Here is a 288,358-nt window from a genome sequence, read left to right as displayed (position 1 = left end):
CTCTCCACCCACCTGAAGTGGGCTAGCCACACTTTTTAAGAGAAAATTGTTTTCATAAAAATTGGTTTTCTAATCAAATACATTAATGTGCTGGCACAATTCTTTATTTTTTCTACAAATTTGATTTTAAACATTGAAACACACCTTCAGATTAATAGATTTTTTAAATCATGCGAAACATTCTTTTCAAGTGATCCTAAACTTTTGGGTGTATATGGCTTAATTGTTTCCTCATTTTTGTAAGTGGCTTTGGATAAAACCGTCTGCTAAATGTAAATGCCTAAATGTAGATTTTTAAACATTTTATGGTTCCATCATTGTAAAAAGGTTAGCGGTAAAGCATACCAAATTTTACAGAGACACTCTCCTCTGAATACCAGCCGTAAAATTGGATTTCAGTTAGTAATCTTAATCTTAGGAACAGGCTTATCTACATAGAGTTGTTTATCGGCCTGTGAGACTATCATAGTAATGATTTCATCAGTTATGTCAATGGTGACCTGCGCTGACCCTGTCAATTATCTCACCTTTGGTTTCATTAGCGGCTTTATTGATTGACTTATCTTTGACCTCATCTGTTTACCTCATTGTTGACAAGTAAGTCTGCACACAACCATCCACGTATATTCATCTGATAGATCTTTATTAAAAATTGACAAAATGTTGTTTACATTTATTCCATTTTATAGACATTTTAAAGCAACAATTCAATATGTTTATTAAATATATGCTTTTTATGAACCGTGACCTTGGTGGTGCTGTATGTTCTACCACTTAAGCTGCAGGGATACGGTATACCCATCGAACCCAGGACCTAAATTCAACTCGAATCAAACTTAACCAGTCAAAAGTTTGTGATAGAAGTAGAAGAACTGGTGACTGGGTTTGACTGGAACAAACAGGTGCATTATATAACAAATGCCGTTTACACAAATGCCTTTACTAAGGGATCAGCAAGGTTGAAGCCCATTACCGTTAGCTAATGCAGACAGAAAGCAGCGGTTCATGGCCACATATGAAATAATGATGACCAAGTTTGCATTATCCATGTATAGTGAGCTTCATAATAATCTTGGAATAACTTTAACCACCAGTTTGTTATACCAAAGTGATGTGTGAAGCTATGTTGATGATCCTTTACCCAACCCTCAGACATTAACGGGATAGTTCACCAAAAAAGGAACATTCTTTTATCATTTACTTACCCTTAAGTTGTTTCAAACCTGTGTTAACTTTTGCTAAACACAAAGGAAAATATTTGGAATAATGTCAGTACGCAAACAGATCTCATCCACCATTTACAGCCATAGTAGGGAAAATAATTATCTATCAACAGGGGATAAGATTTGAAAGGTTACAAACATTCTTACAAATATCTTCCATTGTTTTTAGTATAACAAGAAATGTATACGGGTTGAAACAATCTGATGGTGAGTAAATGAAGACAGAGTTTTCCTTTTTGGGTGATTATCCCTTTAAAATCTACACCATTTAACTACCTGCAGCTTTTATATCCATCACCAGAAGTTCTTGTTTCCCTTACAAGGTTGTTTAATTAAACTCAATTGAATTACTGTCCTTATTTTTCACAGCTTTGCCTATTTAATTACTTGGAGTGTGTAAATATAATCCTATACCTCCTGTTTTAACAGTCCTTAAATCTTAGAACAACTTTTTACTAGCATTTTTTTGATTAAACCAATGAAATAGCTCTTAAAATATAAGTGTGGCTAATCCCTTATTTAAATTAAACATAGTTTAACTATAATCATGACCATAGTTTTAAATTTGATTTGTAATCAAACCATAGTAGCCACAAATTGACTGTGCTCTCACAACAATAATCATATAGTTTAACTATGTTAGTAAACTGTGGTTTCTGGTAGATTCATCACCATTTGTATAACCAGTTACTGGTTTCTTCAGGGTAAAGAAAGCTATCTGCATCCTGTATGATGCTTGGCGACATTAATTCTACTGTTAGGTGTAATCAAAATTCTGACAAATTTCTTCTAGACAGGTGTTTATAATAAAAAAACATTCTTAATTTATTATTGACAATAATATTCCATTCCATTCCATTTTCTACCGCTTATCCGAACTACCTCGGGTCACGGGGAGCCTGCGCCTATCTCAGGAGTCATCGGGCATCAAGGCAGGATACACCCTGGATGGAGTGCCAACCCATCGCAGGGCACACACACTCACTCATTCACTCACACACTCACACCCTACGGACAATTTTTTCCAGAGATGCCAATCAACCTACCATGCATGTCTTTGGACCAGGGGAGGAAACCGGAGTACCCGGAGGAAACCCCCGAGGCACGGGGAGAACATGCAAACTCCACACACACAAGTCGGAAGCGGGAATCGAACCTCCAACCGTGGAGGTGTGAGGCGAACGTGCTAACCACTAAGCCACCGTGCCCCCTGACAATAATATATTGTTTTTAAAATAATGTTTTTTTCGCCTTGCCGTGCCTTTTTTGGGAGAATTGCCCGATAAAAGAAATATTGAAATATTACCTTCACTTTAATATAAAGGGATGTAATTGCTTCTTTGCTTTTAATTCATCCTGTATTTTATAGTATTCTTTTCAGTGGAATTTATGCTTTATGAGCCACTATCAGCGTTTTTTATATTAAAGTCACTGAGACATATAGAATATAAAAGCAGTCTAGCAAAATTGGATGAGAATTAAGGTGGCATATGTAAAAAACAACTAGTAGGATTTACTTTTTATTTACTTTTTATTTAATTTAACTTTATCTTTTTTTCGCAAGTTATGCATACATTTTTTAAAAAGTTTTACTTTAAAAATATGTAACATTTTAGCAATTTCTGGGGGGTAAAATTTACACAAATAAAAATAAAACCTGCAGAAATAACACCAAAAAATAAAGTAAGTTGTACTTGTTGTTTTAAAAGCGCAGTTACTATTTTGTGCTATAAATATAAATATAAATATTATTTTTTATTTTTTTATTTCCTAACTACAAGAAACACCACTAACTGTTGTAGCCCACTAGCTCATTTGAATGTGTGTCTTTTCACGGTGTCTTAGAATCTGATGAAAGGACATAGGATTGGTTGTCAGATTTGGATAAACAGGGAGTAAAATATCACGTAGAATGTTTCACAAACAAGCCGACAACATAGTGTACAGGGGATGACTTCAGCTGGAAATTTAATGGTGGTAAACTTCTCAAAAGTCAATTACCTCATTCATGTGACATTATAGATTGCTGCTAACCGAGGCTTTGAACTCGCTGGTGTGATGTTTGGTTTGTTGTCTTAAAGAAGGATTTAAATGAATAAAATCACTTGAGTTGAGTTTAAATTAAGCCACTATAATTTAGACAGAAAATTACAGTATGACATTATTTGTTCATGTTGCTCTGAATCAGCGATGCCCAATTCTGTTCCTGAAAGCATCCCAACACTGTACGTATTGTGTTCTTCTTCAGACTTATTAGACCTGTGCTGATGAATTAAATTGGGTGTTAGACTGGTAAGACCTCTAAAATGTAGTGTTGGGGTGTTTCCAAGATTGGGAAACACTGATTTGTGTTTGCCCTGCGATGGGTTGGCACTCCATCCAGGGTGTATCCTGCCTTGATGCCCGATGACTCCTGAGATAGGCACAGGCTCCCCGTGACCCGAGGTAGTTCGGATAAGTGGTAGAAAATGGAATGGAATTTTTTTTTTTTTAATGATTAAAATTAACTATGATTAAAATAAAATGATTAAAATTAAAATGATTAAAATTAATGACTAAAGGATAATAATTAACAATAGTTACGATTTTGAAATGTTGGATTATAAATGTTCCAACAATAGTCATGGTTTGATGTTTTCTTTTCAAGGTGAGAAGTAAAGAAGGACGGTTTCCCTTTAAGGAACCCATTACCCGTTTGTCCGCTGTGGCAAGGTAATGGAGTGAGTGCATTATAGCAATTGCTCACATACCCAAGCACCAGATGTCAGGAAACCCCTCAAGCACAGCCTATCATCCCCCCCAGACAAAGTACCTTAAAAACTTTCTCCGACAGGCCAGACCCAACTGGATATATTTATATGTTTTATTAATAAGTATAGATGTGAGTGTTATGAGAGTTTATATTGAATTCCAAATGTGCCATTTCCCAGCGAGGTAGACGGGTGGTATATGTTTCAGCCTTTTCCCACCCATCGAGCTAGAAACTTCTCTGCGTTCTGGGGTTTTGCTTTGGTGCATGTGGGACGCCAGGACTATGCATATAGTCACAATTCCCATTCTGTCCCGTGTTTCTCTCCATTCTCATCAGGGAGGTTGGAATGGCATGGAGAGGTAATAGGGTGTAAAGAGGGGGGGAAATGCACCTCATCTCACATGCTCTCTGAAGGGAAGACAGGGTTTATCCATCTGTCTCCAGACGGCTGTCACATTAGGGTCTGTTTTCCTTGTCTTCGGCTAAATAGTGCAGGATTGAGGCAAGGCATCTAATGATGTGGGTTTGTCACATCGTGTTAGAGGGAATGTTATTTCATCATTTACTCATCTTTGTTTCAACGAATGCACATTTATGCTTTTGGCAAGTGCATTTAAGGGTCTTGAACCCATGACCTTTGTGCCTCTAACAAAATGCTCTTCGAGTTAAGCTACAGCAAAATTGCACGACTTCAATGCTCACAGGTAAAAGTGCAAAATCATCAAAGATTATTTAAAACTCTTTATATTCCAGATGAGTATCACAAAAAATGTATGTGTAAAAAAGTCATAAATACAATATAATTTTTTTTACAGAATTTTATAGATTTTTATTTCATTTAAAAAAGAGTCAATTTAGGGAATTTTACTATTTTTACAGATTTTTATGTATTTTAAAATATGGTCAAATACCGTCAAATTAAAGAAAAAAAATAAAATCATTTTATGGGGAAAACCGATATCTTTACGGTATATTTCTGGCGCCCCAGCTTCCGTAAAATGTAAGTTTTTTACAGAATTTTTTCTACAATGCGGGAGTAAATCATGACAGAATTTTAAATTTAACTATAATAATTATGACACAGTCATATTGAACTAATCGTTTCAGTGAATAATAACATTGTCAAGCAAAACATCTGTTTGATTTTATGGTTGAATAAGTGTTAGACCACGTTTAGACCAACGTTTTGGTTTGATATAAGGTGGTCCGAGCTCCTGACAGCTTTGTTTCCTGCAAAGTTTGCAGAGATAAACATGACAAATGCAAAAGAAAGGGGGAAAAGTGCATTTTTGCAGCATCTCCGCTTCATCTGCCAGTGAATGATAAATGTTATATCTAGAGGCTACGCTGGGCCAACGCCTTTTGTACCTATACAAGATTAATCATTTTGGAATCAAAAGGGAGCAGTACTGATACCATATCATGTTGACAAGATCACTGCTGAGATTGTTTTCATCCCTACTGAAAAATATGTATGCAACTGAAGCCCTTTTTGTTAGTCACATGTTAAACAGACGCTAAATACCTCAAATGAAAATGTCTGTATATTTACACTTCTTAGCCTTGCTCCGTATTTAGGGAACGCAATGCAATGATTATCATTCATATGGCTGCTTTTACTGTAATCTACCTGTTACACTCACACACAAACCTGGGTGCAAAGATCAAAAAGCCTCTAAAGGCAAGAGGAACAGATAACATGACAAATGTGTGTTGGGATGGAATGAATAATAAACAGACAGAGATAGCAAAACCCTTCCCCCAGGCTTTCCATGTCCTGCAGTTGTTTTCTGCCTGTCTCTGGAACATGATGCAGTATTTGGAGAATATGAGAATCATGGGAATTTCTTGACAGAGATATGCTCTGCAGGGAATGCTGTATTTGTCGTGCGGTTATTGCTGCAGGTGTCTAATACATTTGAGTGATGGACATCTTCCATTTGGGGAACAATACGATGTTAATACTTAAATTTAGCTATATTTGTTTGTCACTGTGCATGTTTGGTCCACATTTCCTGCCTTAAACTTTACTGTCAAAATTGTTTTAACTGAAATAGATATCACCCAAAAACATAATAGTGGACGGGACAATGAAGTGACAGGTGCCGCAAAAACGTGGGTTATTTTTTGGATGATTGATATATTATGACTAAATCACGCATCAGCTCATCTCCCCCTCACAGCACAGATTAAATCCTTGAAAAAAAAGAGTAAGAGAGTGAGGTGTGTATGAAAAGAGGTCGGATATGATGAGAGCTAGTACCGAGTAATGGAGATGTATTATTTTGGGTGATATGAAGAATTGCTTTTTATCCCCGTTGATTGAATTCTAGGGAGGGAGATATTGATCAAATGAGCCATCTTGTTCTTTTCCTCTCGTATTACACTTTCGCTTTATTTTCTTTGTTTTTCTGAAAAGAGACACTACAGATTTTTTGATTCATGTAATTAAAACAACGCTGACCTACAGCGGCGTCTTGGAGAAAAATTGCTTTGTTCCAGTTTCATTGCATTACAGTAACTCAAGTTTGACGTTTCCACTGAGATGAAAGTCAATAAAACTTTTTGCTTTTTATGAAAGAAAGAAAGCGTCTAGTTATTTACAGATTTTCCCCCTCAGGCTCCTTTAAGATGGGCATTCTGAAGAATTAACCTATGAATCCTACACTGCAATGGATTGATAAAGTATGATCACACACATTGTAAAATGTGTTTATTAAATATTGATTAAATGAAACACAGCAACAGGGAGTGCCAGAGCTCAAACTTAAAGTAGATTTAGAGTTAAGAGTTTAAATAGAGCTTGCTGAAAAGCTAATTTTGTAATAACAAAATAGCAAGCGTAGCGTTAATTCTGGCAGGTCAAGTGAGTCTAGCTTGCATCAGCCGATAACATCAGGTGCAGCTTATCAACGTTAACCAATAGTCATAAAACACACACACTGCGTCCTATTTCACTTGCATTTCTTTACTCCTTTTTAGCTGATTAATCGTGCTGCACTCAAAACCCACCTCCATCCCCATTTCCTCCATTTCTGCCTGCATCTGTCGGATCATTTAAATTATTCTGTTATGCATCATGAACTGTTCTGGTTCCCCAGGTGGGGACAAGTGTCGCTACACTCCTGTTTTGCCACGGACAGATTGATGCCCAGAATAGTTTCATTAGAATAGTTTCTTAAATATATGCTATTGTTAAATATTTGACCACATTGGTCCTGAAAGGAATAACAAATATGCCATTTCCACCTCCTTGGATTAATTTTACTGAGCCTGCTGCAGTGCATTCTGGGATCGCCGTCTCTGCTAAGGGTCAAATTTGGTTGCTACCATAAAACAGGGTTAAATAAGGTAACTTGGAAGCAAAATCAAGATAATATTAAATTACCGCCTCTGTAGGAGGTGGACCAGACCAAAACAAGCAATGTTTGCTTCAAGCTTATAATTGCTTATAATGTTCTATTTTTAAACAAAAACACATTCATCAGAGGTCTCTTAGTAATCTATGTCTCACCTTGCTTTCTGCTGTATATAGAATCTGTGTATGGATCCTAGTGCAGTGAAGAATCAAAGTGCTTACAATGAGATTTATCATTTAGGACATGAAATAGAGAATAATGGATAGTAAACTATGCTATTCATCTCTTTCAGTCTTGGCATCCCTTCAGTCATCTTTCTTCCATTACACCCTAATTAAAACAAAAGAAAGGTCTCAGGCCAGTGAGACACATTACACTGCTCACTGACTAACCTATCAGTGCATAACAATGAACTGACCTGGGATTACAGCTTTCCGAATGTGATGAGTAAGTGCAGCTCTCCGCTGATACGCAACAATCACCACAGCACACTCGCAGGAGTTACGTAAGACCGTTCATTGGAAATGTAGTACAACTTTATAATTAAGCAACGTCAATGTAACGTTTTAATAATGGGGAGCATGTAAACGCAGTAAACTAAGTCAAGCGAAGGCTTAAGGGCTCGGCATAGTCTGGGCGAATTGCGATTTCCGTCTGCGTTTTGGGGGGTAAAACGAAGCTCGAAAACGTTGTGTTGAACGTTGTGTGAAAAGTGTTTTCGAACAATCCAACACCCCTTTGTCTTTTCATGAGGAGGGGTTTACATGACGTATGCAAAAGCATCTGCGCACGAGGCCAGAGTAATTGCAGAGGTATGGGTACATCTGTACCATCTGTGCAACGCGACATTCAAAAGCATTCATGCTGCTCAAATGTTATTGTTTTTTTTTAGACCTTATCTGACATCACTTCAGCTAAATAAAATGGCACGTTATTTCCCACAGACTGGAGGGCACTACATAACACACCCACCTATTACGTGATGGCCATGGACCAATGGTGGCTCGAGGGTGGTTACCGGCCAACACAAACTTTCCTGGAGAGTTCTGTTTAGTTTGCTGCGGCGAACTAGTGAAACGAATTGTCATTTTTAGATTTTTTTACGATTAGCTACTAGAAAAAAGCCCCACCCCTAAATCTAACGTCACTGGCGCAAAAGCAAGTCGTACTAACATCTAAGAGGTAGTTTAATGTATTGGTTCATCTCTTCAAGTCTTCACCTTGTCCATTTTATGGTCATTTCTGGGTTTGATCTGTACCACATAGTTTTAAAAAACACAAGCGTATTCTTTTTATGTCTAAACCTATGGACACAATTACCCAGGAGATCTCTGTGTCTTTTTTCCTGCCTCTAACAAGTTTGTTTTTGCCATATTTCTAAGATATTACTTAATTTTTTTCTCTCTTGCTCGTGTTCTGTTGAGTGATGCATCCTGTCTGTTTCATGCGTGCCTCCTCTAGGGTGAATCTCTGGAGAAAGAGTGTGGAGTCTCTGAGTGGCAGAGATAAGCCAGCATCAATGCTACAGGTTTAACCACAGCCAGACGCGAACAAGAGGGACACAACCGCGGGGCAAACAAATGATTCGGCCCGACATGTTTGACAACGAGACGCCCGCTCTGGTTTCATTCCTCTTACTTTGAAGTGCAAATGACATTGACAGATGAACAGACGTGTTCTGGGTTTACTATGTTTGTGTATTTGGACTTGGGCTGAGGAATGGGGCCTGATGTTCGTGGGTGATAAGGTGGTTGAAGGGCGAGTTGTAGATTTGGCTTTCTGTGGCTACTAGCGCTGTTAGATAAGGCAATTTGCATGGCAGTGAAGGAATATGAAAAGCACTTTGAAAGGTGTCTGGAAGGTTGTTCCCCCTGACAGATTGAGTCCTTTTATCCCGTTGAACACGGGTCGCTCATCCAGTAGGAAATGCTTAGCATATGCGATAAAGGTAAAGCATGTAATTTCTGTCACCTCTGCTGTCAAGTTTTTTTTTGCAATTTTATTGGCAGATTTCTTGTAACCTTGTGTTTTCTATTCATTTGTCAAATAAAATTGTCCGAACTCGCATGATTGGTTGAGCTAGTGTTGCTGAGTTGGGCTATTCCAGTCCAGTGTCGGTTGAATTAAACAAAATCAAACCTCAGAAGTGACAAAGTCATCGAACAGCAATGTGAAAGATTGACAGCATGACAAGACACATGAAAACTGTAAGGTTATCCCATAAAAAATATTATACTATTATAAGTACATTTGAAAAAATATTAGTGTTGTGTTGCTCAAAAGTCAACATGAGCTTCTTTTCTTTGCAGTATTTGAGGTCTGAAAAATACAGAGCATGTTTTTTGTTATTTTTACCTGTTCCTGTGTTCAAAAAGAAATATATATATAAACGTAAACCTTTTCAGTAAGCAGGAGAAATTACCATACAGGTTGATATCTAAATGTTTAACTTCATTGCTTTAGAATCGAAACTGGGAAATGATAAGAATCAGAATCGATAAACAAAATCGGAATTGGAACTGATCAAACGATACCCAATCCTACCTATGAATGGCTTTCCAACAGTTGGTTTACTTTTAGAAAAATTACACACATCAGCTTTAAGGTTCTTTAAAGCTACACGTGTGATTGTGTTTATGCGTGTAAAATAACACATAAGGTTTCAAAGGTTATATTAGTTTTGGAGTTTGCTCATCAAAGTGGGGTTTTCCTCTCGCTAATGAAATAATGAAGCCCTGGCTTCTGTGGTGAGAGATAAGTGCTAGAGGGAAAGTTTTAGCATATTAATTAGCAGTGATTTAGTATCCGCTCGAGCTCCAATAAAGACCTGGAATCAATTGCCCCTCACAGAGGACATACTCCCCTCTCCTTGGACCATCGCTTGGTTGCAAATGTACTTTGGCCCAACCTGTTATTGTTGTTCTCCACCATACATCTCAATTAATGCTCCTGAGTTTATAACTGAGAAAAAAAACAGTCAGCCCCAGTTTTACAGACAAGGCTAAAGGCTGGTCCCAGACTAAAGGGAATTTTGAGCTGTCTTAACTGAAAATAACTTGCCCTGACATATCTTAAAATATGTCAGTGCCATTGTTTTGTCTCAAGATGCACATCGGTTATGTTTTTTCTATGGCATTTAACTAAAAGCGACTTAAATAGCCTAAATTAACTAATTGTGACCCTGGATCACAAAACCAGTCTTAAGTAGCACGGGAACATTTTTAGTAAAAGACAAAAATACATTGTATGGGTCAAAATAATCACTGTTTCCTTTATGCCCAAAATCATAAGGATATTAAGTAAAGATCATGTTCCATGAAGATATTTTGTAAATTTCCTACCTTAAATATATAAAAATATATATTTTTGGGAGTGGTCAGAGTTTTAACAGGTTGTATCTCAGCCAGATATTGTCGTTGTCCTATTTCAACAACTCATGCATCAATATAAAGCTTATTTATTCAGCTTTTATATTATGTAAAAATCTCAATTTCGAAAAATTGACCCATAAGACTGGTTTTGTTGTCCAGGGTCACAATTAGTCCTGACTTAGGCTAAACCTTGTCTATAAAACCGGGCCTCAGAGTATCTCTAAAAATACAGAAATTGCAATTATTTTGATAAATGGTTGAAGTGGAAAGCCCATTTCGAATTTGGCTTCTCCCCAAAGAGAACAGCTTCGTAAAACACAACGTTTTAGATTTGCATGTTTTGAATGGCGCGTACATTTCTGATTCAGTTCTGATTGCCTGAGAGCACTTAGGTTGAAGTACAATGGCCCCCACTGTTCCTGCTTTTCACTGAGACTTATTTGGCCCTTTAAGCACTCATGGCTCATGAAACTTCATGAGTCTGATTAACTCGGCGCACACTGTGCAACCTCTGCGCAAGTGTCTGCTTTCCAGGCAAAATGGTCCAGGGGGACACACCAAGGAGTTGAGCACAATATAGGGCTAGTTTTTGTGTTAACCCCGAATTCTCTCCAATTATCCCTAATCAGCCTTTTTCATGGAGTCAGCCCTGCGTTTCTCATGGTAATGAATCTAAAAAAAACATCCCGCTGACATGCTGCTTGAGTCATGCACTTTCTGCTCTTACCTCGATTTCTCTATTTCAAAATCATATTGATTATTTTCAATATTATTCATTCTCACCACTTTTAAACTTTATGGCATTCTGCTACAGCCGCAGGGGAAATATTTTATTGCTCAAAGGTGGCGCTTTCGTAATCCTGGGAGACTTAATGGGCATCTTGTTTGTATATCTTTTTGAATAAGTTTTATTTCTCCTATTCTTCTTTTTAAGTGAAATAAAATACTGCTGTGTACTATTTGTAATGTACAGCTATTTGGTTTTGAAAAATTCTGATGAAAATGATTTTCCTTTTGAATTTCACAGGAGAAGGTCAATTACAGGGCGAGTAAATGATGACAGACATTTTATTTTGAATGAACCACCCCTCTTAGCTTTTAAGGTCTCAATTTACTCTCATTTAAACGTCCAGCGTATTTATTTAGTTATTATCTAGTTATCATCTTTTTGCATTCTTTGCCAAAGCAGATAACGTATCTAGGAAACGTGCTCTGTACAGCAGTTTGTTTGTTTAGGGCTATTGTAGAAACAACATGATGAATTCCATATAAGGGGACCCAAGGTCAGTGTATGTAGATAGAATTAGCTCATTCTAAGGTTATAAAAGCATAACGCTTCATTATGTGAGGTCTTTACATCATCTCTGAAGACAGTTATGTATATTTTATTGGATTTCTGTCAATAGATCCTCCAAACAATTACACATTGGACCTTTAATCTCAAGTCTAGGAGGAACACTTGAGATTTCGTGTCTGTGATTTGTCTTTCCTGTGGGCCCTCTCTTAATTTGAAATTTCCATGCTGTTTTTCTGGATCCCACATTTCTCATCAGTCTTTCTCGCTTGCCTGCTCTCTCACTTCACACAACCATCTCTCTGTCTCTCTCTCTGTCTCTCTCTCTCTCTCTGAACTGTCATCTCTCTCTGTTTCCAAACACCCTGATACTGTTCCCAGTTTGTTTCCTCAAGCCCATTACACAAACAGCGCATGCTTATGTGTGTGTGTGCAAATGATTTCATGGCGCGCTGGAAAGATTTGATATGAGAATGCCGTTGCTCTATTTTGAAGGTCTAACAGCTGAAACGACCATTTAGGAAGGGTGATGAGAGCTAACTGGTGTTCATAAGATGCGGCTGTCAGGCGAGATGTTGACGAATGAGCAGGATGAGCTTCAGGCATTTGAAAAGCGAATGTTGGATAGTTGCGGCGATAAACCTTTTTTTTTTTCTTGGTGGGCTGATATGACTCACGGAGAAAGAGTTTGAGGAGAGAAGGGCCTGGCAAAGTTATTTGTAGTATAGGGCTAGTAAGCATTTGGTGGGTGCAAAAGGCAATATCTGTGAAACTGGCAGAAATATTGTGATATTTTTAGTTTCTGTCTGGGATTATATTGCTACTGTAATGATGATACAATAGGATTGGAAAAAAGGTGCTATACACGATGCCATAGATGAACCATTGGAGTGGTTTCATAAAGAACCTTTAAAGGGATAGCTCACCTGAAAATACTCTCGAAAAAATACTGTCATTAACTCACCCTCTTGTCTCATGTGATGTGTGGGACAAGGGCTGAAAATGCTGTGCTGTACAATCAAAGCGGGACTGCTGGTCATCCTACTAGTAGTGTAGATTGGTTTAAATTTAGACCAAATTATGTAAGAGATTTATATTAACCATAAGAAATCTGTGATGGATTTATATACTAAACACAGAGAACATGTAGAAAACTTTAAAAGTAATTATTGCAAGGCTGCAATTCCAGGCAAAAGAAACGAAACCACTCTAACTAGCTGGTTGCAAATGCTGTTGTCTTTCACATTTGTAAAATCGAGAGTAACTGAAAGAAATAAGAACTACTTATAGCTGATTATGGGGCAGTTTCCTGGACAGGGTTTAAACCTAGTCCCAGACTAACTTAAATGTTAGAGGTGCATTTATCAACAACAATTTACACTGATATATAAAATATATCAGTGCGATTGTTTTGTCTTAAGATGCACACCAGTGAGGTTTTTTCGTAAAGTATGTTTTTAAAAACGACTTGAATATCCTAATTTAACTAAAGCCTAGTTCTGGCTTAAACTAATTCCTGTCCGGGAAACCCTTAATCTTTAGGGTTAGACTTAGTGAGTGCACAAACTAGACAGCACATTAGTAGCCGCTGTATGCCAGCCTAGCACATTTTTCACAGCTGGCGTATCAAGGGCCTTTTAAGCTGTCAAGGCACTTTTTGTTGCCAGTAGCACAAATCTGCAGAAAGGCTGAATTCTAACCTCGGTTTGACACTGTCCAGTGTGCTAAAAGAGATTTAAAACTGTCCCATTGGCCCTATGGCCTCTCTCAAACATACAATGAAACACCCGAATATGCCAGCGATTGCTTCCTCTCATCAAATGCTTATTTGGTAACAAGGAATTACTTAAAGCCTCACAGTGGTGTGGGCACACACTCATACGCGACCGGGTCCACCCGTGTACATTTGAAGTATCGTGTCTTTTATATTTATAAAAGATGTGTGAGAGGGCGGTGAAGATTTTTAACAGGGCCATGTGTAAAGAGGAACGGTGCTCCAGAGAGACACTTGGCAGGCAATCAGGAGTCACTGGTGTGAGCGAGACGCCACAATGATTTGGCCACAAATGAATGCGCACGCGTACACACATACAAAACCTCATCTCAATATCTGAAAAACGTCACTGTGATATACCACACTTGAATTCCCATCTCAGTCCATGGTTCTTGACTCAGGAGACTGCTTATCTTTGGGTACAAACATAAATTTTAACCATGAATGTGTCAAGGTGCGGTATTTTAATCTTAAAGCAGGCATATATTTCAACCTTTTTCATACCTTTTTCAAAAGTAACATCTTATTACCATTGTTACCGCCAGTGTTGGGTAAGTTACTCTGTAAAAGTAATTAATTACTAGTTACTCAGTACATATTCAATAGTGTAATTAGATTACTGTCCAAATTACTCTGTCCAAAAAGGATTTAGTTACTCATTACTAATTACTTTCTATATCCTACATCATCCTTGATTAGTGAAGTGATTCAAGAATATACATGAAACGGCTTATTGAATTCATTCAAATAATATTATTAACTGACCGAAGTATTACAAATGTGAGAATTATACATTAAAGCACAGATTTTAAGTAAGACTTTGAATTTTGAAGTAAATTACGCTATTGCACACGCATATATTTAACAAAGTATTTAGTTTAATTACATCAAAAGTAACTTTATTTAAATTACAGAAAACATATGAGTAATCCCTTACTTTACTTTTTCAAGGGAAAAGTAATTAAATTACAGTAACTAATTACTTAGTAACTAGTTACACCCAACACTGGTTACCGCCATGTCATCATCACATTGTCTAAAGTCGCCAATTGCTCGTACCGTTTATAGTAACCACAGGATCTTGCTCCTGTCATATTCTTAGTATTAATTGATATAATTCAAAGTTACTCCGTAGATATTATATATAGAGTTGGACAACACAGTATCTTTTTAAGTTTACCCAGCAGAATGCCAACAGACATCCAGGGCTCTATCTTACACCCGGCACAATGCGGCACCAGGTGCGATGCAACAGTTTTTTGCAAGTTTCAGCCAGACGCAATTTTGATTTTCACATACTGCGGCACGTTGTTTAAATATTTGTACGTCCATGGGCGTGCTGGTCTGAAAATGAGGTGTATTCAGGCGCATTGTTGGCGCGTCACTATTTTGAGGCAACTGAAATAGACTGCACCACTGACTGATTGAGACATGGTCTAAAGTCAATGGCGCAATATGTTTTTGGTTATTTAAAGAGCGTATTATATGTATATTATATTTGCGCCTAATAGCCAGGTGCACAGCGCGTGTACATTCTGCTTATAACACACAAAGGAAGCGCAGTAGTACACAAACATGCCTAGTATTATAAGTAAATGGATTACAATGTAAATGATTATTATTGTTTATATAAAGATAAAATATTGGTCTTGTTCTGTAGATGGTATGCTTTAACCTTGCGCACGAGAAAACGCGTTTCCTCTCTGGAGAAGCGTCCAGTCTTTGCTCTTTCAAATTCCCCGTGTAAATAGCGAATCTGCCATGGCGCAAACGCAACTTGCTCTTAAAGGAATTGGGAGACTCTGATTGGTTTACTGCACGTTTCCCAAAACACACCCATGACTCATAAAGAGAATAGGGACAACCCTTTGATTTTTCCCGTCCTTAAAGTAGCAACCGTAACTAAGTGCACTTGCACCCTTGCGCTTTAGACCATGCGCTTTGATCGTTAAAATAGAGTCCCCGGTCTAGAAGAATATAAAATGGCAGACTTTTTTAATCTCCAGCTCATTGAAAACAGTTATTAAAATGGCAAAACTCTAGTTGTGATCTTTTTAAATGAAGTCATACAAAATATAACTAATCTTTTAAGTCAGTTTAATACACTTTAAATTCAGAAGTTTTTTAGCTAACACTATCCGTGAAGAACATATCTATAATGCATTATAAAAGTAGTTTTAAAGCATTGTAATGCACCTTTTAATGCATTGTAATGTCTTATAAACAATTCTTATTACAGTTAATACATTATAACACTTAACAATTCATTGTTACACTACACATTTTAAATTGGTTATGCTTCTCTACAACTACATATAATGCATTAAAACACACATTATGAAGAATTATGATGCATTTTACCCTTTAATAACTCTTTATAATGCATTATACATACATGCTTCAAGGAAGTGTTACCGGTTTGTTTTTCAAATAAATAAATAAAATTATACAAACTTGTTTTTGTTTTTTTATGCTACAGCATAAATGTACAGCTGTCAGCTACATGCTGAACCTTTAGATGCAAATTTTCATCAAACCTCTTTTTACAACAAATTTAAGCAGCACTCTTAAACAGCACTCTTCTGAAAGATACAATCCTTGACATCACAGAATGTTGCACTTCAACAGAAGAACAGTTTGTTGTGGGTGCTGAGCAGTGAAATTGGTAAACGTGTCTCAGTTTTACAGTTTCAGTGGTGGATTCTGGCATAGGTAATGTAAGAAATTTTCCTGGGGCGACTTGACAGGATGCTGCTTCACCTCCACACAACTCTTAGATGCGCATTTAACTATTGCCAAGGGCACCAAGTAAGCCAAAACCACCACTGGGTGTATTTGAAATATATCCGCACACATGCAAAACTGTAAAGAATCCGTCATGCAGTGATGACAAAACAAAACAAAAATGTCATGGGCTCAACCTTTACTTGGGTCACAACCACCCATCCCTAAAACAATTTCCAAGCAGTACACGTTAATCATGTGTCAATTTAAAGCTGAAAGTTATGAATTTGAAGGCTAAGACACTTTTAGGCCTAAATGTAAAGTTCCTTTAAGTTGCTCACAGCCTCTTGGAACAAGAATCCTAATTCTCCAGCTCGGAATTCAAGGGGTTATTTCGTCCACGGATCCCAAACTCCCAGCTTAGGGACCGGCTGTTGGGAATTAAGTGAGGCCTATCTCAGCCACCTACACTGAGCAGCACTCCCCCAGGCACAGGAGCAAAATTGGGGGCTAAGAAATTGTACCTGTCATTCTCCCACATGTAGAACACTTCTTTTTTGGCATTTCAATTAAGCTGGAGATGAGGAATCTCACCTAAGCTGTCGGTATGATCGTTGCTTGGCAGCATCGCTGTTGTAGGACATTTCTCAGCAGACTTCATTATTGAACTGGTGCTCTGTGGCTTACAGTCAGATCATATACATAATGACAACCCATAGCTGAATCTTTACCCTCTGTTGAGTTGGTATTAAAATGTCGTATCTGTTTGATGAAATTATGTCAGCATCATATTTTAAAACCTGTTGCACTGATAGACTTGGCTTGGTTCCCTGTGTAGCTGGTGAGATTGATGTGGAAAACTGTTAAAATAGCAGCAGATGGTCTGCTATTCTTATTGTTGCTGGATATAAACAGTTTTGTAGTTTGTTTATCATTTATGCACAGTTTGGCCCAAAAGAGACCACTAGTTACAATGCTTACATGATTTTTTTATATTATAACTAGCTGAATTGAACATTGAAGGGTTTGTTCACCCAAAAATGAAACTTCAGTTATTTATTCACCCTCATATAGGTCAATGGGGTGTAGTGTTGTTCGGTTACCAACATTCTTCAGAAATACCTTTTTTTGTATTCTGGAGAAGTAAGTCATACACTCATTAAAAAGGTGCCTCAAATGGTTTTGATTGTTCTTGGTTCTAATAAAGCACTTTTACATTTGAAGAACTCTATTTCTCTTTCACAAAAGTTTTTTTGTGGTAAAAAAAGGTTATTCTGGTTATAAAAAGTAAGAAAGAGATGGTAAAAGAATTTTTGACCAAGGATGGTTCTACAATGGCATCGCTGTGAAGAACTTTTTATTTTTAAGGGAGGTTTAAAATGACATGACAGTGACAGCTTTTATCCGTTGAACACGTGCTTTTTTAGGGTATGTCTTAACCTGTTTTGCTATGATTTGCCTATGTTCCGATTTGCCTATACTTTCTGCCGACAAATTTTTAAATATTACCTTAAATTTATCAAATGTATTTGGTTTAATTGGGTTCTTCTCATTTGGTCCAAATTTGCAAGGATAATGTTTTTTGGGTGTTTAAGAGTGTGTGTGTGTGAAGATGTCTCACCCATACCATATCAGTGAGCTTACACTTCTCAAACTGTTGTGATTGGTCCGTCCCATCTCAGTGCACTTGTATTCATAAGCTTTGGCGTCTAGCAATAAGCAATAACAATGGCGTCAACTTCACTTCAGTAATACATGCGGATCGATCACGGTGTAACAGAGGTCTGCTAGTGCATGTGCAAACGACAATCTATGTTAGAGATCACAATTTTTTTCCTACTATGGCGAGGGAAAAGACACCGGACTGAAAGGTGCCAGATCAATTATATTAATTAACACTTATAACGGAAGCTTTAGTTTTGCCTTTTTTTATTGGACCTAAGTTGGATAATAAAACAAGCAGACCAGGAGACATTTACAAGCAGGACTTCAAAGGACGTTTCATAGAAGTGTTTTAGAGGTATGTGCAAGCACACACACTATATCAGTGTGTTACAAAAAACAGCTTTGACAGCCAATGTTAAAGTCATGGAAGCTGCTATTTGACTGTTGGTTATCTTAGAATGTGTATAGCCAACTGTACCAGCTGTAGGACTGTGATGAAAGTGAAAGATATTAATTGCGCAGCTCAGTCAAATGTTCACAATCTCTGATAACCAAACACTAGCGGCTCTTCCTCTTTTCAAAGGAAGGCTTTGCCCCTTTTTTGGCGTATTCCTTTGGTCGGAGGTTTTTCAAAAACTCAGAATAGTGACATCATTTACGCGGGAAGAAAGGGGCTGTAGTCTGATTTCAGTAATTCTCTATATTTTTGGAAAAGTCAAATTCTGTTAAAGACAATATCTCGCTTGGCATTGAACTTTGAGCTTCATCATTTTGCAGACAATGTTTATGCTCTAACAGCAACATTATACACTAACTAAAGTTTGAAAATTGGCATCGCGGGGAATGGTCACTTTAGAATACCACAATTGTGATGTTATCACAGTTTCTCTGTCCTTTACTAAGTAAATTATTAAAATATGATGTAATTTCAACTAGCTATTTATTATTTGGCTAGTTATAAGTTGCTGTGATATATAAAAACAAGTTGAAATGTATTATCCTATACAGTTCATGTTGCCATGACTTATGGTTACATTTTTTACAATGCATTAATACAAACATGTATATAGTTTTACATTGATGTGGAGGGACAAAGCAGTCATAAATCCATAGCCTTATGATAAACATGCATAACATTTACATCATGGTTAAAAATCTAAATGTCAATTGTATTGCTAAAGGGCACTATAAATTACGACAACAATAGACCATCAATGCTTTAATATATGTCTGATTTACACCATGTAATAGTTAAAGACGATTGATCTACATTTCATTGTACTTTATCAAGGTACCGTGAGTAAAATGTAGCAGTTTTTTGTTTGAAGAGTCTTCTTACCCAAACATGAAATTCTTACTGCAGAACCAAGCTTTTGATTTCTCACCGTCTGTACCATTGGTGAGAAGATTTGCTGTTTTCCTCAAATAGATGAGACATAAGCGTGTGGTAGCAGCTGTAATGTAATGTTAATGTTCGAGATGCAAACTGTTTGACTGACAGTCTGCCAGTCAAACCCTGAAAGCATCATCATTTCGCCACTGCACTGCTCGACAGACATCGCAGCTTCATGCCAAATCTGAAGGAACACGCTCACACAAGTTCCTTTCCTCCAATCGGCCTCTTTACGCTCTGCATCGCCTGTCTGCTTTTTTGTAATCATGTCTCATTTTAGTTATGTTTCTGTCTTTTGGTCTTTGGTGCATGTAATGAAGAAAACAAATACAAGGCTTTTTAGAAAAAAAATATGCATGCGTACCTGGGAGAGATATATCATAATGGACCATTTTAAAAGACAAGTGAAAGTGAATTAATGGAGCAGCACTTTTTTTACAGACAAATGTGCAGAAGGCACAAGATGTTAGTATGTAGTAAGAACATAATACAAATCTATGTAACTGAACTTATTACCATTAACATGTTCACTATAATAGCTTATTTTGATGTATTTATGATTTAGTTTATTTGTGACTTCACTAAGTTGACAGAACAAGTTCGTGATCGCATAATTTGTTGCTCATCTGAATTTTATTTTTCATTTAATTTATTTTTATATAAATACATTTCATAATTTTTATTATTATTATATATTTAATTAAATTGTATTTTATTTTATACTTCTGCAGAACAGTCTTTTTTGAAGAACGTTGGTTACCAAACAACACTGGCCATTAACTTCCATTGTATCAACAGAAAACCATTGAGACTTTTCATAAAATATCTTCTTTAGTGTTCCACAGAAGATAACGGTTGTCTTCTACTTTTAAAGAAATGTAAAACAAACACAGTAAAGATAATGAAAAACCCAATATAAATAATATATTCCTTTTCATTCCATAATGCAAACAGGGAATTCTTTCAAACTATTTCAGAATAAAAAGATTACTCAGACAAGCTGGATCTAGAGGAAACCCAGGCCTTGACACATTTGACTCTCCGTCTGTCGAGTCTAATAAGCTACTTCCTCCTTTCTGATACGTAAATGTTCCCACATTGAAAACATCTCCAGAAGCATTCTACTTGAACTCCAATCTAATGGTGTAGAAGGATATTGAACCATAGCACTGAGGCAGATGAGAGCTCATTATGGTAGTTACGCAGAGACAAAACAGATGTGTTGAAGGAATAGCTCCCCCCCAAAAAAACATGAAAATTCTGTCTTTATTTACCCACTTTTATTTCATTCTTAACTCCCATGCTGTTTTTTGTGGAACAATAAAGGAGCATTCAATAGATTTTCTTCCTATAAATGTCAAGCATTTTTTTTATCTGGAATAGTCTTTTGTGCAATTTGTGCAGTGTATGAAGAATAAAACGCAATTAAAGATGTTTTTCACCCACAATCTTCACCTTCGGTTGCAGCTATCAAAAACGGCACATATTTTTGACACTTATGTTATGTTAGGTTATGACGTTTGACATTGCCGAAATCCAGCATGTACCACAGGCGCCATATTTGATGTGAGAGCTGCAGAGTGGAAGTGAGATATGACAGAAAAATTACTAACAAAACATCTGGCTGTTTGGAGCATCACACATATGGGCAAATTGTATGTTGCTTTTAGAATGCCTTTTGTCCTTTTAGGACTCATGTAATGACACAGAAATTTCCACTTTTGCTTTAGATTTTTGATATTTAGGCTACTTGGAACCCATGAGCTTGGCGTTGCTAATACTATGCTCTAACATCCAAGCTTCAGTAAAGCACTGTTTATGGGTGAGCTATTCCTTTGATGTCTTTAAATGATCTATTTGTGCCGAAGTAAGATTTCTGAAAGTCTTTTAGTCCCACAGAGATAAGCTAAGGATGTGAGGCATGTTTTCACTCATTCTCTTGACATTCTGCCATCCCTGAGATGAACTCATCAGAGCGGACAGATAAGCCATTACGGCACTTTACCTCTTCTTAAGAAACCACGGCTGTAGACATATTTTCATCATCTCCTGATCAGTCTTAGCTTTACAGAGCTGTGACTGATCACATGACCTGATGGCTACACCTGACCTTCCTCAATTTAAACTTTCTTTTTCAACAACACATTTAAATTAAAAAGTCTATTTTATTATATTGTTTTGATTGTTAACTATTTCCTACTCTAATTCAATTGAAGTTTACTTTTGTAGTCCATTGCACATGCGGTGTGTATTGTAGCAATGCACCTTCACAGAAATATACAAAATGAGTCCCAGGAAGATCATATTTGTAAGATGCCTTATATTTACAAAAACATGCCACACTCGGACAAAAAGTAAAAGTCTGTTTGTCTGCTCAAACCCTTACATGGCTATGTTTATCACGTTTTTATAAATGTGAGCGTCTTCGTGAATTTTTGCGTATGTACACTAAGATCAGATCTGTGCTACACACTTTTGTAAATGAGGCTCTTTACTTGTTTTCGATTCAGAAACACGTGGTTGGAGGCACATGTACTTTATATGGCAATGCCCTTTCATTGTGATGTTTTACTGATGCATTTTTTCTTCAAGGAGCTCCTTGAGCCTTGAGAAGCTTTTGTGTGCCATCCTTCTGTACAATACTAAAAGTTAGTGCTTATATTTTCTAAGGACACTTCATTTCAAAAAGAGTTAAGTGAAAGAACTGTCTGGTTTTCTAAATGTTTTTTGGAATCTTTGTCTGCGGGCTCTTTGTTTCTTTATTTTATTTAGCCTAAAAATAAAATGATAAAACATTATTACAAGTATGCCTAATGTAATTCAATAAAATTAAAATAGTTGTATGGTACAATAAATGGTCATTTATTTGTGAAGTCATAACACAAAATGTGATTTCTTAGATTGCTGATATTTAGTATACTGCAGCAGTCAATATTGTGGTTTATCAGAGATATAAGGGTTGTTTTTTGGAAGCAGTTTAAACATTTAAGCTAAGAGTGAAATTGGAGACTTTAGCATATGGCACATTTACAATACAACAGTGCCACCTAGACGCAGATAACAGCCAATGCATCAACACATGTTCTTAAAGCAAAACTACAATATGAGAGAAAAATAAAATTGGGTAGAAAAATACAATTGGGTAGGATTCAGATTTTTAAGAACCTGAAGTACCTTTTTCAGTTCATTTTTATCACAAATATTTTTCGTTTACCCACTGACCTAGCAGATTGCGTTATGATCATGTTGACAATAAATAGAAACAAAAAAGTAGCAGAAAAGGTGACAATAATATTGAAATATGTGACCATGCCATAAAATTAATTTGAATTATGGGGAAATAACCCCATAATGTAAATGCTTAATTAAGTAATGACAGTTAAAAGGCGTCTGAATATTCTGTATATTCTATAAGCAATGAATGTGTGAATATTATACAGTACATCCTGCAACATTTGAATGTGGATTTTGGCTATCACCGGTTTAAAGTGCTTTATCATGGAGTAATACAACATGCAAAAAAGTATTTAAATAAGGAAAAAGCAGGGACTATCCAAAAACAAATGATTGTCTGTAGAGCTTTCTTATGCCACAGTTTCAGGATGATCTCAAATATGGTTCAAACCTTCATTAAGAATTGTAAAAATTCAAGTTAAAACTAACAACGAATGATAGCTCGGAAAATTTCTGAGAATGTACTGGAGGAGCAGGATAGCAGATAAAATCATTTAACTTAAAATGAAAGGCATTACAACAGTATTGTGTGGTGGAGCGATACAAAACAGTGAAACATCCCAGGGTTGCGCTGGTTGTATATCGGCACTCTTACAAAACCTCTCATTAAATCAGATTCAAGGACAAAACTAACTTATATATACAGTAAAGCCATTTACAAAACTACAAATACAGTATAGTGTCCATTATGCTTTATTCTGACTCTTTCATAATGCTCTATTTTACCTCACAGACAGACATGCAATGCAGAGTCTGTCTTCAGTCACAAGGGTTCACATCACTGAAGCCAAACCGAAGAAAGCAAACTGTATGCATAAAATCATTATTTTTTAAATATACAGTCATATTATAGCACCAACATGAATGGTCCGTGTTGTAGTCCCTCTATACACAGGTTCATTAAAAACTTGAGTTTACAAATGTCTCTTTAAACAACCGCACATGGGACATCATCAAGAGCAGCATTCATAAATGTACACTTACAATTTCCATTATATCAAAAATGACACAGAAGGACATGGCGTGGAGGCAAATACACAAACCTGACAAGAAAAACATCTGAACAAAAGAGTATATTAAAAACCTCTCTTGTAGCCAGGAACATCCGAGTCAGGCAATGTCAGCAGAATATCTGCATGAGGTCATAAACTACAAACTGTCCAGAAATGTATTAAAGAGTATTATGAAAGTGTCAAGGTTTCCTACTTGAAGCAGGATTTAATAAAGTGAAGACATAGAATGAGTGCTCGCAAACAACTTTAAAAGGTTTAAGGGCTTTTAAAATGAAGAATATATATGCACCGTGCAAGTACAGTACTGTACTGTAGAAGTAAATATCGGTCTGCTTTTAAAGCTAATACATGAGTTTTATGGTTAGACTTGGATATTCATCACTATTCATCTCTCCACAATAAAATGTCTAAAGACAAATTTACTTAATGACTGAAGCTCTAAAACCTCTTTATTACAATTCTTGAACTTACACCTCTGTCAGGGCCAGTTAAACACTATTATTCCGATACAAATGAAACAAGGAAAAAATTAATACTTTATTTAAAATTCCAGGGAACCCCGACTTCTTAAAGTGCCACTGGATTTAAGAGCTCACAATTGAATTCCTTTTATTACGCTCTGCCCTAAATTTCGCTGATTCTTCACGTACACATTTTTAATTTCAAAGATCTATTACAGAGGGAACTTTCCGATGAAAGCTACATAAAAAAACGATTAAAAGAACAGGAACAGGAACAGACCATTCAGACAGCCTCCCCGTGCAGAATTATAGACAATGATTTTCTACAGATGCACAAATTAGCATTACCGTTGCTTTAAAGGTAAAATGTACAACAATGAAGTCAAGCACAGCAAAGCCTGCTGGGAGCGGATTACACAATGTTAAATGGACCTATACTGTTTTGCTTTGCTCTTTAACATATGAAATTGCATCTGTGACTACGACATAAATTATAATATTTACATGTGATTTCGGATACAGAAAATTGTACACTTGGGTGTAATCCACTTTGGGAGATGTATGACATCATCAGATCAGACTTAATATGTTTATCTGTCTGGAAAACAGTAATTCTGAATTCTGTTTGTAAAAAAGTATGAACAGAATAACTTATGAAATGCCTCAGAAAAATGATTCTTTCGCACATTTGTGGCAAGTTGTAGTGATTTTTTGAAACATTGAAATACAGCTGTTAAAATAACAACATCGGAGGAAAACCTCCAAAGTACCTCTGTGTGTTCAAATAAACATTGTAAGTTTATGAAAGGCAGTCGGTTCAAACCACATATAATAAGCACAGTGAAAAATGTTTATCTAAAAATGTACACAAAAAACCTGCCGACGGATTTTGTAAGCAAGCCACAAGCTGACATTGTGTGTGGTATAAGAGCAGCTCTTTAAAATGAAGCCTCTAAGAGATGGACATATGCAAAAGTTCTCTGTGATGTTCTTCTTGTGTTTGGTCCACTTTACAAAACAAACCATTGCTTCAGTACTGCGGTTTATAGTTGTTTCACCTGCTGGTTGGGAAACAGCACCTGTTGTGTATTACTGTGAGAAGTAACTGCCTTGTAGTGTATCCGGTTAGTTCAGACTTTGGTAGCCAGAAAGGCATTCCAAGGCTTTGATGTAGTCTGGTCCATTTTACTTGTGCCTGTGATTTGCTGGTTGCAAAGTTCATGAGGTACCCTGACAAGACGGTGTGCGTATCTGTTCAGTCAAAAGAAATAACTGTACAATGTTTATAACTGATCTTTCAAGTCTTCCACCTTTGAAGAAGATCTGTCTCTGAGATCAATCTCTGAAGGATTCCTGGTTGTTTTATGGAGTTGCGATGCCTCATATTCACCAGCAGGTGTCCGAATTTCACAAGGTTTAGACAGAGTCAATTTCTCTATGCACAGTCTGAGTCTGTCTGTTATCCATTTTAATAATGATTTGTGAGCATTATCACTTTAGTTTCATCTGGTCTCTTGCTTGTGGAGAAATCCCTTGAATCCCAGAATGCAGCTGAGAGGACTTGTGTTAAGAGCAATGTCAAGTGCAAATGAAATGCTTGTATGCATGATATAAGCACAAGGAAACGCTCTGGTCATCCTAAAATAATAAACAACATAAGTGACATTTAATGAGGTTTTAGCTAGATTGACCAGAGAACGGGGACTGGGCTGGAGGTGTGTCATAAGAATAAATACTGTGGGTGCATCTGTTTGTGTGTGTGTAGAGTAAATGGTGTTGCAGAAGCAGATCAGAACTTGTTCTGTTTTAGCTTGTCGATGTGGTAGCAGAGCTTGAGAGCAGGGCCCAGTTTAAGTCCAAGGTACTTCATGATCATATCGCTCTTTAGGAGAAGAAGAGCATCTCCATCGATCTCCTGGAGAAATAATCACACAATGCCCGCATCAGAATGCTTACTAAACACTCGAGATAACGTTTTACTGTCAACATATTTAAGATATAAAGCAACTGTACATGTACGCTAAAGCCGCATCATGATGATTTGGCAAACATTGTAACTGCTTTGAAATGTAATATAATAAACAGGGAGCATTTCACCTAAGCAGGGTTTTATGATGTGATAGCGTGTTCGACACATGGTACTTGTTTGAATTTGTTAATGAATGTGGCAATAAAACTCACATGTTTTCTGAAGAGGTCCACGTGTGGGCCCAGAGCTTGGGGGTCTGCGTCTTTAATAAACCACACCACCTCATCCACGCTCCATCTGGAGGGATCCTTACTGGGTGGGGGCTTTGCTTCCCCTCCCTCTGAAGATGGACTGTAGGCTGGGTAGAGAGATATCGAGTTGAGAGGTTGGATATAGTTTTGGTTAATTCTGGGAATGCCTTTTTATTTGTATAGGGAATAAAACAGAAATGAACGTGGAAGAAAAATACAAAAAGGTTAGTCATCTGATAGAACATCTGAATTTAGAATGCATTGTTGTGCATCTCTCTTTTAAAATTCTGAGAAACAATGTACAATTTGAATAATACAGTTTTAAGGAAAATTAGGAAAAATAATAAGAAAAAATGGTTCCTAAGGGGATAATTCTGTCATGATTTTCTGATAGAAAATTCTGTCATCATTTACTCACAAGAAAGAAATGATTGAAATGATAAAAGGGTAAAACAATTATCAGAGGAATTTCATTTTGGGTAGACTATACCATTAATTTACTTAATGGACTTATTTACATTTTTTTTTACCATTTACCTAAATGTACTTACAGTGATAGTTTACACAAAAAAGAAAATTCTGTCATCATTTACTCACCCTAGAACTTTCTTCTAAAGACAACAAAAATAGATATTTTGAAGAAAGTTGGTAACTGAACAGCACTTGCCCCCATTGACTTCTATTGTATGGACACAAAACCAATGCAAGTGAATGGGAGCCAGAGCTGTTCGGTCACCAATTTTCTTATAGTAAATAAGTAAATTAAAGGAATGGTTTACCCAAAATGAAATTTCTATAATGATTTACTTTCCCCATAATTGTTTCAAACATTTCTTTCTTGTGCAGAACACAAAAGCAATTGTGAAGAATGTTGGTAACCGAGCAATGGTTGCATTGAATGGGTACCGCCATTGTTTGGTTACCAACATTTTCGAAATAGGTTTGAAATAAGTAAATTCCTTGGGGAACCAAAAATGTCTCTTCAATGGCATAGCTGTTTTTAAGCACATTTTTAAAGAGTGTATTGCTGTATCTTTTAAAGTGGAAGTTTCCTTTCTTACCACTTCTGTTTCCTTCCTGGAATGTGCTGGGACTGGCCGCCTGTCTGCACACGCCTCCGGAGTAGGTGGGGCCGGAACGGAAACCGTATGCAGATTTGGTGGCCGTGTACGGCGAGGACATCGCACCAAAGGCAGAGTCACTGGGGTCAACAGAATAGCGCTTGGGGTCCATTGAATCGCCATGGTAATCATCCATCATCAAGTCTGTTGCACAAAAAGAACAGCAATTTAGGGAAAATAATGCATTTAAGGGCCTAATTTGGCTCAGGTTACTCATTGGTTTCTTGAGTGCTGATTGGCCTGCACGGTCTAAACCAATTTACATGCATATATAAACACAGTGTCCATGAGAAATGAAGGCACCCTCTGAAGTGGGTTGTCCTCCTATAACCACGTTAACCATTGACATGGGATTAAATCACGGCAGAAGCTTTGACTGTGTAGCCGAGCAGCACAATATTGTGTCATACTGATGTTAATGCTCTAATCTCTAGAGCAGCCAAACCACATTCAGGGGGGGAGAGAGAGAGAGAGAGAGAGAGAGAGAGAGGGGGGGAACACTCAAACCACTCACAAAAGCACTCAACCCTTCACTGGCACTTAAACAGCTCAACTAGCACTAAAGGCCTCCTCTGCATTTTCCGAAGGGCAAATTGGACAGCAGCAGGGACCCAATAATCCAGGAACCAAATCAAAAAATCAAAAACTCTACGGTGACCATTGCAGGTCAGAGTAGAGTAGTAGACTACAGTTTAAATTGAAGGAGTACGCACTTGACTTGGGCTGTCCGTCTGAGTGTTTCTCAGTGTGGAAGGAGGAGGACGAGGAAGGAGATGATGAAGGGGCGATGGGCTGGTCACTGAAAAGGTTCTCACACAGCAGGCTTCGACACAGCTTCTTGAGGAAGCGCAGAACGTAGCCGACACTGTTGACCACTGGCAAGCTCAACAGATGCTGCTTACCATCAAATGTGGCTGATGAGAAAAGAAATAATGTTTGAGGTTAAGACGAAATATACACCGTTTCAGCGGCTACAACATAAATGTTATGTAGCACAAACCTAACTTCCGGTAGACCGCCACAAAGAATCAATAAGTGTTGAATAGGTTTAATTTAATACAATTAATATACGATAAAATATTAATATAAAATATATAAATATGCTTAATAAAAAACAATATATATATATTTTAAATATGTTAAAATTAAATATAATAAACAAACAAACACAGATGAAACTATCAATACAATAAACTTTATTTTAACAGTGACTGTGTTTTTGTTTGTCTATATATTGATGGTTTTATTGTTTTTATTGTTGCTATAGTGTTATATATTTTATGTACACGTTGGACTCAGCTCAAATATGAGATGAGATGTTTATTCTAATAAATGTAAATGCATTACTGTTATTGGTGCAAATGACATGGGTATTTTAAAGGAACAGTTCACCCAAAAATGTCAATTCTGTCATCGTTTACTCACCTCGAGTTGTTCCAAATCTGTATAAATTTCTTTGTTCTGATGAACAGAGAGAAAGATATTTGGAAGAATGCTTGTAACCAAACAGTTCTTGGACCCCACGGACTACCATAGTAGGAAAAATAACTTTTTTTTGTTCTGTTGAAGACAAAAGAAGATATTTTGAAGAATGAAGGACAGCAAACAGTTCTGGGGCACTTTTGACTACCACTGTAATTTAAATAGTCAATGGGGTTTAAGAACTGTTTGGTTACAAGCATTCTTCCAAATATCGTTCTCTGTGCTTAACCAAACATAGATATTTATACAGATTTGGAACAACTTGAGTGAATAATTCATGACAGAATTTACATTTTTGGGTGAACTATCCCTTTAATGGATGGCGATAATGATACCTAAAAATACTGATGTAAAACATTGTTAAAAATTATTAATACCAAATAAGATTGTGCCAATTATTGTTTTGTGTATCAAAGATAATTTCTCAATATACTCATAAATAATGAAAACACATATTCAATTGACAAAGTTGTTTGTAAAGTGTTGCTGTCATGAATTACTATTACAGTAAAAATGCATTATTAAAAGCAGCTTCATAATTCATTTACACAAGTAATTATTGCCAAACCGCATACACCTTATAAGTAATATTACAAAGTACAATGTAAATACAGTAATACAAACACTGTAATAAAAAGAGCATATCGTTGCTGTCCTTCTGAAACCTTGTATCTCCATATTTCGTGATTTTAATTTTTCGCCATAAAGCACCCTTTATATTTGATAGGTTTTGCATATACCTTACCGATAAAAATAATAAAAAGTGCTAGTCAACTTTGACAACACATTATGCAATCATTGAAAAAGTTGCGTGTTTGTCCCATTCCCTGAAAGACAGCAAATTTTAACATACAAGGTTCCAAAATGACAGCATTTTTTTTTTTTTTGAAAATGTAGTGGTCCCCACGAGGGTCAAAAAAAAAAATCAAACTAAATAATGTTGATTTGACACTGTAAAAATGCAGAAAGGTTGGTTTGGTTTGCGGTAGGTTTAGGTGATAGCATCTATTGTATGTACAGTATCATTAGGTCTATGGAAAAGTCCCTATAAAACACATAAACCCAAATGTGTATGTGGACATTGCGTTTGTGTGTGAAAATACCTGAGATCTTCTCTCCCCCGTAGCCCTCGGTGAGCAAGGTGAAGACAGCTTTCTGCTGGAACGCACTGTCAATGCATCCCTGCACAGCCTGCTGGAGCACCACAGACGGCCTGTCTGGACCCAGGTGATCCGGAAGCTGCATAACCTTCTGCCGGTCAAGGTTAGGGCCTGTGTTGACCTGCTTATTCACATAGATACAGACTGGGGAAATGGGGAAAGAGAGAAAAAGTGTTTTAGATTTTTGGAACAGATAAGAACAATATGAAAGTTTTCTTTTTTGTTTAGTTTTTTTTTGTATCTTTAGTCCCAGATATGCTAAATGAGTCTATAAATTTAATAGTGTAATATAATATTACAACATGAATTATACACGATTAAATAAAAAAAAAAAAATGCAAGACAAAGAAAACTAATGACATGAAAATAACAAATATTTAAGATTGTGCTAAGTGAATAATCAAATGTAAGCCAACCATGCAAACTGGCATAAAAATACTCATTAATTCATTTTATTTCTATCATTTCTTTGCTTGCATTAAAGCACACTAGATGCTTTCTGGAACACTGTCAAATCATGCTGGGATAACATGGATAATCACTTGTGCACTTGTCCATGACAGCTCAAGCGCATGCTGTCATTAAAGCAAACGCGAAAATTTAAATTTTAATCAAAATATGCTAAAAAGAAGCATTTTCAGCAGTTCATACAAAGCCTACAATATGTCTTTTATGACATGCAGTGATGTACATCAACATGAATCTCTGATATATAAAAACTATCCACATGTCTGCATTGAAATGTACACACACACGGTACATTGAGACGCAATGCACAGCTTCCATATTGACACTCGAAATGTCTTGTGGTTTCACATTTAAATCCGTCAATTAAATATTTGTAAAGGAACCTTCAAATATTTGATGCCACATTTATAGATCGTTTCTGGAGGTTGTGAAGGGGGAATTGCATTTCATTTCTAAGAAATACTCCAACAGATCCACATCCATTTCACGGGACTCAAGAGACGAGCAATGAAAGACTCGCATGAAAAATAAAGAGTGCAAGAAAAGAAAAAGCCCTATTGGCAGATTCAGATTTCTGAGGCATCCATAATGCCGTGTGCTGTGCATTTAAAACGCTTGCGCCTTCGATAAAATCAACACAATCTTGCTGGAAATCGGCAACAGCAGGTCACATTTTAACTCTCAGGAAATTGGTCTCTGCTCCAAATTTGTGAACTGCACTCCTGCTGTTGCCAATCCCCATGAGATCAGTCTGAATGAAATAATCCAGTGATAAACCTTCTAATCAATTTATATATTTCAATTTCTAATAATTGCAAAACTCATTTTATAAGCACCGTTTAGGTTTCCCATGCATTGCCACAGGAATATAAGAAGAAAGAGCCAGACAGAAGAGTGTGCGTAAGAATCCACCAATCGCACACACCCCCGCTCCTCCCACACAATCTGTCCCCACTGACTTGACTCGCTCGTCTGCGGCATGCGGATGCTTTAATCTGACAGATCGCCATGCTGGGGGATTTCCTTCGTCGTCTGTCACACAGAAGCGCTATGACCGGGAGTCACACACACTCACCATGCCGCCCATGGGCAAAACAATAGACGGCAGCAGCGTGTGCATGCTGTGTGTGTCTGTGTGAGAGTGTGTAACTAGATCGAGTCTACAATGAACGGGGGGCGGGGAGGACTGCTTCCACAAATAGGTGATAAGACACAGCGAGCTTAAAAATAGATCATTCATACCAAGATGCCAGACATGTAGGTTTGCAGACGGCGAAAATTCAACACACTCAAGAGAGGCAATATAAGATATATGTGCACTCACACATACACATCATTCGGAACACAGCAGAGGAGCTAATAATGACCCCGGGTCACCAAGGTCATGACCCCCACCAGCAGAAGAAACAACTCCCTTTGCGACCCCCACAACACATATCCCCTACAAATTATACACGCTTTGTAACACAAGGGTGTGTGTGTCACTGCCTGAGGGGTTGAGAAGCGTGAAGTACTTTTATTAAATTTGTATTTGGAAACTATCCAGTTAAAGGGATAGTTCACCCAAAGTCATTACTCACTTTCTAGTTGTACCAAACCTGCATACATTTCTTTGGTTGGTTGAACAAAGAGAAAAATATGTGGACAAATGCTTGTAAACAAACAGTTCTTGGACCCCATTGACTACCATAGTAGGGAAAATGACAATGGTTTATATTCTTCAAAATATCTTGTTCAACAGAACAAAAACATATAAAGTGATTTGGGTATGGTAGCCTAGTCATTGGGGTCCAAGAAATGTTTGGTTACGGACATTCTCCCAAATATCTTCTATACATTTATACACATTTGGAACAGCCTGAAGGTGAGGCAATTATGACAGAATTTGTATTTTGGGTGAACCATGCCTTTAATCTACAGTGAAAGTTCTGCATTGGCATATCTTTTTGTCTTTTTGAAGAAATAAATGCTGCTTTTATACATTATGAAGCATTAGGGTGAACCGGTGAAGCTCGATAAAATGAACATGGTCTTAAAATAAAGGTGGAATACCCCTGTAATACCTTCTAATAAAATACAGAAGTGTGAGCGTGACTTTCCACTACACAAGATATAAAAGTTCAGAAACTTGGTCGGCAGACAAAAGGCTCTTGTTCAGTAACTGCTCCCTACAGAAAAGGTATTAAGCTTTCAGAACTAAAGGCGACCTCGGCCATACCATCACAGCTTCTCATGTTTAATTTGGAACAGCACAGAGAACCAGACAGGTGCCTTAAGAGGAATGGAAATACATTTAGTCTCCGCTAAATTTGCAAAGCAGAACATAAACTATTGATTAGATCAAGCTGTAAATGCATTCAGTTAAAAGGATGTGACTTCAATCTGAAATTCATATTTTGTTTAAATAAGATTTTGCCACCGAAGAGCTAAGAGGTGGACAGATATGATATCTCCAGTAGTACGGAGACAAATTAGAAGATAATGTCTCCACGGCTAGATAAGTCAGGTCTTCAAATAATGTCCCTCGAGACTTATACACCTATTAACCTTTAAAATAAGAGATGTAACTACTCTTCTCTCTCCTTCTGGTGATGGATGTAATTGCCAGTTGGGAGATAGCTCACACAGACGACAGGGTCCTGACCTCAAAGATGATGATTTTGCGTGTAGGCTGTGTAAAATAAAATCTTCACTATGCATCGTAACTTGTAATTCTTAACGTTTGTGAACAATTGTGTTTTTCTTCTGTTTTTAATTTCTCCTTAAAATTTGAAAAATAAAAACACTTCTGATTTAAATGAAACATACAGTACATGTAACTGGTAGCCCTTTGAAGTCTCCTGAGTTATGAACGAGCATCCCTTGGGGTACGGGTATTGTTGTTTTCAATTACTGATATCTAGTCTGGTTGTTATAAAAATAGAGACAGTGGTCCTCTCTCACCCCCTGTGAAACACATTCCATCTTATCATCTTATAATAACAGTTACCATAATTCAGATATATGGGTAGAAATACAGTCAATACTGGGCAATAAAAAAGAGGATGGGATGCCATTGAGCCATGATGCAATTCCTTAGAGGATAGTTATTCCTCCATCTCCCACATTTTATTGTCCTCGATATAGTTTCTGGGTTCCGCATGCTAATGTTTCAGAATGCACTGAGTGAAAGAGGACATATTCAGGTGTTTGCGTGTGTGTTACCTGTGAGGACCTGTGAGGTGGCTGAATGGGGGACTGTGGCAGCATCCTGTGGGATTGAGCTCATGTCTGGCTCAGGTGTGCTGCTGGGAGGTGAGATGGCCAGAGGTGTCATCAGGCGTGACTTTAGCTGTAATTTAAATATATATTGTAAAGATTTTTGTAAATATGTAATAAAATGTTTAAAGGAACAGTTCACCCAAAATGAAATTCTGTCATCATTTACTCCTCAAGCTGTTCCAAATCTGTAAACATTTCTTTGTTCTGATTAACACAGAGAAAGATATTTGGAAAAATGCTTATAACCAAACAGTTCTTGGCCACCTTTAATTAGAATAGTAGGACAATTGCTTTATAAATGTATTTGTTCTGTTTAAAACAAAAGAAGATATTTTGAAAAAGTAGGAAAGCAAACAGTTCTGGGGCACTTTTGGCCACCATTGTAAATATTTCTACTATGGAGGTCAATGAACTCTTTGGTTACAAGCACACAATTAAGAAAACATAATTGTTCATGTATTATGTCCATAAAAATGTAATTTTATGAAATTTAACTTTTTTGTTGACGGTCAAAAATCATATGTAATTTTATGGGGAAACTACATATATATATATATATATTTTTTTAGTAAATGCAGAGTAAATGATGACAGAAATTGTTTTTGGGATGAACTCTCCCTTTAATATGTTTTGATAATTACCCTAAAAAAATTTAGTAAATTTAATCTAGCAAATGTAATTTCAAATATAATAACAAAATTTATTATCATAAGAAGATAAAACATTGACAATTTTGTACCAATACATTAACATGGTCCACGTCACAATGTTAGATTTTTTCCTCTATTCCCAAAACGAGACTTTGTAACTTTTGGACCCCACAGTATTATACAATACTATTAGAAAAGCTCTAACTATAAGATTCATTGATGTAAGGATGTATTTTTGGTCAGTCTCTTGCTAATCCACTAACATACTCATAAAGAGCATGTTACTCTTTAAATCAGCATGAGCAACATTATGAGGCTGTGCTCAGGCACACATGCTAAAAATAACTGAAAAGCAGCAGACTGCAGAAACATCCGTCAAAGTGCAACACACTCGTTCTCTGCATAGTCAACATAAGACCTGTGCATGGACCTGCCCATATACAGCTACACAGTGTTATACGTCCACAGTCTAGATTGTATGCACCGCTTAATGACATTTCGAGTTGTGCATTTGGCACACACTTTTATCCAACTTAACACACATGGCATGAACAGTGGGGAGGCCTTTGTGCTGATGACTGGTGACCTACAAATACACGCTCATTGCTGAAATATAAATGGACATGCAAACACGATCATATTTGCTGACCTTAAAACCAGGTTTCCTCCCTCTCTTCTTAGGCACTTTAATGGGTGGGAGGGATTCTGGGTAGTGACTCTGATATTCCGGGTGCCTTTTCAGGGGTGGACGACCCCTTTTGCGGCCTGGAACTTTTCCACTTGGAGGCGGGAGGAAGGAGGGGCTAATGGCCCCAGGTGATTGCATCTCTCCGCCCCCTGACTGAACCGATGCAGCTGGAAGAATACTCATCAAACCTACAACACAAGAATAACAAAAGAAATGCTCAACAGTGTATTTACGGGAATATTTCATCATTCTTGGTGTCTTTGGCAACGTTAGGGGTAAATTGTTGAATCTTTACACTTGTATTAGATTTGTTTTATGTCATGGAGACTATGCTTGATATTTGGTCTTGTGTTTAAACACTTTGTACTGCAAATAAAGTCGAAATTTAAGTGGAAAATGGCTTCATTTGACTGATGTGTAGGTTGCGTAACACAACACAAGACACAAACCTCATCTTCAAACACTTTGACACCCACTAACCAAAACATACAAACAAAAAAAATTGTGGAGACTGTATGACAATTTTTTGACCTAATCTACAGACAAATTTATCTGAAACTAAAATGTGGAGAAAAGGCCACAACGCCCCAAGGTGTTAAAAAAAACCCTCAACTGAACACAGCAAGCTGTCGTGCTATGGTAACAGTGACCCAGACAAGACCTGTAGTAAACCATCTAGATAAAATAAAATATATAAAAAAATGCATAAAACATAGGCACATTAACCATCATTAATTTTTAAGAAAGCCCTGGAGAAACATACTTGTGAATCCGGAACTGGTCCGGTACGAATGATCAGAAGAACAAAAGCTTAATAGTGAAGCTGTAAGGTGGCCTGCACTGTGCAGAGGAAACAGACACTGAGCCACATAAAAGCATCTTCTCTATCCTCCGCTCTACAACTCTCTCTCTCTCTCTCTCTCTCTCTCTCTCTCTCACTCATCCAGTCCCCCTCCCCCAACCCTCATTCACTCTCTCCCCTCCCCCTCCAGCGGTGGCGCCGGCCTCAAGATCAGCCCCTGACAGACAGTCTCCTGACTTATTCCTCTTTTCTAAAGTATTCCCTCCAACTCCATCATCTCTCAGCCTTTAAGCATCAATGAAATCATTAAGATTCAATCATTTTGAACAAAAATAGATGTAAGAACCTTATATAAATATGTTAACAAATATGATTTACTTTTACTTGTTTAATTCTGTTTATTTAATATAAGTAATGTGAAAAACAAATGAACAACAGATTAAACATAAAATAATTGTTGTTTATTTTGTATTATCATGGATATAATCATAGATGTTTTTCTTTAAAAAAAAATAGTATGATGCATTACAATATTGAAGGGCTATATATATTTCATATTATTTTCCAGTGAAAGATCCATAATAAACCTCATGCCATGTGCAGTGTATTCTGCAGAAATTATTAGTGTGCAGACAATGGACAGAAGCTCTGCTATACATAAAGAGATAATAAAGATACAAGCACACATTCTGTAGCCTACAGGTATTTACAAATAAACATTGAGAAGTAGTAGAGACACAAAGGGTTATCTGGACGAAAGACAATCAAGCAACATGCCAGGTAATATATTACGCAAAAACATTAGGAAACAGTTTATTTCTTTAATTATGCTTTATTTACAGACCTTGTAGAAGACCCAACTTTCATTCTATTCATGTGCACTTTTCTAAACATCAAATCATTGCCACTCACCTGCGCGCGCTCACTCAGTCTCATGCAACAGCCAGGCCAGGCGTAATAACGTTCATCTATTTCTCACGCATCGTGATGCGTTTTCTACAGCTACATAAGTCATGCATCATACTAATTCTGATGACACAAAACAGAGTTACCCTACAAAACGTGGAGAAATAGCCTGACAGCAACATTGCAAATAGAGGTTCAAAAATAGAGCACCGCTCCTCATGCGTGTTCTCATGTTTACGAGCAGTCAGTGTTGCATTGCGCGGCGTCTTTTTATCTCTCGCAATCTTTCAGCAAAATCAGAGGCAAACGATACAAATGTTCAGAGCCTGAACACTCACCGACCAATCGGCGCTGGAGGGGATTCGTTGTCTGCAATGTCAAGAATAGCGTAAACTCGTCCGCGCTCGCCCGCTTCCGTGCCTCTGTCGGTTTACAGACCGGCCTCAATAATTCTGCGCTTCTGAAAGCGCCGCCAGCCCTGAGCTTCCACCGCGCGCTCCCGACACCAGCGCGCGCTCCGCAGTCGCTACATCGTCCTCTTTCTGTCGTCATGGCAACTGGGCTCCTAACATCCTCCCTTTGCCAAATAGTCATGCTGATGCGGAGCCTGCGGAATAATTTACACTACCAGCGTTTAGTGAAGATTCCCAAAACGCTGCCAAAAGCAAATGAGTGAAATTTGGGTAATATAGCCTATTTAATGGTGGAAACAGCTGTCTTAAACGACCTTTTTCGATTTATTTTTTTTGTTTGAAAATATAATTTAGAACAAATGTATAATCAGACGAATTAACATAATAATAACTTGAAGAAATAAATAACAGCTTTCATTTTCAATAGCTGCTGTCTTGAAATAAAAATAGCTGTGTTTTTGCAAAATATTTTCATCCGTGGGATGCGTAAAACTCAATTTGACGATTTTCGGTGAGGGGTTTGATACAACTGTCAGCCTTTGTTATTGTAGCACCGAGACCTTATCACAATAATTTTACATCTATAGACAATAAATGTCAATAAACACATCAAAAAACCTTGCGTTTCATCACATAATGTCGGCTTGATTTCGTTTTTTAAACACAGAGCCAGTACGTTCAATTGGTTAACAATTTTAAAGACACTAATAAGAAGTAAAGCATATCATCAGCGTTGGAGCAAATCGAGACTTAAATGCCTAAATGTAGTCTGAATATCTGAGATGCTTTCGTGGCTCATGGGGCAAGCTTAACTCATTATAAAATAATACTCATAAAAAATCCATTTGTTTGATCACAGATCTAAAACCTGAAGCACGTGCATATTAACTCGCTTATTTTAAAAGAACATTTATAAATTACAGTTATTTTCCATGGAGGTAAAATAATTTCCACGTTTATTTATTAAATAATCTAAACACACACACAGATCAAAATCTACATTTATAAATACTAAGAGCAACCTATATTTTCTCAACTTCCATTAAACCCTCATTCAGCCCAGTTAATAACCGTGTAACATAAATAATATTTTCCAAAAGAACATCCACAGCTTTAAACACCAGAACGTATGTAAAAACATAAATGTTTATTTATGAAAGCTTAGAGAACTGTGTGTGTACACTTAAAAGGATCTATCTGAATACGTCAATGGGTTAATAAATTAAAATGCATTATTGCAAATCACATGAGGCCTTCTACCAATTTTATAAACTAAGATAATTCCAAGTGTTCGATGCCGTCAGTACTCTTTTAAATATGCTACACAGACAGCACCACTATCATCAAGTAAATTTCACAATTACGGTTTATCACACACACAAAAATAATATTCGCCCGAAAACCAATAGGCAATACTGTAAATACACAATATGGAAAAAAGAGATTTTTTTTGCAAAAACATTAACCTCCCCTATTAACACACCAACACAACAGTCTTTTGGCAGATTTTTAACATGTTAATGTTTTACGTGTCAATGTAAAACCTTGAAGCACATGCACACATTTGACCATTGATTTGAAGCACAGTTGGGTGCAGGCCCCTGCCAACACCCACCCACCTGCCAACCCACCCTTGCCCTGATTATGGCTTTAACTACATACGCTACGGTTGGATCAGAGGATAATCCCAATCCTCTACTCTCTGTCTGCTGACGTGGATCCTACCACCGAATGAATGAAGATCCGTCCTTCCCCAAATCCGCCCCCCACTCACCCACCCCAAAGGAACGCTGGGAATGCACAGCACTCCCTGAGTGTGCGAGGGAATGATGGGGGGGGGGTGTACCACACACGCTCATAATGCTGCATGCTGGCGAGTGTACAGACAGCACAGTCATGCATCTTCTTGCTTGCTCTAAGCAGCGTATAACACTGATACAAAGGACAAAGGATTAACCTCAAGACCATTTAGGCATTCAAGACTTCAAGAAGCAAGATGTATACATTTTAGCAGCATAAAAGGTTATTTACAATTAATAGGTTACACACATTACGAAAAATACACATTCACACACACACAACTGGAACTCCCCACACACTGTCTGTCAAACAGAGCTATCTCTGACCTCCCACATGGATACTTACATGTGATAAACTGCTTCCAGGTCAAGTGGAGGTCAAGCCAATTGTCTCTCAAGTGTCAATCCCTCCCAAATGCATGTCATCACATGTACACCAACAAACAGAGCTGGAGCCTGAACTCAAATTCAAGTTCAACATCATTACGCTTTTATTTGCAGGGCAATGAAAATTAAGATGGTAACATCCTTTATCACAATGACAAACAATTTTGCTGTGCGTTTTAAGATATAGCTAGTATGTGTAAAAATATAATGTGATAAAAAGTATTTTACAGAAAATAGAAAACAAAAACAATATCCGCCATTTACACAAAGAACCACATGCCTTTATTGCAGCAAAAAAGAATGAACACAGAAATGCAAGCGCTGGCAAACTATTACAGACATACTAAAAATCAAATGGGTCATCAGCCAGATCAATAATCTACTGTGAGTTACTATGACAACGCTGCTTGCCAAAGCTTAATACCAGGGAAGAGAAAGAAAGATTAAGAACTTGCAATTCACTAGAAGTATTATGCTGGCACAGCGTTAGATGCTATAACAAAAGTAACATCCTGAGACATGCCTGAGACATAGTGGTTTATGGGGAGCCATTTGACTGACCACTAAGAGGATGCAAACCACAAATAGGGCAATGAGCAAACTCATGGAAACTGTGCTAGAAACCTAGCTAGCCTGACACATACAGAATTGGAAAACCAAATCCTTCAAGGAAAAATATAAAACTCCTAAAAACGACAAGAATCCCAACTGTCCATTGGAACGAAAAAAAAAAAAAATGAGATCCTTTGAACGTTTTGTCAAGTTTCACTTTGGGTATATCTCAACAATGCATTAAATTGTGCTCAGATTGGCAAATACCAAAGTATGCAATCAAACTCCATACAAATTTGATCACATTCTTTCAAGAAAAAAATTATAAAATGTGCCAAATTAGTAAATGTAAATATAAACCATGGGCTATGCCATCCACATTCATTTAATCTAATTTCTGTCCATTAGGAGATTTTGTACAAAACTGATACCTAAATAGTTGATACTTACGGTAAATGAAACATATATCGACAGTGTCTCATGTGCTATCAAAGAGTAACCTCTGAGAAACAAGATTTTTTCCGGGTGTCCTCACATAGTGACAGTGGACACTGAACTCTATGAAATGCATTTCGACTGTCCATTCAGCCTGTCGCAGAGCTGGCCGCCATTCACCCATCCAGCTGATTGCTATATTTAATTTCTAATTATGGCTGTATGCAGAAGCCAATAAATCAAAAGTTAATTAAAGTCATGGATTCATCTTTAGTGGCAACTCAATCATCTCAAACCCATTAACACTGCAGATGAATGACAACTTCACACGTGTGTGCGTCTGTTCGTGCATGTGTGTGTGTCTATCTACTGTATGTAAATGACAAAGTAGGACAAAACGAATGGCATGTAACATATACTTTTATGTAAAATGATTACAAATTCACCAAAAATTTTTCTTAAATTTACAGGCAAAAAATAATAATTTCTAGGCCTCGTGAGACTAGACCATCATTTGAAGTTAACTTCACAATTTCTACTTACATTAACTGCATGAACAGTCAAATACACAAGGGCTGAATAACAATACATTCCAGTTTGACGCATGACAGAGACTGACAGTAAACTGCTAAATTTTTCACACATCTGATCACACAAAAATTCACATTGTGGTAAAGGACTAATTTGATATGTCAAGGGAATGTTGCTTTGACTTGGACAAATGGTGTACAGCCTCTGGAAGCTTTTGCTGAACCAAAAGATCATTAATCTTTGACTCTGGTTTCAGAGTCACATACCCGGAACACCCTTTAGCTATCGGCTGCAAATTATTCCTAAAACATTCTCACTGATTGCACACATGCTCACACACAGACATCCACCAGCAAACACCAAAATAACAAAGAAGAAAGAAAGATGTCTTTTTTAAAGCGAAAAGTCCTCCAGCCAACACCTAGCATACATTGATGTGATACCCCTCGCAAACAACAGCTAGAAGTTATTTACTTCATACATGGCAAGTTGCCATAGCAACAGAAGGGAAACCTGAAACTGCAATGTGATAGAGCGAGGTGAAAATGAGCACAAAGATTTATGTTTATGTGTAATACGCGTAACATGTTACACTTTTATTATCATTCCTCAATCACTATATACTAAAAAAGCAAGAATTTTAATAAAAAAGCACGATTTTCTCTTCCTCTCACACCGCGAGGTTAGGGACTGCAATAATTAAAAATGACACACATTATCTCCATTAATCTTGTTGGAGCTAATCCAAACGCCCAGGGTCCTGTACAATGAACTGAGGATCTCATCTTCATTCTGTCCATTTCTTATACTTTATTTTTCTCTCCTGTGGGCAATTATCCTTCCCTCATATTACTGATGTTCATTTTAATATGATTAAAACTCTGTCAAACTGTACAAATGCCTCATATTATTGATAGTTACATCCTGAATATTATAAATACAGTTTTCCCTAAAAGATGCTTTCGCTAAGTCCCAAAGACATAGGACTATTTAGTAAAATGTCAAATTATTGACCTTTATATAGAATTACGAACAGAGGTCATACACAAGAATTATGAAGAGGGAAGTCGACAAGCCACCTACAAAGTAATAAAAATTACTCAAAACAACACCTTGTCAATTCAGCTGTTCTATAGATGCGAATTAAAGATCTTACTTTGTGAACAAGTAGGAGGTGTCTTATCTCTCAAGCTCCGCCCACTTCGCGCCTCGTCTCTCTCCAGGTCAACCAGTTGCCAAAGGCCCCTCCCCCTGTCGTCACTGCGATCGAGGCGAAGGCGGAGCCTAACACTCTGCACACCCAGGACGGTCGGTATCCAGGAGACAGTGGAATCCTCCAAATCCCTGCCACGCAGTCTCATTCCCACAGCAACTCACACCTCGACCAAAACATCACACTTGGAGACACAAACACAGATATTGAAAGAATTTTGAACCAGAGTGCATGAAACATGAATGACATTGACTAATAATTTGAGGAATTTGAAGGTCAAAATGTCGAAAGATTGGAAAGAAACTGTTGTCACAGAGGATGCTAAGTATCCAAAATGGACAATTCGCACAGCTTAATCTTCTAAATCCAAATCTCAAATGGAATTATTGTTTTGTTTAGGGTAACAATAGCCTATTCTCATGTTGAGTAAATATTCAATAGCTTCCAAAGCTATTTAAGATTTGCGGGTTAAGATATGAGTTTTAAGGTCATGTGTCTGGAACAGAGCGGACACTCTTTTCTTCAAATACAAAGCATGTAAAAGCATAAAACTGCCTACATTTGACATTATATTCTATGTTTATCACCTTTTTACACATTTGTTTATGATAACAGCTGAACGCCATTCTCCTATTAGAAATACACATAAAACCACATGACTTTAGGACCAAGAATTATCAAACCGGTTGCTTCAACACTGGACAGCCTGCCTTTCGCAAATCGGAATTACTTGGCAAACATTATATTACCTCATTAATATTCATGAGCCAAGCTGATAATGTCTGTAATGTGATAATAACTAAACTATTAGGCTACCTGACACGCACAATTGCAGGCAACTGTGGATTTCAACCCTGCATCGAATCACACACTTAAGTTTAAGATAAATGACTTGCACTCAGTGTGCGAATTTCCATGTGCCTGTCACATCTTTCCCATTATATTTTTATGTTCGGTGCTTTCTCTTTCAGAAAAACTGACAAATGCAACAGAGGCCAGTTAACAGAAATATAATACAAAGGACATTCGAACCATGCAATCATCTGAAGAGGAGAGTCTCACTGCCAAGTACCCATGACTTTTAATGGCAAAGATCCAAATGTACACAGAAAAAAAACCAAAGCTGACTCAAGCACAACATCACCGGCACACAAATACTTCTATGTACGGTAACTCTATAAACAGAATGGTGGCCATGAGAATCTGGGCAGAGTTCCACATTGTCCATTCTCTGGCACTTTCTGCATCCATGCCTTCAACTCTTGCCAAGAATGTATTTAGCAAAGGTTGTCCGTTACTTACATCATCATTCCTGAATGGTAGGAAATGTGTTGAGCAATCAGATTGTCCTTAAGTGCAATTGTAAACAGCTTTTTGATACAACTGGTTGCATTGTCTAAGCCAAACACTGGCAAACTATTGTACAGTTGCACAGGGTTTAATAACTTGTTATGCGTTTATGTACATACATGAGGTTTTTGCACAAGCTTGGGTGATCTGATATATATAATACACATATATTACACTGGTTTTCCATACATTTCACCATTGCCTACACAATATACCTTTTTTAAAACAACATCACAACGTGTTTAAATTGACTATTAAAAATATTTGCATATAAAACAACTTATATTAAAAGAATTGTGTATCATTTTAGATAATTACTTGGTATACTTCTTGTCTTGTCTTATTGCACCTCAATGTTGTCTCAACTAAAGCAGTCATTGTGTTTTAGTCTAAATAAATAAAATATTCGATCCTAAATGCTGTTTTGTAAATATCTGTGATTTATTCACAATAAAGCGGTGACCATCTTCTCACCAAAGTGCTATCTGCATCAATTACTTTTATTTGTCTCGCATGGCAACATTCTGTTTGTGTTTATATGTTAGGTGCTATCGTCTTGGAACAATGTCATTGAATGATTACACTTACAAAATAATATTTTAATATCATTTATATTCATTTCACGTCTATGATGTGCTTACCATTGTAAATAAAGGTACTCTAGGCCATATTGAGAATATAGTCAAAACTGAAAGGTCTAAAAATGCAAAACAACACCTACTGCTGTAACTTTATAAAGACTATAATAAAGCAAAGCCTCAGGTATCTACTTCTAATCTTTTAAACCCAATAACAGACTCTAGCAGAATGTTGCACTCATGTTCTTTCTTGGAAGGGAAAAATACCCCTCTGACCAGCTCTACAATGCGTATAATTTACCATTCACTTTTTATAACAATAAATAAGCACTTCTACCATGCTCAGAATAACAACAATGAAAGGGGTATATTCTGAGTGAGTGGATATGAAAATGCAGTGATTCCTCAAAAAATGCAAATTAGATGACTATGCCACGCAGTACAGTTGTTGTGAGGAGAAAATGCACTGGAGAAAGGCCTTTTTTACCAAGAAAATGTCAACTGGACAAAGCCCCTTCCTCTACTTCTTCCTGTCTTTTAACATAAAACCTAACTCAAGTATTCTCTTTGAGACAAACTTTATGGGGAATTTTAAGTCTTGGCACATTACTCCACAACTGATTCTGCAAACAGTCCAGCATTTCTTTTAACTGAAGCAAGCATTATTGTAGTAATAAGCAAGGGGAACTGAAATGTGCACAGTTTTCACTAAGACACATTTTGTCCTTATTGGCATCCATGTTTCTATACAAGCATTCATTTCATGAAAACTATCCTCAATGAGAATGAACATTTGTGATTTTAACTTAATGAATCTTTTCCAAAGTTGACTCATAAGGTTTTGATTATGTTTTCATGTATGCACATTTCCTACAGGGAGAAACACAGGAAAGTTTCTTGGGTGGGAATTATGATAAAGTATTGCACTGAATTGCAGATCTAAAGAAGTTGGATGTTTTATTCATTAATTTGAGTACAACTTTGAGGTTCCTTTTTTCTTTTTCAGCCCCTCTATTAGTCAATTTAATTTAACAACAGAATCGATGTGGTTGTTCATCTTTGTTTCTCTGGGGCTAAATTACTTACAGAATGTTCAAAGTAACAGTCGAAGAAAATGTATAAAACAGTGACAGGTGAAATCCACAAGGTCATTTCTATAAGGGGTGGGAGTACTCACAAATATACTGACTCATTCCTGTGCTGTTTAATGGGAGTAATGGGACCCAGTGATGATCAATCATATCACACCCTGTCAGCCAGATTACATCTGATACTTCCTAAACCAGGCTTCAGTGGAGGGGTTCCAACAATGAATCACTCCAAAAGAAAGCTGTGTGTTCACTATTGCCACAATCGGAGCCTCCACCCCCTCTCTCTCTCTTTAGTTACAGTATAATAAATTAAATGTATATAGGCATTATGGGTGTTTTCATGCTTTGCTCTCACGGCAGACCTGTAATAATGTCTTGCCCTTCCACATAATCCTTTTAGTGAGGGCCACACTTGGACGGTGCTTTATTAGCATTCATCCATATTTTATCATATTTATTCATATTTGCCTTTGCGCTCTGTAGGCTGAGAGAGGCTTTGGCCCCCTTGAGAAATTACTTGAGCTGCAAAAGACAGAATCGGAGACACAGACACATTTAGAATTTCAACATTAAAATTCACTTCTGATTCACACTTAGACACACACACTTGCATGCACCAAGAAACATATACACAAAATGATCAAACTGAAATATTAAAATGCTTTCAAATGCAAAGTAATCTGAGGCATTTGAAATGCAAAAATATCTAAATGGAGGCCAAAATTAAGAAAGGGCTTATGAGGAATCTAAAATGGGCCATAAAGTTGAATAATGGAGAGAGTAAAACCTGCTTAACCAGTTGCTTTAACAAAAAACCCAAATAAAATTTATTTTGACTTCATCTGTGATAAAAACACACTCTTGATGATTGGTGATTTTCAAACTCCAATTGTTGAGTTAAATCACACCAAACAAATGTTTCTATCCCACCCAACCATGGGTTGAAGCTAACCCAGCAAATTTTGGAGTGAATTACTGTCAGTGTCACCGCTTGCTGTGTCAGAAAATCCACAAGATTGAATTTCCTTGCAGATGTCATTCAGTTTACATACACTTAAAGTAGGCTTTACAGATTGTGCATCCACAATAGGAGACATATTTAAGCAACTTCAGTTGAAAAATGGAGGCCAAGCCATGGGGCAAATAGCAAGTGAAGATGCAATTTAATGTCCCGAATAGACAGGTGTGGTGGTAAACTCTTGTAAACAGACATTTAAATAAAAGGATTCTTGGCGAAGACCATCTAAATGACCTTGGGGTGCATCTGAAATTTCACCCAGCTAAATCACAATCGTAATCACGCCCTCAAGAATCACTTCAGAAAATTGCCAAGCTCACATCGGGCTTTGGAAAAGCACTCAGCCTTCCAAAAAAAGATTAGCCACTTCTGGGTCCATTATTCCACAATCATGTCTTATTTCAGGTCCATTTTCAAAACAGGGAGGAGTGTGAATTTCGAAGGACTGTGCTTTCCACAATATCCTGCTGATATCTCTGATACACAAGGTCAACAGACAATTATTTATTTATCTATCTGTGAGGTATTTCCTCACATGGACCATACAATAAACTGTGTAAGGGCAGGGCTGCTTTTGCATGACCCCAAAGTGCTCCGTGTTTTTCTAACCACACACACACACACATATCACCTCCAGTGGCTTATTTTGTTTTAATAATAAAGACTGTGTGTATCCACTTATTCACCCTGACACAGTGCCTCAGGGTTTGGTCACACACACACCACTGCACGTGTGCGTGCGTGCGTGCGTGCGTGTGTGAGAGAGACAGAGAGACAGAGAGAGAGAGAGAGAGAGAGAGAGAGAGAGAGAGAGAGAGAGAGAGAGAGAGAGAGAGAGAGAAGGGGGGACACCTCACATGAGGCACATAAGTGTGCTTAACCTCTGAAGTTGCTCTTTCTAAAACATTACTTGTTTTGGATTAATTATTAGCCCACATTGCTTACTATCAGGTATGATTTTAAAGTTTCAGACAATCGCGAATAATAGTAATGTTATGTCCGTCAAACACACAAATAAATTGCTTTATATTACGTAAACCCATTGTGTGTGTGTGTGTGTGTGTCCAAAGAGTGGCATACTCCTCTAAAATAAATGATATATATCACAACAATTAAAATCCCTTTATCACATTTGTAACTATCATAATGACTGAAATGCAGGCCCATAGGACTTCAGGGAAATCGCCGACAAAACAAGCGCTCGACTAAGGTGGGGCAGGTAACGTCCCACTGGAGCATAACATCACATAGGTAACAGGTAAACAACCCTATTAATACAACTTATCACTTTACGATGTTTCTTAAATAAATCAGTGTTTTAGCAAAGTGACTTCACAAAAACACTCATGTGTGCTTTAGACTGGGAAATGATTCCCTTAAAAATATTTAATTGTTAGTAATTACTCGGTGTTATAAACGCCGTCTCAGTTTTACATTAAGGAACCAAACATGTAAATGACATGCGTGCGATTCTCGTGAAGAAAAGTAGGCACGACCGATATTGCTTAACATACTGTCCATTTGATCGCATGTTAAACGGAACGACCGGTACCGAACAGTAAGTTATAACAGTTATAATAGCCTATAATCTCGGTAAAACCCCATCCAAACAACACTGTTGTGGCCAATTCATTTTTGCCTAAAGAACCACGCGTTTTCAAAAAAGATTAGCAAAGATCCCTCGGGAAAAAGGGTTATCGCCGATTTACCTTTGCGATGGTCTGTTAGATGTATCACAGTCCTGCAGAACAATTTGCCCAAAAAGTAGCAGCTGGACTGCGGACTCGATTTTCTTCCCCCGCCGCCGGTGCAGAAGTGAAGTCGCGCGAGCACCGAGGCTCGTGTTCCCGGAGCAAATACACAGCCGGTTTCACTCGCACTTAGACACGGTGCCAAACTGATCCGCACCCCGGGGATCTAATTAAATGACAAGACACGGGGGCGTCTGGCGAAACGTGTATTAATGCCTAGGTATGCAAAACGATGTAGACTAAAACACCCACACAGGATATCCGACTGTATCCTCCCAAAAAATCTATTGCAGAAATACTGTCTGCATTAACCCTGTGTATATTTGCGTATGCGGAGTTCTCTCCGGGGTTTGGGAACAAGACCACCTTTAATAACCATAATTAACCTGGTTTGTGAATTGCGTGCGATTTGACGCTATTTTAAATACATTCTTTTATAAAATTTTCAATAGTTATGCGATTTTATAATAATCGATTATTAAAATGGTGTTTCGATTGTCCTTTGACTCATATGTAAGAAAATGCAGAGAACCCGTCGTTATTGTTGCGTCAACAGCTGTCATTTTATTCTGTAAAAACATCATCGACTCTACAAGCCCATACAAAACGAGGTCAACAAAACATATATATTTGTTTCACTTTTAAACACCTAACAAAGTTGCTATTCCGTTAAATATGAACATAAATTACAATTCAATTACATAAATTACTATTGGCCGAATAAACCTCTTCTGCCTCGTCCAACTGCAAAAGTGAACACTCCAGAAATACAAATAGGCTGAATTAAGCGAATTCCTTTAAAGAAAATACGGGTCAGTCCGTGTTTTAAAGCCCATTTGCTGGTGTTGTTGTTGCTGGTGTTGGTCATCCTCTGATTTTAGCTGAAATGTTTTTCCAACTTGCAGAAACTCACAACAGATGATTCCGGGTCTGATATCTGTTTAGTTTTTTTTCACAAGTTGTTCCTAAATAACGTATTTTGTACCAAATAAAAATGTATTCCCTATAAACTGTTATTTTAATTCTGCACGTTCGTTGTGCTTTGATGTGATCCTGTTGTTGACAAAGATATTTAAAATCAGACGGGAAATAAATGAGAAATGTGCGAACATGTTCGATTTAAATCCTGGACCTGTTCCGCTTTTAGCATTGAAATCTATGAATTTCGAGTGCTTGTGGTCAACATAACTCCTTTAAAAAAAGGGTACATAACCATTCATATACCGTTAAGTTTGATGTTGGGTAAGCTCAAGTTGATTCGATACATTAATTTACATACTCGGCCACAATTATTAAACAGTGACGAAAGTTGTCGATAACTATTAACTTTACAATGTGTTAACACTCAGAAATATCAAGTATTAGGGCTCAGATAATTCTCAACGTAATGTAGATTTATACCATTTAGAAAACAACTGGCTGTCATTTAATTCAATCTACAAGATATTGCAATTTCAGTTTGAATATGTCATTAAAAAAAGTCTGTTATCTTGAGCCTCAGTTAAAGCTGCAGAAATTTGCAGCTTGCAAATTGACAGACTAAAAATGAAATCACATTTAAATTGCATCAGGGTATGTTAATGTAACAAAAAAAACATTTTAAAAGTTATTTTATTTGAAATTATTTAAATACAAATAATATATATTTCCATTTACAATGACAGTTTTCTTGTAAACAAAAATGGCAGATACTGTTTACTAGGCAATTCACCCTTTTCTGGCCGGTGAGTTTCTCTGTATGCGAAGACTTGATTTTTCTTTTATCTATGTTCTGTAGTCACAGCTTTCAGTACCAACCATGAGGCTACATTCTTTTTTGGAGCTATAATAACAAAATGTCTATTCATCTGTAAAACCTTTATCATTTAAAAAAAACTGCTTGTGAGTGAGTGTGTTTACATGCAGCCAGAATATGACACTTCTCCCCTATCATCATGAATTGAATTACATTTATAATAGTAAAACAGAGGGGGAAAGTAAAGATTTCTACTTGAAGTATGCTGTTTTCCAAACAGAACTAAAATACATAGATTACCTTAGAAATAAACAAGTAGATTTCATTTCCTGTAATATAAAAATCAACAATGTATGAATACACATGTTATCCCCTCTACAAACATGTTCAAAGTGATTGGCTTAAAGGGATAGTTCACCCGAAAATGAAAATTCTGTCATGAATTGCTCATTCTAGTTGTTCTAAACCTGTATACACTTATATAATAGAAAAAAAATCTTAATGTTTTTGTTTTGTTGAACACAAAAGAAGATATTTTGAAGAATGTAATGAAGGACAGCAGTTCTGGGGCATTCTTGACTACCATTGTAATTTTCCTACTATGGTAGTCAATGGGGTCTAAGAAAGGTTTGGTTACAAGCTCCAAATATTTTTCTGTGGTCAACCTCTCATATCTGCAAAAAGAGACATTACAATGGGACGAAAATAATCATATCCACCAAAAAAATGCAAAATTCTACCCCACAAAAAAAGAAGTGAAGTAAAACTTGAAAAGATACTCAATTTTTCCGTCACCTGCATTGGTAATTTTCTTTTACAAACCTAATGCAAATGATGATTGAACCTTGTTATGGCCACTAAAAATTGTACAGTGAATAAGCAGATAATTTTATCTATAATTAGGGCGTGGAATGTAAGACTATATATATATATATATTTAAAAAATATATATTAAAGCATTTGTCCCATAGCGATATGATTTTTGTAAAATTCAATTGTCTATGGCCAACAAAACATATTAGTCTAATTGATAAGAAAAGGCCTGTATGTCTGTACATTCATGCTGCAGACAATGTGTCTTTGTAAAGGTTGCAGTGGGGATTTCCAGTTGAAAAATATTTGTTGTATAAATAAATGGGGGGTGCTTGACTGAACTCAGGCCACATGATTATATTATGCCGAGAAAGCAGTGCGATATCTGCCTGCTTATGCACGAAACAGTGGGAGAGCACTTCAAGCTTAAGCAATATTGAGTTAAATCAGGACTAAACCGCAGATCTGGATGTGGAATGTGTGCAGTCATTATTTGTGAAACTGGAAGAAGTTAATAAAGGTGAGATTTATGTGTAGCACTTTAATAGAGTTCCTGCAGCTCAGCTGGTAGAGCACTGCATTGGCAACGCAAAAGTTGTGGGTTTGAGTCCCAAAGACGCATGCTTAGTTTGAATGAAAAGAGTCTGCCAAATGCACAACTGTAAATAATTCCATAAACTCAGAGACAAACTGAAATGCAAGTCACAATGGCCCCCCGACCCACGACTATGTGGTTCAGTCCAGAATACACTTCACACAGCCTCATAAAAAGCGGGAACACCTGGTATAACTGAACTCTAATAAATTACAAAATGATAAGGTAGAAAATACCCTTGAAGTATTTTCTGCGACACTGAAAAATGACAGTCATGATGTGTGATTTTTCAGCTGTAGCCCGTTTTTATTATTATATCTTTTTTTTTTGACGTGTTAGTTGGTCAGACACTTTTCGTGAACTCTGAAACACAGCTGGACCCCACGAACAACCATTCTGACAGGCCATCAATACCAACCTGATGAATGCAAAGAGAATTTAGAAATAGTTCCTCAGATCGTATGATGCAGAGAAAAGGTTCAGACAGATTTGTGATTCATGTATTTTAAACAGGAACATGGGGCGTCAACATCCTCCCGTGTGTGGCGGCCCATAAAACGTCAAAGGTCTGGGGCTGTGTGTGTGAATAAGTGGGCACATGGGTGTGTGAGCTGTGCTCAAGTTTATATAATCGACTGGTTTAGTCGTTGTCTTCGTCATCTTCCTCAGACTCCTCAATACCATCACTGTCCTCCTGGTCATCTTCCTCTTCCTCGGTTTCTGGGATGTCCCACTGTGGGTGGTTATCCAACATGGCCTTCGCCTCATGAACCTCCAGCTAAAACAAAGCAAAATTAAGTTGACAGAAATCTAGTAAACAAAAGGAAAAATGCTGCCTTGATCGGGGCAAAAAATGAATAGGCTTGTAACAAAACCTTTAAAATGTAACTCACCTTAAGCGGCTTGATCTGATCTAACCCCATGTATGAATCTGATCTGAGAATCACAGAATATTGATAGTTTCCAGTTTTGGATGGAGCGGGGAATTTCAGCTCAACCTAAGACAAACAGGAAGTATACAAAATCATTGGTTTCTCCAGTGCACACTCAGCAAATGCGGAGGAGTTAATACAGAGATACGGGCGAGATTTACGATCCTTTTGTTTACATCCTTACATTCTCATGCTTCTCACAGAGAGGAAGCACCCGCTATGTCAGACAGAATTATGACAGGCGTCTGGCTGCCTGGTAGCCAGACAGAGACTGCAGTATGGGGGTTGCCTGGCAACAGGCAATGGGGAAAACTGCAGCGCAGAAATCTATGCGGCTTGCACCACTCAGCAAGCCACACAAAAACGTCCTTCTCTCTCAGAGAGCGCACACACAACAATAAAACATTCACTCATTCTATTAATATCTGTCCCTTTTAATGCATTAAAGTGACAGCATACTTTGCTAATTAATTCTGATTTTCTTTTCCGATAGTTTTGAATGCATTACTTTTCCTTCTTAATAAAATAGCAACTAATAAAAATCATGAATATCTTGCAGAGAGCGAGTGGGTGGTCATCTCTCACCTCTTCTGTGTCTTTGAGCGTGCAAACGTGATTGGGCATGGACACTAGCGTCTGCTCTTTCCTATCAGCGATATAAAGCCACCACCACTCTTGCTTCTCCTCAGGGAAGTACAGGCCGTAGATGGGGTGTGTGACTTTTGACTTGGTCTCCAACAGCGCCCTCTCGCGCCTCTGAATGCTCTGCTGTAGGGCCTCCCATTCCTGCAGAAATGATGTGAAGGTTTTAACCCATCCAATAGCACGAAGTTCTATTGTAGATCACAAATCAAACACACACCTCCTCGTCGTCTCCAGCGATCTCGTCCACCTCGGTGTCGCTCTGCTTGTCACTCTCCTCGTCCCTTTCACTGGGCGAGTCCTTGTTTCCCTCCGCCTCATCTGATTCGCTGCCTTTCTCAGAGAGTTCCTCCTCTTCCTCTTTTGAAGCAGCAGCAGATTCCCTAGCAGATTCCTGTGGAGAAAACATGTAGAAACTTTAAATTAATACAATGGACAACCAGTGAGATATGTCATAGAGTTCTGATTGGCTCCTTACATTTCCTGCCACGTTGCCATTGGCCTGTTTGACTTTGTCTCCCTTTACTTGCTGTTGGGAGACTGGTTTCTTCTTAGTCAGTTTCTTTTTTTTGGATTTGGTGGCTTTTTTAGCTCCTTTATTCTTGTTTTGCCAAACTTTTAATTTGTTTTTGGCATCACCTTGCTGAAAATATAAAAATAATATTTAATAAACCAGTGTTTTGACATGATTAAATAGAAAGATCGACTGATGTGTTTTAAAATGATATCTGATCACCTCCTCTGAATTAGCTTCTTCTGTAGGCAGCTGTGGGCTCTCGTCTTTCTCAAACATATCCTAAACACAAATAAAAATGAGTATACCTTTGCTTTGTGCAAAGACTTCAAATACAGACTATTCCAAAACTGCTAAACAGGTATAGCATGGACCTCTTGTGGTTGCGTGCTATTACTGCACCATCACTATAATCACTTTAATTCCCCCTACACAGAAAAAAAATCACCTCCTACATTTTTTTATTTTATACCCTGTACTTTACATTAGATTAGATAATGATGGACAGTGAGATTCTTGTAGATGTGCTACTCACAGACGTTCTCTTCCTTGTCAAGGTGACCGTCACTGTAACAATGGAACCTGCTGTGATGTTATTGCTGTCTTCATCATCCAGCACTGTGGAGTTATGATACACACACACAGCTCAAGATTATAAATCACCAACCATTATAATAATTATTTACGTTCAAGCACCCTTGAGCAAACTAACCTTGAAGTTTGGTTACCATGTGGATGTAGGGGAAGCTGCCAAGGACTGCCATGACCTCATCGTACTTCTCCTCGTCGAGGAATCTCAACATGCTTCTCCTGTCAGCATCCTTCAGACTAACCAGATCCTGCAGTGTCCGCACCTTATACTGAAAAGTGAGGTGAACAGTCAGACAACAAATTTAACAGGCTGTAAACCATAAGTCTTGATGGCTCCTTGTTGTGACTATAGTTAAAAACATGGGAAAACCTACTAAACAACTGTGATATTTTTTATTAAATACAGTAGCTTGCAAACTTTGTATATCAAATTAAATTATTCTGTAAATATAATTTTGTTAAAATAGTATTATCTTGTTCTCCGTTAAAATACAGCCATTACTGTTGTTACTGAAACTATAGTAAAAGCACAGTAAATAGTCCTTATAGGTAAGATTGCAGTGAAAGATGCATCAGTACCTTTTTAGAGATGCAGTATCGGAGGTGTTCCTCTTCAAAATGGGGCAGCTGTAACAGAGGAGACTTAGCCTCCTGTAAACCCTGCACCACCATTTGAGAGAGCTTCATGCAGTTTTCTATGGATGTCAGTCTTGGAGCCCGAAGGCCTGTGCAGTCACACACCAACAAATATGTTTAATCGCATCATATATTTTTGATCAAAAACGTGGTTTATTGGTGTATCTTCAAATCACCTCCTCTACTGGTTGCCATCATGGTTAGTTGACAGCCAACATTGATCATTTCCTGTAGTAAGGCGGGACACTTCTTCACCACAAACCTTTGATCTTTAAGAAATTAAAAACTTCACTTTAAAACCCTAAATGAACCAAAACACAGTAAGTCGATATAAATTCTAAATTCGGCTTCATTACGGTCATGCACTGGATTCGACTCATTGTATAGCATAAATGCTTTGGATAAGTCTATGTCAATGTGTCATCTAAACAAAGATAAAAAATGTAATATGCGTGTCTGTGTGTGTGAATTCATACCCTCCTCTATATCCTCAGAAACATCCATCCTGGAAAGGTGTGTAAGTAATAAGACTCGTGCCTTCAGGCTGTAGGGGTAGCAGAAGGGAGGTTCCTTCTTCTTAACATTAATGTTTCCCAGTTCTCGAATCAACTGTAAAGAGATATGAATTACACCCAGGATTTGAAATACAATAATTATACATTGGCTCATTTTTCATTTTTATTTATTATGCAGTTTGTACCTGAGGAACTTCTATGTTGTCTGTTGGTCTTATAATGGCTTCTTTGTTGCTACGAGGATCAAACTCGAATGCAGCTGTCAACACCATCCCCAATCCTGTCAAACAAACAGGAAATTGACTAAACATCTATAGGTCACTATCCATATAAATCCTGCTAATGTAAATATGTATGTAAATAAGCATACGCGCCAGAGGTGGTTTACTTACGTTTCATGTTCATTGTAGGTGTTTTGTACATAAAGTGCATGAAAAGCTGTGTCGTGTTAATCAGGATCTGATCGCCACTGTAGCGGATGGAACGGTACCACCACGTACCCTAAACACACATGCGCGCACACATTATTGTCGCAAGTATTGTTATATTAATCACTGGAAATGAATACACAGTAGGTCCAAGTAATTAATAAAAAAAAAAGGTTTAAGTCATTAATTGGCATTAAAAAAACTCACCACAACCACAGGAAGTATGACCATAAAAGCTAATCCATATACCAGGAGCACCTGAGAAAGACACAGACAAACTGTTTTTTGCATATTCAATATCTTATTTGTAGTTCAAACTTTAAATATAGAAACGCTGCAAGCTGGAAAAATAATTTACCAGCATTGAATTCTTCTGGTCGACAATCCATGCAGGAAGAGCGATTCCAAAACTTGTCACTAACAAGGAGTAGAGAGAAAAATAGTAATGATGATAATAATGAATAATAACAACGTTATGAAGAAATAAAGGCTAAGTTATGATCCTCACCTCTAGGGCCGTCAGGATTGCCATATGTCTCCCAATTCTTCCGTGATTCCTCATTAGTCAAACTATGAAAATGTGGGTGTGGACATGAATACAAATATTGCAAAAACCTTGATAAATATTTGCTATGTCTCATTGACAATAACTGTGAAGTTTTAGCATATGAATTGAATGTTAATTTCTGGCTCAATGGATGACATTTTATAGCTTTAATAAGTCACATTGTCCTGAACAATTATTTTACACAGTGGATAACCAACAAAGGCTCAGGCAGAAAAACTACCCGGGACAGCTATAAATAACACAGCACTGAATCTAAAGGGCAACAATGACTAAAATGGGTGGTAATAGCATTCTTACGCAGAGTAAGCTTTAGCGAGCTTCATGAACGTGGCTTCATCACCTCCTTTATCAGGATGGTGTTTTAGAGACAGCACCCTGTACTGCTTCTTAATCTCTGCTACAGATGCCCCCTATAAGACAAACAAACACAACAGATCAATGACTTCAACAACAAACACTAAAAAGAAAAATGAGATCATTAAGAGGGGAGGAGATATGGTTCTTACTGCGTCCAGGCTGAGGACCTCATAGGGGTTATACTCCTGGTACTCTCGATCTAATTTAGACACCTTATAGGCCAGGAAAAGAAATATTGCCCACCCAAACAACAGGGCTGCTTTTCTACGATGACACAAAAGAAAAAAAGAAAAATGTTATATATCATATATAGTGACCCTCCATTAGCTAAAAAGCAGATTACAGCCAAGATGTTTTTTGTTTGCGACTTAAAACCATGACAACTTTCATACCTTTGTCATAGTGTTAATCAAGACAAATCTGATAAAAAGCATAATGATTAAAATGTGTATATGATAAAAGATTTAAAACTTAATGCAATGAAGGCAATAAGCATTCCATCAAGAATTTCAGATGTAGTGACAATTGTGGTAGGGACCACAGCAAGACCCGGTTTTCCACCTGTTTGCCTTAAGAACCATAATGGTTATTCTATTTAACTCGTATTTAATTTAAATAATATTGTGTAATATTATATAATACTGTAATATTTAACTTGCCAAAAGAAGAGAAAACACAAAATAAACTAAATTAAAAGGACTTTGACTGATTGCATTATTTGTTATTTATTGTGACAGCCCTAAATATTTGTGAGCAATAAATGAAATATATATAATTTTGTTATTAAATAGTCTTTACATACATCCTACATATTACAGAATATAGACGGATTCAAAGCGACAACATAAAAAAACATTACTGCACATGGGCGCGTTTGTAGACTGCACTTAACTTCTGTTTCACATTTGCAAATAACAAGAGTGGCTGTAAATTATTTCTGATAAAAAGTAAAAGAAACCCAACAGTTACTTGGCTAAACTTGTCTCTTCAATATTTTAAATTTAGACTATGAAACCAAACTCTACAGCTAGATGTCAATATCCCATATGGTTTCTTTAAATGCAACAACCTACGGCACCCATTCATCAAATTTTTATAAAAAGATTTACATTCAACAAATTGTTTATTTAATACAATTATTGTAAAACAAATTAATATCAATTAATATCAACTTAAATAAAATAAAAAAGACCGGAAGTTAAATTACTTTTCATAACTTATTTAGTGCAAGAATTTATTTAAACCAATGTGCAGAAACGTTTTCTTTCACAACTTTCTGACACCATACGTGATGAATGCATCATGACTATGACTGCTGATTCTACAGAAACACATCCACACTTCTCTTATCTCATCGCCTTTTTTCCCTGCCCACTGCCTCTCAGTATGTGTAATATTAATGAAATATTAAAAAGCAAACATAAAAAACAATGATATGCAAACACAATCACTTACTTAAGTGTTGGAACAATGCTCTGCTGTGATTTCTTAAGCCGAAGGCGATACCACAGACATCTTCCATGAACTCTTCGTAAAGTCTTCAAACGTAATTGCTCTGTTAATTTATATAAAAGACAACAGTTACGTAACGTAGACCATTTCCATGTACCACACAAACACAAAGCCCCTACCAAAAAGTACTGAGGTTATCCCATTGATGGTCGAAATGGTAATAACTTACTATGGTACTAAATAATTACTATATTTGTTAGAGATGCACCGATCGGGCCGATACCAAGCTCATGTACTCGTACTCATATAGATACACCGATGTCAAAGATGGATACATCACGTGACATACCTGACAGAACTAACTGAAATGTGTACTTTGAAAGTTTGTGAAAAGCTTATAAAAATGTCTTTTTTCATAATGTTTTGAGGCAGGGTGATTAGTTTCAGTGTGTATTGCTTGGAAAATTGCCACCTCACAAAAAAATACAGGTACAGGCCTCTGTATTGGCATCGGCGAGTATCAGTACTTTTTTTATCGGAGCATCACTAATATTCGTACATTTGATGATATTTACGTGCAAAAATCATTTTACTGCTATATTATCTAAATGTGTTCCAGTTTGCAAACTTACATTTAGAGCCAGATTACGCAACCTGTCTGAAAAAGCTATATACTAGGGATGCACCGATATGTACATTTTGGCCAATAACGATAACCGATAATTATTTAACATTGGAAGCCGATAGAATGGCTGATATACAGTACCTAAATAGTATTATAAAAATCCTTAAGACTGAAACAAAAGACAAAAAGTGGACAACAGCTTTTATTGCGAAACATGTCCTGAGGAAAACAAGGTAATCGTTAATTCTCTTTTTCCCCTGAAAATCATGTACCAAGCCTACTTTACACTAGTAAACGATTCTTTAACCTTCAAACTTTCATGGTTTATTAAATAAACAAATTATAGATGTTCTTCCAGAAAAAAAATCAATTCAATAGCCACATGTCCAACAGGATTGGAGACAGAAAGCATTCAGACAGAAGTCTGATTCAAACAATATGTTTTTGTTCCTATAATTTACACAGTGAAATGATAAATATACACATCATAAATACTGTATGTTCTTTCATCAGCAAAGTTTTGATAAAAGCAGTAAGTGAATGATCATGACAGAAAGACAATTATGTACTGTATTTTAACTGCGAGCAGGCTGCAGATGAAGTAGTTTAACCGGAGCAAATTATTTCAGATTTATCTGCTTTAATACATCAGCATAAATCTGATTATCGGCAGATACTGACAACATTTAAAATGACAATTTATCGGCCGATACGGTCAATAATTTATCGTGCATCCCTACAATATACCAATGATCCCATTCGTAAGACAATATTATCAGAGAAAGATATGTATTGGCTGCTTTTTGACCAGTTTAAAACCAGCTGTATTACGAAATAGGCCGATTCAACAAACGGATTTATTAACTAAAACTAGGTGAATGAAGCCTGTAGCTACGATAGCAACCATCATGACCAACCAAAATCAACAGACGCTCTTACATTCTTGATAATATGATTCGAGTGACTCACAATGAATCTCATGCGTCATAAAGAGCACTGATAACATACATTATCCGCTAAAGTGAATATATAAACAAACGAGGATATCATCACAATATTTAACATTTTTTACATCTTCAGGAAGCTGATTGAGACGTTCAACATTCACAGTTGGATTTTAAAAGCTACTGTAAAATCACACAAGCTAGAACAACTTACTTTCCCGATGATTACTAAAGCAACGCGTATGGTTGTAAATAAAAGAGACGACAAAGTTTCGGAAAATCATTTAATAGATTGACACCCCATAAACATTAGTAACTCATGAGAGGGAGTAAACGCGATGTTTCGCACACATATGACATTGTTTGCATTGAGCAACATCCATGACAGACTAGAGTTTATCTCGTCAGTTAGCATTAGTGAGTTACTACGAAATTACCGGGATTTACATAAAACAACCAATTTAAAACACTACACTGACATCAGCATAACGATAGCTGAACCACTTACGTTATAAAGATTTGATCTGGTATAGTTTAACTGAGCTGCTAATGCTGCATAAACAATCTGACGAGTCCCTCGGTGTCAATCATCCTTGCATACACCCCCAGGTCTTATTTTAGTACACGAATAACGTTATATGTGAATAATTATTAAATAGTCATGACAGACGTGAAAATCTGGTCATCTGGACTGATCAATGAGCTGCTAGTAAGAGGTTAGCTGGTCGAGTGTTAGCATATGGGGCCTTACCCGCATTCTGATCCCGTGGCCAGAGGTAATAGGTGGCTGGGATGACTATAAGTCCCACAAAGGACGTGAGGAAATAAAAAAATGTGTTGCCACTATCGTCGTACTGAAACTGCTGCCCGGCCATTTTGCAGCGGCACTAAACCCCGATTTTTTCGCCGCCTTACCGCCCTATCAGTTTCTCCACTGTAGGACTTATCACATATGCAGGAAAATGAAGCCAGCGTCCACGCACTTTCTGCCACGGCTCGGGATGGCTTTCAAAATAAAGGTTTGCTGGGTTGTCGTATTTTGCTCAGATCCGATTATCACAGCTGCCTGACGAGGATGCGACGTAAATCCAACCTGTATTTTAATTAAATCTAATTAAAACACGCATACTATTTGTTAAGCTGTCCTCATTAACCTGTCAACAGATGTGGAGAGATAGTTGAAATACCTTTCTACAACATGCTGGCTTTTATTTTGACGTGTATGTATTACAATGAAATACGCAAAAATTGTGCGCCGTTGCTGGGTAGCGGTGTACGTGTTCTAAGCACGCGAATTACAGAAGTAGAGCTATTCGATTTTTAATTGCCATATCTTGTAACGTCAACATAAAATAATAAAAATAATTATAAAATAATTATAACAGTTGCTGAATATTACTACTATTATTTAGTACAAAGAGAAACGAATACAATTAAAATAGTAAAATCTATTATCGATTAACTTACAATTGATACATTATAAATCATTAGTTTGTTTATTCAATGACCTTTTAGATTTGTGCGTAAATATATTTTCCGTTTACAGCAGACTACTTCGCAAAATGTCAACACTGGTCCAGGAGCTATTACAGTGTATTTTTTTTTACATTATACATATAAAGATATTCGTTCAACATATATCCTCTTCAAACGTTGGTGCGGAGAGAAAACGGAAACAGTAAGTTCTTCTGGACCAACGTTTTCAAAGTTTTTTCTAAAGTGGTCTATATAACATATTTTAAAGATGAAATTTTCCATATAAAGGGAATTGCATTTTAATGTTTGTATTTACAATTTATGTAAATACATAATCATAAAAAATCATAATCATAATTCTCTCATTTATAAGCACAGTAATACTTTAAAAGACCCACAAATAAAAAAACAAAATATTTACAGAGGAAATGCTTTTATTAGGGAGTGATTCTTGATTTAGGAATTAGAAACAGTCCCATTATATCTCAAAATTTTAATTGTTGTAGCAAAATTCTTTGCGTGTGGTCAAAGCACAGATCAAAAACATATCCACTAGTACGTGGATTTCCTTTTTTTATTGATACGTTTGAGTGATGCTGCAATGTCCTGTCTCTTAGATATTCCACCTAGACTTCCAGAGTGCCCATAGGTTAGTTCATGGAAAGGTTTTGACGAAACAGCCTCCTCCCTGTAGTTTGCTGGCATGCTACATGTTTCTAGAAACATGTTATACAGAATACAGCAAGCCTCCACAGCTATGTTGGTTTGGTAATAGGAATGTTTCTGCAGACATCTAAGCCTCTGAAAGCTGGACTTCAGAGTATAGATCGAGTCCTGTACCACTTTAATTGCCGATTGCACTCGTCGATTATAACATTCCCTTTTCTGTCCAAGTGTCGAATAATCGGGAAATGGGGTAAGAAGGTGCTCTGAAAGCGGGTAAGTGCAATCCCCTATGATGTGTTTACCTTCCAAAAGAGCCACTGGGTCTTCCTGCATTAACTTGCCAACCTCAGTTGCTGACAGAACCCTTGAGTTATGCCAGCTTCCAGGGTGTTCTGCAGTCGCATAGGTAAAACGACCCCTGTGGTTGCAAAAAGCCATCAATTTTAAAGAGAAGGACTGCCCCGATTTATATATCTCTGCGTCTGGAACATCGGTTGGTCTGTCAATAGGAATATTGCTGGTTCCTACTACACAGAGAGTGCCCAATATGCCCACATTAGAATAGAAACCCTTCATGGACACTTCTGCTTCTTTCCCCTGAGGCCAGTGGATTTTGTTCTCCAAGTTGCTGGCAATAAGATAGCAAAATTCATACAGCTGGTTACAAATAACTGACTCGGTGACATGGAAGCGACTTGCTACACCACTGTAAGACTCCTGGGTAGACAAAGTCCACAGACTAGAAAGAACTGCGTGGCACACTGTCCATCCCTCCTGTTTGATGGCAGTCCATTTATATGATTTCATCATTCGTACCAACTCCTACAAATGTTACACACAAGGGGATGAAAGAGCAATAAGTTTATCTCATTATTGATAGTAATATCTATGGAAACTAACAGAACTTAGGAACCTTCTAATGGATTTAATGGTTATAATGGGAATCAGGCTAAATTATAGCAAGGGAGAGAATGAACAACAATAACAAAAAATATTAGACACCAGACATAGACAGTTATTGGTTAGTCAAATAAATGTTTTACAGAACTACAGCATCCTTCACAACTTTCAAAAAACCACTCAAAACATACCTGTTCCGCATGTATTTGACTAACCAATAACTGTCTGTCTTGTGTCTAATAAAAATGGTTGCTGTTCATTCTCTACCTTGCTTACTCCAGCTTTAATTCTCCTAGTAGCATGCCCTTGTAAACAAACAGTACTGTTAAGAGTGTTGACAAAACGTTATATGCACTCCTACTTTGAAATCACAATGGATAATAGCGTCTGCCAAATGAATAAATGTAAATGTAATAGGGTGGGATGTTGTCTGGCGGACAAATAGTGGTATAATGGTAAAACAGCATACAGCATAGAAATGTGTCATAAACACAATTACACATTTGTATAGTTTTTACCATAACAAATTTGTATAGTTTTTGTCATGGAGATAAACATTACGTAAGTACCTCTGTTTGAGTTGGTGTCAACCGAAAATAACTCTTAAAGTCGCCGATGGTCAGGATTTCTAAAACAGTATTGAAACTCCCTCTTTCCCCTCCAGCTCTGTAAACAGGACATTTATTAAAACTGCGTGTCATTGTAAACAAACTTTACACCATTCACGCCATGTGAATCACCTCACCTTTTCAGATGTTGAGTTTGTTTTATTTCCTCCTTTTTTCTGTATTGGAATACAAATTGATATCAAATGAATAAGACACACAACGCAGTTGAATGGATGTGTAAACAAGACGCGATGTGCACTCGTAACACAATGCTGTTTGTTGACTAAATAAATAAAAGCATTTACTAATCTTTCTTTACCTGGCTTCCTGGCGTTTGATAGCCGTATTTGTCTCAGCAATTAAATCTTCATCGTCGTAACAATCAGCTAATAAAAAGGCAACACAGGTTTTCGACGCCATGCTTTCTGTTGTTCCCGCCGCCATTTTCTTTTCAAATAGCGCCCTCGAGTGGTGGTCAGTTGAAGCAAAGAGTACCAAGAGGCGAAACTCAATCGAACGCTCTATTGCAACACCAGCGCTGCGATTACTGCCATTTTGGGGTGAAAATGACTCGACTTTTTGATGTTGTGATGGCAATATCAGCTGCTCTGTTTAAGAAAATAAAGAAAATCTGAAAATCAACCTGAATGATGATAATACACGATGACAAAAGCCTTGGCTCGCTAGAAACCATGTTAGCTATAAAGCATTTTCACCCCAAAATGGCGGCCGCACTGTTTCTAAAACATTCACCAGAGTTTCGCTTCTTGGTTTCTATACTCTTTGGTTGAAGTATAAACTTTTTTTACAGTAGGTCATGGGCAGTGTTGGGTAAATTACTCTGAAAAAGTAATTAATTACTAGTTACTCATTACATATTCAATAGTGTAATTAGATTACTGTCCAAATTACTCTGTCCAAAAAGTATTTAGTTACTCATTACTAATTACTTTCTATATCCTACATCAACCTTGATTAGTTAAGTGATTCAAGAATATACATGAAACGGCTTATTTAATTCATTAAAATAAATAATATTATTAACTGACCAAAGTAGGAAGGTTAGAATTATACATTAAATCACAGATTTTAAAGTAAGACTCTGAATTTTGATGTCAATTACACTATTGCACACGCATATATTTCACAAAGTATTTAGTTTAATTACATCAAAAGTAACTGTAATTAAATTACAGAAAACATATGAGTAATCCCTTACTTTACTTTTTCAAGGGAAAAGTAATTAAATTACATTACATTAATTACTAAGTAACTAGTTACACCCAACACTGGTCATGGGTGGCGTAGACCATTTGATCTATGACATCATAATAGTTTTTATAACAACATAGCTGTTTTATATTCGCATTTCACATTTTTTATACGAGTGTTTATAATATTGTAATGACTAATTGTAAAAAACAAACAATTAAGGACGTTTTTTTATTTCAGAGAAAGCTACTTATTTGATTTTGCTCTATGAAAATACATCTTTGTCTCAGTCTATTTAGAAGCGATGAAGCAAATAACAAATTATCGTTTAATTTCTAATCCCATCAATAGATGGCACCAGAGTAATATTATTTATGGGTTCGACTAAACCCCGTTGACGTTTCAAATATTTTGTTGCCATCACAACAGCCCAATTCAAAATAATTGTTAATCAATTCCACATAAAAAAATAAGTCTTTATGAGAAGAGTAAAAAAACGGATAACTCTTGAGTCTTGAAAAACCCTCCTTAATAACCTTTGCCATTTGCTCTTCAGTCCCATTGACCTGAATGATGATGGCAGTGCGAAATAACAAATGAGAGCTATGGTGATGAGGCTGCTTACTTTAAACTGGAGAGATGCTCTTACCAAAGTGCAATCAGACAGAGTTAAATATGCAGGAAGTAATTGTATAGGTCACAACCCCTCTTCTTAATTTACACATTATTGCATGATTTAAATGAGATTTTGCTTTATGAGGGCATAAATCTGTTTAAAAATCAACTACAACACGTTTCCTGTAAATTAACAAAGTGACATTAGTTTTGCTTCATGCCCAGATATTTAATTGTAACACTCTGTTTTACAGTAAGGGTTATGAAGATTCATATTTAACTTATCAAAAGATATTTAACAATTATTTTATTTTCAAAGAACTCATGTGCATTCATTTATGTCTATAGTTTCATTGTACATTGCATTTGTAATTTATTTGCTGTGCAGTCCTACTTGTTTTGATTAACATATTTCAATGACGCAAAGAATTTTTGTTCCTTGCGTGCTGATATTGTTTTACCGACCTATTCAGATGTCCAAGAATTTTTAAAAACCACAGTGGCCACCCATTGCCTCCCCAAAACCTTGCCCTTTATTTTCCTCAAGAGGCTTTAAATCCGTCTTTTGCAGCTGATGGGCAATGCATAGACCTATAGAGATAAGTGGGCAGGGATGCCCATCAGGGTCAGATGTTTCTGCCCTTATGCCATAGTCCCTTTGTTAAATGCTCTCATTCTGCCAGACCTCCTGGGTCTGTTTGAGGTTTATAGACTGTGATCTTGTTCTCTTATTAAAAGAAGCTACAGGGAACAGAAGTCATCCACCTTAGGTTTCTGACACCCAAATCAGCATCTGCGATGTCTCCTCCAGCTGACCTCTCATACGACCTTTGGAAGAAGGGGGGGCATTTAAGAGCTCTGCACTGCTAAATGGCCACTGTGATGAAGTGATTCTATAATCATAAAACCATAATCCCATGATCTTCAGACTTCGCTCCTTATGAGGTCATAATGCCCCTCTTTCATTTGGCAACACACGTTAGCTCTTTACTGAGAGTTCTCTATTTCAAGTTCTTTGTTATATTTCCTTAAAAAGAAAAACACGAAAGCTGGGTTTGCTTTAACAAGTTAACAAACTGACAGTTTTGAAAGGTTTGCATAACCTAACCTGTACAGAATAAGAATAGTAAACGTAATATAAAGTTCAGTTATAAAAGGAAATAAAAGAAGGGCAGAAGGAAGAATGAATTACAATTAATAAATGCTTTATGTTTCTCTGCTAACTTGAGTATGTAATTTTTTTAAATACCGCATAATAATGTTTAATTTTACACCTGTTCTCAATATAAGGACTTAAACGCGCTAAAATCATAAAAATATAACTCATTTGCATTAACTGTAACATTTAAACCTATTTAATGTAAAAGTGGATTTCGAATGGCAGGTCAAAGTGAAGGACAGAAGTTATAACAAAAAAAGACTTATGCTTAGAGTCAATTTCTTTTAAAGCTTAGTTTAGTTGTAATAAAATCACATCCTTTCGAAAGGCTTAAAAAAACAATCAGCGATTTGGTTAGTACAGGCTACAATTTTTTTTTTTAAGCAAAAAAGCAACCACAAACACAATTCTAATTTCATGAATGGCACTTCATCCAAAATCCCAATGGCAACAAAATGTACTCTTTTAAACACATTGGTTTGGTGGAATTCTAAGTCCCCGCTGAGTATCAGGATCAGGGATATTTCATAACATGTTCATTGCTCAAGGTCCAAAGTCACTGCACTGATTCTTGCCGGGGCAAAACGTGATGAGGGATAATCTCATATTCCCCACCAGCTTTTCCTTCATCCTCTCTAGGGTTCTTGTCAGGGAAAGCAACCCTCGGGTCATATGCCTTTTTTCAGCCTTTACGTCAGTTCTACTAACATGTGGCCAAAAAAAAATATGCCACTAGATTTGCCAGTGGATGACTTTCACCAAGGTTTAAAAGATCTGTATTTGCATGCATGGTTGAAAGCTGTCATTCTTGTTAAGACATTGCAGTCCTGAGCAGCCTCTGAAAAGCCTATTTTTCCCCAAATCTTCCTGTACAATCATATGATTGAACAAATCAAGCAAAATGCGCTTAACGCACAATGTGATGCCAATGGATCAGCGTCCTAAAACTAAAAAGCCAACGCAGCTTAAACAAATGTGTTCTTGCGATTATTCAGCCAAGTAACTTTATCCTACATTTAGATAAGCTGCTAATGACGGGGAAAGCAGGTGCTTTGCAATCCAAGGAAAGTCCACGTAAACAACGAATCTCTCAATTGTACCATGGAAAGGCTTAAGGAGTTAAGCACAATTAACATTTTAATAGCGGGTATGCGGAAGCTATTGAATGGATTTTCGCAATTACAGTTGGCAAAAAGGTGTTGTTACTAAACAGATCATATAAATAAATGGGTAACACTTTACAATTAGGTTTTATTTGTTAACATTAGTAAATGAATTAACAAACATGAACTAACAATGAGCAACAGAGTTTTCAGCATGTATTAATCCTTGTATTAACTTCAATGTTCGTTCATGTGCATAAACTAATTTTAACAAGTACAGCCTTTTTTTTTGAAAATGTCTTAGTAAACGTTGAAATTAACATGAAGCCAGATTAATTAATGCTATAGAAGTATTGCTAATTGTTAGTTCATGTTAGTTTATGCATTTACTCTTAACAAATACAACCTAATGGTTGAAACAACACTTTATATAATACTCTCAGGAAAAGGCAACATGTGTAACAAGCAAATAAAAGATTCATTCATGCCCTTTCGTATTCTCTGTTTTACTTGCTCAGAATAATTGGTCTCCTGTGATATTTAAACAGTAACTGAATGACAATGTCTAAGCACATGATGAGTCAAGAGGTAGAGGGAAGACTACATTTCGTCCTTATTTCTTCACTTATAGCATACATTTTTGACCTTAACTATTAAATGTTTGTTAAATGATCTTTCTCTAATGCATATGGAGTGCTTCCATGCATGTGCAAAACCAGTATTACCTAGCAAAATAAAGCATACAAAATGTAACACTCTCTCTTTGTGAAAAAAGGCAGTTTTGCGGGCTCTTGTTCTTTCAAACTGTACATACAATAATAATATCATCCAACATCCTTCATAGTATTGAAATTACTTCCGATCATCAATGACAGTAGAATGACCTCTTTTATAACAGGTCAAGGACAATAAACCTGTTACAGGTGTCTTCAAATTCATAGTGCAATCCTGCTTAAATTATATAATTGAACATTATGACAGCATCTGGACACCGCCATCAAATCTTTAATCCAGGATGTGCTCGGAGTGAACCCCACCCACCTATACTTTTAGTTCAGTGAAAGAGTTGATTAGAGAGGTGAGTGATTCAGTGCCTATTCACCCCAGCCGCCTCTTCTCTACTCAGCTGAATTTGTCCTGGATATTCATTAGGCTGCTGCTGGACTTGGCTCTGTTAGCTGTGAATCGAGAGAATGGAACAGATTAAATCACACTGGCAGGAGATGTAACAGAATCTTCAATGCGTGGCTTAACCTGGAAGTCAGAAACTTTGTACATGAACAAGGGTTCCCAAAGTGGGGGTCGCAAGGCCGCGAGGGCGGGGTCACAGGATAATTTCCAGAAATCCTTTTATTATTAGAAAAAGCGCATGCTATCAATAAGTGGAACAAAATATAAAAATATTAGTTAGGTCAAAAATAAAAGCTGGCAAATAAAAAGCCATCAGCCTTTGGAATTTCCTCCCTCTCGATCATGACCCCTGAGGTGATCAGTCACATTAACGACATCAGCAACCGCATTAGATTAGGTGGTTAGATTAGATGGCTTTAAATTTGGGATATTCTTATTTGTCGAAATGAAACGTTGATTAATATCGACCAATGACAACGCAGGGAGGCCAGCGGAGGAGGCTGGAGAAGCCAGTCAGATGAGCCATCGTCCTCAGGTACAAAAAGAGGCTCATCCATCAGCACACGAATCAGTTTGATGAAATCCGACAATCTGTAGTAATAGTTCCTAGTTTATGTATAACAACAGGTAGAGTAATGAGTAAATAACTATAAAATAATATTATGTTAGACTGTGCTCTTTGTGTTGTCGTTATGAGCGTAGAATAGGTGCATTTGCGCGCAACATTTGTATACTTTAACCACCTCCAAGGATTGTGGAGATCTTGAGTCACTCGCACTGTTAGTTTGGGGGTCGAGAGCTGAAAAGTTTGGGAACCCCTGTCCTAGAACACAGAGACTGTATTACTTCAGTCTTTAAAGATGCAAAAAGAAACAATGGACCGAACATTAAAAAGTTTCTTTTTACATTGTTGCCAATTAACAACGTATGTCATCTCTGCCCTTATCCTTAAACCATCTATCGAGACATGCATGTGCACTGCGAGTTACTCACGGTGTATAAGCTTGCGTTTCTTCTGTTCTGAATGCAGGAAACTGCTTAGGTAGAAGATGATTGGAAGGAAGAGCATGAAGCAGGACACCGCGATGACAGGAACAATCTCTTCTCGAGGTAACGAGCAACCGAAGGTTTTACTCCACAACCGTCTTGTCATGTTCATCTGAAAATTTGGTATTGAGTCGAACAATTCTGACAATTCTAATCTCATTTTGTAACTCTTCCTCTCACATTTTACTGTTTAAAGTCTTGTACTTTCAGTTATTTTTCATGCTGTTTGGCAGTAATCCTAAACCTCCAAATATTTTAACAAAGAAGCAAAAGACTCCTCAAAGTACAGACAGGATTCAATATGTAAGCATTTCGGTTGATGAATAATCCGACAGGTATTATAAACCATTTTGCCAGATGTAAACAACACTGGTCCTGAAGCACTTTCTGATTCAGATTTTAACACTACGCAATTGTTAAAAACAAAATACAACCAAGAGAACATTTAGAACCAAATCAAAATGTTAAACAAATATTTCCCAAAAATTAAAATTCAGTCCTCAATCCTCACCCTCTTGTCATTTCAATGGTTTATGAATTTCTTTCTGCCGCGAACATAAAAGAAGATATTTTGAAGAAAGTTGGCACTGGCCCCCATTAATTTCTTTTTTATGGCAAATAACCAATGAAAGTGAATGGGGGCCATGTCTACATTCTTCAAAATATTTTTTTTTGTGTACTGGATGAAGATGCAGGTTTGATATGACAAGTTAAGTAAATGATTACAGATATTTTTGGGGGGGGGGTGAACTATCATTTTACAGTAATTATATATGTTAAAAAAACGGAAACAGGAAGAGCTCATGGATCCATGTTGTTCACATCTTACAAAATGGTCTATACCAAACATAGTAAAATAGAACATGTTTGGTGCCTGTGTAAAATACCAAAACATTATACCTAAAGAAAACCTGTTTATGTCTGATATATTAGTGTAATAAAAAAGAACAGACTCACTGAATCTTCTATATCGATGCAGAGTGTTTGGTTTTCCTCCATTTTGCCATAGAGCTCATTCAAGCTTTTGTATGACACTTTGCAGTCTTTACACAGTCCAGAGTGATTCCCCTGTTTAAAAACACTGTATGTAAATAAAAAACTATCACACTTAACTATCTCAGTTTCAGTCGATTAGAGCTTACCTGAAATTTCTCAAAGCATGTAAGTGACAAATTAAGAGAGGCCATAAAGTAAAGAGTGTCGTTGGACAAAGTGTCTTGATTTTCACTTAGACATTCTATAAGAAAAAGAAAAACCCCAAGCACTGTTAAAGAATGAAATTAAATGCTTGTGAACAGCTGAAAATGAACGGAAACACATTTAGGAAGTACCATTGCCGGGTAATGCCATTTTTAGTTTAACCTGTTATGTTAGAGTCTGTGTGCTGTCACTATACTTACGCTTACATCCCGCTATTGTCCAGATCTCATCTAATTTGCTGAAGAGAGTATAGAGCAGCATCAGTCTATCAGAACGCATCAGGCTGTCATGGCAACTGACATTTCCAGGGCCCAGCTGTTAATAAAGAGGCATATTTTGTTGCAGCATAAAAAACACATCTTTAAAAGAAGTCACATTTTAAAAAGTGCAATGAATTGAAAATAATAGTGTTTTCTATTCAACTTAATATTGTTTCTTTTGATATAAGTTAAGTCTCGTGGGCCAGACATGTTGAAATAGACTGATAACACAACATCACGAGACACTGACGCATGTGACCAGCCGGGTGGAAATTCTGTCAAACAACCTTTAAACGACACAAGAACATTTAGAGGCCTGAACTATCACGTCTGGTGTTACAATCGCATTAAACCCTTACCTGATCAGATGATATATTTGTATACATTTCCACCAGACTGTTGAAACTAGTGTGACAGTTCTGACAGATTTTGACAGGTCGCGCATACGACACTAAACAGTTCGCGTACGCCACGTAGCGTTGACCAAAAATGTGAAGCATTTCAATGCAATGCTCCTTAACCTCCAAGTCATCTGGAAAGGTAGATGAGAGACTGAGAGAGTAGAAAGCAGGTGACTCAGAGTCGAGCGGCGGAGAATGAGCATTTAGTGCGCCATTGCCACGCACCTCCGGCGGGTAAACGGAGCACTTTACTAGTGTAAGTGACCATCCAAATAGGCATGATGTTAGAAATGTACATTTTATCAATAAACCCATGTCGCTTTGTTCTTAATACAACAAGCCGCTGCGTTTCAAGGTTCTGTTCAGTTTCCTGTTTTCTTTTCTTTCACGCCTAGGTCACATGACTACAGTAATCTCGCGATGGACGGGATTTGAGAAGCACCTGGAATGTCTTGAGAGGAGTTCAAATGTAACCTGATTTTACGTGTTTAAGAATGCTCCTTTGCAGTATTTTACTAAACTTTCTAAAAATAAGAAATAATATGTTTAGTATGTTTAGTATGCATAGTTTATTGTTTGTATATGGAAACGATTGTTTTCTTAATAAATTATTTAATTATTTATTTATTAGATATTAATCATTAGAATGATCTTGCTTGCTCTATAAACACCATGCACTGGACTGTGTTTTACCTTTCTGTGATTTTCTTATTTGCTTCTGTTAAGCTGCTTTGCAACAACGCACATTTTAAAAAGCGCATTATAAATAAACTTGAATCGAATTAAAGTGAATTTGTAATATTGCAACGATTTCTCAATAAAACAATATTTTGAAAATACGTCATACGTCTTTGTAAAACCATTAAATGTTAGCATTGGTTAAGCAAAAAATTGCTTTTATATTACTTTAGATTATTATTGCTTTTCACATTTTTACTGAATTATTTCGCCTGCTTCAAACATCAACACGGACTATTATTTACTTCCATGAAGACTGGGAATTAACAGTTTAATACTGTCGCATAATACTTAATACCTTTTATGCATTTAATTCTTTACGTTTTAAGAAAAACTTGCTTGAAAAGAAACATTGCGCGGCACCTCCTCCTCCTCTCCTTGGTTTTTGACACCACTTGCAATTTTCAGACGTGTTAACGCGCGGCCAAAAAAATAATTACGGAGTCAAGGTAAACGATTTGGGCTCCGATTCTGATTGTGTTAATTGTCGCAAACCCTCGAATCAAGCCACTGCAGTCAATGGTCTTTAATGTGAAATTAGTGCCTCTTGATAACTCGCAGTCCGTGGCAATTCTGCAGGCATGAGAGCCTGATGGAAATGGGAGACTCCGAATGCCTCACATTAAGGGCTATTCTACTGCGTGAGTTGATGTCTGATGGTAAATTCGCTGGTTTTATGTCGTGGATTGTGGCATTAGCTCTCCATCACTAATGGCTCTGTTATTGTGGTAGCTTTAAATTGGATGATCTTATATGAAGTCATCTAGGCCTACCTCTTTTCCAAGCGCAGCTGATTTTCAGCGCAGATTGCAAGCTTATGGAGTAGGACAACAAAATGTTTTACAAATCCCTTATTAAAAAGACTACTATCAGGCAGAGATGAATAAGCATGGAGAAAAAAAAGTCAAACTATTGATAGCCTAAGTATGAAACTAATAAAGTTTATAAAACAGGTAGGCATACAATTACCAAATGCATGAAGTACTTCATTTGAATGCACATCGGCGACAAGCAATTGAACGAGGACAAAAATCACTAATTAGGCTGCGTGAAGTATCTTCATCGACTGGAGAGCTCTTAAGCAGTGCGAGTCTGGCGTAACTTTGTGCTTAAATTATTAAAAAGTGTCACTCAATGTCCTCATTTAATTTTAAAATAAAAAGCAGGGCTTTACGGAAATTAAAATAGATTTTATGGGTCAGCTATTCCTTACAATCATTATAGGCTATGGGACATTATGTTATGTCCTTATACCTCTATTTTGTTCAAAATAAAGTATAGCCTATCCCAGAACAAATTGATGCTTTCTATTTTTTAAATATCGAAAACAAACAAATCACTAAGGAAAATGAACAATATAATCACAAAATAATTAATTCAACAGACAAAGCTGGATTTTGGCGTTCCCTTTGTGGCGTACGTTTGCTAACGCTTTTTAATTCTTGAATCCAACTAAGTGAACAGTTAAGGGTTAATAAAAGACCCTGTACTTTTTATATAGACTAAACCTGGCTCCCGAAACAGGCATGAGAGGAGCTGCAAAGTTATGCAGAAGTTATTCTCCATCCTTTCGGCCGTCCCTAATCCCCCAAAACCGTATTCTTTTATGCGAGAACTGTGCCTCTTTTCTTGTTTTGCGCTGCCTATACAACATAAAGTCAGACTGCATTAAATGCTTATGGCGGGATGTGAGGGGGATCTTGCAAATGCGAGGCCCCCTTTCGCCGAAATATTGCTCTAAACGTCGTGTGAGTCTACCAACCCAAAGCGACCCCATATTCTCCCCCCGGTGTCTGACTCGAATGACAAACCAGCCCGATTTCACTGCATCGCTGGGAAATGTTGGGACTGATAATAGAGATTTCGCTTTCATTTTTTACGGTTGACTTGGTTATTGTTGCTTTTCTTTTGCCCTGATTCCTTCCAGGGATTAGGCCTGACTTCCCCACTAGCAGCGGCCAAAGTGGCCCGAAATGGGGATGACAATTGATGAGGATCAAGGCTTGGGCTATTCTGCCCTCTGAGAGGCGATGTGAACCGAGAAGAGCTGGACAGGAGAAAAGCTCTTGGACAGGAGAAACGCGCTCTAAATGCTCAATGAAGGGATGCCCCTAAATGGCTTAGAGAGCCCTGCAGCCTAATTAATTACTCCTAACTTTCTCGTTAACATTTACGTCAGGACCTCGCCGATTTGCTCGCAATAAATAGTTTACTCCCCCAAAAAAGAGTAAACCCCCAACCCCCCCCAAAAAAATATGAAATTATTTTTCCTACTATGGTAGTCAATGGGATTCAAGAACTGCTTGGTTATAAGCATTGTTCAAAATATCTTTATCTAAATTCACCAGATTAAATACATTAATGCAGATTTGGAACAACTCGAAGGTAGTGATATTTTTGGGTGATATCCCTTCAACCATAGAATAGAAAAAAATGAGGCTATTATAAACTTAATAGGCCTATAAAACTTATAAATAATATATTTAACCGAATTGAATATGTAATTTTACCAAGGGATAGGTTTTATATATATCAAATACATTTATTTTTCTCCACATATTATTTATATGAAGCGTTTCATATTGATTTACTACTAATAGCACAGTTAAACAATTCTTAAATTGTTGTGATAGTAAATAAGATAAACTGGTAAGTAATTTTTAAGGTTTATCTTATTTGTGTGTATGTGCGTGTTTGTTCAACTTATGTTGTTTTTCTAGTTTATCATGCTTTGATGCAAAGCAAATTGGCATATGAGACCAAAACCTACACAATTCCCAACCAATACAATACAATCACGCAACCATTAAATACACTTTAATTTCTGTCATTGTTTCAGACGCTGCATTGACGCTTTGAGTTCCCCGTAGACAATGATTCGTAAAGAAGTTAATCTTTGTTGACGGTGTTGTGCTCCACTGTCAGCCGGGTTGGCTCACAGATCCAAGCCTCCAACAAACAGACGGGATAATTACCAAACATGTAGCCGGCGAGCTCGACACACAATGCGGCATTGACTTCCTCACTGTTTTTGGTCGCCTCTGTGGAACGCCGCGACGAGGCCGTCACTCCGCGCGAGTCACCCTGGACATCGTTCACCCGGAACGGGAGGCAAGGACGTCTTGTTTCATAACAAGACACGATGCTGACTTCTTTCAGCTCCAGCGAACTGGACATAAAACAGGACTGACAACCTCCAACACAAGCCGGACAGAGAGGGAGAAGGGGGCGGACAGTGTGAGCTTTCCCTGGGAAATAGAGTTGTTGGGTCATGAGTCCAAAGTAGCCTACATATTTTACATTAATTTAATTACGATGGACAGTATATCCAATAGTTCAAGCAGTGATCAAGTAAACCTCTAAAATCGCTCAAACAAAATTTTAGCAACCTTTATCCTCATACCCAAATACGATTTGGACTTGGCATCTGACAGTTACTCCCGTGATATCACTGAATGAAAACCCCCCCTACAGTCCCTTGTTAGTTGCCAACTATGAACTTTTTTTGCCCTGGCGAGCAGTTTAGTGCGAGTCGGCTCTCATTCACTGGTGGGCTTTTGTGGGCCGCCCTCGCTTTCATTCCTCCGTGCGTTACACCAATTAAAGGAGGACGTGCAGCAACTGTAATGGCCCGAAGAGTGATTGTTTTTGACAAGCAACAAAACACATAGATCCACCCCTCCGATTAGGACGACCAAGGGAGGGTGTTTTTAGGGAGGTAGTGCTCAGCCCAGTGCCCTTTAAGCTGCATGAGACGAGGGGTCTGGCCTTGAAGGGAAGGGGTTTCAGACCACAATGACTGGTTATGTCAAAAAGGATAGAGAAATGCAGAGCTTCTCTCTGCAGTTATCTGACTATAGCCCAAAGTTTTATAGGTCAAAAAACCACCTGTTTCTGTACAAGAGTCAGCATATAAGATTTTGCATTCCAGAGCTCTGTGTTAAAAGCCTGACATTCCAATTCAATTTCAAAAGAGTTGGATCTCAACATAACTCTAAATCCTAAAACGGCAGGATAAATCCAAACTTGGTTTAGACATTGTTGAACAGCATTCCTGTGATTTGCATGCAACATTTTCAATAAACGATGCATGCACTTTCAACCATCAATTGCATGGCATTTAATTTTGCTACAACTTACATTTTTGCATCTGAAAGTTCAAGACTATCGTGCAATACACTGTGAAAATAATGCTGCCTTAAAGTACTTCAAGTACATTAAAAAAGTAAATTTGACCATTTAAAAAAATATATATAAGATATCAGATTTAAAATGTTTATAATAAATCAAATTAGGTTTATGAGTAAATTAACCTTATTTTAAAACTCGATTTTTAAGTCAGATCAATTAAATTAAGTTCAATTGACTCATAAAGCTAATTTCATTGAACTTAAACAATTTGAAAATATTTGCAAAAAATACATTTCAGTGAATAAATATAAATTCTCTCATCTCTAATAGAAAGAAAATGTCACGTCATTATGTCCTTATGAACGTATCTTCATTATGTATAATCATTGTGTGAATAGATAAAATAAAAATAAGATACACACAGTGAGATCTGCTTATTGCTTACACACACCTTTATCAACAAGCTATAAATACAATGTAAAAAAATCCACCAATTTCAACTGCCTTAAATAAGCTAAATACAATTACGAGTCAATTGAACTTAATTTAATTGATCTGACTTAAAAATCGAGTCGTAAATCAGGTTTATTGACTCATTAAGCAAATTTGATTTAATGTAAACATTTAATGAAAAAAAATGTTTTAATTAATTTTAATCTTTGATATCTTTAAGTTTTTAATTAGTTTCTTTACAGTTTAATACATATTGCATAACGTATACATATGTCATATACAACTTATCCAATAGTTCTGTGAGATAAGAACTATCAGTAGATATCATGTTTATAACAGCTTATTGTCAAACATGTTTGTCAACTGATGGAATTTTTGGCCAAATGAGATTTGACGTGATAAATTAGGAAAACCCTCTGACAATTAGAGAATGCAATAATAATACCCATGGTGGAACACAGATGCTAAGTGAAAGAAGGCACTGATCAGCAGGGGTGTGTGCATTTTGGTCTTTAGAGACTTTGGCTCAGATGCAGCCATGTTAACTTTGAGTGGCCCCGTAGCTGAAGACCCCCCTCCTTTCCACTCTTCACAAGCCCCCAGGTTGCCTTTGCATGACATCATCGTTGAAGCATGCCCCCCAAGCCCCTGTGAATCTCCCCATCTTTATTCCCATTGAGCCTCCGCAACCCATACGTTTCTTTCTCTTCCTCTCCTCTTTTCCCCTCCTTCTCTTTCTCTTCCTCCTCTCCTTCCACCAATCCCCTCCCTTTTTCCTTAACCAGGAGAAGGCATTGTTTAGGGCGAGGGCCTGATCAAAAAACGCGGCCCGCCCAATCTGCGGCCTTTCTGTAAATTCAATAAGCCCACCTTAAAGATTTGCCTAATTAATGGATGACATCTTTGGCTAGAGGAGAGGCGAGGTATTTTGCTCGGGCTCGCTCATTGTTGGCCTCCTAATTAACTTTCCCAGGTCAGCCTGGGTCTCAGCAACCTGGGAGTGAAGAGCTTCATTGTAAGAAGAGTTGTAAACTTACTTTTTTTGCCTCGGCACTTAAAAGGGAAAGCAACTATAGGGAACAGAAAATATCCTATTTAAGGCCTTTGTGAGTGAACTGCCTGCACATGGTCCAATAAAGGAAGTCTTTTTAAATAAGCGTCCATGGTCCTCCCCACAGTCCTCCTCTCCCCTCCTTCTCTACTCTCCTCACTTCTCTTTTCCTTTTCGGAGCAAAGCAGAAAGGTTATGAATGATAGTTTGGGGTCTCAGGAGTGAGGGCCAAGGGCCAGTCTTCTGTGTACCATTTGTGTTTGAACTTTTAGAAAAAGCCTGATTTCGGGGGGAATCCTTTCCAGTCTGTATGGCAACTGTATGTCGTATCTTGCTAAGAAGACTATAAATTCAAAGTTTAAAATGTGAAGGTATTTACACTTATTGGCCTATAGCCTTATTATATATCTCATAAGGCCACCTAGCAGTCTTGCCCATGGCACAGGAAATAGAGATGTGGGCCGCAATAAATATAAGCAAGCGCCGTAATTTGCATGTACAGTTTGTAACGCAAGAATCACCATTCGCTTCCAAAGAGCTTAATAAAGACAAAATTTGGCAGAAAGTTTTAAACAAATCATTCTTTTGGAAAACAATGATTTCTTAAGCTACAAATATGACCCCCAAAGCCACCCTCATATCACCTCCCCTAACCACCCCTCCTTCTGTCTGATCCCATCTCCTCATGTGAGTCTGGTGTGATATTCCCACAGTCAGTGAGTCCAGTTTCAGCATCATTCATGTCCGGTCAGCGATTTCTTTATGCATGTTAACAGAATCTCCAAACTTCAGAAAGGATGCTTAACATAATACATGATAAAAAGTTGAAATATATAATAAGATAAGCATCACATTTCATAATTAGTTTACATTAACTAAATAAATCAGGATAAACAATATTACAGTGTGGTGTGATAAACGTTTATGAAGTACATTATGGAAAAGTTGTTCCAGAACCAAAAAATATTAAAATAACCACAACTCTTGGTTTTACTTTTTGCCATTTTAGGCGGACATTAAGTTTTAATTGAACAGTTTTTTCTTTTATGGGAATATAACTAGTACACTGCCGGGGAAAAGTTTTTGGACAAACGACTGAAATGTTTCTCATTATCTTAAAAACTTTTGATCTGAAGGTATGCTAAAATGTCTGAAATAAGATTAGTAGATAAATATATAATTTTGCAAACATACATTTTTTTTTTGTTATATAAATGGATGGCTTTGAATGAAGAAGACAGAACAGCCAATATAATGAAAGAATATGGGAACTCCTATAATTTTGTAAAAAATCTCAGGGTGAGATGTCTAGAAGTTACTTTATAAAATGATAAAGAAACATTTCTGCAAATTCGAGTCAAAAGGTGACTTCACTGAAGATGTAAATTATAACTTGATTTTATTTGTAACAAAATAATTCCAGATTCCCTTTATTTTGATGAATTTATAAAGATTATAAAATGTGGGAAAATACAAACACACAAGTGAATAAATGTCCCAAAACTTTTGACTTGTAGTGTACATGAGTTGTGCAAGGTTTGGTACAAAATCTAAAAGTAAATACAAAGCTTGATTTATCCCGGATTAAAAATGTCACCGTCCTCCTTTTTTACATATTTAATTTTGTTCTTTATTTCCAGCATTTGCCGTTCTATATTCTTAAGGGATAATTCACCCCATACTGAAAATTCTGTCATGACTTTTTTAGTATAGTTTATTAATTTATTTATTTTGGTTCTGTTGAACACAAAAGAAGATATTTTGAAGAATTATTGAAGCAAACTGGGGCACCTTTGATAGCCATTTAAATGTTTTATACTATGTGTACATGTATACATGTTTGGAACAACATGACTATGAGTAAATCATTTTTGAGTGAAATGGCAAAATAAGTATTTAAAAATTAAAAGAATCAGTATGCAGAATTGTATTACAAGCAGTCATAAAATGATCCTGATGGGTTTAGGCAGGCAAATTATTTCTGTTTGATTTTCCATTGATGAGCCTTCACCTGAGCAGACAATCTCGGAGGGTGCAAACAAAAAGAAGAAAGTTAATGTCACAGTAAAATAAAGTTTGTCATTTTGAGCGCTTTAACTGTTTGCCAAAACGACCTGAATGCCTAAAGCTTCTCCAGGCAGCTGTCATAATTTGTTAACGAGCCTTTTCAAAAAAAAAGAGAATGATAATGAGAGGACAGAAAAAAAGAGACAGCCAGTGATAGAGGGCGGCAGGGGGGTCCTTCATGAGTGACCGTGGAAGCGGAGAGTCGGCCCCCAGGGAGTCGGGTCGGGGGGACCAACATCAGACCGATTTCAGCGCAGCAACATGATGGCATCTCTGTTTTTTAATATTAATGAGCGTGAGCTCCTCAGCTCTGCCTGCCAGCACTCTCAACAGGTGCCCTTCTCTCTCCTGTTCTTCTGGATGAGCCTCGCACATGCTCGCACGATAACACCTCTAAGTCCTGAGAGGCGCACGGTGCCTTAAAGAACGGGGCGGCAGGGAGAAAGGGAAACCGAATAAGTTAAGTCATCCATTTAAAAACTTAGACGATGAGGGGAGAAAGGAGCTCCCTTTTAAAGTCACCTCTTGCGAAGCCGAACCACGAGATCTCGATATTTCTCCTCTTCTTCCAAACCCCCTTGAGAAAGAAATTGACTTTTGTTTGGAGTTTGTGAAAAGTGGGAATCAGAAGAAGGACAATGGGGCTCCCCATGGAGAGGACCCGAGTGAAGCCATCTCAAATCAGTCAGCCAAGGGACCAATTAATCCAGCCATTGTCAGGCCCAAGCCACTGCCAGCACATCAACACATTCAGAGCCCATTGTCCCGACCCTCCTGCAGTAGGATTTAGTCCGTCCAACAGCCAGTTTTGTCCGGGCCAGCTCAGGCGGAAGTTTCTCACTGACAATTTGCCCCAAATAGATTTGTCAGAAAGCGTCCATCGACCTGCCAGTTAGACAGGGTGAGGTTGAGTTGTGTTGAGTACTAGTACTTTTAGTAATAGTAGAATTATTAGTGATCATTTTTATAGAAGTGTAAGTTTGCAAGAATATACTGGCGTGCCGAGCTGTTCAGGTAACCTCACTAACCAGGAAGAATATTACCCTGGCTTGCATGGACTGGACAGTGAGAACAAATTCTATACGATTAAATTACTTTGGTAATAGATTTAAGGAGTTTTTTTAAATGTTAAAACATCTGTAAATATGTAATGTGTATCAAAATAAGAAACCATAAGAGTAATAAGAGTATAAGAGAGCAACACGTGTGATTACTAATCACAAGTTACAATAGAAAATGTAGCCTGTATATTTATATATACCCTTTTAAAAAATTCAGGTATCCAGGTCAGTTTCTTCTCATTTTTTATTATATTATTGTACATTTAAGTTTAATTGTAGTTTCAAAATATTTTAAGAAACATCAAGTTCTGTTGACAGTTATCACATCAGGAACTAGAATCGCACACGGATGTGAACAGTTATGATTTACAAAAAAAAGACATTCAAATACATTATAAACAATTTATGTACGCAAAAAAATAATATACACGTGTGATTTAGCAGTGATTTGTCATCTTCATGATCTCTGTTGTATTTTCCAAGGCTAAAACTGCTCTGAAGGCGTAGTTTTTGAAGATACAAATGAATGGCCCTGAAAATATTTTAGTGGCCAAATAATAACAGTTCGGTTTTTATAATTAAGTAAATGGCCTAAACTTTGTGGTTGGAGAAATAAATCCGTGATTGTAAACCTTAATTATTTTCATTGTTTTTCATAAATACAATCAATGAGCTCCTGATGTGTTTTGGCGCTTAATGGCCCTTTTGAAATAAAATGTATTTGGCCATTTCATTGCAAACGTATTAAATAGTATCTGAAAAATATTCAATACTAGTTGCATTGGCATCTTCATTTCATTAAGTAGTTCATTTCTTTACATGGTAATAACACTGGAGCATTCAAGTCTTGAATAGATGTAAAATAATGTATTGTGTTCTTTTTAGCATCAACATTGTCCTTGCATCTTTAGCCTTGTCTAATGCAGCCTCATTGAGATATGCGATATACCCACAGCAAACTAAGTCACATCACAGAAAAGTCTTTCCCAACATCTCCAACACGCTGTTACAGGAGTGGTTGCGGATAAGAGATGTGTTGCTGTCGCTCTCCACTTTAAGGGCTAAGTAAGCAGTTGCATACTGATTCTGTCAAGCCAACAACTAGATACACAATCAGATGGTTCTTTGTCAAAGATTTTCATTGACTGTTATTGAGAGGAGAGTCACAGGCACAAAAAGTGAAAGCAAGCAGCCAGGGCAACCATGATGTTGGTTATGTTTGTGTAAAGACTATCTATGAATGACAGGATTAGGGCAAGTTAAGAAGATTACTACGAGCAGACCACCCCACCCCTAACACACACACACATTACACACACACACTCAGATACAAACACAGAAAAAGTAAGAGATAAAAATGAGATGAGCCAGACATATTTGTTAACAATAAAATACATAATTTTTTAGTTAATATGATGGTTCCCAAAGATTGTACTCAATGGGTCATTTAAAAATTTAGCCTACTTTTTAATTCGGTTACTACCTGGCCTTGAGTTTGTTTTTGGTGCCCAGTGAAGCTCTAGAGGAATACCATAGTGTGGGTGTACTGTGTGACACTGCTAAACTCAGTCTGGCATACAACGTCTTGAAAAACTTAGATTTGAATGTGCGGTCATTCACCTGTCAAAAATCCTAATTTCTTTTCATTGCGCAGAGAACACTATTTAAAGGAGGACATGACAATCACTAATTGCGATTAGATACGCCCCCGTTCGCCACGTTTAGACCGAGATTTTGGGCTCCCATATGGCCCCGAGCGAGCGTGGGAATGTTCATAATTAAATCTAAAATATGGGTGTCTCCTGGCGGCGGCCACAACACGGCACGCTGTTAAGGTCAATATGTCATTGCGCACGTTCTCGGAGGGGTACAGTTGTGCTTCTCCGGGTCGAGGGGACGGTCGTGCGCATGTGTCCCCTCCAAATCTTTCTTTTACCCCTATACTAACTACGGCAAAAAATACCGGAGAGGCCAATATCGAGTCTTCAAGGTGAAAAATTCAAAGCGCGGCATGTTCACGTTTTAATAATGCGCGTTAGTTTAAGTCTACAAATACATATACATGAATAAATACATAAATGTAAAATAAGACATCAATGTCTCTTTAATGTTTAAACCGCATTGGATAAATAAGACCACATTGCGTTAAAAAACGTAATTGAAGAGTTAACATCAAAATAAAATAGATGTTTCGAAAAAATATAATGACTTTAAATCGTAAGTAAAACGTGCAAATTACAACACAGCAAAAGCACTAAAGAAAATCCTGAATTTTCCATTCGTCAAAACCTGAGTGCTCACACGAGAAAGAGACGTCAGTGTGAGCTCGGGCATGCGGGCAGGACAGATCTCGCGCTTGCAGTCAGATCTGGAGACGCAACAGGTGCACGCGCGCGATCCAAGCATAACAGACGGCGGTCAATGAAAAAGGTAGGAAAAAGTTATTACGTTCATATGAGTAATTATGATACAGTACTTTAAAATACTAACTATAGTCCGTGAGCAGCAGGTCACTGATCTCTACGGGAATGGTAATTTCCCCCAATCAGTGAGAAGAAAGTGTAAGCCATACGCAAACGTTTGACTCGATGGTTTAAACAGCCTGCCTGATCCTAATCAATTCCTATACAGCTTACCATTAGCCTCTGACAATGTCTCACTGACTCACTGTGTGTGCAGTATCACTTCATCGTCCGTGTGACGTCATGCGCGAGCAGGAGTTGAAGCAGAAGGCAGGGAAAAGCTAAGTGGTCAAAGGAAGTTGGGCTCTCCTCCCACCCTCCCTCTCTCCCGCCCTCTTACTCTAATACATCTCATACATATTACCAAACCTTTAATCTGACGGTACACATCACAAAGTCAGTCACCAAGGCTCCGGGCTGATATTTTGCATCTCAACTTACACTTTTTAAGCTAAAAGCAGTAGAGTACGGGCGTAGAGGAGCTTGCCGTACGCACAGGGTTTCACCATTAGTTGCCACCAACTTTCCGTGGCGCCGAGAGATCAGGAACCGGCTTGAGTATCTTCTCTGGCTGCATCCATCTCGTCAATCAACAGTAAAATTAAATCTGGATTCTATTTACTGGAACACAAGAGAAGCGACTTGGACATAACCGCAGAAGCAGATAAAGAAACAACAGCAGAAGTTGACCACCGTGAATCGGATGTTAAATTGATGCTTTAATTTGATAAAAGTTAAAAGGGTTAGACGCCCCTGGGCCTGAAAAGTTTCACTTTTTGACGCAGTTTTCTTGGAGTAAAAGTCTTCTTCAATATGAGCAAGCCTGCTGGTTCAACAAGTGGTTGTTTGGATATTTTAAATGTCAAATCCAGTAAGTAGATTTTTTCTTAATCATAAAGACATTCTTGTTTTGCTATACAAATAAGCAAACTGTACGTAAAATTAGTGCGAGAAATATTTTTTCAAGTACAGAGTTGTCAAACGCGTGTCAAAATGTTTGCAAATGTTGTACCTCCATGACGCACACAAAAAAAGATTTTCTCGAAACAAGCTATTATTAATTATAATTTAAAAGATTACCTTTTTCTCCAGTTAAACTGCTGAGAACCTATTGACACAATTATTTTAAAATCCTGCATATTCTGTAGAAATTCTGTAGAATATTCTACAGCCTGTTAACTAATAAAATGTCGTAATTTGCACAGGAATGCCTAAATTGTGCATAGTGTTCAATCACAGCTGATCTGCTATGTTTTCCTTACCAGAATGTGCATCACTTTCGGTTATAATATTACGCAGCCTAAATTAATTTCAAAGCAACGAGAATGCAAGTGGTCTAATATTTACATGAAAGCTTTCTTGGTATTTAATCTTAAAAAATGACGAAAAGATTCTACAAAATTGGATGAACGGATGTCTTGATATTTTTTTTCAATTGAATTTGATTAGAGGCAAGTCTGTGCTGATAAAATTAGTGTTTCTTTTTTAGACTTATCAAATAGAATACTTTATTTTTTAAGTTATTATGTGAGTGATTTGCAATATAAATAATAAGAAATCCATTCAAATGCCAATCACAGTTTCTTTCTAACGCATACAATTACTAATCATTTTCAATTAACAGATTGTAAAATATTTTGGACTAAACATATTAATGTATCAGTTTAAATTATCAATTCTCTTCAGTGAAAGCATTACATGATGATGGGGCCTAAACTTTTCGTTCATTACTTTGACGCATTACATGCATTTTATTATTTTTGTGTTATCTCATTCAATGTTCACAAATAAGTACAAAATAATAGAAATACATTATTTTACAGAGGTAAAACAGAGGAGAATTGCGCTGTTTGGGTGGTCGAAGGCCCATTAAATTCAGAGTTTCTACACAGCTACACGCAACCCAATGCAGCAGGTTCCAAGACTAATGCTGATTGCAGTAATGAAATATGCCATATGTCTTTAAACAATTACTGTGCACAATGACATAAACTTGGACCCACACAAAGGAAGTTAAATACGTGGTCCTTCGATAAAACAAATCTGCTTTTAATTCACCCATGCTTTTTTACTGTCAAAATTAAGACATTTAATGTCACACCTTTATCCCAACGTTGTCCCCAATTATGCGATAATTGCATCTGATGAGGATGGAGGTGGGGCAGTAGGCCACAGTGATTTTATTTAAACAGGAGCTGTCTGGTTTTATTACCATCCCAATTGAGGAGGTTTAAAATCTCAAATTGAGACTGTAAGTGTGGAAATAAAAAGGGTCGCAAATACATTTCACAATAGAAAGCGCTCATACATTGTCTTTGCAGAGCAGTATGTTTAAACGACCCAGTGACAAAGTGCAACAAGTTGTCCCAATGACATGTGCACGTGAAGTCTTTCCCCCCAATGCAGAACCAATTAAACAAGGCTTAATGAATCTACTTGTATTTATAAGCACAAGTGATCCCAAAAGATTAGCCTACTACATAACATTTAAAAAAATGACATGTCTACGATTACAACACCTGGCATTCACTAATGTAAGCTTTCTCTTTTGCTCTTTGTTTTTAAAAGTCCGAGGGCACGAAGTCGTTTTCCTGCTCTTTGGTTACCGGTCTATATCCGAATTCCCATGCTACCCTTTTTGACGGGTCACTGGAAAATCAATGAGCAGGTGGACATATGTCAGTGTAATTACATAGCCGTTTCTCTAAACGACTCCCCTATATACATGCAAATATACTTCTATTGACAGACTTAAATACAGAAAAAAAGTGTTCTGCACACACAGGGAAAAATCACAATTTTCATTTACTTCGAGATCATTTGCATACACTTCATTTGAGCCGCTGAAACGCGCTGGTGCGCATTATTCTCTCCCGTGTCACTCCCTAATCCGCGAGCCTATAGACGGCGCGAAGAAAGCAGTTGTCGAGCTTCATTATGAAGCGGGGTTGGCAGGTTGTCGAGACCAGGCCAGTCAGACGGGACTCAATGGGGAAATCATTAAGTTAACACTCTCCCTAATGTCGCCATTGTGCGCGTCTACAGAACATTGTTTTATGAGACTTGCAATATGACGCTTCCCACCAATGCGCCGTCTATGCAGGCCTATATGGTTTACAAATTCCTATGCACTGAATCATTAAAATGTGGCCTTTTAACACAATATTTAGCACAATTGTTTGTTTAGTTATTCAACTATTGACCGTGGACGATGACTGCGCTTTCTTAAACTGCACACATTGCTATTACTAGTGATTATAGTGTATATATAATCCACACTTTGATTGTTATATAGCCTACACTGCGAGTGTAAATTTGACATTTTTTTTCAATAGCGGTTTTACTGTGTGTGACACCAAAAATCTAAAAAAAATGATCTCGGTTTATGAATAATAGGGATATATTTAAAACTCAGCAATTGTGCTGCCGCTGTTTTGTGCCATATGCTTCAGTTGTCATCGAAACGATGATATATTTGCCTAAGTTTAAATACATGACCTAATTGTTTTTTTCCTGTTGTTCCAGGTCGGATTTTGGACATTCCGTGTAAAGTGTGTGGAGACCGGAGCTCTGGAAAGCACTACGGCGTTTACGCGTGCGATGGCTGCTCGGGATTTTTCAAGAGGAGCATAAGAAGAAACAGAACGTATGTCTGCAAATCTGGCACACAGGTGAGTTACAGTAATCAATTACAGCGCCGTGTTTGAGCCCTAACAGCATCAGCCTAATTTGATCTAAGCAAGCGCGTCTAAGGACTAGATTACACCGCCAGTGATTTTCATAATTGAAAGATTATCCCAGAAGTGAGCCCCCTCCCGCGCCTTTGAGGGCCCTTTGCCCCGTCTAGTGTAACAGGTGTAATCCAATCTAACGCACCGGCAGGACTGGGTGGATTTGGAGAGCGGTAGGCGGGAATGAGACTATTGGCCGTGCGGCGGGGGAGCGAGTCAATAGCCGTCATTACTCTGCCATTCCCACATACCTGTGGAGTGGAGACTTGGAGAATATAGCAGATGTACAAATATGCTGTAGGCCTATTTATGTCATTATTGCAAATCGATTTTTTCTTCTATTTCAATTCTCTCAGGGCGGCTGTCCAGTAGACAAAACACACAGAAATCAGTGTCGCGCCTGTCGCTTAAAAAAGTGTTTAGACGTGAATATGAATAAAGATGGTAAGTTATTTTTTATTGACAAGATGCATAAATAATAACAAAAAAGCAATTTTCTGCTAGACCTAACCTATAATAGATGAATATAACCACCACACTTTTTTGCTTGTGATAAAAGATTTGTCTGCTTACACTTGTAAAATTTTATACATAAACGTAGCCGTGCAACACGAGAGAGGACCGAGGACGTCCACCATTAGAAAGCAGGTGGCGCTGTATTTCCGAGGGCATAAGGAGATGAACGGTTCGTCACCCCATTTTCCATCTACGTCTATCCCGGGGCCGCCTTTTTTCACTACAGTTACCCAACTGGAGCCCCACAATATGGAGTTAAACACGGTCGCAAGTACACCGGAGCGGCAGACCATTGTGGGACTCGCCCAGCCCACACCAAAGGTAACCATATTCACAAAGTACCATTGATGAAAGTAATAGTAAGGATTAATTAAATGATAATATTGGTAAATAGCTTATCATTGAATGAATTGTTTACTTGCATAAATGTAATTAATCTTGTTTATCTAAATTCATCTAATTGAATTTCAGTATCCCCATGAAGTTAGTGGCACTCCTATGTACCTGTATGAAGTGGCGACTGAGTCTGTGTGCGAGTCAGCTGCGCGTCTACTTTTCATGAGCATTAAATGGGCCAAAAGTGTTCCGGCTTTCTCCACTCTCCCTTTACCTGACCAGGTAAACAAAAAATCATCCGTGTATGAAAGTAGACGAATATATGTGCCAACAATAAAACAATAGTGCATCATCATATATATTTTTTGCAGTTGATCCTTTTAGAAGACGCCTGGAGGGAACTATTCGTGTTGGGCATTGCACAGTGGGCCATTCCGGTGGACTCCAGCACTCTTCTAGCGGTTTCAGGTACAGTATACAACACATAACGGTTGCCATGTCACCCTAAATGATGTAACATGCATATTTGGCAAAAATTCATTAATACTTTGATTTATCTAAATTTGTGTTTTTAGGAATGAACACAGACAACACAGATTCGCAGAGGCTAAACAAGATCATCTCAGAGATCCAGGCCTTGCAGGAGGTAGTGACCCGTTTCAGACAGCTCAGACTAGACGCGACGGAGTTTGCGTGTCTTAAGTGCATCGTCACCTTCAAAGCAGGTAAACTTTATCATAATATTTGAACAAATAAAAAATTAAAATAAAACAGAGTTATACAACTAAAAACAATAAAACACATCAGCAGTAATTTGATGTGATAAAACAGACGGTGCACATGAACAAAAAAATCAAAGTTTGTGATAATGATTAATAAAAAAGACTTTATGGCTCATTATCAAACTGTTTTTTGTACTTTTACTTGCAGTACCAACACACAGTGGATCGGAAATAAGAAGCTTTCGCAACGTCAGTGCCATTGCAGCACTTCAGGACGAGGCCCAGCTCACTCTGAACAGCTACATCCACACCAGGTAGCCTATGTGTATATCTCCTTATGACGCAATAGTCCTTTTCAACTATTTCAAATGTTACTAAAGTTTGAAATAAATGATGTCGTTTCAGGTACCCGACCCAGCCGTGTCGATTTGGGAAATTGCTGTTGCTATTGCCCGCTCTCCGTTCAGTCAGTCCGTCCACCATCGAGGAAGTGTTCTTCAAAAAAACGATCGGAAACGTGCCCATCACACGACTACTCTCCGACATGTACAAATCAAGTGATATATGAGCTATCGACCACAAAAGACTGAAATACAAAAATACAACGTTTGTATGTTTGACCTCGACATTCGCACGGACGCTGGGACGCTGTGGATGGTCGCTGACGTCATAATGTGATACTTCACGCACTTGTTTGGAGAACAAAGCTCTACCAATGTCAAGATGTTATTACGCAGGGAAAATAAAAAGACTGAATTGAATTCACTGCTTAGAAAACAGGAACGTTTAACAGAATTCTAAACAGTAATTTTTCTAATTGACTGACTTTTAATCTATTTAAGCTCGTTTACGGAAGTAATTTAACAAACGTAATCTGTTTTTGTCCTATGAAGATTAAATACAAAGGTTTAGTTTTTGTAGTCACATATTTTGAATGGAGTGTCTGTGAGGTTATGTACAATCAGTCGTTACGATGGAACGTTTCATTGTTCAACGCTTCATAATGTTTTGTTCATACAAAAACTTTAAAGGAAACCAAAAAGAAACCAGTTTGCGTTGCAGAGAAGTCGCTGTCCCTTTGAATAGTGCTGAAAACCAAAAGCCTACAAAGTCAAAACTGTTATAAGAACATTTTAAGCTTATGCTTAAGATTCACTTTCGAGAAGAAGGTATAACTCTGATATAAAAATAAAACACATACGAACCCATTAAATCGAAATCTTTGGGTTTACCTGAAATGTAGACATATAGGTGTGTTAAAGTGGAAGGCTGGAACTGGCATGTAATTGCCTATAGCCTACAGGTGACTGAGAGGTCACAGTCAGGTCACAGACAGGTCACAGACAGGGCAATAAAAAACTGGAATACTTCGTTTGTTTGGCATTGTGATTTTTCTGTGCCCACTCTGCAAATGTAATTTGATCGATGTTTAAATGTATCAGAGGCAAACATTATAAACTTTTTTTAGTAGTTAATAACCTTGGAAGAGACCCAATCAGCACTTGTTGTTTTCCTTTTTTGTAGTTTGTAAATAGCCTACATTTCTCGTTGTACAGTGATGATTTTTGTGAATGTTGTTGTAAAATATTAGAATAAATATTAAATATCGATCACTTCGTCAAAGACTGCAAATGTCTCCTTCGGCGCAGGGTTTTGGGGTTACAAGGCTTTCTTCCACCACAGAAAGGGTCCATTTCACCCGAAACGGGGTTCTAAATGGGGACAGAAAGAGGTTTATGTCTGCACGTTAAGTGCATATTGAACCATTGCCGATACAATACACTGAACCTTGAGTGAAGCTGCTGTGCCTCACGCGGCTCGGGGTTTCAAGCACTCTTTCATAAATCAAGGGCTTTGCCCAAATTGCATTTTTTTTATCTACATTTTTCATAAAGAGGATACAATAGAAAAAGAAACATGATTGCGATGACAACTTTCAATCCAATTTAGCCCCGTTCCTTTTTAATGGGCTGCACTGACATGCAGCGAACTCCAAGGTTAAAAGAGCCAAGCGGCTTGCCCTTTTCTTTACCTTTTCCGGTATTGTTGCGCATGTTGACTCCCCACAGCATTTGCATCAAATCAAATATAATTTCAACACAAAAGATTAAATATCATTCAATCCAGCCAAACAGCATGAGACAATGTTACATTTTGAGAGAATACAGGTCTGTAATTGCAGCGCCTTTAACAGAAACAATACAAACACACCTGTTTTCAATGTCGCTCTTATGATCATTGTGCCTTTTTAACAATCACTTTTGTCTGTTCACTAAACTAGAATGCAGACACTTTAACTTATCAGTTACATATACAGTAAAAAACAAATACGAAACTACCCTAAAGCAAAATGTGTCTTTTAACGGATGGTAAACTTCGGAGGACATGTTTTTTTGACAATGACATGTCGGACTAGCACCCATTATGGAAATTGTTAACACGAAACTTGGCAATTTTTTTTTTTAGAAAGTGTCACATTATTTATTGGGCTGTGTTGCCCTCTTATAAGATTCCTAGAAGGTATAGATCATTTTGCAAGATGTTTACATCTTGCAAAACGGTCTACATAGGCCTGTATTTTCGAAGTCAAGTCAAAGTCTGCTTTATTGTAAATTCTGCCACATGTACATTGAGGTAGTGCAAAGAGCTTATTAGTCTGTTTTAAAAGACAAAGAGAGCAGGGTTTGTTTAACCTGTCAGAAGAGGTAGTTGAAGAGGGGAAGACTGATGCTGAATGAGGTAGTGAGCAGTCAAATGCTGCGTAAAATGACTAGTGTAGGTCAGTGTATGTTGTAGCGGGGGGGGGGGGGGGGGGGTTGTAGTGGAAGGACCTGCGGATGAGGTCAGAGTTCAGTGGTGCATGGGGCAAGAGAGGGGAAGGGGGGCAGGGTGTGGAGGAAGTTTAGCTTCCTGACTGCCTGGTGGATGTAGCTCTATTTTAGTCTGCCGGTCCTGGCCTGGAGACTCTGCAGTCTCTTCCCTGATGGCATAAAAAATGTGTTCTCCTCAATAGGAATACAACCGGAATCTCGCCTCCAAAGATGTGCGGAGATTGTTTTAAATAAAATATCATACATACAGTAAATACATGTGTGTTTGATCTGTTTTATTGGAAAATTCTCATAAACAAAACAAATGGCACACCAGTATACAAATCTGAAAACATGCATTGAAGACAGCACTCCCTATGTAAAGACAAGCTTAGCTGCAGCTAACTGGGATACATAGCACACAATTAACCACCAAATATCAGGTTCCCGATGAAGTGCTTGAGCTGCTGCATGTGTTTTTAAAAGCGACACAAGTGGGTACTAGCAATAACACAGGAAAGTCAGTGATAAAGTTCTTGCATAACTGTCATTATTTGTGTTATCTGGTGTGTCCGTATATCCTGTGCTGCAAATATCAAAGTTAGTGGTGGTCTTAGACCGAGCTATCATAAATAATTGATTACACAATAAGAACACATTTGATCAGACCAATAGTGGTAATTAGTAATTCAATATTGGATTTAAAAAAGACTATCAATCCATTTATGAGGGAGGACAGATCAAAAACAAGCGCTCTAGAGAGAAGCGAGGGACACGATGACTAGAGTCAAGAGTAATTTGATGTCACATTTGTCTTCTTGTTGTCACTATCTGTTTGCATGAGGTAAGTGTTTTTGGATGCCCTACAGTTTATGCTAAGATTCTGTTTGAGTTTTGAATGAATCAAACCTGTCTTATTGCTTGTGGGCCTTTTTTTAAAAACGTGTGGAGTCCAGACTCGTTCAGGCTTGTCTAATTTTGGAAGGGGTGTAGCTTTTATCCACAATTTCATCCTGCAGGAACATGTGCAGACAGCGCTCATTTTGGGCCAGTGGATGACCAGCCACTCTGAGGAAAAATACAAAATATCACATAAGCGGATGGTCAAAGATATTACGCAAGTACACACAATGTACATGTGGAGAGGAGCTGGCGTCTCTTGAACCCAATCAAAATGCAACCCCATAATATTCAGGAAATCATTCTTTGTCGGATCATAAAAGGGATAAAAATATATAGATTTGCTTATGGGTATTTAAAAGAACAGCAAAATGACCTTTCAAAGATATTTAAATTCATTCTTTTATCATTCAGTCCAACTTATTGGTGTAGAGAAAAGATTAAGAACCCTCCCACCTCTAAAATTACACAGAACACGTTGTTGCAAGTCAAGATGACATCGATCAATTTTACTTACAGGACGGGCAACATAGACACATGATGTACAGATCAGCTCAAACGCAGTCTGGAAATATGAAGGAGCGAGGGTACGCGCCCCCCTTCAGGTGCTATTAGAACTGAACAATGACATTTAATTCAGGAATTTTTGGTGAAAGAAAAAAATCCCATCTTAATTACCTCCATATCCTTTCTTTCTTCAAACCTAATTTACAGCTGTTCGTCTCGTATTAAAATTCAAACAGGTAGAGCCGGCACATTTGCACATGAAACAAAGATAATGGCAAAGTCTGCAATCAAAGCAAATAATTACAATCGAACTGTAACTTTTATTGTCTCAGCCGGCGGGGGAACGGCACCTCGGATCAAAAATAAGCAGGAGTGCACACAACATCTTGTAGGGAAAAGGTATGCACGCCTGTAATTTCGCTCGCAATTATCATAAATTACACATCAAAAATAAAACAAATGTAAAAAGTAAAGCTGGTGCACTTGCGGCCTCTCATCAGTTTCGATCATTCTGTAGGTAATTATGAGAGAAGGGAAAAAGTGTGGGGAAAGATATCAGATGACACAAAGGCTGACAAAGTGTCTGTTTTTCTCTTTCGCTGAAGTACCTTAACCTAAAACTCCAAATGAACAGACAGAAAAACTATTGTACTTCGTACTGTGAAAACAGATTCACTTTATAAAAACAGTTCAGGGGTGCTAAAAGGGGTAGAGATACCGCTACATGTAAGAGTATATTTAAATATCCGGACATCTTGGTTGGTTGTTTATTTATTATTTACATTATCATTGATACATTTGTTTTGGGTTTGAATTGAAAATTGTCCCATTTTCATTACAGAAGCAAACCTGATGAAGACATTTTTCGTCTTATTTTTAGTGAATACTATGATGTTAACCTCACGTATTCTTCGTAATCAGACTAGCTGGTGAAGATAAATGTCTAAGGCAAGGTGATATGCAAGTTGTTTAGAAGGTCTTACTTGTTGAGGAACTGTTCTAGGCCTGATCGCCGTTCCTCGATGAACGAGTCATCAAATATACCATCGTCGCCACGAAACGGGAGCTGCCTGAACAGAGCCTTTCCAGGAAGTGGAGGAACTACAACCTGTTTGAAACACAATCAAAACGCAATCCATCTCTTCCAATCACTTCAAACGCATTACCTGATCTGCAGAATTAGATGAAATAGACCCTTACAGCTTCTTGAACTATGTCCTGCAATTTACTTTAAAATACTATAGCTGCAACTGTGTCCCTGTGCAATCGCTAAAACCCACACTGTGATTTGTACAACTGTAATTCTCTGCTCCTTTACCTTGCTCTCCCTCTCCAGCTCGCCTCTCAGCCACTCAAAGTCACTGTATCTCCTCCGCACGCGTGACTCCTTCAGCTTGAAGATGGGGAGGTTGGTCTGAGGAGAAAGAGAAAAGAGAGGTGAACAGGTCAAAAGGAAGTTGCTTACTGAACTTACTGCTTATGCAAACTCACCATGCAAACTAAAATTTTGTATTAAAAGAATTATGTAATTAATAAAAAAGTGATCCATGGTTCATTTAACAACAGAGACAGTAAAAGATGGTCACTGGTAAAGAAGATGTTCATTGAAAAAGGAACAGCCTGATGACATCATTGGAAGAGACGCTGAAGAGGCAAAAGGCAGAAAAAGTAACAAACCCACAGAAAAGCATAAAAGTCCAGATCGATGCACCTACAAAAGCGTAGCTGCTCAACGCAGACTCATAAAAGAGACGACTGCATGCAAAGATGGATGAGACAGTAAGTTAAACGAATAAATGAACATGCACTTTGGGGGAAAAGTCTAATGTGGCCCTAATTGGAGAGGAGTTGAAATGTTCATCGATCTCCAGTTAGCCCCAGCCACTTCTTTTTCTTTCCCGATCGCTCAGTCTCGAACCCCCTCAGCTGCTTTGAGTAAGGCTTTAGCCTTGAGAGCCCCCATTCAAGACCCATAGATCTGTCCTCATAATGAGGAACATAGATGAAATCAAATTGATAATCCAGCTTTGGCATTTTGTCTATTTATCTTATCTACCTTTTCTTCCATTCTCATTCAAGGAATGATTCACACAAAAATGAACATTTTCATTATTAACTCGCAGCCATGTCCTTTCATGACTTCGGAACACAAAACTAAATTAAAAGATACCCGGTTGGGTGGAACAAAAATATCAAATTAAACTGATATAATATTTGTTTGTTTTTCAATCAAAAAGTGAGGCATAATGTACTGCCTTTGCACTGAATCCACCCAATAATAGTTCATTAAAAGATCTCTTACTTATGAAGTACAAAGAAAGTCAAACCAATCTGTCACAACATATGTAAAATCTCTACGAAATCTAAACATCAACAATTTGAAAAGGCAAATTTGTCTAATTTTGAATTTCTCCAAATTCCATGACCTCTAATTTTTAACCCCGATCCAGACCCTCCCCCAAACCATGCAGTCATTTGAGATGGGGATTAACACAACCGCTATGAGTGCAGGGTAACTGCATTGCTGTGGAAGCATTTAGCATCAACCGCGCCAAGGTGCCTGCTAATACTGTGTGAATGGCTGAACCACTGGGTTTGGGTTCCACTAAGTAAGGAGGTCTAAAGAAGTTAATCCCCATGTCAAATGATCCAAGCTACAGGTAATTTAATACACACACTCCTGACAATAATGTCATGGTTTCGGGACTATTATGCGGTGTGCAGTCACACCGAAGGAAGAGTTAGTTAGTTATCGAACAGGATTAGTTCTTGGGCCAAAGGTGAAAAGGGCCCATTAATCTTAAAAACTGCTTAACATACACACACACACACACACAGACAAAAAGAAATAATGAAGAACTTTACTTCAGGGCTTCAGTCTTAACAAGGGGGTGGAGTGAAAAACTTTTTTTTTAATCAAATAGGTTAGTTATATCCCCATTTTCTTCAAGTCAACAAATTCATCATCCTTAAAATAGGTAGTCCAACAACACATCGGTTGAGTTTAGTGAGTGTTGCATTGTCTTGCAATACAAAAATAAAAGAGCATAGCTATATAAGCCAATGTTAAAATTGTACATTAAGACAGTATAGGAAAATGTACAGTATATATACACAGTGACACAGTCACTTATGTGCCATTCTTAGGAATCAAACAATATAACATATTTTCTTTCGGAACAAGACACTTTTCTAAAAAAAAGTGGTGTGTATTAAGTTACCACTACCAAGTTAGGATCTTATGGTTGGTTTCTAGGGTTGTCGATGCTAGGGGGACTGCTATGTGGTTGCTGGAGTGAAAAGTAAAAAAATGTAAATGTGCATTAAAATGTGGCCACTAAGCCGTTTATATCCTTTATCTTACCTTAATCCTACGAAGGATGCTTGCAAGCACTAACAAAATGGTGCAAAAGAGATGTTTGTGTGTTCGTGCAATGAAGGCGGAGGGGTACGTCATTCGGTATAAAGCTGAAGATGTGAACTCAGGAGTTTGACTGTCCTCCCGCACTACTAATGATCTCAATCAAACCTGAGACAAGCAAACAAAACAGCCCAACAAAAGCCTTGATTACCGTGGCAACCAAAGTTAACCACACAGACGGAAGCCCTTGCACATCAAACACTCAATGAGGAGATGAAAACAGCCCAATTCATTAAGACGGCAGACTCGTGTTGAGGCTAAGACGGAGCTTTTCAAGAGGTCCATCAATACCTGTGTGCCTGTATACCTGATATGAGAGGAGAATGGTATGACATGATTAAACCAGCGAGTAATGAGACTCAATGTTAGACAAGACGATCAAATGCTTAGAGACTCTGTGATGGTCGCCTATGCTCTATTGAAGGTATATATGATAAAGGTCCAATATGAAATTTTTTGGAGGATCTATTATATTTGGAGGATCTATTATAATGTACGTAAATATATCTTCAGTTGAGTATAAAGACCTGACATAATGAAGCGTTATGTTTTTATTACCTTAGAATGAGTTGTTTCTTTCTACATACAACGCGGGTCCCCATACATGGAATCCACAATGTTATTACCATAGTAGTCCTAAACGGACTAACTGCTATACGGAGCGCATTTTTGAGCGGTTGATTGCAATTCGCAACTTCACCACTAGATTGCGCTACATGTCATACACTGGACCTTTAATAAAATAAGCTGTGTCAGATGATTTGATGATGCATATTCTTTTATTATTTACAGTTAGCTATAAAGAGGACCTGCTCATGGCTCATTTGTAATTAATATTAAGCATAATGCCACTATAAATTAACAAACAATAAAAGTAATTTCAAGATATTCTTCAAGTTCTGTTCAGCTCCTTTTCCAACATTTCTCATTTTGAGAATGTATATATTGTATTTCTCATATAATGAGAGTAAGCCCACACTGACTTTGAGCCCTACAAAATATTTCATTTCAATATTTTCAATTTTTTCATTTTTTATAATAAACAAAAATGTTCAAGGCATGTTTTTGAACAATTCACTTGATCAGGTGAGGACAAAAGTTTTACGTCATCGATGCATTAACAAGTTTTCCTGTTCAATTTGGAAGATATGTCTAAAGTAAAATATAGGCCTTGAAGTCTCTTGAAGTCTAAGAGAAACGTCAATAATAATAAAAAATGTTAAAATCAAAGCAAAAACACCTAGACAGAACGGGACGGGATGAGTGAGAGGGATAGAGAGACAGAGAGAGAGACCAGGTCCATTTTATGTACATCACCCAAAAATAGCCAATTGTGTGAAAGGTGCACTAAAAGCACTTTTTCTTTCAGTCACTCCTCCTCGCTGTTAAAAGCTTCCACATGGCTTATGCCGATACGAGGAGATGGCAGAAACCTGGTCTCTCTTCTCTTTTTCAGCTACACGTGTGTGCTGGGGACAATGGTGCATCCTCATTAGGAAGAGAAAGAGGGCAGACCAAAAACAGCCGAGAGAGGTCACCTCACCCAGCGTAAGGGCCCTGCATCGCCTATGCATTAGCTTTTAGCGAGTCGGATCAAGTCAAGTTTAAGAGCGAGCATTTCATCTCTCCGCTCTGCTCTCTCTTTTTCAAAATAAAAGTAGCAGAAATGGAAGCACAATGCCATCTCATCGCATCATAGCTCCAAAGAGAAGGGGACTGTAGGACAATGAGAGCGCTCGCCCCCACCGCAACCATCACCCCCCCACATACATTCTACTCACAAGTCTCTCACACACATACACAAGCACAAACATACCCACCCGACACCCCCCGCTCTGGCAAAAAGCTGCCCCTGTCTTTGTTCCCACAGCATCAACTCCCACTTTTGATACTGTCATCTCAAGTAGGATATGGTAGCCTTGATACAATATGCTGCCCATTACCATTAAAATAGTTGTCGAAGAGGATGCTGTAGACTTTGGATTACACTTGACTGGGACTGACAACCAGGCAGCCGAGCCATTTTTATTAATGGCAAGAAGAGAGAGGGGTTTTGGAAATGGAAAAGAGAATGAAGGCAGGATGAAGAGGAGGAGGTGAAGAGTGGAGAAAGGGAGTGAGAGATGGGTATGGAATGAAAGGGGGACCGACGACCTGTAAACAACGCTGAATCCCAAAGTCTTTTTATTAGAGTCAACAGACCAATGTCACTCGGCTTGGAAACATACGTTACACTATAAACATGTCAGCCACAAAAAAATACATGATGATGTGCAGAGAACATCACAAAGCAGATGTTATATTAAACTAATGTGACTTAAGTCACTAAAAAAGAAAACCGTTCACATGAGCCACCCGCATCATTACATTATTTAATTACCAAATATAAACAAATGTGTAAATATCCATCACTGCAAATATTCATTATTTACATGCGATTAAAGTTTAATATTCTTAATTTACACAGACCAGAAAACTCAATGCGTCACACACCCAATAAAATTGTCAGGGAAAAATGTGTCACAGTATAAAGTTAATAATTCACAAAGAAGGAGATCAAAAGTTAAAAGCAGCTTTCTTCAAATAATGCAATGTTTCTGTTATCACTAGAGCACCAAAATCTGATGATCTCACAAGAAAACAAAGACACCTGAAAAACATTTTAAAGTGCCGTAAGAATCAACCTTTGTTGTAAATGAGAGAATAACAAACTACAATCCAGCTGTAAACTTCACTAGCCATATCTGAGGATCAAATGTGCCCATCCTGAGATGAGACCAGAAGAGCAAATGATGGGGGATGGGCACTTTATGTGCCATCCAGTAAGGGGGTGGGTTTGGCAGGGGGTTAAAAATGAGGTTTGCACCCCCTAGTCATTCACATGTTCCCCTCTCAATGAAGGGATTAGGAGCTTTTCGCTTCTTCTCCAAGACGCACATAAATCCACACAAATATGGCTTGGCTTCTTTCTCTCACACACTGTGCCAGGATCATCTATGGGATGCGGGATATGACGATGGAAGGGATAATAGACGGTTGGTCACAGAGCGAAGGAGAGAAAGTGTGTGCGGATGCAAAAGTGTAAAGAAAGACGGTGCCCTTGGCAAACAAAACCATGTAATCAACATCGGCACTGTTACTATGACAAATACAAACAGAATCTCTTTATCTCTGTGTATTGTTGAAATTGGGCTACTTCAAAAGCAAATCAAAAGTTGACAGCTTCTGTTTTTCTCTCCGTCTTGAAGGCTGGAGCGAGAGAGTGATAGCGTGAGAGGGATGTGTGGGGTGTTCCCCTTATGCAAAGCAGGGTCACCGCCGACTCGGAGACACACAATAATACTGATTACACGCATATGCTAATTATTATACGCTAATCAAGTACAGTAGCTTTAGATTTGGGCTAATGGCAGGCGGTGGTTGGCTGTGTAGGTAGGGGAAAGCTAAAAATACTATAGGAAAGCTGGGAAGACAGTGGCCTATTAGCAGACACAACGGCACCTGTCAAAACTCATCAGTTGTGGAAAATGACTGCTTAGGGATGCGGCGTTGTCTTATCTTCGCATCCGCCTCCTTTATACGAATACTTGGCATTTAAAAGTATAGCATGTCACGGGAGAATCTGGGAAAAAGTAATTGAGATGGGAAAAGTTCTGTTAACAATACCCAACAAAATTGGAAGTATTTTAGCTTGAATATGTGGACTTCGGAAGATAAGAGGACTTCAAAATGTTATAAATGTGGCCATAAAATGGAATGACTCCGAAAAATGTAAATGTATTTCTTGCAATGTTGAGCAACATGTAGTTATGCACCTTGTTTGAGGGGATAGCTCACCCAAAATGAGAATTCTGTCATCATTTACTCAAACCTGTGTGACTTTCTTCTGCAGAACACAAAATAAGAAATTTTGAAGAATGTTGGTAACTGAATAACAGTGGTACCCATGACTTGCATTGGTTTTGTGGCTACCATACAAGAACTTTAATCGCCAAGACCACCACTTGAGAAGCAACCCTTATTAAATACCACCCATAACACACAAGATCAATTGCATTTTTGTTGGTTAAGCACTCAGGACAATTAATATGGAAGTATATTAATGCCATTAGTCTTTGATGAAAAAAAGCATGTTGTACCACTACTTAAAAAAAATCAGCAGTACCAGTGCTTGCATTTTTAGATTCTGCACAATTTTTCAAATTGAAACATTTCACACACAATTTCACCTTTGTAAGAATACAATACGCAAAATTCACCTTAAAATTTAATTTCAAATTTTCAACTTGTTTTTAAACAATTTTATAATCGACAGACAATTTTCAGTCCATGTTATTTCGGTATAAAATTTTGCTTCGACAAATTCAGATGTTCAAATTCGGCTTCAAATTCCGGCAATCCCAGGAGAAAAAATAGAGCGTCAAATGCATGATCTCTTCCTGCCGCCTGACCGCTTCACCAGCAGGTGGTGCAAGTCGATTCTGACCAACACCAAAGAAGAATGGCCAATACTTTTTATAAGCTGGGCACACAGTCCACTCATCTGCTCAATTAAGTGAATTTATTTGTTTTCATTGATATCTTCTTATGAATCGTTAACATTTTCGAGACTTACATTTTTACTGACGCTTGCATTGCAGTCCGCACAGAAAGACAATAGGCCTATTATGCTCAGACTTTGACTGCCCTCCTGTTCTGGCTTGTAGGAATTTAGTTATTTTTCCATTCAGCACATAACGGTCACATAAATCATATGCATAATCTGTATTTACAGGACATTTATGTGGTACAATAACTGTGATCTCCACAAGCAGGTCATTGACAGCTGCTCTGATTTTAACACGTAGTACTCTCCCCCTATGTGCATCTGTTTATATGACTGTAGCAGCAATATCTATAAACTTTTTTTTATTTTCCTCACATGCTCTTGGATGATGGAAGTGAATTAGAAGCGTTCATCGTTTTTTATTTTGTTGATACAAGACTCTTTTAGCCACGCACATTCCTTGTGCTCTAGTAGGTCAGATAAAATAGACCAGATACAAATAGACAGCGCTTTCTTTAGAACCCGACTAGAACCGAAACGTAGTGTACCATACAGCCTACAGCCAAGTAAGATACCTCACGGTGTTATTGATCTAACAGATGGTTTTCGAAGCGTCAGAGTTTTAGACCCGAGGCCGCTGGGACCCATAAGGACCTCTAACATACACCTCAACGCAAGTTAGTTTGCATTGCCGAGCAGTGGAAAAAATATATTGAATTATTGGTCAGAAAATAACACAAGTTCTAACTGGCAAGATATTTTTGCTGTTTTGTGCATTGTATTTTGTTAAATAGGCTACTTTAATATTAGGCTATTTTACTTTTAGTGTCCCCGATACTAATATAAATAAAAATCGATTTAGTATAATAATTTATAATCTAATGCTCATATCATCAGTCAACGTAGTGTTACATTTTTTTATTTTAAATGACAAAAGTCTAGATACGCTGAAACCAAGCTCATTCAAGGATTTGCTGTGACGGAGAGAGAACGTTATGTAAGCGTCTAAAATGTGTGTGTAGCTCAGTTAAATGATGAAGTTTACCCTCTTTAAACTTATGCTGAATGAATGAGACATGAATATTTTGCTGAATATCCGCAACATTATCATGGTGGCATGGTGGAATGAAAACGCTACAAGCTTGTAAGATCTGCTTATTGCTCTATCTACTCTATCCCTTTCATGTCCACGGACCACGCCACGCCATTTGCGTGTATCGTCTCATAGGCCGGTGTACAGCGCTTAAATGCTTAATGTTACTTAATCTAGTCAGACCAAATGACTAAAGTTAGTATAGCTTACACATTTTTAATAAAGTCTAGGCCATACAGAAATGCGGAAGAGCCCTGAATATTGATGCAAAAACAATAAATGGCACAATAACAATTTTAGGATGTCCCACCGTATTTCCCACATAATAACAGAACTAACATCGAAGGAAAAACAATGACAGGAGTTAGGTGGGTGCCTAACTGTCTGTATTGTTGTAGTATTTAAGTTAGTTTTTTATTTATTCAATCATATAAAAGGCTATATTGGCTATATTTTGTTTGCGGTCTGACCTCAGAGATTTCAGATTAAAAGCAGTAGGCCTAATTATAATTATTTCCATTGATATTTCCATTTTAAGAGGCGTAGTTATTTGTTCGTTTAAGTTACATTTATATCCTACATTTACAAAATATTTTACAATTAGGTTTTTAAGAAAATAATCTTGTTGTTTTCTGACACATTTATAATCATATACCATTGCCTGCATCATTCAAATAGCTTCAAATACTTCAAATTCAAATTTTAAACAGAATTTTATTTAAAAAACTGTTCGTGTTAAATTCACTGTTTCATGGTCATTTTTCTCATCCCCGAAACGCAAACCTTTATTTGATGAGTTTAGACAGTGTTTATCAATAGCATGGTTTATGTTTGCATTTGGCAGCTATTTATACACAGATGACCTTTTGCGTGCATTTGAAATGCATGTGTTTTGCGTTTACTTTTCGTGAACATATGTAGCCTATATAAACCCACAACAACTTAACCAAGGGGTTAGTGCATATTATAGTGCATATTCTTTGCACATAAAAAGTAGACTACTGAATGCGTATAAATAGCATATCAAATACAAACATAAACTCGTACTATAGATAGACAGTACTAGGAGACCTAGCAGATGAGCACTGTGTGACCAGCATATAAAAAGTAGCTGCATTTCTAGGTTTGGTCTTCGTTATAAACTGCAGATTCTGCGCTCTGTTGCTTCTCCTGGGATTCCTAGATGTGAAACTTTGAATTTCAAGAGGACATATTTATGAATGCAAAACTCAGAAGCAAGTTAGCATTTCAAGACTTCTGGTTCCTTCGCCCAAAAGTCTATGGGTATTTTTATTGGTTTTTTGGTAAATCGCCCAAAATTTGGTATGTGGTAAACAAAACCTTGAAATATTTTCACGTTTTATTCTATGAGATAGAACACAACAATTATATACCACTTGTGATTTTTAAAAGCCTTATTGTGTCTTAACAAAGACGGTTGCTAACAAGTTGCTAAAAGTGACTTCTTACATTTACATTTACATTTAGTCATTTGGCAGACGCTTTTATCCAAAGCGACTTACAGTGCACTTATTACAGGGACAATCCCCCTGGAGCAACATGGAGTAAAGTGTCTTGCTCAAGGACACACTGGTGGTGGCTGCTGGGATAGAACCAGCAACCTTTGATTTACCAGTTCAGTGGTTTAACCCACTAGACCAACCATCTCGACTTCTTCCTTTGGCGGGCGACGTCATCGCGCATATAAAGCTCAGGGGCAACATAGGCACAAATCTCTTAAAACGTAGATGCGGATTCATTCACGTAGTAATTACTTTCCAGGAAACACATTTTGAATAAAGTTTGAAAGTGTTGTCGGAGGCTTGGTGGTGGTGACGTTGATATTGAGCGAACATAAGTGCAGTTTATAGCATCAAGTTTTTACTTCGATCGATTGTATTTCGGGATCAAAAGTAACAAACGTAGTGGTCATTTGTAAAGATTATCTTGATAGTCGAAACGTGTAAACAACATCAACTGTTGTTAATCACAGAGCTTATTTTTTGCAATCTTCTAAAAGTCCATGTGAGAAATGCTAAGGCTTTTGGTCGAGGGAACCAGCACGGCGCTTACTTCCGGGTTAGCCTAGAAAAATACTTAATCTCTGAGGAACTGAATATGAACCACTGAATTTGTGGAAGCAAATTTTTAAACCGAAATAATATGGACTGAAAATTGCCTGTCGAATATTAAAGGCTGTATTTAAAAACAAGTTTAAAGTTTTGATTATTGAATTTTTAAACTGTGAAATTGTGTATTTCAATTTGAAATATTCACAGCCTAATTATACAACCATATTGAATGGCAGACTCTAAAGATGCAAGCACTGGTAATGTAACAGATTTAATTTTTGATTAGTGGTAATTCAACATGCTATTTTGCTTCAAAGACTAGTGCCATTAATATACTTCCATATATATACAACATCTGCAAGTTCTAGACAGCTTTCAAAACTACAGATAACGATTACACTTTTCATAAAGGGCAGAGGCTTGAGAGACACACACGAGAATGCAATGTGTCTTCCTCTCATTTACATGTAGGCATTTGGAAGACATATCTATTCAAAGAGACTTACATTGAATTGTACTATACATTTGTTATGCAAGTATGTGCAATCCCTGGGATTGCAGTCATTACATTTGCGATTTGGCGTTTCTAGTGCCATGATCTAACCCCTGAGTGACAGGAAAGCTTATACTGCTCTCACTGTTCTAAACTTCCTCTGTTATGTTCTAATAATATGGTCAGCAAATCATGCGTGCAAAGATTTTGTCACAGCAATTCTGGGCAAATTACCCTTGAATTTGAAAAGCGTAATGAATTTTACATATGGTCAGATGTGTGAAATGACATGTCACGTCCCATGTCAATTTAAAGATTAGATCGGGTAGTGGTGTGAAATGTGAAAATGAAGTTTTTTTAAAAGTGAGCCATGCTTTTGAGTCCGTAAACAAGAGGAATTGAGTTAAGCAATTCAATTAAATATTTCTAAAATAGACTCTTATACATTTTTAACAAAAATGATACGAATGCATGGGATCGTTGGTATATGTTGAAACAATATTGTGAAATTTACATTACAGTACCGTGTAAAATTCTTGGGCATGTTAGAATTTTCACCCACAAATTGGGTTTTAGGCCAATTTTTTATATCGTTTGCTGTAGGGTGTCCAAAATATTAGCTTACATTTCCAACATTTTGCCATTATTTGTAATAATCATGTGAGATTTGTTGTATGCACAAAGGAGTCTAACAACAGCCAGTGCTACAGATAAGTTTCTTAAAGTGTCTTGGAGACATTCTTCCATGTTCTTTTAGATGTAATTGTTCTCATTTTTTCTCTTTCTTCATGTAATTATTGATGAACTTGATGATAGTGAGAACAGATCTCAATGTGGAGCAAGGGCTGTTGTCACACTCCATTATTACAAATAATTGCGAAAGGACTGTTTGCAAATGTTTTGGGGGCAAAAAAACGAATACACCCAAGACTTTTGCACATGTATATGGAAATATTGAAACAAAAGGGTACAGTAAGTGAAGAAGATGAAGAGTAACGTACTTCTTTCTTATTACTTCTTATTTACCATTCTTCACCGTTATTATCTTGACCCTGCACAAGGGGTGTGGTTAAACTGTGAAAACTACAAGAATTAAATTGTGTTGTCTTCACACTCATTGCTATTGTTACAAAGTCATGCTTTTCCACCAAACTGAGATCTCCGCAAAACATACAGTAGGTGTCACGTTCAGATTTAAAAGGTCTTGAGACATGTGTCATCTGACTACATACTGTAAACCTGCTGACAATACTATCCTAAATAACAAACCACAAGCAAAACAAAGATCAAAATACAACAGCTATGTTGCCAAACAAGTCACCCACATCTACAAACCTACACATGGACAGACGGATGAACTTGTGCTAGGACGTAACATTGTGTTACTTTGACATAATCTTCACTGCATTTTTATAATATTATTTTCCAATCGTCATAATCAACGTTTTTAGTTCTTCTCACCGTAATACAAGTTTTTAAGACAGATTACTTTGTCAAAATAAAGATGTCAAGGGTCTGATAGTCTGATCAGGCCAGCATTCACTGCTCACCTTCAGTCTGATATCATATGTCGTAAATCTGTTCCGACCGACGCCAACCGTTTCGGGGCTGGACACTTCTATCTCTAGAAAGTTACTCGGAGGCCCGTAAGCATCGCTTAGGTTTTGTGGTTTGGTATACAGCCTTCTCGTGTCTGCTATGGCATCAGCCATCGCTCCCAGTTACAGAATTAGGCAAACAGGCGACTATCGATTGTACTTCCGATCAGCTGAGGACCAGCTGACATGTGACATACATACAAGGTCACGTGCCAGTTTCCTGATATGCTATTGGACGATTGCTGCCAAAGCAAGTAAAGGGCACTTTGGGTGTGTATTGATAATGTAAAATTGATAAATGATTTCTTTAAAAAAAAAACGGTATGAGACTGTTTAGTTATTTTATTTGTTTTGTTAGTTTTGTATTGTTTATTATTTTTTGCTCAACTATTACTATTATATTATGCAATATTTTTCCATATATGATTTTTGTAACTTCATTTTAATGTACTGCTATGAAAATAAGCTTTTATTTTGATGTTGTGGGTGTAACTTGACTTTGTTTGCATTCCTATTTTAGTCAAATATATGTTAGCGTGATTCAAACCGATATAATTTGATAAATGTAATATACAATAGACAAAATATGAATGACAGTAGTAAAAGAAAGAAACAAAAAAAAAACGAATCTATAAATGTCATCCATTAATCAGTGATCACATGCCACTTGCAAGACTTCCAAGTGTCTTCGAACAAAGATCAATAAAGTTATAAAATTTGAATCAACATGGCGGCTGCACATTCGTCGTGCTTGACAACGGGATGCCTTTATAGAGTTATTTTCAAAGAGATAAGCTTGTTCAAAAGAAGTTTGTACGCAGGATTCAAGATAGTTAGAGGTGAGCATTAATGTTCTTATTTCGTATTCATTAAGAGTTGATAGAATCTAAAAAGTAAAAGTTACGGGAAATTCTTAACTGTAGGTCATAATGCATTAGGTAACTGACGGTTACGTCACCCAGACCTTTTCTTATTTCATATGGGTATCCATATGATAACCATATTGGTTATCAAATACAACTTAACAAAGTTATTGTACATAATCAAATGTTAGGTTTATGTGTGATATATAAATAATAAACTGCATTAAGTAGTTGATTAACAACTTTTCAATGTTTCTTTATTAGTTTGTTCATCCTTATCTGGGCCACATCCATTTCTGTCAGCATCTCGTACTGGAAATGAACGCAGTGAAGTGCTCAGCCGCTATGACAGCCTTGTGTGCTCTGCCTCCCTACGCGAAGATGCCCAGCAGAGAACTGCACTGTATCAACTAGAGAAGTTAAACAGAGTTATGACAGACTATAACAACATCCCAATGTATCTCCCTCCACCCAAAGACTGTAATTTACAAAGTCAATTCACACCACATGAGGTATGATTTGTATATCCCCTGTGTGTTGAATGTTTATAATCAGAAGACCTTTATTCAAACTTGAGCACTTGTACTGTGGCATTGCTTAATGTGCCGTGGGACTGTTGTTTGTAGGTCAAAGAAGCTTCAGCCTGTTTGTGTGTACTTGTTTGTTTGTGGGGGTGGAGAGTGGGAGGAAAGACCCGATCTGGCACTTGCTGGATCACAGCACGGCCCCCTACTGAGTCAGGACACCCCACCCATCTCTCAGTAATGAGGGATTGCTGTTGTCTGGGAAAGACATTCTCAGCTCAACTTAATATTGGCGAATAAACACAAATATGTGTGTGCTGTTGGCTTAGTTATTTAGTTTAATTCTTTTATCATTTTTCAACTTTCAGGGTAGCTCGACAGCATCGTGCATATTCAAATAAGTAATAATACATTTATAAACAACAGTTCATTTGTTGAGTTAAAGATAATGGAAACAATCCCATTCCACTTAAAGAGTGTTGGCATGTGAACTTGTCCCCCTGGCTGCACCCTGTGAAAGAGTAGCGTATGACTCCACCTTGTGGACCTATCCCTGACAGGGCCTGTGTCCTGTCCAGCTCAGTCTCCTCACTGTGTTTGTTCACTCTGCTGTAACTGGACCACTGCCACCCTTCACAATAATGAGCCACAGAGAGTTCTGGAAGTCAGTGAGAAGTCACACACTGCCATTCAAGAATGCTAAGCCTCACTGCTTAGAAGCACCATGGGCATTACCCTTTAAAGAACACTTTTGTTAATAAATTACTACTTTCTTACTATGTCAAAAGTAAATGTATTATTGCTAAAAATATAATACAGTTAAATCTTAATATCAAGTTTAATATCTTAATGTAACAACCGCACCTATTACAATAAATATAACAACAAACCTATTAAGATTTGTGCTAGTAAGATCAAATGTTCTAAACTAAGCAAACTATATTTTTGCTGTGATTAATATCTGCTATTCTTTTCCAGGAGATCCCAAAGCCACAACCTCCTTGTGGTCACTATATCTATGGTGACGTTGGTAAGCTTCAGTTACAATAATTGTATTGAAAACTTTCAATAGATTTTAGCAGTTTCATTTGTTGTTATTTTTAACATGCCTTTTATACATATAGGGAACAGCATTAATATTTTGTGTTTTTTGTAATTAACAGGCACTGGAAAAACAATGTTGCTGGATCTTTTTTATTCATGTGTGAAAAACCGCAGAAAAAAGAGGGTTCATTTCAACGCATTCATGTTAGATGTACATAGAAGTGAGTCCTTAAAAAACATATTGGTCAGTTTTATATATGTTTATCTGATTTAATTTTAAACAACAGTGTTATAAGTAGAAAAGCTAAATTAGTTGTGAAATATATACTCATAATGTGTAAATAATATTCAAGGAACATATAATCCTTTAAGCCTTTCTCTACAAGACTGAAGTTTATTTAAATGTTTATTTCAGAGGTTATTTACATTTCCCTTAATTTCTGCAATTTTATTCAGGGATCCACAAACTAAAACAGAGCCTGCCAAAGCGAAGGATAGGTAAAATGACAATGTATGACCCCATCTTTCCGGTTGCTATGGAGATTGCAGAGGAAACCTGTCTCATATGCTTTGATGAGTTTCAGGTGAGGGCAGGAATATAAAATTTGGAGGGGTGGTGATGTTAGAGTTTGCAAGTTTGTAAAATTTGAAAGCTGCAATTTAATGTACTGTGTGATTGTGCATGTGTAGTGCTGTAGAATGTGTGCCAATGAAATCACAAATTAGGTCTGTAAGATGGCTTTGGGTATACTGAAGGGTATCCCGTATGCTCTACAGCAGTCCACAAACTATTTAGTCTGGTTGACACTTCATATGACCAGAGTGCAGGCAGCACTTCATAGCCATAGGAAGGTTTGTTCATTTTGGAGCCATCTAGTGGAGTTGCATACCTTCACACAAAATTTAGATAAAGCTGATGCCACTCACCAAGAAACACTTTTATCCAAAACAATGGACTATGTATTGATACAATCAATATATGTTCGCTGGAAATTGAGCCCACAACTTGTTAGCTGCTAATACAATGCTCTACCAGTTACTACAAAAATACTTTAATAGAAAAACAGGATTTTCACGCCAACAGGAATGTAGCAACAAAAATGTCAGCAAGAGATCTTTTTTTTATTTTGTCAATCAATATTTTTCATGAAGTATATTATATTAATATTATATTCATTAATGGTTTAATTTTTTTTGCCATGAATCATTATTATAAGCCACCCTTAATGTTTGTCATTGGGTTTTGCAAATATCCTATCAATAATCTTATCCAAAAAGTGCTTGTGAACATTGACAACACAATATTTGATCATTAAAACAATTCTGTGTTTTTTTCCATTTTCTGAAAAACATAAAATTTGTAATATAATATGTATATCTTAGATTTGTTTTTAACAGAGCACACTTTAAGAGAGTAAACTGTGAAGTCTATTTTGATGGAGAGTCTCATAATCCAAGTTTTCTCCAAGTGTCTAAAGTTCAAGGGCTGCTCTTTTTATTAATGGCTTTTCAAACCGAAACCCTTACCTCCGACCTGAGCTTCTTTTATTTGTTCTTGCATGCATCTCGTCGATGCCTGGGTGCTCATCGTCCATCATTCCACTCAGCAGTCGTTGCCAACGGCAATATGGGAAGCGCACATATTTTGTTTATGATGCTTAAATGATGAGCTGACAGCCCCTTACCAATCAGGAGCCACTGGCACTTAAGCATGCAAATGAGGCATCGAGTTTCAGTCGGCCCCTCTTGCTTCCTTGAGTGAGGGGTAATGGAGAACGACTACGGCGGGTCGCATGCATCCGTGCCTCTTAAATGCTAATGAAATTTCTCCATTCTCTTCATTAGTCCGGCATCATTATCAGTAATTTGTAGCCTTCCCCTTTTGTCCCTCTTCACTCCCTTAATGAATTCAAGGTATTGAGAGAAGGACCATGAGAGATATAGAAAAAGCAGGAGGGAAAGGACGAGCGAGGAGGAAACGTTTGAGGCATTGTCTCAGGCCCCTGTCAGTCGGCGGGCGAAATTACTCATCGACAGAGTTGTGCAAGTAAAGGTTTAAGATCAAAAGAGTGCAATTTGGCACCCGTGTGCGCCACACAAAAGTGACTCTTTGCTGCCGTAATTGGATGCTCATTTGAATATCCGTGCCGTTGTTTTGGTTGTCGTCCGCAACGACGCTAAAGAGCGGCTCAGAGGGCTTCCTCGCACTCAACCTGGCAATCAATACCCCGCGAAGTGTTTGTATCGCGGTGCCAGCGTGACAAACAAAAAACAAATACGGCACGGATGAAAAGGTCATAATTAAATGACTCCTTTGAAATGAAGAATAGACAAGGACGGTTAAAGAGAAATGTGATCCAATTTAGGCCCTAGCACCTCATCTTTGTAACGGACCACCCTTTCGACAATGCACATGCATAAGCGCCTTGTCTTTGCCGATGGTAGGACCACTATAGAGGATGCTAATTGGGTTTGATTGGGCCGAAGGTTTAATATGCAAAAAAGGGAAACACTTCAATATAAGAAAAACAACATATGCTGGGGGTATGGCGGGATAAGTGTCTTCTAAGAACTATAGAGCTCTGAATGAGGAAGATCTTCTGCATGACAAAAACACACATTTAGCTATTTGAATCTGCAATCCAAACACTAATAAGGCCACATACTCCATAAAACATTAGTGGAAACAAGGGTACATCAGTCTTTTGACTAAACGTTTAAATGCATTTCAACCCTGAAAAAGTACGGTGGAAGATGAGAGCGAATCGCTGAGGGAAGATCTCATTGTGTGGTATTGACTAAAGGGCTCCTTTTGTCAGGGGAGGGTCAGCGGCCCCTGTGCGTCTGCAGATGTGTGTGAGGCAACAGCTCGCTGCTGTGAAAAAGGCAACGTTTAAATGATAATAATGAATGATGATGATGAAAATGATAATAATGAAAGACCCACTCATCCTCTCGCTTCTGAGATTCAGGGACAGCTATGCCAGGCCCTCGAGAGCACAATGCAAGCGCATCTGTGTATGTGTGCGCGTTTGTCTCGGTGTGGCCATCTGGCTGTCATTGTGCCACTGATTTTACCTCGGAGCGCTGTTTATTTATTTATTTATTTATTCATTTATTTGCTTATTTCAAGCTGCTTCGGCCACTTGTCCTTGTCTCCAGCAGAAAGCCGTCGCTCAGCGTGGCCATTTTACAGTCAGGTGGAGTGGCTTTGTGTGCGTTCTGCTCGTACGTGTGAGAGCGCCGGGGAGGGCAATGTCAAAGGACCTTGGCCAAGGCTGCAGTTTTAAAATGTAACAACACCTGGTATTCATTCATGCGGCCGCATGTACACGCATGCACAAGTACACATACATGCACACAATTGTGGTAATTAGCTCAAGGGAGAGGAAGGGCAAAGGGGAAAGCGTTATGCCTCACTAATCTTCAGCTGATACACCTGTCCCAGCTTCTGTAGTCTGTTAGGGAACCGGGCAAGCTGACAAAATTGCCTATTTTGGTTTATCGAGATGCATTTTGGTTTTATTATAACTAACTCTAAACCAAATAAAACCAAGAACTTTTATTTGTTCACTATTTGTTCACCCCCTTTCCTTCAACCACTTGACAATATTAAGAGATGATCAAGTTCTAGTAAATTTGAATTGAAGTTCAGATGGATTTTAGTAAGTAAATGTTCTCATAAACAAACAAGCAGATGCTGGATTAGCAGGAAAAGGGGAATTGCAGATGTGGATGCAAATGAAACTGTCTTGAAACAAAGTGATACGTATTAAAATGTTTTTTGTCTCTTTCAGGTACTGGATATAGCAGACGCTATGATTCTGAAGCAGTTATTTGAGGGCTTGTTCAAATGTGGTGTGGTGGTCGTTGCTACCTCAAACCGGCCACCTGAAGGTAAGAGGATGTCTGGGTAATGCTATGACAATTCCGGTCGAATGTACTTCTGTATTTGTATATATTAAATATTCTGCATAGAGCCTAATTTCTGGAATGTCTATATCTGGCACTTAAAGGGATAGTTCACCCAAAAATGAAAATTATCTCATTTACCCACCTTCTTCTCATTTTAAACCTGTATGGCATTCTTTCTTGTGCAGAACACAATAGATATTTTGAGGAATGCTGGCCATTTTTCAGTTACCAGCATTTTTCTAAATATCTTATTTTGTGTTCTGCTGGAGACAGAAAGTCATAGAGGTTTAAAATGACAAGAGGGTGAGTAAATGATGACAGAATTTTCTTTTTGAAGATTTTTATTCCCTTTAAGGAAAAGTAGTTTATTCATTTCTTCCATCAATCTGTGTGTGTAAATTAAGTTAACAAAGAGAACACATGACTGAATTTTCACCTCCTATTGTTCACTACCAACTTCTAAAAAATGCAAAGCAGTACCTTTCTCACTCCGTGCCTTTCTTTTTTGTGTCCTGAATGTAAAACATGTTCCAAAACTACACGTCCGGCTCGTGTTTTAATCCAGTTCTGCACCATCTCGTATGTCAGGCTCGCGTTTCCTTTACTTTACCCTTTCTAAATGTCACCTCCCCTTTAAGTCACTCTTTGTTAATCTTTGTATTTTGATGCCATGATTTTTAAATCTATTGATAACTTGTGTTTAAGTCTTTCACTGCTATGCTGCTTTTTCATTGCTCTTCCCCTCTCATGCACACATGTCATTGGCAGCTTCTATGTGGTTAATCATCTAGTTAAGTGAGTCATTCAGTCAAATCAAGGTTATTTTTCACGTAGCGTTAAGTTTTAAATCCATAGGGTCTGTTAGCTAACTTTGTCAGTTAAACAACTAGAACTTAAATATCGGCCAGAATCTAAACAATAAGGGAACTGTTTGTCATCTCTTCTTTAGTTGTCACAAATGGCTCATGTTATGTGTCAGGTTTGGGTTCAAGTAAATGCATTTACTAGCGTTTGCCACGGTTAATACACGCAGGCATCTATAGATGTTTATCTTTACTAAACATGCTTGGTTTCTTTGTTTGGTAGGTGTAGATGTCAGACCAATTAACTGGAGGTAAATTAATCCTGCCCTGTCAGTTCGTCCCTGGATCCATTGAGTGAACGCACATGTCGGCCAGGTTCCTTGCGTTAAAGTTAACTTTTTAAAAACAATCGCAGTCCCAGACAGTGAGGGACCAGATTCTTTCTAATCATTGTCAAAAAGCAAGCAAACAAAACGTGCTACCAAGCATGTGTTATGCGGTCAGGGGGATCTTTTTACCTCCACCTAGGCTCCGCCCACAAAAGCATGTCACAACGAAATGCCTCGTGTAACAAATCTACGTCAGTTCGTGGTATGATTTGACTAAGACTGCCCAAATGTACACGTATATAAAGTGGGCGTACCTGTCAGTACAATTGCTTTGGAACATGATGTTCCAAATATGGTAAGAAGCGTTATATTTCCTTCACACGCTTGTAGTATTCAACCAATCACTACGCACTGGTTAACTGGACAATCATATCACACCTCGCTTTTCAGAGCGATGAGCTTTGTAAAAAATCTGCACGTTTCAGAGAGGCAGGGCAAAGAGGAGATACAAACATTCACGGTATGTGGAAAATACAACACTTGTGAACTTTAAATCGTTTGTACACATTGCATTAAATATAAAAGAAATTATAATATTCGTTTTAGCTGTGTCATATGACCCCTTTAATTACTGTGTAAAAAAGACGCGTGTCTGTGCAGCTCGCGTTGTATAAAGAAGACGCGCCTCACTTTAAAACTCTTTTAATGAATAAAACATCAGAATTAGAATACAATCAAGCCTCACTTATAGTCACTGTGAAGCTTGCGCTGTAAAGACCATGTACAGTACTTTTTATGTGAGAATCATGCAATTTATTAAAACGTAGTCCAGATGTTTTAACCTTTTCCCCTTTCTTTAACTGAGAATCAACATTTTTTTTATATTTTTATATTTATTCCTCAAAATGCTTTAATATACTCATCATCCCTTTTGCTACCCAAAGCCAGTTCTTGACATCATCCTCCAGGAAGTGATCTCATTTTTGGCAGCAAAATGAAAAGGTTTTACATTCTCATGTAAGCTTACTCTGTCCCTTTCTAACTAGCTTTACGTCTTTATTTCCAGCCGTTAAGGCAATCTGTTAATGTTCTTTTCATTGGCAGGTATTTGATAAGTTATAATTAAAAAGGTTGTGTCTGCCCTTGACCTTTATATAAAAATACTTCCTTAAACTACAAGTTGCTTTAAACCATTAGTTCTTCCTAAAGTATAGAATATAATAATATGTATTTATTTAGCAGATGCTTATCCAAGCGATTAATAAATGAGAGAACAAAAAAAATTGTCTAAGGACCTAACAATAATTGTAGTCTACAAAGCACATATTTCCCATGTGCTTTTAGGTGTATGCATTAGGTGACAGGTCAAAAGGAAATAAAGATGCTTTCAACATGCACTGCATGTATCTGTTACGAGCGTTTCATCTATTGCGGTATTAATATCCCTTAAATCATAACGAATTTTGGCATCAAAGATTTCTCGCCTGCTCTCCGTTTAGCGTGAAACGAGGCAACTTCACTTGATGCCCGCTTGAATGTGAGCAGTTACTCTTTTATGTCTCTCCATCATTCCGCTCTTTTCTTCCTCAGCCTCATTGTTGATTCAACAGATGCCGGGGTTTTTTGCAATCGCTGTGATGTTACATTAAACTGGAGGGCGAGCGTGTGAAAGAGAGTGATAAGGGTAGAGATAAGACAGTCTTTCTGCCTTTCTCTCCCCGGTCTCTGTCTCAGAGCGCTGCTAATGTCTCGTTGCATGAAGTGGCCTTGTGTGCCGAGCACAAAACGGTGAGCAGCAGTTACATAAAGGGAACCTCTCCTAACATTAACCAGCCACTGAGAACAAAGACTACGCTAAAACTTAATAGCCATCTTATTCCATTTTAATTAGGGGACTAATGGATGGACGGGTACACATGAAAGATGGGAAAGAGCGAGAATGCACGCAGAGAGATTGCTCGCTTATTGATATAAAGATGCCGAGCTGAAGAGCCGCTAAAGAGGCTCGCGTGTTTGAACTTGGTTGTTCATCTTCATCCAAAGGGGTTTGCAGTACCATTTCTTCAGGTGAAGTGAGGGAAATGGATGGACGGAGGATGCACTTCACTTCCTAAATCTTTAAATGACGTTTTAAGTCCCTTTGGTTGCGCTCTAGGGGAGAATGGTTAAATAAACTGGAAAGGAAAATGTCTCAGAATTTATGCTGAAGCATTTGAATGTGTTTGTCTCTGTATATGACTGTAGAAAAATCCTTCCAGGTGCTCCTGAATGAAATTGGATGACGAAGAACAGATGTTTTCAACCTGGTCGACAGGGGAAATATTTATATTACTTCTCACTTGTGCACATAAGTGACCACGATGGGGTATACCGTTCTTCATTTCACAAGGAGAGGGGCATTTAAACTGAAGTCTTAAAGGGATAGTTTACACAAAAATAAAAATAGTTCAAAACTTGCATGTAAATTTTCCTTCTATGGAACTCAAAAGAAGATATTTTGAGAACTGTCTCTGTGGTTTTGTGTCCATACGTTGCAATGGAAGTCGTGGGAAAGAAAGTAATACCGGTTTGAAACAATTGAATTGGCCCTTTACAGTACTTCAGCAAAAATGTCCCTTTAGTTTTAAGGAGCAGAGAGAGGATAAAACATGATCCTTTATCAGAGGAAATAAAGAATAGGTAAAAGAATGTATGTTATGGTCCCTTTAACACTATCTGTCAGTAAGTTAGGATGAGTCACCTCAGGAACTGAATGACCATCATCTGTTTGCCAACAAGATGTAAGATGTGATTTTCTTGAGTGAGAGCTGGACTTTTCAGCATTAGACTGCTTCTATCCCAACATCCCTCTGTTATGATGATTCTGTTACCTTATTTTCTTGCGCGCTGCAGCCTTAAACAAGCTTTTACAGCACGGAGAGGAGCATATTCTCCTCATTGTCTCTTTATATCCGTGCGTGTGTGCGCGGCTTAACATGCTTGTGTGGCTAATTGAAGTCTCCATTCACCGCGATGCTGGTTTATTGTCTGTGCCCAAAGAGAGACTTCTTCTCTTGAGCTCATTGTTTGGGAATGTAATGAATTTCATGTACTACCTTTCTCCAGCGCTGCCCACAGAAATCAATTTCTGCCTCTCCTCGTCCCTTTTGTCCCTCCTCCTCTCCTGTTCCTCACTTCATCAATAGACACTTTATTTGCCAATCACAGATGGAAAATGACATTATGAAGAGGCTAAAGAGTGAATCTAACCAGCATCTCTCTCTCTCCCTCTCCCTGTCTCTCAGACTTGTACAAAAACGGGCTTCAGAGGGCTGCTTTTGTGCCTTTCATTGGCGTACTCAAGGTAAAGACAAAGTCACACTCTTTGTTAATTTATTTATCCTTTTATTTAATCTTCCCCCCTCGCTCTTTATGTTTCCTTCTCTTCTCTGTCTGGTTTTTGATGTATTTCATTCACAGGTAAAAACACACGAGCCCATATGTGTTTGTAAAAACGCACAAAACAGAAAAGACAGCTTTGATCATACCTGGAGATGAGAGCGACAGACAGAGAGAGTGTGACAGACATAGAGGCCATTTAATGACTGGCGTGGGTTGGCTGGAATGAGACGGCATTGCGCAAAGCTGCTTGCATTTCAAAGTGAGCCCGGCCACGGACGCCAGCGATGCTCTGATCTGCTTTGCAAGTTAATTGTATTATTTTAAGCAGGTATTGGCATTAGCCTGTGTGCTGTCTGGGTAATTATCATCATCCGGCGACAGCTTTCCATCATAAATAACCAGATCATCATTTTCAAGCATTTTACAACTGCCAACATTCTTACACATTTAATTGATATCAGCACGCTGAGTACATTTTTACATTTAGAGAAAGAACTTGATGGTGACAGTGACCCTGGAATTACTGGACAGATAACATAAGTTTTCTCCAGCTGTGCTTCTGCTCTTCATTTATTTTCTTTTTTTGGACACACACACACAGCAACTTCTTAAAAAGGGAGTATAATGTCTTTCAAACCCACAGTATATTGTAATATCACTACACTGCCTCAAGGCCCCTGTCCTCAGAATTTGCTTCTAGGCGCTTTATTCAAGTTGTGAGTAGCTCGGTTTGACCCCTTGTCTTTTATAGTCAGTGGCCCAGCACAGTCACTGGGGTTTAGCCAGTCTCTGTTAAATCCCCGGGGTCCTTAAAGTCACCCTCTATTCTGGCCTCTGTTATTCTTGCCTGGTACGAATGCTGAAACTCCTCGCCCTGCTTTGCACCACTACCGCTCAAGCTTCTTTGTTAGGCCATCTGGTTTCGGGGCAACATGGGATCCCAGTTCAGGCTAACTGGGGTGGCCTAAGTACCTCCTCTCATGTCTGGTCAACCCTAATAATGTGTGACTCACTGAAGGTGTGTGGGTGGATGAACTCGCTGGCTCTTGTCTCCTTTATTTATGATTTATTTATAATTAATTATACTCTATGAGCATTTATCATGATTTATATAAGTGAGTCAAGTCCTTTATTGTTTCTTGTTTATACGCGAGTTTGCAACTGTGTTTTTGCACTCTCAGTTCTCTTTACTTCGATTTGTTTATATTTTGGACTTTGCAGAGATGACCTTCATATCTTTTGCCTAAGCACTTTCTGTGTTATGCCCATATAGGTTAGTTTGGAGGAAAGGGTGCATATGGTGCATATGGTTGGCTGCGACTAATGTTTTCATGTTGAAGGTCTGTTGGATAAGGATGTGTGTTTGATTGAATATCTTGAGGATTGAGCAAAAATGAAAAGAGGTAATTTATGTTGGATGGCTGCTATTGTTCCACTGACCTTTAGATAACCTCCCATTTCTGATATTATTTTTTTCCATCCATTGAAACCAGTCTACCCCCTAAATAAAATATAATGTCTAACTCTGCATGAAGAAAACCCTGAGTGTAGTTTATTGAATCATAGTCGACAAGACAAGCTAATCCTTTCTTGCTTTGGTAACGGATAATTAATTAGAGGAGGCAGTTAATAAGGACTGGCCACCTGTGAGAGATATCAAATCCAATAAACCATTCATAGAGAGAAAAGAGAGATGTCAGGAAATTGCATGCTGTCACTTCTCTGTCTGTCATTATTTCTCTGTCCTATTTTTTCCTGTAATCTTTTAATGCTAAGGGTCATTTTGCCCCTTTTTATACTTGATGCAACTTAACATCAGCTTTTAAGCCTGAAACTTCACGGCAGGATAAATATCAATAAAAAGTCAATAAATAAAAAAGTCGGAAATTAGTCATATGTTGGTTATTTATGCGAGATCAGTTGTTTGGGGAAAATTGTGACTCTTGAGCTCTTGCAGTGTCAGTGTGACCCAGTAATAGCTACACTGCAGTATAAATTATTGTTTTGCTTGCAGATTCTTACTGGCCTTGAAAAAAATCCATATAAAACTCAATTTGATATGGAATCACTTGTCCAGTATAGGGCAAGGGACAGTTTAAACAACTGACCTAAAATGTTTTCATACTTGCACCCGGTCATCATGATTAAAAAATATAATTTGAATAAACTTCGCAATCTGTAAAAATATGAATCGTTGCAGTTTTGGTGTAAGATTTATTCCAGCGTTTATGGATGTTAGAGTTGAAACTTGAAAAATAAATTCTCAGAGAATATTTATTACCAAAATATTGAACAATCTGTTTATATTTTACCAACCCCCTGATAAGTCCGTACATTAGAAAAGATCAGTCTAAGCACAAGTTTTCTATTTTAAAAGAGGTAAAATGTATATGTAAGTACATACATTTTTAAGTAGTTTTGTAGTATTTCCTCAATTAAGATTTGCAAACCTGAAGCCGTAATCGCCAACAAAAGGGGAAGGGATGCTTCTTTATAGAATATGTGACAGCTATTATATTTAAATTTTCATTTCAATATGGACCGGTATGGTTATGACAATTCACTGATGGAAAACTTTGCTTTAAAAGATGGGTATTTAAACCCCCAAATATTGACATCTGACCTATCGGAATGGGTAAAATTGAATTGCCCAAATTTAAAAAACTCATCACATTTTCTTTGCAAATTTTACCCTGAAAATTGTAAAAATGTTTTGTCTACAGTTCACACCATCCACTCAAAAGACCTTGTTTTGCTAAGTCACCACTGAAGTTAGTCAGTCATGTTTTTAGCAGCGCCAGATTAGGAAAGACTGAGGAGAGAGTGATTGTTGTGGAGAGGACTAGGTCTGTGGCCTCTGCTGAGGTTTGGGGGGTCCATGCTTTCAAAGCAAAACAGATGTTCCAAAGGTGATGTTTCTTTAAGAGTCCCGGACAGGGCAAGGAGAGGTTGTGAGAACATTTTGAGTATGTTTTGAGAGTAACTAACAAAGCCTGTTACATGTAAAGGGAATAGATAATTAGGCGTGATTAGTATGTTCACGTCGTTAACCACCCCCATAGCTCTCTTTCTCACACACACACACACACACACACACTCACTCGTCACCTAATCTTTCAATACATTCACTAAAGACGCACACACACAGAGAGAGACACAAAATCACACACCACAGTGGTAAAAACACTTTGATGTTAGAGGAGTCGTCCTGGACTCAAAAGCATAAAGGCACTGTTTTAAGCTGTCTCTCGTTCTCTTTTTACCCCGCCCCTTATTCCACCCCCCTTTTTCTTTTCTCCAACCACAGAGGCTGTAAGACACACAAAGCTGAATGGACGACAACCTTTAGCCCTGTCCCCCTCTGCCACCTCTCTTTCTCAGTTCTCCCACCGCGCGCTCCTTAAGCCAGGCTCTGTCAATCCGCCCCCCTTCGTCCCAAACAGGAGGGAAAAAAGCATCAAATGTTTTCGGCTGTCAGTAATGAGGTAGTGGACCTCATCAGGGTCCAATCGCCAGCTATCCTTGGCTTTTGTTGGAGCTCAATGGCAACCCTTGCTTTGAAAAACTCAAAGGCAACTTTTTTGAGAAGCATAGGAGAGAGAGAGAGAGCGAGAGAGAGAGACTTCATCTTCATTCTCATTCTAAACTGTTGGCATCTAGAACATGCAACTTAGTTTGACTTTGGCAATTTTGATTGTTACTTTCATTTAACAATTTTTGACGGATGTAGGCTACATTCTTATATTTTCTATTTATCCAATCATGGCATACAGGGAATTAGTAATTGCGATTTGAAAATCTGATGCTTGCCATGAATAGCTTTCATGTTCATCTCTCTTAAAGGGTCATCATGTGTTCAACCTCACGTCGTTCAAAATATGTATGGCTTTCTTCTGTGGGGAAATGTCTCTGTGGTTTTGTGTCCATACAATAAAAATCAATTTTGCTTGTCTACCAACAATCTTCAAAATATCTTCTTTTGTGTTCTGCATAAGAAAGAAAACAACACAGGTTTGGAATGACATGATGGGCGAGTCAACGATTTTAAGACACTTTAAATTCCAAAGTAAACAGACGTTGACATTACAGTTTCTTTATATGTATACTTGTGGCATTAGAAGTTCAGTCGGACAGGAGATCCCACATATTTGCTGGGTATCTCACAAGGCCTTGTTGGAGGTTCTGATGTGCATCTAAGTTGTGTTTGGCAAAGTGCGTTTAAAGAACGACTGACAATGAAGATCTTTAAGGAGTTATGAGTCTTTAATGAACCCATCAAAGGCCACAATCATGCAATGATCCACAAGAGGACGTGTCTTCAACTGATTATACAGAACCAAGCACTGGAATCATTACTGATTGTATTTTTCTCCCCCTCCCTCTTTGCGATGGCTCTGCTTCAAGATGGCCCATCAACCGTTACGATACAATCGTAAAAAAGGAAAGTTTTACAAAAGAAAAAAATGGACAGAATAGGGTTTGCGCAGGAATAACCATTTTGACGGCTGTTGGGGGCTGTTTACATGGCGGCCTGCTGACGAGGTCGAGCAGGGTTGATGAAGTGACACTTTTCCTTTTGTGTTCTTCTGCTCGTGGTTTGTCAGCCTGTCATTATGGCTGATTCAGCCAATTGGCTCGGACGCGGAACTCTGCGCTCGAGAGAGAAAAGTTGACAGCGCTAGAGAATGGGGGGAAGAGGCGAGAGATATGGAAGAGGAATAGATCGCTCCTCTCTCGCTCTGTGTGGTGATTGCTAATTATCTTTAGTTCAAGGAGGAGGGTGGCGGAAAATTCACTGATTTCATAATTCGCCGGAGCTGTCATTGAGGACTGATTCAGGCAAAGGCCTCTCGCCTAAATACCACGTATTATCCACATCCTGTTAAAAATAATCACCCTTCCTTTTCATCAGTCAATTTTTATCAACGAGTCTCCAACATTTTATTCAGTTTTCACGTTTTTCCCCATTACATTCACGTCACAGAGTGAATATACACTGGTTTCACATATTTAGTCTATAGAAGTGAGTTTGCAACAGTTTAACAGTACTCATACTTTTCTTTGACACCTAACTTAACCCCTGTTTCGTTTTGTTTTATAACCTGTAAAAGTGCATCAACAAACACTATAATCAATACAAAAGTACCGTTTCAGAATCTGTGAAGCACTCGTATCCCTAACTCACTTGTATACAAATAAAGAGGAGCATGAATGTGTTTATCGTAAAGATCGTGTAAAATCCTATTTTCATTTATTCATTCAAGTCATTAGAAAAGTTTCATTTATTTCAGGCTAAATCATATGGATTGGATCAGGACAGCATGGATCTTTAGGATCGATACAACATTTGTAACCTACATGTGTCATTGCCACCCCCTATGGGTGAGCTGTATATTGCAAGCAGAAATGAACGAATCTAAAAACTAGTGGTTTCTAAAACAATATCTTTCTCTATCTCTTGTTCGCATACAGAAGCACTGTCATGCTATCAATCTTAACACCGGAATAGACTACCGGACAATAGAAATGGAACTAGCAGGGCGGCTGTACTACATGTAAGTACTCTCCTTTTCAAGTCAGTGAACAAAGAAATAAGTTGATAAAGTAAGATAATACAAGGAAAGAAAACATATTGAAATGATTAACACGGTTAATATTCAAAAGAGCACGCTGAACTACTTATAAAAATGAAAAAATAACACGTTATAAGTGCACATAAACACACAGAGATTCTTGTGTTAACTTATAAAGCCTTTATCTCCGCAGCTGCTATTTCAGTCGATGTTAATATGCATGTGTTTGTGTTAACACCTGATTGCTGCTCACTCTAATTCACACTCTCTCAATGTTTGCGTTTTGAATCCAACGTCCTGTTCCATTGAGACACCGTGAAAATTCAAACGCAGGTCATGCGCACGCACTGTTTGATGTTACCACTTCAAACCTGGTTAATTTCATATTCCATTATCTCTCTCTTTCACTCGCTTTCCATAGATCAAGTGAGCCTGATGCTGAGAATGCTATCAATACTCTATTTGAGGAACTGGCTTACAGACAAAATGATGGTAAGCAAGTTCATTTTCCTTTGCATAGATAGGGTTTAAAGGTTAAGTATGGATGACTTGGTGTGCATGTGGGGGGTTTCGTGAGGTTTTCGTCTTTTAGACCAGACTGTCTAAACGTGTAGGATCTCCAATGTGTTATTTTTTTATCCAAGTAATGCTGTGTATGTATATCAACCTATAAATTGTGTTTGTAGTAACCAGGCCAAGGGTATTGAACGTGCACGGAAGAGAGGTTACCTTGAGCATGACATGTGGTACCATCGCAGACTGCACCTTCCAAGAACTGTGTGAGCGTGTAAGTCTGAAATAAAAAATTTATGCAGATTTTGGTTTATTTTCATATATAAGGTATTAATGTCAACACATTTAGGTTGTATCTTTGTTTCTAATTCTGAATGTTTAGGCCTAGAATACTTGATACTGATTTTTGGTATCTGAAAAATTAGCTTTTTCTTTTCTCCTGTAGAAAAAGAATACAAGTCTTTTAATTTAATATATGAAGATGTATGTAAACATTTTAAATAAATAAACATGCGCATTTGTTCTTGCTGTGGCATTGAAATCGGCAAAGGAAAATCATACAATTTAAATGGTAGACTAAACACAATGAGATATTTCAGTCCGAAATTGTGGTTTGTTTCAACCCATGGTTGGCTAACAACAACCTAGCATGCCCTTTGTTATGTCCATATTTTACCCAACCATGTAGTAAAAACATCCCAGCATTTTCCCAGTCTATTTGTATAGACTACTAACATCTCTTCTATTTATCCCTTTGACTTTTTACTCTGTTGTATGTTTATCTTTCACCACTACCCATCATCTTTACTCTTCCGATACTGTTTAGTCATCGCTCCTCCATCCTTTCGTCTGTCAGTATTATAAGGCTACAGCACCAGCATTTTCAATTTCAGAGCCCGGTCTATGGGTAGGCTAAGCCAGCTTCCGCGTATGTGTGTGTGCTTGTTTACGTATGTAACCTTGGACTTGGTTTACCAGTCTGATGCTCCCTTTTTGTTTGTGAAGGAAAGAAAGAAAGAGCGAGCATGCGGCTCTCTAATGGAGCTAAGGTACTGTCTCTGCGTCCTTCAGTGCTTTCAGAGCGCTGCTCACTTCAATGTACCAAGAGAGCGCATGTACGTGTGTGTGTTCGTCTGAAGAGTCCTCAACTTCTTAGTCTTCATGGTCAGCCTAATGCAGTTGGGGCTATGTCAGCATGTGTTAATGCGCCTTTCCACTTAATACGTGTTACAGCGGAGAGACATGTTAGCTAGGGGAGATGCAGAATATAGGGCGAAAAAGAAGATTAGAGACAGAAATTGAATAGGGGACGAGCGCATGGGATAAGAGAGATGGATGGGTAGAATGTATGTCACATCTGTGACATTTCTGTACTTGTTTGCTGTCAAGGTGGAGAATGCCATTGAATGTACTAAATATAATTTTCAACATCTGTGTGTTTCTTTGCTGGTTAAAGCCATTAGGTGCAGTTGATTATTTAGAAATCGCACGGTGTTTTGACACAGTCTTCATACGAAATGTACCTCAACTACGAGTTGGAATGAAGGACCAAGCTAGACGCTTCATCACACTCATTGACAATTTTTACGACCAAAAGGTAACACACCACATCACCTCCTTATATAAGACTTTAAACATTAAAGTTACTTCTTCTGTGTCATACCTTGTTAAAACTTTAAATATATTATTGTTTGCTCACTCTTTCTCATAACTCACTCAGGTTAGAGTTGTAATGTTGGCCGATGCACCGCTACACTGCCTCTTTGATCAGGGACCCATGAATGGAGAGGAGGCGAGAGATCGGCTTATGCTAGATGAACTCGGCCTAACAGATGTAATGACCTAAGCATGACAACTGTTGACATATAATCACCATGACCATACTGATATTATTATATTCTTTGATAAATTCCAAATGGTCTCTGCTATTGTAGGTGTGTAGGATTCTTTAGCTCCATTTATCCCATTTTATGATGTTTATATCTATTTTACAAATTTCCCCCAAATCAGTGCAGAAGAAAGTTCAAAAGGTATATATAATAGTCCAAATGTGTTGTTTATGCACATTAAAATAATGAGCTGTGTTCAGTGCAAGTTAAGCTCTAATGACAGGTTCTCGGGAATTCTGTTGTTTTCTACGTAAAATAATTTCTTGTTCACCTGATAAAATTGCAATAAATTCCAGTGTTTCCCACACATTGAATTTACTTGGTAACAATCTGCTACATGCTTTTTATATGGAGTAAATGCCACCAGGTGGAATTATATTATAAACGGTGCTCGAATTAAACCAAGTCTTATGGGGGTCCCTCTCATAAGACTTTTTTTTGGTGGGGGTTAGTCTCGCAGTATTCAATTGATACAAAATACACAATATATTTGATTATAATATCCAAAACTATACACTATCATATTTAAAACAGGCTAACATTGAAGAACAGGCTTCTTTCACTGTCCTGCACTTAGTGGTCTTTAGACGGGGGGCGGATTGTTTCAAATTTAAAGAAACATGTCAACTAGCCCATAAACAAACGTAATATAAATTATTATAAAAGATTAATTCACAAAAGTACCACATTCATTGCATAAGTTTAATCAAATTTGTCATTATAATTTCTACCCAAATACAAATATCTGAGGGACCCCCTAAAGTCCATTTTTTACTTCTTAAGGGGGGTCCCTAATGCCTTATGGGGAGTCCCGGATCCCCCCAGCCCCCCTTCAATTCAAGCACTGATTATAAACATACATAAACATAAGCTGTATAGACTTCAATTGTTACATTGCTTGTTTTGTAAATTATTTTAAAATGTTTATCACAGATGCTGTTGATAGGACAGTTACGTGTAAGCATCCATTAGAATTGCAAATGATTTTATAGTTCTTGTTTGTTTTATTCAGGAGGCCAGTAGTCGGTTGACACTGTTTACAGCGGAGGAGGAGACCTTTGCGTTTCAGAGGACAGTGTCACGCCTTAGAGAGATGCAGAGTGAACAGTATTGGATTAGGGGGGATCGGAGTAAGAAGTGAACTAAACCTCTCTTGCCATCTACAACTACCTCTAAATCACAGAACATATTAAACATATCTGCAGAGTCAAAACCTTAAGCACTCTTACTTTGCCACATTCTCATACTGTAAACCATATATTGTTACGTAACTAACTTTAAAGCAAACAGAAAAAGCTATATGTTTGCTGTACTTTTAGGAAAGATTTAAGCAAGCATGTAATAGTGGGTGCGCATGCTGGGTGATGAGAAGATGTATAGCGCCCTCTAGTGGATAGTATACTTTTTGGAATTTGTAAGTTGACACACAGACCCAACATTCAGTCAAATATGAAGGGGAAGAATGTTCATTTTAAATGTAATACCAAAGTTTACCTATTTATTTAAATAAAATGTGTCTAATGTGATTTTTGCCAATTATGTTTGCTTAAATTATTGAAATGGGTAAAATAAAACTGTCCTTCAATGACTTTCACTGGTTCTGGTAATATTAAAAGGCTAGACTGAACAGACCTCCCCTATATATAATCTTCTCTTCCTAGGACCAGTCATGAGCCTCGGTGCTCGCCAGTTTCTTTTATTATCTGAAGAATAAATTGAAAGTTAAAATGTCGTAAATTGTGGGAAAGCAGAATGTCAGTATTTGGGCCAGACTGTGTCACAACAGTATTAAGGCCTCTGCAACAGTTTTCCCTTGTAGTTTCTCTTTTCGGTCTAAAGGTGGCAGCATCATATAGTACTCGCATCCACGTGCTCTTATGTTTTGGTTTTAAGATGACATTATTAAAACATTTTGCACCTCCTGATCTGTTTATTCTTTGGGGAAAGGGGTGTAATATGCACCTTCTTCGTCAAACACGTGCACATGTATCAAAATGTGTATGCTTATTGATTCTGTTTAAACAAGTATTCATATTAATAATTAAATGAATTACAGGAACTCCATGACTTAATGTTAACAAAGTTTAATTTGAGTGTTTATATTTACTGTTAAAAGGAGTTCACTTGTAGATTTGCCTTGTGTGCCACGGGTTGGATAGGAACAAAGGAGTGAGGGGTAGTAAGACAGAAGGGGGAGGGTTGATTTTAAAAGATAAGGAGTGAATCAAGGAGGGGTCTTTAGCTGAACTGTTTGTGCAGAGCATGCTGTAAAATCTTTTTTGACCCAATCAGCAACACCATTTTTGTCCTTGCAGCAACATGCAAATATTATTACTGCAATCACACGTGCGTGTAATATGCGTCTACACCATTGTCTTACAGATACGCATAACGCATACAGGTTGGATGAATCTGCATTGAAGAATTACGCTTCGTCTTGCATAATGCGATTAATCGTTGGTGCGCCCAGGTGGAAGTACGCGCATTCCTTCACAAACATCAGTTGCGCGCATCGTCAAAACGCGCGTCTCTGAAAGAACAAAGACATGCTGGTGTTTTGATAGGACATGAGATGACGAAGAGTACGTCACTGAACGAGCCACAAGGAAAGGAAAGCAAAAGGCGTATAACGTTTCTTGATTATGAATTACGTCATGTGTTTAAGTAAAAGAGGTTGGCAGTAGGGGGCGTTTCGTGACGGACGACTTCACACACCGATTAAAGGGACATTGTAGGGAACCAGTGGACTTACAAGACAGAAAGGGAAATACAAAACGTGCCACAAGTTTTGATATACCTCTAAAAGGTGAACTGTTGTACAGTTTGAAAGTAAAAACATAGGCCTATACGCAAATTTGGAAAACACTGTTAACTCTTTGCTAAATGTTACTCAATTTCTTTTTATTATGACATCACAACATTATACGACGCTTACTTTCGTTATTATTGACTTTTGTTTTGTAATGTTCAATATCGTTTCCCCTATTTTGTCCTTTGTTGTCTCTTAAGCACGCTTACTTTCTCGAGAGGAAAAAACAAATAAGAATGTAACAGAGGACATTAAAGATGTTGAACTTGTGTTAGTTGAACTACCTGGAATTTTTTTCTTATCTCAAGCACTTTCTTCATAATATGTATAGATATTGTTGTTTGCATGTCTCAACCACCATTTCTAGCAACTGAATCTATATTTGGAAAACCGATAAACTGATACGGGTTGAAGTGACTTGTTTGAACATGTCCACTCGCCTGTTGGCAGCCGTGCGTGAGGAGCATCGCCCCTTTAAGAGGCGATCCCATGCGTGGAATCTAGGGGGCAGGTCCCTGTCAGCGACTGCGTTTCTCTTCTCGCTCTACAGTCAGTCCAGTCCTAAATTGAGCTTACTTGAGTGCTGACAGACGATTATAGCAGATTGTCCTCCTGCGGCTTTAGATAGGGGCATAGCTCCAGTGAAAGGGCTTGAAGGAAATTTATCGCAACGTACAGTTGACATCGAGACGTTTCCACGCACTCTTTCCAGACAGTGACGATAAACGGGACTCGCGTCTCTACCTTTTACTGTTAAAGAGGTTTCGGGAAAGAGAAGGAACAACGCGTCACAGTGGCAAATGACAAGAAAATACCAAAGCACTCGACGAGCACGAGTACTTTTTGTCTCGTTCCTGTAGTTGTCTTGTTCTGACATATCATCGTTTTGATTCGTAGCGAGCTTTATGTGCCGTGGCTCTGACAGCTCTTTTGTCACTACAGCGACTTGCTGCTTGTGATGATTGCGTGCGGTGACGTTGAGGCGCTTTGTCCGTGGCTACTGGTGAAGTGCGCTGGAGAGATATAGTTGTATTACATCAGTGCACCAAGTCGCTGGGAGTGCGACAGAGAGAAAGAACACAGTGGGATCCGAGTGAATGGTGAGTATGCAAATTATACGATGGTTTTATATATTAATGCAAACATATTCAGATTTGTAACAGTATTGTTTTTAAAGCGTATTGAGAAAAATGATTTATGCTCAATATTGTATGATTATTATAAGGTGGCTTGGTTGTAAATGCATGTTGCATTTTTGTCTCTCCTCAAACACAGAGTGAGGTTCAAGTTTCAAGTTCAAGTTTTGCACCAGTCGTTCGAGGAGCGTTAGGCACTATTTAGAGTAAGAGACGCATTCATGGAATGCGACTGTGACCGCGTCCCACTGCCTATCTAACTTTGAACTAGTGACCGAAGGGGAGCGACGATAGAGACGATGGCAGAGACGACCCTGGAGCCGCGCTCTGATCTGGACGTTGTCATTGATCCGGATTTTGAGCCGCAAAAACGGCCGAGATCATGCACTTGGCCACAGCCGGAGTCAAGCTCGGCGAAGCCCGCGTCCAATGACACTGACATTATTCCCGAGGAAGAGGACGACGAGGATGACAGCGCGATGGCGATCAACGCCAATGGTGTGGTTGAAGGAGAGGACAGCGGCAGTCCGAGCCTGTCCGATGGACTGCATGCAAGCGGACAGGACAACACGGGCTCTCCGCTGTCCTCCCAGCTGGCCTCAGCGACCGCGGGGGCGAGCGGCCAGGGCGGCCAACAGCAAACCCCACGGAAGACCTCCTCGCGGAGGAACGCATGGGGCAACCTGTCATACGCAGACCTTATTACTAAAGCCATAGAAAGCGATCCAGACAAAAGACTGACACTGTCTCAGATTTACGAATGGATGGTCAGAAGCGTCCCGTACTTTAAAGACAAAGGCGACAGCAACAGCTCCGCTGGCTGGAAGGTAAGCGAATGTGCGCGCGCGAATGTATGCACGTGTCAGTCGCGCACCCGTGCGTCTCTTTCATTGTACATTGATGTCATTCCACATCACAACAAGAAACACATGTCTTGGCATGTCCGTGTGTTTTTAGACACGCGTGCTCACGCACGGAGGTGGGGGGGTTGAGCTATAAGGGGTTTCGATGGTGCGCGTGCCTCAGCAGTATAGTGAGATCGATGACGTCACCGGTAAACAAACCCTCTCTCCGGACACCAGTATTAAATAAATTACCCACATTCTCGAAGAATAAGGAATATTAGACAAAAAATCGATCAGCTGGCGAGTTTGTTTACATTAACTCATGTAAATCCAGTTTCTTTTTCACTAAGGACATTTGCGTTTTGTTATTATTACACAATTCGGAGTGCCAGTCAAAATAAATGTTAATGCTAGTATGTGACCCTGGATGACAAAACCAGTCTTGAGTAGCACGAGAACATTTTAGTAATAGCCAAAAATACATTGTATGGGTCAAAATTATAGATTTCTCTTTTATGCCCAAAATCATTAAGATATTAAGTAAACATCATGTTCCATGGAGATATTTTCTAAATTTCCCACCGTAAATATATCAAAATTTTATTTTTGTGAGTGGATGACCACTAACAGTGCCTCTTATTACCAACTTCAAAGGCATTTTTCTCAATATTTTGATTCCTTTGCACCCTCAGATTCCAGAGATTTAAACAGTTATATCTCCACCAGATATTATCATACCCTAACAACCCATACATCAATAGAAAGCTTAATTATCCAGCTTTCAAATGATGTAAAAATATCGATTTCGAAAAATTGACCCATAAGACTGGTTTTGTTGTCCAGGGTCACATATGCACAAACTGCTTACATAAAATATGGCACTGTACATGTGATAAAAGCTGCTCAGACCGGGTTAAATGGCATTACAGAATGTGTAATGACTTAGAATGGTGCAAAGTTCCTGTAACAACTACCTTCAATGGGAATGTCATTGCCATGATCCGTAGCCAGCAAAAGACACATGGACCTTTCACTAATACAGCTAGTGGGTTGGGGGATGGTATTAATGGATGGTGGTGGGGTGGTGGGTGCAAGGTCAAGGACAGTTGCATGCAGAAAGCCCAGCTTGCCTGTCCCTTCGGCTGTAAATAGCTTTGAGTTATTACAGTGAAAGCTGGGGTACTGTTGTGCATGTGCCTGTGGCAACAGCAAACTTCTTGATTAAAGGTGCACCCCAGAATGATCGTGTTTCTCAAACAGCTATGTGAAACATCTGTTTTTATTATTAAACACTACAACCACATTAATAGCACAAGTACACACACAAAAAAAATAATGTTGTACGGTGCCTGTTGCCATTCTGTCAAGTAGAAAAATGTCTACCCATGTGATACTGAACTGCTGCGTTACTTAACTCGAGCTCTGAATATGATACGCATTCCAGCACATGTCTGAGGGATATATTTGTGTACAGTGTGTGGACACCAGGATTCAAACAGCGTAGATAAACACTACTGTAATTTAACCGAATAAACCGCCAAAATGCAAATACCAAGTTTTTATCTTCAAACACAATAAACGATTGATCAAATTCTTATGAGAGGAACGAGATTGACTGTTTTAGCATAGGTGACATTACATAATGCTCCTCCTACTCTCTTCTGAAAACCGAAACAGAAAAATGTAGGTGTAGAGATGGTGAGATTTTATAGTTTTATCATCCCTCTTCACGATGCGCTCTTGTAATGACAGGCTGAGAGTAACTTAAAATCAGATACTACACAGTTTTTAATCTTCTAATCTTGTCCACCACACATTTGCCTGTAATCTCTCACCAACGCTATTACCACGTACAACCGCTCTGTTTATCTCACATCTGTAATATAATCAGATTATGTTTGTCATAAAGACCAAACTACTACTGTAATGTAATTGCACCATTCTCGTTCCTGGAACACTTCATATTTTGTGAGGCCTATTGAAATGTTTCAGTCATGGTGAAGATTGGAGAATGATCGTTCTCGAAAGGGAACAAAATCCACTTGGTTCAGTTCCAGGATGCTTTTTAAGTGTTGCATGTAATCTATTCATTGTCAAGAGGGACGCTTTAAAATGCAACATTCGCTTCATGCATGCACAAATACATGCAGCATAACTTTCCTAGAACCATCATATGTTTAATAAATATTTCTGTATTTGAAGAATGTTTTGTCTATAATACTGAGAAAAGGTGTAGGGTGTTTGTGTTCACTTGTGTACCATCAAAGGTTGTTGTTGCTCTCGATGTCTAAGTGCTGTGATTGTAACAATAGGCAAGATGGTTTCTATGCATTTCTGTGTGGTATTACAGTGGAAAACAGAGGATAGGAAAATATAGATAGTGTTCAGTAGCATGCCAGGTCTGCAGTACTTTGAAGTGACGGAACAATGATGTTGATATGGATGTATAGGTGAGTTTATAGGTCACCGTAAATGTTGTTTGATAAAGTGTACACTGATAAGCCCGATAAGCCAACACTCGCTCCTACATGCTTTAAGCATATCGTCTTTTTCTCCCCCTTTACCCAGAGACATTTTCATATTTGAAAACATTTGATTAAAACACAGACTTCCTGATCAGGTGGTGCCTACAGAGGCCCGTCATAAGCAGATCTGTGGTAAGGACATTTGAATTTCTTTCTAGTTTAGTCTACTCTAGGCCTATTTCTCATTACACAACTTTTTCATGACCTTACTGCCCCCACCAATTTTTTGTCCTTCTGTCTCCGGCTTGGTAAAGGTGTTCTTGCTTGCAGCGTTGACCTACTGTAAGGCTTTTTAAAGTTTAATTTGTTTTCTTCCCGGCCCGTCATTTCCAATTACGCGCATCTGTCATGACATGAGCGCCAAGGCAGGGGTGGATAAATCGTTCTTGGTTAAAATTTAATTGAGTGCAATAAAGCTAGCTTTCTGTGTCAGGGGCTCTTGGCCAGACAAATCTAGCGGTAATGAGAAGAGATGCTTTGTAATAAGTGATTATTACTAAGGAAATATATCCTCACTGACAATCTCATGCATTTGCACTTTGAGAGAGACAGTGTCAAACAAAAGTAAGTCATTGCTTGGTGACGCAGATGGTTTCTTTTGGTGCATGTGTGTTGGAGCGCATGTGTGTCAATTTGTGACTAGCCACAGAATTAGATTGATTAACCGAGATTAGATTTAGATTACGCTCGATTGAACGTTGCAGTTCCGGATCATGGTGAAGCAGGTGTTATATCTGAGTCTGTGAAGACTTTCAGCCGTACAGATGTTGACTAAACAAATGTGCTTTCTGTGACATAACACCACAGTGACTACGTGCACATAGTCAATTTGGTATTCAAATTTGTACGGCCTGGGGAAGCTCACAGAAGGCATCACTTGGCACAGGACAAAATTTTAATCTGGTCAGATAATGCACGTGTTGCCCTGTGGGAATTTGTTTAGGTGAACTTTTAATTTCCTCACTAGGGGGTTTGGGAAGCACATAGGACTCATCTTTGTAATACTTATACATTTATTTGTCTCTATCTCAATGTTTCTGAGCAGAATATTTCTGAAGTGTTAGTGTCTTCCAAGAAGCCAGGTCATTACAGCAAAGTCTGCGCAACAGCCCTATCTCCTCTTATCAATACAGAGTGTTCTATATAAAAGACCAATCAGAAGCTCCATGCATGGTGAGGTCACCGGCACAAGTGAGTTAACAGTTTTAAGAGTCCAATGCCTTGCAGTTTCAGTAAATCCTTATCTTCTTCACTGCACCTTTAGTGTTTACACACCTGCCCTGGGGTCAGCCGTGGTGATATGGATGTCAAGGGAGGCCACTGGATCAAGTTGAATAGACTGAATAGACAGAATGCTGACTTTGCAGTAAAGTCCGCAACAGTTCCAGCTGCTGGACACATCAGCAGTTTGTTATCGGGCAGCTCAGGGAGAGTCTATGAACATTATTATGGGCTAAGATCATGTGCCGTGCCTTTTGGCACACATCAGATGCTAGGATTTAAATCTCTAACACTTTCTGTCTTTAAATGACTGTGCATTCGCTCAGTTTTGTCCCATTTACCTCTGACTGCACTCCTCCCCCACCTACCACACATTCTCTGTCATGCCGTGTTTATGGGGGCATGAAATCGCTCCACAGCTCATGGGCATCTCGCGTGCTGCTACTTAGACTACCATCACTGATATGTCTTTTTAGTTTTTTCAGCATTTAGTTGAAATGTGTCTATCTCTATGCCTTTAAAGGCAATGTACAGTCTCGAGCTGAAAAAAGAGAATTCTTTGTCTTTGCATATGCCAATTACCCTCCTCTTGGAAAGAAATTATCATAAGGTTTAACCTAGTCAATATGGGTCCATTGCTACTGTGAATGTCAAAGACCATGATGTGAGTGGTGAACAGCACAAGACAAGCAGACAAACCAAAGACACAGTCCCCCAAAACTTCTAAGAATCAAGAGTTTTTGTAGTGTAATATAAAACATACTGTAACATTTGAAACTGAAAAAAATCCCTCTTAGCAAAGAAACAACAACACTGCTCTAAAAAGCTGGTCCAGTACTTTCTTTCGACAAACTGGTATTTGCTACACTGCCATGGAAAAATAGATCATACTTCCAATTTTTGTATGTTTTTTAACGGCTGTACAATACAATGCTTGTGTAGAAAAAAACAGCCTGATATTTTAATGATTCTCAAAAAGCCACATTTTCAAGATTTGATTCACCACACACAAGTCTTAATTACGAGACCGACACAAAAATACGTCTGTGTACTAAAATCAGTGTCATTATTGATTGATTCATATGTTTATAGTTAAAGAGACACATTTTCAAATATGGAACGAGGCTGTTGTGGAACAATGGTTACATTTAAAACTACATTAAACTGATAACATTTACGCATTTGGCATAAAAACATTCTTATGATGCGACTGTTTAAAGCTGAAAGACTTTCCTTAATGGACGGTGCAAATGCACACAATTTACTTCTGCTATTTAAAATAATAGCTATAGTAATAGTTTGTTTGAGTGTCATGAAGGGTCGCAGGGTTTAATGAGTAAACATGGTCTTTACTGCCTGCGCTCGCCGCGCACAAACCGTCACGCTCCCTAAATCCTGCAAGCCAAGCATGTAGGGTCAGAGAATAAACACAATTCACTGCATTTTCATGATACCCCCTTTTGTTTTGGGAGTAATTAGGAGTGCCTGAGACTATTTCTTTGTATGTATCTTGGTTCCTGTGGTGTTTGTAGATGCCTTTGACATGCACAAAGACAAATCCCTAGACATGAGTGACCATAAACAATATGAATTGCCATGTAGCCCCTTTCTCTCTTTCTCTATACACACATTTTAGCATAAAAACAGATTTTTTATATATCCGCCTGTATATATGTCCGTCTCTTTTCCTCCTTTTTCTTTCTCTATGTATAGAGGCCCAGTAAGGGGTTACATGGGGCTCCACAAAAAGGGGCCCCTCGCTTTCTCTTACTCTTCCTTATTCTTTTTATCTCAGTTTCCCTCCTTCTCTTTCTCTCAGATTACTTTGAAAGTGGGAGGAGGGTGCGACGATACACTGTCCCACGTTGTATTAAAACTTTGAGGGAAACATATAGTATATAGTATATAGTGTATACAGTATATAGGTATATATAAAGTATATAAGTGTAAAATGACAAGTTTGCATTTATACTCGTGCACACACATGTCAATGGTTGTTTATTTAAAGTGCAGGATGTTGTTTTCGTTGTGTTTTTTTACTACATCTCTGTAATTCAAAGAGAGCATAAAATGACCACACTGTTTGTGTTTCTTGGATGCCGTGAGATTATACAACAACTCCGGCCAGAGCTCTGTGGTGGTGACTCTGGTATGCAAAGTTTTTCAAAGTGGTATTGCTCAAGTGAAGGACAGTATCTTAAACTTGGAGTGTTTAGAGCTTTATGTAAAAGTAAAATAATTCATAATTAATGTTAAAAAGTATGCTGCCCACAATGTGCACTATCCTAATACAGATAGAGGGCAGAGAATGGCAGAGAGAGGGAGAAAGAGAGACAGATTGGCAGAGATTGGTCCGGAGGGACAGGACTGCTGATGATCTGGTTGAGGATGACATCACCGCTTGACTGAAAGGGCTTTTAGACTGATTGATTTACGTACATGAAAGTGAGAATATGGCACTGCCATGTGTTGTTTGCAGAATCAGTGCACATTTATATTATATTCAATGTATTGCTGCTCTTAAAGAGATAGTTCACCCCAAAATGAAAACTTCATTTACTCACCCTCATGTAATTTCAAACCTTTCTTTTTTTCTGCAGAACACAAAAGAAGATATTTTGGAGAATGTTGGTAACAGAAAACCGTTGGTCCCCATTGACTTGCATTGGTTTTGTGTCCTTACAATAGAAGTGAATGGGGACCAACGTTTTTTGTTTACCAGCATTCTTCAAAATATCTTATTTTGTGTTCTGCAGAAGAAAGAAAGCCATACAGGTTTGAAATTTCATAAGGGTGAGTACATGATGACAGATTTTTCATTTTGGGGTGAAATATCCCTTTAAAAGTCCTCTCACACATTTTTTCTTAGCTCTCAGCTCTGCTTAGTAAATGTGGGTTAGTGTGCCTTTCCTGCCTCTCCTCTCCCCACTTTTTCCCCTTGTTTGTTTTACTTTTCCCTTTCTTCCACCCAGCCTTTCACTCCCTTCTTTTTTTCTTCTTCCTGCAGCTGTGCAGCCGAGCAGTTTTTCCAGGAGCATACAAAGGCAGTGGCCAGGCATTCTGACAACAGCACATTGCTGAAAGTCTGCTAGTTTGTTATAGTTCAAGTTCAAGTCAGCTTTATTGTTATCTTCACATGCACCAGACATACAAAGAATCGAGGGGACGTTTTCTCATGGTGAAACAGATGGTCAAAGTATATGACAGACATACAGACATGCGATGTCATTATTCCAGTTTACATACCCATGTTATCCTGTACAGAATCTCTTGGTGAAAAAGATGTGCTCTAGGTGTTGTAAAAAACATTTCTTTTAGTGATGTGATGTGCAGTGTGAGGATTAGTCTGTTTAAACTTGAGGCTTAGTCAGGTGGCTGGTCATATGAGCTGTCTGAGTGTACATTGTGCGTGTATGTACACACATAAAGTGTGCTAAAGCTCTTTTGTATGTACAGACACAGAGAGAAGGCAGATCATTTAACCGAGGATCACACAGTAATGAGGTATGAAGAATTACATCAGTTTCACGATCACACCACATCATTTTCATATCACATCAGACTGCTTAATGCCGAGAGATTACACCAGGTACCAACAAAAAGATGCGTAAGTGCAGAGATAAGAGGGAAAAGAAAAGCGACTGGGAGAGTCTAACAGATAAAACAAGATAAAAGAGGAAGCATACGTTTGTTAAGGTTAATCAAAGTCTATTTGCTTATATTATACTGAATATTATTTAGCATTATCATTAAGACTTGTCAACACATATTTTGTGCCACAAGAGTCATCCACACAAATATAATTTAAATTTGCCATTTCAAATCTGTAAGTCTTTCTTTCTTCAGCAAAGCACAAAAGAAGATATTTTGAAGAATGTCGGTATCCAACTGTTGATCCCTTATTGACGTCAATTGCATGCACACAAAAACAATGCAAGACAATGGGGACCAGTGGTTTTTCTGTTACCAACATTCTTCAGAATATTTTTGGCAGAAGATAAAAAAGTCATGCAAGTATGAAATGCCATGAGGGTGAGTAAATGATGACAGAATTTTTGAGTGAACAGTCCCTTTAAAAAGGCTTGCATGAGTAAAACACTTTTTTATATGACCTCCTCTTGACTTCCTGTATGTATGCAAGAATGTATACATTTACACAAAAGTTTGGATTACTTTGTTTGTGTAGTAAATTTGTTTGGGCAATCTTCATGGTCCACTGAGATTGCGATCAGGCACATTTGACATTGGAGCACACATCCCCCATTTAGTCAAACAAAAGTTGCCACAAACCCTAAATCTGTAAATATGTCAAATTTAACTTCTTACGCAGAGGTTGAAAAGTCACAGCATATAATTTCCATGTTTTATTTCTGCTTGATAACTCTAAAACTGTACAGAGACTGAGAGTGCTCTTGCTGAGGGCGAACAAATTCTATTGGCTAACTAGCACTCCTCCCCCAGCCGTGATTGGCTCAGAGGTTCAGCGGGGCACTCAATCAGCGCAGTGAAAGCATATGTAGGTCAGTGTGTAGCTGGGCTGCACGGCATGTTCGTATGTGTGTGTGTGATGTGCGGTTGCGTACGCTGGCAGTCTTCCATCTCTCTCTCAGAGGGAGAGCGGAGGGGGAAGGGGGCGAACAAGAGGACAGAGGGAGGAGTAGATTGTGAGGCCTCTGCTATCCAGTCTGCACTAAATGCATTAGTGCTTGGTCCCTGATCTGTGGAAAACATTGGAAACAACTTTTGTAATGACTAACTACCAACAGATTTTAATCTCATGGCCAGATTTGCTCTTTTAATCCGGTCAAAAGGATCTTGGTGCCAGAAGGTCAGCAATGGCTAGTTTCTATGACAACATCTCTGAATGAACTTTCGCCGAAACCACAATGTATAAATATGCAGGGACAGCAATTTGTCTCCTTTCAGTGGCTCTTTTTTTTAACCAGACATACCATTGGCCAACGGTCTTGGAAAGGTGTAGTGTTCTCGAAGCAAAACATTTTACAAATGAGAGAGTAGAGTGAAAGGGAATGCCAGGGTGGGTATAGGAAAGAGCGGGCATTGAGTGTTGTTCAAAACTAAACTTCTCCGTCTTTAACGACTTTGCCCTGAGAATGCCCTGTGTACTTTTAGAGCACTTCCCACTGGCACGGCGCAGAATTTTTCTAGAGTCCCTATGGCGTGCCACAAAAAGCACAGAAAGTGTGTTGAGCTGCTAAGCATGCCCGGCAGTGAATTAACTCGCCTCTCTGAGCTTTCCACTACACACATGAACATGTGCGAGACAACCTGGCAAAGGCAAAAACATCCACTGTATCTCCAGACGATATCTGTCTAGACAGAGAGAGAAAGGGTCAAACAAAGAGTCTCATGAGCGACTTTGTCGGTGCATTCTACAGTGAATAAACTCCGTGAGCACACATGCACACATACCCAAACACAAAAAGCCTGATAGGCATTCTACACTTCAATGAATTATGAATCACTGTTGTTAGGCAGACTAAATGCACCAGGTCTTTCACCCAGATTTCTACCCTTTTAACAAGATGAAACAAAATATTTCTATCTACATACCGTACACCGGGGGTCCCCTTACATGGAATTCGCAATTTTGTTTTTACAGTAGCCCTTAACGGACAAACTGCTACAGAACGCATTTCGTAAATACGATATCTTCTTCGACAAAGAAGCAAAACATGACGAGATCAGTCCTGTGTCAGCCACCGTAGTGCTTGGTAACAGAGGGGTGACCATTGGAGAAAGCCATTGGTCGCAATTCGCAACCTCACCGCTTGGGCTCCACGATTAATCGCAATTCCCCTTCAAATCAAAACTGTGCTCATGTTTTATGCGCAGCTTGTTCATGAAGCACGGCTCTGTGAATAGCGGGAAATGCTGCTCCACCTGAAAGCACTGCACGTTGGAGTCGCTTATTAAGTGCATTTAAAAAGCAACACCCGTCAAACATCATCAATATAAATAAACTTTACTGTCATGAAAATACCCTAGGAGGCTTGAAAAACAGTGATAGAAAAATGCCAGATACGATGCAGATAGGAAGACAGCATTTCCTGCGCAGCCAACCACCAAATCGCATGCGGTTACTTATCGATTAATCGTGCAGCCCTAGATGCCACTAAATTTCATTCACTGGAAATGTTGAAAAAACATCTTAATTAGACTGCCTTCTATACAAAGTTTAGCCGAATTCTTATCAAAGGATGTGCTCTTTGCAAAGTAGAGGATCCCAGAATGCATCATGATGAACAGTGAAAAGAGGCGAGAGATGTTTATTATAAATTATCTTATATTTTATTCAAGACTGCATAGATTAAAACAGTATCAATAAAAAATCAAGTTTGATTAAAAATTGATCATCTTATTTAATTCATGTATGTGCTGTATATTTTATTCTTATTTGAATCTTAGCAACAAGCTGATTTCGTTTCGATCGATATATTTGAATCAGTTGAAGTCTCCCGTACTGGGCGGTATGAAGACAGCTCCCTATGTATGCAGCAAGCAGCGAGAAAGCTTTAAAGCTAGTGCTATGGCATTTAAATGAGAGTTTCGTTGACACATCATAACACAACTAGGTAGCGAAGCAGCCAGGTGACAGCCACACCCTACGAGCACACAAGCGTATGGCAGTAATTTTGGACCCTGCAGGAAGATGGACGTAGAGGAAACAAAGAGTAAACATCCTGCCCACCTTTCGTCTCGTGATCATACTGCAACTTCTGTCTGTCTGTAAACAAAAATAGAATGTAAACCCGCTTCCTGTTTTTAATGACTATTTAAAAAACTGATTATGGCCTTTGTGGTTACTGCTAGTGCAAATGTACAGTAGACAATATTTAACCCAGGCTAAAGTCTCATAATGTATATATGAGATAACAAGTATCAAAGTTTGATTTTAATCATTCATTTCACTATGATTTCAATCTTTGGCCTTACTCAGTCCATATCTCAGATGTCAAGGTTATATATTCACAAAATGTTCTTTAAGTTATGTAGGATGACTTATAACAACAAAAAATAATTGATCTGGGTTTTCACTGGCAGGGTGACATATAGTGTTCCATAATGCAACAAGTGCAAATCCTCGGAATTGGAAAATCCACAGAAAACCTGGCGTACATTTTTTATATTTGTGCCTGTGTGTGAGAGGTAAATCCAGTTAGACACAAATCCTAAATGCACATGCACAGTCTGCTGTATCTTGCCTAAAGGGATGCTGTGGTGATGGGGTAGACGCTCGTGTGTGTGTTTACACAAGAGTATGTGTCAGAGAGAGGGTTGTTCTGCAGGTTTTTCAAGTTTCCAGCTCTCCAGTACTCAACCGATGAACTTGTCAGCACTTTTTCTTCCCTGCAGCCACCCCTGCTTTCTAAATTTCTGGAGGGATTACTGGTCACACCTCTTTCAAAAGTGGTTTGATGGTGAGATTGAGCCCCCTGAATTGGCACTCTGCTCATGTATCAATCTTCCTTAATGGATGGTGACCAGAGCTACGTGCTCGCTAGAGGTCCACTGCTCTCTCCTAGAGCTCTTTTTTAATTCCAGAGAGAGGCCCGGTTCAACACTATGTGTGTGTGTGCATGTGTAACGATTCTGGCAGGGATCCAATTCGCCAGAGACCGTGTGAATGCATTGGCGCTGCTCCAGAGAGTTCAGCAGTAGATGAGTTGTTACTGGAAGGCTTTTGTTCTTGGTTCCACCAGAGAAAAGCCCTTCACAGGAGTCATCCAGTCGAAATGGCAGAAGGGAGAAAAGAGAGGAAAAGGAGAGGCGAGAAGAAAAACCTCCAAATGTCCTACTTGTGAGTCTGATTTATTATTTAGGATTTCAGCCTTTTAGCTTCGGCTGAGATACTGCTGTCATGTAGAAATATGTTCCAAGTCGTAATGAGCCAAAACGACCTAAAGCAGTCTTCTGAGATCACCAGTTTACTGTGGATTCACAGGACTGATTATGCCCTTAGACATCGTAATTCATTGACACCTTTAATGTAATGCAACAAGGGCATGAACATATGTTAGTAAATTATTGATTTTTCCTAAACTATGAGCTCCATTCCAGTGGTTTTTAAATTAAGCTTCTTTGTCGTGGTAAACTTTGTTTTCTATTATATTTTCTGGGTTAGTCAGGCAGGTTTAGCCATATTAACCATGTACAGTAGTCCCGAAAACGACCATACTTAAAAGGTTAAAAATTCTGTCATCACTTACTCTCAAATCTGTATAAATGGCTTTGTTCTGATGAACACAGAGTAAGATATTTGGGAGAATGCTTGTAACTAAACGGTTCTTGGCCACTGTTGACTACCATTGTAGGAAAAATTACTATGGTAGTCAAAAGTGCCCCAGAACTGTTTGCATTCGTCAAATTATCTTCTTTTGAGATCAACAGAACAAAGAAGCATTTTTCAAATTCAATGGCGGCCAAGAACTGTTAGGTTACAAGCATTTTTCCAAATATCTTTCTCTGTGTCAACAGAGGATAACAGGATAAGAGAAATGCATAATGGCAGTTAAGAAATGTTAAAAATTCGCCTGCCATTGGCTTAAGTGTCAAAAAGTAGCCTACACTGCAAGGGACTGTGGTAGATCTTTATAAAAAGGGAAAGAGTGAACGTGAAGGGGAGGGGTAAATCAATAGACTGGCACAGTTTGGAGGACATGCCTGTGTGGTGTTTCAGTGTGTTGCGTCATGATGGGAAGCTGCGGCATTAGTGAGAATGTGCTTAAGACCTCAGGGCCTCAGAGAAGCAGAACAAAGAGACAGAGTGAAATGGAAGACAAGACAGCAAAGAAGATGAACGAGGAGAGAAAAGTGACAGTTCAGAGCACCCTGCACCTTGCACAAAGAATGAATGTGCTGTTCAAACCACATGTGCCCCAGACACTGTCCAAGACAACTGAAGCTTGTGTTTGTTTGCTTTTTCATTGAGTGTGTAGACTGATGTATGATTGGTCACAAGCGTTTCTTTTTGTCTTTTTTTAGTCACCGATAGTAAGGAACAATGAAGTAAATGAAGAATAACAGATGAGCGAATTTACTAAGAGTGACAGTTTGCGTGCACTGCCTTAAGGCTGTGGCATACTTGACTTTCCGCGTCCGTCTTGCGAACAAACGCATCCGCACAGCCTCCTGCGCATACTCATCACAGATTAAGCGCGGACGTCTGAGGTCAACACATGCGCAATACAAATAAGTTTGTGTGCTCTTCCAGACCGTCAGAGGGCAGCGCTGAGTCGAGAAATCTACAGACATACTGAAAAATGTATGATTGAGGAAGTGTTTTCGATAATTCCAAACAACAAGCAAACAGCAAGACAACAAGAACAAAAACCAAACAGTTTTGAGAAGGATATGCTTCTAAGATTACTGTTCTTTGTTTTGGCGATTTTTATTCTTCTTCTTCGCACACTGCAGACTTTCTGTGTGTGTATTGACCACTAGTGGACTAATGTTCTTTTTTTGCGAATACGCTGTTGTACGCATACGGGGGGTGCGGATGACCGCGGACCCTTCTGAGGATGAAAATTGCGTCATGCGGACAGCGCGTCGACCCGGTCGGATGGACCATACTTCCTGCTTTAGTTGTTGTTTGATTTTCCCTGATTCACTAAAACAATTATGCAAATTAGGTAATAGTGCAAAATCTCCCCAGTGCAATTCCTGATCTTGTGGGTCAGTACTTTGAGCTTTATAGGGCACGCATCCACATCTTTTAGGATTTTGCACTGAAAAAACTTTATTTATATACCCGCAGTGAAGCTCTATTTCAGGGTTAACTGGCGGGCCAAATGCGGCCCCCAATTCTCTTTACCTGGCCCACCTTAAAGGACAACTCGTTCAAAACAGCGTTCGTGGATCGACTTGTCGAGACTGTTTTTCAAGATGGCGGATGTCTGTATACGCGAAATGTACTGTCTTTATAAAGTATATTCTTATTAAACTGTTTGTACACTTACAAAGTTCTCAATGCTTCGGTTTGCATGTAGGGACCCTAATTATGCTACCGTGTTAGTGTGAGGCTATTTTGAGCCTTGTTGGTGGTATTAACTAGCGATTTTTTACTTACTCTGTGCCCCATATACTAGCGCTATAAGGTAATCTGTTTTTAGAGATAAAACTCTTTACATTCGATTTTCATGAAAACGCATCCCAGAGAACGATATACTCGGTAATGATGTGTTAATTACCCCTAGGTTCATTTTTCACCGGAGTTGTCCTTTAACATTTCAATTGAGTGGAGAGACTTTAAAAAAGTTGTGCTTTAAGAAATGCACATTCTGAGACGCCACATCTTTTAAAGTCCAAAATTGCGGTCCCTTATAACAATTGACGTCTTATAAAACGATATGATGGGTCTGTCCAAGAAACTTAATGTTGTTTACAACATTATAATCAGCAATCCACAGTCTCAGGCAATCGTTTTACACACGCGATAGGTTGCGTTCTAAATGCGTCTTGTGTCCTTGAAAGTAACTGCAGGAAGGTTACTACACCACATGAACTGTTAAAAAGGTAAAAACTGTGTTGTTTTTATTACTGCATTCATTATGTATGTACAGCTATATTTACGAATACAGCTGCTCATCTCCCTACAGAACTTGCACTTTAAAGGATCTGCCCTTTTAAGTGTATGGGTTACATAAATGCGATTGGAATTCACCCGAAGATGCGATATTGGCCATATCTATTATAATAGCCATTTCTATTATATTAATGTTTAGTTTCTTGCAGAGACCAGTTGATTCGTTTTTTAAGACACTAGTTTAATGTCACAAAGTTCAGGAATTACTTTTGTAATGTATTAGGGTTTTTGACTTTTATTCATTTGACTTTCATTAATTCACCCAAATATCTTCATAAATATCTTCTTGAAAAAACAATGCAACCCAAATCTTGGAAATACTGGGGGAATGGGGGTTAGTAAATTAACACAAATTTCTTTTTTGATTTTGGGTAAACTAACGCAATAAGGAAATTAAAATACATTTAAAAAAGACAAGATCCCTTTTTATTCAATATAATGAAAAGGCACACATACTTTATATTTGTGTGCATGTTTTAATACATGACCTATAAGTAACAGCAACAAAAACAGTATAAAAGGAACAATACATAAAAGAAATACAATATAACAGAAGAAATATGATATGGTTAAAAATCTGCCCCGCATCCTATTTATACTTTTTGAAATCTGATCCTCAAAGTAAAGACCCCTCCTCTATTTCATTGAATGTATTGGTGGATTAAACTTGGTACAAACCTTGTTACAGTGCAACATGCATACGTGCCCTTACCGAACCCTCCCCAGAGAGACATGTGTGTTATGCACGTCTCAATATTTCTATGTTTAGAACTTAATCTCCTATTTATCCAAACATGCACACACACACACACGGCCAAAATGACCTCAGCCTTAATCACCTAATCAGGCCACTTTATTTTGAAGGAAGACATTAGCACACACCTCTCTCTCTGCTGCATTACAGAGGTTAAAGATGTGGACAGATAGATTCATGGCACTCAACTCTTCAGTCTGCACTCTGCAAAGTTTACACAGACAACATGAACTTGTCACCTTATCTGAAGTTACATTGCAGCCACCAATGATATCTGCCCTCTCCTTTTCCTTCTATCTTCAAACACAGGCAAGAATATTGTACATACTGTACAAAGTAACATACTCTACACATGGACTTAAAGTGCAAAATATTAATTGTAATGAGCCAAGGGAGTAGATATATACCTTATTTCGAGTGATACATGTATTTGGCTAGTTGTGTTTAATCCTCTCACTGAATAGCCAAAGAACATTGTGTTTGATATAACTTCAGAACTAGGTCACACACAGTGTTTCTTTAAACACTGACCAATACTATATAAATATTTCAGTCCAATACAATGTTTTCTGTATGTGTCTGCATGCACGTGCAAGACAGCAAGTGTATTTATGTTTGTGTGTGTCGCATCAGCAGAAACAGGAAATCATGTGGCCCAAAAGTCAAGGCAGCAGGAACTACAGACGGGGGGAGTGAGAAATGCTGGTACAGCAGAAAACCCTGTGGCTCACTCTCTGCTGCACCGCTAGTATCTTTGTCTTCTTCTTTTGTCGCTACCCCAGTGAATTGAAAGCAAGATCCCTGCACTGATGGTTCTACGGTGCATTATCATCATGAAGTAATATTCGCTAGAGTTGCATGGTGAGGAGCGATAAAGAAATGTTCCTTTTGTATTTATCTACCTTTTGCAGAGAAAATGTGCGTGGGAGTGCTGGTCCTCCCTACACTGGCAAGCTCAGCAAGATAAAGTGTGTGTTTGTAAGCTAAGTTTCCACAGGTGGAAACACACGCATGTGCATTTTTAGCTAGTTAGTAAAAAAAGGCTAGGGGTCAGTTTTAACAGCACTTCTTGTGATATCTAGTGGGATAAAAATTGAGGTCAGGTCAGCCTGTTTGCTTTAAAAGAGTTGCCTAAGCTGTGCCCATTATCGCTCTTTAGTCTCTATATTGACTAATATGGGGTGATGGATAACTTCATTTCATTCTCTGTATAGCTGATTAGCTTTATTTATTCCAACACACGCTGGTTAATATAGCTAATTATTTTTGTCCACCTTACTTAATCGCAAGGGTTTAATCTTTCTTGACTAACTAACTTGGGTAACTTTAAGAAATGCATCCATCCATCATCAATGTTGACAAATATAAAGTTTTCTCAAGTCACGTCAAGACAAAAAGCACATATATGTCACAAAGTTGTATCTGCAACATCTCTAGAGTCCTTTACAGTATTAAGTGCATGCTATGTGGAATTCACTATCCAGGGAGTAGTGAATGAGGGAACAATTTCAACACTTTTGAGCTTTGATTGAGCTTTGAAACCACCAATGCACCACATTTATGCAGGCTTACAATAAAATTGCAAAACCCAACGAAACAGGCTTGCCCCTTGAGCAAGTTGCCTTGTGATCGTAGTGAGAAAAGCAGTTGCCCACAAATACAAAACACAACAGGGCCTTTTTTCAATCCAGCCCAGATGTGCACAAGAGTGACAAACGTTAGCACTGAGACAGAGCCAAACAATGATCAAGTTGGTTTCATACACTGCTAGAGCCACAGCAATGTGATGACAACAGCCACTATGAACAAATTCATTTTAAAGAATATTATTACAGTAGTAAGAAAGAGAACCTGTTTCTCAGTATTTGTTAAATAACAATATATATCGATCACACTATAGTGTTTTCCAGTATTTCGCCTGTGAATCTTTCAGAAAGTGCAATGATATGTGCTTGTGATCTAAACTTTTGAAATCAATGGTTCACTGATAGGTCGCAAGCCGTGGCATTATTATGGGTTAAATATAGAAGCTGCGGCTGTCCAACGACGTTTCGCTGGTTCAATACATCCTGCTTGCATTTCACTAGACAAACACGTCCCTGGCACGATAAAGTGAGAACCAAATATGGCAATGATTGAGAACAGATTTGTTGGATCCATGAAATATGGCTTTATTGCTTTCTTGCAAAAGCTTTGGAATTATATTATTAAAAAATGAAAATCTATCTTTTATTAGCAAAACTTTTTAACCAAATGTAAAAATGGTTTCACCTCTATTGATTTGTCCGGTATAGCCAGGGACATCAAGGGACACAGTGTTCCAAAATGTAGCTAAAAATATCACATGTGTGGCTGATGTCTGTTCAGTGTTGTTTATGTGCATGAGTCTTAGGTCTTTCATATTCCAAGATAGATGCCAAAGAGGGTGTGGACCATAAGGGGTTAGACGTGGGAAGCAGGTTAAGCACTAGAGTAAAATACACAATGCCTACATGTGTTAGTTCTTTACTATGAGTGAGCACACATTTCTACTGGATTTCATAGTCAATGTTCTCCACGTTTCCCTCCATTCCCTCCCTTTCCTATAGTACATCTGTAGATCTTGCACACTATGAGTAGCCCATCATCCAAAGTAACTGAGATTTAGATATTTCTCTGTCCTCACTGCCTGACAGGAAGGGCACATTTAGTACTGTCTGATTATACAGGATACTCTTCTCCACTGGATTGGTTAAATATAGGTTTCTGAATCTCTTATATATATATTTATTTTTAACAGAACAAAGACATTTATTAAGCAATTGTTCCTATGGTAGTCAATGGTGGCCAAGAACTGTTTGGTTAAAAGCATTCTTCAAAATATCTTTCTCTCTGTTCATCAGAACAAAGACATTTATACAGATTTGGAACAACTGGAGAATGAATAAATGATGACAAAAAAAGAGTAAGAGTAAATTTTAAGAGTAAAAGAGAGTTCATTTTGGAGGTGAAAGCTTTAAAATTCTCAATCATTTTTCATCACCATGTTTCCTTCCTTTGTTCATTTTCCATTTCCACTTGTGTGTGTTGTTTACGCTGGCTAAACTGAAATGATGGGATATGCAGTTGTTCTTTGGCACACAACATAGGCCTGATAATGAAACTGACTGTACCCAAGACATCTAATTTTGAAATACTTGTTGCCACATTATACTTTTACTACAGGAACATTGCAGTGACATCTTGGTGAGTCAATGGCTGTGACGTGCTATAATGTAATTGGTAGTGACTGCTTGGTTAGCTCTTAAATGTCTACACACTTAATGTGTATCTGAATGTTTGGGTTTAGATACAATATAAATACTTTGATTAAATGTAAAGAAATCACTAAGGAGGAGTGACTGTGTACATTTGCTGGACAAGCACCAATGAAGCATGCTACTGTGATATCAGCTATGTAACTGGAGTGTGTGTGCCTGTATTCAAGCACTGTGATTGGCTGAAGAGAGTGGGCTGGAAAGGCCCACACCTCCTTGATCGACAGTCATAGAATAAACAAGGAGGTCTTTTAATATGCAACATTATGCAATCTGTGCACTATACACACATACAGGCATATTGTGCTTTGAACTGGACATGTTTTGGAAACATTCGCTCCATTTATTGCCAGTGTGTGAAAGATTTCTCGAGGGAGGGAGTAAACATTCACATAGATTAAGCTTGTGTGTGTATATGCATTTTTGTTTCTAGCTGGTTTGTCACGAACGGCCTACAGAATAAAATAATGATTTGTGTTTTGTACTTTCAATGAACCAAGGAAACTGTAAAAAGGCTTGGCCTGATTTATGAACCTCTGAAGGAACCGAAGAATAACAGAGAGCATAAGAAAAGAAAACATACAGAATGTACTTTCATAGAAAACTGGATCGCCATTCGCCAAGCAATCCACTTCGGTTTTCAGAAAATTTGCATGCAAACTCATTCTCTTTCTTTCACGCAAAAACATACAAACTTTTGCAAACAAGGCACACGTATGAAGAGAGGAGAAAACGTCCTGTCCTGGCTGGGAAATGAACATTCGGATGGAATGGAATGTTCTCTCCTTCTCTCCAGCAGTCAAGGCAGCTGGGAATGGGATGAGGCGGGAGTAGGAGGCTGCAAGAGTTTTAGTGTGCTTGGACCGTGTATATGTTAATGTATAAACTCCCTCTCCCCTTGCTGTATCAGTGATTGGTCTCAGTTTATTTCACTCCATTCCAAACTTTCCTAACTTATTTTGAACTCTCGTTTAACCCGTTATAGCTTAAAAACATAAACCCTGGATTTTGCTTTGGATGTGTTTTTAATTTCTTTTGGTCCCAAACGCAGAGATGACACACATATTATTTGCATATTGCTGGGAAGAATTCTCATTCCCAATAAACGAAAAGTGTATTTGAAAGTCAAAGTGTTCAGCTGCCAGATACTTATTCACACACTGGCACTGCCCTGACTTACTACAGTGAGTGAAGTGTGGAACGCTCCTCAAATACTCGTGTGTATGTGTGTGGAGAGAGATTTATTGGTGCTTATGAAGCTGTGAATTGTATTTTGTTGAAAGGTTATATTTCTCGCTTATGAAACCTCATGGTTCTTTATGCAGCTATAGTGTCTTGATATTACAAATGCTTACTTCATCTGTCAATATCATCTTTTTAATACCTCTGGTTCACCAGATTTATTTCACAGCAGTGTTTGTTTGGTTAATTTGTAGGTTACAAGTTTGTAGATGCACTGGCTTCCAACCAGCATGTAATAACATTCACACAAAGCACCAGACTAACCAAATACACTCACTCCTCTATATCTCTTAGCAAAAGAATGTGAGTGAAGCCATAGTTGCGTGTGTGTGCATTGCGTGGCTGCTGACATTGATGGATTGTTACCACATGTTGATGCTGACGGACAAAAAGGTCTCTGTGTTCCAGATAGATTCAGTGTGCAGCTGGGCGTTCAGTTAACAGCCATCAATATACACACACATGCAGTGTGCAGAGAGATCATACCATTCATATTGATTAGCCGTTTAAACAAACACCAGTGAAATGTAAACAAAACAGGTGAAAATGTACACCAGGTGGAATTGTTTAGATTTGATGTAATCTTAGGCTTAAAAGTGAGGGAATTTGTAATGCCTCATTAGTTTCAGGCTGAAAGGATGAGCTTTAGATGAAGGGTAGAGTGTGTATGTGCTTTTCTAACTGAGAGGATAATAATAGGGTTTAAAGGGTGTGCATCTCTCAGTTTTTACTGTATATAGAGCATAGCATACACAGGGTATAAACAGGATTCATGGAGCTACAATTAATACTTTTTAAGACTTTTTAAGATTCTTTCCATACATTTTAAGACCTCGTCGCCACTTAAAATTAGCGACACTTACATTTACTATCTACTTATTGTAAGATAGCACAACTAATCCATCTCAATATTAATGCAATATAATTCAGAAGAATGAATTGATTGACTAACCCATGCAAGGTTTATTAGAAAGAGAAACGAAGCTACACTCATCGCTTTCTGGCACACAGAGCAGTACACATCACCGTTATTCCCAGAGACAACCCTTATCCTTGAACCATTTGCACAAAAACTTGCATTTCCCCATTAGTCAACGATGTCGTTTAACAACCGGGTGTAAATGGACCTCCTACCATAGAATAATGCAATGTAAGTAGCTTGTCAAATGGCATTTAAGACTTTTTAAGACCTTGCGGACACGCTCCATACAGTACTGAGGAACATACTAAAGGTATAAGGCATAAACTGTACCTATATATTTTTTCTGAATTTTCATTTTTGGATGAATTGTCCCTTTAGGATAGTAGTGGTAAAAATGAGAAAATGTATTTGGTGTCAATGGCACCGTGGTTGTTTAAAGCTGCCAAGCAAGTGGAGAAGGAAAATTATAGCTCTTAATGACTTCATTCATAACATGCTGCTCCATTGAGGATTTAGTCATACACTTCCACCTCTTTTCCCTTACACATATGCTCTCACACACAAACATTATGTCATTAATCTCAAGAGAGACTTGGCAGTGGAAAACACCAGTATCTGTGGTACCACTCATCTTAACTCAAAACTACATTACAAGTATGAAGTAAGCTGTTTCCAACACGCGCACACACACACACACACACACACTATATTCATATATGCATATAGATAAATAGAAATACTTTTTTAAGCGTTTAAGGCCATTGTTCAGCACGCCTATTGAAAAAGACAGCCTTTTCTAGTATTACGGGAAAATAACTATGTTTTCGAAGATAAAACCTCTCTGTTCTGCCAAGGCTACTGGCTGTAAAACGTTTCCTCTGCTAAATTACTATAGTTACACGACATATTGTACTTTCTCAACCTCTCGAGAACACATTGTATGCTTAATACACAATGGCATCTATTTTCCACCAGTTTCCTATTCAGTAACATTGAAAAATACCTGTGCGAGTTAGGCCACCATGAAAGGAGGATTATTTTGGTCTCTTGTGTGTTACATCAATGGTTTGAGTAATCTGTATAGATTCTTATGTCTTTTTCAACAAAGCTGACTTATGTAATACTAGGAGTTCTAGCTGCACACAAGTGAGAGTGTATGTCTGTATCAGTGTAAAGACCAATGAAGATCTAAACAAAAAAGATTTTGTCTGTTTTAAGCATCAGATTGAAACCAAATGCTTTTTTTCTAAATCACATGTTGGTTATCAGATTATTCATAACCACCTGTTTCTGCTCTATTTCCAGAACTCCATCCGACATAACCTGTCCTTGCATAGTCGTTTCATCCGTGTACAGAATGAGGGAACTGGGAAGAGCTCCTGGTGGATGATCAATCCTGAAGGGGGGCGGGGAGGCAAAGCACCAAGGCGACGTGCAGTCTCCATGGACAATGGTAACAAATACACCAAGAGTGCACGTGGGCGAGCGGCCAAGAAAAAGGCAGCACTGCAGGCTGCCCAAGAGGGTTCGGTGGAGAATGTATCTGGTGGTGGTGGTGACCTATCGAAATGGGCAGGAAGTCCCACTTCCCGCAGCAGCGATGAACTGGAATGCGGTTGGACTGACTTTCGCTCACGAACCAACTCCAATGCAAGCACCTTGAGTGGACGACTGTCACCTATTCTAGCTAATCCGGAGCTTGATGATGTCCAGGATGGCCCGCCTCTCTCCCCAATGCTCTACTCCAGCCCCAGCAGCCTCTCTCCACCTTCGTCCTCCTCATCAAACCCCAAAACTTGCCCAGCTGAACTTCCGGGACTTGCTGACCTGACTGGCACAATAAATCTCAATGAGGCTGACAACCTAATGGATGGTTTGTTGAACAACATCACCACACAAGCTCAGGTAGTTCAAGTGGGTTCTGCTTTTAGTTTTGGCTCCAAAACCACCACCTCTTCTCCAAGCCCCACTTCCACTTCTCAAACTGTGGGGAATAACAGTGCAGGATTCAGTAACCCCATTTTCGGACCTTCAACGGGAGGACTACGTCAGACACCAATGCAGACCATACAGGAAAACAAGCAAACATCTTTTTCTAGCATTACGTGTTTTGGGAACTCACTTCAAGAGCTCCTGAATTCTGATTCATTGGGCTCTCTCAGTCATAGCGATGTCATGATGACACAGTCGGACCCACTCATATCACAGACCAGTGCTGCAGTCACTTCTCAAAACTCGCGCCTTCGCAATGGCCTCATGCTCCGTAATGACCCAATGATGTCATCGTTTAGTTCAGTGTTAAATGGACGAAGCAGTCACCTCCAGAATAAGCAACACCATCAGGGGTCAAGCGTCCAGGGTTCTTTGCGCTCCCTCTCCAACAACAGGGTTCAAAGTTTAGCTAATGATGCTAATAACTTAGTCTCTGCAAAGCAGCTCCTCCAGCCACAGTCCACTATGTTGATGACACAGACTTCACTTTACTCCGGGCTGAATGGAGGTAATGGGATCTGTAACCCGTCAGGAACAGACCGTTTTCCTTCGGACTTGGACCTGGACATATTTAACGGGAGTCTGGATTGTGATGTGGATTCTATAATTCGTTCAGAACTAATGGAGTCTGATGGACTGGATTTTAACTTTGATGCATTGGTGCAAAATGCTGTTAGCCTGAATCCTGTGGGAAACCTCACCGGGACAAAGCAGTCCAATCAAAGTTGGGTGCCTGGCTGACAGCATTTATATAGGTGAGCCAAAATGTCATGTAGAAATCAAAATACAAATGACTTATAAAAGAATAAAAATCTTGTGTTTTATTAAACATGACATGTTGGATATAATACAATTTGTATTGTATTAGTGATTTTATTACGTTTATTTCATTGCTTCTCTTTCTTGCTATCTTTTCTCTAGGCTCACAACAGCAGACAAACAACAAATAAAAGAATAACGAACATCCTGCAAAAAATCCACCAGACTTGAAGTATCCTTGCCAAGTTTGCTGTATGCAGCAAGTACTGGATGAATCTGACTACGACATCATCGCGATGTTTACCTTCAGTTCAACAGAGCCAGATTATAACAAAAGACTGCCCAATGGACACACAAACAAACTTATGGTGAACTCGCAGTTCATGCAACGTTATGCAATGATAAAATTGTTAGTGATAAAAAGTGAAACTGAGGCCTGTTGTAGCTTTTCTGTCCTAGTTTTGTTTCCTTGGGTAGGGTCTCTATAGTCTTTCTCTGTTTTTCTAACATTTTTGTTAAATGATTGGCTGTTTTTGTCATCGTTTTAGCACTAATTTTGTCATTGTTCAATCTAAAGAATACAACAGAAGGTCAGCAAATAATCTGGAAAATTTCAGTAGCTAGACAACGTGCACTTTGCTTTCATTTTTATCTCATTGTTACCATACAAAGTTGGCTTCAAATTTGAAATATAGTTGCCTCATAACAATAATGAAATAATCAAATTGTCTGTGGCTGATTTTAACTGTATAATGATGAGTAATTAATTTGTGTGCACTATCTATAACCATAAAAAAATGGCAAGATTTAAAGCTTGGCAGGTGGAGGCATCTTATTTAGCCATTGGTTTTCGCATATAAATGTAGCCAAAAGTATGATAAATAAATAAAATATTTACTTGCATTGTGGACATTTCCATGCCATACCAGGTGCTAAATTATCAGTGTTGAGCCCTGTCCTTTATTAAGGCCTTTTATGTTTTCCTGGCCACAAGGACATAGCATAAATGATTAGCGGTAGCAATTAGAATAATGGCAGCATTCAATGGTGGATGGGACTTTCCTCTGGAAGCCAACTTTACTGAGCAAAAACAATAAGCTATCTTTTGTATATTTGCCAAATTACTTGAAAATGTAGAAGATGCTGGCAGCCAAAATCACAAAACAAAGTGAGATCAGAGGACTTGTATGTCCTTATATGCAACATGCATCACTTGCTCAGGGGAGAGTGGGGGCTCCATTATAACATCAGAGCCTCATCTTGAATTAACTGCATCCTGGCTGTGTACACTTAAAATGTTTTATGAACATTGTACATGTGAATCCACAGAAATCCATCCTGTGTTGTTTATTGATGTCTTTACTGGGGGGTGGGCAGGGTATTGTCACTGTATTAAACTTTGTTTTGTTCCATTGATCAATTATCACAGAACATGATGTACAAATCTTAATGTTTGGTGTCCCTGGCCCTTCAAAGCATACGTTCATGTATGCATGCATGTAAATGTACATATGCATCATGTAAAATGCATATCTATGTATACATCCTGCTATACTTATGTAATGTAGTGATAATACAGATAAATCTTTTGGAGTCCATGTATTAAGATAAACCATGTAATTGTTAGATGGGGACAATTACCATAGCAGTGGTGTCAAACTTAACATGTGTCGTGGGATAAGATTATCATCATATTCATTCTAGTTTTCAGAAAGACGCTGTTCTCAGTGATGTCCACGATGCAGCAAATTCATTGGCTGGAAAACCACCCCTATAAATCAGCTTACCATGTAAATTGATTTAAAAATTCAAAATATTGTCATTGTCCTTGCATGTATTCTTACACCTCCTTTTATGGGAATAAACCTATTTTTAAAGACATCTGACACAGAGACCCGTCTTCCTATTGACTAGTTACATCTTTAAACATTACTGGTGTTTATTTACTATTTCCAGAGTGATAATCTGCATATACCACTATTCCTACATCTTCCGCCCTGATCGTAGCCTTCTTTCCTCCCTCATCTCCTTAAATCCTTTGCTGTTTTACCTCTTTATCTTATAGCCATGTGGCTTCTCTACTAGATGTTTGTGAGTATTTTTTCCTGTGTACTCCATTTTTATTGTAATCTAGTTTGTATAAGAAATGGTGCGCATGTAAATAAAGCTTGATTAAGCTATACGTCTAGTGTAAATTCTTTGAAAATTCATTTAAACTTTAAAAGTTACCGTTTTCTCCTCAAATCAATAAGGCCCTGCTACACTATGCACACTGTGTTTATGTTCAGTCACTTTCTAAAACAACTGGTATGACTTTGCTTTGGAATTTAAACTTAATTGAACTTTGGTATGCACATGTGCTAATTTAAGGTTAAATGTGTATAAAATCATCCAGTTTTTTTTTTACTGACCCATAAAACATATCACAAATTCCTTATGTGTACAAATTATATGGGAAAAGTTTAACAGCCGACAGAAAGTGTTGGCTTTTCTTCTCTGACAGAGCCATAGGAAATGTTTGCAATCCCCCACCTGTCCCAAACAGGGACACATTCACAGGCCACTGAAACCAAAGGTCAAGGGTTGTTACTTACTCTAAGGTCAAATCTGTTTTGCCAATACTGTGGATCAGGGGTATGTGTGTGTATTTAAGGTGTGGTGTTTGCTGTAGGAACAGCACGCTGATTCACAGAACAACCCAGAGTTAAAAAGTTACAAGGTGTCCTTTAACAAAGCTCATTAGGGTCATCTTCTATCTAAAATCTGTAACACAGTGCTTATGTTCGCTAATTTATAAGGGTAACACTGGGAGTACACTGTAATGATAGTGCGATTTGTATATTTACATATTAAAATAGACTTAACAGAACATATGCAAATTGTATAGATACATACATGGAAAAAAGTATATTGTATTCCAGGATAAACTTCTAAATTGGTGTTCACATGGATTAAAAACGTGGAATGAAAACATTGACAGTCTTTGAAATGTCCTAATTTATGCAGTAAAACACGCCAGTGTGTGCGCATGTCTGTGCATGAATTTAGCACACTAAACCTGTCTGTTCAGACAAAATACGACTTAACGGGCCGGTGGAAACTTCTTTTGCACACAACGGCATGTCACCACACTCATAAAACATCCTTGACCTTAGTGGCACTCAATACCAGTGATGCATCATTACCAGGTTCCAAAATCTCCTTTTTGCCACAGGTGCCAATGCTGAAATTTTTAAAATCGTAATTTACTATTAGACTTCTTACGCATTGAAGTGTATTGTGCACAATATTTAGAAAAACATACAGTGCCTACTTTACACAGTGGTTTTAAGTTCATAGAACGCAAGTCAATGGGGGCTAATGTTGTTTGGCTACCAATGTTCTGTCCAAGAAAGTCATAAAAGTTTGGAATCCCTAGTCAAGTGGGCACTACTGGTGACCTGATGCAAGTAGGAAAGCATGTATACATTTTGTCATTACTCTATAGCATCAGTTCAGCCTGCCTTGTGATATTTTCTTCTTTCTCAGGTGTGGGTTTAATCAATGTTCCTATTATGACAGATAATGATCACAGTAATCACAGTTAGTAATTGCAAGGTGTGCATGGCATGGGGGTGCTTGGGAGAAGTACATTTAAAACAAAACATGTTATGTGCTTTAAAAATAGGCTCCTGGACGATTATACTGTGAATCATGTGCATGCCATCAATTCCCTCACCTCTGTGACTCCTCAGGTGAGGCCGGGACTGTCAGTGCAGCGGTCTGACCGGTCAAAGCTGTCTGAGGAGGTATTGATGACAAGGGGATTTGAGAACTGGGCTGTGGTGTGGTGATGTCATCGCCGAATGGATAGTATGACATGGTCAAATGCGCGACAGAGAAACAAAAAGAGAGAGGTTGTGCTTGAGGGATCTCAGGTTTACCATCCATTAGGCAGAATGTAATCTGCCTCAAAGCAGCGTGACGAACAGCTCTCTGACTTTATGACACACTGCATGTCGTACAATACATGTTGTACCAGAACATGGGCAGTGTATCGGGTAGGGATGGGATAGTCGACATATGCAAGATTGCAAAAATCTAACTTTACCCTCAAAAACACTGTTGCTTTAGCCACAAAAGCAGCAATTTGACAACTAATGTAGGATATCAATTAATTTTTCACATAAAATGCATAATATATATAATCACAATCTGGCACTATTCGGTCCGACTAAACAAACATATTCTTTATAACATTTGTTAGGATATTCCTAAAAGGCCATATGATGTGTGTCTGTTGATTTTGTCGAACAATGGAGGACCTGATCTAAGTGCTTCTACATCTATCCTCAATTTATTAGCCATCACTGGTGCCCTGCTTTAGTAACGGTGAGTCTGTACTATGCTTTCAGCAATCACAGGACGAAAATCCTGTGAAAGCCACTCTCTTTTTAGTACATCTCTTCTTTTATTGCCCTGTACAGGATTTCAGACAAGGTTAACCATGATACCACAACAGAATGTCTAATGTGGTCTAGACACAGTTTAAAGCATACATTATAACTAGGAATCAGATGATATAGAGGTCAAGGTTATTCTCGACTATAAAATGCTTAAGCCTTATGCCACGGTCAGACTTGACTTTGAGAATCCGTTCGGACGGTGCTACGAAAACGGGCGGGAGTGATTACTCTTTTTTTTTTATTTCTATACCGAGAGGTCACGCTGTGACGTTTTCATATTCTATTGGTTCACCAAACCTGAACTTTGCGTCCGAAATTTTCACACGTTAGAAAATAGATACGACCTCACGTTGTGTCAATCACATTGACACCCTGCCTCCGATATTTTCGTACGTCATAAAAAAATTTGGACCGGGTTTGATTTTCTGCGTTTTTCCCATCCTTAGCAAGCATTTTGAGAGGTGTTTTGACAATTAAGAGACACAGTACAAGCTCGCCCCAAAATCCAGGATGGCGTGTGTGACATTTCATCTCGCAGCACAAAGAACTGTATGAGAAACAAAGTGCGGATTACAAAAACAGAATATAAAGAGAGAGTGTGGCAGATGAGCAGATGATTGCAGAACAGCTTGTTAAGAGGACAGTATGTACTGATTGTCTAGCCACGGTGCCAAAAGCAAGAAGACCATACTTCAACATTTACAGTCCAGGAGACCCACATTGGGGTTACCAGGGCTGTTTGCGGTCTCCCTCGGTCCGTGCGAAATTGTGTTCACTGGAAAAACTGAAATAGGCTACTGTAGTCACAAGAGAAATAACAAAACGGATTGATGGCGGCAGGCACATAGGTGTGAAAAAAGGGAGATTCGTGTTCACAGGTAATGTTATGCAAGGAAATGCAGGCAGAGTGAGGACAGCCAACCTCGCGAGGTTCTGTCAATGGATAGAAGCAAGGGATGAAAGAGATAAGGAGAAAGGGCAGAGCAAACACAGGGTCAGGCTGTATTGTTTTGCAAATATTTTGGTAACAGATGCATTAATACACATCGGACTCAGTTTGAAAGGTGTCTGTGCGTGACAAATTTTTAGGATAACTTTCAGATTTCAAACTTCAGACTGTATGTGCGAAGACCTTTACTCAGACGGGACTGGATAACCCTAAAGATAAATATTTTACACTAGATGCAGTTTGTGATTTTAATCCTGTATGAATGTTTTTATTTCTTTTTTGCTTCTCCTCATTTAATATAACTTCCTTGAACTTAATTTAGTTTTCTGTTTCATCTCGCTTGAACCATCCCTCTCTCTTATTACAACTTTTTTGAATATTGTCTCTCTTAAACTGAGAGAATAAATGAGCTTCTACACTTTGCCTGAAATGGTGAAATAATCTTCTGTAAACAATCTGCGCCTTTGGTGATTGCTGACATTATCACATAAGGAAAATGGGACAAGTCATGATTTATAAACACCATTATGTGCATCTCTCACATAACATAGATTCACTCCTTCTTCCTCACACACATACATACACACACACAAACATCAACCCCACACTCCTTTCTTTGTTTCCCTGGACAGATGAGAGCAATAGATTCTATTCATTACATGACCTACAGACCCATGGACATAAGCAAAGAAATAAAATGAACAGAGTAATATGTGATATGTGTCTTTAGATGGGGGGAGAAAGACAGGAGTAGAGAGGGAGGAGAGGAAAAGAATAGATAGAGCACATTTATGACAGTCCTTAGAGACCCTTCTAATCAGCAGTGAGGGGAGAAATAGTGTGCTACCTACATAAATCTTGGGTCAGCGAGGGGGGAAGGCACACAATAGTATAGTAGCACCACACAAACATGTGAAACAAAGACTCCTATTGTGTCCAATGTGAAATCCCAATTCAAATAAAAGTCTAGAATAATAAAAATAATGTTCTTATTAACATATGTTAATATAACAGACTGTCAGAACCAGTCAGACTGACTCAGTTACAAGTATTTTATCCATATACATGCGTGAACTATGACTTATTACATCAATTGCAATAATGATATGATAGCATCATTAGTGTGTTTTAGACCAATTACGTTACGTTAAGCGCAAGCAGGTGTAGCTGGTGTGACAAACCGTAGGCTTATGCTTCAGTATGCCTGACAATGGTGTCCTGCACACCCTCATAAAGGTAAGGTAGCAAAGGTGCGCCTCACCGACAAAGAAAACGATCAAATGTTGTGGCTGGTATCATCACTACATTCTACCTTACATTCCATTCCACCGTGTCAACACATTTAAACACATGAGGTCAGTGTGAAATTCTTATATTATATCCTCTGCAACATGAGCTGATTTATTTATTACTATATTTGTCTGCGATGTAGAATCCCACTCATGTCACAGAACAAAGTGAGAAAAAAGTGTGTGTGTTGCTTTCCAGGAAGACACTGTGAGCAGATGAGTCAATCAGCAGTCTGTCGTCACTACATCATAATCAAAGCCTTTGTGCCATTGCAGAAAATAGCAGCAACAACCACTTTTTTCTTTCAGCAAATCGTTATTTCAGATGGAAAGGTCAAGTTTAATTTATGCCTTTGTTATTTCCAAAACACACAAGTCTTTTGTCTCTTACCGCTGTAATATAGAGGTTAAATTTATACAATATTTATGTTGGGGAATGTAAAACAAGTCTTCATCCGCATGAGTACTTTTTAATTTATGTTACGCAGAATGGGTGATGAAAGGGTGCTGAGTATAAACAATGACAGCTACGTTTTCTGGAATTCCGGCATGAGGCATGACCACTGTACAGATAATGTACTCTAGCTCAGTTGGTGACATTTCCGGGCACTTCTATTCATCTGTCTGCCTTTCATAGATCAAACACAGTCAACCCTTTGATGCGTGAGTTACTATATCATGGAGTCGAAACGTTTATTTTGCTTCAATAAAAGAGTAAGAATTTCCAATCTTATTTTTTTTCTTCAAAATTATGCATTCTGAGACACATATTTGTTAGACTCAGCCCCAGATGTCACGCACGTGGAACTTTGGCTGATCGTCTGATGCATAAGGCACACTTTTAAGGAAACGCTGCAGCAAGTTCTACGTCATCAACTGATTGGTTGAATTCCACATGATTTCTGTTAGACGTGCGTGTCGCGTTCATTAACGGTCCGCACGGAAACAGCACGAAGCTGTCCAATTGAAGAAGTAGCTGTCATGTTTACATCGTTGCAATAAAAATTCAGTAGATCGTGATTAATGCAAAATGTTAATGTCTCTAAACATGGCACGGCACAAAATGAAAGGTGATTGGTTGCTTTTCCTATCAGTCTAATGGTCTCTAGGATGGGCCTTGGCCAATGAAAGCAGCCAAAGTTCCCAGACCTTCAGTATTAACAAACTTTTACAAGGAATGCCTACGAGCTAAAATGTCTGTGTTGTAATCTCCCTTGTGTGTGATACAATTGCATTACTTGTGAGTGTGATTTTAAATCAGTGGTCAAAACCTTCAATTAAGTTCTTACATCAATTACATTCTTCCAAATCTTTGAATATCAAAAAAATGCTAAAATCTTGCAAATTAAAAACAGACCTTGATCTTTACTAGTTGTTGACAAAAGCTCAAAAATGTTCTACTTTTGACACAAGGCAACAACATAAGGCAAAGGCTGACGATTTTTTAACCTACATGTCACGCGTATGTCATCGCTGTGTTCTCCTTATCAACAGGTGAGGGAGTGAGTATCTGTCCAATGACTGCCCAGCAGAAACTGGTTGCCAAGGAGACAGCAGCAGAAAAATGATGGTCCTTGCAAAGCAAACCAGTTTACCTCACTGACGTAGAAGAAGAGCAATGAGGGTCAGTGATGTGCTATTGTGTGAATGTATCAAGGTTCACAAGATAACATCACACAGGTCTCTAAATACACACGCAGGTGTGTGCATCTAAATTCTGATAACCCTTACATTGTCATCTCAACTGTTGACAATGTTATGTTATAATGTGTGACTACACTTCACCTCCCCTAGTGACAATAAGAGAGCAACCATATCCATGCACCCATTGGCCAATGAGCTACCCCGTACTAACTTCTTATTGGTTAGCTCCTCCAATCACATTTCACCAATGAGACTCCTTGTATCCATGTGAATGAAGCTCTTAGAGCTGTTTAAATCTAACTATAGAGTGAAAGAAGTACACTTCACTTAAAAAAGGAAGATAGAAACAGAAAGGTGTTAGAGTGCAAGAGAAATCATGTTAGTCTTACTTGTGGTGACCTGGTTGTACCTATTATATCAGGGTTAAAATGACCCGTTGAATAGCAAGAGAATAATTAAATGCGAAATAATAATGCGCTGATTAATTTCTATCAGTTGGGAGTCAACAGCAACACAGCATTTGACATTCTTTACTTCTCTAATATGTTATCTAGCCAATGGATAAATCATGTGCATATATTCTAACAAGATTTAAAGGAATGAAGTAAAATACCAGACACAATATTGTAAATTATTCATTATTCTGAATAATGTAATGTATCCAAATTCAAAACTGAAATGACTTCAAAGAGCAGCCCCAGCTATATGTTTCTTAAGGGATGCTGTTTTGCTCAATTGATTATGGAAAAAAAAGCAAGGAAAATATGTAAATTGTATTTTTATGTATAATTCTGGGTGGATACAAAATCAGCTGGCTCACCTCATGAGTGTCATGATGTGTCTCCTCACTAGTGCACCGTGGGCTCTGAATGTAATTATTTTTCATTGAAGACTAGGCAAATAATATGATTTTTTAACAGAAATAGAGGTTTAGTCAATTAAAACCATTACTCTTTTACAATACGTTAAGGTTCATACTTCCTCAGCTTTCGTATTCGTTGTAAAATATAACTTAAACATAACTTGTATTACAATAAAAATTATGTAATTAAGGATTGTTACCAACGATTTTTTCCTCAAACTTTTGAATACTTTTTCCTCAAAATAGTAGGTGGCAGTTTTTACCCAACGAACGGTAAGTCACGTGACAACGCGCGTGGCAGTGGCAGGCTGACCTGTGGCGCGAAGCGCGTGAGTCCATCTTTCTCGTGTCACGCAGATCATCTTTGCGGAGTAGAGAATGATCTCTTTAAAATTTTGAAGCCAAGCCACAACTGGACGCAAGGTAACGTTAAATATTGTTGTGCACAATTTTCTTAGCAGTTTTAAGGGCATTTTACAACGCGAACTGTCAGAGCAACATGTCTTCTTTGGTCGAGTAGGATGTATATAATATTTGATGCTTTACTTACTAGTTTATTTTAAACTTTTGTATGATAGCTTGGTATAACATCACAAATGCGAGCTTTTTATTATAATGGTTGTTAAAAGTTCAATAATTCGCACAGTCATTGGGTTTTTAATGTTCTGCTGTTGTTGTTATACCCGAGTCCATGTTACAGCATTGTGTGTTGCCATGGGGACGGTGCGTGAACGCGCAAGCCTGTCAAGCTCTCAAGAATTCACTACGTCCCAAAAATGTGGAAACGCACTATGATAAGGGATCATGTGTGAACAAAAATTGTATAGCAAAACGTAATGTTAATCAACATTAGTATTTATTTTTAAGTACATTTGGTAATTTTAGTCTATCTAAGCAAAAATGTCTCACTGTATTCATTTAACTTCTACTATAGCAGTGCCGCTTTCCTGCCTGTTCCATCTTTTTTTCAAGATTGATGGACAATGTTTCAGACCCTTGATACTGGTTTACATCTTTATCACTCAAGCATGTCCTTAATGGAGCTCCAACATGAGAAAAGTGAGCGTGTGTACACCAGAAGGCAGACGAGTGCTGAGATAGTGTCAGAGGCCCGTCGCTCTCTCCGAAGTCTTACCACACAACGACCCTTCACCCCTCAAGAGCAGCATCGGCAGCTTTTTGGAGAGTCATCCTCTCGTGCACGTGACGGACGTCCACCTTCTGCATTTAGGTAAAACATCACAATTGGACGATTTCTGACTTTGTTCCTTTAACAAAACTCTGATTTAATATGTTCATCAATATAAACAGAGTATGCTGATTTTAATTGCTCTAAAATTACTTTTTAGTCTTCATGCCCGGAATTTTGAAGCACCTGACTCCAGACCAGGTTCTGGAAGCCGTCTCAGCCCACTGGAACATGTAAGAGGGCTTTCAACACTGTATCTAACTATTCAAATAAAAAGAGGAAAAATTAATACTTTCGATTCAATAACAGATACCCAGGCTGTCTGCGTTTCGTGATGAGGATGGTCGTGAGGAGGAAGCAGCTCTCCCCAAACCCCCTGCTGAGCGAGAGAATACCAGGAGAGGTTCAGGAGGGTGTCGAGCCAGACATCTTAGAACGTCATCCATTAACAAGCTACCACTCATGACATCACAGTCAAAGAGTAAGTAAACAAGATGACATTTCTTACACTCACAAACAAGAAAACAAAAGATTTACATTTAAACAAACATAACTGCAATACAGTAAAGATTAATTACAGCGAGAGATCATTTAATACAAATAAAAGAGTGTATACAAATTATTTGCAGTAAGATAAAGAAGAAGGCATAAGCTAAGTGAGAAATAGAGCACTTTTGTTAAATATATTAAAATGATTTAATTCAATATGTGGTGGCTTGACCAGTCATAGGCATATGATCAGCTGTCGAAATTTGACTGAGTGACAACTACCACAGACACCACACCACAAAATGGAAACCCCAGCATAACATATCTACACCATGTGTCTCATTGCCTTTGAAAAAACAGCTAGCTGTTTAATGCTGTTTCAAAATCGAGTAAGCTTTCTGTTAAGGCAGTTCTCCATCATGTAGTGGACTATTTTTGTGACAGTATAGTGTTTTGGTGGCTATGTGCGTTCCAATAGATTAATTCATAGAGCTCTAATGTTTAGGATGTTGAATAATAAAGCAGTTACCTATACAGGCGAAAAGCAGTGAGGTTTTGAAACAGAGCTTAAGTGCTTCACAGAAGAACTAAAATGAATAGACTTCCAAAAAATCAGATATAAATCAGTTTACATCCGTGAGAAGGAACTCTGCCACATTTGCCTCAAGTGTGTTTGTGGGCATACTGTGTGTGTGTTTGTATTGAGAAGACAAAAAATATCTGTCCTTTGGGTAGTTTCCTAACTTGATTACTTTTGTAATGTATTAAAATAATTGTTAATGTTCAGTGACGCAATGAAGGACAGTTAGTTGACCTAAAAGCAGACTTGTCTGGCTGTACTTTTTCTTTTTTTAAAGAGTTATATATGTCCAATGCCTAATCTTCAGATGCCATTTCTGAGGTGTATAATCGTGTTGATCTTTATTAAGATCAAGATAAAGTGATTATTATTATGTTCTTTTATGTGACATAAAGGTTTAGATAGGTCTGTAGAAGAGAGAATAGACCAACCAGAAGATGGAGAAAGGCTACATTGTGATGATGTCACAGGGCATATCACAAAAGCCTCCTCAGAAGCTGTCCTGCACACAATTAACAAAAACAGGTATGATATCTTTTGTCAGTTTTAAAGTGTACACATTTACCCATCGCTGCTTTTAAATACTATCAAACAGACGTTTAAAGATTATTTTGAGTTCATAAAGGAACAGTTCACCCAAAAAATAAAATCCTGTCTTCATTAACTCACCCTCAAATCGGTTTAAATGTATTTGTTCTGATGAACACAGAGAAAGATATTTGGAAGAATGCTTATAACCAAACAATTCTTGGCCACCATTGACTACCATAGAAAGAAAAAAATATTTGTACATTTATTTTTTCTGTTGAACACAAAAAAAGATAGTTTGAAGAATGTAGGAAAGCAAACAGTTCTGGGGCACTTTAGACTACCATTGTAATTTTACCCACTATAGTAGTCAATAGTGCCAAGAACTGTTTGGTTGCAAGCATTCTTCCAAATATCTTTCTCTGTGATCATCAACGTTAACAGAATTTGTATTTTTGCGAGAACTGTCCCTTTAAGCAGCATGCTTATAACAGGGACCCACATTACAGTGCAAGCACACTATTAAACTCTTTCAGTGAATCGTGAAATAAACTTGTTTGTTGTCAATTGATTTGAGAATTCAATGTTCTATTTTGTCATTTCTGCTCATAAACATCTACATATTCCGGGATATGGCACAGAATTGTGTAATACCTCATTAAAGGCCACATAAAAAGGATCATTTAGTCAGTTCCAACAGCTCTTATAATTCATTGCCCAATATGGCCACTCGTGAAAATAACAATGCTTCCAATTTACATGCATATTCAGACACTCAGAAATTTATTAAGTCAAAGTCAGGCATCAAACCCTTTCCTCTCTCTTTTTCTCTTTCAAACCCCCTCTTCCTCTTGCCCACCTCCCTGTTATAGTTGCTAATGGAGCGATATTAGATTATGCAGCTTGTTTGTGGCCGGCTGGATGGCTGCTCTGTTGACCACTAGTACAGTTTCATTCGAGATTCACAAGATGACATCACGTCTCGGCTGAGGCATCCCATCAACAAAGAGGCATTATCGAGGCAGTACAAAGCCCAAATACGATCAGTGCCATATAAATGCACAGCGGCTGCCGTACCATCAAAATATCAGCGCAATCCTTAAGAAACACAAATGCAACATACAAAAACGTTAAATCATTGTATCATAATGTAAAACGTGGAGAGTGTTTGCCCCGATAACATGTCAGTTAAATCTGTTATAAGTGATGGCAAAGATTAAGAAAGTACATGGCAGGATATGCTGAAGCAATGTTAACGGATATCTTGATTCGTGTGATAAAATGTACCATGACAATGCATGACTAGATTTGAAACAAGCATGTGAAGCTGTGGTTTCCTGTCTGGTGCTGTGGCCCATACATGCACGTTGAGTCTCATAAACAAACAGACAAGATCCTTTTTAATGTTTCACCAAATAACTGTTTCTTGCTAACTTACAAAAAGACCAAATAGAAAAATTGGGCATGTGATGGTGCATAAGGATATCACAACAGCGACCCCTGGTGTCTGCCATAAAATAGGAGATGTGCAAAGTTTACATAAGAATGATGTACCCTGTGCTTATATTTCAAATGTTATATATATTAAATTTGACGATTAGCTTTTTATATTCACCTAGACTTTACATAATAGTTTTATTTTTTCTGTTTACATGTGTCTTTGTATGTGTTTGTTACTAGTAGGATAGCGCAGTCAGCCCAAAATGATGTGTCCAGTGGATCAAAACCAGGTTTGTTGTATTTGCATGAGTAAATAACCATGCTCCTTCTCACCATTGCTTTGCTATATTAACATTCCATATATCTGCACAAAAATCTGCTGGCCCCTTTTTTATTTAATGGAATGATAAACAAAGCAAAGCTTTCACAATCTTGTTAGACCTATGGGCACATACTCTGATTGGATAGATAACCCAAAGCACGTTTCCTATAGCAGTTTCTTAAGCGTTCTTTTGCCAGATGACAGCAGTTTGTTTTTCTGTTGTTTTTGCAAACCCACTGCTTCCTGCAGCTCGTCGACAATGCAAATGTTCAAAGAGGCATGTGTACAGAACATATAATAATGAAAAAGTTTGTGGGTGGAATGCTTTGACCTTTTTATGCTATGTTGCACATCCTTTATTTAAATACATTTTGACAAGTGCAAGAACTGAAGGGCTGAACTGTATCAATTCTCCTTCCAGGGTCAATAATATACTGTATATGTCTACAAATAACCATGATATCAATAGACTTGTGTCTGTCTTTCTGCTCTAGATGCTTATCATGGACTTAATGACACAGATGCAGATGATAACATGGATGAATCTCACTACTGGAACTCTAAAGTCCTTCCCCTCCTTCATGAAATCGAGTCCTTTGCACCAGGTGATAAAATGACTTCCATGAATGAGCTTTATCCTCACTAGTAAAATTCTGTTGTCAATTGTTCTGCTACAGTATGTTTTTGAGTATATCAATTTAAAAGTAACATTTTAGGAAATTAAAATACAATTTAAACGAACAGTTTGCCCAAAAAATTTAATTCTGTCTTCCTTTACTAACTTACTTCCCTCAAGTTGTTCCAAAACTGTATAAATGTCTTTTTTTGATAAACAGAGAGCAAGATATTTGGAAGAGTGCTCGTTGCCTAACAGTTCTTGGCCACCATTGACTACCATCGCAAGATATTTTGAGGAATTTAGGAAAGCAAACAATTCTGGGGCACTTTTGAAAACCTCTGTATTTTTTCCTACTATGGTAGTCAATGGTGGCCAAGAACCGTTTGGTTACAAGCATTCTTTCTTTAAGTCCCTTTAAACTTAATACATTTTCTTAAAGGTGCAAAAAGTTTTATATGTGTAGTATGTGTTTGCTTTTACCAACTTTTGAAAGATATTCCCAATTTTGGGGTTATTGAATTGTGCTTATGTAAGTTCATACCAAGGAGCTGCTCTTCAGCACATGAATGTGTCTCAGAGTGCAAGCAAAACAGCAGGCAGAAGGAAAACACAAGATCTGAATGCTGAGGAATGAAAAACAGATCCCTGTTGAGCTTGGCACACGACAGAGCTTTTAAAGTCAAAGCATGTGGGGGAAAAGAACCGTGAAATGCAATCTAATAGCAGTAAATATTTAAGCACTTTCAAAATTCAATAGAAATTCATTTGAAAGATAAATATCAAATATTCATTGTGCCAAGAGCCTCTCAGTTCATGCATAAAATGCCCTTCATATTCTCCACGGTATCATCCGAGGGTGCCGTTGGGGAGGAACTGCCAGCCATCTTGGAAACAGAACTGAGGAACAACATTTGTTTTAGCAAAAATAGCTTTCGAAAATGCTGCCTCTGCCTTATCCCCTAAAGGCAAGTTAGGTCTGCAGCACTTTGCCAATCCACACAATGGTCAGAAACCATGTAGAGATGGTTCACTGTTTTTTCTGAAAGCAATCTTAACAGCTGGATCCCTTCTTAATTGAAGGGAGTATCTTGGGAATAAAAAGTATATTATTGATTGGTTACGTTAGTTAAGTTGATCTCACGAGATTCAAGGTTATTGATTCAAACTCAGGTCTAATGTACATCTTCCATTTGGTTATACTTTACTCAGTGACGTTGATGTTTGAGCATGTAGAAAGAGAGTAAAGAGCTATTTCACGCACACTAATAATGCATTCCATACAGGGGGGAGTTTGTGCTGAAGGGCCATGTTAACTCAGTCAGTGGGTGTTGACATGTGGGCCAAATGTCAGTGAAATGTCAGTAAGCCTACTCTGTGTACACATCAGCTAAGCTGAATGAAAGAGACTGTGTTACAGACTTCTCCTCTTTCAGTGTCCTTCAAAGAAACGGTTCGAAAAGTGGCAATGCTGCTAACATTTTGTGTGAAGCTTCTACCTGTTTTGTGTGCTGAAATTCAGGTCATTGTGCTGATAAGGATTTTCTGCGATCTGTGTAGGTGACGGAGTGTCAGAAGAAATGGTGGGACGCATGTGCCACGCATGCACTGAACTCCATAATGCCCTGGCTGAGAGAGGCATGCTGGGAAGACAGTGTAAAAAGAGGTCCACTATCCTAAGATCGCTCTTCAGACTTGTAGATGTGGGATCTGATCGACTTAATCTTACCTTAGCCAAACTCATTTTGGCAGTAGGTCGTTTTTTACCTTACCCTGTAATAGCAGAGATGCTTTAAACGGATAGTTCACCCAAAAATGACAATTCTGTCATCATTAACCCTTGTCATTTCAAACCTGTATGACTTTCTTTCTTCTGCAAAACACAATAAATATATTTTGAAGAATGTTGGTAACCGAGCAACGGTGGTACCCTTTCACTTCTATAGTATGGACACAAAACCAATGGAAGTCAACGGATATGGCCATTGTTCGGTTACCAACATTCTTCAAAATATCTTCTTTTGTGATAGGCAGTAGAACGAAGGTCATACAGGTTTGAAATGACATGAGGGTGAGTAGATGATGTTAGAATTCTCATTTTGGGGTGAACTACTGTATCTCTTTAATATTTAATAGGTTTTGAGGTTACACTGCTTGTAATGTTGTTCTTCTATAACTTTTATATCACAAGCTCAATGTGAGTGGAAACAACTTGGTGAACATCTGCAAGCTCATCTTCAAAATCAGCAGGAACGCCAGTAATGACACCCTGTTCCTCACCAGCTCCGTCCTCGGTCAGTTTTGATTTATGTGTAACACATTCAGTCTGTAATCAGTCAATAACTTGTGTAACATCAGCACACCATGTGTGCGTTCCTCCTCACAGACTCGCTTCTTTCTCTGCTGAAGTCTGAAGATGTGTGGAGTAAAAGTGAGGCCGTGCTGTACTGCGTCGGCTCACTGAAACTCCTCTCAGGAAACAGCGCCCTCGCCAGTCTGCTGCTGGGTAAAGACTTCATCGGGATACTGCTGCTGCTATCGAAGAGGCTGAGACATTGTATTCCTCAAACTTCATCCAATGTAACCAATCACAGGGCAGAGGGTCAGAATGTCATTGCAGGACACATACTGGTACAGGTGAGCTCTACATAAAGGGACAGTTTCAAAAAATAAACATTCTTTCATCATTTATTCATCCTCGTGTCGTTCAAAACACGAATCTGTGAAACACAAAGAAGATATTTTGAGAAATGTCTCTGTGGTTTTGTATTCAAATGGAAGTCAATGGGGTCCAGTGTTGTTTGGTCACAAACATTCTTAAAAAGATCTTCTTTTGTGTTCTGCAGAAGAAATAAAGTCGTACAGGTTTGGAATGACCTGTAATGGTGAAAGAATCTTCATTTGTGGATGAGCTATCCCTGCTTTAATTGTGCGGGTTAAGGGAGTTGAAGTTTCTCGTAGTATCATTCATAATCTTATTTTTTATTAGTGATCATGTGCTACTCAAACACACACACACACACACACACATATTTTCTACAATGTACACTCAGTGAATGCCACAGGCTTTGGCAAGGAAATTAAATGCTCGTTGGCTGGTAGTTTTTATTGCAAGAACTTTATTAGGAACTAGAAGGTTTAATCGAATTCTGAGAAACAATAATCTGACCCTCGCTGACTCGCTTGACTCAAATCAAAGACATACCAACATTCTACTAAAAAGAACATCTGTTACAACTCGCGTGTCTACCCACAAGTTTTACCACACTTGACAATTTACCATCAGAAGTTTATCTAGGGTGGTAACACATGTGTGGAATATTTCTTTCTAAGCCACCAAAACAAAAGCGTGAGGAACACAAACACGATGTGTCATCTTGAAAGTTGAAGTTTCGTTAGAGGCCCGTATTGTATAGGATACTGTGAATGACACAATCATACATAAAACACCAGTAAAATATTTTGAATATAAATTGATTAAATAATAATTTAGGTCCATCCACACCCAAACAAACTGAAACAAATAACAACATGTGAAGTCGAACAGGCTTTTTCTGTGGTTTGCTTTCTGCTGAGTGACTTTCCTTGTTGTTGTTTAGAAACCCCCTTTAGGATCCCACAATGCATTACCACAGCAACCATGGGTGTGTGTTTCCCCTGTGTCCTAGTGTTTTGTTACATATCACCATATATAATGAAATAGGTTTGCAATGCAAACATGATAAATCTCTTATGTGTCTCGGAGCCTATAAAGCAAAAGGAATTCAGCATTCACAAACCCCACCCGGATATTTCTCAGAACTCTGGAAGCGAAATGGAACAAAATACAAGCGTTTTGTAGGGGCGGGGTTGCAAGGGGTCGAAATGGAGGCTGGACTTTTAATGCGCTATTGTTTTTGCTCTTGGGTTTCCATTTCGTGTCCATATTTCCATTTATGCTTTTCCAGAGTACATTTTACAGGAATCCTTTAAATCTTCCTGAACAAACTTCCTGAATTCGGCACGCACAGTTTGATGTTCAGCCTCAATAGCCGTGGCGCTCATTAGCCTGTTGGCAGACGGAAATGAGGGCTCTTAGGAAAGTACAGCCCAATGGGCCGAACAGCCCTAGCGGGCAGCCTTCATGTACCCTAATCAGTGTCCTGAGCTCATGATAGAGAGATTTATGAGGGCACTTCTAAAACCTCCTGTTATTTTTCCTTGATTATAAAAGCACTTACATGCATCTGTGTTCTTTAGACACTAGTCAAACATTAAAAGTTTCCTTCACGCATGATCTTTTTAGACTGACTTTATTACAGACAAGCACACCTGCTGCACAGAACTGATTCCCCCTCATACACACATTATTCGTTTTTTGGCCATCTCAGTCACATGCAACTCTTGATCCTTCTAGGTCACTGCAGCTTTGAGAAATATAGCTGACCAGTCTGAGTCTCGGCCTTCTTTCTTATCCAGCAAGGCCTTTGTTACTCTATGCTGGATTGTGGAGAACCACCGCCACGACACTGACATATGCATTAATGTGGCCCGGATATTCAGGTGAGAGGGGCAGGATGGTCTGAATGGGTATGTATGTATAGGGCAGAAGTTTAGAAAGAATGAGCAAGAGAAGAGAAGGAGGAGAATACTGTCACTTTGTTTTCATGCATGTTGTGACTCAATCGGCAAGTACATTTTGAGACGTGACTTTAAGAAGTAATCTGGAGTCCAGATTTGGTGCAGGGCTCTGTTTTAAATTAAAATGAAAACCATTCAGTCAAAATGTTCAACGTTTGTCTTGATTTTTCATTTTTTCTGTTAACAAAGCCAAATCATCACCTTATGGCCACAGATGACTTCCTTCCTCTTTGTTATACAGATGCACCGGAGTGGTTAAATAGTTTTATATTTTCCGTTGCTAAAAAACTGTGACATGTCCACCTGTTTTATAATGCACATGAAAATATCTCAAACCAGAATATTCATCTGAGTGTAAGAAGTTTTGTTTTCATTTAGTCAGATCAGATGGGCTGCTTGATCTCTGCTTTTAATGTTGTGAGGTCTGATGTGTGAGAAAATGCTGACGTGTATATGATTGGTCTCCAGCAAGCTGTCAACCTACACTGAGTGCTGTTATGCTCTAGCTGAAACACCACGCTGCTGCAGCCTATTTTTAGACCTGCTGGGCAAACACAGCCGGAAACAGGTGATTCGTTCTTTCAACACACACATGGACATATACACAGTGAAAAAAACGCACATGTATAGACATATAGGGAGAGTGTTCCGCTTTCTGCCTTAAAATGAAACTTGAGCAATAGTTAGGAAGGTGTGTGTGTTGCATGTGTTTTTCTGTTTTTTTCATTTCGGTACAGTTAGTTCAGATGGGCTTCTCTCGGTTGCCTGCTGGCTCTGAGAGTTATGAGATCATGTGCTCTTAATCTCGTAAAGAATAAACACAGTTCACTCTGTGTACTAGGTATCATAAACAAAGTCCCACCCACACCATGTACTTTACATAGGGACATAGTGTCCTCCAGACTCGTGGCAGATGTTGTAAGGATTGTCACTGTCTCTTTTGAACATTCAACGTGGAAAAAAAAAGCGCTGACAACTAGTTGACAACAAAAGACTGCTGGATTTACATGGGTTTTAGGAAATGCCCTTCGCGACTGTGTTTAGCAGAACATCTAAGTGCTACTGTTAACACACATATAGGCATTTTACACCACAAATTGTTTATAATTGTTTGTTGCTAAACAGCTTGCCATAACATTTTTCATCTTATTGTTTTATACTTTATACCTTTGACACTTGAATTCAGTTACAGAGCTTCCCAGGGTTAGAAAGCAGGGTTTACCCATTGTTAAACGTAATGGCAAAATAAGATTAGATCAAGTACATGTTTTAGGTAAGTTTACAAAGTTTAAGTAAATCTTTAAAAAAAACTTTATGTACAAGTATACTAATATCAGTGTTTTAGTGGGATACTCGGAAGTGCACTATTTCCAGACTACTTTGGATTAAATTGGCACCTGTTTTAGTTTATAAAAGTATACTTTTAAGTATACTCCAAGTGTAACAGTAGTTAACTATCTTTTCTGAACTTATAGGCATATTGATAGTTTACTGATTCAATACTTGTAGCACATTATTAGTTACTAAAAGTACACTGTGAAGTATACTGTGAAAGTAATTATTAATAATTAATGAAAGTAATAAAAAATGTGAAAAGTATTTAATAGACTACTAAGTATAAATACTAAACACAACTATAAGTGTACTTAGAATACTTGAAAGTGAGCAGAAGTATACACTAAATTTTCAAGTATACTTAAGTGTGATTTTAAATAAATTTCTAAGAAGCAAATAATGTACATTATTTAGAAGTACATAAAAATAGCGTGAAAGTAAACTTATTTTTTTAGTTTTAAAGAAGTATACTAATAGCACACTTCTTTTTTGTAAGGGTATAGACACTTTCAGCGGCCCAAAATGAACTTCTGTTAGACCTCCACAAAGAATGACATTTGAGGACTTTTCATTTATTTACTACAATTAATATACTATAAAATAATATTACAGATTAATATAAATTAAATATAAATTATATTGCTATATTATAACCAAACACAGACCGGAAGTTAACTTCGGGCCAGCGCGTGTGTCCGATGAAACGTCTACACACTGTTTTATTTTCTATGTATCTGTTTTTTCTCACTGCAGGACTTGGTAGTTCGTCTCCTGTTCACACTGGGGAATTTAACAGCCAAGAGCATTAAAGCAAGAGAACGGGTCTATGAGGAGGAAGGGGGAATAGACGCCCTCTTAGATCTTTTCCAGATCTACCAGAGAAAGCCTTCGGCCCCTGAGCAACATCCTGCTCCTGAAAGAGAGGACGTTCTCATCAAACTGATCCGACTGCTGGCAAACCTGGCCATTCATCCCACCGTGGGCACAGCGCTGGCTGCCAACCCTTTGTGTGTTCAGCTTCTACTACAAGTGTTGGGTATAAAACACAAACATAATTAAATCCTTTAAATGATCAGTTTGATTCTGTTATGTTTAGTTTCCAAAAATTTGCTCCCTGTCCCTAATATTACTTTGGTCAATATTTTTTAACAACAAACAACTTAAACTGTTGCCATCTGATTTTATATAGCTGCACGACCAAAATTCTTCTGATTTACTTCTAAATTTAAATCATATGTGTTTACTGTGCATATGTTACAACAGCAGAACCTATGTGAGACACAGAGAAAGTTGAGGTCTCTCCGATGTTTCAGGCTGAGTGTACTTCCTCGAGTTCTGCAAGTTAGTTGCTCTGCATTGTGCACTGACATTCTGTTCTCTACACGTCAATTACTGGTACTCACGCTCAAGTTACTGCATCCTCTCCGATGATGCACGCTTTAAAGTTGTCATTTCCCAGAGCCTGTTTTACTGTGCATGCAACTCACATGGTTTTCTGAGACACTGCAGTGTGGTTTGTAGGCGATGGATGCAAACAAACGTTAGGCCATGTGAAAGTTTCATAAGCAGGTGTGTTGTCTTGAAGAGGCGGTTACGTGTTTCCTTTTTGAAATATAGAAAAGACTTTTTATATTGTGGAAATATTTTTCCAGTGTCATTTTTAGCATTTAAGAAAATGAAAGCAGTTTTTATGACAGTTAGAGGAGTCTGTCGGTTCTTAAAGCGGAGATGGCGACGCTTCAAGTCAAAATGTGCGGCTGATTTTCTCTCATATCTGATAGATTTAAATTACATCCTGTTATGATGAACATAAAAATCGAGGAGGGTGAAACTTAAAAAAGATACTTAGAAATCAAGGCGAAACAAGAATCAAGAAAACAACAAAAGACGTTTCGAAATGAACAAAACACTTGCAGGATGACGCACAAACACTGACAGTGTCAACCACACTTTGAACGGGAAATACAGGATCTCACTTCAGTCATACCCACGACGATTCTGACTACTTAGTTTTCAGATTTATCATGAAATACTCAATTGGAAACACACATGAGTGGTTTCAAAATAGAAGTGATACCCGATTAGATTGCAGTGTTTACCACTTTTCAATACCAAAAGTCTGTTTTGTTTCCTGAAAAGTTAAAAGACAAACAACAAGTTTTCATGCATATTTCTAGCACATATTCTTTCGTATATCAGCTGTTAAATGGAAGAATATTGTGTACAGTAATCAGAGCTACCATATACGATAGCATTACATTAAATATACGGCTGTGCGCGAGATGAGTAAATGGGCATCGGGACAATTTAAAGTCTACAGATGGCACGGACTGAGAATAACTGATATTTCACACTTCATAATCATTCTTGTTTTCTTTTCCCTTGTGAATCTCAGAGTCCAGATGCGTGCAGGAGTGTGAAGAGCTAGTGATTAATGCTGCCGCCACCATCAACAACCTGTCTTTCTACCAGGGAGAGAGCTCGTTGGTCCGCTCCCAGTACAAACACATCTCCCAGTGTAAGACAAGCGCTTGCGTGTTTGAAAACATGTACCTTCCATCTGTAGTCCTTCCGTAATCTCTTCGTTCTTGCTCCTGTCATTGCAGTGCTACTAAAGCTCTTGTTGGGCTCCAGTATGGAAGGTGTATTGGAGGCCACACGTGTGTTTGGAAATCTTTCTCAGATCAAAGATGTGAGGCGCTTCATCGTGCAGCACAAAGGTACCTTTATTTCTATAATAAACACACCTTACCTCTCTGGGTCACCTTTGCATAATGTTGTGTTTGCATTCTCAGTGCATCAGTTCGTGGTGACCCTCCTAGACTCCAAGAACCCTGATGTGTGTTTCTCTGCGTGTGGCGTTCTTATCAACTTATCTGCAGATTCAGAGAATACGGCCCTACTGAGGGTTGAGGGAACCACTCAGAAGTAACTCACCAAATTGCAACACAATCATAGTCACAATCTTTTTTTATCTTGGTTTCCAGTGAAATATCTGTAACTGTAACTAGAGAAGCAAAATAATGTAAGACTTGTTTTGAAAATGTGTGTTCTCTACTTAAACAGAACCTGCATCTTATATCTCATGCAGTGCTCCTTTTAAAAAAGTCACTTGTTTAATTTAAAAAACAGGCAAAATGCTGATGAAGTACTGATATGCTCTGTTGACACTCGTTCTCTGTTGCAGGCTTATTGACTGTCTACGTGACTTTGGGTCTCAGGACTGGCATCTGGCCGCTGTGGTGTGTCAGACGCTGTGGAACTGCTCTTTAGATGGAGAGATGCAACATTCTGAGGAGCTGCTGAAGATATTAAGGCTCTACACAGGTGCACAATCAATCACACACTCCGTCAAGACCTGTATAAGTGATTTTATCATTAGGTGATCCTTTAAAAATGTAGAAGTTTTGGCTTTTGTTCGGACAGACAGAGAACTTCTGCAGTGGCCTTCAAATGATGGAGTCAGACAGGTCCAGGAAGCATGCTGGGAGTTGCTCTTTTTGCCTGTGGCTGAGAGGCTAAGACAACGTTTACATGTTGAAGACATTACTGGAATCAGTTAGTAAGCTTCTCTGATCTTCACACTCACAGTCACATATGAATGTACGTACAGATGGACACAAAAGGAGCGAGCCAGCGTGTATGTGGCACTTTAATACCCTGTCACTTTCGATGCATTAAAGTTGAAATGTGAATTACAACTAACCAATGTGTTGAACAGCTTTAGTTCAAAGGCCGTGGTCTTGATTCTGGTGTTTTTAGCTTAAGCTTTTAGATTGAAAAATACTAGATTTGTTTTATACAAGCATTATGTCTAAGCTGATCTATTTGTAAAAAGCACTCGTGACCATCTCAGTGATCTGAAAGACTTTATTAAAACATTTCAGAAGGAACACAGAATAGAAACATTGTCACTTTCTTAATACAATCACATCAAACTGATATATTATGGCACTCGCTTTCCTCTTCTTAACGGTTATGCTTCACAGCTACAGTCTGTACAATAATATTCAGTTTACACAGCTGCCCTAAAGGTGATCTGAATGTGTTTAAATGCACAAAGCCAACGATGGGTGGTCATTTTGTTTAACTGTGGTGAGGTTAACGTTAACCCCCTCACAAGTCCAGCGTGTATAAACAACACAATTTAATATATTTTTTATATCAAAGGGACTTTTCCAGACAACAGTGGGAATGTTTACAGTTTAAAAGGGGGGAACTCGGTTCCACAAATTTGATTTTTTCAATTAACAGTAAGTGTGGTGATTTCCATACAAAATGACCATGTACTTGCATTAAAAAACATCAGCCTCATATAGATAGATAATCACAGATACAACAAAGGAAATTACCAGCAGTGTAAGGGAAATTATTATTTGGATTGCTTCCATTGTCAACAATGTTACTTCCTTTAATGCTTGCTGTGAGATAATGAATGCCTTTAGCACCGTGTTTAAGTCATTAGTGTGAGGGCAGTTTTCTAAAGCCCTATATTATTTCTGCTGGTGAGTGGATATTTATGAACTTAAAAATGTATTTTTTTGTATCTATGTGAACTATGCCTAAAATAGAAACGCAAAAGAATTGAAAGCTTATGAAACTCTTATGTGAAATGTTCAGATAGCTTAAATTCTTGTTTTAGTTAAAACTGATTTAGGATGTTTGTTTGACAATCATGAAGGCTCTTATTGTGACGGGAACACACAAAATGATTAAAATACAAATGATACAACCAGTGAAATACCATGTTTTATTTCTTTTAAACAAATTTCTCTTATAAAAGTGTCAGTATCTGACATCAGTCTCTTAAAAACCTCCTCATATCCATATGCAAAAAGAAAAAGTACCATCCCTCAACTAGTTCTGCCTTGATCAGAATGCAGTACTAAACTGGTTTCAGTAAACAGTAAAAAGACAGCAGAGAATCCACCCTGCTTGAAAAGAAAATGCAAACACACTTTCTAACAAACAAGATCTTAGATACACTGGTTAAAGTTCTAAAAATGAGAACAAGCATTAATTAACCCCACAACTGCGCAGCCGTTTGGGTCGCCTGGTTCTTAGCGTCAGCCACGAAAGACACATTTCTGCTCACCAGACAGCACTTAGATATTTAAGGACACATAACAGGAGGTATTTAGTTATAATGAACCCCTAAATAAAAAGCTTGAGTAGTTAAGATGACCGCGCATTAAAGGGAAGACACGAAACGGATAAATCAGAGCAACAGGAAGCACATCACAAAAGGAAGACCTTTGTGCGTCGAGCATCACTGACACAAATAAAAGACAGAAAACGGTCATCAAAACAAAATGGCTACATAACAGCTGAAGCATATCTTGACTTCTTAAAAAAGTGCTTTAATATATTTAATGCATTAAAAGAAACAGAAGAGCCTATGATAAGATTTTTTCAATTTTTTTTTCTCACATTAGAAATGATGTCACAAAGTGGTGTCGTACAGTAAACTCTAACAAGGGCTCAGAGAGCTATAACTTTTGAATTGCACTCTCACTTTCTTTCTCACGCACACAAACAGTCATTCTTGGATTAGCTTATACACATGGGTGATGGTTTGGGTGTCTTGAGGCCTCTCGATTGAGAAAAGCAGCTTGAACAGATGGCACATCAGCATCTGTTGCCAGTGCTGCGCATGACTAGGCACGCGTTATGCCTAAATCAGTAATGCATCGATCTCTAGCCACTGCTAAAAATAAGAACACGATATAAAAACGATATGGAGAAACACTAGTAGATAGGCATGTTGGTGCAGTCTATCTGCACCGTGCTGGAGTTGCTAGGTGTGATCTTTTTTTTTTATCTCATCTCACAAAAAGAAGATATGATTATACGACATCGCAGATGCATTTGAAATACTAAAAGGAGGTTTGACCTCCAGAAGCTCGCAATCTCAAGCTGTCCTCTTGCAAACCCCCAGTTTGGGGAAAGTCTGCTCCGACTCCGCCCAGTGGCCACATTTGGCCCTGCAGGCTGAGCAGGATCAAGTGATTCAGCAAGTAGGTTCAGTTGACAGATGTTTCTTCCTTCTTTTTGCAAAACAACCATGAATCCGTTCCTCTCGTCGTCATCATCACAACGGCCGTTTGTTACTCTTCCTCACGTTTGTTTTTCCTCTTTTTTTGTAGTTTTTACTTTAATTGAAGTGTCCCACAATAGCAACATCAACAACAGTAAAAAAAAATGTAATAAAAAGGTAGACGAGAACAGCACTTCATGTCATGTAGCGAGTGATGGCTCTCAGAGCGTAGAGCAGTTCTGCCTGCATGCGCGCTTCCATAAGAAGCAAATTAACGTGGACCTGGAAAAAAGAATGAAACATGATCATCATTCACAACCCTCAACAAGAATATCTGACTCAAAATCAATAAGTGTCTGTTTGCATCGGTTCTCCTTACCTTCTCAGAGTGCTGGAACTGCCTCCAGAAGCTTTCGTACATCCTCTTGGTGATCTTCTCTGGACTGCACACCACAGTCTTAATGTAGACTTTAAAACTGCGATCTAACAGCTGGTTTATTTCCCCGTAGTCATAATCATCATATCTGCCGTAAAGAAAGAAAATATATATTTTAAATAACTAATATACACAGTTTGCCTTTACTTGCAAAACAAAAAGCCATAAGGGACTCACCGTATACCAAACATGCAGTGGATGTAGTTCCAGATTGCTCTGCGGAGCATAGAGGTGTCCACATCCTGGTGTGTGGCCATTGTGTTATATGTCAGATGGAAAGCGATCTGGAACTTCTCATCGAGAAGCTGTCCGAAATCTGGATACAGTCGATTCACAAGGGAAAAGCCATGATCCTCCCAACTATAATCCTGTTATAAGCAACAACAAAAAAATCCCCATATTAATCCTCCATTTACTTTGACAATGCAAATTAAAAAGCTTATCGTAAGTTCCTCTTACCTGCACTCTAAGGGTGGGCACATGCTCTCCTCTCCTGGAGAAGTCTTTGTAGCCGTAACTGGGGTCTTCAAAGTGTCGCGACACATCCCTGGAGGGTACGCACTCCTCGTCCTCTGTTGACCGATCACAGAGTGATTTAATGCATATGCATTGTCAAGTTAAAAATCAAAAACGACAACTCGTCATTTGAAGTAATCACTTACCAGAGGTGACCACCTGCATGCTTTCGGTCTTCTCCCTCTCAAAACGAGTGGCCATTTCCTCCTGACTGGCCTCCTCTTCGTCACGACATTCCTGTAGCTGCTTCATCCGCTCCATCAACACTTCCACCTCGCCAGACGACTCTGACACCTACACATATACACACACAAGAATGTAGGTCATGGCTCACTTACAGTACAGCAGCATGTATACAGTACGGCCTAGAATCTGAACCTCATGTATTCCTTCCTGCAAACCACTTGATGAAATGCTAGCAAATATTAGAAAGAATTACATTATCTTTTTTGCAATATGGCTGCATTTCTCACCTGTTGGTTCCCCATCATCTCCTCCAGGCTCCCGTTGCCATTGGCAATGTCACATACGCAGTAACCGCTGAGTGAGGGCGGCCTGAACGTATGTCCTCCATCTGTGTGGATGTCAGGAGTGATGCCGCAACCGAATGTAAATGAGGCCAGCGAGTGATAATGTGTGAGCAGCATCACCGCATGAATCAGCTCAGCCAGGGACCAGCTGTGCTCCTCTGTCTTCAGTAAACTCTGGTAAATCAAAAACAAAAGGCAAAGTGAGGAAATTAAGGAACGCAGCTGTGTATAGCTGTAGAGAGAGTATTTAAAGCGTAACTATGCCGATTTCTAACACATAAGAACTGTGACCAGCTATCCAAGTGTGCCTGTGAGGTTGAAGTCATACCTCGATGTGTTCTTTGGTGAGGAGCCAAGGGCGGTGGGCCAGGATCTTGTTGAGCTCCCCGAGAGCCTGGAGCTTCTGCGGGGCTTCCTCCAAACCATTCAACCACTTGGGATCGCCTCCTACCTGCAGGAAATCGTTCACGTGCAGGTTGACCAGATACGTGCACTGGTGCCTGGCAGCAGCCTGTTGAAAACAGACTTTTAGTGGAATATGTCGCAGTGTTATTTACATTAAGAGTAAACAAACAGTACAGTCAACAAAAACACAGACTTGGGCTCCTACCATTATGCCTATGTAATGTCTGTAGTGAAGAGACAATGGACCATCCATCTGAAGCAGATAATGCTGTGTCCTAAGAAAGCTCTCCAGATACTGAGGATGGAACCCTATCACCAGGGAGATGTTGTCAAGGCGACCGAGCACAGCAAAGGCATCCTCGAAAATCGACTGAGTTCTTTCGTCCAGTTTACTGACTAGAAGTATCTGCGACAAAGACAAGGTGAACTTAGCTATAATGAGATCAACTTATAATAATTAATATGTCTGTTAACTCAAGTTATACTAACCTCTTTTTCTGGTATGAATCTACTTGGTCCATTTCCCAGGGGTCTGGGGATTCGCACCCCAACGTCCTACAAAAGATCAAAACACGGTTTGTCTCTTTAAGTAACAAGACTACATGATTCACAAACATGTCGATACCTCGGGAAAACTAACATTATATCTAAAATAGACTTCATCTTATAAATAATCTTAAAAGCATCACCCTTCCCGTGCACGAATGTCAACCGCGGACCCCAGAAATCTCTAATGCATTGAGCGAGTTGTAAAGGAGCAGCAATTTGTCGAAAGCAATTCATAAACTAAACAACACAAAGCATTTAAATGTACAATCCGAATCAATAGAGAAAAGTATTCACATCTGTCATTCATACTACGCAAAGATGACACAAAGAGACAACTCGCATCTATAAGCTCGCGCTTCAACGAACAAAAAGACTGTATTGAGGTAACTGTTAACAATACACCAGTGGTGTAACGTATCACTAAATGCGCTCAATCTGACAGGAATATGCAAGTCGGAAAACTAATTGTAAAACACCACTAAACTTTGTGTTAAACGTATGTCCCGTTTGCACCAGTCCCTCTCTGCGCTCCGCACAATGGAAATCCTGCGGACATGACTTGAACGCGCTAAATATGTTTTAAGAAGGTGACACTGGCATGACATTGTCTTTTATTGCTCAAACAGCAGTATCTGTTGTTCAGATGCGATTTCCAGCGAAAATCAGTTGAGAAAAACAACCCAGTGGTGTGAGCGAATGAAGCAGCGAAGTACAAAGAACCGACTGCACTGCAGCAAACGGCCCGAACGAACGGACATCTGCAACTTTGAGCGTGACTTTAAATCAATGAAAAGTGAGATCTAAACGACCGGTTATGCGTCACTGCACATCCTTGTCATCCTCGTGTCCATTTTCTTACCTTTTTACTAAGCCGCTCACACTGTGTGCAAATTTTGAGCAAGTCTGTCACGGTGATCGCGTTGTTTTCCATAGTTTCACTGGATGCCGACGCGTGCCTCATGTCGAGCTTCTCCGCTTTGAAAAGATAAAATAGAGCGACTTTACTTTCTTGAGGTCGGTTTTGTTCTTTGAGGCATTGGGAGATGCTACAGGATCATATCAGCTGTTGAAGCCTCCGAGCTGAATACCCACTCTTGACTAGATCTCTTGTGGTAAATAACAGGCTGGAAATATGACGGACGCCGCTACGAGCCAATCGCCTTGCGAAAACAACCGTCGTTGCTCCAATCAGCGCAGCGGAGGCGGGGTAAAAGGAGGAGCTTCACGCAACCGGGGTATAAAAACCGCGAGATGAAACGACAGTTTTGATCATAATTAGCAGATAGTGATGGCCGTTGTTCGTGTTGTTTGTAATGAGCTTGTTTAACATTGTTGTTGCCACCTCGCATGTATTTTTATTAAACAACGTTACATTGTCCTTCGATATAATGAAAGCTCGTTTAATGTTGGTTAATGCTTAACGTGACTTAACTCGGATCTATTAGCAAATTGTAAATGTGTTGAGTCTATAGCCTGCGGTCCCGATCTGTAGAAGACAGAATAAATAGCCCATGCAAAGAACAAATTGAAGTAGTGCAGGCGAGTGGGAGGGGATGTTTTTCCTCTAACTGATCAAACTGTACGACGTGAACTCGAATGACGGCATCGCCTATAGTGAATAACAAGCCGGGATCAATTCCTGCCCTTGGCTTAATATGCAACAAAGGGGCCAAGTCAAACCACCTAAGAGATAAAGTGACGCTTTTGGCTCGGAAATTGATTATTTTCGTAGAAAAAGTCACTACAGGTGGCTTTGTTTGTACATTGAAAGAACTGAACTATTGAGTGCAGTATTCTCTGACTACAAGTCTGATCTGTCTCTCATTAAATCCTACAGAATGCAACATAGGCCTATACACACATACGGAAACAATCATATTTTGAAACCCTAGATATTTCTATATTTCCTAAAAAACAGACCGCTGCATGCACTTCAGAACTTCCGTAAACAGATTTAAATGTTGTGCACTATTATAGTGCATTTATAGAGCACAAGCACATTATGTAAACTGTGTTACTTGCATACGTAACGTCTTATTTTTTCTCCAAGAAGATCCGTAAAACAGTAGGAATCAAGTCCAGCGAGAAGCCTGGCAGAGCGTGTGGATTTGGCATCGCTCGCGAGATGAAGAGTAGCTATTCAGCATGTTCATTGTGTCTGAAGTGACCGTCCTACACCGGGGGCTGAGGGGGTGTAAACAGGCCAGAGCAGGAGTCAGCACTCTGGGGCGAGGGGGGGGGCCTTACCCGGCACACTGAGCCCTATGGCTCAGCAAACCTACAGAAGAGACAGTCAGCGTTTGCCTTGCACCCACCACCTGTAGGGCACCCTTTCTTTTTTTTTAAAAAGCAAGCCGAAACCATTATCTGAGAACAGACTTCAGGCTTTACTGTACCCACAACGTATCACAACACTGGGGTTGATTGCTTATCTGTGGCAACAAAATCGACTGCAAAAAAGAAGCTTCACACAGAAAAGAACTTGTATCTCATTGGAATACACCACACAAAGAATCATATAAGGCTTTGAAAACATGACTTGGTTGTCACATTACTCGAAACCCCTAATCTGATGAGCATCCAAATTGGGAACATGCCTGGACATATGCAACTAATGTTTTTCTCACATGAACGCCCAAACTTGCTACATGCTTTGTTTTTGTCACATTTAACGAACACTTTTTTTCAAAACTTCAAAAACATGTCAGACTGATATTTTGACAAGTTAAACAAGTCAGTCAAGTAAATAATTATTCGCCAAATGCAACCCCTCCACCTATCTATTTTTTGCATCATATATACAGTACACTATATATAGGATATACAGTATATGACATATATTGTTTTACATCATATATATATATATATATCATATATTTGTATATGTTGCTTTACAAGGTAAAGCTTTTAAATATGTTTTATTTTAAACCTAACCCTAACAGTCAGAGACAATAACAAAATGTGCAATAATGTTAATGTATATAAATATATATATACACATGCATATATATAATTGGCAAGGTGAATTGTTTGGAGCTGTGAGAAAAACAGCCAACATCTGCATACAACTGAACCTAGGATGGAGCTCGTGAGAAACCTTTCTTTCTGTGTGAAAGGGTGTGTATATAGAAGTGCCTCTCTGTTTGAATGCGCGCTTCTGCGCCCCTTGTTTTTCTTGTGGCGAAGGAGCGCAGACACACTAAAACCACAAACTTTCGGATGCTCAACAAGTGGCAGAAAAGTTGCCTGACAAAGCCCTCCGCTGAACCAGTTCCATCCTGACCTATCATAGAACGGGGGAAGAAAGAATGAAAAAAACACAATGACATAAGCCTAGCAACAGGAGCCAGCCAATCAGAAAGCAGAAAAACAGTTTCAGGGTCCAATCTGGGTTTTTTTTTGCCCGTGCTCCCCCATCGTAGTGCCTCTGGAAGAAAAAAAGAAGTCCTACTTCAGAATCAAGTTGGTGTGTTTTTGAAGCGCTGGTGATATGACTTTACGACCAAATGCATCTGCTACTTTGTACACAGGAAAAGTGTTGCAAGTTGACTAAAGTCTTTGCAGCCTTGAACTTTAGACAATGTGGTGTGATAATAACTACTAATAATAAAAGAAAGGGAAATATAAACTTTCAGTCACCTGCGCTGACTGAGCACTTATTGTTTTTGCAGTTCTTTCATTTCATTCATTCTGACACTGATCTAAAGTCTTGTTCTCTCTCTGTGAAACAAAGGGCCCTTTAAAGTCAACATTATGGAGAGGAGGGGGAGGAAAACTTATAACAATTCTGCTGTAGATTCTTGGGTCTCTTTTTGGGTATTTGGGCACGTTCCTTACATTTTTAGTCTCTCTCATTCTCTCTTTCCATGTAACTGCTTTCCTTTGTATAACAATTGTGTATTTGTATAAGGTTTCATGGGAACTAACTTCACTAATGTCAACGTACATATTAATAATGTGTCCAAACATATCACCAAAGTTTGAGTGTGGTCCAAAGATAAATGCCACGGTATAGTCTTGTATAGTCTCATAATCAGCCATCTTCTCAATTTGCTGCGTAAACTGTTACTGACTAACACAGCTTCACTGGGTCATGCTGAGCAACTATCTTTGCCCAGTCAAGGCCAATAAACTTACATTACAATGAAAGTTCAATGACTGGCTGAACAGAGGAAAAAAAGAAATGTTTCTACTCAGCAGTGGAGAGCAAAAAAAATGGAAAAGAATTTGTTCACCGTAGGTGGAAATCTAGGAGGAAATGAATACTGCAATGAAACATAACAGAGGATCTGTAACTGATCCTTGAAAAATCCTCCTGAGCTATGAGACAGATTGGCCCTCTGGACAAGCTCATTGGACTTTGTAATGACACTAAACGTCTAACTATTCAGCCTCACTTTACTTCATTATCAGATCCACCTTTCCTCTCGTCTTTTCCCATCCTTATATCAATGTGGTTCCTCTCACCCAACTTCCCATGTTTCCCTCTCTAGTTCTTGGATTCGACCTGGGAATTGTGAGAACAGCATTGATTGGAACAGCGAAGTCTAGCATCTGTCTTCCTGAAAGAGGTGCGGTTCGCTAGGAACAACGATACAAATGCACACGGACCCACACATGCAGACAGTCAGAGGAAATGGCACTCCCAAAGCACAAACTACACAGCATGTTAGCACGCATATGCATACACGCAAACGGCACAAGATCATCTCAATCGCATTAGAAGTACTTGTATCAATTTTTGGGGATATGGAAAATAAACGCTTTTCTGCGTTGTGGAAAGTCAGACACCTCAGAACACACTCTGTGACCACAGTTTTTCTCTCTCTATGACTCTCTTACTGAATAACTTTAGATCTGCTGAGCACTTTGCATGTGAGGAAGCCAAAGTTCCCGTGGATGTTATTTTTATAGAGGCTTCACAGCTGCTACCATACAGGCGGCAAAGTACACACACTCACACTATTCAATACCCATATCTAATAGAAATACAGGGGAGACACTATTGTGATTGTAATTCAATATTTTGAATCCCTTGTATGTTTTTAGCACTTATTTAAGCATAAATACATATATACGCAAACACCATTATAAGTTACAAATACACAGAAGAAGGTCACGCAAAAATAGTGCCATCGAATTTACAATGGGCTTTTCCCATCTGCTGAAAGTTAACCTAGTCTGAAATGTATGTAATGTAACTATAAAGCAATAACTGTAACATGTCAACCAAATCTGGAAAGAAATCTGGACTCTACCTAAAACTTATATGGGTATATTGCTTGTTTACGTTGCCAGGTTAAACAAAACAGCACTCCTTCCTCATTTAGACCACAGAGTACAAAACAAAAAGTATGGAATAGTCATAGGCACATATCTTATCAGTCTTATCACACCTCTGGAGAAATGACATAAAGGCCTTGTGATGTTTACTCATTCGGTTTACCTATTGCAGTTTACATAATCTTGAAAGAAAAAAGAACAATGTCAGTGAGGTTTTATGAGGGCCAACAATCTGACTATTCAGCATCTGTATCAGACCACACTGAACCCCAGCTGAGGGATTATAAACATGACATATTCTTAGACGGTCAAAGCATTAACGGTAGGGCAGTAGATAGTGTAGTGTAGTGATTGGTTAACTGGATCAATTCATTCGCTTCCTTATGAGACCACAACTTATTTTATTAGTAATATTGTAGTATACTGTACTGTAATGAAATGTCTGCCAAAAAATCCCAACACCACATACAAAAACACTGACTGGATAAATCTCATGAAAAAATATCAAGAACTTGTCTGGGTTGTATTTGACCCATTTCAATAATTATACCAAACATTTATTCAATTAAAATAGAAAAATTAAAGAGGTAATGTGCTAAATTGAATTAGGGAAGAACTAGTTCATAGTCCAAAAATGCTGTGATCTTTTACCCATGTTTTTACTCTTGAATATTTTTTTAAAAGCCTTTACACGGTAAATAATTCTCCCACATACATTTCCCACCCTTCCTTATTAACATTCACATTGTAAGACATCTTCTAAAAATCTTTAGGGGCATCATAAGCTCCTGTTGAAGATCTCTGTTTCCTCTTTCTTCATCAATACCACATGAGGCCGTGTACAAACAAAGCTACTTAAGCCTGATGTGTGCTATAGTCACAGCCACTTAATATTTCATTGTTTATGAAGCCCTGTAAAGGAGGGCATACCTCTAGATTTTCTTTTTCCAGGTGTACTAATTTCCATCCCTTAAAGGAGATAATATACAATCACTCAAAACAACCCCCTCCGCACTTGTCCGTCCGCTTAGAAAGAGAAGTAATTCAATTAGGATCCATTTAATGCAATAAGGTGGAGAGTCTACCTCTCTCGCTCTCTTTCACAAAGCAGTATTTCATGATACAATTACATCGTAAGTGGCATAGGAATGCTAAGATCCTCAGCAACATTGATACTATGAGTACAGGTTTTGGTGATAGTAATCTATATATATGTTTATTGTATTCTATACCCAGGAATAAACTACAGTCAAAACAACAACTCGTTATTTCAGTACAGCTAAAACAGTACAACACTGTTGTTCCACTGACAGAGGCTTGCAATGAAAAAACGGAAAAGAGAGAGGAATACATATAGAAAACTGATGTTATTTATGAAGACAAAATGAGGAAGTGTGCCAGAAATTCTCCCTAAACACCCACACCGCCCCCGCCCCTCTCCCAACTCATTTTTTCTTGTCCCTACATCTGAGAGAAGAGAAACTGGTTCTGCAGACTAGCAGCTTTTTAACTGAATAACATGTTGCAAAACCAAGACGGGTGGTGGTGGGGAACAATACTAGGATAAAACATTGATAGACTCATAAACCAAATGTCTAGAAGTGACTATAAACGACTCCAATTAACTGTAACTGCACTGAACTGGTATCTTGGCCATACCACACAGGAAGCAGAGAGTACTAGTTCTGCAGCCTGTTTAAATGCAAAACCTCCAATCACTAAATGTGTAAAAAAGGACTTCCTCTCATAATGATTATGAGAAAAATGATCACAAACAGACACATAGCGTCTGTTATGAGGCCTGTTTCAGAGGAAGCATATGGTTAGCAGCAGGAAAGACTGGGCTTGTTAAGCTACATCCATATTAAACTATACAAACACAGCACCTTTACAGCAGATCTGTGCGAGAGTCTGTGAGGAAGCTAAGACAAACTTGTAACATGCTACAGTGGAAGAAAGTAGCAGTTAAATACATTCAGCCCGGTCTGGATGATGGGTATATTAGGTATTTTTACTTAACAAAACCTCTAAATATTTTCATGTTTTATCTATAACACAAAACACACCAGTTATAACCCGCTCGTAATTTTGAAAACTTTATCGTGTATTAAAAACACCGGTTGCTTACAAGTTGCTAAAAGCGAGTAGATGTTTTGGCAGGGACATTCTCTCGCATGTAAATCTCACAAATAATGCAACATAGGCACAAATCTCTCCAACCGTAATTACTTACCAGGAAACACGTTGTATGAAAGAGTTGTTGGAGGCTTGCTAATGGTCATGTCGGTTTTGAGCGACTGTGCTGTAGTCTGTTTATAGCCTCATGTTAGCTTTTTACTTCTGCCGATTGTATTTAACAAATGCTATGTTTATTTGTAAAGATTATCTTGATAGAGAAGACGTGTATCATAAACCTTTGTTAATCACAGAGCTTTTAAAATCCATAGGCTTTTGGTCTAGGGAATTGGTAAAGCGCTACTTGGCCTACAAAATTATGTCTGCGGTACTATAATTAGGTTCCAAGCTGATCAGAAATGTAAAATTTTCGACTAAATGGAAAAATATATGTATACCAGACTACTGCTGTTTTTCCAACTGGACTTCCAGCATGTGAAATCAAACCATCCTGTAAAATTCAGCCTATAATGTGTTCTTAACACTATAATACTACAGTATATAAAAAGTGTTCTACATAGTGTTCTAAAAGTGCCTGGTTTTAGGAGGTTTGGACATTGCTTTAACAACCTGAATATCAATAAGTCATTATTGGCTACACCCAACTATGTACTGTCTGATATCTGGAAAAACAATCTTACAAATCAAAATTCTTTGCTGCAAGATGATGCGTAATAAGTTCCATATAAAAACTACAGAGCCACCTAGTGTCAGAACAAGATATAAGAAGGTGGAATTTGTAACAGTCCTATCAAATGTAAGTTAAGTTCTCTGACAGCTTTAGTGCAGAAAAACCAGAAGATTGAGAAAACTCTTCATAGACCCCTTAAATAACACATAAGACACAAACACAGAAAATATGAAAGCGAGCAGCCAGGAGTGAACTCAATTCAAATATCCATCATCAAATCCCTTCATATCCTCTTTGAAATCTCATACACAGCTTGAGGGCTAGAAAGATGCAGTACAGTATGTCTCAATAACAGGTTAAAACATTAATTGCTCTGTCGTAACGTTTGTGCCAAACTACAGCTTCAGCAAACTGTCCAGCATCCCGTAATGTCTGAAGGGAGAGACAAGACTGTCCTTTGGGATTCTCAGAGGAAATACTTAGACAATGTAACCCCCCCTAAAAAGGACACAACCTCTCTACACAATGAAAAGTGGGCATGGTCAATGAACACACACACAATGACCCAAAAGAATAATGCAGATAAACATTCGAAGGGCTACATGCGTTTCCACCTAAATTTAGTGAGACAGTGAGGTTGGTCGATGAGTAGGTCCTTGTCTCCTGCCTATACATCCCCAAGATCCCTATTGGGTTTGTAACTTCGAATTCTTGTATTCTTACCAAAAAACATGCTGCATTGACCCCAGTAAGTGGAAAAAGTTCAATATAAAAAAGGAAAAGCAAACTGGGTAAAGGTCAACTAAAGAGGAAAACACAAGAGCTTAATTTACTCTCGATAAGCTTATACCTGTGTGAGAAAGTCTGAAACATGTTGGCTACTCGCTCTCTTTCTGTATCGGGGCAACAACATTATTTACTCAAAACGTTTTTAGATAACAGACCACAGATTATAAAAGTACATTTAATTTTATAATGCAATGCTTACACAGTTGTGCGAGTATGAATGGCTGCACTGTGTCGATAAAATTGTCCTGCTGAAAAACATGTTTTGTACATGATGAAAAAAAAACGACACAAGGTCTGTGGTGTGTGGAGAGAAAGAGGGAACGACAGAAAACCAATCTTTATTTTAGGGCGAGGCAGAACGTAAACGTCCTCTTTAGCTGATCTCTCTCTTGTTGTGTTTGCTCTCTTTGACTTGACTAGTAAAGCGTTGCTCTGGCAATGCCAAGGCCATGAGTTCAATTTCAGCGAAACAAGCATACTAATAAAACATAAACCTTACAGCTACTGTATGTTGCCTTGGATAATAGCGTCTCCCATGTAATGTACACGTGCTGTAAAATGTAAACAGATGGGATGAGTTTGCTCTGGTGGCTTTACATAATATGTTGTTGTCATTTTTTGTCAATGGGACAATAGTTGGAATGTGACAGAGAAGACATTGATCTGTTTTTACTGTTCATAGCAACAGTCACCACTCTTGCATAACTCTGTGTCAAAGCATGTGTTAACATTATTCTGAAGCATTTACACAACATCTGTATATCCTGTTGTTTGTTAATGCAAATGTTAATATGTGTGAAAATTTTCTAGCATCATGTAACAACCTAATAAAATGGTTTAAAGACGCATGTTTTCTTTTTTCTGTCTAATAAAACAGGAAGTTGGGTTGAGATATTTTACATTTATGCATTTGGCAGACGCTTTTATCCAAAGCGACTTACATTGCATTATCCTGTACAATTATACATAGTTGTGTGCAATCCCCTGGGATCGAACCCAGACCTTGCGGTGTTAACGCAATGCTCTTACCACTGAGCTAATTTAATAGTGACTTACCATTAAACAATTTTTCATTAGCAGACAATAGCTGCGAACTGTAGTCTGCAACTTGCTCTTACTTGCAGAAGCAAGTGCTATTTGGGGGAGGGTCCTTTTCATTATAGATATAATCTGACTGAACAAAACCTTGATCAAGTGCAGGATGAGTCATCAATTTTTTAGATCCATTTGACCAAAAGTAAATTATTTTTTCTTTTCTATTTTAAAAGAATTTACATTCTGAAAGTACACTTTAACTTTCAGCAAAATTCTAGCATACAGATGGTCTCAAAGCTAACAGCCAAACAACTTGTGTGTGTGTGTTTACATACAGTAGCTCCTGCTCTGATGGATTAAGATCTGTTGTAGAAAACAAACACTGATCACATTACCAGCCCATAAACCATGTGCATGTCAGCACAATCCGAACTGTATGAATTCCAGTCCTTTTTCAGCATTTCGGCATTCACGTTCATTGAAAGCTCATCGGTTGACAGATGACCTTTTCAAACTAATTCACTGTGTTCCCATTAACAAAATGCAATAATCTGTTGTTTTAAAATGCAAAACAAGGGTGTAACACCAATATCTTACCCTCACTTGCACCTCTCTCTCTCTCTCTCTCTCTCACTGTCACATACGGAGTTGTGAAAGCCCCTCAGAAACAGTAGGGCTATTGAGGAGTGGTACCTCCCCAGGGCTCAACATTAAGGATGGTGCAACAGCGTAGTGGAGCCAGTGAAAATATAGGCAGGGCAAGTATAAATCTGAACGGACCAGCAGAAAACAAATCCTTATTGTTGAGCCCCTGCAGCATTTAGTGATCCCTCTCTTGTTTCTCTCGCTCTCGCTCTCATCCTTTTCCTCTTGTCTTTGTTTCGCTGTCTCCCTGATGCCCCATCTAACAGTCCTGTAGTCTCTTTCTTTCTCTCACTTGCCTTGATATATGATGGTGAAGCTGCCAACAGCAGATGCGAGAAGCCTAAAGTATCTATCACTACCAATGAGAAAGAGAAAAAAGAAGCTGAGAATGACTAGGACATTAGATGTTTTTCACCTTCTTTGCTTTTTTCTCTTTATCTAGCTCAAACATACACAGTCAACAAGTTCTTAATAAAAGTTTATTAATTGACTATTTTGTTCCCTACTACCCAAACTGAGCCTAAAGACAAGTTCCCTATCGACTAACCACACCAGAAAATCTTAGCCAGGACATGAATTAATAGTCAATTTTAATTCCAATATCCAGATATGACAATGACATTTGGGTAGATGACGATTATACTGTACATATGTCCTATGGTGTGACGGCAAAAATGTATAAAACATATTGTTTCAAATTAAAAATTAATATTTACAATATATTATAGCATACAAGTGATTTATCTTCATTGCGAGTTTTATCAACATTTTTGCTGTCACGCCATTAATGTTCATTATATTTGTCAACTGCCCATACACATTTCTTCATGTAGCCAAAGCAACTTACAAATGATAGTGCATTTTATATTTTGTCTACAAAAGGTATGTTTACACCCAGAACATGTTTAAAAACAACATGAGTATGACTAAATGATGAATGATCCTTTTTGGTTAAACTCAAACAACAGGTCTGTCAAAATCTATGGTCAGCTAGTTATCTTTTACGTGGAAATGGTAATATCCATGGACAGCCTGGCCAACTGGACCCCAGTAAACAACAGTGTTTAACAGACATTTAAGCCAAATGTCTACGTCACCTCAGATAACGTGGGACGGCCGCTGGCGGCTTCAGAAAGACCGTACCTGCTCTGACTGCTCACAAACAAACAGACTTATTTCAAAGTGTCAGTACACATACATGAAACACATAGAGAATGGCATCAGGTGCACGTCAGCAGAGGCCTTGATCCTGCAGACCAGCACGTCTGCTGCAAGTCTTGCTTTTTCTCACACACCAGCTGTGCTCTTCCGATGACATCACCTCCTAAAAACATTTAAAGCTAGTCATTTAACCTTCTCTCGAAATGATAAATTTCATTGTTTTAACAAAGCCAAGAAAGGGGGTGGTAAATGAGAGAGGGGAGGATTATTAGGCATCTCGCTGCAGGAAGTCCAGAAACAGAGGACATATTGCACCAGCTGCCATGATGACATCACTGCGGTAGTTACAGGTCCTAGAGATCTAACGCTGAGGGCCACTGGGGGCCCTGTCCCTTTCACCCTTCCACAGTCTGTTTTCCACATGCAAATGAACACGTACTTACCAGCAGTAATTCCCTACAGTAAACAAAATTGAATGCATTGAATATTAAAACTGTATATCTCACAAATACAGCAGACAGTCTGTCTCTCTGTGAAACAACGCCTGTCATGAGTTCTGTTACTTATATAATGAAGGTCATTATTTATGGGATTATTATACCTACTGACTAACTAGTTTTATTGAAACAAAAGAATCAGTGGTATATCCCCTAGATAGCTAAACATTTTTCTCAGAGAAAAAACAGTGTAGGTGTGTTTCCTCTGTAAAGATGTTTACACATGTATTAAGGTTGATCTCTTCAAGACAGTTTAATCTCCATGCAGGTGTATTTAGTTTGTAGAACAGTGATTGACGTCAGCACAGTGTGTACATTTAAGTCATGTTAGTGTGATGGATGAACATATCAGCTATGCCAAAACCTGACGTCAGCATTTTTTTTCAGCAAATGTTGGGTTTTCATGTTTTATGGAGACTTTCAGACATCATGATTTTCATACTGTACATTGTGTCCCCTTAACCAAACCTTACCCAGCTAGTTAGAAATACTACAACCTATACCTAACCCCCTTAAGAGCATGGTGGAGATTTTAGCAGACTCTAGTGGTAAGGTTGCGAATTGCAACCAACGGCTCACTCTACCCCTCCCTTTCGAAGCACTTAGGTGCCTGACACAGGTCTAACATTTCAGCACATTTTGCTAATGTAGAAAAAACAAGTCGAATTCCATGTGTGTAGATAGAATTAGCTCATTCTAAGGTAATAAAAAAATTACTCTTCATTATTTAAGGTCCTTATACACCTCTGAAGACATAGTTATGCATATTATATTACTTTTCTGTTAATTTATCCTCCAAAATATTACAAACTTCACCTTGAACCTTTTTTTTAACTTTAACAATTTCGAAAAAGGTTATTTATATATATTTATAGTGTTTTTACAGATGAAGGTCTGAGGGAGCTTTTGCTAAGATTTTTCAGTTTGTGCTCATTTTTGGGTACAAATTTATTCTAAAATATTTTGAGAGTACACACACACTATTATTCTTCATATAAGGCTAATAATAATTACTACTAGTACTTACTCCCCCTCTACCTCAAAAAGCAAACATATGCATTTTTAGACTATAGTCAGGCACACACACTGTACTTTGTGTGCATTTAGAGAGAAACAATCTAAACTTCTTCTTAGCATGTATTTTAAAAGACATGCATATTTTCTTCCTCCAATCTGTCTCTGATTTCTTCAGTCATGCCTTTCCTAACATTTACACATACTCCATACACACATACAGTGAGAGAATAATTACTTTCTACAACGTCTTTGTAGAGCTTCTAGCAAGTTTAGAACAAAATAAATGTCAGAAAGATTTAAGACAGGCCGGACAGTTTAATCTGAGTGTTGATCTGTTCTCCCAGTATGACGCTGATTCAGCTTTAAACCAGAAACACACTCCTTCTGCACAATTGCCAGTGGTGAGTTGTTTCTGAGTCCTGCCGGTGCTTTCAATACAAAAGCCCATCATGAGCCAACACTTGAATAACAAACACCAGAGAAATCTCTTTGACTAGAGAAAACATCAAGAAATGCAACAGCAGCTGCACCTAACACATGACACATGCATGCATAAATCTGAAAGGGAACCGGGCTAATGTGTAACTGGGCACTAAAGGAATGAAAAGGTTTTATGTGCAGCCTGCCGGAAAACTATCAACAAACTACAGGGCGCAGAATGTCACGCTTTGGCGTCACAGAGCAAAAAATAACCCCTCGGTGGGCGTCACTCACGACGGGCAACACATAGCTGGGTGCTACATAAGATCACAGGGCCATGAGGGAGGTCAGATGTGTAACCTGGATGCTGATCATATGATGAAAAGAAAGTGTCAGCGAAGTGTCATAATTCAGGTGCCTTGAGAGAGGGGCAGTGGGTCAAGTGATCTACTCCTCCTCACACAAAAACGAACAAGTAAAGGACAATAACAGTCAAACAAATTACCATCAAGAATAAACCATATTTACCAAATAATACTAAATTAACATTTTAAATGTATGAATGTAATAAACTACAAGTGTAATCATTATTCCATGGCTTTGTGAACTGCAATCAAAGACTAATGTGAGAGGGAAAGGTTTGAGAAAGGCCATGAGAATGTGTGCGTGTTGGGGGACAGGAAGCTGTGATGTTTAGTGGACACAGGGTGTGGGATCTCTTCCTTTTATCCTGTTAGACCTCTCTCACACATTCACACACTGCTCTCAGTACATCTCTGCTACCTCAGCATTTGTGTGTTTTGACAGGAAAGACCAAAGCCAGCTCGCCCCAGTAACAATAAGCCCTCCATCACTGGCTATCTATCTGCATAGATATGGCTGATGTGACCAGGCTGAAGTACATTGATCAAAAGTATTCGACTGAAAATATGGAAAGGTTTGTCGTAATGCACAAAATATATAAGACTTACTATACAATGTTCTTAAATATATATAGAATATAGAGCTGAACAAAAATTTGAGTTATGACTGTGTACAACATCTGTGTATCTTATTAAAGCAAAAATAAAATACATTTTATGTTTTTTTATCAAAGAAAATCAAATGACTTGTCATAAATTTGAAATTTGAACAAATTTGAAGCTATTAATTACACAAAACATTAATCACACGACCTTGAATTTTGAAATCTAGTGCATCAGTTGTCTGAAGTACATTTTATATTCTATAGTGCACCAAATAGATCTCTGGGAAACATCTTTAAATTATTATCTTTTGCATTCCATGTTAATACGCTGTATATACAAACTACACAAGGTATTTTATTAAATGGACTCTGGAGTGCATTCTGGTGCAGAACTCTCCGCTTTATCATGACAAATAGATAACATCTCAGAAAGATGTCAAGGTCAGGATGTGAGTTTGGTACCACTAAGTGTGTGTGAATATATCAGGGTGCAGGGGAATTTCCCCCAGGGTTAAGACGACCTTGTATTCACAGTATGATATTCTGTAGACGATACCACACTTTTCTGCACTTCCTGTTCAAGTGTACACATTCACATGTGTACACTCTGCAAGACACACTGATGTGCAACTCATAATACATAAATACAGTTGGGTGCACTGAAATGAAAAGTTAGTTTTGGACAGTCTACTCAAAAATAACAATTCTATCGTTTATTCACTCTCATGTCATTCTGACTTTCTTTCTTTTGTGAAATACAAGACAAGATATTTCGAGAAAAGCTGTTTTGCATCCATACAATGGACGTAACTGAGGTCCAATTTTGTATAGTTACTAAGGATCTTCCAAATAAAAGAATATTAATTTTTGGACCGAGCTGTCCCTTGAAAACACTCTAAGATTACCCATTAGAAAAGGTCCAAAATTAGATTTTTCCATACAGTATACTGCTCATCTTTCACCATAAACCCTAGACAAATGAACAAACTAGCAGGTTACCCCAACACTCAAAGCTGTTAACTATACACACTTCCTGTTTTACAAAGGAACAGAACATGCTGTTCCACCAACAGAAGAATCCTTAAACCGCAGCATGTCTTTTATACCAGTGAAGCGAAACCTACAGTACATACACCGTGACTGCAAACTGTACATCCTGGCCGTAACACCAACCCTTAACCACAGAACGTGTGACAGGTCATAGGTCAAACCTCAACTACCTGGTACTACCTCATTCTGTCTGTAATATAGTAGGGGGACATCAGATTCATCTGGTTTCATGATTTTTCAACAAAATACTTGTAAACTTACCATTTTTTGTGTAACAAAATGTTTTAGATGCAAAAAATCAAAATGATTATTGACCGTCAAATTATAAAGGAATTTTACTCCTTTTGTTTAAAAATATATATGATAGCTTGGCACTTGAGCCCAGCTATGCATTCATGCTTTGAATATACAGTACCACCAGATCAACCTATCTAAAGATCTACTTAAGTATTTCTAAAAAGTGTTTTTTTCCTTCAGGCCATGTCTTATCTTACTAATGTCATCAAGCTGAGATCATAGTAGCAAGAAATAAAATAACACCCCTGTTACCGTAGACAGATTTTTGACAGAAATGATTTTATCATATTGTGCATCCGCACTTTAAAGATAGATTGAGAAAACGAAAAATAAAACTAATTGGTAGAAAACGAAAACACACGTGAGCCACACATGCCTTCACATGTCTACTCACAAGTAGGCCTGAAAAACAGAACAGAGCTCTATGTGGGGGGGGGGGAGACAGGAGCACACACAAACATTCACATATGCACGCATACATACAAGACTCGCTCAAAGCTGCGTTTCACAACTAATGAGGCCCAATCACAGTCTCAAAACAGCATTCCCTCACTTTGCTCTCTCCCTCTCTCTTGTTGATCAACTTTAGTTGTTTGTCCCCACAACTACTACTTAACAGAATGTCTTAAGTATGAGAATGAAAACTCAAACATGTTAGGGGTGAGGGCAGTCATAGATATATAACACGCACAGTGTACATACTAACAGAGGAAGAGGAATGTGAGAAAGTTTGTGTGCGTGTGAGGCAGTCATTCAGCAGACGTAGGCCTATTTATACAGATGTAAACAATGCCGTCGCAGGCTCAAAACATGTTTTCTGTTAACGGTTTGCATTGTTTTATCACGCGGCGCTCTGACATAATCTATTTTGATTGGTCGATGGTGAAATTCTGCAGTCCAGTTTTATGTCTTTGTGGACCTTTATTTTCCTCATAATCAAATCATTTAAACCCGAATTCATATTTGATGTCCGTTCATTTATGCGATCAAAAGTCACATAATAAGTGGAATAGTATCCAGTCATCCAAACTTTATTAAAAACACCTTTTGTTGCTTAAGCTGTATGACCAGCATTATAAAAAACTTTGTGACACTGTGTTCTTATCTTTAGTTACTCTTTTTTTAAGCTATATTGAGAAGCAGTTGTGTCGCAACCAGCATTTGATGTTCGATTCATGCACACACAAACACACTTGGAATAGCACTCTCATGTCGTAAACGTCACCGCGCACACACACACACACACTCATACACACAGGCGTTTTCTATTGTGTCACAGACACACCCCCCTCAGCTCATAAGCACCTCCAAGCTGTGCTGAGATGGTAAACAAGCCAAAAGAGGGGTAGAGCGAAGGGGGTGAGGGGAAAAGTGTCTCTCATTTCATACCTCAGAGTAACAGACTGTTGTACGTGACCCTGTACTAAACTGTTTTGTTGCTTTAAGAACCAAGAATGTACGAGAGTGATCAAATGAGCCAAATAAGACATTGTTTGTCTTTTTTATGTGGAACGTATTTTTTTTTCAATATTGTGACTGTAGCTTTGTTGTTTTTCCAGTAAAAAAAGCTACTTCGCTAAAGAGTAGTTATGCAGTTCAATATTTATTGGATTCATTATGTTTCGTTTAATTTAATGCCAGATAAATACTTTTAAAAAGATAAAGCTCTGACGTTGTTAACTTCTTAGTATTACTAGCTTGTAACGTCAAACTACAGGAACTTATAGCTGGAAGCTATAAAGTTGCTTTTACAACACTGTCCGACTTTAAATGTCTCCAGTGAAATGTGTCCTGACAGGTGGCAGGTGAATCTGGACCAAACAGGAGCTGACCACACAAAGGCAGACTGACAAGCAAAATGTGTCCACATAAGCTCCCGACCGTCAGACGATGTGAAATCTGTAAAATGGGCTCGAATCACGTAGGAAATATTTGTGTACCTTATGTCTGTGTTTAGCTAATCCATATAGCGCTAACGTTAACATGCCGATCAGCCCAGTGTGAAAATGTTTCCGTACCATACTAATGTATTGATATATATATATATCCATACACACACACACACACACACATATATATATATCTTACCATTATACATTGCAGAGGCATCATCATTAATGTAAATAGTTGTATATTTGTAAACTTTATTTAGTACATTTTGTTGTAGGATTAAATTAAAGGGATAGTCCACCCAAAAATTTTTATTCGGTCTTCATTTACCCTCAAGTTGTTGCAAACCTGTATATATGTCTTTATTCTGTTGAACACAAAGAAAGATATTTGGCTTCTGATAGCTTCAGGGACATCACGGAGTACCATATAGGATGGAATGGTAGTCAAAGGTGCCCCAGAACGGTTTGCTTTCCTAAATTGTTCAACAGAACAAAAAACTTATACAGCAATTTTTGTCACAGAAATGTCAGTTGCTAACATTTTTACAAATATTTTTCTTTGTGTTGTTCATCAGATCAAAATTGAAGTTATCCTTAATATTAATTTATTTTCCATTATTGCATATTTACATAATTTTTAAAGCAGCTTTTTGTGATCAAACAAACATTAAAGAGACAATTCACCACAAAATAAAAGTTCAAATCCAAATATCTTTCTCTGTCTTCATAAGAACAAAGACATTTATACAGGGTTGGAACAACTCGAGGGAGAGTAAACGATGACAGAATTTTCATTTTTGGGTGAACTGTTCCTTTAAGATCAAATTTTTAGACCCCCTACTCTTACAAAAACAATAGTTTGTCATACGATAAGACTTTCTGGCTTCTTCATATTTTACTTATAATACATAATGACTAAGACCTATCAGTTAGATAAAAGCAATCTCAAACACATACACACTCTCAAATGCCTCTATGATAAATGGGGCATATCAGCTTGAGTCTTCTGCACTTCACTCCCTTGCTAAAATATAGGAACTGATAGCTGATAGTCTGGACTGGAAAGTCGCTGAGAGAACATCGTATTTGCATTGTTTTGAATATTCGCTTGTCAAATATCTAAACCGCGCTCCATGTCTGTCATGTTTATGACTGTAAAATATGGTAGCAATGTAAAAAATCCAACAAGCCTGTTACTCAACACCAGTGAGCTGGAGAATGATGCCAGAAAGAGGTCAAACAGAGTGCAAAACATAACTATTATTAGAAATTGCGTAGTCTGTTATGTTTATTGTGTTTAGAATTGCCAGGATACATTGACATTACTTATTTGCATTCGTACCCGTTGTGAATCCAGTGGAAATTTTGAATAGGAATATTCAAGCATGTTTGCATTTATTTGTGAATGAGACCCAATGTCAAGAGTCCATCTGTTTGTTTACTAGGGCGGACTATTGCTTAACCAACTGAAACCTATTAACTAATCGAATTATGTTATTTGAAGTTCAAGTCTCCCATGAGGAAAAAACTAAACAAATATGTGAAAAAGTAGCTTATGCTCTCCAAAAACACCAAAATCTGATGTTTTGCGAGTCTGTACATATAATCCCAAAACACATTTTTGGCAGATGGGAGCTATTTTGAATATGATTCCAGAAAAACCTAGACAACAGCAATAATGGATGAGAGGGAGGAGAGTTGCAAAAGATGCAGAAGAATCTGTGGTTTAATGTGGGTCAACTCCTTTTGTCTCACAGGCTTCAGCACAAACAACACGTCCTCTGGTTTCCTAGAAATTTCTGGGACAACTCCAGCCATATGGTCCACACCCCCATTTCCAAGCCCTCATCCGTTTTCTATATGCGCCCCTCTCTCTATCTCTCTGGTTGCAATGTACTATTCATGCAGGACACAAACACATTCTGGAGGTGTGTGTCCTCTCAACCAATCACAGAGCGGTCATGCCGTGCGCCTCGACCAATAGCAGAACAGTGGGGGAGGCGCAACCCAGAGTCTATGAACGACACTACTTGTTTGTTTTTTAGTGTACCCCTCAGTTTCTTTAACGGCATACCTCTTTCCTTATCTATTTTTCTCACTCGCTTTCTTGATATGTTGATGCGAATGAAGGAGAGGTCAGAATCTGGCATAAATACTGAACGTCTTCTCATGAAGGCATTCAGGAAACCCACTCCCCCACACACACATTATGAGTTATTAAGTAAGCTAGTCGAAGGGTGGGGTGAGGCCATAACTCCAACTGAAAGTACTTTCTGTACTGAACAGACGCAAAAACACCTGGCCATTAGCTCTACCGATGAAGTCAACACACACAGCATATAAAGCACACATACAGTACATCAATGTTCATTTAATCCAGGGTGACAAGGGTGATCAGGAGCCCCATGCAAAGTTGAAATGACTACATTATGTTACAAGAAAGAACTGCATAGTTATATAAGACCTAAAACTGTCAGGAAACAAGAGTTGCCAAGGGTAACGGTCAATCATACAGTTGTTACACAATGTATGACCACAGAATGCAACGAACAACCAATCAGAATGAAGAACTTTAGCGAGCCGGGTAATAAATACTCTTGCAAACCATGAATTATTCAACACATGGATTCAAATCATAACCATCCACTTCACTTTTCGGGTCATTCTAGGTTTCTGGGTCATTCTGGCTTCTGAACAAAAAACACATAAACATGTGCATGTAAAATATGTGCTCCAATTAGATTATTGCAATAAAGCCTATTGCATACTTAATAACATTTTAAAGCCATTTTAATACACTATTTATAGCTGAAAAGTACATCATTCAAACTATTTCCTAGAACTCATCAACAAACCAGATTGATTTACTGATATTTGTACTTCAGTTATTTTGGTGCGGATAAAAAAAAACTGCCATTTTAACAGCAAACCTAAAGATATACCGAACCTAACAGTTTCAGGTCACGTTGCAACAAGATTGGATAGCTTTTATGATTTATCCAAAACAATGCTGTGTGCTGTGTTATACATGCTTATGCGCCAGGAATTCCTCCGTTACATGCGCAAGCGCAGATTTAATCAACACTTTATATTACCAAATCACTTGATTTTCGGGTCGTATATTGTTATCACTTCTTGTTTTTGGTTCAGTTTGATGCATTTGATCCGTGTTGCATTCATGTTTTAATAGAACTGCACCAGAGTTTGTTTGAAAGTGGACCAACCCATATTTTCAGCAGACTCGGTCCGCTTGTTTGGTGCGCAGCAGGGTTCAGGTGGCAGCATTCACACTTACACAAATAAACCGCACTAACAGAGCAATTGCATCTGTGTTTGTTTTAATTGAACCAAACATGGCATATGTAAACACACCCTTAAAGAAACTGATTTTAACTGCATGTAGATTCTCTTATCCGTGACAAAAAATTGATAAAAATCTCTATGCATTTAAAATACGCACAAATTACTCTTCTAAAACAATGTCTTTCACCTACCAAGTAGCTTAAACATTCTTTGTAAGCCCCATCATGGGTTTGACTTTTAAATCAATTTGCAACCATTTTATAAATATAAATTACATATAGAAATACAAAAATACATAAAAAAATGAAATAAATCTAATATGTGCACACACAAGCGTCCCACCAGGACATAGTTTGTGTGTGATAAAGGAAACTTGCGTGACATTTTTTGTACACTTCCCTAAATGTGCACAAACGCATTGTTGAGTGAGTCTGCACCAGCTTTGACACATGTTGCTAAATCGGGGCTAGTGCTGAATCACTGATTTAAACCTGTCCTAATAGCCAACCGCTTTCAACAATCCAGTCCTATCTAGCCAACCTCAGCCTTCAAAAGGCCATTGCAGTTTCTATGAGCTTGATCTGGCGCAGACCTGTCAGCTAACTCTGTGGATCAGGCTGGTGGCAGTGAATCTGAATGGATATGGATGAGAGCCTGAGGTGTAAAGTGCAGAAAAAAAACTATTTTAAACATAAATGAGACAAATTATGCATTTCTTTAAATCTAATGTCAACATGTTTTGGTTTGGGGATAGAGAAAACAGTAATTATACTTAGCTGTATATAAAAAGACCACTTTCCATTTATAACCCTAAGTAAACATATGTGTGTTTTTCCTCTTGAGGTGAAAAATGCCATGGGTCTAGAGAGAGACATAAACATGGCTAACATCCAGGTTATAAAATTGATAGCTCTGTTTTCCGTTCTTTTTATACTCCTCACTCTCTTGCCCTTTCTCTCCCTCGGTATCTATCTCTCTGAACATAATTCATCTCTCACTCCTTATAACCTTTTATTCAGCTTCCATCCAAACATTCAACCTCTCAGTTACACAGTCTCTCCTCGTGAATGAATTTGACTACTAATCTTTTTTGACTCATTTATCTTACTGCTTCAAACATTATAGTGTGATCTATGCTGTTTACAAATGCTTGTCTTCCACTGTTTTTGTCACTGTGAGAGTATGCACGAATAAGCATAAACTAGTGAAAAACGCATGCATACATAAAGTCGCATGAGTCACACTTCATTGGTTTGATCAAATCACTATAAAGCCATTCATTCCTTGCACAGATTGAAGTTTGTTGGTTTTGTTATTACAGCTACTTACCCGGATGAGATTCATAATATTCCCAGAATAAACTTTCCTGTGACTCAGTGGTTAGATTATGGTGCTTGCAATGCCAAGGTTATGGGTTCAATCCCAGGTCTGCACATACTCAGAAAAAATGTGTAGTGTAATGCAATGTAAGTCGCTCTGGATAAAAGCATCTGCCAATGCGTAAATGTAAATGTATGTAGTGCACTATTTTCCAAGAAGCTTCATCAGGTCGCTTTAGTTATCCTTTCTGCATACCCATGTGGAAAATTGAACGTTTATAGGTGAGATTTATTATCGCCATGGGGTTTTCCATCACACCTGTCACTGTTTTCCCATGAAATCCATTCTATTTTCATAGCAAAATTAGCAAATGAAACCGAAAGGGCGTTCAGCAGGGAATTAATTCCAGTCTCAGTCTTAAACTGAATACTGGGATCAAGGCAAAAACGTTTGTTATTGAAAAAAATGCTTCATGGGCACTGAGATACTATCAAAGTTCAATGATCATTCTTGCATGAGATCTATAGAAAGTGGTCAAGGATCTGTATCTTTATTTTTTTGTATCTTAATCACATCTTTAATTTTGTTCCTTCATATAAGTGGTGACTAACAATGTCCTGCACGGCGTGAACTGTCAATAGACCCTCCTACCAGATTTCTATCTATTTCTGTTCTCCATTTTACATCCCACTTGTCATAATTTCATAAGTTCATTTGTGCAGGAGGAACACCACTTCCTCTTAGACTCTGGTTGCACGTGGGTTCTGTGGCACGTGTGGCTGTGGCTCACGTGGCATTCAAATTTTTCAGAGATCCGACAAAAAGTCTGAGATGATGGAGATCATCATCATCGATAAATTTCAATCAAGGCTGGCATGGCATGACAGTGTGGCTTTATGGGTGGGTGGATATCACATCTCCACATTAAGGCCCTACTTGCACCTGTTGATGCTGTGCTTAGTAAAACCCATAGACCAGTAAACCAGAAACTGGTTTAGTCTACTTTATATCCAAAAACTTGAATTATTTTGTGAATAAACTCTAGACACACACTAATATCAATTTAACTTGAAGCACAACCGAGACTGGGGTCTAACCAAAGCCAGCATTTGTTGTTGATCTTCACACTCATAACACACTCATATACTCACTATACTTGTTTAGTCATCCTATCCTCAAGGCCTTCAGGCCATCTTAAATACCACTGTGAACCGAGACACGCTTGTGTGACCCAAGGCGTAAAGAAACAAGCCAGAGCCCTTCAAGCTGTGGAAATTTCCGCTGCATCGACTGCAAGACATTCAAGTTGTCATGTTGTTTAGTAATGAGCTAATGCTGCCCCCTGGTGCTTGCATTTACAAACTATGAGGAAAAACTGGCTTTTGTGGTAGTTCACAACACACTTCATATAACATCTGTGATACGATTTCAACGTCGTTCTGAGTAAAAGTCAAATCTGCTCCACGCATTTGACTTGAAAAACAGGTCCCTCCCTGACCATGGGACTTGAAATCCTACATCAATTACAAGACCAACATTTATGCGGAAAAGTTCTCAAATCAAATCCCATACGAATACATGTACACGGCTTTGCATGCTTTCAGTCAAATTAATCAATACCAGATGGGCTGTAATCTGACCCTCCAACACAGTGAAACATCCCATACACACACGCAGTCTATAGCACGCTCACGCAAAATTTGTTTGTGTTTTCCCCAGTGTGTCTTCACCTCTCATTCGTAGCTCTTCCACGATCTATAAAGAAATTCTGCACTGCTTTCCTCATTCTGGCCATCTCTTTTCATGAGGTTTTGTTCAGAACGAATCTAAACAAACATTACCAACACTTCCATTAAGACATTAACTCAGAACCAGCGGGGGTCAGATAATGTCCTGTATAACCACACCATTATTATTATGATTAGTTATATTGTGTGATGTGTTTTTGGGAGTTTATGTCTTTTCCAATATTTCTTTTTGGAGCATGGACACATTTTTACATCCAAACATCTGTCGTTCTGCTGTGGTGTTAAAAATCCTCAATTCCTAGAGTTGAGAAAGTTTCCAAGGATTTCCCTCAGCAAGTTAGCACAAACAAGTCCCCCTCCCCAATTGTGGGGTTGTTGTTCTCCAAATCCCCATGCTGACATATTACTCCACTCCTTGCATGAGAAAAATACAGTCTGTGGATGTTTCCACTCATTTTCTTCGTCTTCCTCTATGATAATCTACGACTTTCCCTTCAAAATGCTTCTCTAACCTGGTGCCAAATGACATGGTGAAAGCCAGCTTCCAGACACAAACCAAACACACATAGGCTATATAACATCTATCCAAACCACATGACTCTCACAAGGTCCAAGCTAATTTAAGACCAGAGGGAAGGAATCATTTTCAAAGCGTCGATGGACAACAAACACACTCTTCTATGGCTTTCCATGTCTTTCTGTGCATCCATACTATACATTTCATCTTAAGTACACTGTACGTAAATACTACAAGAAGCTTAATGTCTTTTCTGCTGGTTGTTTTTATCTAGTCGATTGAGACACTTTCAAATAGCCTGGGTAGCTGGAACATAAATATCAATTTTATTTAGAGAAGCTATAGGAATGCTTTCCGGTTAGAGCTTGGCGCTCGCAACGGCAAAGTCATGGGTTCGATCCCAGGGATTGCTCGTCCTCAGAAACAAATGCACAGTATCATGCAATGTAAGTCGCTTTGGATAAATGCGTCTGCAAAATGCATTCATGTATTTGTTACATCTTTGTTGTGTACACATCACTTCCGAAGGTGGTTACTTACGACTTCACCATTCAAAGAAAACTAGCAGCAGTTCAAAACAAGGACGTGACACTTTGATTATATCAAAGGAAAAAATGGGCATTTTACGTAAATTCATCCGTCGAGACCAGTGGACTGACATTAAGCTAAATCTGTCTTTTTATCCACAGCTTCCCAGGGCTTATCACTGCAAAACCATGCAATACAGCACACACGCAAACACAGTCTCACAATGAACAATAGTCAAGTCACTTACGTGCTACGCACAACCCAAGGACAGATGCTGTCCTGCATACCAAGAGCAATGTTCGGCACCTCCCTTAGTCACAAAGTAGATGCCATTTTACAGATCTAATTATTTTCCTTGGATTAATGTATTTGATGTATGTGTGTCTATGCCTGTCTGCATCTGTGTGGTGCTGTCTAGGTCAAAGGTCATTTAAATTTTTTCCCTGCTGTTGCGACCTCAATTGAGTCTCAGCCCCTTGAATCCCATAATTCCAGATATCGCAGCAGACGGCTTAATGCTGATACAGTAAGCAGAAAGAGTCAAAAGGTCGACACAAAACAAGTGAGGAACATCCTGTCATCTTACAAACCACAACACAAAACAAGCATCAAACAATATGAACAGAACGATTTATGCATTCATTACAATACATTTAAATGTAATTCTAGAGTTCCTTATTAAACGTGCCACAGATGTCACAAAGTCTTTCCTTTATTAAAACAAAGAGACGCATACCTTTAAGACAATGCATCTTCATACTTGACATTTCCTTATGTTTAATGTCCCGTGTGTGTCTTGCATACTTTAGATAATAATCATTTTGGACACCATGGGGTGAGATTCCTTTTTAATTAATAACACATGAGTGTCAATTATCAAACTTGCGGATCCAGAAACAAATAAAACAACAAACCAAACGAGAACAAGTATGTGCAATTATTTCCACATCAAAAGTGGCTGTCCTTTTGAACTCTATAATGGAACATTTGCAAGTGTTATTGTCTTTATGATCAAGCAAAGGTCAAACACAACAAATTCTTGATCAAAACCATTGAACATTGTCTCATATATTGGGGAGCAAGCTTCTGATTTAAAGAATGAGTCCTTAATGAGACTAACCTTCACACATTTTTGGTTCAATGGCCTTCCATGTGCTGGTGAACCTTTCAACAGTATCTGTGACTATCTGACAGGCGGTGAGATGAGTCCTGATCTGCCATTAAAAGCCTCATATATTGTAAGAAATTACCCAATCCCATGTATCTCCCTGAACCCAAGCGAAGCTATTTTAAGATCACACAATCCCATAAAAAAAAAACATCCTTGTGCGAACCAACAAATGGTGACTGCTTTACCTTTTCATATCTTGACTATCAGTGATCTGAGCTTCTGGTATATTTTATAAATGTTATATAACATCCAATACAATACGTTTTAATACAATACAATAGTCTTCATGAATTGTTTAGAAATAAATATATCAATAAAGCTTCATCTCTATGATAAAGGGTATGGCTAACCCAAAAATATAAATTATTTTACCATTTACTAACTTTCATTTTTTCACACCTATATGACTTTCGGTCTTCGGCAGAACACAAAACACGATATTTTGAAGAACACAGGTAACCAAACAACATTGGACCCCCATTGGCTTCCACTACATGGAAACAAAACCACTGAGACATTTCTCAAAGTCTGTGTTTCATAAAGATAGCCATACACAGGTTTTGACTATCTATTGAATATCTATTTCTTTTGATGAACTACCCATTTCTTTTGTAGTGTCAATTTCTTCTGTTTAAGACTGTGGAAGCAGCCGCTTCTCAATCCAAAAATTGACAATATAATGCTTTGATCTTAAACATGTCTTCAAAGTATCTTATCTTATATAAGAGTTGTGTTTTTATACTTTTTGCTGTTATTGCGATATAGTAAAAAATAAATAAATAGGGCTTTACAATATGTAGTGGAATTACACGCAGCATATTATTTGAGAGGGTGATGTCATTTTTCTATTAAAAAGTATGTGTGGTTGTTATGAAAACAAAGTCAATGTAATTTTCAACATTATCTCCATAATTATTTAGTACTAACCTGAACCCTCTGGAGCAAACATAAGCATTTCTCCCTGACGTCTTCATACGGACACCTTTTGGAAAGCATCAGGACATGTGCCATCATAGGGTTAAGGTCACTGGCCGGACAGACATTCACACCTGAAAGGCCAGAAGACTGTGTGTCCGGTATCGGGCCAATGTTCTCGATTCTCTTCATCACCTCTTGGTGAATGATCTCCATTGTTGCATGTCTGGAGCTTGCATCTCGACTGCCCAAAGCATCCCACCGTCCAGCAGCATCTCTCACATCCATCGCTGTATCACTTAACTATTCTTCCACTATACTCCTTACAGATTGAACCTGGTAAGACATAAAGGTGTGCCAATTATTGAAATAGATAAAACAATAAATGAATGTTCTCTGCTGCAAGAAGCCTGTAGGAAGTCTGCAAATCCTTAGAAAAACAGCAGATGGCATGTGCAAGCCTAAACAGGCATTATGTCTATTGTGTGTACTTATATAGCACTAAATGCAGCAACACTGAGTAAAAGTTATTGGGACTTGTGTGTCTGTGTCAGTACATTTCAAACCCACTGATGTCTAGACAGAAAGTTTACTATCTTAAGGTATTTTTAATTCTTTTCTGGTTGACAACAAACCCCTATTTAACCAAAACAACATGTAGTGTAGTATTACGCATTACACATAACTATACAAAAAAAAATATGTGAACACCCTAATGAAAAAAGCCGGTGAATAACGTTAAGGGATTCAATCAAGTTCAGTTTAGGCAAACATCTTCTAAAGACTTCACAAATAATAAAGCCGCAAACACTTTGTTTAACTAAGAAAAACAGCAGAATTTTAACAGAACTGCAAAACATGTCAAGTCGCAATACTTACTAAATTCACATTCTCTCTTGCGTTCACCTATGCAGTTGAATAAGACCTCAATGCGCTGTAGGTCTTCAGTCGATTTCAGTCCATTGAAGCGACTTGAGGTAGCAGTTGATTGACAGGCACCACAGTCCAATTGTATTCCAGAGAAAAACAAATGGGCGGAGATACTCTTACAAGGTACCAATAAACGATTAGAAAGGCGTTCCTCAGTGCGTTCTCCCCACGGCGCTATTAAAATGGGAATTGTAGTTTAAACGCGAGGTAATGTCACTGCGCTGAACAAAAGGTGGAACTACAACTACCAAAATCCACAAAGAACGTTGGAGAACCGCAGAGGCCCCGCCACCACTTGTTTATCTCAAACCTTTATGATGAATGCAAAGCTTAAACCAGATATCTTATTCAATGAAAATGTGTGAGCTAATGTTTAAAAATAGTACAGGTGTGACTGGACAGCTCCATCTTTTATTTTCCTTCATATCACAACTAAAAAGTATTAAAGCAATTAGCATAATTGTTATTGTTAACATGTGTATTATAGTAATGCTGCTAACAAAAACCTGAATTTATGAAAAATAATAACCTAATCGTTGTGTCTTAGCTCTGGATAATTCTTTGTCAATTATGGGCTATCCCATTTCTGCTCTTACAAGGCAATCTATTTTATTGTTTGTCTTTCTAATGAATAACAATAATGTATTCTGGGAAATTACTTTGGTAAAATATCAATAAATACAAAATTGCATTCACTTATTTGTCATTGCCGAGATCATTATACATTTTTGAAAGCATTTGATATAAATAATCAATTAAAAGTGAACGTAAAAGTTTTTGGTCTTATTTTATTTTTGTAAGTCTCTCTGTCTCATTTTTATGAACATCATATATGTGTGTAAAAGCTGTGCAGCGCAAGCGGAACCACTGGTGGCGGTAAAAGAAGAGGGAAATTCGAAACACGAGGAACTGGGTGGCGCTGTTGGTTACGGTCGTTTCAGCTAAATTAGCAGAGCTAACGTAACTTGTTTTTTCCTGCACCACGATCTAAAGGTTCATTTTATAAGTAACAAAGAAATTTATGGATTATGGACCGTTACCGAGATCAGGTATATATGTTTGATAAGGTGTTGTTATAGTTACTTTACGCGATGTTTACATGACGCTGTTAGCATGTGCATCAAAACGTAACGTTTCCGACTATGTGTATCTTAGAGAAGTTTTTCATTCGCAATGTATTAAATGCTTCAAAAGATGAGGTCCAGGTTGGCAGCTTTCTAAATTTTGATCAACTGTGTCGATATTTTTCTGAATACGTCATGACGTTCAAGACTTGACTTTACATGTTTGGGAATTGCAGACTTTAAATCTGGACTCCCCGTCTAAACAGAGTTACATTGGCAGTTTTTACATGCCTCCAGACAGGCTTTCAAGACCCCTGCAGATGTACACAGAGACACGTCCGTCGGACAGGAATATGTCTGGGTTACATGACATCGACCCACAGCTGTATCGCACAGTACCTGATGCTGGAAGCAGAGGTGATGCTCGTTTATGAAGTGCTGGAGATTAATGTTGATCTTTATAGGAACACATGAAACACTGAAAACTGTAGGGTATTATAGTTACCATAGTAAACATAAGTAATTTTAGTATAATATAGTAGTCATCCTGTGGTATTATCTAGTGGAGAAATAAACTGTAGTAAATAGGTATTGTCCTATGGTGGGACAGCACAATATTTGAAAACTTTGATTTTATGAATATTTATAGAGAGATTTATCTTCTTCATTGTTAGGTTTTGTTTTGCTAATCCAAGTCTTCGTAATCCTGGGTGCATCTTGAAGCAACCGAAAACGTTGTTGTTGCGTATGGATGCTACGTGAACAACTGAGCTGGCTGAGACGAAACAAATGCTGAAGCGATCGCCTATTCTAATCAAAGTCTTTTTCTGTATTTGAGCAGCAGTGATGTCAGCCCTGAAGACGCTGCAGGAGAAGATGCGACGCATTGAGCTGGAAAGGGTTCAAACAGTAAAGAGCGCTCAACACCTCTCTCAAGCTGCTCAGCTCCAGGATCACCCTTCTGCACACAGAGAGAATAAGCCCACACAGAGGAAAGGTAGTAGAACGTTTTTATTTCAACAGTATTTATCAAGATGTGGTTCAAAAGAAGATATTTGAAGAATGTTGTTAACTGGCCCCCATTCACTTGCATTGGTTTTGGGTCTATACAATAGAAGTGAATGGGGGCAGAGCTGTTTGGTTACCAACTTTCTTCAAAAAATCTTCTTTTGTGTTCTGGGGAAGAAAGTCATAAAGGTTTGAAAAGTCAAAATGTCAGTAAATGATGACAGAATTTTAATTTTTTGTGTGAATTTTAATGTGAAGTGTCTTTCTCTTAAGAGCTGGTTTCAGAGCTTCGCACCGCAGAAACACGCTGCTCTCTTCTAGAAAAACAGCTCGACTACATGAAGAAAATGGTGGCATGTGCGGAGAGAGAGAACAACACTCAGTCAGAGAGACAGGTGAGCAGAATACTGGAGTTATAGATGGGCAGAGAGGAAAACTGTTTGGTTTTAATTCGCACAATATTGAAGCCTTATTTTGTGTGCACAATTTCTAGCACTTTCCACTCCGTAACTTATCCAAACCGATCGTCCCACCCCAAATCATGCTATTGGTTGAGCCAAGATTTGACACAATGCTGAAACAATTAGAGAAACAGATACACCAACAAATGCCCATTCTGTCATCATTTACGCCCCTTCAGTATGTTCCGAACCTATATAAATTGTCTTTGTTCCGCTAAACACAAAAGAAGATATTTGGAAGAATGTCAGTGACTGAACAGATCTCATTCACCCATTGACTGCCATAGTGTTTATTTTCCCTACCATGATAGTAAATGTGGGACGAGATCTGACATTCTTCAAAATATCTTCCTTTGTGTTTAGAGGAACAAAGACATTAATACAGAGGTTAGGAACAGTAAATAAGGACAGAATTTTCATTTTTGGGTGAACTATCCCTTAATGTTTGTTTGTAAGAAACTGAAAATCTGCTGCAAAAGAACACTTTTTTTAACACCGTTTTTTATCCCTCTATTTGACTTTAGGAGTCAATGTATAAGGAGAGCACAAATACAGATCCACAAATACAAGCACAACTAAAAAAATTAGAAAGACTGGAAAAGGAGTATCTTAAACTCAGCAGTACGCAGTCGATGGCTGAGGTATACACACATTATAATATATAGTATAGTACGCTTATTTGCCCCAAAAACTTAAGTGGGACATTTTTATTTTCTTAACATCTGCCATGCTGTCTTTTTTCTAAAGAGGAAGATTGAGCTCTTAGAAGAGAAACTCTTATTAGAGGAGCATCAACGCAAGCTTGTGCAAGAGAAAGCAGATGAGGTAAAAACGCAATTGATTGTGAATTACATTAAATCGTATATTTTTTGAAAAGCTCTTTTTTATTCACGCATGATGTCCTCAGTTGCAGAGAGAGCTTGAGAAGAATGTCTTCTCCCTTTCTGCTGCTACTCAACCCAAAAGCAAGAAAAAAAAGAAGGACAAGACCTCATGCAGGGTAGGTAGCTTTACAACATTCACATTAACTCATGCATGATGCTAGGGACACCAAGGTAGTAGGTTTAATACTCCAGGTATACTGGTACTGATAAAAAAAGTATAGCTTGAATGTATAGTCCATTTTGGGAAAAAAAGCATCTGACTAATGTAATGGTGTACAGTGAGCAATAGGTGGCAGTACATATACAGAACAAAATATCAAAGGTGTATATATAATGCATATAATGGTGTCAACGGTGCGGTTTTATTATTTAATATAATGTGTCATCAGAAGTCCCCTCCAGTGAACGCCCCCCTCAATATCCTCTTAAGGCTAAACGGCTGCCATTTGTAGCGGGAACAGTGAGTATGACCTCATCGTAGCACAACATAACTTTGTTTACATTTACGGTATTAATCATACACATTGCAGTCTAAGATCATATGTTTAGCTTTATTACAGCCTCTTATATACAACCACTTTACAAAATGTTCTTGATAAATATTCTCTTTCAGTCAACCAGTCCTAGCCACTCGGTCAACGCTAATGTTCAGGGTGTGTTGCACATGATGAAGCACAGGAACCTCCGGCTGTGTGAGAGAGTGAGTGCTCAGCAGAAGTCTGCTTCTGAGAGCCAGCGGGACCAATGCAGACCTCCATCCTCTCCCAGAAAGTCAGTTTCCACCCTTGGCAGCCTCTCTGAAATTCTGCTTGCCCTTCAGGATGAACTGGGACAAATGAGCTTGTGAGTTACATCCTGTGCATGGACAGATTGTGTAAGGGTTTGGATCATGAAAGAGAGGTGTAAATATCTTGTTGTGTTTGTGTGACAGTGAGCACCAGGAGCTGGTCAGGCAGATAGATGAGACTAAAAAGCGAGATCTCAGAGAGGATCTGGAGAGAGAGCTGGACTGTCTGGTCAGGAGAATGGAAGAGAAAGCAGCTCAAATCTCCAAACTGCGCAAACATAAGGAAACCGTGAGTATTTTTGCAATGTTGGTGTTCCCTGCATTGTTGTTTGTGACCGGTTCTGAATCACTCAAACACACTGATGCATATCAAGCTTCTTTATGTCTGAATGTGTGTGTTTGTTCCTGTAGGTTCAGAAGCTCTCGCAACCATCCAGCCCCAAACAAAAGCCAGGTAGAGCAGCCAGCTTGAAGAACAAACAAAGAGCACAGAGTGGGGTACAAGCCTTTCCACCATCCCCTGTCAAAGCCTCACCCAGCAAGGCCCAGAAACAGCACGGGAGCAGTCAAGAAACTCTGAGATTACTCAGAGAGACACAGAAACTGTGTTCCAGTCTCCGCAGACAGGACATCGCGTGGGAGACATAGTCTCTGTTCCAGTGTCCTGTAACACATATCTTGGGCTTATGAAGAAAACAAATTGAGAGGACACTGGGATGACGGTGACTTTAAAGCGATCAGAAAACATTATTCTGTATCCTAACACAGAATCCCACATTAGATTTGTTCTACCTAAATGTTCCAGTTAAATGAGCTTTTTAATTTATGTTTCTTAATATTTTAATCTATTTTGTGATCTTTGTGTGTGAATAATACCATGAAAATAAACTATCTACCTTTTTCAGTATACAGATAAACTTGATGTTTTTTTAAGTTGATAATGGGGGTTTTGATGGGTGATGATCTTTCACAATAGGGTTGTTGAAAATTACAGAATATATGTCAACAAGGCTGTAATTAAATATTGTTAACATGACTTGTAGAATCACTGAAATATATTTATGAAAAAATACATATAATTGGATTTATAGGCTTAAACAATACAATGGTTTATAACTAGTTTAAGACTTGTTTCGGAATCCGATCATTACTTACACTTCTGAATATTTAATTATAAATATCGTAAAAAAAAAAAAATCGATCGACGCCATATGCATGCAAGTTTTGAATAACAATATAGATGCAGACATGTTTGACATATCCCAATGAATAAAACAGTCCTTCGTGAGCACTTGATCTGATAGATGCAGGATCTTGGAAGGCCCCACAAAAAAGGAAAAAAAATTCAACACTGCATTATTTTTAATTCTACCTACATTGTAAACACCAAATAGATTATCTTTAAATATCCACTTGTTTTTTTGGTATTGGTCACTGGGGTAACAGTAACATCTGGCAGTGTAATGGAGACAAGAGAAAATATATAGTATTCTTGCAGCGTCAGTTTTTGTGTGTGTGTCTTATGAGATTTAAAATCAGCTGACACAGTTTCCTTCACTGTTTCCACTACAAAATGATCCTTTCCCTGACATTTATCTTATCACAACCACAAAGAATGATAGTCATAGGATCAGTTGAGAGAATGAAAACAAGAAAGTAGAGCTGTTAAAGAAAGAGACGTGAAAATCAGAGGGAACGGTCGCATTTTAAGGGAGACTGAACAGACTTTGTGTTGTGCAGACAGTTTTATTGGATTATGCCGCGACACAGTACAAATTAAATCAGTATTACAAAAACTGACCCGGGACTGAGCAACACTGAGTAAAGAAAACACTGTAGCCTGGAGTGACAAACACACATGTAGCAACACCATAGATTCTTAGTTGGAAATTCTATTTTTGATTTTGGCAATCTTATAGACTTAAAGATCACTGCTCCACCTGTTACCGTGGACAAAAAGTGTCCATGTGATACTGGATCCCTCTTTAAATGGTTTATAAGATAATTCAAATTTTTAATAATAACACACACATCCTGTCCAGAATCAAAATCTGGCCACATAAGCAAGAATGAGGCTGACCGTCAGGCTAACCGCATATCCTGTTAGTTAAACATTCCAGAGTTTAAGGACAGTTTTCTAGGACACAGAGACCTTGCAACACAGATTAAAACATTGTCAAGGCATTAGAGGTTTCAATGAGTCATCTGTGTTTTTTGGGGAAATACTGTTTGCTTAGTTTACCTAAAATAAAAAAATCTGTCATCATTTATTATTCACCCTCATGTTGTTTAAAACCTGCATATGACTCTTTCTTCTGTGGAAGACAAAAGACGATATTTTGAGAAATGTCATTGTGGTTTTGTGTCCATAAATTGGAATTCAAGGGGGGCAATGTTGTTTAATTACCAACATTCATGATCAACGTTCAAAATATCTTCATTTCTGTTCTGCATAAGAAAGGCAAAAATGTTAGAATTTACATGAGAATCTAAAGAATTAAATATATTCCCTTAAATATAATGACGACTAATTTGGGATGAAGTTTCCAATCATATTGGTAGCCTTATACGTTTGTTTTATGTAACATGGAGCGTTTGTTTGGATATTTGAATATTGTACGCATACTGCAGTTCACATTTATTAACAACTTTTCACAAAAAACACACTACAGCCACGTTGGTTTTACCATATTCAAACTTTAATTGATCACAACATTTTAAACCTATCTGCAAATGCAGGTCTGAAACAAGAAAAACACAAAAGACAAATTAAAGAATCTGACAACCAGAGAAGTAAAACCAACATAGAGCATAAAACAATTAAGGCAAACTCTTGCAGCAGACGCAAGAACAGTGTCTTATCATTAACATCAAGCATACATGGGGCGTGCGCTGTACATGTGAAGCTATTAAGAAAAAGCACAACAGGCCAAAAGTTACAAAAATGAAACCGAAAGAAATGCAACCTTCTTCAAATGTCGAAACAAAAGCAAAAATGATGGCACAAGCAAGATGCAATACTCAATGTTCCTCTCTATCCGCTGACAACTTCAATAAACCTAACAATCATTCCAGCAAGATCAAGCCCCTTTGAGTGTATGTCTTCACCATTCATCCTCATTCACAAATCTTAAATAATTAAGGCACTTTTTCTTCAAAAAGGTGCAGCAATGCAACACTTTGTGTGTTGGGAGGGACAACAAAAGTGGCATTTTTCATGGCTGTGTCTGTAAAAATCCATCGATAAATGCATGCAAACATGATGGCGCTAGAGATCAAATGCCACAGACTAGGTGTGAAACACTTATTGTGCAGTTTACATTCTCAACAAAACATAAGCAAACTTCATCGATCTCTTTGTAATTCAAAAACTTAAATGAAACAAGTAATGCTCTTTACAGCACTCGACATGCACAACTCAAATCCATTTGCAACTAAGTGGGCTCTTGTAAAATCCAATAATAGACAGCCAATACTGTGAGGAGCTGTGTAATTTTGTCTTAATTCTAGTGCGGTCAAATCGATTAATCGTGATTAATCGGTTCCAAAATAAATGTTTGTTTTTTATGTGTGTGTGTGGGGTGTTTCGTTGGTTTTTAATACATATATGCACATAGGACTGTGCATTTATATATACATAAATATACATGCCACACACATACATTTTGTAAACACAAACATTCATTTTGTAATCGATTAATCACGATTAATCGATTTGTCAGCACTGGTTAAGTCATAACAAAAAATACATTTCAAACACAGCAGTGTTTGTAATTTGGCATTGCTGAAGCAAAAAGGCAAACTTTTCCCTGACTATACTAAGACTATGATAATAAAATGAGGGGATGAAGTTGGTGATGCATTATAGCAGCTTTTTAGTTACTCGGCACAACATTAATGCACTGCGATACGACAATACACAAGCAATGAGAGAGAATCAATAAAGAGTTTAGACATTCATCTTTGAAGAAACGTGAAATAAACACAATGCTGGGAATGGCTTAACATTTCAGAGTTGGCATGTGAAGAACCAACACTGTATAAAAAAAGATTAATTTTCGCCATTAAAAGATTCGCAACCTAAAGAACGTTGAACGCTTTTCAAACCGACAAGGATGTTATTAGCAGCAAGCTTATTCTGATTATTAATATCCAAACGTTATAACACAGGAATGGAGGAAAAAAACAAATTAAAGTTTGAAGCCCTCGTCCACATCATGGATCAGTTCAGTAGCCAGACAAACGAAATTTACGAACCGAGTACCAAATAAGTCCAAAACCACTGTTTCACATAAGGCAGGTATCAGGCAAGGCCAAAGTTCACTTTTGAATGTGAACAGAAGCCCCCCGACCACAAGAATCACATCCCAAACCAAGGAATCCAAGCTAAGCATAACACAATCTGTTTGTTGATCCGAGACACATCTGTTCTAAGATTCCATCCATAACTTTGTGGATGATTGTAGCAACAGTTGGTTCACAGACGGAATAGGCAAAACAAATCTTGAAGACGTTTTTACCTTGCTCGGTCACAGTTTTAGAAATGTACTTCTTAAATGGCATTCAGCACAAGGGCTCATCAACATAAACCTACATAAATCTTAAGACATTTTAGTGCCTTACATATTAATATTGATTTATATGGTCAGTTTCTGGTCAAATATAGGAGTTCAGTATATAAATATTGATCAGTTTGAAAAACGTGAGCATCGGGAGTGCTAGAATCTAACCAGCATTTGTGTGCAAGCGAAACAATTCGAGAACGAAAGCCTTTGGAAAGCATTAATCCATAAACAGCAAACAAATTATTTATCTTTTTATTATCTACTCTGTATAGCAATCAGTCCAGCTGGCAGACACTATATCTATTTCATCAACACAAGCAATCCGACACACAAACACGGTCTAGTCCAGCAGGTTAAAGCAGAGCCTGGCACAAATACAACCTCAACAACCGCTCGCCACAAACACATTCACACTTTTAAGGCTTGAAGAGGAAGAGGGACTAAACCTATCACTCCTCAACCTCAACTAAAGTAATCCACCGCCTGCATCTAAAGGCACTTCAACTGTCTTATCATTTTAAAGAGGATCCACGATCCCCAGCCCTCAAAGTGCCCCTCTTTGCAGAAGAATCAACTAATGCTAAACCAAGAGCTATTACTTGATCTCAATTTTGGCTTAAATCCTCATAAACTCCTAAACATACATCTTAAAATTGTCTGTATCTTCTAAATCCACACGGTAAGCAAGGAACTGCAGTTTTGCCAAGATTATTCTCCATGACCAAAAAAATGCCAGTTTGTAATGGGTTTTAAAAGCTGACGGTTGTCCTTCGTGCAGTTTTGGCCACTAGAGACTAAAATAAGCAGTGTTATGTGACTTAATACACGTGTGTGCTCTCTTGGCTGGTATGAATGAAGATACGATTAAAAAAAATACAAAAACACCAAAAGTCTGAAGGGTTTTGGAAAGGAAAAACCTAACTAGTCCTAATCGATCCAAGCATTGTTTTGACATTTTATATGGGAGTATAGGCACAGAGAAGGGGATTGACGCATGTTAAATGTTTCTTGTGATTTCATTCGGACACTGGACACCATAGAAAGAAACATTATTCACAGCAACCTCAAAAAACAACTGAAAACACGGTTCTAGTGAAGAGAACAGGCCCTCGTGATATATCCTACAACTTAACACTGGAAATGGACAGTTACAGCAATACGATGGAATTCGGTGGCTCACAGTGCCTCGAAACCAAATCGCCAAAAATATTGGCAAGACAAAGCACTGTTTTGATCACGGACTAAAAAAAGAGCTGATAGAGATGATTTGTGGCTTTGAAGTGGCAGGACGTATTTCACACGAGGGCGTCAGTCTGTATGTTGTGTGTATGTGTGTTAATGTACGTGTTAATGAATTTACAGAGCCATTGTGAGAGCTTGAATTTAAAGCTAAAATCACACGAGATATTTCGAATAGATGGCTAAACAGAGGAGATCACAAAGGTGTTGAAGGAATATCTGTGCACTGTCTCTGTTTCGTTCTCGTAAGGGCAGGAGTGTGGGATTTGAGGTGCTGCGTGGTGCCTCCAGGTGGCAGCGTGCGTTACAGGGTGTGGTAGTTACGATCTTTGGACTTGCAGAACTTGTAAAGGAAAAAGATGACAGCTTGAAGGCCAAGAACTAAGACGATTCCTCCGATGAAGCTGGCGGCGTCGAAAGTGGACTTCTTGTGTGGAGAAGTAGTAGGTGCCACGGTCGTGGTATCTGTGGAACATAATCAAATGTCTGGAATTCAAAATCTAAATACGAAAATGATGAAATTCTTGATTTTTATGATGCTGACAACTGTATTTCTAGTATATTACGCAAATGCTACATACGCATTTTGATTAGTTGTTACCTTTCACCCCACTTCGTAACTAGTCCGACAAGTCGATTTACTTTGTTAAAACTGCTGAGTGACAAATCACTCTAAAAGAGGTGTGGACATCCGAGCTGTACTTACTCGAGACTGTGCCATTTTGAGTCGGTGCCACTGTTGGTGATTTAGTGGTGATCACTGTGGTGGCTAAACAGAAAGAAAGTGCGAGATTAATTTTTTGGCCTCAATAATAAACAGTCAAATGCAGACGCATTACGTTTTACAGCCTCTTCTGTGTTATATACTCAAGCGTTTTCCTATTGCCTACAGAAAACAAACCGTGTTGGGTAAACTGACCTAAACAAAGGTGTAAACAGGATTTAAACATTTTGTGATTGCATAAAGTACATGTGAATAATATTGCATTTGTCGTATTAACAAGCAAAATGTTTCAGAAAGTTGAAGTGTGCAGGAGTTAGGTAGGTAGGTGTGTGTCTTTGTATAGTTTTGAGGTGTTTATAAAGGTAATGAGGTGAGAGCAAGTCTTTTACTGTTAGAAGGCCGAACGGTGCTGTTTGTGGTGTTGGCAGGGGTGGTCACTGGTGGGCTCACTGTTGATGTCCCTGAGAAAATAGAGTTTAATAGACAATACATTAATAGTTAATGTGCTAGTCGTTTAGGTGCCTTCAGTTTCATAATCTGTAGAAATGCATCTATTGTTTATTCTATTAAATCTAGGTATTTTACATCTTTCGACTAAATCTACTAAAATAAAAAGCTCAAGATGACGACAGGACCTACCAGTGCAGTTGAAATTGATACAGCCGAGCGTTTCATTTTCAATGGAAGCATTACGACACAGTTGTGCATCTGTATAAACAAGATAAATAAGACATTTTCAAACATATATTTCATAACATTAATAGGGTATATGGCACTAACATGTGTTTTTCTGTATCATTGGTCTGTTTACATGTATTAGACACAGTAAAATTGCAAAAATAAATAAATTTGGAAACAAAAGATGCATTCTATCTACAAGCCAATGTTCACCCAGACCTGCCTGAAAAGATTTACAAGATTATTGGTGTAGGTTGAATGATTCCATCAACTCTACTCATCTTTAGAAAAAGAGCAAAATGGAACAGAAAAGAGAAAAAATATTTGCAATCCAGTTAAAAAAACAAGGACAAACTGGCAAAATGAAGTGCGATAAGGAGGAAACGTAATAAACGAGAATCAGCTGGTTTTCATTTAGAGAATCTCACTGTGTTGAACATAGCATTGACAGCCGAAATACCTACTGATAAAAAAAAAACACATTGTTTCGTAATTCACTTTACGGACTGTGTAATCCTTATGCGTCACTCACTCATTGCTATGATAGTCATGGGTGTGCAGCTATAGACAGATTCCAGTAAGATATTCAGCAGTTAAAATTCATATACTATCGTCATAGAGTCGATTTATGATGTGAAGGTACAAAAATTAAAAACATACAAAATGTAAACCTCCCTAAGCTATCCCTACTGTAATCAGCAGGAAACAGTTCTCATATACTTACAAATCCAATACTTGTTTGTAAAGTACTTTCCTACATTTTGGCGTAATTAATATTAGGTATAAAATACACCATTATATTTTAGTATTTTTATATTTCATAATATGAATGAAATATATGTTTAATTGGAATAGTTAAATACTTATGGTCTGATATCAAATTCACTGGAATTGCTAGTCTTTGAAGGAACAATTCACCAACGTAAAAATCTCTTATCTTCTATTTAGACTTTTGTTGTTCAATACCTGTATATGCCTTTCTATTCTGTGGAGCACAAAAGAAGATATTTTGAGAAATGGTCTTGTGTCCATACAATGGAAGTCAATGGGAGCCAATGCTGTTTGGTAATCAACATACTTCAAATTATTTTCTTTTGTGTTCTGCAGAAAAAAAATGTCATTTAGGTTTGAAATGACACAAGAAAGATGGATCTATGGACTATCTGACAAACCTGTCTAACTTGTGCTGTGAAACCCAAAAATGGGTCCTGTGACTCCCGTCCCACAGGTTGAAAACCGCTGCTAAAGTTAAACCAACTAAGGTTGTTTATGAAAGTACATTGAGTTTTATGTGCGCTCAAATCGAAACACATATAGAGAGAGAAATGTCGCAAGCTTTTGTGAAAGTTAAGGCTCTTATGTAGAAATTCCAAACTGTGACATTACACCGAGACAAATGTGCTTTCTGAGTAGGTGCTTGACTGGCAAAAAGCATCCACGCATTCCACTACAAGTGCCCTCAGCAGTTTATACAAACATACGGTAAAACACATTCAGGAGCCACGTTTTGAGAAATAATTGACTGGAAATGTATAAACATTCATTACATTAAAAGGACTACACCAGCACACTAAAGCATTCAGCTGAATACATATAATGTCAACTGGATCAGATCCACATTCTGTTTTAAAGGGACACTTCACCCAAAAATGACAATTCTGTCATCATTTACTCTCCTTCGAGTTGTTCAGAACCTGTATACATTTCTTTGTTCTGATGAACAAAGAAAGATATTTGGAAGAATGCTTGTTGTCAAAATATTCTTAAATAAATTCTTCAAATGTCTTCTTTTTTGTTCAACAGAACAAAGAAAATGATAAAGTAATTTTCCTACTATGGGAGTCAATGTGCGGCAAAATTTGTCTGGTTATAACCATTCTACCATATCTGTCTCTGCGTTAATCAGAACAAAGATATTTATACACATGTGGAACAACTCGGAGATAAGTAAATGACGACAGAATTTTCATTTTTGGGTGAAGTATCATTTAAACATACTGCAATATGTTTGCAAGATTTATTCTTAAAGTGATATAGTTCACCTAAACATAAAAAAGATGTCGTACCCAATGTTTTGAACAATGTTGTTAACGAACAGTGATGGCACCTATTGTATTTTGTGTACATACAATAGAAATGAATTGGTGCCGGCGCTCAGTTACCAACTTTCTTTAAAATATCTAAGAAAGAAAGTCATGTTTGAAAGGACAAGAGGGTGAATAAACAATGACAGAATTTTTGGGTGAACTATCACCTTAAAGGGCCGCTCAAGCAAATCTTATTGTTAGGCCGTTTTATCAAGTTGAGATTGAAAACGGATTATTATTATCATTAATAAAACACATTCAATAAAAAGTTGTAATATTTCTTCTCTAAAAATTCCTGATCAACTGTTCTTGCAACGACCAGACATCTTAAGTCAATATTTCAAATGATTGTATTTACAAGTGGCATTTCTACATGTAGACTTAACCTTTTACATTTGGACCTGTTTCCATCAGGCTCCTGGAAACCGTGACTCACCCTTAAAACAAAACCCTGTCCTGTGATCAGAATATTTGTAAAAACCCCAAACATTTCTACCTCTCTAACTGTGTATATTATGTGCACTACAGCAAGAGAGACCCAGTTATTTCCAGTGTGTTGTGTTTCTCTGAATCAGTGTAAAACGATCGCGTCATCTCTAGGGAGCCAATAGCACAATGCTAACACCATTGGCTTTGTTGTGGGGGGGAGGAGGTGCGGTTACATACAGTACGCTACACCTGCTGGATCCCGTCAGACCACTTCTCCCCACCGATGAGAACAGGCCACTCTCAGAGACACAATACACACCCGGTGGGTGTGGAGAGAGACAGCTGACTTTTAATTTTAACCCGAGAACAAAACCAGCGAAAGTGATTTTTAAGGGAAGTGGTTTAGAACAGTACTACTGAGTGTAACGGCCCAATCTGTAATGAAGTGTAAATCTGTTTATCTTTTAAACAAACAAAGACAGCATGAATACAAAAACAAATACCTCATATAAGAATAAACACAAGCGACTGACTGACTATCTAATGTAACCACCGCTTCAAAAATAAGAGGGCAAAGTTGACCACCCGTCCCATGTATAGCAAAATTTCTGGTCACAGTCACAATGTTACACAAACCTCTTCCACTATAAGAGAACAACCGTACATCTGTAAAAATCTATAAATAGATGATAAAGAATTTATATTGAGAAAATGCCGAGCTCAAGGTCATCTATGCATTCAAAGTCCAAATGTTATTCTTGAAAGCTTTTTATTATTATTATAACCCAGTTGGGAAAATTCCCTCCTGTTACATATGCACTCATTCACCACTGGTTCCTTCTGTTTGTTTATTCATTTCGGTCTCATTTGAATTTTCCACGTCTCTCCTCTATGATACCACCTTTCTCTCTTATGTCTTGTTCCTGAAGAGCCCGAGCGCCATAGCAACAGCGTGTGTGCGTTTCATTAGTACGTTTACTCTCTCTGATTCATTTTACATCAACCATTAGCAAAGAGGCACAGAGAAGGGCTTCAGGGATGAAAGGCCAGCTACTTCAGGCGCACCAAACTAGCACAGAGTACCAAATGAACTAAATAAACTGCCAAATTGTGTACAGTGCGCGCACACACACACACATAGGTTTACGATGTCACATTAGTACCACTTTATGCACTTCCATCCTGCAAATGACTTGTTCTGACCACAGCTTTAAGGAATAGTTTACCCCAAAATAAACTTATCATTTAATCATCCACATTGCTGTTCCCAACCTGACTGACTTTAAAAACATAATCCTTAGTTACTTAAATTGTAAGGAAAAAGATGAACAAATACATTCTTCAAAATATCTTATATATATCTTAATATAAAAGGTCATACAGGTTTGATACTGTGAATAAGATTTTCATTTTTGGCTAAACTGTTACTTTAAGCTTTGACTATGTCAAGACTTGTATATTTTGCGAGTCACAACAGACTTCTTATTAATCTAAAAACCCTTGCAAAATGGGTGAAGGAAGTAAGCATGTGATTTATGAGGGCTGAATATCAAGCTTTGTTTCTGATTCAGTAGTGTTTTGCTTGTATTAGCTTAAGTCTGTATTTTTCCTTTAAGTGAAACAAACAGTTTATAAGTTTCAACACTACTGAATCAGAAACAATTCATGATATTCAGTCCTTATAAATCCCATGCCTACTTCGAGGCAATATTAATTTACCTAAACTTGCTTTTAGTGAAATGAGAGTGTGCGTTTTATATACTACATAAAACAAGTCACTATCTCTAGTTGGTCGGGTGAGGCATGTGTGTAATAGGACATGAACTCAAAAGGCTCGTGCCGTATTCACTTAAACGTCATTCCCTCCCACCCATGAGAAAAGCTTATCTAGAAACAAATGTTGACGTACATTATTTTTAAGCAGCCTCTTATTACAAAAAAAACATGTATCGTGGTCTGTATTATGCCATGTTAATGGTGTCATATGCGTATTGAATTAGACATGGAGAAGGAACTGACCTGTGCAATTCATCCACTGGCAGTCAGTCATATTCGAGCATGCTTCACAATTGAATAACTTCATACAACCATCTGCAAAAGAAACAATCAATTAAATGACAAATTTGCTCTTCATTCATTGATTTCTAAAGTAAAAATGGTTGGATTCAATCACAAATAAGTACAAGTGGGTATCATGAACGGATGATGAACAACAAGCTTTGACAGAACTTTAAAAGTAGGTTAAAGTAAAAATTCTGTCATCATCTACCCAACGTCGAGTTGTTTCAAACATGTATACATGTGTTCATTTTTTCTAATGAACAAAGAGAAAGATATTTGGAGGAATGCTTGTTATAACCAAACAGTTATTAGGAAAAATTACTTTATATTTTTTTGTTTTGTTGAAGAAAAAAGAAGATATTTCGAGGAATGTAGAACAGCAAACTTCATTCTGGGGCACTTTTTCTGACTATGGTAGTCTATGGATTCTAAAAACTGTTTGGTTACAAGCATTTGTCCAAACAATTTTCTCTGTGTTAAATCAATCAAAGACATTTATACAGATTTGGAACAAGTAGAGAGCCAGAAGACAGAATCTTCATATTTGGGTGAACTATCCCTTTAATGTTAATTCAACCAAAATACTATAGTTGTTAGTGCAAGATCGTTCATAGAACTATAAAAATACGCAATATACATAAAACATTGACATTACAATTTTAAGATCTCTAAATAGCGGTCAATGTATTGTACACACATGATTATCATTTCTACAAAGAGCTTGTCATATTCATGACAACATTCACATAAGGGTTCCAACCAGTTTCATGAATCGTTGACCTAGATTTTCCACCAGAGCATGTGTCAGCTTTCATCTCATGGCCTTTCCTTTTTTTTAAAGCACAAGATTTATAGAATATGCCCAGAATATCTCAACTCTTCCCTGTCTGTGACCCATCACATTGTTTTAAATAGTTTGGTTGGGAAATTGCGGATAGATGAGACTGGGAAGATAACCAAAACTTGTGACCAAGTGGACACGGTCTACTGTCTCTGGCCAGAAACCCACATCTAAAAACCTAGTGAGGTTAAGTCTTGAAACACGGGCCTAGTACAATGGGGCCTGCCTAACTATGTCTTTGTGCTTAACGTATGTACTGACAATAGTTTATTTTACAGCCGGGCATGAAATTCTGAGGATAAATATAGTCCTCATAACGCAGGCAACAAAAGGCAAATCTTTATTGCATTACATAACCGCAAGCTCGGCGATCAGCTACAGTGACACAAAGGATAAGAGATCAATCTTTCCAGTAAAAACCTATAAACATTAACAAAGCTGGATATAACGTATTGGCAGTTTAGGATCCGTGAAGGCAAACTAAGTCTTGGACAAAAACAAACCGGTCCACATGCGAGACGGAGCTATCCATAAAGTGCGTTTTACAACACATGTATTCTGTTCATTGGATCATCGCGGCTGTTAAAATCACGATCCAGGTGAACACGTATGGGGTGACATAACGTTACTGTTTTGAATCGCCGTTGAGCTAACAGGAACACGCTCTTTCACTGTTCAATTTCCAAGCCGATTTGATGAGAAATCCACTCACCTTCCGCCAAGTCTAGGCCGGACGTCGACCCCAAGAGGCCTAGTAAAAATGTCACGAAGAAAAGCCTCCAAAACATCTTGTCTGATGGATATTTTCTCAATCGTGGTACGGGCGAGTGGGTCGAGCTGTCTGCAGTTTGACTCGAGTTGTGGATGTGGCTGCGCTTCCTGCTTTCAAGGTCACGTGACTAGTTTTACGTCGCTGTCGTCCTCTAGCAGGCGCGCGGGGCCTCACAGACCCGCATTTGACATCAAAGTTTTGGACGTTTCCAGATTTGTTAATTCGTTTAGTTTAAATAACTTATAATACAAATATATCTCAGATAACACCATCATCGGAACTTTCTGTATATACGTGGAATAACCCATTTGTCGAGAAATTATAAAATGCGCTTATATTGACGATGAATACAGTAACACGTACCACGTGATAATAACGTAGAAGTTTTTTTTGGTACTCAGAAGTGATATGCAATAAATTTCACTCGAAAGTACGCTGTGACAGTTTAATAGTCTTAAACAGAAACACACAACGAAGAGATACGAACTAGGATCTATAATGTAGTTTTATCGTATATAAAATGACAGACAACGTCTGGTCGGTTAAGCTCCACCCTCTTAGGAATCGACTTTCATACACACTGCCATTCCACATTGTACAAGTTTTCTTTTTGTTGAGTTTTTTTTATTTCAAATCCTTTATTATGGTTTATTATCAACAACAAAAAGACAATAACAACATCCGTCCTCCACAATCTGTCGTGAATTGTGGACCATAAATTCCCTATATATATATATATATATTGCACAAGTTCTAAACAAACATTTCTACGCCTTTCTTCAGGTTTCATTTGCCCGTGCCACGTGTTTGCCTCGCACTTCCTCTACAAGTTGGCAGGTTTAAAATGAGATGGGCTAACGGGGAACGCCCTGCGTCCAAAAAGAATATGGTTTCTTGACCTTATTACGTAATAATTGTATCGAGCTTCTATTTCAAATAGTATAACATAAACAGATATAATACTACCCAACAAAATGCAGAATGAGTAACAGGATATAGCTCCATCTCCTGGATTTATTCTGCACCATATATATATATATATATATACGTGTATGAAATAAATGACATTATCAAAATTAGACTATGTTGCTATTATAGGAAAAATCTACTTAAACTAGTGCATGCAAGTTAGGGTTTATGGACTGAATAACATAGATGGAGTTTGTTTGCTAGTATTATTATAATCTTCATTTTAAACACGTTAACATAATACTGGCTATGCTGCCACCCAGTGGAGAAGTGTGGAACAAACTGGAAAGTTCCTGACCTTGGTGGAGCCGCTGTAAACACAAGCTCACAGCTCACAACACTTGTATCTTCAGTGGTTCACTTTATTGTTAAAACTGTTTTCAAGTTAGCTGTAGCTTGCAGGTTACTGTCAAATCAGATAAAAAGGATGACGCCTTTTCTGTTGTTTGGAGACACATTTACCAATGAAAGGGGTAAATAAAACCCTCCAGTAATCGTTAACTCACAGGCACGATTTAATATAATAATATTAATGTACAGAAACACCAAAACTGTGCAATTGCAGACGAGTTGGTAAGTAAACACACTATAAAAGTCAGTCCTCTTTAACAGAGAACTTTAATCTAGCACCTAAATATTTCAATTGGATCAATTAAAGTTAATTTGAATTTACACGATAATTGACAATTGTACAAATTGAGACTTTTTATAGCATTAAAAACATGTTGAAGCATATGTAAACAGTGGAAGAGGTCTGTATTTGGCACCGTCAATTTACATTGTGTTGCGATATCAATCTTCTTTCAGTAGAGGGCAGTACTGTTGTGCAGTTGAGAGTAATACATTTTAGAAGCATTCTTGTGCAATATATCGTAATGTTATTTTATGACTATTTTATTTAATAGCGATCTACACCTCGTCTGGATATCATTATTAGGTCTGTTAGTTTAAAGGCGAGAAAAAATGTTGTCATTAAATGACGTTCAATTATAAAATCATCTGTATTAAACGGAGTCCGGTCGTTATGTCAGCAGATGGCATTGTACACTTACAGATTTGATTCACTCTCATAATCAAGCATACTGTATTGAGTCGCTTTTAAGCGCAGTGATTAGCATTACTGAATAGAACAGTCAGATAAGAGACTTGACATAATATATTTAAAGTGTATTTGTAGTCATGTGTCTTAAATGGCCACAAGTGGGGAACATGGAACACAACATGGGAAAAGGAAGAACACACTACGTTAAACAAAAGCAGAAGAGAAGAGTCAAACCATCAAACTGTATGTCAGACAGAGTCACGTGGATTAACGCCAGCGTGTCACATGCGATCATTCTCATAGAGGAATGCCCTCGAGATCTTCACAGAAAGATGGTCATCCATTAAGTGCAATTGACAACATAGCATGTCGTACCACAAATGTGAATAGATTCGGAATTCAACCGACCTGCGATCCACTTACAATCCAGTTTTTGGACTAACATCAAAAAACAAATGAAGACCAAACTAATTGCGTCCCCCAGTTCCAGTTGTAAGTGGACTAAAAACGTATGTGCTATGTGATCATTAAATCACAACTTATTTAAGTACCTACAACCCAAGACTGGTTCTGGTGAATCCCCGCCCAATAACATGAAATTGTTACAGAGTGAGTGAGTGAGAGAGAGAGAGAGAGAGAGGGAGCCTGGCTACGTTGCACTCTGATAACTGAAGTATATCATCAGTGCACCAGCTGTCTCAGAAGGAGGTAAAGAGATGTCTCATTGACTCAGGTGCGTAGCTGTCGAATTCCTGTCCAGATGTTTCCAAAGTTGTTTATATTTTCTAGTAATTGCGAGCAGCTACGGGCAGATGTTTAGCAATGGCACTAATTCGAGTGCACGAGGCATCGCATCCTTGTTGGGGCTCATGTGTGATTGAGTGCGATCGGTTAAGACATTGATTTTTACAAGTACTGAATGGAAATGACCCAACAAGCGCATTTACGTAGTCGGTAAATGAATATTCACCGTGCGAAATCTGTCTTTTTTGAGAATGTGATATTGTCTGCAGGGTTGAATCTAAAATTGTGTTTCTGGTTAGACAATCACTCGATTTGTATGAAATACGATTTCATGTAGAGACTCTTTTAGTTTTTTTTTGTGTCACGATATTTGTATTTGATAGTTACGCTTTGACAAGTGAGGCGCCCCAGAATGTTGTTTGCGCTGTCCATGGTTCTGAAATCGCTTCCGCTTTGGTCGCCCGCAGACATTTCGACAATCTCACCAACTAAATTTAAATTGTCATGCTGTGGTTATATTATGTGTTTTCTTACATTAGATGAGTGTGCCTTTTTCATTACTTATACCGCGAATGACGCAAGTTTGCTTTAATAGTTGTAAGTGACACTTAAATGAGGCGTCTAACTAAGCTCTTTCTCGCTGTTACATGAGCTGTTTATTCGTAAATTGGATTGGCCTTTAAGTGATGCAAGCCTTAAAAATGATACATTTATACGCGTATTGTAGCAAGTTGTACTTGTATTCGTGTCTAACTCTTTGTTTTCTCAGCAGGTATCAGGACGCATTCGTGGTCTCTCGCTTGTGCATCATGATCGGTTAATTTAATCTGGGACTGCAGAGAAGCGACCGGCGCTCATAGTCCCATCTGGCACGAGCAGCTCGCACGCTATGCCCGCACAGCTGCTTTCCGTCTCGCAGTGTGGAAAATGGCACGCTTGAAGATGCAGACACGTCTCTCGTGCGGACACTTCCCACTTTTCATGTGTCTGTTTTTGCCGGCACTTTTATCTCACGCGCTTGGAAACAAGCGGTCGATGGTCCCGCACGCCGCTGGCCGGTCGGCGGCCCAGCGAGCTGCGGCCCGGTCCGTCGCCCGTATGGACGGTGATGTTATAATCGGTGCGCTTTTTTCCGTGCATCACCAACCCTCAGCTGAGCGTGTGGCCGAACGAAAATGTGGAGACGTGCGCGAGCAGTACGGGATCCAGCGGGTGGAAGCAATGTTTCATACTTTGGACCGTATCAATGCCGACCCGAACCTGCTGCAAAACATCACCCTAGGCTGCGAGATACGGGATTCGTGCTGGCACTCTTCTGTGGCTCTAGAGCAAAGCATCGAGTTCATCCGAGATTCCCTTATCTCTATTCGGGATGACAAAGACGGATCTAAGTGGTGTATCGACGGGACGCCTTCCAACCAACCTCCTCCCAGCAAGAAGCCTATTGCTGGAGTCATAGGTCCTGGCTCTAGCTCGGTGGCCATCCAGGTGCAGAATCTACTGCAGTTGTTTAACATCCCCCAGATCGCCTACTCGGCCACCAGCATTGACTTGAGCGACAAAACACTCTTCAAGTACTTTCTCCGCGTAGTGCCCTCTGACACACTGCAGGCGCGTGCCATGTTAGACATTGTTAAACACTATAATTGGACTTATGTTTCTGCTGTTCATACAGAGGGTAAGTCATTGACAGCACCAGCTGCTCTTGTTGTTCAACCTTTTTTTTACAGACGTATATACAACTTTTCTAAACAATGTTCATTGGTATCACACTTAGTTAGAAGAACTCATAATTAGAATTAAGTTTGCATCAAATTTATCACATCCAATTGTGTGTTGGCTTCTCAAATTCAGGTGAAAACAATCGAAAAGGTGCGTTTTTAAATAGTTTGCACACCATTTTGTGTCCCTTAAAATGTATAATTGAATGTTAATTGAATCACATTAGAGTTGTAGTGCAAGTAGACAAAAGACCTTTTAGTATTTGCATATGGGAGCATGCTTTAATGACTCAGTCCGCATATACACAATGAGGGTACTAATGAATTCTTCCTCTTTTCCACCCCTTCCCTGTGTACTGGCGGGGCAAACATTTTTTGCTTGTCCCAGCATTGTCTGTATCACTTCACATTAGGTTGTTGATGTTTTTAGACTAGGTGGAAATGATAGTCTGTTAAACCCTTCATTGAGATGTATAATGTTCTCATGGGCCACATCACTTTCTTTGATTTCTGGGAACAGCAAATTGGCGTTTTTTTTAACTAGTGAAACAGAATTAAAGTAAACACGATTCACTTTATATTCCCCGTAAGTCTATTAAGAAACAGTTGTCTGTCAGCAGACTTATTTGAAGTAAACCCAATATGAATTATATTAAGTTGTAATGTCTGGAAGATCGTGCCGTAGACACAGTTGGCTATTTAGAAGTTCTTGTTGTCCACTACTCAAATTTAAGTGAACACTAATTAAGAAAACTTTTCCTCTAATTAACTCATATAATGTAATAATGTACAACAAATTTACTGTAGGCAATACATTTATGTATAGGCCTACAAATACAACATCAGCAGCTATGTCTCACTCTGTTGCCCATAGTAACAGCAGATATCCTTTATTACACTAATTATCCGGCAAAATAAAAATGATTATATCTGGTTTGAAGACATTTTAATGGCCAGATCTAAACAAGGATCAGTCTAACACAAGTTTGTACGGCAGTCTTTTTATAGACATTCCGGTACATGAAACTAATATAAAATTCCTTTACAACCAGATTCACACAAAATAATGAAAAATGGAGCAAAACTGGATATTAAGTACACTCTAAAAAAATTCATAAAAATAGGGCACAACATACTGTATTAATATGAAGGAATATGAAGCAAATATCTGCTGTCCTTACTATATATATATATATACTGTATGTACATACGCACATATACATACATACTGTACGTACATACACACATGCAAACATAGTATATATATATATATATATATATATATATATATATATATATATATATACTTATACTAATCCATATTTATGAAGAGTTTGGTTCCAAAATGAGATAACTCCGGATACTTTTTGTGTTGTTTTTATTGTGCATTCCAATTAATATCAATCAAAGTGCAGTTGGTTTGTTTTGATTTAAGCCATAATAAACCCCCCCAAAAAGCTATCTAACACAATGAAACACAATAAAAACATGATAACATAATAAAAAACATGATTTTTGAAAAAGAGTTTTATATTTTTTTGGATCCAAACGCTTCATACACACACACACACATATATATATATATATATATATATATATATATACATTTATACACACACACACACACACATATATATATATAATTCTTGTAGATAGATAGGTAGCACCGAGAAACCTAATAACCTATAGCTAAAAAGGAGATAAATTAGCTGTAAGACAACACAGAGAAAGAGTGAAAAATAGAATTGTTGTCAGACAGCGTTTCCTGTGAATCTGCTCCGGTTGTCACCTGCACACCCACAGCACAGAGACAGGCGTGCAGACAGTCATCAGTGAGCACACACCTCTCATCTCTTCAGATTAGACGGTAGTAGTGTTCTCCTGAGTAAAGTCAACAGCTCTGACCTCTGCTGCCTTTACAACAGGATGTCAGTTCCGCCTGGCTGTTACACAGTTAAGTGTACTGTTATAAGCTTCAGCCGTTGTTTCTGATTCATGAAGTATTTTAAAAAGCACACAGTGTTTCAAGTGACCTGTTGTGGCGTTTCTGCTATTACAGATTCTTATTACTACAAATATTGATTATTTGTTTTGTCATATTGCTGTTATCATTTGTTTTTAAGCAATAAGCAACTCATGTCTGTTCATTGTCATTGGTAAGGTGTAAACACTCTTATCACTGTACCTCATGGACCACTGGGGCTTATTGCTTTGGTACTGCTTTATTTATTATAATAATAATAATTCAAAATTGAGATCAAATGTTTCTCATTCTAACATTTCTGCCATTTCTGTGTCAAATGGTGGTGACCATTTCTCCATTTCATGTCTTTTTCAGTTGCCTGTCTGCCTGTCATTTTGTGTCCACCATGTTGAACTGTCATCCATTCTTATCCTGGGCTCTAATCGGTCAGACAGGTGTTGGATCAGTGTCGGTAATCCATCTTCCATTCCATGTCTTTTACAAGCAGGCAGATGTTTTAAATAATGCTTTATTAACCGTCCTCCATTTTGCATGTGGACACAGGTAACTATGGTGAGAGCGGCATGGAAGCTTTTAAGGAGTTGGCAGCAGAGGAGGGTCTTTGTATCGCCCACTCTGACAAGATCTACAGTAATGCCGGAGAGAAACACTTTGAGCGCCTGCTAAAGAAACTGCGCGAGCGCCTGCCAAAAGCCCGCGTGGTTCTCTGCTTCTGTGAGGGAATGACCGTGCGTGGCCTGCTGATGGCCATGAGGCGTCTTGGCGTTTCCGGAGAGTTCCAGCTAATTGGGAGGTAAGGCTAAAAAGTGTTAAATGAGTAATAGTGCACATAATATGTTAATGTAAAATTCAGAAAGTATTCTTATGCATGTACACAAGAAGCAACAATCTGACAAAATTGCTGTTTAAGAGAATTTCAGAGATCAAATTATGTACCATTAGGTACATCTTTATAGGCACGGTTTTGGAAAGAAGTGGATGATGATTCACTTTCAGCACTGAAGTTGTTTTTCTTCAAAAGTTCTATCGCTAAATTGGCGAGTTCATATATGCGTTGTCATTTTGGCAAGAGAGAGTACGCATCGGAATGCTGGGAAATATCCGTGGTGCTACAGAATGCACAAGTTTCCAGGGAAACCAGATGAGCTTAAATATGGACATTGTGAACAGAGGCGCTTTTCACACTTTTCACCATTAATGAATAATTTGCGATTTAGTTGCTGGCTGGCAAATCCCTGTAAACTGCCCGACTTTGTCTTATTATGTGTGACTGTCTGAATGTGTGTCTGAGGGGATGTGCCAGAGAGGGAGGTCGCTTGATTTTAAGAGCCGTGGAGATGCTGTGGGCTGAGTATTAAATATTCAATCTCGCAGCCTCTCAGGAAACGTATCCGACGCCAAATAACCAGCAGGCGAGCAAAAGATGCTCAGTCTAATGGATGCATCATGTTATTGCTAATGACTTGAAAATTAATAATTTGCCAGTCGTTATTTATTTCTATGGTGATTGGCACTTATTATTCCATCTATAAGTGGACAAAGATATTATCATAAAACCATCTTCTTTCAAAGGCTGTTCTCAGAGTTGTCAGCGAATTTGGTGCAGCGCCGGATAACATTCACAGACAGATTCCTTTGCAGACTTGAAGATGGGAAATGAGTTGTAGCAGCTATCTTGTTTAATCTGTATCAAGGCAACATCTATAGCCCACCCACCTACAATCACAGGCAGACCATCACATTAAGCAAACAGACTTTCTAGGTCAAAACATTGTGTCTGGAGACTGGCTTATCATCCTTTTTTGGATTTGTACGATCCTGTCTTATTTAGTTATCAGTTGGGTAATACAAATGAATGTGTTTTTATAAGTACTTGATAAAAAGGATTGAGAAAGAGAGAGAGAGAGAGAGAGAGAGAGAAGAACGGCTATGGGATTGAAAGGAGATTTAATGAAATGTCTTATATTGTCATGTCCAAGCCTTAAAGCAAAGAAAGTTGATGATGTGTATCTGAGCTAGAAATGGAGTGAGAGGAATTGAAAGCGAGTGAAAGGCAAGGGATAGTTCACCCAAAAAGGAAAATTTGGTCATCATTTATTCACTTCTTTGTCATTTCAAACCTTTATAACTTTCATTTTTTCTGCATAACACAAGGAAGATATTTTGAAGAAAGTTGGTAGCTGAACAACTGTGGAACCCATTGAAATCTATTGAAAGGACACAAAACCAATACAAGTCAACCAATGTTAGAATATCTAATTTTGTGTTCTGCACAAGGACGAAAGTCTTTGAAATTTGAAATGACAAGAGGATGAGTAAATAATGACAAACCGGACACATTTCCTTTAAGGTCCCACTGCTTTTAGAGGCGGTTTCCCGGACATGGTTTAAAACTAGTCCCAGACTAGCTTAAATGTTAAAGGTGTCTTGATCAAAAACAACTTACACTTACATATCTTTAAAAAGATCATCACCATTGTTTTGTCTCGAGATGCACACCATTTATGTTTTTTGTAAGGTATGTTTAAAAAAAACGTAAATATCCCAATTTAACAAAGGCCTAGTCCTGGTTTAAGATAATCCCTGTCCGGGAAACCGCCCCATAATGTATATTAATGTTTTGTTTATTCCGAGGCATCACATTTCGAATAAAAACCAAGCACTGTTATTTTCTACAGCACCAAAAAAACATTGACTTTGTAATTTGTAATCAACATGCTCAGTCTCGCAGGGAGCTCGACTAACACTTATTACATTGGATTGCCTAGAATAGTCAAGCTACATTGGACACAGTCTTTGCTTCCCTCTCTTAATGAACAATTTAATAGAGTTCAGCCGCAATATTACTCACACCTTTTTATAGAGTCCCATAAAGCATGTGCCCAAGAGATAGTTGCATGAGAACAGATTGTCCTGCTCTCAGGGCAGAGAAATTCAATATCAGCTCTTCATTGTTTAAATTTGTTTCAACAATCCAAATAAAATGTTTAACCAAAGCACGACCCACCATTTGTGTATTGTGTTTTCCCAGTCCCAACAATATTTAGGGTTTTCCTCCATTGAACAAGTTTAGTTGCATTCTGTGTTTGGACTGAAAAAATATGTTGTTATGCAATTGCTAAATCGTTCTGGTGAGTGGTTTTAGGGCATTTCTGTGCGGTTAATTTGTTTTGTGTAGTTGCAAGGATATTGCCTGTTGGTTGCTGGAATCTTCTTCTGGTAATCTAAAAGTAATTTACTCAACCCAATTTGAGCTACCTTGCTGAAAAAAATTGTGTTTTGCTTGACTTAGCGGGTTTATTCAGGGATGGCTTTCAGCCCTGCCAACTTGGTGTTTAGCTGGTTTCCCAGAACGATTGACTAAAAATGGCCGAAAACCATACAAACAGACCAGTTGATTCACCTTGGGCAGTTTTAAGATGTTTTTCCAGCTGGTTGTATCATTCCCGTCTGTAGCATAAATTATAAGTACTTATAAACATTCTCAGATTTCCAGCTCATCCTTGCAATCGTTGCGTTACATGCCAAGTATCCTGTTGAAACTCGAGCGTTCCTTCCAAGCCCCTCTCTTTAATTAGCATCACACTGCCTCTCGGCTCTGCTCATCCTGTGAGAATATTGCAGGAACTTATTAGCAGGATCAGCTTTCATCTTGCCATTATTTTTGAAATGTGCTTCTTCGTGGAAAGAAATGTACAGGCTTATCAATGTCACAGCTACAGGATGGTTTGGGCAGTCTGTACAGTTGATAGTGATCTTTAGGGGTTTGTCTGTTTGAGGAGAGCAGCATGAAGCTGGAAGCAGGAAGAAGATTAGCTGAAACAGATTAGAGGAAGAGTGTCCTCATCCAGTGTAAGAGCGTCCACGGACCAAGTAAGAGTCTCCAGGCTATGTAATAGACTTTGGTTAGGCACAGTTCATGAACATGTTTATAATTGGGTTGAAGTTTCTTTTCTTTTCTGCAAATACAAATAAAAATGTAAACAAGTATACAAATGCTAAAATACAAAACATTTTCAGTCTTACAATACAAGGTGTGCTTGGACTCTCCAAATGGCTTTTCTGTGGTTATTTTCTCATTCCACATTCTTTGTACCCCAGTACTGCATGATTTTCCACAGTACGACCTTCTTGTTAAATCAAGATCTATGAATATAGCGGTTCTGCAAGAGATCTCTCGTAAACCTCTGTGAAGGCTAATACTCTAGAAACTTCCTTTTCTCATTAGCCCTCCATTTTGAACGTATTAAAAGATGTATTAGTCATGAGGGTGAAGAGAGAGAGAGAGAGAGAGAGAGAGAGAGAAAGAGTGTTTGCTTTGTGTGCATGAGACGTTCCCACACTTGTGAAATCATTTTAGTGGAATACAATTTTAAGAGAGAGACATGAGAAGAGAACTGATTTAGAAACGGTATCTATTTAATCTTTATGTAATGTTCCTCTGATATAAATTGTCATGGCCTAAGTATTAAGTTGAAGTCCAACTATTGAATATCTGTGTTAAAACACCTGGTGCTGTTATCCATTAAAGTAGTTACAGAGACATTTCTCAAAATATCTTCGTTTGTGTTACACAAAATAAAGAGCCATATACATGTTTTAAGCAAGTGTTTTTTTGGGGGGGAGTGAACTTTCCACCATTTTATAGTTTCCACAAATGAAAATAAGGAATACTGAGTTAGTTCAGCATTAACTATATTATATCAGGGAAACTGCACTCATAAGTGTGTTTGTGTGTGCGTGTGGGACTTTCCAGTACGTGGTGCGTCTCACAAACACACTCTGAGGTCAATCTCAAGTCTTGAGGTTAAACAACTACAGCAAAACTACATTAAAGTAGAGAGAGCCTGCAGGCATCCCAACAGCTCTGTCATTGGAGCTGTATTATACCACATCCCATAGGACTTAGAGCACATCTGCTTTATCACTGTACTAAGGTTTAAGAGGTTTGAGTTTACACAGTTTTATGCCATGTGAATTCAAACCAGTTTAAAAATACACTAACACGTAGGGATGTAACTTTATCAAAATCTCACAATACGATAATATCTCTGTGTTATGCCTGCGGAACAATATATACTGCGATATTAAAAAAACAAATGAAGACTTGGAAAAAAGTGCCATAAGTGTTTAATTAACAATTATTGAACATTGCAATGATGTAGAAATGAACCATGTCATGTACTGTTTTCTTAATCCACTTATCATAGCTGTTGTTGAGGTATGAGGTATAGTATGAGATGGGTCAAATGAGTTAAAACTCACTCTTATAAAATAGAAAAACTACACCAGCTGGACCTTGAAAGTGGTAATATCTATTAAATTGATTAAAATGTTAAAGCCCTGGAAGACCAATCATTTCAAAAAGGCATCTGACAACGATAATATTGAGACAATTTCGCCATTGCGATACTATAAAATGTATAATATTGTTACATCCATGCCGACAAGTGTTATGTGTGAATGTACTTAGGTATTTAGATGTACACATACACATGCAGATGTGGAAAGAGAGAGAGGAAAAGAAGCAGATGAAAGCTGGTGAGGGGGGCAAGAGCAGATGTGATGAGGGGCTTCCAGCACAGTAACACTGCTTGTGAAACACATAGCCAGGCTGCTGCTATCTGGAGCGCCATGAATGATCAAAAGCTTCTGGATGTGTTCTAATGGCCCTCAGCCTAAGCCTGCATTGTCTAACTCGGTCCACCGGAGGGGATCTGGCAACAGTCAGGCACACAGAGTATAATCTACTGGATTTAACTGAAGGAGGAGAAGAGAGGTGAATAGGAGTAGCAATGGTAATACTGAATGAGGAAGGTAACAATCAGTTCACCCAAAATTCATTTGAAAGATGTCATTGATTTACCCTCATTTCATTTCAAACTTGATCGTTTTCTTCTTTGGAATATAAAAGGAGATATTTTTATTAAAACTGATATTTTTATTTGTTATTAGTGAGTAACGAATGAATGAGTGAGTGTGTGTGCCCTGCGATGGGTTGGCACTCCATCCAGGGTGTATCCTGCCTTGATGCCCGATGACTCCTGAGATAGGCACAGGCTCCCCGTGACCCGAGGTAGTTCGGATAAGCGGTAGAAAATCGAATGGAATGGAATTAGTGAGTAACTTGAAGGGAAAGTTCACCCAAAAATGAAACGTCTGTCATCATTTTCTCACCCTCAGATTGTTCCAAACCTGTAAAATTGTATTTGTTCTGCTAAAAGGAAGATATTTGGAAGAATGTCAGTAGCCAAACAGAATTTATACCCCATTTACTGGCATAGCAGGGAAACTAAATACTATGGGAGTCAATGGGGAATGATATCTGTTTGGTTAATGACATTCTTCCAAATATCTTAATTTGTGTTTAGGAGAACAAAGATGTTAATTTATTACAGGTTTGAAACAATCTGAGGGTGAGTAAATAATGACAGAATTTTCACTGTGGGTGAACTATCCTTTTAAGGTTAGGAGAAGATTCATGGTAGGAACTTGACACAAGGGAGTGAAAAGAATGTAGAAAAGCAACCAAAAATGAGAAAGTAAGATTTTACTCTGATCAAATCAAAAAGGTTTCTTTCTATATGTCATTACCATTCTACTTAGATTTTACCCCAAAGCCTCAGGACGGTGGCCTGTCTGCATATCACAGCAGCACAGTGAGTCTCTACCTGAGCTTTAATTCATTTATTATTCATGAAGGTAATAAAACACTCTGTAGCTAGCTGCGCTGTATCTAATCTCTGTCATTTTCCGCTCTGCTGTGGGGTGTAAAGCTCTTTAGAGAGGTGTATTTTAGGTCAAGTCAAAGCCTCGGAAGGTAATTTGGGCTAGTTCGCTCTATGATACCACAGCGCTGGTGTGGAGGGGAGGAAGTTAGGCTGGTATTGAGCATTGAGGAAAAATCGAAATAAAAACTCATGGACAGTCTGTGGGATGCTTAACTAAATTCTTTGAAATTAAAGGGATAGTTCACCCAAAAATGAAAATTCTGTCATGGATCACTCACTCTCTATTTGTTCCAAACCTGTATGCATTTCTTTGTCTGGTTGAACACAGAGAAAGATATTTGGATGAATGCTTGGACGAATTCTCAGACCCCATTGACTACCATAGTAAGAAAAATCACAATGTTAGTCAAAAGTGGCCAAGAACTATTTGCTGTCCTACATTCTTCAAAAGATCTAGCATCTATTATAAAGTGATTTTTCCTACATGGTACTTAATGGGGTGCAAGAACTGTTTGGATACAGGCATTCGTCCATCTTTCTTATGGCGCTTGTCCACTGCATAGTACTTATTTTAGTAACACCTTTGTTGAGGTTCCAAGCATACTGTACCAATACCAAAATGTGACGTGTTTACACATAAATCACTGATTGGACAGAGAGAATCATTACCAGCATCATTGGATTTGCAATTCATGAATATGCATTTGAAAATCTAATATTGGCATTTCTTTATATGCTTTGTGACAGTACAATATCCTTAATCCAAGCTTATCAATGTACACAGAGGGAGAGTAAATGATGACAGAAATTGAATTTTGGGTGAACTACCCCTTCAAGGGACACGTATATTACTGGTAAAATGCAGAATCTCTTTTTCTCTTAAACAGCTTTTCTTTGTGGTTTAAAATAGGATCCATGGCTTTCAAGGTAATCTCAAAGTCTTTAGGTGCACTGAAAGACTAATCGCTCTCATTTAGATAAGACAGACTACATTTGTAAGGGTCATTGAGAAAATGTCTCAAAATGACATAACACAACAACTCCAGGCTCAACATTTAAATGCCTCAGCGCCCACTGCTGATTTAAGATGAATGTCATCTGTGAGTTTAAACCAGAATGTACAGTGAAAGTAAGGTTTATACAAAGGCATTAGACTTTCATCTGACGTGTACTGTAATGTTGTCTTTTGTCTGAAGTGATGGCTGGGCAGATCGTGATGAGGTGGTGGAAGGTTATGAGCAGGAAGCAGATGGTGGGATCACAATGAAGCTACAGACGGAGGAAGTGCAGTCTTTTAATGACTACTTTCTGAAGTTGCGCTTGGACACCAACACCAGGAACCCGTGGTTTGCTGAGTTCTGGCAGTACCGCTTTCAGTGTCGCATTCCTGGGCATCCTCAGGAGAACCAAAACTACCAGAAGATCTGCACAGGTAAACAAAGCAGTCACAGATATTGAGGAATGGTAATGCTGTAAATGTAATTCAATTAATTGCATTGGTTAGGAATTGTTTTTGAAAATCATTAAAGTTGCTCATTCTAGTTTATCAGAAGGTCAGCGTGTCATTCGAAATAAACAGACGTGTTGTTTTTGCATTCATGTGTGTCTGCTTTAAACATCCTATGTTATAGATAACATAGATGGTGTGTTCATGGAGACATTTTTTTTATTTAATATAATCACAGTCTGAGTATTTACTTCCATCTCTTTAATGTAATCATCCTTTGGTCAATGCGTTTGAAGGTGATATACTGTAAGTGAACTGAGCTGTGACAACTTATCATTCATATTTTGTGCTCTTCTTCTTTTTGTCGGTCCACATAGAAATATGAATTACATTTGTTTGCTTTTGTAAGTAACGGTAGAAACAGTACTTTGAGACAAGGTCATATTTTATTTGTTGCACGTCTTCAAAAATAATGATTTAATGGTGATGCAATTTTACTGCAACCTTGATATCCTAGTCTGCATTTATGTGGGCCAAAATTGTTATAGTTTTGTATTTAAATTAGCTTTATTTTCTCACACAAATTTTTAGCAATTTTTGTTTTGTGCTTATTTTATTTTATTATTTATATTTATTTTTTCATTTTTAGATGATTTTTGTATTTAATTCATTTTATTGTCATTGCCATATGTTTAGTGAAATTGTTATTGCTTTTTAATTTTATAATCTTAGTGCTTCAACTTAAAGGGATAGTTCACCCAAAAAGTCATGGATTTAACACAGAGAAAGATATTTGGGACGAATGCTTGTACCTGGGCTGTCAACTTTTTTCTATTTCAAAACATTTTTTAAAAATTTCTGATTAACAATGTAATTATATTTAACGCAAATAACGCAGCATCTGTTTGTTTTATCGTCCTTTGTCTTGCGTTACATTATATAAAACAATTGCTATTAGGGGTTCTGTGTAGATAGAGAGCTTCTAGCTGTGGCACGCGGCAAAACGTAATGCGACAGCGGTCCAGTCTGGTGTATGCAATCATGGGTCAAAGGCTGCGTCAGTGAATCTCTGTCAGAATCTGTCAGACAGTGCACCAATATTAACTTCTCTTTCATGCTTGAATGAACATAACCACACAAGATTTTGTCAGAAAGCTGGTTTGTCTAGCATTTTCGTAAGCACAGACTACAACATGTTAAATAAATGAATGCAAAGAGTTTTATAAATGGGAGAAGCGTCAGATCTGCGTAGACAGACAGCTCTTAAAGGGGCCGCATTCATAAGCCTGCAGCTGTGACTCCTGTCACTAATGTTAATCAAAAAAGAAAACAGGAATTCAATGTGGTATGTAGCTTTAATGAGAATTATTCTGTATTTAATTTAGAACACAATTGAGGTTAAATTTCTGTATATTTCCTACCTGTTAGACATGATAGTTCTCAATTATACTGTTGAATGGGTATCAATTTATTAATGGCTATCAATTTATTAGTTCGGTTGCAGTACTAATATCAGAATGTTGGCTGTCATTCATAAAATAATGCTAGTAGAAATATTACAATTGCAGTCATAAGTGCCTCAGAGTCGTGTTCAAGGGGTCCAAGAACTGTTTGGTTATAAGCATTCTTTCAAATATATTTCTTTGTGTTGATCCGAACAAAGAAATTTATACAGATTTGGAACAACTCGAAGATGAGAAATGATGACAGATTTTTATTTTGGGGGTGAACTGTCCTTTTATGCATATATCTGTCTATTGCTGAGGAAACATGTCTTATTTTCTTGAGCTCAAGTTTTCACAATATTACAAATGTGTTTTCAATTGTTTCAATTGAAGAGTATTCTATAATAACCTTTATGTGGGTTGGATTGTAAGTCACAAGAGCTTTGGTTTATTTTCTGTTATTTTCTACTGTTGTTCTTTTTCTCTGTAAGCACCTCATGGTAGTAAGTGAGAGTTGATAAATGACCTTAGATTGTTATGATACCTGCACTGAAAAGCACTTCACTATGGCAACAGACAGCACAATGGGTTGGACTGTGTTTGGCATCTTTGATTTGGCAGAGCTATTTTGAGTTGTAAAAACGTCCATAATAAAGCAGAGATGCATCTCAAGTACACTAAATATCATCTTAGATGAAGATCAAATTGTACAGATTAAAACTGTTATTTAAGCACAAGAACATGTGTTCTTTGATTACACTAGCAGTTATTCATCAAACAATGATTTAATGTTGCAGTATTATAAGGCAGTGTTGCATACATTCACATGTGAAGGCTGTTGATGTCTATGGACTGTAGTGTAAAGTGATAATGTACTGTAGTGATGCTGTACAGTCTGTACAAGTGACAAAACTGACCTGCGAGATTCACAACATTGAAATCATGTACCATTGCCTGTTTCGCATTATTCCTAAAATAAGCAGATGCAACTCAGCCATTATTAAAACCAAAAAGCTGTAACCCCTCTATAAATCCCTAAACCATGTCCAGCATATCATAATTAACGTTGCTTCAAAGCTCTGGCTACAGTTGTGCGATTGTAGGCTGTAGCTCCTCATTCTCACATTTTACTGTGTCTGTTCATTGGATTGTTATTGATTGTAGAAGTCTTTCATTTTGCTAAGCTGTATCTGTTATGGCTTCGGTTTAGCGTAAAGGTCAAGCAAAGTCAGACAGTACACCTGCCAAAGCGAGATATCAGTCCAGCTCTTGTATGCTAAGCTTGGTGACACTAAAAGCACAGGAGCAGCTTGTAGCACAAGGAAAAATACGCCCTATCACAGCGTGAGTTCAATTGTGTGAATGCAAATAAAAAAAACTGTGATCATGGTGTAATAAGGTACCAAACCTGTCTGCATGTGTGTTATAGATCACTGCGAAACCTTATAGATTGCACTTACAGAGATACACATTTAAGAAATGACATCTAACATATATATGACTGTGTTTATTTGTTCCAAGTAAGAATGATTTCTTGTGTCTTAATGAAGGTGTATTTGAAGCATTGGAATGGCTTTTTAAAGGGCTGGCTTATGAAAATTTATATAAATAACAAATACATATTTTACCTTGTCTGGTTTATAAGAAAAATGATGTTAGCGCTTATTCACCCTCATGTTGTTCCTATCTTGTATTTGACCCTTCTATGAAACACAAAAGAAGATATTTTGTGAAATGTCTTGATGGTGATCCATACAATGGAAGTTGATGGGGTATGGTGTTGTTTGGTTACCAGCGTTCTTCAAAATATCTTCTTTTTTATTTTGCAGAAGAAAGAAAGTCATACAGGTTTGAAATGACATGATAATGAGTAAATGATGAAGCTGATGAACTGTCTTTCCCAAACAGGAAAAGAAAGCTTGAATGACAACTATGTCCAGGACAGCAAGATGGGCTTTGTGATTAATGCAATATACGCGATGGCTCACGGCCTACATGATATGCACAGAGAAATGTGCCCAAACCATCCTGGCCTGTGTGAGGCGATGGATCCCATTGATGGCAGTAAACTGCTGGACTATCTCCTCAAAACCTACTTTAGCGGCGTGTCTGGGGAGGAAATCTACTTTGATGAAAATGGAGACACACCTGGCAGGTAATCAGCATGAATAATACTACTGCTATCTTCTAAAACTTAATTGAGATTTCACATATTATAGGTATGCTTCAAGCGGGAAACTGGTTTCAAAACACTTTGCATTGCCATGAAGTGCAGATTCAGTTGCTTTAAAGATTTCAGATTAGGAAGTTTAACATCAATATTACAACTAAATTATAATTTTAACAAAGGCAATTCTATGAAAAAAGAATTGAGCACAATCCCTCTGAGGTTCCATTAGTACCCTAGCCAGCACATGCAAGGAGTTCCATATCGGATGGTAATGGGATTGGAGTGGAACAGATTGGCTGTCTTGAGGAGATGCTTCACCCCTCTCCACTCCAATAGCCTGATGCGGTCAGGGTAGACATGAAGAGAGGATGACAGCTCCAACTTCTGCCAACACTGCCTTTGCCTTGTGCACATCTGTGCTTTTGTGGCACTTTGTCCACTTTTAGGGATGTTGCTGCTTTGAATCCCAGATGGTGGTTTATATCCTGAGAGACTTGTTGAATGTGTAAGATGTTAAAAGTGGAAACTCTTGTTACTGTTGAAATGTACATGTCACCCTAACTAAACATTCACAAGCAGTGAATATATTTCGAACTCTATGATTTTATCGACATGCATGATGGATCTGACTATATGATGTTTTGTAAAAGGTTTGACTATGCATCACTACAGGTCCCTATAGGCTTCAGCAGTCCACAACTATATTATGGCAGACTTTTTTGTGTCTGCATAATCATTCTCATTCTCTCTCTCTCTCCCGAAGGTATGATATTATGAATCTGCAATACGTGGAGGAACTGGGCCGCCATGATTATATTAATGTGGGTTCATGGCATGAAGGGCTTCTGAGTATCAATGATTATAAACTCATGACAAACCGTACTGAGATGGTTCGGTCGGTCTGCAGTGAACCATGCAACAAGGGCCAGATCAAGGTGCGTATGTGGCATTAGCTTGTTTATTTTGTTAACTGGACTTTTTGTTTTTGAAGTTTTGGGCCAAAATGCATCAGAAAGTTAGCCCAACTTACAAAACTGTGTATTCTGAACAAGCAATATTGCAAGAGTTAGAAAGTTTCCAAAGATGCATTGCAGCAAGTTCAATTCCGTGTTTTTTTATTTGTTTTTCTTTCAAAGGTTAGTCTTTTAGTTCTTGCTGGTTGTTACTGTTTGTTATCTGTTGAGTTTAGAGTTCTTTTAATGAATGATGGTTTTTGATGTTACCATGGTTGAGATTTGTGTGTTCAATATTGAGGTGTTAGTGCATGACTCAATATATATATACTGTATATATGTCGATATATACATTTGATAAAAGTTAGGTCTGGTTAAGGCTAAAAACATAAAAGACAAATACATTTGTTTATTTTTATAATTAACAGTACTTAAAGAGTATTTGGAATATTTCATTTTGCTAATTTAAAAATTTTCATCCATACAACATAAATATATTAATTGCTGAACAACAGTAATTGGTGTGACAATAATATCTTTATTAGAAAAATAAGACAATCAGCACTACATACACAAACAAATTTAATTTTGCTAAACAAAGCATCATTACTTTGAAGAATTAAATAATATACATTGAGTCAACACAAAAGACTTACTGCATCAGGTTGTCTAATTTTTTTACGTTGGCTCAAAAATCTTTTTACAGTGTAGTTTTAGCCCAACACAGTATAATTTCCCCGTCCTGCGCCACTTTGTTTAAAAAGCAAATACATTTGCGCCCATTTATGCGCCATGGGCGTGCCGGTCTTAAATATAGGCATGTTCAGGAGCATTGTTGGCGCGATGCTATTTTGAGGAACTGAAAATTTGAACCTGGTCTAAAGGCAATGGCGCAATATGGTTTTGGTTATTTATAGAGCGCATTAGTAAATGGGCTATTGATAGCACAGGTACATCTGTAAGATATCTGCTAAAGATCTGGAGATCTGGAAAACATCTGTTGTGTAAAAACATCTGGTAAACATCTTAGAAAGAGCTGTTGTGCATCCATTCTAAATCATACACATCTTACAGACATCTTCTAGAGGTCTATATGACATCTGACAGCAGACGTCTCAGAGGTGTAGGGCAGATGAGCAAACAACATCTGCCAGATGTCTTGCAGATGAAAATGCAGACATCAAATGAATGTCTGCCAGATGTACGAGTGCTATCAGGAGGGTGCACAACGCGCGTACATTCTGCTTATTACACACAGAGGGACGCACAGCAGAACACAAACATATAAAAATATATGGATTACGATTTAAAAGATTGTTATTGTGTACATAAAGATAATAACTTCAGATTGTCCTGTAGATGGTCTGCTAGTACGCTTTAAAGCGCTCCGTTAAATCTAACAACCAAAAGGTCTGTTTTGTCATCGTAGGTGATCCGAAAAGGTGAAGTGAGTTGCTGCTGGATCTGCACTACGTGTAAAGATAATGAATATGTTCAGGATGAGTTCACCTGCAGGGCTTGTGAGCTGGGCTGGTGGCCTGATGACGAACTGGCAGGTAAGACGCTTTCATTCATCCATTAAGTTATCCGGAAACAGATTTAAGCATTTCTTTTTTTAAATGCTTGCAATACTATACCCTTGAGAATATCTCCTTCTCAACACAAAATATTTGCCATGTACGGGCAATGTTTAGATCTAAGCCTTATCTCCACCCAGCTCTGTTCTCTACGCCCTTCTCATCCACTCCGACACTTTCTCTCACTCGCTCTCTCGTTCTTAACTGCCTGCGAGCGCCACGTTGTTTTGACAGCTCTTTGCAGCGGCGAGCAGAGCTGGATAACGGTGAGGTTGGAATCCCATTAGTACCCAGCAGCCGTGTGTCAGACTCAACAGTTTCACCATGGAACCTGAGCAGCTACAGGGAATTCTGATTACCATAGAGGCAGACTGATCTGAGATAGAGAAGAGCTCTGTCATTGTGAATGAGAGAGAGAGAAAGCTTAAAATGTATAGAAAAAAATTCTTACATGACTACTGGAGTCATATGAAATTTAATATGGATGGAATAATCTACATGATGGTATAAAACGCGTAATGTGCAAAACAACACATTTTCTAAATTCTCAATTGATTCTGTGTTTTTTCGGACAGCCAATTAACTATGGGTATCGCGATATATCAGGAATGGCGTAAACTGTGATATTAATACATTATTTAAATTAATATAAATAATGATTATTGATGTCATGTAAATCCTATACATATGTTAATATTTTAAACAATTCAGTGCCACTTTCCCAATACATATTCAACAAAATCGGAATTTGGGTCAAAATTATCGTGTAGTGATATTGTGAGCACTATGGACCACTTTGCAAGATTGTCCAGAAGCACTTCTGGTTTCAGTTTTTATTTATTACATATTACTCTTTTAAAATCTTACATAAATAATAAAATCGTAAAGATATTTCTTTAACATTTTGACTTGGTTATGAAGGTTCTGTTGGATGTATTTTGTTGAAACGTTGGTGTACAGTAGTGTGAAAAAAAACCTGAAACCGTTCTTTTGGACCAGCAGTGTTAAAGTTTTCCATAGTAGTCTATAGTCGACCCATCTCTAAACATCATTAAAACATCAATCCAACATGTTATGTTAACAAATGTTGGCCACAAACCAGAAGTCTGTATTTTTTTGTTCCTTTATTTCAGAATGCAAACCTCTCCCTCTCAAATACCTGGAGTGGAGCAACGTGGAGTCCATCGTCGCTGTGTGTTTCTCCTGTGTCGGTATCCTGATTACGTTTTTCGTCACCTTCATCTTTTTCCAGTACGGTGACACGCCGGTGGTGAAGTCCTCCAGCCGCGAGCTCTGCTACATCATCCTGGCTGGTATTTTCCTCGGCTACATCTGCCCATTCACGCTCATCGCCCATCCCACTGTAATCTCCTGCTACCTGCAGCGCCTCTTAGTGGGCTTGTCATCCGCCATGTGCTACTCCGCCCTCGTCACCAAGACCAACCGCATTGCCCGCATCCTGGCTGGCAGCAAGAAGAAAATCTGCACACGCAAACCTCGCTTCATGAGCGCCTGGGCCCAGGTGGTTATTGCCTTCATGCTGATTAGTGTGCAGTTGGCTCTGGTGGTCACATTGATTGTGTTGGAACCCCCTGAGCCGGTAAAGAGTTACCCCAGCATTAGAGAGGTCTACCTCATCTGCAACACCAGTAATTTGGGCATGGTGGCCCCGCTGGGGTACAACGGCCTTCTCATCATGAGCTGTACTTACTACGCCTTCAAGACCCGCAACGTGCCTGCCAACTTCAACGAAGCCAAGTACATCGCTTTCACGATGTACACCACCTGTATTATCTGGCTGGCTTTTGTGCCCATTTACTTTGGCTCCAACTACAAGATCATCACCACCTCCTTCTCCGTCAGCCTCAGCGTCACAGTAGCTCTTGGCTGCATGTTCAGCCCCAAAATGTACATCATCATCGCCAAGCCCGAGCGCAACGTCCGCAGCGCCTTCACGACCTCTGACGTGGTCCGTATGCACGTGGGTGACGGAAAGCCCGCTCCCTGCCAGAGCAATAGCATCCTCAACATTTTCCGCAGGAAGAAGAACAACGCGAATGCAACCGGCAGCACCAAGTGAGTATCCTATGCTGTATCGCAGTGGTCACACTTTTGACCTTTGGGCTAAATGCACATACAGGCTATGAAACCAAATAATAGTGTGTCTTTCTCAGTAGCACACCAACAAGTTGGAGCGCAACGATAGCACTGGTTGTTCTTTTGTAGCATGTGTGTGTATTTCAGTTTCTCTTATGCTAGCGCTCCCACGTTTTTCTACCTTCTTCAAACCAAAAAGTATGTACGTAGTGTTTTCCGTTAGAGCCAGACAACTATACAGCTGTCTTTTATCTGTGCTGAATCCTCTTCTAAAACATAACCTAATTTTCATCAAACTACCCATCCGTCGAGTCCCTCTCCTCCCTGGTATTAACCCACTTCTCAGTGCCCGCCTCCCCCATCTCAAACCTTCTCCCTCCTTCCCTTGACTAAAAATTTAACCCAGTTCTCTTAGAGGCTCGAAACAGCTTTCAGCTCTGAGGCGTCTCTGTCCGATTAACTCAGTTATTAGGAGCGGACAGCAAATGCCATGATCTGAAACTGGGCGAGGAATTCCATGAGGCCCTTGTTTCCCATTGCATGGCGTTGGGTTTGATCAGAAAGGCGCAGAGAATGGATGGTGGAGAATGAGCCATCACGGCTTTCATAATAGTCTGCAAGCAGATCATTATGAGATACGCAATTAGCATGTTTGAGGGAGGTCTTTGTCAGCAACTTCATTAATTAACAACGTTCAGTTACGCATCGTGTGCTAACCCTTATCATGAGAGTTTTGATGATTGTAGTCATTTGCTGTGTTGGAAAAATGATGACATGCATAATGATAACGTTTCTGTGGTGTTCTTCTGTGTCTTTGTGTTGCATTCTGGCGTTTCTCCGTGGGAATAACGCTGGGTCTCTGTTCATTCATAGTCCTAATGGAAAGTCTGTGTCATGGTCTGAATCAGGTGCCAGACCCCAGGGGAGGGGGTCGAGTGTGTTCCACAGACTGTCTGTGCATGTGAGGAGGCAAGCAGTCGGCCAGAGTCAGACGGCAGTCATACGACCCCTAACTAATGCCTCAGAGCCCCCCCATCCCGAATATGACGCTGGCCTCAACGCAGCCCCCAACGGCTCGCATCCCGAAGACAAGGCTCTCTACGACCTCAACGAGGAAGGAAATCAACTTCTCCAACAACATACGACCCAGGAGCTTTCCTATTCTCCTACTCATTTAATAGATCACACCACTGATCGTCCACAGGGGGGGCAGGTGGACACGCTAAGCTCTACAGTTCCCGATTTTGATCAGTTTGTCATCGGCACAGGCGACAAGTTGAGTCCCGCCTATAAATCGTCTGCCAATCAACTTCCGCTTCCTCTGCAGGGGGACGCGTTCCCGGAGGACGGTTCCGAAATGGAAGCTCTCGACCTCATTCACAGGTTTCTGTGCGACAGTGGCACTCAAGAGGAGGAGGAAGAGGTGGCACAGAGTAAGCTGACCCTGCTCACTCCACCTTCTCCCTTCAGGGACTCGCTTCAGTCAGGGGTGTCCATTCCCGGATCCCCCGCCTCTGACAACGACCCACCCTTTTCCCAGAATCTGAACTACGCCCCCAAACAGAGCTCTTTTACACTGTAAAAGCACACGCTCAGGACACATGCCGCTGTTTATAAATCAATCATTGGAGGATATCATTCGCTTGCTTACTTGGCTCTGTCAAAAAGACATCATTTCAGAAACAAAGAAGGAGCTTGAGCAAATGGAATGTCCTGTTGGGAATATTTTCACGGAGGTAACAATGGCAGTATCCGGTTTCCAAATGCTGTGGAAAGTTGGAGTCCCAAATATTTATTGTGTCGCTGTGCCCGAAATCACAACATTGCGTGAGTGATAAGGCCAGCTTGCTGCTTTAATTTTTCAGTCTTATCTTGAAGACAGACGAGAGACTGGTGTTCTGCAATATGTGCTTTTGAATTTTGCAGCTGGACTAAGGATTAAGGTATATAGTAAAAATCAAGGGTGTGGAAGCAGACAGCACAGAGACATCACATCAACGCCAAACAAATGTGTGCATACAGTAATGGCAAATCATTCTCAACTGTTTTCATGCTGCTGTGTGATTTTGGTATTACTTCAATGATTTACATTTTAAACGGTTAACTGTGTACAACACAAAGTGAAACTCTCTGGGCAAACAACAACGTTTCACCTGGCAGGCTGTATGAGTAAACATGGAGTTCCCCAGCTATTTTCCAATTTCCTTTAGGCTCCCGAAGTCAGTATTTGCTTAGAGAGTCACAGATAGGAATTTCGATCGTATATGATAGACATAGGAAGCTTTTTTTGTATAAATATGGAGCCAAGGTACATAAAAAGAGAACACACGTATGAACTCAGCTTTGAAAAGGGAGTAATGTTTTGCAAACATTTGTATACTGTTTTTGCCATCTATTGTTTTCCACACAGATGGTGTCTTTGTACATCTGCTATATGATTCTATGATTAGGATGTTAGACATTTGTAAGTTTTAGAAACGTCTTATAAATTGCTCTTTGTGATAAAGGGTTACGCGGTGGCACTGTGGAGGGAGTTACCTTTCAGAAACTTTTACAAATCCCAAGATTTCTCTTTTAAGTGTGCCATTTTTTACATTTTATCTACAAGCAGTTGCTTCTAGTTGTAACCTGTAGCATTTACTGCCGATCTTGCGTAGGATTATCACATTGCGACTGTAATGCTTTAAGTTTCAAAGGACGTTTAGAATGCAACTCTCAAAAGAATATTATTGAATAAGTATTGTACTTGTTATAATGGATTGTAATATTATGTATTTTAGTGTAAGTTGTTTGTTGAGTGTAAAGTAACTGACAGATCATCTGTTTACATTGTCTTATAAATGAGGAAAAATGCTATTTTTGCCAGGACAAATCATGCTGTAAAATAAATATTTTATATCTAATGCTGTGTGATTTTTTTCCAAAAATGACTGCAATGAAAAGCAATGCACTTATTTGGTTTTATTTATACAGGCTCTCAAACATTGATAACCAATTCAGTATAGCTTAAGTTTTATTACGAAGATATTATTATATTTTATTGATCTCAGCACTGATCTCAAATTCAGAATCATTATTTTAACTCCTTACTAAGAACATGAACAACTTGTGGTTACAACTGGTTACTAAATCGGGGTTAATTTTCATAAAGGACGTTCATTTAAATGCAATGCAGTCTAACTGCAACCTCGTGCTTTTATTTAATCTTCTGGTTCGCGTCTCACTTGCTTTTAATCAAACCAATCTGAGATTTCGACATCTCTGCAGTTGTGTCCCCTCAAGAGCATGTTGAAATCGATCCCTTCGTGGTTCCGTATTTACCCAACACGACTCACCAGACCACATCTCGTGAGTCATAACTTCTTTATTTCTTTGACCCTAAACCCCAGGCAATAGAAAAGCAATCCAGTCGCGATATTTCCGGGTCCTGTGACTTATCAGGTGGTTGCCCGGTGGGAGGAGATGGGAGTTTATGCTTTCTGTTTGAATACGCTTCTCTCACCCGAAACGTGAAGCTTTCGAGCACTTCTCCAAACTGAAGGAAGTGGTCGCTTAGAGGTGGCAAAACTTTTTCTCATTTAACTGACATTTGGAGTTGCACTAACTGACAGCATGGCAGGCGGGTCCGTGTCGGAGTGTAAGGAGTATCTGTTTAAAGTGTTGGTGATCGGGGAATTGGGTGTTGGAAAGACGAGCATCATTAAACGATACGTGCATCAGCTTTTCTCGCAAAACTACAGAGCGACCATAGGCGTGGATTTCGCCCTCAAAGTCATCAACTGGGACAGCAAAACACTAGTGAGGTTACAGCTGTGGGACATCGCAGGTAAGACTACGCGGGGAAGTAGCTTCACCTACACATGTGGCGAACGTAAACAAACGTCACCAGTCTGTCCTAAGTGCGAGTCTGGCTCACACTTATAAAATGATTGAAACTAGTCAATCAATAAACCAGTCAAAAAAGAAATAATTAAAGCGCGCACACGTAGATTTGCCGCGTCAAGGCGACTGTAAATGTCAGTGTTTTTGGGTGCTTTGAATAAACTCAAATATTGTGTTGGAACGTTATCAGCACGTACGAATGTTGAAGAACTGTTCTGGAAGCACAAAAGTTTAAGCAGATACGCGTGAGCACAATAATCACGTTAGCGAACATAATGACTAACGGAATGTAGGTCATGTTATGAGACTGGTGTGAGGGGGGAGATATGCCTTATGGCACTACTGTGATTGTGTGTAAAAAAAAAACTACTGTAGCTGTCCACCTAGACAGCATTTGTGCCTTTCGGGATATTATTAAATTCAGGCAGCTGGATTTTGGACGTGACTTAAATATATGAAGCAACCTGCAAGTTATCAAACTCTGAATACGCTTTAGCCTGAGTGACGCAAACAGTCACGTTGCCAATATTGTGTAAGTTCGCGTGCGTTCATAAAAGCCATATGAAATGGTTTTCTTTCTTTCTTTCTTTCATTTTTTCTTTCTTCCTTTCTTTCTCTCTCTCTCTCTCTCTCTCTCTCTCTCTCTCTCTCTTTCTTTCTATCTTTTTTATTTTCATTTTTCTTTCTTTCTTTCTTTCATTCATTTTTTCTTTCTTTTTTTCTTTTTTTTCATTTTTTCATTTTTTCTTTCTTTCATTCATTTCTTTTTCTTTCTCTCTCTCTTTCTCTCTCTCTCTTTCTTTCTCTATTTCTTTCTTTCTCTCTTTCTCTCTCTCTCTCTCTCTCTCTCTCTCTCTCTCTCTCTCTCTTTCTTTCTTTCTTTCTTTCTTTCTTTCTTTCTCTCTCTCCCTCTCTTTCTCTCTCTCTCTCTTTCTTTTTTTCCTTCTTTCTTTCTTTCTTTCTCTCTCTCTCTCTCTCTTTCACTCTCTCTCTTTCTCTCTCTCGCTCTTTCTTTCTTTCTTTCTGAAAAAGATTTGGAAGAATGATTGTAACCAAAACGTTATTGGCCACCGTTGACTACCATAGTAGGAAAATATATTTTGAAGAATGTATGACCGCAAACAGTCCTGTGGCACTTTTGACTACCCTTGTATCTCTTTCCTACTATGGTAGGCAATGATGGCCAAAAGGGTTTGGTTGTAAACACTCTTCCAAATATCTTTCTCTGTGATCATCAGAACAAAGGAACATTTTGACATAATGTTTATTTTTTGGTGAACTGTCCCTTTAAGACACAATTCTGTAGATCTTTCTTTATTTTATTTTATGTATTTCAAATTTTTTGTTTACCCCGCATAGTTCTTGCGTTTGATTCATATGCTTTAAAATCATTGCAGTGACTCAGCAGTTTCACACTGAAGCGCTCCTGAGACATTTCGGAGCTAAGAGGCGAGCGGTTTTTATTCTATTCACACCCTCTCATCCCATAGCTGCACCTCTGGTGTCATTAGAGGTTGATGTCCTGCTTCAATCTGCAGAACTATATTTCCCTGAAGAGAGATTACAGCATTGCACTGCAGTATTCTTTTAGAACAATAGCACCATGGAGGCATGTTTAATTCAATATACTGTACCAAATGTCCACACCAAATAAATGGACAGGCTTGGATTCCAATTTAATTTCAGCGTCATGTGCATCAGCATCCTGTGAAATTGAATCCTGTGTCTTTGTTAGACCACATTGGTTTGGTCATTTGTCTGTCATAAATCACCTGGTTCAAATGAAATCGATATCTGGAATACAGTAAGAATGTAATGACTTTCACACTTTTTATAAAGGATGCATATTTTTGCAGAATTCAGCCCTGATGTGAACTGCTCTTTGCAGCCACGTTGTATCAATCTGATATGTCAATTTGGAAATGTATTTATTTTAAATGATGATTCATTCTTTGTTGTCAAGCTGTTTTTCATACTTTTTATTGGTTAGATATTTGCAAAACCAAGTGACAAACATAAAGTGTGACTTAAAATAAGGATTTATGGCAAAAAATGAAAATCACGAAATATGGAGGACAGCAGTGATATTTAATTGTTGCTACTTTCTGAATTTGAGACAAACACATGATACCACTGACTAATCTCCATTATGACATTTACATTTCTTACTGGCCTTGGCTTCAGGAATGTTCTTTGCTCATAAGGAAGTTATTAAAAGTGGGTTTTCCAGTTGTTCTGAATAGACTATTACAATCAACACAAAGCATGTGGACAATTTCAATAGTGAAGTCTAAGCAGTAATTTGTACAATGCTTAAAAAAATAGACAGGATGAAAGATGAAATATGAAAGATGACAAGATGATGACAAGAAATATGACAAGATGAAATAACCTGTGGTTTCACATTTAGTTCGATTGCCCGGTCTGAACCCTAGTTCATTTGCTCCCCCTGACCCCGCTGGATTGTGATAATATTATTTTATTTGGGTCCGAACAGCGGTTTATTTGCGCCATCAAGCCTGCAGCTGTTTACCATGTTGCTTGTAACGTGACGCAGGAGAAGGCATCAAAATGCATAACATTGCATGCCTCAATTTATACATTTCTGTTTTTGAACCGGTTGAATGCTTTTCGCACATAACGGCACTTTCGTCAGTCTTACGAATGTACTGCAAATGCCCTTAAGAACGGTGAAGGCGAACAGAAATGATATATACAGCTCACTGCTTGGAGCCAGTCAGTCACACTTATCAGAAAAGTGAGTGAAACACACACACAAGCACACATTTTTACCAAATATTATGCATTAATACCAGTTCACTTTCGCGATTTGGTACAATTGCGTTCATATAAGCAGCGAACCGTACTGGAGTTCACATGAACCGCATCCAGGACCTTCCTATTTAAGCGGACTCTGGTACAGTTCGCGGGTACGCACAAGGGTTCGGAAGACAGCGCTCACATCATCCAAACGAACCGAACTCTGACGTTAATTGAACCCAGGTGCCAAACAAACGTGCTTATGTGAAACCACCCTTAGCTACCAGTAATTCAACATGTTTATTTAAAAGTCTATTGAATGAAATTTAGTGTCATGCTTCGGTGAATTTGCAAATTGCAACCTACAGCTCACAACACCACTCTCCATGCCTTTCAAAGCCCTACGGTGGCTGACACAGCACTAAGATGTCGTGACTATTGATTGGAAAATGAAGCCTCATGACTATTTCGAGAACAGATTCAAAGCTTCGAGAAAACAGCACCATCTGTAGGTTAATTAAACATAGCAGTCGCTTCTGGAAGAAGCTCTGTTAAACGAAGAAACCAGCAGATGAAATTCAGATTAATTTTAAAGAGTAAATAATTTGTGATTTTTAAGGTCCTACTTTGGTTAATGGATTGTCCAACAAGTTTACGTACATACAAGTTTTCTAATAATACGCAGTTATTATTACCTTACTTCTTGACTGACTCTCCAATCATTCGTTCGGCGATTCATCTGTCTAATCCCCTCCTTTCTGTCAGCCTAATCTGATCTGATTGGTCAGATGGTCTAGTCGTGTGAATGGTCAATTTAATAAATGAATATATCCATTCAAGTGTGGCAATAAATTCCAGTATGAGTTAATATAGATATTATTCGATACTGTACGTTGTATAGAATGAGGCATTCTAAGGTAATAAAAACATAACGCTTAATTATGTAAGGTCTTTATACCCCTCTGACGACGTAGTTATATATATCGAATAAATGCAAGCATTTCTCCAAAATTTACACATTGGATCTTTATATTTTCTGTTCATGTTTTTATGTCTTATTCAATGGTTTGAAGACATGCTAGACTGAGCTGTGTCTTTTAATCAGTCATTGATTGTCCTTTTTATAGACCCCAGTGTTTTATTAAAACAAATTTTTAGCCATAATCTTTATTCCCTGTTTTCTCACTTAGCCTTTTATTCTCTCACCTAAGTCTTGGTTGTCACATTGAGCTGCAAGGACAACATCAAAGATGTGTGAATTACACAGGTTGCATTTTTTCGGTGAGTGGGTTTGTGCGTGTGTCTGGAGAACAGCTGGACGACACTGAGCTTTGTTAAATGTCCTGTGTGTGCATCATGCATAGATGCATTGTTTTTTTTGGGGTTTTTTTACACAAAACTTAAATACTGTTATGAGGCCGTCATAAGTTACTATGGTAAGCCTGCAATAGAGATTTCTCACATATCTTCTAACAATCGGTGGCTGGCTGTTGGTAAAGCATGAGATTAGTTCCTCTTAACAACAACGGCAATTGTGTAGCTTTGTGACTTCCTGGACCAGTTCCCAAAGCCGGTCTGGACCTGTATCATGGTTAAAGTCGGCTCCATTTATGCATTTACTTCTACATCGCTATTTAACCCTGTTAATCATGCACATAATTGGTGGCTCTGTGGTACTAATCAAGTATGCTGTTTTTCCATACTCGCAGTCTCGCACCGACCAACATGTACAATAATGACCCTGAATTGGATGACTGTAATCAAGGCCTCCTGCAAATACCTATGTGTCGGACCCTGACTGAAGCTGGGGCTCATCCGCCCACCTTTGCCTGGAATAGCAGTCATCCACTGGGGCTGTCTGGAAGGGACATGCTTATTACAGACACGGGGCTTGACGGTTGAGAGACCTTAAAGGGATAGTTCACTTAAAAATCATCATTTATTTACCCTTATTATCATTCCAAACTTGTATGACTTTCATTCTTCTGCAGAACACAAAAGAAGATATTTTGAAGAATGTAGGTAACAAAACAGCATTGGCCACCATTGACGTCTATTGTATGGACACAACCACTGATACATTTCTCAAAATATATCAGAACTGGCTGGGGATTTCAGATTTTTAGGTGCTTGGGAGCCTAGCCAGATGTGTCAACATCGATCAATGCTAAACCACCAGTTAATGCCTGCTGAAGTAATGAAGTAATGCATTAATCTTGCAAAAAAATAGGTGGTTGTATTTCTCCAGGACTTATTATAATAATTTGGTAACAGTTTTTCGTGGTTATTGCGGGTACTCGCTCCCCAAGCACCATGAGACCTCTGTATCTAGTCATTAGCCGCGACGTACTGTTGGTCAACGGTTCCGAGTGTCTGAATTGTGTTTTTGTTCTACGGAGCATCACAAAAATATGCAGCTGGCTCGTCTGGCTTGGATTGTTGCCATAGCAACACACCCACAAGATTGTTATCTTGATAAAGGCCACGCAGGAGAAACTTAAGGTTGTCATGGCTATGGACAGCGAGTATCCCTGTCTCCTTTCGCCGCTGTCTCTTCTGTTGTTGTCTTTTAAGTATCTTAAGCCTTAAAGTAAACTGTAAGAAATCACAAACATTATAGCTGTTATATTTAACAATGCACAGATTTGTTCAGATGTGGTTTAAGATAATGAACAATACTGTACTGTACTGTACAATGTATGTATGAGGAAATCAATATATAATGTAGTTCTCCGTTGTGTTTCATCAGTTTCAGTCTCACATGAGGATCAGGAGGTAAAGAATCATAACTTTAGATCAATGGATTTTTGCTCTATATGTGTGATTTGAGCAGCATTTCTTTGTTCCTTTCATTCAATGAGGTCATGAGACCTATTTTTTCATATATTATATACTTCATGGCTCATTTGGCCTACACATAACATGTTTGACTATAACATCAAGCATATGTCTCCCATCTAATTAAGGACTCACATTTTTATGTATTTTACATTTGATTTAAAAAATATATAATTTTCTGGTACCATTTTAAATGAGTTTTTAGTAAAACATTAACGTATAATGGCAATCAGATTAGTAGTTATTTTTTATTAACTTGTAGGACTGCAATACGGATTACTATTCTTGTATACTAAAGACTAAGAAAACCAAAATCAGTTTTTTATGAAGAATGGCACAATTCCCATTAACACACTCATTTGCATATGTGTACCTCATGAATATTCTTTCTTAATGATGACAACGCTTAACCACAGAAAATATCATCATAGAAATGGCAATAAACTAAATCATACAATGCAGAATTCTTTTTGTTTTGCCATTTAGCAATTGCATTGTTTTTTGTGCCTGCATTATCAGATAAGGATGTCTCTCTGTAGTCTTAAATTTGGTTCCGTGCCGTTCTTTTTGCTTTGAATTATTTATTTATTTATTTTCATAGTCCCCTGTTATAAACCCAGGATATAAAGTGTCTTAATAAAAACATATAGTGAAATAATTTGCCTGCCCTGCCCAAATATGTACTTATTATAACGGATTTAAAAACAAAACATTTAGTCCACCCAAAAATGACAATTCTGTCATTATTTTCTCACCCTCTTGTAATTTCAAACATGTATGAGTACTTTCTTCTCCAGAACACAAAAGAATATATTTTGAATGAAGTAGATGACTGAACAGCGGTGGTACTCAATTACTTGCATGGGAACCATTGTGTTTGCTTACTAACATTTGCGAGTTCTGCAGAAAAAAAGTCATACAGGTTTGAATTGACAAGACGTGAGTAAACAGTAAATGATGACAGAATCTTCATTTAGGGGTGCCCTTTAATGTAAGTGCATTCCTTTAAACATACTTTACATTTAAATGTAAATGTAAACATACTTTTGGTCATTAAGTAGTATCTCTCATAATAATAGGTATAATACAATACAAGGTATAGGGAGGAAGAAGGCTTTTGACAAGGTGTCTTCACCTATTCATTTGTATATTTATTGATTGTTTATTTGATTCGATTTTTTGGGGGGAGGGGGTTGGCTGTTGTTTTTATTGTTTTGTTTGCTTTAGTTTAGTTTTCGGACATTATTCTTCCTCATGGTGGATATAAATGTAACTATGTGGGTTTTTCGAGTTCTGAGTTATTTAGAGATAAGAACGACTATATGGGCAATTCTGTGAAAATGTCAACCTTTTCACGAAAACAATACGTTTTTACCAGTGTTTTTTTTTTATGGTAATAGCACAGATTTTAACATTTGATGGTTCATATTCCCATGTGAGATCTCTCTTCAAATTTGTTAAGCATTTGTTTTATTTTTAGTGTATGATTTTCATAGTCAGGCAAGTTGCATTTTCAGGATTGTCACATCCATAACGCATATTTCTCATAAATGGACACATGAAAATTAATATAAAAGAACTATTTTATGTTCTATAAAGAGGCAGTCCTTCTCCATTCATTGGGGATTATTCCTTCAGGATTGTGCATTTTATTTTATAGAAATTAAGGATGCAACAATACATCTCACCCACGGTTCAATACGGACCTCAGTTTATGGCCTACGGTTTTCGGTTAGGTTCTGATGGCTTCGGCGCATTAAAGTGTTTTTTGATTGTTTAATGCTTATGTTACAGGAACAGTAAAAACTTAAGAAAAAAAATATTTTTCTGAAATTCTCTTTATTTTACTTGACTTATTTTATTATCTTTAAGCAAAAAAAAACTTCTTCAAATGACTGGTGTATTTAATAAATGTAAAGATTTACACTGGCAGCTCACAGCAGTTTTTGGTTTACTGTTCATCAACACGCCAGTTAAATAAGCTTCTTGAAGAGATATGATGCATCAGAGTAATTCAAATGACGTAATGAAAACTTGTAAGCGTAAACGCGGGCTCAATGGGAAAGGCCAAAGATAATATATTAACAAAGTGCATCACTGCCATTGCAATTAATTAGAAGAAATGCAATGCTTGGAGGCGCTCTTGCTAAGACGTTAATAGGTGTCTGAAAGGCCGCCGAGTGGCATGACTTTCGTGAAGCGGACTTTGGCATGGAGCTAGAAGAGATGCTTCTGCTGCATGTGCTCAGAGCAACTCGAACGTGCTGCTCTCGTCTGCAGTGTAAAAATACACTCTCGATGTGCCAAATTTGGACATTATCACTACATACAATAAAGCCAGCTCGCGTCTGTTCGGCAGCATTACACTCGAAAACAGCACATTGCTTCTCGTATTGCAGAGAAGGTGCATCGCCCGATCACAACTCGCTATTAGATATTGGGGATGTGTTTATCTATCTCAGCATAAGTGACATTTTTTATGTTTAGACTCTATCAACAAGGCTTCAGTAAAATATAAACGGATTGTTCAATATAATTGTAACAAATTCATTCTCTGTTAATTTTATGTCACGTCCATAATGCAGAATGTCACGTCAATAATGCTGGAATTGCCCATATGTATATAATTGTGATTATTTTAAATTGATAAGCTTATGTGATAGAATCATAAATATAAAAGGATGATATTATTTGAGCAGTGGAGAAAGGGGTAGGATTATACAAGCAGATAGTTGCTTCTTCCTGCTCCTTTTCGGATATGTATACGTCACGATTATTTGTTTTGTTGTTGATTTATTTATTAGGTAATTTTTTTTTTTTTACATGTTCGAAATAAAGTTTTTTTCATTCATTCATTAATTTTCATTCATAATTCGATGTCTACACAATAGCTTATCGTATATGTTATAAATCATAAGTCAGTATTGACCTCTAAAAACATTGATCGGCCCTTCTCTATTACCACCATGGCATCAAAGGTTTTGTTTACTCCTGGTTCCTTTTATTGTTGTAAAACTGTCAGTGTTGTGCTGTGCTATATTTGCAAATGCTACCGGCGAGTCTGTTGTGCCTGTCGCATTGATTCCTTCGTGGGATGTAAAAACAAGTCCATCGATCTGTGATAAATGGAGATTGATTCTTTACATTGCTTCCGCAGAGATGAGAGAAAGATCTCCCACTGCACAATTATTGACACTTTCTCATTCCCTGCTTGAAAAGTTAGGAGCTCCAGTATTGATCAATGCCACAAGGACAATACAACTAAAAGTCATCCAATAGTCCATTAATTTAACTCATCTGTCAAGCAAAACATTCAGCCAAAAAATTGGTTGACTTGTCGAAGTGCATTTTGTCGAAATGTACCAACTAGAGAAAAATATTTTTCTCCGCTTCCTCATTTCAATGTAAGGGACTAGGGAATGCACCTGCAAATGTGAAACTATTACATCAGACTGTGGCTTTTTCTCAGTTAATACAAAACGCTGTGCTAAACCTCACCCGTTTCAACACTAGTTCTTCTTTTCTTTTTCAGTTTCCTTCTATAAACCACCACAGGTATATTTGCTCAGTCAGTAGAAAGTACTGACCCCTCGTTGGCCCTCTTTACCCCATAATAGCATCATAAACAAAGAACCTTCAATTATTGAGAAAATAGCTGGCACTCGTGGCATATTGTGGAACATCAATCATGGTTATGATTCTGGTCCTCCTCATGTTATTTCTAGAAACATAAAAGCTGTTCTTTAATTTTCACTCTTGACTTGCCCCGTGACAGCTGGCTGATCTCACAAAATACATTCACAAGCTACTTTCTCCCTGGTCTCCTGGTGCTTTGTATTTTTACTTCTCTATTCAAAGATTTTTTAGGGGCTGTGCATGTGCCCAAAATTGACAAGAAGCCAAAAATGATGTTCTGTCTTGTGTGTCAGGCCTCAGGTGTGCTCACCTGAGGTTAAATGGTCTAAATTTAGACCAGCAATCAAGAGCAATTAAGTGCCAAGAGACCTGAGGAGCTTTTGGCATGTGAAGTGCGTAACCGAGTGAGGGAAGATAATGAAACGGAGACCGTTGGGGTTGAAATGTTCATTCTTAGGTAATGAAAAAAACATAACCCATCATTATGTAAGGTCTTATACACCTCTGAAGAAATATTTGTCCTTAGATTTTATTGCATATCTGTTAAATAGATTTTTGTGAAGACAAAAATGTGGCTTTTATGACTATAGTCAAACCTTTAAACACACATTTAATGCTTGACTGCACTTCCTCTCCTTCCCTCATGCTCCAAAGTTAGAGAGAGAGAGAGGGAGAGAGGGGTAGAGCAAAGCAGTGTCAGGCGTCACAGACAGCCCTGTGATCAGTCTGAACTCAGATCTGAAGCAATAATTTGGGTTCTGGCTTAACTTGCTCATCTACACAAGTTTACTAAACTGGAAAACTGTCATTCCTCAGGGAAAACGCACACTGCATTATTTTAAAAAGAACACCGTGGTCACTTTTTTGCATATTAACATTTTTAAATCATCGGATGGCATACGCTAGTGTTAAGTGCATATTGTGAGACTGAGTTTAATCATGCTATTATTACGAATAAATGAAATATAACCATAATCTACAGACTTCACATGTTATGCTGCTGTAACAATTATTGCTTGAGATCAATTCTTGGTGTTGTACATTTGTGATGTCAAGTTGAGACTTTGAGAATTTTTTTAATCATTTTGATTCTTTTAATGGGTTTCCCCCAATTCTTTCTATATACCGCATAAAAAAGACATGTCTTGGACCAGACCATTGGGATCCAGAATATATCGAGTGATTATCTCCCTATTACATGCTTTAATTTCCAAGGAAAAATTTTTTCAGTTTGGTTCCATTCAAGCACCAAATTGCTTTTCCTGTACGTCGTGTTCATTGTGTGTTCCCATCGTTGCACAACATTTACTCTTTTTCTAATTGTCTGTTTCTCATTTCCCTCAGATCATCATATATTCTCTATTAAGTTTCTCTCCTCCTCACAATCTCTTTTTTTTGCCTCAGCGTGTTGTATGAGAAAAGAGGTCAAGCTCAGTTTCTTTCCTCAAGCGAGTCTGAATGCCATTTTCACTTTTGATCCGAAAGCTGTTCCCTTCTCCATTCTTTTTCAGTTTCAAATATTTGCCATTTTTACTTCATCTCTTTTCTTTCCATGCTGTATTGTACAGTATGAATTGTGTACTAAAATTTTTTTAGTTTTTACATATCAATCCAATATGACATAAAACAGGAGGAAATCGTTGTGGTGAATTGAGGTGTGATGGATATGAAAAGGGAGTTCTTTGATGTGTTATTAGCAAATACCGCTGGGCGAATTCTTCGCTCTTCTTTTTTTCTGTCCATCTAGCTTTCGAAGATTTGGTGCAGTGCTGGGCTTTATCCCTCCACGGGCGAGATGAACTGTGAGACAGAGCAGCAGATCTCAGACAGCCTCTGTCCACACGTACCCAGACATTATGTGCTTCGGGATAGAACTGAAATGAGTGCAGTGTAACATGCTAAACGAACTGTTTTAGATAGCTTTGAGGAAAATAATGAAAAGCGTAGCCTTTGTAATTTGGTTGAAAACGCTTATGTTTTTTTGACCCCATTCATTTTGCCTTTTGTCTCATTTAGGTCAAGAACGCTTTGGGAACATGACCAGGGTTTACTATAAGGAGGCTGTAGGTGCGTTCGTGGTTTTCGACATTACTCGAGGCTCTACATTTGAGGCTGTTTCAAAGTGGAAGCACGATTTGGACAGCAAGGTGAAACTAGCCAATGGAACTCCAATCCCTTCTGTCCTTCTGGCCAATAAATGTGATCAGAAAAAAGATGGATCAAACAATGCTTCTCTTATGGACAACTTCTGCAAAGAAGCTGGATTTCTGGGTTGGTTTGAAACATCAGCTAAGGTAAAGTACACTGATTATACACTAACACTATTTTTGTGTTTGTTTGTGCGTGGTCACAAGAGGTTTTTGCTACGGATAGAAGCTTTTTTCTACACCTTTCCTGACTAATCAGCTCAGACGACCATGAAAGCTGCCATGTTAGCTCATGTGTTAAAAATGGCTGACATTCTCAATGGTATTAGGCCCAAACAGCGCAACTAGGGCAGTCCTAACATAATCCATAACATTAGCCACTCCTTGTGTGCATAAACCATCAGATGTATATCAAGTGTGCAGTGTGTGACTCGTCATGTGATGCAATGAAGTGTGTACGATTTTCAAGGGAGAAACTTTTGGTCTTAACTGGGGCCATTTCTCATAGAGATAGACAGTTTAATGTCTTTACGTATATATTCAAATAGGGCTTTCACAGTACATTGTTCCAAAGCAACATCACAAACTATAGAGCCTCAAAAACCCCCCAGTGTGCCAGACAAAAGCATCAGGGCAGCAGGATTAAAAAAGACTACGGTCATTTACTGATATGCCTGGGTAAACACAAGCCTTCAGTGTGGGCTTAAAGAAAGAAATCGTGTTTGAGCTTCAAACACTGATAGAACGAGTGTCCTAAACTAAATAGCTTTGTTGGAAAATGCTCTTTCACCTCCAGTGGATTTGGCTTAGGGTATTATCAGAAGATGACAGTTCTAGGATCATTGGTATTATCATATGGTCAATTTCATGTTAAGCTTCCATACTGTTAGCACAGATTTTGGTCAGTATTTGGTGGTTTAAAATGATGCTTCTCAGTTCTTTATGCATTTTTTAAAGCGTCCATAATGGACCATATTCTTCATAAATGGGTACATGAGAATTGAAAATTATTATTTAATGTGCTATTTAAAGCCATCAATTTGGTTTTATTGCTTAAAATTTGTAAATAGTATTTCACAGAAATCCTATAAAGTACAGTAGAGCTCATAATTATTCATACCATATACATATGATCAATCAGAGAAGGCTGTAAAAATACATCTGCATTATAAAAGCCTTTAGATCTTTTATTTAAAACAATCCAAAAATGTAACCTTTCATTAGAGAGCAGGAATTTGAAATGGGGAGGGGAATCTCATTATGAAAGAAATGTTTTTTTGCAGTACTTTTTGCAGCCTCCTTTTTGCCAAGATAACAGCTCTGAGTCTTCACCTATAATGCGTAATGAGTTTAGAGAACACCTGACAAGAGATCAGAGACTTCACCCAGAATTGCTTCATCCAGAATCACTCCAGACCCTTCAGCTTTTCCTCTTCAGTTCTCCCCACTCATTTTCTGTAGGGTTTAGGTCAGGGATCTGGGATGACCACGGCAGAAGCTTTGTCTTGTGCTCAATGACCCATCTTGTTTTGATTTTGGATGTTTGTTTTTGAACATTGTCCTGTTGGAATATCCAAGCTTGGTTCATTAAGTGACTCCTAGCAGGTACAGATTTTTTTATCTGTTGGTATTTTCTGAAATCCATGATGTCATCTACAGTACTCTGAACAAGACATCCAGGATCTCCAGCAGAGAATTAACCCCAAAACATTAACGATACAGCAATGTTTATTATTTTACAAATGGGGTTTATCTCTGTGTGCACCAAATCATGAATATGAATAATTTTGAGCTCAACTGTATGTTGTTTCTCAAAATGGTATCCTTTTGTCACATCCATAATGGATGTTTATTTCCCTTTTTTTAAGTAGAAAATTTCTGCTGACTGCGGCACTTCTCCGCCCTCCTCCGCTGGCCTCCTTGTCTTTGGTCGATTTAAATCAATGTTTAATTTTGACAAATAAAAATATCCTAAATTTAAAGCCTGAAAAATAATCTGTGTGCACATGGGACTGTTTAACGTGGTGCTGTAAATTTACTTCATGCACCTAACCTAATTAATGTCGTTAATGTGACGTAATCACGTCAGGGGTCATGATGGAGGGTGAGGAAATTCCTAAGACTGATGGCTTTTCGTTTGCCTGGTTTTATTTTAAACTTAACTAATATTTTTATATTTTGCTACACTTATTGATTACATACGCTATTTCTAATAAAAAATAAAATTCTGGAAATCATCTTGCGATCCCACAATAGCGGCCTTGCGACCCCCACTTTGGGAACCTCTGGTCTAGACCAGTGGTTCTCAAATTTTTTGGTTGTAAGGCCCCCTTCATTTAGAGTGCTTTGCTGTCCCCCAAATGAAAAAATATAATCTTAAACTTCAAATTTTGAATAAACCAAACATATATTCGGGTATACAATGCAGGAACTGGTTGGTGGTCTTATCTTTCTGATGTTTGATTGCATAGAATCTATAATACAGTACATTTTTATATTTTGTAAAATGACATAAAATCTGTGACCCCTGGATCCACCATGGGCCCCCAGTTTGAGAACCATTGGTCTAGAGTCTAGACTCTATCAACATGAGTTATATTTCAAGTTTTGCCTGAAAATGTCACATCTATACACTGGAATTGACAAATTTGATTTGGTCCATTATTTTGAGTAATTTGAACACATTTTGCATTTGTGCACAAAAATTAAAAAAGATTAAATTATAAATAAATATTTTAAACATTTTTTTAAATATATCAAACTATTATCTTTATGCAACTGTCTATATTAGAAAGATACAAATAAACTACTTAGCTTTATGGTTTAGTCACATAATTTCTAGACCTGATTAGAACTTTGCCGGCTGCATTTTAACAAAACACTGCAGGTCAATCCAGAAGAAGTGCAATATAATAATCAAGTCATACGAATGCTGGATCTTAATATTCTGTACATAAGCAATATAGGCATCATCATCCCTGTAGATTTTTGGAGTCTTAAATTTGATTGGCAGAAAATCACCATACATTTGGGAATTCAAGACTACTGAGAAGTAGAAGTATTTCTTTAAAACACAGGGGACCACTGCTGTCTACGTATAAAAATGTATCATAAAAGTTATGTTCTTTCTATATAAAAAAGGATTTGTAGTGCCTGCAGTATGCTGAGTTCCATGGCGTTTGTTATTACAAATGGCTGTCAAGATACATTGTCACTGAGCTTCTTGCAAAGATAGAGAAATATGTGTTTATAGTCTTACATCAGCCGACTCTCTGATATGTTTCTGTGCGTATTAATCTTCTCTTTCTTTCCTGCACACACACACATAACTGAGGGATGCCGCATAGAAAAATGTAGTTGCTGAAAGCTCACTTGTTTGACAGCTATAGAGAAATAGACTCGAGGGAGAGAATGAAAATAGACGAACAGGGTGGAGGAGGAAGTGTCTGGTGTTAATTCTAGGGAATACGTTGTCTATGCCAGTGTATGTGATTTGGGGAGGTATTTAACACTCAGCTTAATTGTACCCCTTAAAAATTTCTAGTCACAAGATTTGGCCTTAAATATCTTGCATGTGTCTTGCTTTTAAAAAAAGTGCTATTATGTTGGGTTTCTGTCTCCCTGTGGTGCTGTCTGGTCCTGACTGTTTAACAGAAGGTGTCACAGCCCGGTCTGCATAAGCACATGTTTCTGAAATAGATCTCTCGGTCAGGGACTCAACACACAGATGTCTGGCGGGGAGCTCTGGCACCTGTCGTGTGTATTTGTGTGCACGTGCATGCACGTGTGTTTATGTTAATGGCTCTCATCTATGAGGACATCCTTGTGTCTAGACAAGCAGCCACTGTTCCTCGTGTCTTGCTCTATGTCCCAATCTCTTTCTTTCTGACCATTTTGTTTCATACTGACCATTTTGAAAGATGTAAAGAACAGAAGCACAAACGTCCAGAAGACACACGCTGAATTTGTATTCATTTAAATCCACTTCCTTGAACAAAATCATAATTCTGTTTACAGTTCACAATTTCGATAGGCTGAATGAAACACAACCCTGGTCCCTGAGGAGAAATTGTAATGAAAACAAGTTCCAGACAATTGCAGAACATTACGATTTGAACCAGTGAAAGAAAATGTTTTGTTTATAAGCATGCATCATGTATCGCCGTGTGGGCAGACAAGCAGGCCACAGGGCTTCTGTGAGCTCTGTAGCCCTAATCGATTATCATAATAGTTTCATAGCATGTCTGTGGATACAGTTTAAACAAGTTTCACAATGCCACATGCGCATCGCTTTAAATGCCAATTATATCAACCGGTTTGAAGATTTTGTGACCAGATGAGGTTACGACAGGTCACTTCCCTTCAAACAGACAGGGACACAGAACACTTTCTGAAAATCATACCTTGAAACAGTCCTATGAATTTATAAAAAGCTTGAAAATTAAAGTTAGTTACAAAATACCAACTGCTCGCAGTCACACGTAGGAAATAATTTACATAACAGCTTTTAACCTTTTTCCATTGTTATTTTTTGTTATTTTTTGTTATTTTTTGTTATCTTTTGTTATTTTTTGTTATTTTTTGAATTTTTTGCAATATATGCTTATATCGTTTTATATCTATTCGTTTATTTTTTAAGTTCCTGTAGATTGATTTATTTTTACTTTAGTTTGAGCTTAGTTTTTGTTTATTATTATAGATTTAGTGCCTTCAATGTATTTAAGTTTTTCCTGTAATTTTTCGGAGAATATTTGATTTCAACTAACAGAAATGTTTTTTCAAGTTTTAATTTTAGTAAACTATACTAATCTTGTTTAGGAGATGCTTTTATTAAAGCTAACTTACAAGTTATGAAAATCACAGGTAATTTATCATACAAGTGCTAACAATATTAACTAGTTTCAAGAAAAAGCTTGAGCTCAAAGTGCAGTTGATATATAGTGAAAAAAATACTATTTTTAATCTTATAACCTGTATTTTATATTACAATTTTAAACATATAAACAAAAATAGAGCCGTATATCATTTCATTGAATTTTTTCTCTCGCATGTTCTTTTACTATGCTGGACATTCTCACAGAAACAGAAATTGTCCCACTGAATTGCCTGTGCCAACCCGTATCTAGCTCAGTTCTCTGGATGAATGTCAAGTACTGATGGTTGGCTTTTGTTTAACCTATTTTTTCCACCTTCACTCAAGTTATCCAAATTTACAACCTCTCGCTTTGAACTCAGAAACTGCTCAGGGATATAGGGATGTAAATGGAAAGCGAGCGAATCGTCTTGTAAGAGTGATGAGTACAGAGATGGTGTAGGCGGGTGACATCAATCCACCATTATCCTGAAGTACCTCTCAAAGGCTGAGTCTCACCACGCATCAATTTGGCTTAACAAGTTTTGTCTATTGACAGTATTGTAATTGATCCTAATGTTCCAGAAAGATGGCTTAAACAGAACATGTCAAATTTAGCAGGCTGGCATTCACACAGAGGCGTACATCCGACACCCAACAATCAATCTCAACAATAAGACTAATAATGTGCATCAATTTTGATTTCACATTGACTTAATATCTTCTCTTTTCACTGCAGGAAAACATTAACGTAGATGAGGCCGCCCGATTCCTGGTGGAGAACATCCTTCTCAATGACAAAGGCCTTCCGTATGAAGAGATCAATGGTGACCGAATTAAACTGGACCAACAAACTGTGCCTGCTGAGAGCAAATCAGGCTGTTGCTAATGTAGATGCACTTACCTGTCCCATCATACCCACAGTGGAAGCCGGAGGCCAGCGACTGAGCTAAAGAAAATGCCACCTAACCTACACCACAATCCCACCCTCCATCCTTATCTTAAAAAACACAAGAGATAACCCCTGCCACGGGTCACATACTGTATATCACAAGAGGCTTGTCAGTTTGTGCACCTGAAGAGGAGATGGCACTGTGAAAGGATAGATGAAAAGAGAAAAACATCTGATAGCTTTAAATGCCGTTTTTTCTGTGTCATTCTTGGCCTGTGTCAGTTTTATACCACAAAATGCTATGTTATTTTATGTCAAGCCGATCATAAATGTATGTATGTTTTAAAATTGAATATAATGAAAAAAGGTAAATCAATGTCATAGGTAGACAAATACCAGTGTATGTTTCCCCGCAAAACTGAATGTTCATTACACTATTAAAGAAGGAAAGCAGTTTTTAAAGAATAGCCCCCTCACAAATATTTCTGAATTCTGTCATTATTTCCTCACCTTCATTAAGATTTAATCTCTTTTGTGCAACACAGAAAAGTATTATTTATTCCAGAATGTCTTGTTTTTTTCCCAATAAAATTAAAAGAAATAGTGAGTAAGACTAACAGTATAGTAGTGCAAGTTACATAGATTACTTTATAATGTTTTTATGGTACTTATCTGTTCTGTTTTGGAGTGTACAGTCCTTGGTTTCCATTAACTACTTAATCTGTTTTATACCGAGGCATATGAGATTAGGGTGAGTAAATATATATTTTTGCATATATTATCTATTCAGTGTACTCTTGAGCTGTACGCCTCCCTAACTGGGAATATCTTTATCAAGTATTGCCAAAAAAAGGTTCTCATGATGTTGCTTTATGGCAAAACAGTAAATTCACATTTAGTGAATGTATGCTGAGAAGGTTACTTTATTGAACTTTTACAATTTGAAAATCGTACAAACTTAGAAAACAAAACTATACTCCAATCGACGAATGGGGGAAATATTCGGATTTGTTCATTTTGAACAATGGTAGCCTACTGAATGAGAGATGTGGGCACCTGTGTTCATGCCTTTATAATTCAATGAGACAAATATGCCTGTTTCTTAAGAGTGAGAATAAATAAAACTGCTTTGTTAAAATCTGCAATAGCTGGTATGTTTCCAAGTTTATGACAACTCAAAATGGCGTTTAACATCTTATGAAACCGAGGTACACATACACATTTGATCTTATTTGTTTGTTTTTAGGAATCAGAAGAGTTTGGTTCCAAAATGAACACAAACGTTTAAAAATCATGTTTTTTCATTATGTTATCATGTTTTTATTGTGTTAGTTAGCTGTATTTTTTTTAGTTATTAAAGCTTAAAACAAATATTAGCTCTGTATTCTGTGGTAGGTTATATGAGACCAGTCTTTTTGACGGCAATTATACTTTGTGTTGTTCATATGCTGTCACAATTGCTTCCATTGTTTACCCCATATGTAAATCGCTTTGGATTTAAGCTTCTGCTAAATGAATAAATGTACATGTAAATCAAAACAAACCGACTGATATAAATTGAATGCACAATATAAAAACATGAAAAAAAATCTCATTTTGGAACCAACTATTATCTTAATTAATAGACGCGTGCATTAAAGCAGTAAATAGCAGAAGCTGTTCATTGGCGTGAGGCGCTAATAAAGCCCTGCGCTCGAGCTGTCGGCAATCCCAAGCGATCCTGTCGCCTGGCAACAAGCAAACTTTCCCTTCAGCCTCAGTATCACCCTCTGTTTACTATTTGCTTCTCCGCTTTAGTCAGCCAAGTGTTGCTTCAAAATATGAACTTTTAGCTTAGAGACAGGCCAAAAAGACACAAAACTGCAATGTCTAAAACACCAAAGAAAAAAGCGTCCTCATCCAGCCTCGTCGCTTCTTCGCCAGGATACTCTCCCAAAAAAGAGTAAGATTCGACTGCAGATTCGTTACTATAATCGTTAATTGAATGTGATTTGCAACATTTGTTTTTGGCAATTTGTTTATCTTTTTTACTTACATTTTGTTTATTAATATTGTTATTTTTTCAGTTTTTTTCAAATCAACAGAGAACTGTATGTTACAGCGCTGTTCAGTAGTGCTTTAGTACTGTACACACTTAGATTCATCAAGCCTATATTTGCATTTCCTGAACGACATGCATGTACAAGTGCTTGAAATATTAAACAATAAATAACAAGCATAAACTTTAAAGTTGTGCACTGTCTGTAGCTCATCCTCGGCGGTGGCAAGTGCGTCAGAAGGGCCTGGAGAACAGAAGAGTCGATTCCCTGTCTGGCCAGAGTGGAATGACAATGAGGTTAATGCAGAGAAATGGGATGCAGTAAAAACCCCAAAAGACAGCAAGGTTAGTGATAATGTGAGTAATGATGACTTTTAGGGTCTTTGTCCTTCTAAATATTTTTTAGGGAAAGGGCAATAAAAAATTAAACAATAATGCTGATTGATGCCTCGGTTTAGTTGGCAACATACCAATTTACAGATCACTTTAATTTGCAATCTTTATTTGCTTTGGTTTTGTTTTGCGCTTTTTCCTTCTGAATGACAATCTGAATCAGTGAGCCATTTTCTGTGTCAACAGTTCTTTGATGATCAAGAAGGAATGGTTGAACTTCCTTCCTCTTTAAAAGTTCACACCTGGAAACGTCCTTCTGAGTATATAATTAATAAGGTAAGAGTTTATCATCCATAGCTTTTTATTCATATTTTAAATTATCTTTTATTTTTACTTTTAAAATATTTAGCAACTTTGTTATTTATTTGTTCATTTATTGTTTTTTTTATATTGATAAGATTAATACATTTTTGTTTAAGCTTTTTTATTATTGTTTTAGTGTTTATTTCTGAGGCAACATATACATTTTTGTAAGTTAATTTTTTTCCAATAATTTTTAGGCCAATAGTTTATTTTATTTAAATAAATAAATACGATTCAATGTTTTAAGAAAATAACTCTCTAAATGTTGTTTATGGGAAATCCAGCAAGTCTTCTACCCAACTTTAACTATTTTATGTTAACACAACACAACTCCTTCATGTTGTCCCAACATGAATGGATTCAGTTATATGACTAAACATAAAAAATCATGTGCGACCAAATTTCCAAAAGTTGTGTTGATTTAACTTAAGCAAGTTAAGATAATCGGACAAGCAGCAAAAATCATTTTTTTGTGTGAAAAAAAAGCATTATTGTTTTATCTTGTGTCCATTTATAACAGACTCCTGTTGTTGTGGATAATGAAGCTGCTTTTGACCTTACCTCAGCAAATGAGCATTTACTTTCAAGCGAGGTGAGTTTATAAATCATTTCAGATGCTCTGCATTACTGCATGGATGGACAAAAGAGTGATTATCTTAGTTGCCATTAAATAACACATGTTGTTCTCTTCATCTCTCATCCTTCTCTTCCACTGCTGGTGATTTCTCAGCTCATGCGATGGATCATTAGTGAGATCTACATTCTGTGGAAAATCTGCAATACAGGAGAGGACAAGCCCGTCTCCACGGAAACAGCTGCCAACCCTTGGAGACCCTGGGAACACATCTACTCCCTGTGTAAAGTAGTTAAGGGTCATATGCCCCTCTACAATGGCTATGGGAAGTATGTCATTAAACTATACTGGATGGTAAGTTTAGGTTGAGTGTGAATACTCGCTAATATTGTAAATATGCCACAAAGAATTTGGCTATGGCTTTAAAATGTATACAGAAGGCAGTGAAGAATGATTGCAAGACCCCTCAACATCTATTGTATGAAACTGTACGTTCACATTCTCCTGCTAAAGGGACACAGTGTCCTTTAGCCAGTGATTAAGTGATAACACAACGCTTATCAGGGAGCTGAGAGAGGCACTGGAGCCTTGACTGTCGGACTGCTCTATCCTCTGGGCACCAGAAACAGAAAACCAATTATTTACTGTAACAGTATTAAATGAGCGAACGCTGACCTGCACGCTGGTAACAGTGATTTGTTTGACATGTGATACTGAAGAATAATATACAAGCACACTCTCATGAGCCAGAGAGTATTTTAGATAAAGCCCATTGCTTGTTTATTGTTTAAATAGAAAACTTGTCTCAGTTCAGTTACAATGCCGATTTGTAGGCCAACCAGGAACTTCAGGAAGGCTAATTTGCTTGGGTTGCCTGAGGAATTTCCTGAAAGGTTTTAATAATAGCAATTTTGGATTGATAAGTAAATAAAGATCTGTTGTTAGCATAATGTCAGTTTTTTGTTCTACAAAATAAAAGATGAAATATAAAAGATATATAAAATAAAACAAAATGAAATATTGGCCATCTGAAACCATTCTTTTAAATTCTGTAACAAATGTAATAATGCTCGAAAATACAAATTCCCTTCTAGATTTAGGACTAGAAACAGAACCGCTAGCTCTGTAGCCCCATATTTTTGCGTACATTAGATAAAGTAGACTTTAGCAGAGCTGTAATGTGGTAAGATATTTTGCTGCCCACTTATCTGCTCAGCTCACTGGGTTTAATACAGCTCTATTAGATTTAACGATGTTTAGCACCGCAATGTTTACTCTTCTCATTTTACTGTGTACAAAATACACATCCTCAAACCTTAGACGTTTCATCAGCGTAGACTGCTGATTTTGTATACATAAAACCATTAAAAGCAATACTTTCTATTACAGTTATACACAGGAGCTCATATCAATTCTGTGTATAATTGTGCTGAACAAATGTTAGAATACAATCTCATTAACAAATGTAATTTTTAGGGCTGTCAAACGATTCATCACGATTTATCGCATCCAGAATAAACAAATGTGTTTACATATTAATTGTCTGGGTATATTTATTTTGTATTTATAAACATGCACATACATGTATATACAATATTTAGAATATATTTACATCTTTTTTTATTATTTATATATAATTATTTTTATTAATAGAAATGTTTATTCATTTTTATATTTTTCTTCTTTTATATGTGTATGTTTTTATAAATGGAAAATTAATATCCACAGACATGCTGTTTATTATGTAAACACAAACTTTTATTCTGGATTCTTTTATTCGCGATTAATCGTCTCACAGCTCTAGTTTTTTTACCTTTTCAGGGATGTTGGAGGAAGATTGTTGTGGATGACATGTTACCATTTGACAAGGACAACAACATTCTACTTCCTGCTACCATGAACCAATCAGAGCTTTGGCCGATGCTCTTGACTAAAGGCATACTAAAGTTGGCCAGCACTGAGTGAGTATTTTCTGACCACATTGTCATGTTGTGGGAGAAACATTTGCTTGTCTGTGTGCTTGAGCACCTTGTAACACAGTCTGTGTTTGATTTAGCATAGGAAATGAGAAGTCTGTCTCTGTCTGTTTATCACATATGAGCTGCATCCAAATTCGGAATGCTTAAAACTTGGACAAGGACTTGGACTTTGAAAGCAAGGACTGTGTCTTCGAATGACATGGACTAAGAAGTCAATGAAAGTCAAACTGAAATGAGATGATCTAGCCTATGGAGGAGTTCCTGTTCGACCATTTTTCTGCAGAACACTTTCCTTAAAGGTCCAGTGTATGAAATGCAGCGGCATCTAGTGGAATTGTGAATTGCAACCGACAGCTTACTCCACTCTTCCCCCTCCCTGGTGGCTCTCACAGGACTAAGATGTCATCACGTTTTCACTTCTTTACCAAATGAGAAAATGCATTTACAAAATGCGCTCTGTAGAGCAGTTTGTTCAGGGCTTGTGTAGAAACAAAATGGCGAATTCCATGTAAGGGGACCCTCGGTGCATGTAGTATGTAGCCTATAGTGAAAGAACACATTTCACGGCTTCGTTTGAAGGAGCCTTAGGAATAGGATGGCCTTAGGTGCACTCCTGAAATGCTTTTTGAATACATACGTTCTATTAAAGGGGTCAAATGACACGAATACGTGTTTTTATGTGTCTTTGGTGTGTTATAAGTTACGCACGCCTGTATTAGACAATTAAAAGTGTAAAACTTAAAGTGTCGGAACAAAAGATGCATTCTATTAAAAAGCGAATGCTCACCCAGACCTGCCAAAAATGCCTTGTGTAACCACACCCACACAAATCTACGTCAGTCCGTGGTATGATTTGACTAAGACCGCCCAAATCTATTCGCAAGTAAGATGGGGGTACCTGTCAGTACAAATGCTTTGGAACCTAAAGCTCCAAATATGGTAAAAAGCATTACATTTCCTTCACACGCTTGCAATATTCGACCAATCACTACGCACTGGTTAACTGGCCAATCATAGCACACCTGGCGTTTCAGAGCGATTAGCTTTGTAAAAAATCTGCATGTTTCAAAGAGCCAGGGCAAAGGGGAGATACAAACATGCACGGTATGTGAAAAATACAGGGTTTTTGAACCTTAAACTGTGTTTACACATTGCATTACATCTAAAACAAACGATAATATTCGTTTTAGCCTTGTCATATGAACCGCTTAATTTATTTTTGCAGAAGGTTATTGATGAAATAATCACATAAGTGATTCACCTGAAGCCGCTGTTTATGCTTGCGTGTGGTATTTTAAAATGGTAGTGATAATGATCGAATACCATGCACTTTGTGTGAAAAAAAACAGTAAAATTGTGCAGTTAATTAATAGCTGCCGGAGTGGTTGAATTCAACATCTCGTGAGGCACAATTACAGCATCAGCCATCTGGTTTCTTCGCAAGAGGTCGCACACACACGCACACACACACACGCACACGTAATGATGAGGGAACCAATATAAACTTTATCAGCTTGACTTATGAATATTAATTAGGTGACGTATCATTCACCTAATACTGTACACTTAAGATAGAAAAGCCAAAGGATTATTGCTTACCAATGTAACATTTATTTTAGCCCAATTTAGTCCTTTTTAGCGGTTGCTAAAACTTTCATAATATAATAACTGTTTTCTGTAAAGTGAACATGGTTGTCACACCCCTGACTGTGATATTTATATGTTTTCTCCGCAGTGTTCCGGTCTTGAGCTCCGGGAGGGAGTTGGGAGAGTTTACAGTCATTCACTCTCTCACTGGCTGGATCCCAGAAATGATTCCTTTAAAGTGAGACTCTCTCAAAACTGCATTCTTCATGTCTATGCACGCACAAGTTTTGAACATTTATTAGAATGATATGTATTGAATGTGTACACAGTGGCCCCCCAAAATATGAGTTTGTTTATTTCAGTGGTATGTGCTAACTAACTCATCCATCTGTGCTGTTTTTCTGTGTGTCTTTTCTGCTCATTCGGCTTTATTAAATTACTGCAGGAATGTAACTCTTCTGTAGCGTTCGAGTCTACAAACTCTGTAGTTTGTTGTTGTTCGTAGCTTGTAGTTGACACTCCCTCAGCATTAACCTCCCATCTGCTCTGTTTTGGGAAACATGCATTGATGCCTTGTAGTTCACGCTCGGATGAGATTTCATGTTTGGATGCCTCCTCAGAGACCACAGCAGTAAACTTATTCAGAGAGCGTGTGCTTATATTTTTTAAATGAAACGTTGTAAGATAAGCGTACAACTTCGGCATAACTTTTAGAGTGCAGCATGATGTGAGACCTAACTGGAAAAGAGTAACTGATCACTTTTTTGGCATTGTTGGATCCCCTGAGGTGATTTATTTCATGTTGTAGCCATGTAGGGTTTGAGAGTCATATCGCACTTCCGCAGCTTATGCTGAAGGAATATCTTGCCAGAACATCACATAAAGTTATTACGGTTATGAGGAAGGGTGAAGACTTGTTTTTCATACATAAAAAGAAATGAGTGTCTTCGTTGTTGGCGTAATTTGTTTTTAAAATGCATTCCTTGGCTTTCATCTAATTGCTGTTTATTGATTGGTGTAAGTGCAGGAAATGTTTGTTCGCACTTATAAGTTTCATCCATTGATCCTTCTGCTGGCCATTAAATTGATTCAATGTCTTTGTTATTTCAGGTTTTAATTGACTTTAATCAGTTGAGATTATTCGATAAATTCCCAGTTAAGTGATGTAGATCAAGATATTCCTGGATGCCTTTGTCCATTACTCCTTGCTGCAGGTACTGGTATACTGAAAAAATCTGGGAGTTTTTGAAGGAAACTATTCCAAAATTCCAGCTGGAGGAAGAAGTATCACAGGAGAAGACCACGAATGCTGACCTCACGACTTCAAAGGATTCTGATGAAACGAGATCAAGAGTGAATCTCCCACAGAACCTAAGAGTAGAGGTAGACACACATGCACACTGCAGTTGATTATCCATTAGCAGAATGTGATACATCTGATTAAAGACACACACAGAGCAGGTAAATGAGAGAATCGATATGAACAGATACCTGCAGTGAACATGACTCTTTTTTTTGACAGTATTCTAATTGAACTTTAGAGTGGTCTGAGTAGTTTAGGTATCAAAGTAATTTAAGTCTGCAAGTGTAAAATGTTTCAGGGTTATATTATAGCGTTGTACCCTGAGACCCTTTGTTCACAGTCTTTGCAAGTTGAGATAGAGGCTAATGAAAAAGATAAGCATCTTAAAGGGATCTGAAGGGATAGTTCACCCAAAAACGAAAATTCCAAATGTGCATAAATGTTTTTGTTCTGATTAACACAGAGGAAGATATTTGGAATAATGCTTATAACCAAACAGATCTCGACACCCATTGACTCCCATAGTGGGAACAATTACTTTATCATTTTTTGTTCTGTTGAACACAAGAGAAGACATTTTGAAGAGTGTCGGACAGCAAACAGTTCAAGGCTACTTTTAATTACCATGTATTTTTTCCTGCTCTGGTAGTCAATGGGTGTCGAGATCTGTTTGGTTATAAGCATTCTTCCAAATATCTTTCTCTGTGTTCATCAGAACAAAGATATTTTCACAGATTTGGAACAACTCGGAGGTGAGTAAATGATGACTGAAGTTTTCATTTTCGGGTGAAGTATCCCTTTAAAGGTAAAGTAAAGACTGAAGATTTGCATTGTTGTTAAACCTGTTAACTGTCGGAGCCTTTGGAGCCTACACATGAAAACGCATGTTGAAACTAAAATGGCGGTAACTCATGAATTCTTTGGAATACAGACTTATGGTTGGACTCGTTTGAAAAAAGAAAAGTAGCCATTTATTGATAAAAAAATCACACTCTCACAAAAAAATTAAAGGTATGTTGTTAGGTTTATTGTAAAAAATAAATAAAAAACTATGTTTTTCTTTGATTAAAAAATACATTTAAAAAATACGGGTCACAAAAGGATAACAAAAAATCTAAGCACACTCTTTATAAAAAAGAATCAATTACTCTCCCTGCATAAATTGTTTAAAAAAACACCAAAGAAATCTGTATTCTAGAGTCTTATACCTTTCCAATAATATATAGTTTATCATGATTCGATTAGAAATTACATGCACAATATTGATGCAAACTTAGGTTTCCCGTATACGGAATGGGTGACAGTTAACAGGCTACTCCATCGAAAGAAACACGGCAGTTGTGCTAAGGTTTACTGCTCCCTAAAGCCTTACATTTACGCTTAGGTTGTATGGGTAAAGTACAATGACAGTGAACTGAAAGTAAACTCGTAATCCTTCCCCACCTTCAGTTGTGTGTTTGAATGTTTTTTATTTTATTACTAAAGTCATTGCATTTATACCTACGGTAGCATTGTTTTGTAATGACAGAAGTTTAAGTGTAATTTATAAATAATCTATACAAAGAAAAAAGATTCCACACATCAAATCTGAACAGTTTTCTTTTAGCCTTGCATATTTATGTACAGTATATGGTGCTTTTCCCTGTCTCCTCCATGCATTATTTACTCCAAAAATGCAGTTGAGATATGAATATTTGATCGCTATACAACAATGTTGTGAATGCTTTCTGCAAACACATGAATGGTTCCTGGTTTATACAGTATGGCATATAGCAAACACTGCCCTTGTGATGCTTTGTTTAGCAGGGCATTATGGTTAAATCACCCATACTGTATGCAACAGTCTGGCATCCTTAGGCAGCACCTCACCCGTCTCCCTCCGCATTCTTCAAGTTCATGTATTATGGAGTCATTTCCACAGTCTTCACTACCAGATGTGTATCATGCATTAATAAATAAAACAACCATTTTCCAATCCTCTCATGGTGATTGTGGGGTATGTGTGCATTTGTGTTTACACTTAAGAACTTCAGTGCCAGAGTAGAGCAGCAGTGCTCATGTGTGTATGTGTGTTTTTGTCTCTCCCTCAGGCAGTGTGATCTGAATTGAATAATCTGGCACAGTTTCATGCGAGCTCTGTCAATTCTGTCACAATGCAGTTTTTGCCTGAAATATGCAAGGAGAGCAAAGAGCACAGATACACTTACGCGTACATAATATGTGTCAGTTTTACACCGGCCTGCTTTTAAATATCACGTGGTGTTGTGATAAAGAGGTGTAATTGTCAGTGTACATGTAAACAGGGATTTTTGACAGGTCTATAGAGACTGAGGATTTGATGAGTCTATTAAATGTAATGCTTTGCTGTTCGGTTAAACTGTTTTGGATAATTGGCTTCTGCAAGCAAATGGTTCAGATTACATTACAATAATACAACGTTTTGCCCTATACAAACACATTCTCTCCGTGTTTCTCTTTCGTAATGCTCCTTCATTTGCTCTTATCCATAGGCTCCTTTAATTCCTATAATGAATCCATCTCTTCTGTCTTCTTCTCACTCCCTCTGGGTACTTGATGCTAATTAATGGGTTGGAAATTATAACATGCTTTGACATATATCACTCCAGCACCATGGCCTAGATCTTTAGGGCCTGAAGCGGTATCTTAATGAAACGTGCAATCGCTGATCATGATCTATTTATAATACCTAAACCTTTACAATTCAGTGTTATTTTGAATAAGAGGAGCTGGTAGTCACATTGGTCCATTTTATCGAACATCCGCTGGTTTGTATTTATATCAACATCAGCATCATTTGAAATATAAAGGAGGTACAGAATTAATTGCGTTTGCCTATGTTTGCACAATTTTACCAGTTAAGGACTCTAATAGCGTATCAGTGATCACATAATTGGATGCGTTCATACTGTACATGGTTTTTAATGCTGTCAAGTGCTATCCCATTGTGATCACAGAAATTCCAAATGAAATATGAAAATTCTGTCATCATTTAACCACCCCCTTGTCATTTCAAACCTGTATGACCTTTGTTTCTTCCAAAAAACACAAAAGAAGACATTTTGAAGGACGTTGGTAACCGAACAGTACCGGCACCCATTCATTTACATTTATGCATTTGGCAGACGCTTTTATCAAACGCGACTTGCATTGCATGATACTATATATTTGTATCCAAGTATGTGCAATCCCTGTGATCAAACCCATGGCCTTGTCGTTTGCTAGCACCATGCTCTAACCACTGAGCTACACGAAAGCTGTCCGTTCGCTCCTATTGTATGGAATCAAAATCAATGACAGTGAATGGGTGCCAGTTAACAACAATCTTCAAAATATCTTATTTTGTGTTCTGTGGAAGAAAGAAATTCAAACAGGTTTGAAATGACAAGAGGGTGAGTAATTGATGACTAAATGTTTTTATTTTAGGGCGAACTAACACTTTAATTCCAGGTTAAGAAGGCCATTTTCTTTAATGTTTTCAAGACATTTTCTGTCTCTTTATTCTTCTCCCTTTCTTCTCCTTTTGGCACAGAGCTTGAGCTTGTAACTGTCGAGGCACTGATGGCCTGATAACAGATCAGAGATGGCCGGAGGAAATTAAGATCAAACGCAGCGTGCCTCATTTCTTCTCGACAGTGGGAGTTTATGTGCTGCTTGAATAAAGAAAATAAGGCTTGACAGATTATGGTGCCCTCTCCGCTGTAAGCGCCTTTGTCTTTGAAACTCAGGCCTTGATCTATCCAATCTTTTCGTCTTTTGCTTTCTTCTAAGACAGCCGCACTCGCTTCATTTCATTATCTTAAAGAGATGGAAACTCGAGAGCGTAGAAAAATTCGTTTAGAACTTGGATATAAAATAATAATAATACTTTTTTAATCTATCTTTTATATTAGTCTTTTTCACAAATTGTGTTTTTCTGTCTTTCTGTTTTAGCCATTGGCCCTCAAATGGTTGTGTGTGCTAGTTACCAACCCCTGCATCTTTCGGAGAAAAGGACCTCAGTGCTTACCAAGATGGTACTTTTCATGATTTAGGTGTAATAAAACACAATATTTCATTAAAACAATATCACACAAGTGCTGTTGTATTAAAAGGGACAGTTCACCCAGAAATTAAAATTCTTTCATCATTTACTCACCCTCTTGTCATGTCAAACCTGTATGACTGTAGAACACAAAAGAAAACTAAAGAACGGTGCAACCGAACAACAGCGATACCCATTCACTTCTATTGTAGGGACATAAAACCAATGCAAGTCAATGAATGCCGCAGTTGTTTCGGTTACCAACATTCTTCGAAATATCTTCTTTTGTGTTCTGTGGAAGAAAGAAAGTAATTTAGGTTTGACAAGAGGGTGAGGACAGAACTTTCATTTTTAGGTGAACTATCATTTTAAAAATCAAATAAGTGTAATCTGCAGTTCCTTTCGTACATCTTGTTAAATTGGCAACAGAAAAATTGGGTCACACGTGCGCTTCAGCTTTAAACTCATATCTACTCAGCCTGTTTGATATTACGCCTTCACCAAACAAATTTACCTAAAGCTCATTAATGTGAAATCCCACTTGGGTATTATGTAGCTCTGTTTGGATTAACACTGACTGTCTAATCCCTTATTAAATCTCTAATCTATGATCGTCTTGGGTGGTTTGTTATTCAGGCCGATTCATCGGAGAGTCTGAGGCTGTACGGCCTTTCTCAGCTCTACAGTCACCCAGTGCTGCTTACTAGTACTCGAGACTGTCCCCTGGTGGCCCCACCTAAACCACTCGCGGTTCCTAATTGGAAGCTCATTCGCCCCCGCAGGCAGACCAACATTACAGATGAACCCAAAGGTAATATATGCATATTTAGTTTTTTAAGAAAATATTGTAATGAATGAATGGCTCAAATGGATTTCTGTGCTCTTTAGAACCCCCTGTTCAGAAGCCGGAGCAATTAATAGAGGTGTGCAGCCCCTTTATCAACTTCCGACTGATGACTATGGCCGCCAATGACATGTAAGCTTTGTACAATCTCTCTACGCTATATATATTTTTTCCTAGTACCATTAATGGGAAACTTGAGGGTAATGGAAAAGTTATTTGTCATATCATGACATATTACAACTGAGCCAATGGCATGCCTGCTACCCAGCACCCTTTTTCGATTGTGTAGATTGTTAAAATATGAGCCTTGTTTTACTTTCAGGTATTTTATCTGTAGCTGCAGGAGGGAGTACATTAGCACAGTGGGTGCTAACAGCAGTAATTGGTTGTGTGGGGAAGTCAGACAAGGCGTTGATGTTCTCATTGTGCTGTCTCTGATCACAAGCCAATATTACCCATTCTAGGTAGTCTGAGCATGTCAGAGTGGTTTAGGGAGTGGTTTTGTTTTCCTGTCTAGTGAGGATGGATAATAAAAAGTGTTATGGAAACGATGCCTTTATTAAATATTTCTGTATGTTTATTAGGGAGCAGGGTGCTGTAAAGAGGCGTGGCTACAACTCAAATCTGGCCTCCTTTTCTGAAATGGATGATACCGAAGAGGACCATACCCTGAATGACATCACCCAGAACAGTCCCAATACTTTGGATGCCCCTGAAAATAATGAGGTACAGTATGCAAGAAGAAATTGGACTGTAATTGTGTGCTGTGATTTCACAATTTTCCCAAAAGATCTAGTTCAATATCTCCTCATGACACATAGAGCGTAGGAAGCAATTCGTTTAGTCTGAATCTTACAGAAAATCACGGTGTGATAAAGCAACACCTAAAGTGATAGTTCACCCAAAAATGAAAATTCTTTCATCATTTACTCACCCTCTTGTCATTTCAAACCTTTAAGACTTTAAGACAAAAGAGGACTTTTTAAAGAAAGTTGGTAACTGAACAGCACTGACCACCATTCACGTCTATTTGGACACAAAACTAATGTAAGTGAATGGGGGCCAGTTACCACCTTTCTCAAAATATCTTCTTTTGTGTTTTGCGGAAGAAATAAAGTCATACTGGTTTGAAATGGCAAAAAGAGTGAGTGATTGATGCCAGAATTTAAATTTTTGGGTGAACTGTCACTGTAAGCATCTATGTCATAAGACCCTCTTTGAACAGATGCGGTCAGAATGAAAACACAGATGTGTGCTGTATTCTAATGTTTGCTGTGGCACAATGTTCAAATGTTCTGCGCTCTGGATACAGTGCGGCTGGTGGCCGAAAGGCAGCGACAGGCTATGATTTTGTCTAACGCGTCTATCTCTCTCCAGCTCCAATGTCACTCTGCCTGTCTCCCTAATCATGAGAGCGCCTCTGGCAGATCCCACATTATGAAGAACGAGAGACAGAACGGTGAAGCGTTACATAAAAGGACGGGTCACGTCCTCGTAACGATATAAAAAGCAGCACAATTAGCCTGTCAGTCATCAGGGCGGGTGTCTCACAGGAAGTTCAGCTCACATACAGGTCGCTTTCCATAGAGCACTTATGTGCATCCTAGCGATAAGTAGACTGGTTACGAAGGAAATTTGTGCCATCACATCACCAATAATGGTTACATCACCTGTAGGCCCGCGTCATATGTGGCTTAGGTCACATGAAATGGTTAGGCCTACTTTCTCTTGTCCTCCATTCCTGTCTTCCTCTTCTTCTTACCTCAGATCAACGGTGAGTCGCGGACTATCTCTGAATCACTGGCACTAACAGAGAGCCCCTAATTGTCCTCGACATTTAAACTGCACAGTCGGATGACTCCTCAGACTTTTAAAGGCTTTCTAAGTGACACGAGGTTGGGTTCAATTATGGGAAAAGTCCATTTTGAGAAGTTTCAAAGACTTAAGTTGGATTGTTTCCATGGCACCACAATGGGTCACTTAAAGTCTAACCGTTCATTACAAAAAGAACAGTGAAATAGTTTTACACAGAGGTGTCTCAAGTAGCGGGAAAGACAGACATGCTAATCAAACCCCATCCAAAGACCCTTAATGTTTTCGACGATTGAAATCCTGTGGCTAGTCAATTGAGAAAAAAAAACCTTTCTGTCCAGATGTCGGATTAAAGGATTTCTGACTAGCTCTGGAAGCCAAATGGGCTCAGTGCAAACTAACTGGATGAATATGGACATTCATTGCCTTCCTCTTCCATGTCACTTCCAGCTAACCCATTGCACCTTTTTATCCCTCCTGTGTTTAACTAGGTAACAGCAGAGGAGAAGAAAAAGGACGCCAACATCGCCAACAGTAAGATGGGTTTCACTGCAGAGTCTGTCCGTCACTGAAAGACTGACATTTATTTAAATAAATAATTGTATCATGTTACCTTGAAGGTCCATCAGTCTAATTTTGGTGCAAATTTTGAAATTTGAGAGCTGTCTGAACTTAAAGGGATAGTGGGTCCAATAATAAAAATTCAGTCGTCATTTACTCACCGTCTTGTCATTTCAAAACTGTATTACTTTTTTCTTCTGCAGAACACAAAAGAAGATGTTTAGAAAAGTGTTGGTAACCGAAAACCGCTGGTCCCTATTGACTTTTTTTTGTGTCCAGTCAATGGGGGCCAACGGTTTTTGGTAATTATCATTCTTCAGAATATCTTCTTTTCAGAAGAAAATAAGTCATACATGTTTAAAATGTCAAGAGGGTGAGTAAGTTATGACAGAAGCTTTGTTATGGGTGAACTACTCCTTTAAAGTGAAATCTTTTTATTCAGACAGTAAGCTGTTATTCGCCAAGAGGGGAAATTTATTTTCATCTGTTAAGTGCTTCCTTTACAATGCGAAATCCAAATGAAAATGAAGCTAAAAGAACGAATTTATAAAGACAGATAATTCGCCACACTTATATCTCTCCAGTCATTGTTTAGCCATAAAAGCAACGAGGCTAATGGCTGCTGTAATGATATGATAGCTGGTTGAATTGTGTGTCTTCACAGTTCTTCTTTATCTCGCTCTTTCTCCGTCCAATCCGTCTTCTCTTCATGAGCGCAATCACAGACACGTGTACACACAGACGCGGCAAGCCTCTATGTCTGTGATCGTGATCTTGCACTCGCCCCTCATCACAACAGGCCAATTATGTGTTTTCCCAGAGAGCCCAGTGTGTTGCCTAGTAACACCTGTGGATAAGTAAATTGAGTGCCTTTGCTATGGCATCTCTATTCTCACGGTGGAATGCTGTACGTCTGCTCGGCACACTGAGGGTTATCAATTAAAGCTTAAGTTTATCATATTTCAGACATTGATGCCAAAAATTGGCCTTATGAATTAAGACACCAATGTAGTATTAATAAATGAAATGTTATTATGGTGCCACCGGTAAGCTTTACTGATTGGCACTACTAAGTCAATCATGAGACCCCCATGGGAAGTCATTTAAGAGAATCTCATTCATCTTTGCAGAAATTTGAGACCACTTCAGAGCTCTAATACAGCAATATTGTGTTTAATATGGCCTGTAAATTTTAGTCATTAAAATTTGAAGTCAGTCACATGCATCCTTTCGTCGCTTAAAGTGATAGTTTACCCAAAACTGAAAATTCTAGTCATTTTAAACTTGTGTCACTTACTTTCTTCCTCAGAACACAAAAGAGGTTATTTTGAAGAACAGGTAACTAAACAACATTGGCCTCCATTGACTTCCATTGAATGGAGACAAAACCACCGAGACATTTTGCCAATATCTTCTTTTGTGTTCCACAGAAGAAAGAGTCATAAAAAGA

At 38.1% G+C, this 288,358-nt stretch overlaps 15 protein-coding genes across 23 annotated transcripts in view; 8 read left to right on the top strand and 7 right to left on the bottom strand.

Moving 5' to 3' along the window:
- Positions 1-23,466: 23,466 nt before the first annotated feature.
- scml4 (Scm polycomb group protein like 4) lies at positions 23,467-48,415 on the bottom strand. 4 transcript variants are annotated; one of them, XM_056765113.1, is made up of 10 exons: positions 48,098-48,415; positions 42,295-42,535; positions 35,275-35,501; positions 33,919-34,045; positions 30,190-30,390; positions 29,030-29,164; positions 28,318-28,518; positions 27,545-27,748; positions 26,445-26,650; positions 23,467-26,178 (listed from the first exon to the last, which is right to left on the bottom strand). In XM_056765113.1, exons 2-10 carry the CDS (start codon positions 42,497-42,499, stop codon positions 26,053-26,055), a joined length of 1,632 nt encoding a protein of 543 aa, XP_056621091.1. In that variant the 5' UTR covers positions 42,500-42,535; positions 48,098-48,415; the 3' UTR covers positions 23,467-26,052. The 4 variants fall into 4 exon arrangements, with proteins under 4 accessions (XP_056621091.1, XP_056621094.1, XP_056621093.1 ...); XM_056765116.1 differs by lacking the exon at positions 42,295-42,535; XM_056765115.1 differs by lacking the exon at positions 29,030-29,164 and having other exon boundaries at positions 24,320-26,178; positions 26,445-26,590.
- Positions 48,416-49,732: 1,317 nt separating this feature from the next.
- Positions 49,733-60,453, bottom strand: sec63 (SEC63 homolog, protein translocation regulator). The gene is made up of 20 exons (XM_056765015.1): positions 60,238-60,453; positions 57,921-58,020; positions 56,615-56,729; positions 56,406-56,518; positions 56,049-56,110; positions 55,899-55,957; positions 55,748-55,798; positions 55,505-55,613; positions 55,298-55,392; positions 55,074-55,206; positions 54,774-54,866; positions 54,541-54,686; positions 54,083-54,230; positions 53,906-53,988; positions 53,593-53,652; positions 53,335-53,499; positions 53,077-53,250; positions 52,800-53,000; positions 52,176-52,280; positions 49,733-52,060 (listed from the first exon to the last, which is right to left on the bottom strand). The coding sequence occupies exons 1-20, from the start codon at positions 60,359-60,361 to the stop codon at positions 51,923-51,925; spliced, it is 2,274 nt and encodes a 757-aa protein (XP_056620993.1). The 5' UTR covers positions 60,362-60,453; the 3' UTR covers positions 49,733-51,922.
- Positions 60,454-61,034: 581 nt separating this feature from the next.
- On the bottom strand, positions 61,035-63,738 carry si:ch73-257c13.2 (uncharacterized). The gene is made up of 4 exons (XM_056764630.1): positions 63,456-63,738; positions 63,274-63,312; positions 63,098-63,194; positions 61,035-62,450 (listed from the first exon to the last, which is right to left on the bottom strand). The coding sequence occupies exons 1-4, from the start codon at positions 63,578-63,580 to the stop codon at positions 61,515-61,517; spliced, it is 1,197 nt and encodes a 398-aa protein (XP_056620608.1). The 5' UTR covers positions 63,581-63,738; the 3' UTR covers positions 61,035-61,514.
- Positions 63,739-66,396: 2,658 nt separating this feature from the next.
- Positions 66,397-71,670, bottom strand: ostm1 (osteoclastogenesis associated transmembrane protein 1). The gene is made up of 6 exons (XM_056765161.1): positions 71,223-71,670; positions 70,804-70,918; positions 70,546-70,640; positions 70,361-70,471; positions 69,350-69,515; positions 66,397-68,403 (listed from the first exon to the last, which is right to left on the bottom strand). The coding sequence occupies exons 1-6, from the start codon at positions 71,577-71,579 to the stop codon at positions 68,348-68,350; spliced, it is 900 nt and encodes a 299-aa protein (XP_056621139.1). The 5' UTR covers positions 71,580-71,670; the 3' UTR covers positions 66,397-68,347.
- An 11,962-nt stretch (positions 71,671-83,632) lies between these two features.
- On the top strand, positions 83,633-90,017 carry nr2e1 (nuclear receptor subfamily 2, group E, member 1). Its single transcript, XM_056764804.1, has 9 exons — positions 83,633-84,098; positions 86,753-86,898; positions 87,315-87,402; positions 87,560-87,795; positions 87,946-88,092; positions 88,182-88,278; positions 88,386-88,535; positions 88,741-88,846; positions 88,938-90,017. Exons 1-9 carry the CDS (start codon positions 84,041-84,043, stop codon positions 89,098-89,100), a joined length of 1,191 nt encoding a protein of 396 aa, XP_056620782.1. The 5' UTR covers positions 83,633-84,040; the 3' UTR covers positions 89,101-90,017.
- A 1,606-nt stretch (positions 90,018-91,623) lies between these two features.
- snx3 (sorting nexin 3) lies at positions 91,624-106,147 on the bottom strand. The gene is made up of 4 exons (XM_056765286.1): positions 105,925-106,147; positions 94,068-94,163; positions 93,733-93,857; positions 91,624-92,410 (listed from the first exon to the last, which is right to left on the bottom strand). Exons 1-4 carry the CDS (start codon positions 106,084-106,086, stop codon positions 92,305-92,307), a joined length of 489 nt encoding a protein of 162 aa, XP_056621264.1. The 5' UTR covers positions 106,087-106,147; the 3' UTR covers positions 91,624-92,304.
- Positions 106,148-106,699: 552 nt separating this feature from the next.
- Positions 106,700-126,706, top strand: afg1lb (AFG1 like ATPase b). Its single transcript, XM_056763763.1, has 13 exons — positions 106,700-106,811; positions 107,100-107,347; positions 108,338-108,389; positions 108,523-108,624; positions 108,860-108,987; positions 112,201-112,300; positions 116,735-116,793; positions 122,304-122,386; positions 122,826-122,896; positions 123,091-123,191; positions 124,374-124,514; positions 124,638-124,751; positions 125,819-126,706. The coding sequence occupies exons 1-13, from the start codon at positions 106,700-106,702 to the stop codon at positions 125,945-125,947; spliced, it is 1,440 nt and encodes a 479-aa protein (XP_056619741.1). The 3' UTR covers positions 125,948-126,706.
- A 554-nt stretch (positions 126,707-127,260) lies between these two features.
- foxo3b (forkhead box O3b) lies at positions 127,261-155,095 on the top strand. The gene is made up of 4 exons (XM_056764140.1): positions 127,261-128,715; positions 128,891-129,578; positions 151,468-152,909; positions 153,076-155,095. Exons 2-3 carry the CDS (start codon positions 129,051-129,053, stop codon positions 152,893-152,895), a joined length of 1,956 nt encoding a protein of 651 aa, XP_056620118.1. The 5' UTR covers positions 127,261-128,715; positions 128,891-129,050; the 3' UTR covers positions 152,896-152,909; positions 153,076-155,095.
- A 6,968-nt stretch (positions 155,096-162,063) lies between these two features.
- Positions 162,064-177,817, top strand: armc2 (armadillo repeat containing 2). Of its 3 annotated transcripts, none has more exons than XM_056764139.1 (18): positions 162,064-162,525; positions 163,130-163,333; positions 163,452-163,524; positions 163,601-163,772; positions 164,756-164,885; positions 166,569-166,618; positions 167,145-167,255; positions 168,827-169,017; positions 169,458-169,560; positions 169,653-169,903; positions 171,663-171,808; positions 172,355-172,454; positions 173,975-174,257; positions 175,617-175,739; positions 175,828-175,941; positions 176,017-176,149; positions 176,409-176,548; positions 176,648-177,817. In XM_056764139.1, the coding sequence occupies exons 2-18, from the start codon at positions 163,131-163,133 to the stop codon at positions 176,782-176,784; spliced, it is 2,460 nt and encodes an 819-aa protein (XP_056620117.1). In that variant the 5' UTR covers positions 162,064-162,525; position 163,130; the 3' UTR covers positions 176,785-177,817. The 3 variants fall into 3 exon arrangements, with proteins under 3 accessions (XP_056620117.1, XP_056620116.1, XP_056620114.1); XM_056764138.1 differs by having other exon boundaries at positions 163,075-163,333; positions 166,572-166,618; XM_056764136.1 differs by having other exon boundaries at positions 163,075-163,333.
- Positions 177,818-177,957: 140 nt separating this feature from the next.
- Positions 177,958-210,027, bottom strand: sesn1 (sestrin 1). 2 transcript variants are annotated; one of them, XM_056764141.1, is made up of 11 exons: positions 209,935-210,027; positions 209,068-209,391; positions 181,635-181,700; positions 181,351-181,551; positions 181,069-181,251; positions 180,684-180,914; positions 180,357-180,504; positions 180,154-180,266; positions 179,872-180,062; positions 179,638-179,782; positions 177,958-179,540 (listed from the first exon to the last, which is right to left on the bottom strand). In XM_056764141.1, exons 2-11 carry the CDS (start codon positions 209,341-209,343, stop codon positions 179,454-179,456), a joined length of 1,641 nt encoding a protein of 546 aa, XP_056620119.1. In that variant the 5' UTR covers positions 209,344-209,391; positions 209,935-210,027; the 3' UTR covers positions 177,958-179,453. The 2 variants fall into 2 exon arrangements, with proteins under 2 accessions (XP_056620119.1, XP_056620120.1); XM_056764142.1 differs by lacking the exons at positions 209,068-209,391; positions 209,935-210,027 and adding an exon at positions 182,554-182,804.
- Positions 210,028-210,885: 858 nt separating this feature from the next.
- Positions 210,886-215,141, top strand: cep57l1 (centrosomal protein 57, like 1). The gene is made up of 11 exons (XM_056764680.1): positions 210,886-211,034; positions 211,286-211,466; positions 211,891-212,046; positions 212,331-212,452; positions 213,043-213,159; positions 213,266-213,343; positions 213,426-213,522; positions 213,795-213,862; positions 214,016-214,245; positions 214,334-214,478; positions 214,601-215,141. The coding sequence occupies exons 1-11, from the start codon at positions 211,014-211,016 to the stop codon at positions 214,835-214,837; spliced, it is 1,452 nt and encodes a 483-aa protein (XP_056620658.1). The 5' UTR covers positions 210,886-211,013; the 3' UTR covers positions 214,838-215,141.
- Positions 215,142-216,866: 1,725 nt separating this feature from the next.
- On the bottom strand, positions 216,867-227,706 carry cd164 (CD164 molecule, sialomucin). The gene is made up of 6 exons (XM_056764790.1): positions 227,526-227,706; positions 225,931-226,002; positions 221,357-221,425; positions 221,107-221,178; positions 220,700-220,762; positions 216,867-220,458 (listed from the first exon to the last, which is right to left on the bottom strand). The coding sequence occupies exons 1-6, from the start codon at positions 227,599-227,601 to the stop codon at positions 220,298-220,300; spliced, it is 513 nt and encodes a 170-aa protein (XP_056620768.1). The 5' UTR covers positions 227,602-227,706; the 3' UTR covers positions 216,867-220,297.
- Positions 227,707-230,233: 2,527 nt separating this feature from the next.
- Positions 230,234-253,368, top strand: grm1a (glutamate receptor, metabotropic 1a). 3 transcript variants are annotated; one of them, XM_056765117.1, is made up of 9 exons: positions 230,234-230,329; positions 231,113-232,018; positions 234,589-234,838; positions 241,973-242,208; positions 245,577-245,823; positions 246,602-246,773; positions 248,221-248,347; positions 249,502-250,444; positions 251,339-253,368. In XM_056765117.1, the coding sequence occupies exons 2-9, from the start codon at positions 231,268-231,270 to the stop codon at positions 252,045-252,047; spliced, it is 3,435 nt and encodes a 1,144-aa protein (XP_056621095.1). In that variant the 5' UTR covers positions 230,234-230,329; positions 231,113-231,267; the 3' UTR covers positions 252,048-253,368. The 3 variants fall into 3 exon arrangements, with proteins under 3 accessions (XP_056621095.1, XP_056621096.1, XP_056621097.1); XM_056765118.1 differs by having other exon boundaries at positions 251,374-251,610; XM_056765119.1 differs by lacking the exon at positions 230,234-230,329 and adding an exon at positions 234,400-234,496 and having other exon boundaries at positions 231,887-232,018.
- Positions 253,369-253,838: 470 nt separating this feature from the next.
- On the top strand, positions 253,839-272,617 carry rab32a (RAB32a, member RAS oncogene family). Its single transcript, XM_056765227.1, has 3 exons — positions 253,839-254,291; positions 265,598-265,875; positions 271,320-272,617. Exons 1-3 carry the CDS (start codon positions 254,078-254,080, stop codon positions 271,467-271,469), a joined length of 642 nt encoding a protein of 213 aa, XP_056621205.1. The 5' UTR covers positions 253,839-254,077; the 3' UTR covers positions 271,470-272,617.
- A 588-nt stretch (positions 272,618-273,205) lies between these two features.
- The window catches only part of adgb (androglobin), a 30,850-nt gene continuing 15,697 nt past the window's right edge, over positions 273,206-288,358 (top strand). The window contains exons 1-14 of the mRNA XM_056763762.1: positions 273,206-273,414; positions 273,720-273,855; positions 274,090-274,179; positions 274,727-274,798; positions 274,937-275,134; positions 276,602-276,741; positions 278,495-278,584; positions 279,561-279,729; positions 283,326-283,368; positions 283,601-283,683; positions 284,328-284,502; positions 284,580-284,667; positions 285,120-285,261; positions 286,839-286,881. Coding sequence (XP_056619740.1) covers positions 273,338-273,414; positions 273,720-273,855; positions 274,090-274,179; positions 274,727-274,798; positions 274,937-275,134; positions 276,602-276,741; positions 278,495-278,584; positions 279,561-279,729; positions 283,326-283,368; positions 283,601-283,683; positions 284,328-284,502; positions 284,580-284,667; positions 285,120-285,261; positions 286,839-286,881 — 1,546 coding nt within the window. The 5' untranslated portion in view covers positions 273,206-273,337. The remainder of the gene's footprint in view (positions 273,415-273,719; positions 273,856-274,089; positions 274,180-274,726; positions 274,799-274,936; positions 275,135-276,601; positions 276,742-278,494; positions 278,585-279,560; positions 279,730-283,325; positions 283,369-283,600; positions 283,684-284,327; positions 284,503-284,579; positions 284,668-285,119; positions 285,262-286,838; positions 286,882-288,358) is intronic.

The sequence above is a fragment of the Triplophysa dalaica genome, chromosome 13 (assembly GCF_015846415.1).
Source record: "Triplophysa dalaica isolate WHDGS20190420 chromosome 13, ASM1584641v1, whole genome shotgun sequence".
Taxonomy (NCBI): domain Eukaryota; kingdom Metazoa; phylum Chordata; class Actinopteri; order Cypriniformes; family Nemacheilidae; genus Triplophysa; species Triplophysa dalaica.
The sequence above is the reverse complement of the archived record's forward strand: the minus strand, read 5'-3'. Positions and strand labels throughout refer to the sequence as shown.

Excerpts from the sequence above, each read along its gene's own strand:
- afg1lb (XM_056763763.1), top strand. The coding sequence starts at position 106,700 with ATGGCGGCTGCACATTCGTCGTGCTTGACAACGGGATGCCTTTATAGA. Across the intron at positions 107,348-108,337 it reads GTCAATTCACACCACATGAG|GAGATCCCAAAGCCACAACC; the intron begins GTATGATTTGTA and ends ATTCTTTTCCAG. Across the intron at positions 124,515-124,637 it reads ACAATTTTTACGACCAAAAG|GTTAGAGTTGTAATGTTGGC; the intron begins GTAACACACCAC and ends TAACTCACTCAG.
- grm1a (XM_056765117.1), top strand. The coding sequence starts at position 231,268 with ATGGCACGCTTGAAGATGCAGACACGTCTCTCGTGCGGACACTTCCCA. Across the intron at positions 242,209-245,576 it reads CTACCAGAAGATCTGCACAG|GAAAAGAAAGCTTGAATGAC; the intron begins GTAAACAAAGCA and ends TTTCCCAAACAG. Across the intron at positions 245,824-246,601 it reads AATGGAGACACACCTGGCAG|GTATGATATTATGAATCTGC; the intron begins GTAATCAGCATG and ends TCTCTCCCGAAG.
- sesn1 (XM_056764141.1), bottom strand. The coding sequence starts at position 209,343 with ATGGATGTGAGAGATGCTGCTGGACGGTGGGATGCTTTGGGCAGTCGA. Across the intron at positions 180,267-180,356 it reads CATGCAGGTGGTCACCTCTG|AGGACGAGGAGTGCGTACCC; the intron begins GTAAGTGATTAC and ends ATCGGTCAACAG. Across the intron at positions 179,783-179,871 it reads CACTGCATGTTTGGTATACG|ATATGATGATTATGACTACG; the intron begins GTGAGTCCCTTA and ends TCTTTACGGCAG.
- scml4 (XM_056765113.1), bottom strand. The coding sequence starts at position 42,499 with ATGAGACTGCGTGGCAGGGATTTGGAGGATTCCACTGTCTCCTGGATA. Across the intron at positions 34,046-35,274 it reads GGAGGAAACCTGGTTTTAAG|CTAAAGTCACGCCTGATGAC; the intron begins GTCAGCAAATAT and ends TTTAAATTACAG. Across the intron at positions 30,391-33,918 it reads CACCTCACAGGTCCTCACAG|TCTGTATCTATGTGAATAAG; the intron begins GTAACACACACG and ends CCATTTCCCCAG.
- cep57l1 (XM_056764680.1), top strand. The coding sequence starts at position 211,014 with ATGGACCGTTACCGAGATCAG. Across the intron at positions 211,467-211,890 it reads ACCTGATGCTGGAAGCAGAG|CAGTGATGTCAGCCCTGAAG; the intron begins GTGATGCTCGTT and ends GTATTTGAGCAG. Across the intron at positions 212,453-213,042 it reads ACACTCAGTCAGAGAGACAG|GAGTCAATGTATAAGGAGAG; the intron begins GTGAGCAGAATA and ends ATTTGACTTTAG.
- snx3 (XM_056765286.1), bottom strand. The coding sequence starts at position 106,086 with ATGGCTGATGCCATAGCAGACACGAGAAGGCTGTATACCAAACCACAA. Across the intron at positions 94,164-105,924 it reads CATATGATATCAGACTGAAG|ACCAACCTCCCCATCTTCAA; the intron begins GTGAGCAGTGAA and ends CTTTCTCCTCAG. Across the intron at positions 92,411-93,732 it reads CTAGAACAGTTCCTCAACAA|AGTGGCTGGTCATCCACTGG; the intron begins GTAAGACCTTCT and ends ATTTTTCCTCAG.
- si:ch73-257c13.2 (XM_056764630.1), bottom strand. The coding sequence starts at position 63,580 with ATGGCGGCGGGAACAACAGAAAGCATGGCGTCGAAAACCTGTGTTGCC. Across the intron at positions 63,313-63,455 it reads ATCAAACGCCAGGAAGCCAG|AAAAAAGGAGGAAATAAAAC; the intron begins GTAAAGAAAGAT and ends ATTCCAATACAG. Across the intron at positions 62,451-63,097 it reads TGACACCAACTCAAACAGAG|GAGTTGGTACGAATGATGAA; the intron begins GTACTTACGTAA and ends TAACATTTGTAG.
- armc2 (XM_056764136.1), top strand. The coding sequence starts at position 163,086 with ATGTTTCAGACCCTTGATACTGGTTTACATCTTTATCACTCAAGCATG. Across the intron at positions 163,334-163,451 it reads CGTCCACCTTCTGCATTTAG|TCTTCATGCCCGGAATTTTG; the intron begins GTAAAACATCAC and ends ATTACTTTTTAG. Across the intron at positions 175,942-176,016 it reads CTTCATCGTGCAGCACAAAG|TGCATCAGTTCGTGGTGACC; the intron begins GTACCTTTATTT and ends TTGCATTCTCAG.
- ostm1 (XM_056765161.1), bottom strand. The coding sequence starts at position 71,579 with ATGGGTTTATTGATAAAATGTACATTTCTAACATCATGCCTATTTGGA. Across the intron at positions 70,919-71,222 it reads CAAATATATCATCTGATCAG|CTGGGCCCTGGAAATGTCAG; the intron begins GTAAGGGTTTAA and ends CTTTATTAACAG. Across the intron at positions 68,404-69,349 it reads GAAACGCAAGCTTATACACC|CTAACAGAGCCAAGTCCAGC; the intron begins GTGAGTAACTCG and ends CTCGATTCACAG.
- sec63 (XM_056765015.1), bottom strand. The coding sequence starts at position 60,361 with ATGGCCGGGCAGCAGTTTCAGTACGACGATAGTGGCAACACATTTTTT. Across the intron at positions 58,021-60,237 it reads GCCACGGGATCAGAATGCGG|AGCAATTACGTTTGAAGACT; the intron begins GTAAGGCCCCAT and ends ATAAATTAACAG. Across the intron at positions 55,799-55,898 it reads ACCAGAAGAATTCAATGCTG|GTGCTCCTGGTATATGGATT; the intron begins GTAAATTATTTT and ends TGTCTTTCTCAG.
- foxo3b (XM_056764140.1), top strand. The coding sequence starts at position 129,051 with ATGGCAGAGACGACCCTGGAGCCGCGCTCTGATCTGGACGTTGTCATT. Across the intron at positions 129,579-151,467 it reads ACAGCTCCGCTGGCTGGAAG|AACTCCATCCGACATAACCT; the intron begins GTAAGCGAATGT and ends CTCTATTTCCAG.
- nr2e1 (XM_056764804.1), top strand. The coding sequence starts at position 84,041 with ATGAGCAAGCCTGCTGGTTCAACAAGTGGTTGTTTGGATATTTTAAAT. Across the intron at positions 88,093-88,181 it reads CTCTCCCTTTACCTGACCAG|TTGATCCTTTTAGAAGACGC; the intron begins GTAAACAAAAAA and ends TATTTTTTGCAG. Across the intron at positions 88,847-88,937 it reads AACAGCTACATCCACACCAG|GTACCCGACCCAGCCGTGTC; the intron begins GTAGCCTATGTG and ends ATGTCGTTTCAG.
- rab32a (XM_056765227.1), top strand. The coding sequence starts at position 254,078 with ATGGCAGGCGGGTCCGTGTCGGAGTGTAAGGAGTATCTGTTTAAAGTG. Across the intron at positions 254,292-265,597 it reads ACAGCTGTGGGACATCGCAG|GTCAAGAACGCTTTGGGAAC; the intron begins GTAAGACTACGC and ends TGTCTCATTTAG. Across the intron at positions 265,876-271,319 it reads GGTTTGAAACATCAGCTAAG|GAAAACATTAACGTAGATGA; the intron begins GTAAAGTACACT and ends TTTTCACTGCAG.
- cd164 (XM_056764790.1), bottom strand. The coding sequence starts at position 227,601 with ATGTTTTGGAGGCTTTTCTTCGTGACATTTTTACTAGGCCTCTTGGGG. Across the intron at positions 221,426-225,930 it reads CCAGTGGATGAATTGCACAG|ATGCACAACTGTGTCGTAAT; the intron begins GTCAGTTCCTTC and ends TTGTTTATACAG. Across the intron at positions 220,763-221,106 it reads CACCGTTCGGCCTTCTAACA|CCACCACAGTGATCACCACT; the intron begins GTAAAAGACTTG and ends CTTTCTGTTTAG.